The sequence below is a fragment of the Pongo pygmaeus genome, chromosome 2 (assembly GCF_028885625.2).
Source record: "Pongo pygmaeus isolate AG05252 chromosome 2, NHGRI_mPonPyg2-v2.0_pri, whole genome shotgun sequence".
Lineage (NCBI taxonomy): Eukaryota > Metazoa > Chordata > Mammalia > Primates > Hominidae > Pongo > Pongo pygmaeus.
The window spans coordinates 109,235,162-109,523,519 of record NC_085930.1 but is presented as its reverse complement, the minus strand read 5'-3'; the positions used below and the strand labels follow the sequence as shown (position 1 = coordinate 109,523,519).

The 288,358-nt window shown below is 39.7% G+C and overlaps 2 protein-coding genes across 11 annotated transcripts; both read left to right on the top strand.

Annotated features, from left to right (window-relative positions):
- The first annotated feature begins 100,901 nt into the window (after nt 1–100,901).
- Nucleotides 100,902–194,583, top strand: TOPAZ1 (testis and ovary specific TOPAZ 1). Its single transcript, XM_054479551.1, has 20 exons — nt 100,902–104,050; nt 104,504–106,922; nt 116,624–116,685; nt 117,759–117,886; nt 125,258–125,322; nt 129,806–129,945; nt 132,011–132,096; nt 133,469–133,594; nt 144,716–144,779; nt 150,471–150,622; nt 150,829–150,921; nt 153,852–153,967; nt 166,244–166,310; nt 167,382–167,556; nt 168,567–168,667; nt 172,052–172,217; nt 183,330–183,494; nt 185,394–185,597; nt 190,718–190,901; nt 194,275–194,583. The coding sequence occupies exons 1-20, from the start codon at nt 103,708–103,710 to the stop codon at nt 194,492–194,494; spliced, it is 5,076 nt and encodes a 1,691-aa protein (XP_054335526.1). The 5' UTR covers nt 100,902–103,707; the 3' UTR covers nt 194,495–194,583.
- A 12,093-nt stretch (nt 194,584–206,676) lies between these two features.
- TCAIM (T cell activation inhibitor, mitochondrial) lies at nt 206,677–277,886 on the top strand. Of its 10 annotated transcripts, none has more exons than XM_063661999.1 (12): nt 206,677–206,883; nt 223,345–223,417; nt 226,355–226,490; nt 230,040–230,193; nt 235,894–236,070; nt 259,582–259,705; nt 261,245–261,367; nt 264,945–265,042; nt 265,288–265,379; nt 268,865–269,097; nt 269,712–269,843; nt 275,874–277,886. In XM_063661999.1, the coding sequence occupies exons 2-12, from the start codon at nt 223,389–223,391 to the stop codon at nt 276,112–276,114; spliced, it is 1,539 nt and encodes a 512-aa protein (XP_063518069.1). In that variant the 5' UTR covers nt 206,677–206,883; nt 223,345–223,388; the 3' UTR covers nt 276,115–277,886. The 10 variants fall into 10 exon arrangements, with proteins under 10 accessions (XP_063518069.1, XP_063518072.1, XP_054335524.1 ...); XM_063661998.1 differs by lacking the exon at nt 206,677–206,883 and adding an exon at nt 207,263–207,397; XM_054479548.2 differs by lacking the exon at nt 259,582–259,705 and having other exon boundaries at nt 206,678–206,883; nt 235,818–236,070.
- Nucleotides 277,887–288,358: the final 10,472 nt, after the last annotated feature.

The following is a 288,358-nucleotide window of genomic DNA, read 5'->3' as shown; positions in this document are numbered from 1 at the left end:
CTAAGCAACACATTACATAACTCAGCCAGCAAATGGCTTAATATCTGTATCCTTCAGGCGTCAATATCTGTATTTTTTCAACTTTGCTGCCTGCCCAGTTTACAGTGGTATGAGGAATAAATGAGACTATGAATGCAAAAATATTTTTAAAAAATACAAATTATTATGTAAGCATACAAATTGTTATTCTGTTTTAGAGTCAGAATTATTTTTACCCCAATGGACCTAACTTTCTACCAAGACCTCCATAGTTCAATATCATGATAAAATGTCTCTGGTTTAATAATCCACTTTCAACAGCATTTACAGTTCTTGCTCATCACTTGTTCTGGACCCAGTTCATGCACCATTGCTAACCCAATAGGCTCTGCCTCCCTCTTCCACCAAGGGCGTTGGCCACTTTCCTTGCTTCTTGGCCCGAGCGGCCCTAGCCATGGTTCACACTTTCTACACTTGTAAAGGATGGTTCCCTGCCTTTGCTGCCATCATGACAGACTGGGGAGAAGCCCCCATGCTGGGGCTGACTGACAAGGAGAGACTGACTGCTGTGCCTGTGCACTGGCTGCTCTGAGTATGCAAAGCTCCAACTTCCCCATCAGCTTCCCTCGAGCGTGAGAGAGTGAATGTCCCATTGGGAAGTCTTTGGATGGAGCCACCAGATCAATGAAAGCCACCCTTTCTCCCCCACAACAGGCTGTTCCAAGATGGAATAATTGCCGATGACCAATCTGATGCACTTAAAATTTAAATATTCTAGTATATTCACCAGCCTTTTGTCATAGAGCTACATTTATATATCCTTTATATTAATTTGTTACTCTTTCAGAATCATTATGAACTCATGGCAAAACAGATTCAAGTTGTTATAGTTAACTTTTTACTATTATTCTCATTTTGATTCTCAAATTGCCACAACATGGCCAGTGGGAGGCCCTTTAAACTGACCTCCTTGTCCTTTCAGTGCTACCACAGACATTTTTTAAAGTATTCTTGCTTTAAAAAAAGATGTTTCAGGCTGATATGAACTTTTCCTTAACAAAAAAACAAAAATGATATGAGCTGCTCTCCAAGGGGCCAGGTTCCTTTTAGTGGAGACTAGTGCTGGAAACCACACCAGAGGTGCATATCAGATTATTCCACATAAATACTGGCAGAAGATGGAGTGACACTGCTGCTGGGTCACTTTAAGGTTGGAAACACATTTACATTCAGCATCATGAGTTTTGTGTTACTATTTCTAACTTAACTCTAACATGACTAAATTATTTTAGCCTTTACCATCTAACTTCATTTTCCTACAATATCCCTACCTACATTAATACCTCATCCACTCAACACTTTGTTTTGTCCCTTTTTTTTTTAAGATGGAGTCTGACTCTGTTGCCCAGGCTGGAGTTCAATGGCATGATCTCGGCTCACTGCAACCTCTACCTCCCTGGTTCAAGCAATTCTCCTGCCTCAGCCTCCCAAGTAGCTGGGATTACAGGTGTGTGCCACCATCTCCAGCTAATTTTTGTATTTTTTAGTAGAGACATGGTTTCTCTATGTTGGCCAGGTTTGTCTCAAACTCCTGGGCTCAAGTGATCCACCTGCCTGGCTCAAGTGATCCACCACAGCACTGGCTGTTTTGTCCCATTTATAGTTCTTCTATAGTCCTATAGTCATTTTGACTGAAAAAGATAAACTAACAGAAAATAGGCAGAAGACATAAACAGGCAATTCAAAAAGAGGAAATAGAGAGGGTCAATAAAAATTTTAAAGTTCAGGCCGGATGCAGTGGCTCATACCTGTAATCCCAGCACTTTGGGAGGCCGAGGCGGGTGGATCATGAGGTCAGGAGATCGAGACCATCTGGCTAACACAGTGAAACCCTGTCTCTACTAAAAATACAAAAAAATAGCTGGGTGTGGTGGGGAGCACCTGTAGTCCCAGCTACTCAGGAGGCTGAGGCAGGAGAATGGCGTGAACCCGGAAGGTGGAGCTTGCAATGAGTTGAGATTGCGCCACTGCACTCCAGCCTGGGCAACAGAGGGAAACTCTGTCTCAAAAAAATTTAAAGTTCAAATTTATTATTAATGAAATATATACAAACTAAAACAATATTTTGAAGGGTAATAATGTTATCAGACACACAAATAAAGAATAATATCCAAAGTAGGATATTATTTGGCACCTCTGATTTCTTCTGTGTTTCTGCTTCATTCTCTTCTATGGATTGATATCCTCTATTTTCTCATAGTTTCTGCTCCCATATATGTTAGGGTTTCAAACAGCCCATTCTGAACTATTTGGCCCATTTAGACATTTGTGCTTCAGTTTCCACTACCATCTGTCTCATTTTTATCTGATTTTCTTAATTCGGAGTTCCCAGGCAGATCTAATTAGTAACATTCATATGTACGTGCCAGGATCAGGCTAGCTTATGGGTTGGCTGGATCTACCTATCTCAAATCCAATCAGGTTTAGCTGTGCTATCATGTGGTACAAAACATGGCTTCCTACAATCAGGCCTCATAATACCTGGCCTGTCCATATACTGTGAGAGATAAATTATATTTTTGCTTATGTTGTTTCCCAGTTTTTTACTCTTACAATGACCATACTATGTGCATGATTCTAACAATAACATTAGGAGAAAAAGAAATTCAATCAAGAAATGGGATCATTGAGAGATGTCTCATTTACAGTTTAATATATATTCAGCAATAGAACAGTCACTTGTTTAGCTAAGCCACCTCAAAAGTATGCCCCCTCCTCCTCCTAAGTCTTAACAAGATAATTGTTACTGAGAGCCATTCACATTATACAAGTATCACACAGTGGCTAAGGACAAGTTTACTCTGCAGCTAGATGGCCTGGGTTTGAACTGGCTTCTCCATTTATAAATCTTGTGGCCTGCAGTAAGTTATTTTATCTTCTTTGCATCTGTTTGTTCAAATGGAAAATGTTGTTTCAGTGAGTTTAGGCAGCTATACAGTTTAAAGAACAGTCCTCTACACAAGACTACTTACTTAGAGATGGAGTCTCATTCTGTCACGCAGGCTGGAGTGCAGTGGCACAATCATAGCTCACTGCAGCCTTGAACTGCTGCCTCAGCCTCCCCAGTACATAGGACTACAGGTGTGTACCACCATGCCCTGCTAATTTTTTTTCCCAGAGACACAACCTTGCTATGTTGTCCAGTCTGGTCTCAAACTCCAGGGCTCAAGCGAGATTCCTGCTTCAGCCTCTTAAAGCACTGGGATTACCGGAATGGGCCACCTTGCCTGGCCTACTCTCACTTCTGACACCACTTGCAATTCAGGGAATTCCCAAAACCACTCTCAGTTTTGATAATTGGCTGGAAAGACTCAAGAACTTACTGAAAGCTATTATATTCATGGTTAATTACAGGAAAATGATACAAGTTAAAATTAGCCACAGGAAGAGATGCACAGGGCAGAGTCTAGGAGGGGTCCAAATGCAGAGCTTCAAGTTGTCCTCCTCTCCTGGAGTCGTGGATGGCATTACCACCTCTCAGCCATGATGTATGACGATATGCATAGAGTGCTGTCAAGCAGAGATGGTAATGTGAGCCTTTGATGTCCAGGGTTGTTACATATTGCCCAGGTGGCTGACCTTTAGTCCCCAGACCCATTCAGAGGTTGGGCTAAAACCTTTAGTCATCCATTCCTCCAGAAATCAGAAGTATACTGCATGGCCCAAAGCCCCCATTATAAATCACATTGTTAGACTGTCCAGTAGTTAAACCCCCAGGCAAATAAGGACATTTCTATCAGGCAGGACACTCTAGGGCCCTCCTAGTAGCTTAGGGCAAAAGCCAGACCTCTCTTAGGGTAAGGTTAATTCTTCACTACACAGGGAATAATAGTTCCTATTTCGGTCATTGTAAGGATTAAATGAGAAAATACGTCTATCATCCCTCATCTGCAATTCCAAAATCCCAAATGCTCTGAAAACCAGAAGTTTTCTCATAAATCATTTAGTGGAAAAAGCTTACATGAGATTGTTTATATCTTTTTATCTCAGTTACACATTTTCCAAAAGAAATTACTGTGTGTGATTTTGGGGATGGTACCACAAATCCCACCCCCCCTCCCCACAGGATCAGAACATGCAGTCACCATCTATCACATCTTGCCTATCTAAAACCTGAAAATTCATCTAGCCCTGAGGAATTTAGATAAGGGATCCTTGAGCCTGTAAACGTAGGTGTTAATAACAGTCCCTAGAAAAGTCACTGCTTCATAAATGCAAACTGGTATTATTTTCTACTAAGATAAACACAAATTTAGGGAAAGAAGAAAATGCCCCCCAAAGTGATCAAGGCCAATAATTTACTATCCCTTTGTCAAAATTTTACCTCAACTTAAATTTTGACAAAATTTCAGGAGAATATATACTATAAATGGAAGCCAAAAAATCCTGTAGAAAATGTATTGTGTTAGATATCATAAATATTACATATTATATATTTTGACAAAAGTAAAAATTAAATATCATCACAGGCTCAAGCCCAGTTCAGAGGCTCCTCAGAGATTGCTGAGGGTGTGGGGAACAGGGAGCATACCATGAGACTTTGGGGGTTTAGCCACAGGCTTCCAGCCTATTGTGTATAATGATAAACTCTTTCTGTGTATTTAGTTCTGAACTTCTGAAACTTGTCACCTGAAGAATTTTTTCAAACTTCCTACCAATTTTTAGACAAATTGATCTATTGCTTAATGAACCCACCAATTATTCACATATTACTTTTTTTCTCTCTAAAAAATTTTCAGTGTGTCCTTTTATTTATGTCAAAATAGTAGAGTTATACTTGAAATTAGACCGTCAGAGAAGTCAATCAGGTTTTAAAATGTCAAAGAAGAAAGGAAAATGCCCAAGAGCACCCCCACATCACAAGCAGGGAGGAAAACAGAACTATTCCAGGAGTGAACTTTTTCACACCCATCATTGCAACACCTTCAGTCTTTCCTAGAACCAGTTGGGACATGGATGGATATACACAGAAACCATCTCATCACAGGACCTCAGTCTCTGCTTCCCAATCCCCAAACCCAAAGAGCTCTGAAAATTGAAAAATTGAAAGATTTATTTGTAACTGAGTTACAAACCTTGCCCTCGACTGATGGGAGTCTATTTTTAGTCATTATGAGACTCAGTGTGAATATTCATAAGTTTGACAGCAGAAATATTAATGTACTTGATGATAGGGTGCTCCCCCAGACTCCAGTGGGGGTGTTAATAATATATATATGTTGAATTCTGAATTCTGCAATACATCAAGGTTTTGGATGAAAGATTACAGACTTACATGGTACAAGATCCCAAGGGTAGGTGTTGCCTTCGTTTTAAAGACAATAAGATAGATTTAGATATGTTAAGTAACTTGCTCGAAGCCATACAATAAGCAGCAAAATATTCTACACTTTGAAAGGATAAATACATCAATTGCGACTTCCAATGGCCCAGCCTTCATGCGGCTTAGTCAGGGAGCTGATTTTACCTTAAGGTGGGGCTGGTACTTCTTAATAGACTGAAAATTACAAAAAGAGGTTTTGCCACTGGCAAAGTTACGCTGTTAAGATTTCAGACCAGCTCCCAGAGAGGCCTTCCCATCTCCACTTTTAAGGAAACTGTGCCCTCTGACTTTAAGGAGATACATTTCTTTTCATCCCTTAAAAGCAGAGGAATTTGATAAAGAAGTTGCCTGGCAAAGGAAAAAAAAAAACCCACTAGACTGAAATCAAAACAAATCATTTTTTGCATATTAATCAGGTGCCTGATTGAAACTGTGCTAGCTGCTTCAAGAGAGGAATATTAAAAGTAAGGCGCTGCTAATTTAAGCACAACTAATTTTAAAAGATGTACCTAGAAACAGCCACATGGGAAAATCACTTAAGCTACATCAACCATCCGCTTCGTTTGATGGGATATGCCTTGGTTGGGAGCCCCAGTGTCATGATATTTACTTCGTCCCTGTGGGTAGACAGGGAAATCTGTCACTCCTATAATCTGCAGGGCTCTTGTTTTAATGGATGCATCCCAATTTATTCCTGCCTCCCAAGTGAGCAAGAGGAACCCAGAGGGAAGACCCTGACCTGGGGTCAAAATGACTGTCGAAGGAGCTGCCACAAAGCTTGAGCCCCACCATCCCCATGGAGCTGGCAAGCCACCCCTTCTTCCAAGAAGACAGTCCCAAAGAAACTGCTGCTGGGCTCATTGGTAAACCTCACCTGTAGCAGACACTATTGAGACTGTTCCCAGATCTCCTCAGATCTCTTTTATGGGTTCTGTGCACCCCTCCCCAAATTTGTGCCCACAACTCTCTTGGGAGGATTGTGCAGGGGCTGCTGGCACAGGCTTGCCTGCAGGCACTGGGAGTGTGTCCCCAGAGGCTAACTTTAGCCAGTGCCCAATTGGTAAAAGAATATGGAAGCTCAGCTCCTTTCCTTCTAGTCTAAGGATCATTTGTGCTCCAGAGCTCCTCTGTGGAATGACAGCAAGGCTGTGACTGCCTGAAATCACCCCTTTCTGAGCATCTTCCCCTTCTTTGAACTGCTTCTCCTACTCCTTTACTGATGTCTTATCCTTTAAATAAAATTACTGCTTCTGGTTACCCCACCTGAGAGCATTGTACCCAAGGCTCTGAGATCTCAGTATAGAAGGTAGGTGCTATACTTTGAGGTGAACAATAAATTTCAGTTAACTTCTCTACACTTCTGGAAGGGATCTATTTACTTAAAGATCAGCTATTCCACTGGCACATACATCATTTACCACCTGAGCCTGCAACGGGACAAGGCCAAAGAGAATAAGCCAGAACCAGAGTGGAGAACAGGACCCAGTCAGGGGCTCCTCTTTCCTCTCTCCAGAGCTGTGGATAACAGACAAGCATACCTGTGGCAGAAGCTATGGGCTACCCCAAAGTCTGTTCTCCCTTCCAGGAAGCCCCCAGTTATAAACTGGATACATGTCTACCCAGCCAGCCTCCATTCCAGCTACATGTGGCCACACAGCTAAGTTCTCGCCACTGGGGTGTGAACAGAAGTGCTGTGTACAGCTTCCAAAGCATGCCTCCCTTTCCCCATTGCCCTGTGCAGATACAGTGGAAAGCCATCATAGCCCATGTGGATGAAGGCCACATCTGAAGAATGGAGGAAAAACAATAAAGAAGGATCTCGGTCCTCAACATCATGAAGTTGCCTAAACTGTTTTATAAAGAGAAAGAATTGTCTGTCAATGTCAGCTAAGTTAGTCTGAGTCCTTGTTAGGGCAGCCAAACCAATATTCTAATTAATACAATTATTTAGAGCAGGGGTCCCCAACTCCCAGGCCAAGGACCACCAGTCTGCGGCCTGTTGGGAACCAAGCTGCACAGCAGGAGGTGAAAGGCAGGCAAGTGACCAAAGCCTCATCTGTATTGAAAACCGCTCCTCATTGCTCCCATTACTGCCTGAACTCCACCTGCTGTCAGATCAGAGGCCGCACTAGATCCTCATAGAAGTGCAAAACCTATTATGAACTGCACATGCAAGGGATCTAGGTTGTATGCTCCTTATGATAATCTAATGCCTGATGATCTGTCATTGTCTCCCATCACCTGGTCTAGTTGGGACCATCTAGTTGCAGTAAAACAAGCTCAGGGCTCCCACTGATTCTACGTTATGGTGAGTTGTATATTATTTATATATTACAATGTAATAATAATAGAAATAAAGTGCACAATAAATGTAATGCACTTGAATCATCCTGAAACCAGCCCCCACCCTGCTCCTGCCAGGTCTGTGAAAAAATCGTCTTCCACAAAAGGTTGGGGACCACTGCCTTAGAATGCAGTGGATTATGAATTTTCTTTTTTTTAAGATGGAGTCTCGCTCTGTCGCCTAGGCTGGAGTGCAGTGGTGTGATCTCGGCTCACTGCAAGCTCCACCTCCCGGGTTCATGCCATTCTCCTGCCTCAGCCTCCCGAGTAGCTGGGACTATAGGTGCCTGCCACCATGCCCAGCTAATTTTTTTTTTTTTGTATTTTTAGTAGAGACGGGGTTTCACCATGTTAGCCAGGATGGTCTCGATCTCCTGACCTCATGATCCACCTGCCTCAGCCTCCCACAGTGCTGGGATTACAGGCGTGACCCACCGCGCAGAGCTGGGATTATGAACTTTCTAATTGAGTCATCAATAAAGAGAAAGGAGGCTGTCTCAGGTTGTATTTCCCATAAAAGCTCCTGAGGTGATCATCCATGTCAAAGTGATTTATGATTAGAAAATGTTCCCAGGAAAACCTAGGGATAGATAAGGGAAGTAAGAAGAGGAGGCAGCCAAGTAAGAATTCAGTACCAGAGAAGGTCCATGGAGGGTGACTGTGGCTCAATCTCTCAGGGAGTTCTGGGGATGGCATCAGCAGGACCTAAGTGTGTTGCAATCACAGGCAAGGGAGCTGGAGAATTTATAGCCCTGACACCTGCCAGTTCTCAGTCAAGCAATACTCCTATAAAAACATAAATGTCTGAGTACCTCTGCATATCCATGCATACAAGCAGAGCAGGGTCCAGCAGTCTGAGCGGCCCTCCAGCAAAGAGGCACAGGTGCTGGCTGTTGGGAGTGAAAGCCCACTGGGAACCTACATGTACAAAAACGGCAAATGGATGGAGTGCTGACAGCATCTGCTAACAGAGGCCCTTTAAATTTTTGCCTGGAGGTCTCAAGTGATTACTCGTGGCATGCATTCCTGCAGCCCTTTCCACAGGAAACAACCTTGCCTGTCACCTTCACCTGGTCATTTCTATTGGCTATATCTAATGTTTTCAAGTGTCTAAAATTGCGTTCTTTGGGCAACCATAATAAAATACAAGGTTATGTTTCAGAGGTCTCTGCAAGTCCTGAAAGAAAGAATAACAAATCTTATAGGAGTTCATGATAAGGTCCTTTACTCCCCACTCACGACTCAAAAATTCCAGCGGGAGAAATCATCTACCTTATTCCTGAATATGGAATGACACTGTTACCAAATTTATTCCATACCTACTTAGAAACAAGCACAGGCACTTTGTCATTGTTTCTAAGTAGAAAAAGGCTCTTGACAATATGACCTAAGGTGAATACATGCAATTCAAAACAAACTGGGCTGAAAATCGATTGCTACATACACATACTCTTCTTAAAAAGCATACATAACATTTGCACATATAAAATTGGCAAGAAAAAAAAAAGCGATCACCCACAAATCCCAGTGACAGTGAGTTAGGATATTGGAGCCTAGATACTCTTAGGTGCTGCTGATGGGAATGTAAATTACTACAATCCTTCTGAAAGTCAATATGGGAATATGTTTCAAAAGACATACATATACATATACATATATGCATATACTTTGTATATGCATATATACATATACATATACATATATGCATATACTTTGACCTGCCCCAACAAAGTCCATGCTCAGGAAATTTGGGGGATGTATAGTTCAGTGAATTTTAATACATATATTCATGTAACCACCAATACAATAAGGATACACCAAAAAAGTCTTATACTATTTTATACTCATCCTCTACCCACCCCCATAATGCCTGGCAACCACTGATTTGTTTTTCAATCTCTATAGTTTTGTCTTCTTGAGAATATCATATCAGTGAAATCACGGAGTTTGCAAACTGCTTTCACTCAGCATAATGTGTATGAAGTTCATCTAAGTTATTGCATTTATCAATAATTTGTTTCTTTTTATTGCTGAATGGTATAATATAGACACACTACAGTTGTTTTATCCATTCACTAATTGAATGCCCTTTGGGAGTGTTTCCAGTTTGGGGCAATTATGAACAGATCTACTATAAGCATTCACATACAGGTTACGTGTGAACATAAGTATTCATTTCTCTGGGATAGATACCCAGAAGTGGGATTGCTGACTCATATAGTAAGTATATGTTCAACTTTATAAGAAACTATTTTTTTTAATTTTTAAAAAAGTTTATTTCTAGTGAAACATACAATAATTTTTAAAGGTTCAAACAATACAGATAAGGCTAAAGACCAATTCCAGTTCCCATAGATAACTTATCAGTCTGGGATGCATATTTTCAAAACTATAGAAATATGGTTTGTGAACTTGTTTTGTTTCTATGTTTTAAGTTTTTTTTAAGTATATGATATATACTTTTCTGCATCTTTTTTTATTCAACAATGTCTGGATTTTTTTTATACTTTAAGTTCTGGGGTACATGTGCAGAACATGCAGGTTTGTTACATAGGCATACACAAGCCATGGTGGTTTGCTGTATCCATCAACCCGTAATCTACATTAGGTATTTCTCCTAATGCTATCCCTCCCCTACCCCCCACCACCCTGACAGAACCCAGTGTGTGATGTTCCCCTCCCTGTGTCCATGTGTTCTCACTATTCCACTCCAACTTATGAGTGAGAACATAGAGTGTTTGGTTTTCTGTTCTTGTGTTAGTTTGCTGAGAATGATGGTTTCTAGCATCATCCATGTCCCTGCAAAGGACATGAACTCATCCTTTTTTATGGCTGCGTAGTATTCCATGGTGCATATGTGCCACATTTTCTTTATCCAGTCTATAATTGATGGGCATTTTGGTTGGTTCCAAGTCTTTGCTGTTGTGAACAGTGCCACAATAAACAGACATGTGCATGTGTCTTTATAGTAGAAAGATTTATAATCCTTTGGGTATATACCCAGTAATGGGATTGCTGGGTCAAATGGTATTTCTAGTTCTAGATCCTTGAGGAATCTCCACACTGTCTTCCAAAATGGTTGAACTAATTTACACTCCCACCAACAGTGTAAAAGCATTCCTATTTCTCCACATCCTCTCCAGCATCTGTTGTTTCCTGACTTTTTAATGATTGCCTAACTGGTGTGAGATAATATCTCATTATGGTTTTGATTTGCATTTCTCTAATGGTCAGTGATGACGAGCTTTTTTTCATGTTTCTTGGCTGTATAAATGTCTTCTTTTGAGAAGTGTCTGTTCATATCCTTAGCCCACTTTTTGATGGTTTTTTCTTCTTGTAAATTTGTTTAAGTTCTTTGTAGATTCTAGATATTAGCCCTTTGCCAGATGAATTGCAAAAATTTTCTCCCATTCTGTAGGTTGCCTGTTCACTCTGATAATTTCTTTTGCTGTGCAGAAGCCTTTAGTTTAGTCAGATCCCATTTGTCAATTTGGGCTTTTGTTGCCATTGCTTTTGGTGTTTTAGTCATAAATTCTTTGCCCATGTCTATGTCCTGAATGGCATTGCCTAGGTTTTCTTCTAGGGTTTTTATGGTTTTAGGTCTCATGTTTCAGTCTTTAATTCATCTTGAGTTAATTTTTGTATAAGGTGTAAGGAAAGGATCCAGTTTCAGCTTTCCGTGTATGGCTAGCCAGTTTTCCCAGCACCATTTATTAAATAGGGAATCCTTTCCCCATTGCTTATTTTTGTCAAGTTTGTCCAAGATCAGGTGGTTGTAGATGTGTGGCGTTATTTCTGAGGCCTCTGTTCTGTTCCATTGGTCTATATATCTCTTTTGGTACCAGTACCATGCTATTTTGGTTACTGTAGCCTTGTAGTATAGTTTGAAGTCAGGTAGCATACCTCCAGCTTTGTTCTTTTTGCTTAGGATTGTCTTGGCTATATAGGCTCTTTCTTGGTTCCATGTGAAATTTATAGTTTTTTCTAATTCTGTGATGAAAGTCAATGGTAGTTTGATGGGGATAGCATTGAATCTATAAATTACTTTGAGTAGTATGGCCATTTTCACAATATTGATTCTTCCTATCCATGAGCATGGAATGTTTTTCCATTTGTTTGCGTCCTCTCTTATTTCCTTGAGCAGTGGTTTGTAGTTCTCCTTGAAGAGGTCCTTCACATCCCTTGTAAGTTGGATTCCTAGGTATTTTATTTTCTTTGTAGCAATTGTGAATGAGAGTTCACTCATGATTTGGCTATTATTGGCGTATAGGAATGCTTGTGATTTTTGCACATTCATTTTGTATCCTGAGACTTTGCTGAAGTTGCTTATCAGCTTAAGGATATCTGGGGCTGAGAAAATGGGATTTTCTAAATATACAATCATGTCATCTGCAAACAGGGACAATTTGACTTCCTCTTTTCCTAATTGAATACCCTTTCTTTCTTTCTCTTGCCTGATTGCCCTGGCCAGAACTTCCAATACTATGTTGAACAGGAGTGGTGAGAGAGGACATCCTTGTCTTGTGCTGGTTTTCAAAGGGAATGCTTCCAGTTTTTGCCCATTCAGTATGATATTGGCTGTGGGTTTGTCATAAATAGCTCTTATTATTTTGAGATATATTCCATCAATGCCTAGTTTATTGAGAGCTTTTAGCATGAAGCGCTGTTGAATTTTGTCGAATGCCTTTTCTGCATCTATTGAGATAATCATGTGGTTTTTGTCACTGGTTCTGTTTATGTGATGGATTACATTTATTGATTTGCATATGTTGAACCAGCCTTGCATCTCAAGGATGAAGCTGACTTGATCATGGCGGATAAGCTTTTTGATGTGCTGCTGGATTTGGTTTGCCAGTATTTTATTGAGGATTTTCACATCGATGTTCATCAGGGATATTGGCCTGAATTTTCTTTTGTTGTGTCTCTGCCAGGTTTTGGTATCAGGATGATGCTAGCCTCATAAAATGAGTTAGGGAGGTGTCCTCCTTTTTCTATTTTTGGCATAGTCTCAGAAGGATGGTACCAGCTCCACTTTGTGCCTCTGGTAGAATTCAGCTGCGAATCCGTCTGGTCCTGGACGTTTTTTGGTTGGTAGGCTATTAATTGCTGCCTCAATTTCAGAACTTGTTATTGGTCTATTCAGGGATTCGACTTATTGGTTTACTCTTGGGAGGGTGTATGTGTCCAGGAATTTATCCATTTCTTCTAGATTTTCTAGTTTATTTGCATAGAGGTGTTTATAGTATTCTCCGATGGTAGTTTGTATTTCTGTGGGATCTGTGGTGCTATCCCCTTTATCATTTTTTTATTGCATCTGATTCTTCTCTCTTTTCTTCTTTATTAGTCTGGCTAGTGATCTATTTTATTGGTCTTTTCAAAAAACCATCTCCTGGATTGATTTTTTGAAGAGTTCTTCATGTCTCTATCTCTTCCAGTTCTGCTCTTAGTTATTTCTTGTCTTCTACTAGCTTTTGAATTTGTTTGCTCTTGCTTCTTAGTTCTTTTAATTGTGATGTTAGGCTGTCGATTTTAGATCTCTCCTGCTTTCTCTTGTGGGCATTTAGTGCTATAAATTTCCCTCTACACACGGCTTTAAGCTGTGTCCCAGAGATTCTGGTACGTTGTGTCTTTGTTCTCATTGGTTTCAAAGAACATCTTTATTTCTACTTTTATTTCGTTATTTACCCAGTAGTCATTCAGGAGCAGGTTGTTCAGTTTCCATGTAGTTGTGTGGTTTTGAGTGAGTTTCTTAATCCTGAGTTCTAATTTGATTGCACTGTGGTCTGAGAGACTGTTATGATTTCCATTCTTTTGCATTTTGAGGAGTGTTTTGCTTCCCACTATGTGGTCAATTTTAGAATAAGTGTAATGTGGTGCTGAGAACAATGTATATTCTGTTGATTTGGGGTGGAGGATTCTGTAGATGTCTATTAGGTCTGCTTGGTCCAGAGCTGAGTTCAAGTCCTGGATATTCCTTGTTAATTTTCTATCTTGTTGATCTAATATTGACAGTGGGGTGTTAAAGTCTCCCATTATTATTGTGTGGGAGTCTAAGTCTCTTTGTAGGTCTCTAAGAACTTGCTTTATGAATCTGGGTGCTCCTGTATTGGGTGCATATATATTTAGGATAGTTAGCTCTTCTTGTTGCATTGATCCCTTTGCCATTATGTAATGCTCTTCTTAGTCTCTTTTAATCTTTGTTGGTTGAAAGTCTGTTTTATCGGAGACTAGGATTACAACCCCTGCCTGTTTTTTTGTTGTTTTTTTTGTTTGTTTGTTTGTTTTTGCTTTCCATTTGCTTGGTAAACAGCCAAACTATTTTCAAGATTTACATTCCAAACAGCAATGTACAAAAGATTCAGTTGCTCCACATCCTCTCCAGCACTTGATATCATATTGTTCATTATTGCCATTCTAAAAGGTATGCAATGATATCTCATCATGTTTTTAATTTGCATTTCTCTAATCGTTAATGATGTTGGACTTTTCTCATGTGCTTATTTGCCATATATATCGTCATTGATAAAATGTTCATGTATTTTGCCCACTTTTTTAACTAGGTTGTTTGTTTTCTTATTGTTAGAGCTTAAGGGTTCTTTATATATTTTGGATACAAGTCCTTTGTCAGATAAGTGATTTGTAAATATTTTCTGTCAGTCTATAGCTTGTTTTTTTTATTCTCTTAACAGTGTTATTTGCAGGTCTTGAACTCCTGGGCTCAAGCAGTCCTCCTGCCTTGGCCTCCTCCAGTGATGGGAGATTATAGGCATGAGCCACCACACCACCCAGCCCTGGATCAAGAGTTTTAAATTTTAGTAAAGTCCAACTTATCAGTATTTTCTTTTGTGGATTGTGCTTCTGGTGTTAAGTCTAAGAACTCTTCACCTAACTTCAAGTCATGAAGTTTTTTCCTGTTTTCTCCTACATGTTTTATAGTTTAATGTTTTATATTTAGGTCTATAATTATTTTCATTAACTTTTGTATAACATGTGAGGTTTAAGTGTAGATTTATTTTTTGGCCTATGGTTGTTCAATTGTGCCAACACCATTTGCTGAAAAGACCATTCTTTCCCATCGAATTGCTTTGAGACTTTATGAAAAATCGATTGAGCATATTTGTGTGGATTCATTTCTGTACTCCCTAAGCTATGTTCAATTGATGTGTCTATCTCTTTACCAATACCATACTCTTTTGGTTACTGTTGAGTCTTGAGATAAATTAGTATAATTCCTCCAACTATATTCTTCTTTTACCAAATTGTTTTAGCTATTCCAGTTCATTTACTTTCCATAAAATCAGTTTTGTCTATATCTACCAAAAACTCAGCTGAGATTTCAATTGGTATTGCATTAAACCTACAGATAAATTTGAGCAAAATCGACATCTTCACTACGTTGAGCCTTCCAATCCATGAACACAGTATATTTCTCCATTTATTAGGTCATCTTTGATTTCTTTCATCAATGTTTTATAGTTTTCAGCACACAGACCCTGTATATATTTTCTCAGATTTATGTGTATTTTGGGAGAAGCTATTGAAAATTTTTTTAAATGTTGCTTTCCAATTGTACATTGCTAGTGTATAGAAATATGAAATATTTTTTGGTATGTTGCCCTTGTATCCTGCAAACTTGCCTAACTTATGTATTAGTTCTAGGAATTTTGGAGATTTCCTGGGACCTTCCATACAGAAAATCATGTTGTCAATGAAAGGAAATTATTATTATTATTATTATAATATCTGTGTAGTTTTTGTTTTGTTGGAGGGGGTGTTTATTTTTTTCCTGATTGTACTAAGACTTCCAATATAGTGTTGAATAGCAGTGGATAAATTGACATCTTGCTTTGTTTCCAATATTAGGGGGAAATCATTAAATCTTTTGCCAATATGATGTTAGCTGTATTTTTTTGTAGGTGCTCTGTATCAGATTGAGGAGATTCTCTTCAATTTAATTTGTTGAGAGTGTTTATCAGTAATGGATGCTGGAATTTGACAAAAGCTTTTTCTACATCTATTGATATGATCATATGGGGTTTTTTTAGATTGTTAATATGGTGAGCTACATGGATCAATTTCCAAATATTGAATCAACTTGCATTCCTAGGCTAAATACCATTTGGTCACAGGGTGCTAACCTTTACACATATTGCTTTTCTATCATTGCTAATATTTTATTGGGTATTTTTTCATCTGTACTCATGAACAATGTTGGTATGTATGACTGACCATTGACCAATGGCGGGGAAGGTGGTGGGGATTAGGTGCACTGACCCCTGTGCAGTCAAGATTCACATTTAACTTTTTACTCCCCACAATCTTAAAATACTAACTACCAATAGCCTACAATTGACTAAAAATCTTAACAACGTAGTCAATTAATGCATACTTTATATGTTATACATATTATATACTATATTATTAAAGATAGAGAAAAAATGTTATTAAGAAAATCATAAGGAAAGCATACTTACTATTAAGTGGTAGTAGATAATAGTCTTCATCCTCATCATCTTCACACTGAGGAAGAAGAGGAGAGGTTGGTCCTACTGTCTCAGAGGTGTCAGAGGCAGAAGAAAATCTGTGTATAATGGACCTGCACAGTTCAAACCCATGTCAGGGTAGTGCTGGACTCATAAAATGGGCTGGGAAATATTCCTTTCCTTATTTTCTGCAAGACAGTGTTCAGGACTGATATTTGGTGGAATTTATCCATGAAACCATCTGGGCCTGGAGATTTCTTTTTTGGAAGGATTTTAACAACAAATTCAATTTATTTTAAAAATATAGGATTATTCAGCTTTCCCATTTTAACTAAGAGGTTTGATAATTTGTGGATTTTGAGGAATTGGTCCATTTCATCTAAATTCTCCAATTTATGTGTAGTTTGTAGTATCCCCTTATTTGCCTTTTAATGTTTGTGGAATCTGTAGTGATATCTCCTCTTTTGTTCATTTCTAATGCTGGTGATTTATGGCTTCTCTCTTTGCCTTGTCAGTCCTTATAGCATTTTATTAATTTTATTGATCTTTTCAAAATACAATCCATTGGTTTCATTGATTTGTTTTTGTGTTCAATTTTATTAATTTCTGATCTGTCAGCCCTTTTGTTATTATCTCACAGGTTCCCAAGGCTCTGATCACTTTTTTCTTTTTTAGCTTACATACATTCTGTTTATCTATCTTAAAGTTCACTGACTTTCCTTCATCTATCATTGAGTCCATCCACTGAGTTTATTTTGGTTGTGGTAATTTTTAGTTCTAAAATTTATATTAAGTCTTCTTTATGTTCTCTATTTCTTAGCTGAGACTTTTAGTATTTGTTTCAAAGTGTTCACAATTGCTTATTTGATCAATTATAGCTGCTTTGAAGTCTGACAGATAATTCTGTCATCTGCGTTCTTGCTGTGATTGTACTTTCCCATGCACATTAAAATATTCGCGATTCTTCATATGCTGAATAATTTTGGATTGTATCCTGGACATTTTAAGTATTATGTTATAAGGCTTTGGGTCTTGTTTAAATACTATGGGTATGTTGATATTTTTTGTTTTCACAGGCAATGGGCCTGGTTGGGTTCAGGCTGAAACTTCCAATATGAGGACTATGTTTCCGATATCAGTTCAGTTGGCAAACTTTGGCAATGCTCTTCAGATCTGTCATATTTGTGTACCACTCAGTGTGGAACCCAGGGGATAAGCTATCCATACTTCAGTTCTTCAGATCTTGAGTATGCTAACTATGACCAGATGCACACATCGTGTCTCAGGAGTAAGACTTGAAGTTCATAAACAACTATTTATCACAGCCCTGTTCATAAACAGAATCACTTTTTGAGCTTCTCCTTCTCTGCAGTTGACACTTTATTTTCTTGGGTCTCCCCCTTTTAGGTCAGAAACACGAGGCTATACTTATCCTACTCTGCCTCACACTTCCATGATTAGGTTTACAGTTGGGCTAAGTAGTGGGAAGACAGATTTTAAAAAGCAACAAAGGTTAGTTCTACCCTGTTGGTATAAAAGATCTACCACTGCCTCTATACTATAGGATTTTCTAGGAGTTGGGCTTGGAGAGAATACAGAGAAGAGAAGATTAAATTCAGGAGGATTTCTGCTCTGTGTGTGTTAGAAGTTCCCTTTCCAATTCTTCAAGCCAGAAGGATTCTCCTGGAGCCCTTCTGTGCCTTGGTGCTCACTTTTGAGTTTCTGGCTGAATTGCATTTAACTGGGAGATACTGGAGGGGGAAAAATGGTAAATTCACTGGTATCTCACTTTTGAGTTTCTGGCTGAATTGCGTTTAACTGGGAGATACTGGAGGGGGAAAAAATGGTAAATTCACTGGTAGTTTGATGGTACTTTGATTTCTGGTGTTTTTCCCCAATCTGCCTGCTGCTGTATATCTTTCAAAGTCTTCAAATAGCTATGCCACACACTCTGCTCAGGTTTTAAAGTCATATTCAGTGGGATCAATGGAAAAAGTGCTTTCTTCATTTTACTCAGAAACTAAAAGCCAGATTTAAGAATTTATCCTAGGGCAATAATCAAAGATGTTGTCTGGGAATGCACATTCAAGGGTTTTTATCACAGCATTAAGGTAGCTATAGAACCTGTGTTACTATTTGCAAGCAACAAAATCTGGTTGTTATAACTTAAGTCTGGCTGATATAAGTTTTTAAAGGGATATTGAGTACCTTGAAGAATGCCAAGGAGAGTGAGAATCTAGCCTAAAAGATTATTTGGCCTGGAACAATGCCCAAATTCATGCAACAGATACGACTTAGTGACTACCTTATAGCACCACTGTCCAGCTTTGGACATTATAAATTGTGCTCTGATCACAACTAATCATACTGTTGCCATTTCTGCCTCCAGAAAATTGATCTTTCTGCCTGTGGCATTCAAGAATCACCACCAAGGACCAACTGTCTACCAAGGACAATTCTGTTCTATTTCCACTTGTTTGCATCTCTGACACATTTATAGTATCTCTGCTCTATAACACTTCCACAAGTCCACTGAAGACTTTGTGTTTTTGAATTTCTTCTTACTAACACAGATATTAACTCTAAACACTAAATTATGTAGCAAAGGGTACAAAGGCAGTAGAATTTTAGAGGAGCAGAATACTATGGAGAACATGAGCTGTAGAAGAGAAGGCTTTTGAAGAGTCAGGGCAGAGCTGGTCTGTGAATTGTCATCTCAGGAGAAGGGTTGTATTAGTCAGCTATTGCTGCACAACTGAGGTGTAACAAACCACCCATAAACAATAGTTCTCATTCATGGATTTGGAGCCAACTGAGGCAGACCTGCTTCCAATTTTAATTGTGCCCTCTCCACAGTGTCTATGAGTTCCTGTGGCTTATATTCTCTTATCTCTCGCAGCTTTCAACTAGCAGCGTTAAGTTGTCCCAAATTTGCATTGCATCAACCTGGCTTTACCAATTCCCACAAGAATCTACTCATGTCAAGTATTCTGTGACTTAGCTACATCTCACCAAGGATTTTTGTGAGACCGTGTCAAAGGGTCACATCTTGGAACAGGTGGCCTTTAGGCCATCTTGCTGGCTATTTTCTCATTCTCTCTCCCTCTTCCATTGACCTCTACTTTCCTCTTCTCCTAAACTCAAATCAACCTGAGATTTGTTCTGTTTTCTTTCACAGACCATCCTGTTCTCACCAAGGCCACTTGGGGTTTCATCTGCGTCCTAATGGCTTAACAAAGTACTTCTTTCAAATACACCCAGTGCTCTCCCCAAGAAAATATTTGGTAAATAATATACTCTCTCAAAGAAAGTTATGTTTCTTTATTCTTATCCCTCCAGTCAGTTATCTATATCCAAGTCATTCAAGAATAACTAGACGTGTGACAAGCAAATGGTCTGTGGAAGACTTAACCTACTTAAAAGGGGGAGAAATGAGATGTGGCTACCTGTGTATTATCCCTTGAAGAATCTTATAAAAGTACAGCCCCAGTAGCCAGGATGCTCTGAGGAGAACCCCATTGGGGAGAACAATGGCTAAAAATAGTACTTGACCTTGGGTATCTAAAGGAAAAATGATGAAAAATGTTGACCAAAGAGTTTAAAGTGTCTTTGAAGAAAAAAGAAAAATAAAAGCACACCCACTTTTTAAAACTGCACGGAAGTCACCTTCTGCACTTTCTGGAAGGGAAAAGGCATTCAGCCAAGGTGTGGGCTTTCAGGTATGACCTTCAAAACAGGAAAGGGGCAGACACTCTATATACCAAGCACATGGTGGAGGCGAAAGGGTGGCAAAGGAGAATGTTAGATGCCCAAAAACACTGGAGAGATCACAAAAGTAAATGGCCAGATCAGGAAGCAGAGCTATCATCATGGGCTCAAAACCAGCCAGGGCTGCTTTCACTGTCAGCAAAAGGACAGGTGTCAGATAGGCTGTAGGTTCTGGGATGGCTGGCATTCATGAGAACTGAATGTTTCCAAGAAGGAATGTGGGGTGAAGAATTCAATTCTAACATCTTACCACAGACAGGTTCATAATGCCAGCAATCTAGCTACCTTACAATAGAGGTTCTCCTCCCGTGAGAAGAAATGGAAGGCCCTGAGGGGGGCTCCTTATTTTCATAGCCCCCACATGCTGGCTGGTTCTCATCTTTCCCTTGCGTTCCTCCCCTTTCTCTTAAATAGTTAAGGACTAACCACATGCTAGGAACCATAAAGGCTCAGAAATGAATGAGACTGTTGCTATCCAGGCAGTTCATGACCCAGTAAAGGAAGCAGGCTAATAAAACATGTGTCAGTGGAAACCCATAATTGTCCCCTTAGAAATGAGGAGAATGACTGGTTCACACTTAGTGGAGGCTTCATGTAAGAAGGGGCTTTGAACAAAGCCTTGAAAAATATGCTGCATTTATATAGTAGAGCCAGCCTGGGAAGAAGGGCCTTCAGTGGGTAAAGGCAAGAGTATCTCTCCTGTGCTGTGCTGGACATCAATGCTTTCCATGGGGTATTTAAGTTTGTTTCAACAATTTATTGAATGATACTAGATGCTAGACTCTAGGGACCCAACTCTGAACAGAAGGGTCACTTTCCTCATGGAAGTTGGAGTCTAATGGTGTGGTAGAAAGAATGATGGCTTGTCAATATGTCCATGTGTGATAGAAAGAATGATGGCTTCTCAATATGTCCACGTCCTAATCCACAGAACCTATGACTGTGTTCTCTTACATGGCAAAGGGGAATTAGGCTTGTTTTTCAGCTGACCTTAAAATAGGGAGGTTATTCTAGACCAATATAATCACAGGAGTCCCTAAATGTGAAAAAGGAAGGTAGAGTCCTCTTGACGCAATATGAGAAGACTTGATAGGCCATTGCTGACTTTGTAAATGGAAGGTGGCCATGAGCCAAGGATGGGTACAGCCTCTAGAAGATGGAAAAGGCAAAAAAAGATTTCTCCACTAGAATCTTGAGAAAGGAACACAACCCTGCTGACATCTTAATTTTAGCTTAGTGACACCCATTTCAGATTTCCGACCTCTACAACTATAAGAGATAATAAATCTATGTTGTTTTAAGTCACTAAGTTTGTGGGAACTGAATGTTGCTGCTAATGTTGTGACCTGTTGAGGAGAGGCAGAGGGAACTATAGAAGAGGTGTTGCAGTAGAAGATAGGAGACCAGAGTGCTCATCCACCTCTACACATAATTCATGGATTTACTCATTCATTCAGCTGAAACCATAGGCTGGGCAGAATGTCAGATGCTGGAGTAAAACAGAACAAGACATGGACATTTCTGGCTCTTGAGCCACTTACAGTCTAGTTGGAAAGCAGAGAAGAAGTCAATAAAAAGAACTCAAAAAGTTATAAGCACAACAATTAAATTATTGTGGTTCCATGAGGAATAGAATGGTCAGGGAAGGGCTCTCTGAGATGACATTTAAAGTGAAATCTTTAAAAGGGGGCTAGAGAAAGAAGGGCACTGGAAATAGCTTATTGGCATGGTCCAGGATTTAACAAATGAATTGTGTCACAGGAGAATGGTAATGGGAAGGCATAAGGGAGGGGACAGATCACAAAGGTCTTGTAAGCCACAGTGAGAAATTACTTGAGAGCAATGGAAAAACAATGAAGCGTTATAAACAGAAGAGTGGCATGATCCTATCTATAGTTCATATTATTTTTTAACTTTTTATTTTGAAATACAGTCCCAGAAAGTTAAAAAATGGGGAGTCCTGTGTACCCTTTACCCAGTTTCCCCTAATGGAAACATCTGGCATATCTATAGTACAATATCACAACCAGGAAATTGACATTGGTACAGTCTGCAGGACTTATTCAGATTTCACTAGGTACACATGTACTTATTTGCTTGTATGTATATGATGTGTATATAGTTCTATTCCATTTTATCACATTAAATTCATGTAACCACTGCCACAATCAAGATACAGAACTGTTGCATCACCAAAGCGCTCTTCTGTACTACCCCTTTATAGCCACGTGCATCCCTTTCCCACCTGACTCTTGGCAACCTATAACCTATTTTCCATTATTATGATGTTATTATTTTAAGACTGTTATATAAATGGAACCATATAGAATATAACTTTTTGAGACTGGTTTCTCCCACTCAGCAGAATGCCCCTGAGATCCATCCAAGTTGTTGAAGGCATCAAAAGTATATTTCTTTTTATTGCTGAATAGTATTCCATGATAAAAATGTACTTCAATTTTATTAATCATTCACCTATTGGAGGACACTTGGGTCATTCCTAGTTTTTAGCTATCACAAATAAAGTTGCTATGAACATTCATGTACAAGTTTTTGTGTGAACTTAAGTTTTCTTCTGGGATAAATGCCTAAGAGTGTAACTGCTGGGCCATAAGATGATTGCAGTTTCTGAGTTCTCTATTCTTTCCATTGATCTGTGTGTCCATCCCTCTGCAATACAGACCACACTGTCTTGTTGACTGTAGCTATGAAAGAAGTCTTGAAGTCAGGTAAACTAATCCCTCCCACTTTATTCTTCTTTGTCATAATTGTTTTAGCTATTCTAGCTTTTGTTTTTCCTTATTAAGTTTTTAGAATAAACTTGCATATGACTACAAAAAAGAAAGAACATCTCTCCTGATTAAGGACACATCTATTGAGTACCTCTCTTGCCAAGCTCTTTGACCATTACGATAAATCCCCTCAAATCAATGCAGTCTTCATCAGTCCTAAAGTAAGGCACTTTGCTGATCAGAAAGAACCAATCCGGTTCTCTCAGTACTCTGCAGATCCAGCTATGCCTGACTCCAAATCACTGCTCAGAGGCTGGCAGAAGATTTCCAACTACAGAAGCCTGTGTAGTTCCCCATCAGCTGCTGCAGTCTGCCCTGGATCACCTCTTTAGAAGCAAGTGAGGCTCCTGGAAACTGCAGCATAATCCTTGTGAGCCAGAGAACTACAGTGCTGGGATTTGCAATGGTCCCCACTGGAAGTGACCCAAGTCCTCAGATGACCGGGACCTTGCTGTCAAACCCTTCCCAGGGCTGTTAGGCCCATAACTCTGAGGATGGTCTTACCAAGTTGCCCTTGCCCCTCCCCATGTTTCACACACTTGTACCTCTAAGCGCAACACCCATATTGAGTGTTATCAGTCAAGATGGGCTAGGTTTTTCTATGATATCAAACAGTCTTTTCAACATCTCAGTAGCTTAAAAATAAAAGCTTGCTTCTTGCTCATGCTGCATATACACTGTGGGTCAGCAGAGGGTTCTAACTTAGCACAGTCACTCAGGGGCCTGGGGTGATTCAAGCTCCATCTCAAGAGAGATGTTTCCATATCAAAGCAGGAAAGAGAACTGGAGGCAAATCATACCCCAGCTCTAAGGCATCCACCTAGAAGAAGTTCCTTCTGCCCACACTTTCTTGGTCAAATGGCTGTTATATAACAATACGAATTAACCATTAACCTTTTCTGAAGGTTGATCTTTCTGATTAAACATCTTATCCTGAGCTCTCCCAAAGCAGAGCTTGAGACAGTCTCACATTCAGTGAGCCTGTGATCCTAGGAAGCAAGAGTGAGGGAGAGGGAAATGAAACTGGGAACAAGGAAAAGCCAATATTATCAAGTGGAACACTACTATTTGCAACTGAAGTTCAATTCCACAGCACTTCTGAGGAATTGTAAAATGCATCTCAGTTCACCCCCAAGGAGACAAAATGGCAGGAATTCATCTATAACTCCCACCCCCATTGACTAACATGACCATGTGGGCGTTAACGCCTTCACTTCCTGGTTGTGCATGCAGGAATTCCAAGTATATTCCCACAGTTGCCCCATATCTCGGCATCAGAGAAGCCCTAAGCAAGGAAACAAGAGATACACTGCACGGGACCATGACAAGGCAGTGTTAGGTTGCCCTGCTGCAAAGCTATTGAAGCCTGCCCATGACTGGTTACTGCAACAGTGGTAGAATAAGAGGCGGGACCTAGTAGATTTGAAGTGTTCACAAGAACAGCCCCTGCAGTCAGATCATGTCATTCTTCTGCTTAAAACCTTTCAATAGTTTCTCGTTTACTCAGCACAAAGGATAATGGCTTTACAACGGCCCTTATAAGGCCTACATGATCTGACCTCTTTACTGCTTTGGTCTCATATCTTACTACTCTCCTCATTTTCTTTGCTCTAGCCTCGCTGACATCCTCATATTCACCAAGCACTCTCAGGCCCCAGCTCCTTTGCACTGGCTGTTACCTCTACCTAGAAGGCTTTCCCCCAGATAGTTACATGGCTCACTCCCTCTCCTTCTCACTCTAATTTAAATTAGATCCCATCCATCTCTCCTGGAACTCTCAATCTCCTCATCCTGCCCTAATTTTGTTTTTTTTTTCCCCATACTTCCTATCATCTTTTAATGTAAAAAAAATGTGATAAATAGGTAAATCTATTAACATTTATTATCTCTAGATAGAATGGTCAACTCTTCCTTGGAGATTCCCAAAAGCTTAGACATGTGGCAGCACATGGTGCTCCCATGTTTCTTGAATAAATGAATTTATTGGAAATTTTTAAAATAATGCAAATTACCTCCAAATTTTAAGAATCTGGTAGGCTGTCAATGACATTTGTCATTAACACAGAAAAACTTCAGTATTGGTTTATGAAAAAGAAAATTGTCCTGAATTATGCAAAGCTTAAATTATGCAAGATTGTCATGAATTATAGCCTTCATGTAAAATATAAAATTTTAGTCCTGTAATAAATAAACGTGCAATCATTAAGACAAAGTTTTAAAAACATTTAATGGTATATGGAAAATGAAGTTATGTTACAGTCTTGAGTTCAAATCATAGGATATAAAACTATATAGTATGATGAGTACATTTTTGAAAGGGGAAAAATTAGTTAGAAACACACAAACCTAACGTATAACCAAAGTAGTTTTTGTTTGTTTTTGTTTTTTGAGACGGAGTCTTGCTCTGTCGCCCAGGCTGGAATGCAGTGGCACGATCTTGGCTCACTGCAAGCTCCGCCTTCCAGGTTCACGCCATTCTCCTGCCTCAGCCTGCTGAGTAGCTGGGACTACAGGCACCTGCCACCACGCCCGGCTAATTTTTTGTATCTTTAGTAGAGACGGGGTTTCACCGTGTTAGCCATGATGGTCTCGATCTCCTAACTTTGTGATCTGCCCGCCTCAGCCTCCCAAAGTGCTGGGATTACAGGCATGAGCCACCGCGCCCGGCCAATAGTTGTCTTAATGCTAGGGTTACAAGTAATTGTTTTTACATCCTTTGTTTCTTTCCCATCAGTGTGTAAAGTTTGTGCAATCAGAAAACATAAGCCACCAATACATGGAGAGTAATTGGAACACTGTTTTCTAACTGAAGGCACTTTTAGGAGTGTCAGAGACAGCACCACAAAACTACCTGAAAGGTTCCAAAGCCCTCCTGGCAATTAGCTGTGCAATAAGAGAGGAACAGGCTGCCATAGGAATGCACGGATTTGGTCTGGGAGAATTCCTCCGCTGAATTGAACCCTGCGCATTTTAAAGTTTTAAGGTTGTCCCCAAAGCCCTTGTGAAATGCCAGGGATTCACCCTCATTCCCTTCCCCAGCTCCTGGGAAGAAAACCTAAAGAAAACTACAAGTAACATAAAACCAACCCAACTGGCCTCAACTACAAGAAATTTATCTCACATAAAAGAAATCCAAAACAATTAGGGCAGCTCCAGGATAGGCTCAGAGATGACAGGTCATGGTCTGCTTTTTCAATCACCTCCAACTCATTCAATCCAACTCTAATACTCTCACTGCAGTTGCTATGTTCATTCAGGCATCACATGCAAATGGCCAGAGGCAGAAGGGGATCTGCCTCTTTTTTGCAATTTAAAAAATGAAGATGCTTGTCAAGAAAGACCCCAGCTGCCTATTCCTCACACTCACTATACTGTATCATCTACCCTTGTCTAAGCCAATTACAGGACTACCAAGGGAATAGGAGTTTCCTCATTACAGCAATCAAACCCACCCCTTGGGACAAGGTGGGTCAGCCTCCACTGAAACTCAGGATGTACGAGCACTATAAGGTTTTGGGTACACAGGAAGAATGGGAGGTGACAGGAATGGATGTTAGTCTAGCCACACCAGCATATGGCGTAGGTACTGGGTTTTCCCCACTGGCCAACATGCTTCCTGAATCCCAACTAAGGAAGCAACACGCAGATTCTTCTTGGATCAGCCTTGCCTCAAACACACGAGGCCTTCCCAGAAATCCATATCAATTCCTTCAAAACATACTTTGAAACAAGATTTACAATATGGAAGACTTGTATCTCTGTTCCATAATGTCTCATTAACCCTCCTTTCCTACTTTGGAAAGTTCTTTTTAGTTAACTGAGCTAAGCTGTGGATTGTCAAGTTTGTTATTTGCTCAAAGTTAAACCACAGCAACATCTCCCAGGAAATCAAAAGCTACATCTTTGCCTTAATGAGCGGAAGTGCTCATAGTCAGGAATCGACTATGGTGAGGCAGCACAGGTATGGAATGAAAAAAATCATGCGAGGGATGTGTGTGTGTGTGTGTGTGTGTGTGTGTGTATAAGACCTGGGTTCAAATCCTGTCTTTGTTAATTATTGAGTGATTTTAGGCAAGATATTTAACTGCTCAGAAACTATTTTCTGATCATAAAATGGAAATAGTACCACTGACCCCAGGGGTTACTGTTCTGATTAAATGACTACCAAATTTTTCTCTCTCCATTTCCTTAGAGAAGGCTCCATTGTGGATAATCAGACCATGTAAGTTTCAGCCAATACACGGACTGATCTTTTTCTTTGTAGTTTTCAATATTGGGCTTAAATTCTCTTTGGAATGAACCAGAATAACACAAATCAAGTTGATTGGTTTTTAGTAATTACACTGTAGAGAGTGTGGCTTCACTGTACATGTGGCTGGGGTCAGAAGACAATCTGTAATTCAGACAAGCAATGAAGTACTTGCTTGGCATTTTGGTTTTCCTCTGTATGAGAAGTGATGACTTTTTTCAGTATATCTGGAAGCATTTATGAAATGCAAAATGGCATGAGCAGTGACATTGAGAACTGTCAAGACTGAACATTGTTGGCCAGGAGCGGTGGCTCACGCCTGTAATCCCAGCACTTTGGGAGGCTGAGGCCAGGAGATCGAGGTCAGGAGATCGAGACCATCCTGGCTAACACAGTGAAACCCCATCTCTACTAAAAATACAAAAACCAAATTAGCCGGGCATGGTGGCAAGCACCTGTAGTCCCAGCTACCCAGGAGGCTGAGGCGGAAGAACAGCGTGAACCCAGGAGGTGGAGCTTGCAGTGAGCCGAGATCGCACCACTGCACTCCAGCCTGGGCGACTGATCGAGACTCCATCTCAAAAAAAAAAAAAAAAAAAAAAAAAGAGTCGGGCCATGACTTCTATCAGTTTCATATAGGGCAGTGGAAGAATGCCTTGTTAGAAGCTCTCCACTCAATAAACAGGCTATGGCAGGTCTGTCAGGGCCCCACCCAGACTCCAGAGGCAGCTTTCCTAGCACATGGGCCAGACTTCTAACCACCAGCACCTGAAAATATTTGCCTGAGGGCTTTCTGTGACTGCCAGAGCCCCCTCTGTCCACATGTCCCGCAGGCTGGAAGTGCTGGGAAACCAATGCCCACCAGGAGCAGGTCTTCAAATAAGGCGGCCTGCTGGCACAATTCCCTCTTGCTTGGGAAGTCTTCTCTATTAATGCCTTCAATGGATTGGAGGAGGCCTACTCACATGTTGGAGGATAATCTGCTTTACTCAAAGTCCACCAATTTAAATGTTAGTCTCATCCAAAAAAACACCTTCCCAGAAACATCTAGAATGTTTGACCAAACATCTGAGTACCATGACCCAGCCTAATGGACACAGCATTCTGCACTGTCCCCAGGCTCCCCAGCAGGAGATTAAGCTCCAGGTACCCACAGCTGTCACTGGCTCGATCACACCTCCTGCGTTGACTTTCTCCCCTCCTCTGTTTGGTTTTCCCAGCTCCCTGCCTGCTGCCCCCTGGGCTCACCTCCCAGATAAACTACTTGAACTTGAAGCCTTGTCTCAGGGTCTGACTTGGGGAGGAGCCTGAACTGAAACAATACTCTTTATGTTTGACCCATGGGGTTGCCAGATGAGGATGAGGATGGGCCACATGTGAATCCTGCCTCAAGGATATGACCAAACCATCACAACCTGGGTGGCAATGTGTTAGGGTTAAGAACCAGCCTTGATAAGTGAACAGCTTTGTCACAAGATCAGCAAAGGCTTCCCCAAGGAGGTGGGATGGAGGTGGATTTTGAAGGATAAAAGATGTTCCCTGATGTAGGGGGTAGAAGAGAGGCATGGAGAGTGAAGGAGAGCATTCAACCAAAGCAAACAGTGCACACAGCGACCCAGAAACACAAAAGAACTTGGTGTGGGAATGCCTAAGGGTAAGAATTCTCCCAGCTCTATGGAGGGGACCAGGTTAGACGTGGAGGCCAGCTAGGTTGCTCTCATCTCAGTCAGAGAGAAACAAGGTCCTGACCTAAAGAGGGAAAGGCAAGAGAGGAAAGCCACACAATGTTGCAGTGAATAAATGCTTTTGGAAAAACCTATAGCTGCAGTAGAAATAAAACTGTGTAGTTTTTTCAATGCTTTAGACCCAGGCTGGGAAGCCTTGATGTGTATACTCCATGGGTACACCCATGAAGAACTGTCATGTGTGAGAGAGAAGGCGCCTGACTCGGAGGGACCACACCCTTGGTATATCCCAGCTCCACCCTTGGGAAGGGCGGAGCTGGAGGTTTGCCTCCCTTGGTCCAGGTCAGGTGGGGAAATGTCTCCCCTGGGAAATAACCCAGATAGAGCCTGGATGATAGAGAAACCCAAATCCAAAGTTAGGGGCATCACCAGCCCTGTTCTCTCCAGGAGCCATCTCTAGCTGGAGACATGGCCTACTACTGGACTGACCCCTCATAGAAAGCATGCAGTGAGTGCTGGTCCCTCAGAGTGGAGAGCTGGAGATACTAACATGTTTTGTTCTCAGCAAGTGAGGCAAACTTCACCACACTCAGCATTTTGTTATGTTTGCCAGGTGCCCCCTAGGAAAGGTCCAAGACAGCAGGCACCTGTCCATCTCATTCACTGATGTACAGAGCCCTGCAATGATACCTGGCACCATGGAAGCACTTGCCTTTGATGAACAAATGAATCCCTAGAGCAGCAACCTTTAGCCCCGTGATGACAGTCCATACATCATGGAGGTACTTGTCTCCCACCCTTTACTTGAAGTTGTTTTCTAAACACTTTACTTCCTCTTCTGCAATGAGGTGGCCAAGGAGAGAGGACAGAGCAGTCCAATGCCCGCTCTAAAGTACTGTAGTTGGGTACCTGGTTTGTAATAGCCAACTCCACTATGGAGACTTCCAGCCTAGCACAGGCAAAAGAAATATGTTGAGTGGATATTTTATCACTTTGGATACTGAGGAAACAACATCCATTACACAATAGAGGAAGAGTAGGCACTTCTGCACTCCTTGTTTTAGAGATGGGAAGACACACACCACCAGGAATAAACCAACTAATTGACTGCCTTCCCTCTAGCTGTGAATACTTTAAATAGACTTCTGTGGCACAGTGTCTGGTCTAGAATGCATTCTCAATGAGCCTGGGTTGAATGCAGCACAATAGATGGCCACTGAACACAAAGGACTTATGTGCATGAAAGTGCATGATCTGAGATAACAGGTGGACACAAGGTGAGCATGCTCACAAAAGAAAATGGAATCCCAAAGGGCCATGTGCCTGCACTACACAGCACTGCTACACAGGCTGGGGTGATAGTGCTTCGAGGGACTAACTTGGCAATGTCTCAGCATTATGATTGGGATGTGTGTGGAACTAAGTGTATCTTATCTATACCAATATTTTAGGATGGGTTTATTAGCAACTGAAGTGGTTTTGATTGGGGGTATTAGTGTTTAAAATGGGATAGGTCAGGAGGACTGTAAGAGGACCTTCCACTCTTGCATGAAGACGGCATTAAAAATCAGAAAGCACAACAGTCCGTGTCACCAGCACCGTGCTCAGTAGATAGACATCTCTCCTCTGGGGGTTCTCTGTTTTAAAATGGATAGTGCCACCTCCCAACCTTAATATGTCCCATTTGCTTGGGAGGGTTCCTTTCATACAAGTACTGATAGACTTGCCAGGGGAAAGCAAGAAAGACTTCTTCCTACTCCAGACAGGCTGGGAGACATCTGTTAGCACAGTCAGGACACTTGGTCAAATTTGGTCTGAGACTTAGGAAGCAGTGAGGCTGCCAACAGTGACACTGTCATACACATACACCTAAGCATGACGGACACTTGGCTCACTGCCCTTAAACACCTCCTTTTCTCCCCCCTCATAACTGCATTGCTTTGCTAGTCATGGTGCCATTAGTTTGCCAGCATGTTCTCTCCTCTTTCCTCCTCCTACTGTCTGCCTCCATCTCTATGAGCTAACACCACACCCTCCAAAAAGGAATCTGATTGGCTCTGCTGATCTTTCAACCCAGGTCACTCAGGTCTTTGACTAGTATATAGTTGGATTACACTTGGGTCAGTTTACTCAAGGTCCAGACAGCTATGGCCAGAGAGGTAAGGCCAAATGGAACAGAACACGGCACATGCCCAATTGCCCCTTGGCACGTTACTGGCAAGAGCCTTCCCCTTACAGGAAGGAGAGGCAAACACACCCCAAAACCCAACAGGGATGCAAATCTCTATAAATAGCAGACTCCCTAGAGAAAGAATAGATCAGCTAGAGTTCATTTTCATGATCAGGTTATAAACTATGGGCTAGGAATAATGAAAATTAATCTATTAACTTGTTGCCATCAAAAAAAGTGTTTTCATGTTTTCTATTTTTGAAGGGATGCCAATTTGATGTGAAAAATCCTTGGAGCTGATACAGCCTTCAGCACCCAAGAGTGACTAAGTCACTTTTGCAAAAAATCACAGAAATAAAATCAGAGGTAGAGCCAGGATGGAGCCTTTGGACACCTGAATCTGCATTTTCAAGTATAAATCAAAATAGGCTAAATCTTGGTCAAGTAATCAAATCAGAGAAATCTTTGTCAGCTTTGTTTCTCCACCAAAGCCCTTGTTTTTAAACATTTTGCAAGTAACTGAGAATGCCTACGTCTCAAGGAATGTGAAACAAAAGATAAGTATGCAGCAACATTTTGAAAGATAAAGAGAATTCATGCCGCATCACCAGCATTAAACGTATAAAATGGAAGCCTGGCGTTCTCTCTGCTCAGGTCATCCGCACACACCCTGTGCATTGGTGATCCATTCTAATTAAACATCTCCCTGGGTTTCTCAGTCAGTGAACACTTCAAGTGACTACAGCCATCTAGTGCTCTTGCGAGGTCAGAGATGGGTCCATCACACTCACTGTTGCATCATTAGTGCACAGCACTTCCTCGTGCCCCATCAATGTTTAATGAATGAATTAGCAAAATGCCCTATGTCAGGCTCTGTGAAAGATGCATGGGAACAAACCTCACCCAACAGTAAGAGCAACTCAGAGATATTAATCATTCCGTCACTATTGTGGTCCTGTCCATTTCTGTCTGCAGTTCTACCATTTAACTATCACCTCCATGGCTCTCATCCTACCCTCCCCAAGCAACTACCAATCTACTTTTTGTCTCTATAGATTTGCCTATTCCAAATATTTTGCATAAATGGAATCACAGAATATGTGGTCTTTTTGTGACTAGGTACTTTCACTTGGCATAATGTTTAAGGTTCATCCATGCTGTAGCATGCAGCAATACTTAATTTCTTTGAAGTACTTTATTATATGACTAAATATTCTAGTATATATCTATTTTATCCACTCATCTATCAATGGACATTTCAATTGTTTCCATCTTTTGGCTATTATGAACAATGCTGCTATGAATGTCCATGTACAACTTTTTGTGTGGGCATGTGTTTTCATTTCTCTTGGGTAGATACCTAGGAGTGGAATTGCTGGATCAAATGGTAACTATGTTTAACATTCTTTCTAATTTTGTTGTTTTTCTTTTCTAAGCTTTTTGTTTCTTACACCAGTTCTACCACCTACACACACCTCTTTCCTGCCTGTTGAATTAGGTCTTTCCTTTCCTGTTGAATTAGATCTCTTTAGTTCCAGTTTCTTCTACAAATTAGAAAGTTCTACGTTGATTCTTTCAGTGATTTACCCTTAAGCTTTTAACCTTTAAATATTTAACCCACATATACTTTTCTAACGAGGCCTGTTTCTATATCTTCTCCCCAAAACAAGAATCATACCTGCTTTTATACCTTGCTAGTCCTACCACCTGCTGCTCTACCTCCATATTGAAATCAGCTAGAATTCAAATTCCAGATCATTCTTTTAAAACATTTCTCCAATTAATACTTACTTAGTCCACTCTAGAGTTTACCCATCATTGCAGTTCTCCACTACCTCCTGAATTTTTTCTTTCCTAAATTACAGTCTCTAGTAGTCTTTTTTTAGTAAGAGCCTGTAGGCGGTATGCTTTCAATCCACCCATTTGGAAAAAGATCTGCACTTAAACCACTTATTTGAAAGTCCCTCCTTTGACTAAAACCATGCAATATCTCCTGATTTTACTCAGAAGAAAAGTCAAACTTCGATGATGCCCCCATTTCCTCACCGGCTCCCATTCTTCTCCAGCCACATCTGCTGCTGCTCACAGTTCATTGGCTTTGCTCCACCCTCCCACCTACAACACTCTTCCTCCAACATGGGCGGGTGGCACCTTTTCACCTCACCTTACACCTTTGTTCTACCTCTTCTCTCTCCAGGATACTGTGTTCTTCCCCTAGACAATCACTTGGCTACTTCCTCACCTAATTCTTTGTTCAATGTCACTTTGAGGTCTTCCCTGACCTCACTGCTCCCCTCCATTCTAACACTCCCAGCTCCCTTACATTACTCATGTTCTTTTTTCCGTAGTACTTATCACTCTTCAGTGTACTATGTCGTTCAATGATGGTTTGTTCTCTAATGAGTCCCCATCCTTCCCCTGACCTGTGTCACAGGGAACATCTTTCAGTCTGCCTTGCCCCCTGGCTTCTGGTAGCTTCAGCAAATGGGAGACACCTGCAGAAGATTGAAGGGTGGGAGACAGGGAAAGTCTGAAGGCTGGGGTGCTTGCTCTCCTCTACTTCTTGTGGCACTTCCAATAGCATCTATGTCCCCTCCCTGGCTCCATCTCCCTTCACATATCCCCTTCCTCTGTGGTCCAGTGCCTTCCAGACTGAGCCTCGTGCCCCCTCCAATGGCCTTAACTTCTTGGCTCTGGTAAACCTTCCTCTTCCTTTTGTGCTTCTGGCCCCTAGAGATAGCAGCAGTTTCCAGTTGTTGCTCACTTGGCTCTCCAGCTCCTTCAACATTTGTATTAATCCCATGTTTATAACACCTTCTTTCTGAAGATTCCAGGATGGTTTTTATTTTCTTGGCCAGACCCTGATTGATATGCAACTGCATCTGGAATTGGTAGGTTCTTGGTCTTGCTGACTTCAAGAATGAAGCTGCATACCCTCGCAGTGAGTGTTACAGTTCTTAAAGATGGTGTGTCCAGAGTTTCTTCCTTCAGATGTTCAGATGTGTCCAGAATTTCTTCCTTCTGGTGGGTTCGTGGGCTCCCTGGCCTCAGGAATGAAGCTGCAGACCTTCGCGGTGAGTGTTACAATTCATAAAGGTGGCGCATCCAGAGATGTTCATCCCTCCCAGTGGGTTAGTGGTCTTGCTGACTTCAGTAGTGAAGCTGCAGACCTTCGCAGTCAGTGTTACAGTTCATAAAGGTGGCACATCCAGAGTTGTTCGTCCCTCCCAGTGGGTTAGTGGTCTCCCTGGCTTCAGGAGTGAAGCTGCAGACCTTTGTGGTGAGCGTTACAGCTCATAAGGGTGGGGCGGACCCAAAGAGTGAGCAGCAGCAAGATTTATTGCAAAGAGCCGAAGAACAAAGCTTCCACAGCGTTGAAGGCTCACCCCGGAAGGGGCACCCAAGCATATTGCCGATTCTGGCTTGGGTGGCCTGCTTTTATTCCTTTACCTGGCCCCACCCACACCCAGCTGATTGGTCCGTTTTGACAGAGAGCTGATTGGTCCATTTACAAACCTTTAGCTAGACACAGAGTGCTGATTAGTGTGTTTACAATCCTTTAGCTAGACAGAAAAGTTCTCCAAGTCCCTACCCCATTAGCTAGACACAAAGCACTGATTGGTGCATTTATAAACCTTTAGCTAGACACAGAGTGCTGATTGGTGCATTTACAATCCTTTAGCTAGACAGAAATGTTCTCCAAGTCCCCACACATCCCAAAAGCCCATCTGGCTTCACCTTACACTGGCACTCGCCTCCTGACTTTGCGGCACCTAGCCCAGGCACTCCGGCAGCCCAGAGGGAGCTCGTCCCAGACAACCAAGAGGAAAAGACGGAAAGCGAGAAAGAGATGGAGACCTGCCATCGTGGCCAATGACCCCGCGAAGAAGGAACGGCGGTCCACGCATGGGACCCAGCCTCCAATCAAGCCCAGCAGGCCCCGGCTCCCGCCAGCGCCTCTGCCTCTACACCTTCCCACTAACAGAGGGAGCAGAGGCAGCCAGCCCCAGAGACGGGCCCCCACAGCACAGCGGCAGGCTGAAGGGCTCCTCGAGTGCGGCCAAGGTGGACGCAGAGGCCGAGGAGGTGCCGAGAGTGAGCGAGGGCTGCTAGCACGTTGTCACCTCTCACAACTACATAATTTATTACATTTATGATTTATCTGCCCAGGTAGAGAATAAGTGGATGAAGGCAGGAATATTTGTTCCTTTTGTTTACTGATACATGGCAAGTACCTAGAATGGTTACACAGCACATAGTAGGTACTGAATAAATATTTGTTGGATAAATAAGTTTCTGTGCTAGATGCTGAGTTGTGGCCCCCAGATTGCCCTCAAGACTGAAGGACTTATTCCCCTAGCATCTAGGAGTGCTGCTGGCAAATGTGTCTTCCCCAGAAATTGCCCTCAGCTAGAAAATTGCCTGTAGCACCCAATGACTGGCCCATATGGGAGTATAAAGACCCAGTCCTTCACTGCAGTGTGGGACAACTCCAAAGGGCCATCCCACCTCAGAGTTCCCCTTGAGGTCCACTGAAGCCTTTTTCTAAGGTTGCATTGCAGTGCAACTTGTATCTTTGCCTAATTCTTCTTCCTTCCCTTCCCCAACATGTACTGATCCCTAATAAAACTATCATCTGTAATCTTCATCTCAGTGTCTGCTTTCTAGTGACATCAACCTGCAACAGTTTTGTTGGGGATAAATTTCTGGGTCTTCACCACTTTGAAGCAATAGCTCTATTGCCTTGTTTCTAATGATACTCATCAGAATATTTAGATCTGATTCTAGCCCTTTTATAGGTATGGCGAACATTTGATTGCCTCCTCCTTTTCCTTGCTAATAAGACCAGAGTATTGTCCCAGCTGTGGTGGCCAGTATTCCATCGATTTCTCTCACCCTGGGGTGAACTGTGGCTACCTCTCAGCCATTGCTTCCCACCCTTTTTCATAACAAGGCCCCACACATAATATACTTTCTATATGGCACCTTTTAAATGCTTCCATTTATCCTAGCAGGCAACTAGACTAGGAGACTCCATGCACCCCAAGTCCCACCCAGGCTAGGACCAAGAGGATCAAACTCTCAGAACTGCATACACTTTCAGCACTGGCCCACCCACGGAGACTCTCTGGTCTATGCAGTCACTCAGTCATGATAATTCCATTACCCTTGTCGCAATTGCTTCCGGTGTGGAAGACAGAGTTGCCTTTTCTAGCCCTTGCTATTGCTGTTTAGATAAATGATGCTTGCAGCTATACCATCTTGTGTCCATGAGGGAACACCTAGGAACAAAAAGCAAGTACTCAATGGAAGGCAAAGCCAAAAATAGAAATAGTTGGGATAAATCTTGGCAGGGAGCCACTAAATTAACACTGGGACCTTTCTAACCTCAGGACTTTTGTGTAAAGAATTTTCCTCATTCTTTACCTTCTTTTAATTGGGTTTTCTATTGTTTGGATGAAAAGTATTCTCTGCTTAGTTCTAGATTTTTGGATAGGATGTAAACAGAAGTCATTGACTAGGGTTTCAGGCAATTCAATAATTTGACATGTGAGGTGTGTGTGTGTGTATGTATATGTATGTATGTGTGTGTGTGTGTGTGTGTATATATATATTCTGTTATATATATATTCTGTTTATATATAATATATATTCTGTTTATATATATAATATATATATTCTGTTTATATATAATATATATATATTCTGTTTATATATAATATATATATATTCTGTTTATATATATATATATATATAATATATATATATAACAGAATCTCTGAGTTCTCTTTATTTGTCAATCCCTAAGCCAATAGAAATTATTGGTTACCTGAAGCAATGCCAGCAACCTCCTCCCTCTGGACCTATTACAAAAGCAAACACACCCTCAAGTCTTTAAGCCACTACAGGCACGACCCTGTCACCAGCAGTCAAGCACAATCCCTAACTGATTTGATATCCTTTGCATATTTGTCTAGCAGGTTGTCTATTTCTTGTCAAATTTTACGAGCTCTTTATATATTGTAGAGATTTACCCTTATCTGCACTGCAAATATTTTCTCAAGCTGTCTCTTGTCTATGAACTTCTATAGTATTTTGCCATACAAATGTTTTATTTTTCATATAATCAGTTTTTTTTCTTTTATTGCTTTTGAGATTCTCTTCTTAGTGGTGCTATTGAAGAGGCACCTATGAATTCTTTGATACTCCTTCCATCAGGTGGGGCATAATTCCCCTCCCCTGGCATGTGGGCTGGACATAGTGATTTGTTTCTAATGAATATAACATGGCAAAAGTGGTGAGATGTCACTTCTAAGGTTAGGTGACAAAAACACTAAAGCTTTCATCTTAGGTGCGTGCTCGCTTGTGTTCTATCTCTCACTGTGGGGGAAGCAAGCTCCCATAATGGGAGCAGCCTTATGGAGAGGTCCACATGGTGAGAAGTTGAGGCCCCCAGCCAACAGCCAGTGAGGAACTGAAAGCTGCCAGGAACCCCAAGGGTGAGCTTGAAAGTGGATCCTCCAGCCCCAGTTGAGTGTTCCGATGACTACAGGCCTGACCCACAGCTTGGCTGCAACCTCATGAGAGACTCTGAACCAGAGACCCCAAGCTAAGCCACTCCCAGATTTCTGATCCTTAAAAACTTTGAGGTAATAAATACTTGGTGTTTTAAGCTGCTAAAATTCTGGACTAATTTGTTACACAGCAATAGATAAGTAACAACACAGTTACAAACCATTCCAGTATCCCAGATTGCACCTGTACTCTCCTACATTTGCTTGTAAGATTTTTTACTTTGAAAAAACCACATTTTAAGACTTGAATCTATTTGATTTTTTATACAGAGTAAGATAAGTCTACATACGTTTTCCAGCATGAGTAACATTTATTATATAATCTCTTACAAACCTATTAATTATTTTGACATATTAAATTTTTACATAAAGAAGGATTTCCTTCTGAATTCCCTTCTGTTGCACTATATGTTTGTCAATCCCTAAGCCGATAAAAATTTGATTACAGTGACCATTGGATGGGGCTAAAGGCTCACTCAATGGGGAGAGCTTAGTTGAGTGCGGGACCACAGAGGGAGATGGAGCCCTGGAGGAGATACAGATGTTGCTAGAGGTGCTACAGGAAACAGGGCAGAGGAGGAACATTTGGCCTTCCTTTCCCTTCCTCTTATCCTCCGATTTTTGGCCAATGTCTCCCATTGCTGAATTTCTCAGAGAGAATAAAGAAACTGAGTAGGAAGAGTAGAAGACTGCAGTGCCATTCCAAGAAACTTTCAACTCAGTCAATGGGGAGTCCTCAAGCAAAAGCTCCCAGTTAGAAAAGCCCAGTAGGTTGGGAGGCCAAGGCAGGAGGATCCCGAGGTCAGGAGTTCAAGACTAGCCTGGCCAACATGGTGAAACCCCTTCTCTACTAAAAATACAAGAAATTAGCTGGACATGGTGGCGGGCGCCGGTAATCCCAGCTACTCACGAGGCTGAGGCAGGAGAATCCCTTGAACCCGGGAGGTGGAGGTTGCAATGAGCCGAGATTGCACCACTGCACTCCAGCCTGGGTGACAGTGCATCTAAAAAAAAAAAACCAAAAAACAAAAAAAGAAAAAAAAAAAGCCCACTAGGATCCTGTGATGTTTGGTCTTTGGCTGGGAGCATGCTTTCTTTCCAAACACAGAGGCACGTCCAGAGAAGTAGTAGCTAGAGCTGTCAGTCAGCTACACTCCCCTCAGCAGGAGATCTGAGCAATGTGTTTCCACAGTCTTTGGTTTTAAAGTCCAGTATATGTTTAAATCAATGAAACAGAACCATAAGTAGCCTAACTGCAAAGCATAGTATGTATGATCTGACTATATAAATACTTGGTGTCACGTCATCATTTTTAAAGATACCATGTTACAGGAAAAATGCATATTATACTCCATTTTTGTTAATTGTTACAAAATACCTTTATGGGGGGATTAAGATATATTTGATATGTTCAAATTGTCATTGAATGGCTATCACGTTCCAGGCAATATTCTTAGGCACTGTGGGGACACAGTGGTGAAACAAGAGAGATTGCCTCTGCCCACATGAAGCTCACATTCTAGGGGGGGAACGTGATAAGTCACAAAACAGAAGGAGGTAATGAGAAAAAGAATCCCAATTTCTAGAGTGGAAGATAACCAAGGGGAAGGAGCCCGGGGAAGACAGAGTCATTCAGGCTGGCCCTAGAAAGGTAACAACTGAGCTGGGACTTGAATGAAATCATTTTTCCTCTCTCAAAATGTTTCATGATATTTCGTGACTCATGTTCAGTGCTTCAAGTACTTTTGGATGATCTTTGTTAGTAAAGAATAGAAGTCAATATTAGGTGTTTAGAATTATTGTGTGTTGAGATAAAATCAACTGACTTCTTTTTATAAGATTCTGGGGTATTTTTACCCACAAGCACTTCTGACACCAAATGTGTGGGCTTTTTCCTTACCCTAAATTACCCAACTATCCAGACACTAACTGGGTGTCCTACCATTCAATTTAATTCTAACACTGCCTGTAGTTAACAGACTCCACAGGTTTAAGGGCCCAGTCCCATAAAACTGCCCTCACTTCAGGTGCCAGTTGCAAGTATTGAGTCCCCAGGTGACCCACCCTTCTGTTCAACTTAGCTACAAATCAAAGTTTTCCATAAACCCTCCCCACTCTTTGTTCTATAAATTTGCTAGAATAGCTCATAGAACCCAGGAAAGCGCTTTATTTACTATCACTGGTTTACCCTAAAGGACATTACAAAGGATACAGATGAACAGCCAGATGAAGAGGTATACAGAACAAGGTCAGATGGGTCCCGATACAGGAGCTCTGTCTCCATGGAGCTGGGGTGCACCATTCTCCCAGCACATAGATACATTCACCAACCTGGAAACTCTCTCAAACCTATCATTAAGGAGTTTTTAATGGAGTGCCATAGGAATAATTGATTAAATCATTGGCCCTGGAGGGCTGGGGGTGGTGCTGAAAGTTCCAGCCCTCTGATCACACAGTTGTTCTTTCCGCAACCAGCTCCATCTTAAAGCTATCTGTGAACCCTTTTGCCATGTGTCATCTCATTAGCATAGTAAAGGTACTCCTATCACTCTGGGAATTCCAAGGGTTTTTAGGAACTGTGTGCCAGGAACCAGGGAGAAAGATCGAATATATTACTTGTTTTTAAACTTTTAAGTTCAGGGTACATGTGCAGGTTTGTTACATAGGTAAACATGTGTCATGGGGGTTTGTTGTACAGATTATTTCATTACCCAGGTATTAAGCCTAGTACCCATTAGTTATTTCTTCTGATCTTCTCCCTCCTTCCACCCTCCACCTTCCCATGGGCCCAGCTGTGTATTGTTTTCCTCTATGTAAGACCAAATATATATTTATCACAACCTTCATGATTTTTTTTAAATGACAGACAAGATTTGAGTGAAAGTTTTAGGCTGCTTTTTGCAAGTATTTCTCTATGAATACCATATTACAGATGTGCATAGTATTTATTCCCAATAAATAGAAAGCCAAATTGGAGTAATTTTCACCATATTTCCTTTTTAGCACTGGTTGCTTAAGCAGAGAGACATGTTGATCTGCTATATAAAGATCTTGATCAGATAAGTGCAACTTACAGTTCTAGGCAGAGCATCTTGAAGCAAATTTGAGGAATTATCATTTTTCTTTTTAAACATATATTTCAAAATCAATTTCCTCATACTCTCTACTTTCCATTAACTGTTCCTTGTGGCTATGAATACTACGACTAAGAATAAAACAATACAAAATACATAATAAATCACGGCAATATCTATTCCACTAGCCCCAGTAGACTTGGGTTCAGATAGACAACCTCATAAGACACAATGGGCCTCAACTAGCACTAAGTGTATTTAGCTTTAATAAAGGATAGAGAGCATGAAATATCCTGGCATGCACAGCAATGGCATAGCATAGGTCCTGTGACCCCTGGGCACAGTTGCTGGTGTCCCAGCCATTCTGAACTCGGAACATGTGTGGTCATAAGAGACAAGACTGAGTGACTGCAGCTGACCCCAGCTCAGGGAAGCCATGGGCTCTGAGCTCTTTCAGCTTTGTGCCAGCTGGCCTTACAGCCCCTCAGGCATATGACTAGTCTTGATTCTTTAGGGCAGCTGCATCTCAATATCAATTATTCATTATTCAATAACAAATTCTCACAACATGCACGTCTAGAATAGACACCTGTACATAATCCTCAGATGGATTTTATGTTATCAGTAGCATATCATCCCAACAATTCTTTGAGTTAATGCTGCAAGAAGATCCTCAGCTATCCCTGAGGCTCAAGGAAATACTGCAGAAGCAGCTGCTAACCTCCTTCCAGCTCACTTCCTGATCCCCATTAAGACATACTGATACATGTTTGAGGTATTTTCTTATTCTTAATATAGTAATTTCCACCATATTTGTTGTACAACAAAATAAATATGCTAAAATACAGACAACCACTAAGATCTATATCCTCCAATGAAGAGTTGGGATTATTTCTGCAAAGCATGTTAACAACACTCTGCCCCATTCACAAATGTTCTGATATATAATACAGTACCAATTGTTCCACTCTTCCCTTCTGTATTCTCCCCCCTCCCCACTCATTGTTTGCACATTTTTAATAGATGTCGATGGAAGCATTCAACTCCATGGTGTCTTTTGGCAAGTTTTGATGGGAATTACATCAATTGGAGGTTTTAAGACTACTTCCTGAAACATCTTTTCATCCTGTTCATCCTGGAGATCATCTGCTACATTGGCTTGATTTTCATTTAGCTCTATACATGAAGCTAGAAATTTTTTATTATACTCTATAATGATTACAGAGATTAAAGTAATGCTTACTACATCATACATCAGTTAATATAATGGTGTCATTTCCCCAACTTTCCAAGCAAAAACATCCTTTGTCTCAAATACCACTTATTTTTCTTAATTGAGGTGGTCATTAAAGGCCACTGCTCAGTAAACTTTGAGTTCCACTGGTCCCAGGCCATGATCATACCCTTGCAACCAAGAAACAAGTTCTCACAAACCCAAGCTTCCAGGTTTCACTATACAGCACCACCCATCTGCCATTCCAAAGTTCCAGGGGAGCCAGTGGGATGGGGCGACCATATCACATAGATATTCACCCTCGTGGATACCCTTCTGATTCCTGAATGCTTGATTGCATGGTTTTCATCCACATCCACATCTGGTATAGTCAAAAAGCAAAGTGAATTCTGAGACACTGTGTAAGCAGTAAGATGCCACTCTTTTTATATCTTTACCTAGATGCCACCCTGAATTACAACAATACAATGTATCAGCTGCCAGGCACATGCAAGGGCTAAGGGCTACAAAAGAACCAATATCACAAACATAACCAAAACAAACAAAAGCTACCCAAATAATGATCCAGCCTGCTATCATTCAGGTTGACCAAAGGGGTATTTATTGGTATATTTTCTCTAATCAACCTAGTAGAATTCTAAACTATTCCTTGGGCCAGTCATGATCCTGTAGTTCTACCTACTTGGGAGGCTGGGGTGGGAGGACTGCTTGAGCCCAGGAATTTGAGTCTGCAGTGAACTAACTGTGCCACTGCACTCCAGCCCGAGTAACAGAGTGAAACCCTGACAATCGATTAAGGAAGTAATAAGCATATCTTGCATTCTAGCTTCAGTCCAAATTTTCTCAAGGGAAAGCAAATCCAGGGGCTTCTCCCAGAATCTGCCATGGTTTGACACCACAAACACCTAACTGTATTATTCTCTTGTTCCAGGATGCATTTTTTTTTTTTTTTTTTTTTTTTTTTTTTTTTTTTTGAGACAGAGTCTAACTCTGTCACCCGGGCTACAGTGCAGTGGCACGATCCCGGCTCACTGCAACCTCTACCTCCTGAGTTCAAGCGATTCTCCTGCCTGCCTCAACCTCCCAACTAGCTAGAATTACAGGCACCTGCCACCATGCCGGGCTAATTTTTGTATTTTTAGTAGAGATGGGGTTTCACCATGTAGGCCAGGCTGGTCTCAAACTCCTGACCTCAAGTGATCCACCCACCCCAAAGTGCTAGGATTACAGGCATGAGCCACCGCACCCAGCTCAAGATGCAGTCTTGAGAAGATAGTGACATCCTTTCCTGGCATCACCATCTATTTGTGTGTTCTATCGCCATCTGTCACGATTTCCCCTTTTGCCCATTCATTGTCTATCTCAAACCAGATAATGAATTTAGATCCATGGATTCAGCCACACTGCCCACCCCAGAGCAGACAGCAGGGTTAGGCTGGCCATATTGTCTTTTTTTGTCTATTCACAGGAAAGAGGAGGTAGGGGGTCAGACAAGCCAAGGATTATGGAACTATACATGTAGGCAGCTGGGCAGCATTTAGAGGCAGTCTTAGTTTAGACACACGAGCTAAAGTCACCAGTTCGCACTTGTTGTCTTTGTTAAAAAGCACGATAAAATTCTAAGAAACAAATAGTACCCTGAGCAGTAATGTTTCCTGTCTGCTTAGTCTTTGCCCAAATTGTTTCCCCAAATTGAACTGATAGGAACAAGTGAAGTAACCGTCTTCAGCTGGTCATATGTGCTACTGGAGTTCACCAGTCTTCCCTGTCTGCTTCTTCTGAAAAGGAGGTCATCATAACATCAATGTAAAAAACAACTTTTGATAGTAACCAAATCCAAATTTCTTCTCACCAGGTTGTGAGCATACATTGGAGAATTCAGAAATGCATACTGCATTTCTTCCTGTAAGAAAATGAATTGTGCCTGGCTTCCTTTTGAAATTCATACAGAAAAGCAAGCATTCGTCAAATCTGTCACATTTTCAATCTGTTGCACTTCCTAAATAGTTTTCACTGTGTCTAGTTTGGTGAAAAGCCATGATTGCCAACATTTGTCCCCAGGAGCCACCCACTTTACTCATAGGCCAAATAGGACTGCTATGAGCGTTGAGAGATTATCACTCCTGCTTCTTCCATTGATTAGAGCTGAAATTTTTAGTGCAGTATGGTTTAATAGTCAGTTGAAAGTGGGTATAGTGGGGAAGGGGATGGGGGAAGCTATAGTACTTGAGAAGTGAGTTGCCAGGTCTGTTCAAAAGCAATGTGTTCAGTAAGCAGCCAGGCACATTTGACCTCCTCTGAGTTAGGGTTTCCTCCCAAGAACACTGGCATAGTGAATGTCGATAATTGTGAAGGGTCTGAGATTTTACCCTACTTGCAAGTTAACAAAGTAGCCTGCCACCATTTCATGGTCAAAGTACTCCTAGATCAAAGGATTTAATTACTTGTGGAACAACAAGAAATATAAGCTTCATGTTTGCACGAGTTCCCCTTGCATTAGGTGGATGCTGCACTGCAAGTATCAAAGTCCCAAGGGAGGAAAGAAGTTAGCATGCTTAAGAACAGAAAGAACACAAGTATGACTACAGTCTAGTCATCAAGGGGAGAAGTAGAATGATGAGATTAGCAAGATAAGCGGGAGCTAGATCTGCAGGGCCTGTGGATCATTATACGAAGTCGTGAATTTTATTCTAGAAGATGGAGAGCCATGAAACTCTGCAAAGTGGGAAATGCCATCATCTGATTTAGGCCCAAGGGAGATCATTGTGGCAGCAATATGAAGAAAAGATATAAGAAGGTCAAGAGTGAAAACTTTAGTCCAAATGAGAGTTGAGGGTGGCTTAGAGTAGGAGATGACAGAAGATACAAAGATGTAGATAGATTCAGGACAATGTGGAGCTTGAACCAACAAGTCCTGTGCAGGGATTGTTGGGGAAAGATTCTGCTGTGGGAGTAAAGGAAGAATTGAGGGTGATATCTAGATTTCTGGTATGCAAAAAAACAAACTACAAGAAGTAGATAGGAAATGAGGTATAGGCAGCCAGAGGAGCATCATAACAACTCCTTTTGAAGAAAATATTTTTGAATTGTCTATACATTTTGGCATATTAGAATTTGGAGTATATTTAAAGCTATGGGACTAGGCAAGATGACCCAGTCAATGAGCAGAGAGGAAAGATCAGAAAAATATCATGGATATGTGGGCAAAAATTTGGCTACAAGAGTAGACATCATGGTGTCTATTGTAAGAGAACAGTAGCCTAAAATCTATTAATAGGAGGCCGATTAAACAATGCTATGCCACCAATTTAGATTGTGTTCCATGTTGTATTTACTCACATAGAAAGTGACTCATAATATTAAAAGGGTTACTAGGGTACATGGTTTGATCCCATTTTTCATTCAAGCAGCTCTGTACATGTGCATAAATATTAGCTTAAAAGAGACATACATTAAAATATATACCAAAATATTAACTTTAGTTCTGAATGGTTATAGATTTTTCTGTTTCTGCATTTTCTAAATCTTCAATGAACATGTATCATTCATATAACAAGAGAAAAGCCAAGAAAAAATAATCCAGCTCCTCGCAGCTCATCTTTGGGACTAAATCCTGCTTCTAGAGACTTGCAGGCGGGTATTAAGCTAAACCTCAATTCATCAGGACTGTCCAACTCTGTCTTACTTCTTAAGCATCATTTGTGTAGCCTGTAGTTCTGAACCTTGGCTACATATTAGAATCAGCTAAGGAACTTATATTTCTATGCCAGGGACCTACCCCTAAAGATTCTGACTTAAGTGAGCTGGAAAGTGGCCCAGGCATAACATTTGTGTGCCCACGATAATTCTGATGGGCAGGAAGTGTTGGGAACTACTAGTAAGCCCTAGCTTGGTCTCCAAAGCACTGTTCTGAAATTTTAGAAAGGAAAAGCAGCTAGAGAAGGAAGAATTGTGGAAGAAAGGAGACCTGGAAATAATGGATGAGAGAGAAATTAATCAAGACATAAAATTCCAAGAGGAAAGGTTGAGAACTCCTCCCACCTCAAAATAGCTTTTATTTCACACCAGGCACTAGTTAGCTGCAAAAATCTGATCCCTGCACAGAAGTTGATAATAAGAGGCCGTTCCCAAAGCTGCTGGAGCAGGTGTTTCCTCCCAAAAGGGGGCGGGCCAGAACTGTAAATCTCATTTTGGAAGTTTCGAGCCCTGGGGATACTATTCTGTGGCGCTGCCACTCTTGCTGCCATCTGGACTGAATCTCAGCTCCCGTTTCTGGGGCAGCCCTCGATCCAACTGGCAGCCCCACCGTTTGCATTCTTGCACAGTGTGTGAATGGAGGGGGAGAGCCTTTGGCTAGGCAGCCCTGGGGTCTCCTTCCCTCAAAAGATTCGCCAGTGATCCTTGCCTTGCTGGCTTCCTCTTTAATTGGCACACGCTGTTGGGGAGCAATTGAGATTAATGGCCGCTTGCTGGGTGGCTCTGAGAAACGGGCTGCACTTCTAGGCATGTGTGGCCCTGTTTGGAGCATTTGTTGTATCCTAGGATTGAATGAAGCAACTGCTGCTGCTGAAGCTCGCTCGCAGGGTGTTCCTGCAAGCCACGTGAAAGCAGGCTCTTCATTTTGGTTTGCAAAACAGCCTCCAAAGCCAAATCTGCTCATACTGGAGCCATTCTAGACAGAGGGATGTCACGAGGAGAAACTAGGAGGTACAGAAAGAACTGGGCAGAAGGAAATTTAGGGCTATGAGTCAAGAAAATGGGTTATACAATTGCCAGGTTGCCCTGAACAGCCACAGAGAGATAGAGAAAGACCCCACTCCACGGAGAGAACTCCCAGAGGTCTTGCAATTCTCTAATGATCCTGGGCAGCTTCTGGGGCAAAGGTCATCCCTGGGGAGTCCAGAAATTCTGTATTCTGGATGCAAAGGCCTAAACCTGGACATGCTGACTATGACTTCAGGCATGCTGCTCAGCTTCCTGAGTCTTCAGATCACAGGTTCTGCAAAAAGGTGACTGGGAAGCATGGGAAATCGAAGGTGGGCTTACATCTTCTCCTGCGAGTGTTCTCAAAAGTGAGCTTCAGGAGTCCCGTTCAGCCCCATAGTGCAGAATGGATTGGGAGACCTCATTTTGATGGAGCCCATGGAAATGCCAATCTCTTGGCAAACCAGAACCTGACCATTTCCTTTCACCTGTGCAGTCACACCCCAGCCTCCTGTGAACTCCCTGGTCTCATCTCCTACTACTTTCTCTCTTGTTTACTTTTCCCCCTCCTACACCCTTGCGCCAGGGCTTTTGTACTTGCGTCCCTAAATCAGATAAATATTGGAGAGTAAATTGAACTTCTAGCAGAAAATTTCTAGATGAAATTAGCTGACAGGGCCAATTGCTTTTTAATGCTCTTTTTAGTTTTTAGTATGTAGATGACATGGTTTTCACTTCCTTCTCTTTGTATCCAGTTCAGCCCAATGTAAGGCAATCATTAGATTGAAAGGGGCAGCATCCAGGACAATCAGCCTGTAAGAGGCACGGTGACTACACAAGAAACTAGAGCAAGGGGCTCAGACTCAGGCCTAGCAGGTAGAAGAGCAAAGCAGGCAGGTGCAGACAGTGCCAAGCTGGGGACAGCCGGACCCAACTAAGGAAGGTAGCTGCTGCGCAGCACCAGCCAACTATTGTTCCATGGGAATGTGGGTCTGTTGTTCCTAGATATGACTTTTCAGTGCAAACCAGAAGCCCAAGTTTACATGAAATGCCCGTTTTTAAATGCTGACAATGAATTCAAATTAAAAACAAGAAGTTTCATGGGTCAAACTATATCTTCAGGACAGATTCAGCAAATAGGCTGTCAATTTGTGATCTCTGAATTGACACTGAGCAGGTTAAAGAGAATAAGCAATGAGGGAAAGGGAGTTCTATAAAATGCTGGATGAGGAATGATGATCTCTGGAGCTTGAAGTCAGGGAATAAAGGTGTCAGAAAGGAGACAAGTCTCAAGATCAAGAGAGGGACTGAAGCACATGACTCAGAGGTGCAGGCAGGTGTGTATATGCCTGCCAAACCTGGGGCTAGCACAGCAAAGGCGTGATGGTGAGACTCCAGGCAATGTGCAGTCCAGCCACCTGAAGGACAGAAAGCATGCTGGCATGGCGGGGTATTTCATCTTCTTTTCTTCCTGCGTTTTGGCCTTTCAAGAATGTAGGCAGTCCTGTGTTCATTGCCTCAAGACAGAAGTCACAGCAACCTAGGACTCTACAGGGCTTGTTTCTAAAGTTTAAATCCCCTGGGGTCAGGGTACAATTCTCAAGAAAGACATTTTGGTCAGAAAATGAAGGAAATAGCCTAAAAAGAGTTTTTCTGGGATGTGGAAGTAAAAACAAGCAAAGACAGCTGGGGGTCCCATGGGGGAGGCAACCTGTTTCCCATTTCCCAGGAAAAACCACCTGAGAAGCAGCCAGACCTCAGAAAGGAAAGGGCTGTGGAACATCCAGGCAGATGAGGTACTACATGGCTGTGCTGATAAATTCCCAGCTACAGCCTGAAAGCAGAAGAAAGCCCCCAGGACACTAGATTTCACAGTAGGAAAATGGGTTAACAAATGCTCATAGCCAGGGAGAGCCCTCTCAATACCTTGGCTCCCCCAAGAAAAAGGGAAGTTACAGTTTCCTAAAGCCCAGTGGCAGGAAGGCTCAAAATGAAAGCTGTTTCATTTTTATACACCTGGGTTTGTAGACTGAGATTCACACTGGCTACTTTAGAGAGGCACCAAAGATGAAGACAGGTCAACAGCAGTGTCTGAATTTGATTCTAAGCTCTTCTTCCAATGGCCACTGTGGATGGCAGTCTCTACAATGGTCCCCAACAATCCCCACCTCCTGGTATTCACACCCTTGCAAAATCCCCTCCCACACTGTACCAGGATTGGTCTGTGTCTGACAGCACATGGCAGAAGGGACAGGTTATAAAAAGACTGGCTTCTGTCCCTCACTCTTTTTCTTGAATCAATTCCTCTGGGAGAAGCAAGCTTCCATGTAGTCAACAGCTCTGGATAGGCTCCAGTGGTAAAGAACTGAAGCCTCCAGACAACAAGTGAGGAGTTGAGGCCTGCAGTCCAACAGCCTGCAAGTAACTGAGGACTAGCTAACGCTGAGGTGAGTGAACTTGGAAGCAGACTCCATTCTCACTTCAGGCTTTAGATGAGTACAGCGCCAGGTGACAGTGTGGCTGCAGGCTCATGAAAAGCTCTGAGCCAGAGCCCAATGGCTAAGCCACTTCCAGATTCCTGACCCACAAAAGTTCTGTGAGATAATAAATGTTTGATGTTTTAAGTTGCTATGGGGTAATTTATAACACAGCAATAGAAAATGAATTCACCCCCACATCAACATATGAAGGCGATACTGAACCTAGTAAATTAAGAATTAGATGACTGGTCAGGAGCAAAGTACAGAAGCTTTGCCCTTTTTCTGTCAAATGATGCCACCAACCCTCTGCCGGAGGAACTGATTCAGGAGACAGGAGTCAAGTGAATAGTCAGAGGTGCTGAGCCACACTCCGTACTAGGCACTCCTGGGAATTGCAGAACAAACTTTGCACAGAAATCATATGTCAGAAGAGGGAGTTCTGCCATCACAGCTTACAGCAGCTGAGAAGCTAAGGGTTCCCAGGTAATCTGGCAGCTTCAAGCCAAAGCCCTACCCACAGGCTGGGCAGGACAGGAATTTGAGTTTAGTGATGTAACGTAAAAACTAATCTTCAAAACCAGCAAAACTTTGCAAGCCACTTCTTTCCTCACTCTTTTTCCCCCCACAGAAGGGGAACATTTGCTGTTTTTTTAGAGCCTAGAGCCTTAGCATCTGCCCCCTTGTCATTTGAGAATTGAGTATCATGGTGCTGATTTTCAAAGTAGCTGTTAATCACTTAGCTCCACATTCATTATGAGGACAAGCCAGAAACCATTATAAACTGGAGTGTTGGGTTAACCCAAAGTGCTTCATCTCTACCTAACTACCATTGTTATCTGTGGTCTACAAAGCTATGGGTGTAACTCAGAGACCCTAGAGACCAGGAGAAAAGCTAGGGTGGGAAAGCCTGGAATCCAGCCCTCTTTAGAGAGATCTCCATGGTCTTCCTTTCAGTACCTAAAGTCTTTGCCCATGCAGACACATATGTCTTAGGAGCCATCCCATGGGAGGAGGCTTCCAGAATGACCCCAGTGGCTTCCCTAAAGCATAGGTGGTAGGTAGCCCCACCACTACTATATATTTCCATTAGAAAAGTTTATAATCCTAAACAAATTCACTTTGGATCCTGAGACCTAAAAAGACTTCTCTACAATAGCACAGGGCTTTCTCTTAAGAATTCACAGCATCTTCACTCAGATGATTCATTTTAACCTGTGGCAAGGCATCCATTTACCAAAGACTGAGTTTGCTTTTTGTTGTTGTTTTGTTTTTTTGAGATGGAGTCTCGCTCTATTGCCAGGTGGGAGTGCAGTGGCGTGATCTCGGCTCACTGCAACCTCCTTCTCCTGGGTTCAAGTGATTCTCCTGCCTCAGCCTCCTGAGTAGGTGGGACTACAGATGCGTGCCAGCATGCCCAGCTAATTTTTGTATTTTTAGTAGAGACGGGGTTTCACCATAATGATCAGGATGGTCTCAGTCTCTTGACCTCGTGATCTGCCCACCTCAGCCTCCCAAAGTGCTGGGATTACAGATGTGAGCCACCATGCAAGGCCCTGGGTTTGCTTTTAAATTATCTTATCTGGAAGTTGGAAATGTAGGAAGTACTGAACGTGAGCTTGTGGTATCAGGGAAAGGGGAGCTTGTGATGAGTTCCCTCTGTCAAGGGTTACCTAAAGGTCCGTGTGAATGACAAGTAGCCCTTATCTCTGGGTGTTTGGATGGGCTGAGCTGGGCTGATGGACAAGGTCCTTCCATAACTTCAGTCTCGTTGCACCTGCTGACTTACAGGGGCTTTTGCCTCCTAACTGTAAGAAAGGGAAGATGTTTGGACAGGCAAGAAGGAGTGAAGAGAAAGTAGACCAAAATGGAGCTTGGGTCAGTATGGAGAAAGCTTTTCTCCTGGCCCCTTGTATCAGGTTTGAGCACCTGTGGATAGGGGCATAAAAACCAACAAGAGTGGCTCATGAGAAGCTTGAGGACACTCTGGACACAAAGAGCTGCTTCAGGGCCCAGGAAACGGAGTGGGACACAGCTGTTGGAGAAGGCCATTCTCAGCAGAACAAAGTACAGCTCGGGCCCCTCAAGGAAGGGAAATTCCCAAAACCATTTGCATCCTTAACTCTATCTGCTTCCCATGGAATCCAATCTGAGACTTGTACACATTGGTCTTTTCAGATTCTTGATCCACTCAGAATTAGAATCATTGCAAAAGATCTGAAAAAAGTTTCTATCTCATCCTTGAACACAAATAGAAAGGTTTCATATCACTGGAGTAAGCCTAGGATCATAAGGTTTGGGAAGTTTGACTCTCCATTTCCTTCAATCATTTTGTGTGGTATTTGTATTCTGTTTTGTTAAGGTTACCATGGGGATGAGGGAGGTGGCACTAGGTTAGCATGAGGCTTGGCCATGCTGTCAGAGGTCATGGACCATCCTAAGTCTTACTTGGTGATAATACCTCAGGGGGCCTCTTCCCTCCACAGCTAACCACACATCTGAAAAGATGCTTTCAAGGGCCTCTGATATTCTTTCCAGGGCCTCTCAACACTTGAAGATGCTCATTTCCTCAGAGTGGTGGTTTCTACATTTATTCTAAAGACAAAGTTATGAGAACCCTATATGTATAAAAGAGGTAAAAGTTGCACATGTGATTACATAAGGGGACACGGCGCTCAGAGTCCCATTGAACCAAGTTAGAAACCATGTGGTAACACTAAATGGTATTTTTGAAAGTGGCCCAATAAGTCCCCTTGGGATTGCTGTCCACGCTGATGTCCATTTTGGTGGAATGATAGGTAATTGCAGGGGGCTCTTCAGCTCTGCTCGGGGAAGTGGTGCCTCTGGGCCCAGCTGAAGCACCATAGGAAACTGCCAGCAGGGACCCGCAGATCTAGTCTGGTGCTCATGATGGCAGGAATGGTTGGTTTGGTGGCTACAAAACTCAGGGTCTGCCACAGAGGTTGTACACGTTGCCCCTTTTATGCCTTTCAGGAGACTAGTTCTGTGCCTCTCAGGAAACTAGTTCTGTGCCTCTCAGGAGACTAGGGCTGGGGAGTGTGCATCACAGATTTAGCTAGTGTGACATGCTGTTCTCCTGCGTTCTATTGTTCCTTGTGTGGGGAGATCCCTCAAGGACATTCTAGGAAAGATGTGGCTGAACCAAGGCACAACACAGTGTCCCTCCCTGTGTTTGCTACCTTGATAGCAGCAAAGTACCCAACTTCACCTATGACATTTACATGGGCAAAGGCATGAATGATACATTTATTCTGATAACCTGAAGCGCTTCTTTATATGTTTCAGCTCTGTATAGTTATCAGAACTATTTGCTTTATTTCCAAATAGGTTTGAAGACATCTCCCCATCCTCTCCTGGGCAATGCCCTTTATCAAAATTGCCAGCAAAAAGAAGCCCAGGGGAAATGCTGATTACACTTACATAACAATACCTGAAAGTATTATCATTGACAAAGTGTGAAAATAGATTATGAAAAAAAAAGTTTGAGGTTTGTTTCTTTTCTTATAAACTTAAATTTACATTAATTTTGTTATTCACTCTTACTGATCCTGTAGTGCTGACTCTAACAGTCACTAAATACTTTATTAGCATCTAAAAATTTTTCTGTAAGTCTAAAAGAAACCTTACCCAGTTAACCATTTTTTTTCTGAAGTCCATTAAGTGAAAGTGAGCTATTGTAATAATTTTTTCTATAAGAACAAGGGTAGTAATTCAAATAGCATTAATGGGTCTGAAGACATTTAAGATGGTAGCTATTAAAGTGTAATATCCATGTCACATATGCATTGAATATGCAAAAGTTATAAGGTAGGCTAGGTGCGGTGGCTCAGATCTGTAACCCCAACACTTTGGGAGGCTGGGCAGATCACTTGAGCCCAGGAGCTTGAGACCAGCCTAGTAAGCATGGCAAAACCCCATCTGCACATAGAATACAAAACCTAGCCAGGTGTGGTGGTGCATGCCTGTAGTCCCCACTACTTGGAAGACTCAGTACGAGGGTCACTTGAGCGTGGGAGGTGGAGGCTGCAATGAGCCGAAATCATGCCACCACACTCCAGTCTAGGTAACAGAGCAAGACCCTGTTAAAAAAAAAAGAAAGAAAGAAAGAAAAAGTATTCAGTAGTCTCCATACTGCTGAACTGTCATTGACAACCCATGGGAATAACTCAGAATGGGCAGCCTAATCCAGTGCTAAAGTCAGAAACTGCCCATCATGATCACCCTTTACTTCAACCAAGCACACTTTTTCCTTCCCATCATTCTTTTGCCTGAAAAGAGGTCTTCAAGTAGCCATATACAGTCTTGCATCTGACTTTAGCTTTGATATGAGTGTTAGGAAACACCAATGTTTATATCTGTTCCAGAATTTGTTGGTATTCTCCATGTTTATAAGCTTGTTGTCACAGAGATTAAAATTTAGTTGGGGGAAATAAACACTCTCCTGTCAGACTTTAAAGGACACAGACATACTCTATATAAAAGCCCAAACATGATGTAAAAGAATACTACAGGAAGCATGGACAGGCCAGTCAATGTGGCAGTTGTCAGGGAGGAAACAGTGGGTATTAGTATTTGGCCACAAGTAATCACCCCTCTCCTCTCCTTGAGAATTACTCCGTCACACTCTCCAGCCATGTAGCTCTGAGCTGCCTGCCAATTATAGCAATCATTCACATAAAAAATAATACACATAGCTACTGAAGATTTGAGTACCGAGATAAAGCACTCGGTGTGTATTTAATAGGCAGGAAGGAACCCGTTTTTTTTTTAAAAAAAATATATATATATATATAATTATATGCATCCTGTAGATTTTTATCTATATATATATCTATATATATATTCTTATATATATATATAATATATATATCATTATATGCATCCTGTAGATTCTTAAAATACTGACATATTAAGGATAGTGTTTTAAAAAGATTTGGGTATCAGAATAATTCATGCTTTTCACTGGGTGGGCTTAAAAGCAGATTTGACCCCCCCACCAATAAATGACCTGTGGGAAAATATCAAAAGATCTAACACAGGTATAATTGGAGTCCCAAAAAAAGGTAAGATGGAGACAGAGCACAAAATATTCAAATAATAGTCTAAATTTTCCAAATTTGATGAGAAATGTGGATTTCCACATTAAAGAAGTTTAGTCAGTCCTAAGCAGGATAAATACAAATAAACCACACCTTAGCACACCACACTCAGCTGCTAAAAATCCAAGTTAAAGAGAAATCTTGAAAGCAGCTAGACAAAGAAATCTTACATGTAGGAGAACAAAATTAGGAATTGTTGTTGGCTTGTCATCAGAAACAGCGTAAGCAAAAAGTCAAGTGTAATGATATCTTTAAAGTGTTGGGGTTGAAGGTAGCAGGGAAACCCAGTCAACCCAGAATTCTATATACAACCAAAATATCTTCCAAGAATGAAGGCAAAATAAAGACATTTTCAGATAAACAAAACCTAAGAAAATTGCCAGTAGACCTATTCTACAAGAAATGCTAAAAATTCTTCACACTGATATGCAAACTTGGATTTTCAAGAATGAAGAGAACCGAAAATAGAAAATATATGGGCAAACAAAGTATATTTTTCTTAATTTAAAAATATGACTTTTAAAGCAACAATTATTACACTGAATTGTGGGGCTTATATGTGGATAATATCATATATACACACAGCTATTGTATAAAGTATGAGGTAGGTATGGAAGTAGATGACTACAAAGTACAGTTTAGGTGAAACAGTATAATATAAACTCAAAGTAAACTGAAAAGGATATTGTAATCCCTAGAACAACCACTAAAAGAAAAAGCCAGCTAAATTAAAATGGACTTTTTTTTTTTTTTTTTTTTTGGAGGTGGAGTCTCGCTCTGTCGCCCAGACTGGAGTACAGTGGCACCATCTCGGCTCACTGCAACCTCCTCCTCCTGGGTTCAAGTGATTCTCCTGCCTCAGGCTCCCAAGTTGCCCAGCTAATTTTTGTGTGTATATGTGTGTGTGTGTTTTTTTAATGATCTTGGCTCACTGCAACCTCTGCCTCCTGGGTTCAAGCAATTCTCCTGCCTCAGCCTCCTGAGTAGCTAAAACTGCACATCCTGCCACCACGCCCAGCTAATTTTTTGTATTTCTAGTAGAGATGGAGTTTCACTATGTTGGCGAGGCTGGTCTTGAACTCCTGACCTCAGATGATCCGCCCACTTTGGCCTCCCAAAGCGCTGGAATTACAGGTGTGAGACACCGTGCCCAGCCTAAAATGGAGTTTTAAAGAATAAACACAAAAGATAGGAAGGAAAATCAGAGGAACAAAACATAAATAAGAAAAACAGAATACAAATGGCAAAATGGTAGGCCTAAACCTAACCATATGAATAATTAAATTAAATGTAAATGGACTAAACGCTCCAGTTAAAGGCAGAGATTGTCAGACTGGTTAAGAAAAGCAAAACATATCTACATGCCATCTACAAGAGACAATGTTTTAAGTATAAAGATATAGATAGGTTTAAAGTAAATCTATAGAAGAACATATACCATGCAAATAGGAAGCCTAAGAAAACTAGAGTGACTACATTAAGACTGGATAAAGGTACTCCAAAAAGATCTGCCATCAATAAAGAAGAACATTTTAGAATTATAGAAGGGTCAGTTCCTCAGGAAGACAAAGCAATGATAGATACGTATAAGCCAAATAACAGAACTTACAAGTACAAGAAGCAAACATGGATAGAAGTATAAGAAAGAAAAACAAATACATAATCATAGTTGGATTTTTTTTAATGCTCCTCGCTCAGTTATTGATAGAAAACCAGATTTAAAACTTAAACAGGATTGAGATTTGAAAAATACTTTTGGCCAAGTTGACTTAAATGCCATTTATAGAACACTTCATCAACAAACTTCAGAACATATATGATACATTCATCAAGACAGATCATGTTCTGGGCTATAAATTGAGTCTCAATAAACCCGTAAGTTTGAAATCATACAGTGTATGGTCTCTGTCCACAATGGAATCAAAGATCAATAAGAGCTCTAGAAAAAAAAAATCTGGAAATTAAACCATACACCTCTAACAAGACAAAGGGGAAATCAAAGGAAATTAGAAAATATTTAGAACTGATCTATAACTAAAATAAAACACTAAAATGCATGGAATGCAGCTAAACCAGGGCTTAAATGCTCAGAGGAAAATTATAGCCATAAGTGTTTATTTTAGAAAAGAATGTATTAAATCAGGGATCTGAGGTTCCATGTATTAGCTCCAACAAGAAGTAAAGTAAACCCAAAGCAAGTAGAATATACGTAAGAATTGATAAGATAGAGAAAAAAGAAAATTAAGGTCAAAAATTTGTTCTAACAAAAGATCAACAAAACTGATCAACTCCTGGCTATACTAATCAAGAAAATAAATACAAATTACCAATATCAGGAGTAAAAAATGTTAAGATAATAAGTGAATATTATGAATAACTGAACAACAGTAAATGAAACAATTTAGATAAGATGGACAAGTTCCATGAATTATACAACTTATTAAACAAATAAGAAGTCTAGAAATAAGAATGCTTACACCTATTAAAGAAATTGACTGTTCTTAAAATCCTTCCCACAAACAAGACTCCAAACCCAGATGGTTTTACTAATATATTCAAGAAAAAATTTACAGTAGTCTTATATAAACTTTCAGAAAATAGTTCAAGGCCAGCACTTCCCTAATACCAACACCAGACAGAGATGATACAAGAATGCTACAGAACAATATTGTTCATGAACATACATACAAAAATTCTTAGAAAAATATTAATAACACAATACATTGTGAACAAGTGGGGCTTGTGCCTAGAATGTAAAGTTGGTTTAAGGTCTGAAAAAAATAAATATAATTTCCTTATTAACAATATGGCAGGGGGAGGGAAATCACAGGATTCTTTCAATAGATGCAGAAAAAAACCTTTGACAAAATTCAACACCTATTCATGATAAAACTCTCAGCATGCTAGGAATAGAGAAATTCCTCCATCTGATGAAAGGTATCAACAGAACACCTATAGGTAATATCATATTTAATGATGAAATGCCGAAGGCTTTTCCCTTACAGTCAGTAGCAAAGCAAGGATATCTACTGTCACAACTTCTATTAACAGGGTATACTAGAAATTGCCACCGCAACATGATTGTTTATAGAGAAAATTTTAAATAATCTATAAGTCAATTACCACAACTAATAAACGTAGTAAGGTCACAGGATACATGGTAAACATTTAAAAACCAATTATAGGCTGGGCGCAGTGGCTCACGACTGTAATCCCAGCACTTTGGGAGGCCGAGGCGGGCGGATCACGAGGTCAGGAGATCGAGACCACAGTGAAACCCCATCTCTACTAAAAATATAAAAAATTAGCCGGGCGTCGTGGCGGGCGCCTGTAGTCCCAGCTACTCGGGAGGCTGAAGCAGGAGAATGGCGTGAACGCGGGAGGCGGAGCTTGCAGTGAGCCGAGATCACGCCACTGCACTCCAGCCTGGGTGACAGAGCGAGACGCCGTCTCAAAAATAAAGATGAAAATAATAAAATAAGAAAATAATAAAATAAAAAATAAAAGAACATCAATTATAGTTCTATATGCTAGTTGAAAAATAGAAATTTTAAAAGCCATACAACTAACGATAGCTTTCCAGCCTCCCCAGCAATGGACATGGACTATAGCTCTGGTCAATGGAATGTGAATAGAAGTGATTTGTACCCCTCTCAGCATGCCTCAGAAAATCCTCTCAGATGCAATCCTCAATTTCTGCTTCCTGATCATTATAGGAAACCTTGGTTCGAAGATGGCACAGCCACGAGATAGAAGTGCTCTGGGGACCCAGGTGCGCCTATCAGGAGTGACTGGGTTTTTTGTTTTAAAAGAAACAGCGTTGGCCGGGCGCGCTGGCTCACGCCTGTAATCCCAGCACTTTGGGAGGCCAAGGCAGGAGATCACCTGAGGTCGGGAGTTAGAGACCAGCCTGACCAACACAGAGAAACCCCGTCTCTCCTAAAAGTGCAGGATTGGCCAGGCATGGTGGCGCATGCTTGAGGTCCCAGCTACTCGGGAGGCTGAGGCAGGAGAATCACTTGAACCCAGGAGACAGAGGTTGCAGTGAGCCGAGATCACGCCATTGCACTCCAGCCTGGGCAACAAGACCAAAACTCTGTCTCAAAAGGAAAGAAAAAAGAAAGAAAAGAAAGAAAAAGAAAAGAAAAAAAAAAACAGGGTCTCGCTCTGTTGCCCAGGCTGAAGCGGCACAATCACTGCTCACTGCAGCCTCAACCTCCTGGGCTCTAGTGATACTCCTGCCTCAGCCTCCCAAGTAGCTGGGACTACCAGTGTGCACCACCATGCCCAGCTTTTTTTTCCCAATTTTTTTTGTAGAGATAGGATTTCATTATGTTGCCCAGACTGGTCTCCAACTCTGGGGTCAAGCAATCCCCTCTGCCTCAGCCTCCCAGAGCACTGGGATTACATGTATGAACTATTGCATCCAGCCAGAAATGACTGTTTGATACTCCTATTAGTAAACGCATCGTGTTTGATCCATTAGCTAACATTACCTTAATTGATACAATGACCATCACTAGTGGATCAGATAAGGGAAATTCGGATGAATACTAGAACACCATCATGCAGTTAAATGCCATGAATAGGATGCATTCTAGTTGTACACACATCTTAAGCACTGAGTGGAAAGAAAGAATGAGATCAATAAGGTGAAACTTGGAATTGATTGAAGGGCCATAACAGAAAATAACATAGAACTATTTATGTAAATTGGAATACATTCCACTGTACATTGAAGAAATCATACATATCCAAAGACATATTATTAAATGCATTAGAATAGCTGGGGTGGAATGGGAAGGAATTTTAGGGACAAGGGGGGAACATGTAGCCCAAATGATACTTAATCCAGCAACTGAAAAGAGACAACAGGTTGAAAGATGAGGAGTCTGAAAGTAGGTGCTGTAAGTGTGACTAGCATAGAGAGACAATGGCAAAGATTCTAGACATTGTTTAATGGGAAGTCCAGTGGCAGTTTGTTTCACAGAAATAGCAAATAAAAGTGTATTTAAGGAAAGCACTTTGATACTTATTTTAGCACTAGCAAAATTGGATGGCATATATTTTCTGATAGATGCAAAAATATCATAAGTCTTAATAGTGTTTATGTATTTCAAAGGAAAGATTGTTAGAAACAGCAATCTGATAATGCAGGTGTTCTTAATGGGAGCCTCAAAACAGAACATACAAATTAGTAAGAATCGAGACTATTTTCCATTTAACTAAAAAATCTTTGCTATGGATCTGTTAAAGAAATTGCAAAGATCCCTGAACATACATCATATGCAAGGATTCATACATGGCCCTTAATTCTCTTCTGAAACAGCTTAGGACTGTAGGACATTTTCATCAAGCACATTTGAGAAGGAAGAGGATCCTACTGCTTAATAATTTTAAGTTTTAGATTCCTATGTAAGAGAAGAGGCACAGTTCCAGGTTAGCCATTTAGTAAGTGAATTATATATGATTTTAGATGAAGCTCTTTAGACAAGAGACTCGTCTGAGTGTCTAACTGCTGGAAAGGGTGCAATAAAAATACATTTACAGCCCTACAGAATAGCAGCAGCCATTAAAGTTGTACTACTGATTAAAGAAAAACTCCTAATTGAATAAGATTACTTACTTTGGTCTCATTGTAGTACTAAAATACGGCTTCAAAAAGGCCAGCTCCTAATGATACAAAATATATCTTTTGACTGCCTACATTTGGCAAAGAGGTATACATTTGACAAGGTGTCTGAAAGTATTGATAACATCAAAGAATACCCAAGCAGGATTTCATTTACCAGGACAAAGTAGATGATGGGGGAAATGTAAAGGATCATAATGTTCTTGAGTCATTAATGACCTCAGCAGCAAAATGTTTCAACACATGTTTGTGGACTTTGCACTACTGTATGTTTCAAGATTTCAAGGCATTAGAATCAGGACCATAAGGAGAACTCCGTAAAGACTTTAAGATGAAAGCCCTTATCACTGCAGAACTGTTACGACATGCTGAGAATACAGTCATCATGCCAGTTGCAGACACTCTGCAGATGGAAATGCAGAATTACTCCAGGGGACAGGCAGGTAGGATGCATTATTTAAGAGATGCACTATTTAGCCAAATATGAAACATTCGGTTTAAAGTGTTCTGGGGAAAGGTGGGGATGTGTGGGAGGGAAAGGTGGGGATGTGTGGGAGGGATAGGTTAGGGGAGGTTCCTACCTCATTCCTAGAACTCTTCTTTCAAACTCAGGCAAAAAAATTTTTTAACACCCCAGAACAAAACAGGTGCATTCCTTGGAGGTTAGCATCCTAGTAGGAAATAGCCTTTGACACACCGCCATCTAGTGGCAGCAGAGGAGAACTCAAAGCTCTTTCCCCGCCCCAGCTTCAAACTCATTGGAGAGGAAGGAGTAGTTTATGCAGTCTGGAACTGCTTTTGCAGTCTACACCCTCTCTGAAGAGCAGAACGCCCACTGGACTTTAATAATGGCAGTGCCTTCTGCTTTCATTTGATTGAATTCTGATACCTTTCATCATCGTGGGTGAGGATAATACCATCTATCCCTAAGGTTATTGTGAAGATAAAAGTGACTCACACTGGCAGCACTAACCACCATGCCTGGTGTAGAGCGAGCACTCAGATCTACACCAACCAGTGTTAGAACCAATGACATTCCTACATTTAAAAACTCACTCGCCACTCCTTAGAGTTAAGCCAGTCCATCTAGGCCTGTCAGGCTGCCCGACCTCAGTGACCCACAAAGGTAGGTGGCCAAAGGCAGTGGCAGGGGCAGGGGCAGTGGCATTTCCACTGAGCAAGAGCAAAAAGTCTATTAAGTAGAAGACTCCCATTCTTTCCCTTATTTTCAGGACCATTATTCTTTCCATGACCTCCCATCAGAATTGGTTTTTTAACTTTTTTTTTTTTTTGGTTTCACATAACACCTTTGGGAATCTGGTAAAACATATGAGCTCCATAGAAAAGTGCACATGAGCTGGGTGCAGTGGCTCACGCCAGTAATCCCAGCACTTTGGGAGGCCAAGGTGGGCAGATCGCTTGAGCCCAGTAGTTCAAGACCAGCCTAGGCAATGTGGCGAAACCCTGTCTCTACAAAAAAATTACAAAAATTAGACAGGCCTGGTGATGCATGCCTGTAGTCTTGGGAAGGTGGGTGGATCACATGAGCCCAAGAGGTTGAGGCTGCAGTGAGCCATAATCACACCACTGCACTCTAGCCTGGGCAATAGAGTGAGACCCCGTCTCAAACAAGTGTGCTCATGAAATCTTATATTTGATCTTGGGTGCTCATTAACCCCTAAAGATTATTCCTATGAACAGAAGATTAATACTGCCTCATATTGACACTGCAGGTCATCTGGAAACAGGGGCATAGGGATTTTCCCTCCAGCTCCTTTTTCAGCCCCTTCCTTCCAGCACTGGGGGAAGTGACGTGTGAACACATGTCCTATACATGTCAACATGCCTCCTCATATACATGTTCTCATCTTTGCCCTAGGGGAGATGGGCTTGCCACTACTTTCATTCAAAGTAATTCAGCATGTCAAGAACAGACACAAAGAAAAGCATTTCATGCCACAAAGAGCAATTTCCAAAGATCAGAGAAGGGAAATCCAAATACAGGCCTCCCACTTCCCCCACCGCCAGCCCGCCTGCTGCCCACACCCCCATGCCTGCCGCACCCCTCCCCCCTTACCCCTCCCCCCCACCCCGCACCCACCGCCATATGAAAGTCCCGGATTCCTAGTAAGGAAAACCAGTGTCCTTGAATTTTAATAAAGTGAGTTCACATCTCACTTCCAAACTGGCCAGCTTGGTCAAAACCATTTGTTCATCTTGCTGCATGCACAGCTGATCACAATTTGCAGAGAAGAGGGCATTGCTCACTGAGGAAAGGCTGATAGAAGCCTTTCAGGTAGTTCAAGCTTGACTGTCTCCCTTCTCCAAATGGGAGAAGGTACATCAGGGCTGCCCCTGGGCAGTATATAGCTACAAGCAGAAGATGACAGGCATGTAAAATACATTGACAACAAAAGACTACAGACATCTGACAGGCAACTCAGGATTTTAAACAACCACTACCACCACCACAACACAGTTGTCCAGGGTGGCCAGCAGATTTGGTTACCCTTATCTTCATAAAAAGTCACACTTTCTACTAAAGAAGTGCCTAAGTTAGGGGGTGACCTAAGCTATTGCTCACTGGAAACCACAAGGCTTTCGTTACTCCATCACCAGTCACTCTCGAACCATGGAAGCTGTTTGTTGGATTGCAGTATTCCTTCGGCAGTCTTGGACGTTGTACATGGTTCACTGTGATTTTAAGGATGTCAGTTAACATAGCTTTTTTATATAGTTCAATAACTTCAAAGAGACATTATCTGTTCTGGATGAGGGATATGCATAGTCAAGCATGCATACTTCCAAGGTCAAGTATATCACATACCCAGGTGGACAGTGGATGAAGCAGGAAGAAGAAAGCTGGCTTTAATAGAAGTATGTTGATTTTCCTTTTTCCTCCAAGAGGAGCTTAAATTTTATAATTTTGGTCTCAATTTCTCTAAATTCAGTTCAAGCCAAACAGTGCCTCTGTGGATGACCATGTGACCCTAAGCCTGGTCACCTCTAATTAGCTATAGTCTCCACTTTTCCCTTTGGTCTCCTACACAGAGCCGTCTTTCATATCTTTTTTCCTGCTTGCTTTATACTTTTCTGTTTCCTTCATTTGATCTTCCACCTCACCAATTTATTCTGCTTTGTCTGCTACTGTTTATCCTATATATACATATATATTCTTCATTTATATTCTTCTCATACTTGGTCTTTTGATTTCTTGTTTCATGCTGCCAACACCATTTCTCATTTCAAGTTTCTTGATCATCCCTGTAAGTCCTTGTTGTATCTGGTCCAATCCTTGTTTCAGAGGGTCTACTGTTCAGTTTGAGGCACTCTTCAAGTGTCTAGTTACTGAGCCTGTGAGCTATTCCTTGGGGCTCTGAGCTCCTCTGCCTGGTAATAGGACCTGAGAATGGCTGAAATCAGGCTCTCCTCTGTCTCAGTCCTGGTGAGCCTAAGGGGTGGGCAGGAGGTGAACTACAGGCTCCAGAGAACTGCCTTCCATCTCTCCACCAGGAAATTCCTACCTTTCAACTCTAGGATGCAGCCTTGGGATGAGCTATCGTAATGCCCTTATCCCTGGGGCTTGGGGGTGGAAGGGTAGACCCAGAACTGCCTGTGGGTAACTGGGCAGCCCCCTCCTTATTTCCTCAACTCCTCACAGCAGTAGGGCTTTTTTTTCCTATTTTGCTGCTACCTTGATGTTACCTGGCCCTCACTGGGAGCTGGGTTTTTGTTCTCCATTCCAGCAGGGAAGGAGCAGGCAGTGACTGTCTTAGCACAATATGGTGGAGAGGCATGAACAGAACCGAAGAGCTTCTCATAACCTCCCTCAGCCACCCTATACTTGCAGCTGGGGTTGCCTCTCACCAGAGGCTTCAATTGTTTAAGTTCCCAGATAACACTCCTCCTTCTTTCTTGTCTATGGTTGATTTTTCATGAGAGGCCAATAGCTCACATTGCTCATCTGGACTTGATAGGAATCACCTAGCTGATTCATAAGCCAAGCAGTCTTCCCACATTTGCTACTACTTAACTCCTATAGACTTTGCTCCAGGTAGATAAACATATCTGTTGAATGAAAGGCCTCCTCAAGAATTTAGAAGAAAGAGTTCTATTGTTTCCTAGATTAAAAGTCATTTTCACTGTCTTTAGAATAATGAGACCCTTGCTATCTCACTGTGGCCCTGGGGTTGTTTTCCTAGGATTGCAGAATTGAGGAACCAAGAAAGACGGGACCAGATACAAGTATGCTTATTGTAATCCATATCTTAGTCTCGTCATATAGTGGAAGGCGAGGGCCATGGTGGTCAACAGTATACAGAAAATATCCACACGTGTTTTATTTGCTGAAGAGGTGATTCATATTTGTAAGAGCATTGAAAAGATCCAAAATCCCCAAAGATGAAACAATCTGATGGTATGAAATAAAATAAAATTTCAGTCATTGACAGATGCCTAAATACATTTTTTTTTTTTTTTTTTTTTTTTTGGAGACGGAGTTTCGCTCTTGTCACCCAGGCTGGAGTGCAGTGGCATGAACTCGGCTCACTGCAACCTCCGCCTCCCAGGTTCAAGCAATTCTCTTGCCTCAACCTCCTGAGTAGCTGGGATTACAGGTGCCCACCACCATGCAAGGCTAATTTTTGTATTTTTAGTAGAGACGGAGTTTCACCATGTTGGCCAGGCTGGTCTCAAACTCCTGACCTCAGGTGATCCACCCACCTCGGCCTCCCAAAATGCTGGGATTACAAGCGTGAGCCACCATGCCCGGCCTACCTTTTAAATTCTCAAAATGTAGTCTCATGTTCTATAAATACTGATAATATCTAAGGGAATCATAGGCAAACTGCTGATAAAGTGACTACATTGCTGGCTAGCCATGAAATATAGCAGCCTGCCCACTGGACGGGAGAAAGGAACGTGACTTTGTATTCTCTGGCATTGGCTGCCAGATCTCACTGAGGGCATCCTCCAGGACACAGTAACTGCTGGTACGTGAGCACTTCCACTCAGCAAGTGTCTTTATCCTGGAGTTTTCCTGTGGAACCAAAGAAGTGGTGTGGGTGCCACTGGCAGAAGAGAGGAATGAGGGGGAAAGAGAACAAAGGAAGAGGTGAATATGCAACCTATTTCTGGGGTATGCTTGGTTACAAATCCATCTTTCATCAGGCTTTCAGCATCTTAGGGGTGAGATGGTCTTGATTTCATAGCTCCAGGCTTTCCCACAAAATATGTGTTCAGTAAATGAGCTAACCAGTGCATAACAAATTGAGCTAACCAGTGTATCAGTAACTTACCAGTTCACTACAAACCCTAGTAGCCTCTACTCCACAGATGGGCAATTCTAGTTTTGCCAAGCCTCAAAGTTCAGTCAACTTAGTCTTGACCTAAATGGAATATACAGGCCCTGCAACTCTATTTCAAGATTGACATAACCACAGCTAAGAATTTTAAGTCCACTCTTTGGTGGACAGATCTCCAATAAACTCAACCTTAAAACCAGAGACCCTAACATTGTACCTTTTAAGTAAAAGGAGATGAAGGTAAAAATTGGCTTCTATTTTATGTGCTGTAGTAGTAATCCAACGTCTTCCCGTAATTAGTTTTAGAAATATAGTGACTATGTATATACATATATACATATATATAGAAAATATATATATATTTATGTATATATACATAAATATATATATACACATATATAAAATATATATATAACATTACTTAGGAAAACATTGTTCTAGAGGAATGCAATGAAAAGAATTTGAGTCTGAATGATTCAAATCTCTATGACCCTTAATTGAGAACACATTTCAGACAGGGTTATAACAATTAAATAAACTGTATCTAACATATTACTGGCACAGAATAGGTAGTAAGCAAAGAGTTCCCCTCCATAACCTGCCTCTGATAGTCTTACTCTAACTACTCAGAATGGCCTTTTGAATAGCTACAGCCATCTAGAAAAAGATACCAAGGAATCTATCCAATAAAAAAGGAAGTGTGGGAACCCCTGTCATTACTAGTTCCATATTACAGAAAATTGGATGGAGAAAAACTGTACAGCTCACACATAATGCTTCATTGTCTTCAGAATGCATAATTCATAAGGTTATAATTAAGAGATGGAGGGAGAGTGAATTTCCCCATGGAGGTGCCACTCAATGCTCTAACTTTAAGTGTGCCAACTGGCTCTTGGGGACCAATGCCAATAACATGGTCAAATGCTTTCTGCCAAAAGCAACAATTTAATCAACATGGAAGGACAGACCAACCTGGGCACTTCCGCCAACACAGTCTCTGGGATTGCACAGGAGTCTTGTAGGGTTTTCTGAACCTGTTCCAGGTGGAGACAAGAGAGATAGATGGAGCCACAGCTGGAGAATGGCCAGAAGGAAATGACTACTTCTGAAAATGGAAGGACTGGAAAAATAAACTGGCAACTTGGGCCCCTGCTAGCTCTATCTGTGCATGAAGCAACTGATTGTTCAAGAACACAAGAGAACCTACACTAAGTATTGGAAATACCAAAAAGGATCACTGTTCCCAGGGTCCAGGCTAGCAACCACCTGAAGGAAGATGTGAAGTAGACACACTGACCCATTTGGTGAACTCACCACAGCTGTCTCTGCCATAGGAAAGTGGATTAGATGGGACAAGCAATATGATTAATATCAGTCCAGTCTCCCATACTGCCCTACCATTAACTGGTTATGGAAAATTTCAATATCTCAGTTTTAACCATATAGTCTATAAGGGGAAAGTGTTACTCTTACCATTTTGTGGGGGTAAGAGTGTGGGGGGTAAGTACTCTTACCATTTGAAGAGTGGAAGGGTAGACCAAATTACTAAGCTCCTTTCAGTTCAATTTCTCTCTAGCATCTCAGCCACCTGGCTGGTAAAGACCTTCAAATGCCAGAGAATCCACATCTTATTTCTAACCAACAGTTTTCAAGTACCTACTTCCCACTAGGCATTGAGTTAATTCAGTGCAAGTCACAAGAACACGTGACCTGTTCTTTACCATCAATGTTTGGCCATCTGATAGAAGAGTCACAGTGAGGAAATGAACTATAGCTCAGAAACTGAAAAATAATTCTCCTTATCAAAAGCCAAACTCAGCATTAAAGACTTTTGATCTACATCCCAAGCAGACATGGGAAAATCAAGTTCTCTGGCTGTTCATGCTCACCCGCTCTTCCCTAGGTTGGGTGCACCCTCATAAGCAAACCCATTACTGAGGAGGAAGCACTAGGACATTTGCAGGTCAAAATCAATGAGGTTCCCTCCCTGGACATTTTCCTCAGGGCAGCATTGAGTTCTCATGGAAGGGAATAAGAAACAACCCGTGAGGTCTTGATGTGTAGACAGAACTGCTAGGTAGACTTGCACTATGCACAGTGACGTTTTGTTCTTGGTGCTTTGGCAGGCTGCATTGATGACTTAAGCTGGGTAGTCAATGAGGGAAGTATTCCAGGCTAATAAGAAGTAGCTTGTAAAAAGGGCTAACAAACCAGAACAGGCACCTGAGGCAGCATTATCCTTTGTTCAGCACTGCTCGCACTTGACGAACTCAGACCTGGCTTGTGCCAGGTAAATTATAGCCACAAAAAAGAACTGAGACAACACCTGAACTGAGTTAAAAACAGAAACCCAGGAACTTGTTATCAACTAAAATAAGATCTATCTGGCCTCTTCATAGCTACAGCCAACATTTAAATAACTGGGTAGTGTTGCCATAATGATTCAATTATTACCATTTTAGACTGGCCTGTCCTTTGAAGGGGCAACAAGGCAGTTCCTGGGAGCCCCACGTGGTCCTGCACTTTATTCCTTTTTTTCTGATCATCACAGTTCAAATTTCCATATCTAACCAAAGCCTGAAAGTTCCATGAAATATGCCAATAGCCCAGCCTCCTTTCTATTGCCCTTATCTTGGGCAGGCTACATGGGTTAAATTGCCCGAGGCCTTACACCCTTCTAGGAATAGCCCTATTGTTAGATGCAGGAGTTTCTCTACTTAGGAATTTAAAACAAAACTAAAGTTCAACCTATCAGTAACTTTAGAAAAGCTTGAAGCTAAAATTGAAAAGAATTGCTTGAAACCAAAATGGAATTCACTGAGATTCTAAAGAATCTCCACTTTAGAATTACAGGCCCCTAAAGTGTGTTCCTCAGACACCCCACCAAAACAACAGCTGACTCAGTCCTGTTATCACTGCTCCTAGCTGCATAGAAAGCCATGGCTCTTCAGAGCAAAGGTTGGATAGATGAAGTGGTAGCCTGGAGACCTTACCTTCCAGAGAGCGGACTAAATGTACAGAGGACTTTACCTCTGTCAATACAGGGAGACACAAAGCTGACCTTGGTTCTCCTCCTCTCCTGGAGACTTGGCTCTTCCTATAGACCCGTTTGCTCACCAGGGGCTCAAATTCCAGAGGTCAGAAAGCTCTCATCACAGTTACCCAAGAAGCAGGTTTCACAAAGGACTCTAGACACTAACTGACTCCCACTCTGTCTGCGAGGGCAGAGGTTACTGGCCTAGAGATTTTATGGCCTGTGCCTGGGCCTCCTGCTCAGGTGAAAACTGTGATTCCACTCAGCTGCCTTATATGAGCAAGGCTTCAATCAACACTTCCTATGCCTACAAAGAGTGTGCTAGGTAGGTTCTTCAAAAAACTTGGGGTGGCTATGTTTTTCTGGAAGTACAGGGTCATTCCCCAGAGTCTGATGTGTCATTGGGAGAAGTTACTGCCCAAACAGCATTTGGAAGCATGGGTGTCAGACCAGGGCCACAACTACGCCCAATGTCATGCTCAGGGTTAGGTTCCAGCCCATGCTGAGGTCCAAGGGGAGTGGGTGGATGGGCAGATAACTGAAAGAACACTCAGGGGGCCATAGGCAGGTGAATATGGTTTTATTCAGCAGCTCTCTCATCAGCAGCTCTCTCACACTAGCTCTTTACACTGTTTGCCTTTATCTCGACTGTCTGCTCCGGCTCCGTGGCTCCTCTCAGCAGCTGGCTCCCACACACAGCTGCACAGCCAGCCTGCAAGGCCAGCTCTACGGTTAGCAACTTAACTCCTTCCATTTGGGCACAAGCCAAGCCGTATCCTGGCTCCCCTGTGTCCATCTCCCAGACGTTCATTCTCCCTTACAGTGGTCAGTAGCTTTACTCTCTGGGCACCAGCACCTGCACAAGAGCCATGTTGAGCCATGCCCAGGAACCACGTTGATCCCAGCCCAAAAGCCATGTTGAGCTCTTGGGCTGATGCTGATGTACAGCATCAGCAGGGCAGTTATACCTTTTCCAAACAATAGTGGCTCCGAGTCAACTATGAACTTACACAACAGGTTATATAACAAGTGGAGTATGCACTTGCACCCTAAACTTGCTGAGTCACTCTGGCCTGGATGTCTGCCTTGGCCTATTCCTTGACCAAAGTACATCCATGTACCTTACAATGGGTTAAGTAGGTGGCTGTCATTATACATGGGTCACCCCTGGGAGCTTAGTAAGGTGCAAGTTCCTGGGCCCCATCCCAAGAGATTCTGGGTCAGTGGTCTGTGAATCTACATTTGTATCAAGCACACAGCTGATAACAACATAAATGCTCCATGACCTACACACCAGATGGAGCATCATGCAAATCCTTAGTCAGTAGCCCAAGTCCTGTGTATCCTAGGTGGGTCTTGCATTTCCAAGGGTATTTCTTCCATGACTCAATAAAACAGGCTGTCTGCTATATGATTTATGTGGGATACCACTCTACATTCAAATGAACTTCAAGCCTGTGTCTGTGCTATAAACAGTGGTCATTCCAGAACCTCTCCCTAGGACAGGGATTAGGGGTGCTGGAAGCAGAGACAGCTTAGGAGGAGGGGTGATGCTCTTTGTTGGGCAAAGGACCCTGACTTTATCATTGAAATGCAAGTAGCCACAAAGATGGATGAATTATACACTAGTTATGTGTCAATGCATTCACCTTGCCCACTTTCTTCTAGGCCCACTGAAGACAAGAACTGTGTGTTATTCACCTGAGTGTCCCCAGCAAGGACTCCACACAAAAGGTGCTCAATAACTAGTTACTAAAATCAATTGCTGCAACTGCATGTCCCCTAAACATTGCCCTAACACTCATAGACACATGCAGTGTCTTGCTTATTAAAGGCAAATCACAAGTATTTATAGAATTCATTTGATACTAGGTTCTCCTAAGTCAGGGCTACCATACAAGGTTGCACAGAATGTGCACTGCAAAGAGATACCACATTGAAAAGGCTGTCTTCCACATTGCAGCCATCAAAGGCTTAAGTATAAAAGTGAAAACCACAAAGCTCTTAGACGAAAACAGAGATGTAAATCTTTATGACCTAGGATTAAGCAATGATTTCTTCGATATGCCACTGAAAGCACAAGAAACAAAAGAAAAAATAAAATCGGGCTTACTCAATATTTAAAAACTTTTTTGCTTCCAAGGACACCATCAGAAAATGAAAAGACAACCCACAGAATGAAAGAAAATTTGTGAAAATCATATATCTGATAAGAGACATATCTAGAATACGTTTTTAAAAAATCTTCTAGACCTCAATAGTAAGAAGACAAATAACCCAATTTTTTAAATGGGCAAACTGTCTGACTAGATATTTCTCCAAAGAAGATATGCAAATGTTCAATACACACAGGAAGATGACTAACACAGTTAGCCACTGGAGAAATGAAATTAAAACCACATGAGATTCCACTTCACACCCACTAGTATGGCTAGAATCAAAAAGACAGGTAAGCATTGGTGAGGATGTGGAAAAATTGGGACCCTCATACACTGCAGTACCGCTGCTCTGTAAAACAATCTGGTAACTCTCCAACAGGTTAAATATAGAGTTACATATAACCCATCAATCTCACTCCTAGGTATATATTCAAGAGAAATGAAAACATATGTCCACACAAAAACTTGTACACAAATGTTCATAGCAGCATTATTCATCACAGTCATAAAGTGGACACAACTCAAATGTCCATCAACTGATGAATGAACAAACAAAATGTAGGATATTCCAGAAACAGAATATTATTTGTCAATAAAAAAGAATACATGATTATTACATGTTACAACATGGATGAATCTTGAAAACATGGTAAGTGAAAGAAGCCAGACACCAAGACCACATACTGTGTGATTCCATTAATACGAAATCTCAGAATAGGCAAATCCATTGAGACAGAAGTAGGCTGGTAGTTGCCTAGAGCTGGGTGGTTGGAGGAAATGGGAAGTGATTGCTAATGAGTATGGGGTTTCTTTGGGGCATGATGAAATGTTCTGAAATTGATTATTGTGATGGTTGCACAACTTTGAATACATTAACAACCATTGAATTATACATTTCAAATGGGTTAATTGTATGGTATATAAATCATATCTCAATGAAGCTATTATTTGAAAAAAAACCATCGCAATAAAACTGACAAGAGAAGATCCAAGGGAACAAAGTTTTTCTATATTTTGAAATCTTTTTTGGCAGATTAGATTATAATTAAATCTATTCAATAAGGAATTCTTCCAAGTGCATTTCATACAAGCAAGGCCACTGTATTGTTGGGCAGGTACACTCAACAATCTACTCAGCAGTACGTAGCAGCCCTGCCCAAGGAGAACTCCAACTCAGACCGTGTGCTTTCCAGCCTGGGAAAATCATGCTGAGCTGCACCCTTGACCCTTCTTTGGGTCAACAATCAAACAATACTGCAAGGGTGCAGCTCAGCTCTATTAATAGAATAGAATTTGTATTCTTTATTTCTACTAATCTTCCCCCACTTCAAATGGCTCAAGTCACCTAAATTCTCTAAACAATTTTTTGACATGCATGGCACACAAAAGAAGGCCAGAGCCAGGAGCAGAATGGGTGGCCGTGGATCTGAAACCCCAACTCATCTCCCTGTTGGGTTTGAAGCATTTCTATTTACTTCCTGAGTGTGTACTGACCATCTGGGGACTCCATCTGTTCCCTCCCAGGTCCTGCAACCCTGGATTGTGATTCTTGCTAATAATTGATTGCCATGATTCCATTTCAACGGTATGATATTAAGTTTTATCTCAAGTGCTGGAGTACTCTTAATTATCTCCTAATGACCTAAAATAAAAAATACCTTAAATGCTAAAAGAATTGAAACCTGACTTACTGAACAGTTTGGTACACTATTATCTTGAGAATAAAATGAGACTAATACATGTGAAAAAACCTTGAATATTTATAGAGAACAAATAGTTTGATGGTGTTCCATGAAAGGGCTATATATGCAAAGCAACCCCCAAATGCTGAAGGAGCAGAGAAACCAAAGACGGGGAAAGGCAAATCCAGTTTGTTGGTATAGGGTGTCTAACTGGGGAACTTACAGACAAAAGCATGGTCTTCAGTGGCCACAAGACAGGTAGATCTCCACACCATTATTCCCCAGAACCAGGGCTTATATACCAAAGAGAAAGGGGTATGTGCTCTATAGAGACAACAAAAGGCAACCCTCCAGAACAGGCCAGAATGCTATGTGTGTCATAGCTTATGGTTTGTGCAATAACATCAACATTTCTTTGATCTAAAAGCAGGAGTACATGTTCTTACACTAGGGACACTAAGTAGAAATTAGGACACATTCATGGGACTAGGGCTAATCAGAAGTTAATATGGAGGATTCACATCTAAGATGGAGTCGCTTTTGTCTCTACAGATGGCTAAAAGTAATTAGGAAATTGTTAGTAAGTACTTTAAGCTGTGTGTTGTTAGGCTAATTACTTCACCTCTCTGCACCTCAGTTCATCCATTTGTAAAGTAGGAATAATGGAAGTGCCTTTTTTATGAAGTTGGCACGAGGATTAAAAGAATTAGTATATGTTAAGAGCTTTAGAACACTAGCTCATATTTAGCTATTATAGTGTTTGCTACTATTACTATTATGATTTTATAGCACATCCTAGATTTTACTTTGAACAAATTTTAGAGAGATCCACTCCAGTGTGTTGGACATCAGCTTATGGGTCTCCTCTTACCCTGATGAAAGTCATACTCTAATTTTTCTAAATAAATAATAATTGAACAGCATAATATAGTAGTTAAGAACCTGATTCTGGAGCTAGTCATCTAGATTTTAAACGTGGTTCAGTTATTACCCTATAATGTCTCTGAGCCTCAGTTTCACCATCTGTTAAGTGGGGATAATAGTAGTAGTGACCTTAGAGAGTTGTTGTGAAGATTAAGTGAGTTATTACACACAAAGTCTTAGAGCTTGGTACATGGTACACACTGCATAAGCATTTGCTAATATTATTAAGTTAGATTCAAAATATGAAAGTTATTGCTGGTTTTATTATCAGAATTCCTTATTCCTCTGGATTGGTGCAGAAGGGGGAAAAAAAGAGTTCAAATGGAAGGTGATAATCAACTACAAGCTAGACCCACCCTCTTATGCCAAGGTAGACTTCACCACTGGAGAAGAATCCTTAGGATACTTCCTAAGTTCAAAGCCCAGTATCCATTTCAGGTTAAATATTTAAACAAGTTAAGTACAAAGGAAAACAACCAACAGGTATTATTCAAAGTGGTTATATCTTTATGCAAATTCAGATTTCAGAAACACATAAATGATCCATGCACTCAAAGGACAAGAACATAATTTGTGCCCTCCCCAGTATGGCAATAAGCTTGTTAGGAATGTGTCGGGAAGACTATAGTTGATGACAGAACAATCAATCACACTTTTAGAACAGCTCACTGATTACTGTTTTTCCCATTAGTGCTTCCCAATAACGTATTCATACTGTGGTTAAGATGAGCATCACTAAGATGCAGTCCATAAGGACCAGAGCTGTGAGCTCAAGTCCTGCTGGGCTATTCCTGACCTACAAGGCCACTGGGGAGACAGCAGAAAAGTAAGCTTGACAGCAAGATTATTTTTAAAAACATCATGGCATTATGCTGTCATGTCCTGGGAACAATGATTTCTACGTGTAAAAATTGAATGACAACAGTCCATATGAAAGCCCACCCTACTGTAGGACTCCCAGTCCTACTGCAGTATAATCACAAATCCCTATATATTTCTCTGTAAATATTGATTAGTTTGGGTATATTGAAAGTTGAAGGATCAGAGAGAATTTGATAGACAATACGCCCTCAAGGGGTTACTTCTGAAGTTCTTACTGATTCAGATAGAAATTATTAAACCATCTAAAAAATTCAGTGCACTGAAAAACCACATGGTGAATGCTAATATCAGGCAATGATTTTTAAAATCATGTATAGAAACATAAAAAAATTAATCTTGATATGCTATTGTATGTTTGTAGCATGCACATGAGAATTTGGACCTCTGAATTAAAATATAGAAGAAGATGTCGCCAATCTACTTAAGGGTCTCTTTGTTAGCTACAAAATGGTTATCTCTTAGAAGGGGAATCTCTTTCCTCAAGACCTGGCTTCTTGTAGAACTAGGGCTCTTATTAAAACCAAATGTGGAAAGGAAAACACTGACAGATTGAACATGTAAGAATCCAAATCTTTTGTTTAATGAAAGATACGACGGAATTAAAAGACAATGGGAGAAAATATTAGTCATGTATATAACCAGGAAGATAATATTCATAATATAGAGTGCCTACAATCCATAGAAAAAGGATAACCCTGCCTCAAAATTGGCAAAGGATGTAAACACAAATGCACAGAAAAAAACACAAATAATAAATACAAAGAAGTATACTGGACTTCAAAAATATTCAATGAAGTACAAGTTAGATCTAGAATATGCTATTTTTGCCTATCAGAAGATAAAAAAATTAACAATAACACTAAGAACATAGAATTTTAATTTCCATCCCCATTAAAACAAAGGAAATTTGAAAATCTTTTCATGAGCTTATTTATTCATTTATTCAACCAGTATTTATCAAGTGCTACTAGAGACAAATCAAAGTGCCAGACAGTATAGTGGATACCAAAATGAATAAAAAGTCACCTAAAATATAGTCTAGAGTGAGACAGAGATCAATATACCAGCAACCAACTGAATACAAAGCAAAGTGAAGTAGGTTTATGAAAGAGATTTGGGAAATCAGAGAAGGATCCCAGCAGGAAACAGTCTCAAGAAGGGGTAGCATTTGAGCAGAACATGTAAGACTGAGCTGAAATAATATAGGCAGAAAAGGGAAGAAGAACATTCAGTCAGAGACCCCCCAAAAAAATTACCAAAAAAAGTGAACTCACAGAAATAAAAAAATTTACATTTCATTACCTGAAATGATAAAACTACTAGAAGAAAAGATAGGGGAAACATTTCATGGCGTTGGTCTGGGTAAAAATTTCATGGATAAAACCCCAAAAGCATATGCAACAGAAGCAAAAACAGACAAATGGGATTATATCAAACTAAAAAGCTTCTGCACAGCAAAGGGAAAAATCAACAGAGTGAAAAGACAACCTACAGGATGGGAGAAAATAATTGCAAACTATGCATCTGACAAAAGGTTAACATCCAGAACACATAAAGCACTCAAACAACTCAATAGCAATAATAATAATAATAATTTTTAAATGGGCAAAAGACCTGAGTAAATATTTCTCAAAAGAAGACATACAAATAGCCAATAGGTATATGAAAAATTGTTCAACATCACTAATCATCAGGGAAATGCAAATCAAAATCACAATATCACCTCACCCCAATTAAAATGGCTATTATCAACAAGACAAAAACTAACAAATGCTGTCACAGATTTCAAGAAAGGGGAACTCATACGTGGTCGGTGGGGATGTAAATTAGTACAGCTATTATGAAAAACAGTATGGTGGTCCTCAAAACATTAAAAATAAAACCACCATATGATCCAGCAATCCAACTCTTGGATACATATCCAAATGAAATGAAATTAGTATGTCAAAGAGATGTCTGGGCCAGGCATGGAAGCTCACACCTGTAATTCCAATGCTTCAGGAGGCTAAGGCAGTGGGACCGCTTGAGCCCATGAGTTTGAGACCAGCCTGGGCAACAGAGTGAGACCCTGTCTCTACAAAAAAAGTAGCCAGGTATGGTGGCTAATCCTAGCTCCTCCAGAGGCTGAGGCGGAAGAATCATTTGATCCCAGGAGGTCAAGACTGCAGTGAGCTATAATCATGCCGTTGCACTCCAGCCTGGGTGCCAGAGCAAGACTTTGTCTCTGTTTAAGAGAGAGAGAGAGAGATCTGTACTCTCATGTTTATTGTAGCACTATTCACAATAGCCAAGATACAGAATCAAGCTAAGCATCCATCAACAGATGACTAAATAAAGAAAATGTGGGGCCAGTTGCAGTGGATCACACCTATAATCCCAACACTTTAGGAGGCCAAGGCAGGAGGATGGCTTGAGGCAAGGCATTTGAGACCAGCCTGGGCAACATAGCAAGGCTCCATCTCTACAAAAAGTAAAACAAAACAAAACAAAACAAAAAAACACATAGCTTGCATGGTGGCACTCACCTGTAGTCCCACCTACTTGGGAGGCTGAGGCAGAAGGATCACTTAAGCCAAGGAAGTTGAGGATAAAGTGAGCCATGATCATGCCACTGCACTCCTCCTTGGGCAACAGAATGAGATGCTGTCTTAAAAAAGAAAGAAAATGCGGTATATATACACAATGGAATACTGTTCAGTCATAAAAAGAATAAAATCCTAGAATCTACAAGATCCCAAACAACTATCTTCATGTTTGTGCTTCCAAAATTTTTTTGTAAACACTGATATAAATAGTCTACACCCTAAGGGTAAGAATGAACCAGCCACCACATGGATATGCAGCCCAGCTTCAAATCATCTGAACTAAATGAACAAATTTCCAGAAATGTACCTACTGAAGAATAAATAGAAAACTTGAATAGTACTATGACCATTAAATAAATTGACTCAGTGGTTAAAAAAAAAAATCTTCCTTCCCCACACACAAAAATTCCAGGCTCAAATAGCTTCACCAAGTTTTACCAAAAATTTGTGGAAGAAAAAATCTAAAGATTCCACCAAAAAACTAATTGAACTGATAAATAAATTCAGTAAAGTTACAGGATACAAAACCAACAAACAAAAATCAGCAGCATTTTATATGTCAATAGCAAACCACCTGAAAAATAAATCAAGAAAGTAATCCCATTTGCAATTGCTACAAATAAGGTAAAATACCTAGGAATAACTTAACTAGGAATAAAATACCTAGGAATAAAGAAAGATCTCTACAATGAAAACTATAAAACATTGATGCAAGAAATTGAAGAGGACACCAAGAAATTGAAGAGGATATTCCATGTTCATGGATTGGAAGAATCAATAGTGTGAAAATGTCCATACTACCCAACGGAATCTACAGATTTAATTCAATCCCTGTCACAATACCAATAGCATTCTTCACAGAAATAGAAAAAAAATCCTAAAATTTACATGGAACCACAGAAGACACAGACTAGCTCAAAGCTATCTTGAGCAAAAAGAAAAAAACTGGTTAAAATATTGTTAGCAAAAATATTGTTACCTGAAGCCAGGCAACAATATTACCGGACTTCAAATTATACTACAGAGCTATAGTAACCAAAACAGCATGGTACTGGCATAAAAACAGACATATTGATTAATGGAGCAGAATGAAGAACCCAGAAACAAACCCATACATCTACAGTGAACTTATTTTCAACAAAGGGACCAAGAACATGTATTAGGGAAAGGATAGACTCTTCAATAAATGTTACTGGGAAGACTGGATATCCATAAAAGAATGAAACTACAACACTATCTCTCACCATATACAAAAATCATATCAAAATGGATTAACGACTGAAATCTAAGACCTCAAACTATGAAACTGCTACAAGAAAACATTGAAGAAACTCTCTAGGACATTGCTCTTGGCAAAGATTTCTTGAGTAATACCCCACAAACACAGGCAACCAAAGCAAAAATGGGTAAATGAGATCACATCAAGTTAAAAAGCTTCTGCACAGCAAAAGAAACAATCAACAAAGTGAAGAGACAACCCACAGAATGAGAGAAAATATTTGCAAACTATCCATCTGACAAGGGATTAATAACCAGAATATATAAAGAGCTCAAACTCTCCAGTAAGAAAAAACCTAATAATTTGATTTTAAAATGGGCAAAAGATCTAAATAGACATTTCTCAAAAGAAAGCATACAAATAGCAAACAGACTTATGAAAAGGTGCTCAATATCACTCATCATCAGAGAAATGCAAATAAAAACTACAATGAGATATCATCCCACCCCAGTTAAAATAGCTTTTATCCAAAAGACTGGCAATAGCAAATGCTGGTGAGGATGTGGAGAAAAGGGAACCCTCACACACTGTTGGTGAGAATGACCACTATGGAGAACAGTTTGGAGGTTCCTCAAAAAACTAAAAATGGAACTACTATATAATCTAGAAATCCCACTGCTAGGTTTATACCCAAAAGAAAGCAAATCAGTACACCAAAAAGATACCTGCACTCCCGTGTTTATTGCAGCATCACAATAGCCAAGGTTTAAAAGCAACCTAAGTGTTCATCAACAGATGAATGGATTTTCTAAAATGGGTACACACACACAATGTAGTACTATTCCACCAAAAAAGAATGAGATCCTATTTATTCGCAATAACGTGGATGGACCTGGATGTCATTATGTTAAGTGCAATAAGCCAGGCACAGAAAGACAAACTTCACATGTTCTCACTTGTTGGTAGGAGCTAAAATTTAAAGCAATTGAATTCATGGAGATAGACAGTAGAATGATGATTACCAGAGGCTGTGAAGAATAGTGAGGGGTGGAGGAAAAGTGGGAGTGGTTAATGGATACAAAAATAAGATTTAGTATTTGATAGCACAGCAGGGTGACTATATTCAAAATAATTTATCATAATTTCAAAAGAACTGAAACAATATAATTGGATTATTTGTAATAGGAAGGATAAATGATTGAGGTGATAGATACCCCATTTACCCTGATGTTATTATTATGCATTGTATACCTATATCAAAGTGACTCATGTAGCCCACAAATATATACACCTTCTATGTACCCATGAAATTTTTTTAATCTTATGGAAGAAATCATTATAATCTAGCCCTAATTATTCCAGTGCATAGAAAAAAGAAGAAAGTGACTAACTCACTTTGTAAGGCAAGCATAAACTTTACAGCAAAACTTGGCAGGGCCTGGGCCGGGCGTGGTGGCTCACGCCTGTAATCCCAGCACTTTGGGAGGCCGAGGCAGGTGGATCACGAGGTCAGGAGATCGAGACCATCCTGGCTAACACCGTGAAACCCCGTCTATATTAAAAATCCAAAAAAATTAGCCGGGCGTGGTGGCGGGTGCCTGTAGTCCCAGCTGCTCGGGAGGCTGAGGCAGAATGGAGTCAACCCAGGAGGCGGAGCTTGCAGTGAGCAGAGATCGCACCACTGCACTCCAGCCTGGGCGACAGAGTGAGACTCTATTTCAAAAAAAAAAAAAAAAAAAAAAAAAAACTTGGCAAGGCCTATATAAGAAAGGAAGAGAAAAATTGCGAGACATTTGTGAAACACAGATACAAAAATCTAAACTACAAGTAAAACAAATTAAAGAACATATGAAAATGACACTACCTCATGCCCAAGTTGGGTTTATCCCAGGAATGTAAGTGTATTTCAATATTTGAAAATCAATTAATTTAACTGATCACGTTAATAGATTAAAGAAGAAAAATGTAATCATTTCAATAGATGTAAAGAAGCATTTGATAAATGATCTTATAAAATGTATGAAAATGTAAATACTGTAAAGATATAAGACAGACTTAAAGCAGAAGCATGTGTTGGGAGGACTTGTTTTACCAGATATCAATTATTTATACAAAGTTGTCATACTTTTGGTATTGATACAAGGACTAGACAAATAAACTAATGGAAAGAATTAAGATCTCAGAAACAGGGTCTCAAAAATGAGGACACTTTATAATGAAAGTATCACAGAGTACTGGGGAAAGGATGAGTTTTGAAATAAATGCTGCTAAAAACAACTGAGTGCCCATATGGAAAAACTAATGCTGAAACCTCTATATTATAAACCCGAATGTGAAAGGCAAACCTAAGTTTTCAGAAGATAATGTAGAATATTGTCCTGACCTTGGGGAAGGAAAATATCTATCAAACAATACAAAGTACAGTGACTTTTAAGGAAAGGCTTAGTAAATTTACTACATTAAATTTGACAACTTTGTTTATCAAAAAACACCATAAAGAGAATGAAAAGGTAAGCCATCAAACTCAGCCTCAGAATATATCAAGTCCTACAAACCAATAAGGTAAAAATGGCTAAAAGACTTAAACAAGCACATGCAGAAGAAGATATTCAAATAGCGAATAAATAGAAAAAAGTGCTTGACTCATGAATAGAAAAGAGTGCCTAACTTCATTAATAATCAGGGAAATATAAACTAAAACCTTAATGAGATGCTATTGTAAACCCATCAGATTGGCAAAACATGGGAAGTCTTACAATCCTAAATGTTGCTGAACATGTGTTATCAAATTGGCATAACCACTTTGTTCTGTTTACAACCACTGGAAATTTGGCTTTATCTGATAATCCGGAAGATGTATAAACCTGATGACCCAGAAATTCCACTCCTAGATCCTAAAGAAATTTATAGATATGTGCACCATCATACACATAAAAGAATGTTCATAGAAACATTATTTATAATAACCTAAAACTATATGCAAATGCTAATCAACAATAAAAATTAATAACTTGGGATACATTATAATAAAATACTATGCAGCAGTGAAAATGACCAAGCTTGAGCAGGAAAATAGATAAATAATAGCAAAATAAAAAAGAGATAGATTTTTTAAATATGTGTCTGGATTTGAATTTTTTTAACTTTTATTTTAAGTTCAGGTGTACCTGTCCAAGTTTGTTCTATAGGAAAACTTGTGTCATGGAGGTTTGTTGTACAGATTATTTAATCACCCAGGTATTAAGCTTAGTACCGATTGGTTAGTTTTCCTGATCCTCTCCCTCCTCCCCACCTACACCCTCAAGTAGGCCCCAGTGTGTGTTGTTCCACTCTATGTGTCCATATGTTTTTGTCATTTAGCTCCCACTCATAAGTGAGAACATGCAGTATTTAATTGCCTGTTCCTGCATTAGTTTACCAAAGATAATGGCTTCCAGCTCCATCCATGTTCTTGCAAAGGAAATGATCTTGTTTTTTTATGGCTGCATAGCATTCCATGATGTATATGTACCATATTTTCTTTTTTTTTTTCTTTTTACCACATTTTCTTTATCCAGCCTACCACTAACAGATAATTTAAGTTGATTTCAAGTGTTTGCTATTGTGGTGAATAGTGCTACAATGAACATACATGTGCATGTGTGTCTTTATGATAGAATGATTTATATTTCTCTGAGTATGTACCCAGTAATGGGATTGCTGGTAAAATGGTAGTCCTGCTTTTAGCTCTTTGAGGAATCATCGCACTGTCTTCCACAATGGTTGAAGTAATTTACACTCCCACCAACAGTGTCTAGCATTCCTTTTATTCCGCAACCTTGCCAGCTTTTTTTATTTTTTGACTTTTATTAATAGCCATTCAGACTGGTGTGAGATGGTATCTCCTTGTGGTTTTGATCTGCATTTCTGTAATAATCAGCTATGTTGAGCTTTTTTTCATATGCTTGTTGGCCATATGTATATCTTCTTTTGAAAAGTGTCAGTTCATGTCCTTTGCCCGCTTTTTAATGGAGTCATTTTTTTCTTGTAAATTTGTTTAAGTTCCTTATAGATGCTAGATATTAGATCTTTGTCAGATGCAGTTTGCAGATATTTTCTCCCATTCTGTAGCTTGTCTTTTCACTCTGTTAATAGTTTCTTTTGCTGTGCAGAAGCTCAAAAACAGAAAGATTTTTTAAAAATTCATACAGTATGATCCATTTAAATAAAGCTCAAAAGAGCCAAAACTTTACTAGGTCATTTAGGGTTAGATGTATAAGTACTAAAACTACAAAGAAGAACAAGAAATGGTTATCACAAGAGGCAGGAAAGGATGGAAGTGGGGAAGAATCTCATAATCAGGCAATGTTCCATTTCTTGGCATGTGGTCGTGATCACACAGATGTTGGCTTTAAATATCAAGTATGAAAATATTTGCTTTATCTATGAATTCTATATTTTACAATTAAAAACTTTTTTTTTTGAGACAGAGTCTCACTCTGTTGCCGAGGCTGCAGTGCAAGGGTGCGATCTCAGCTCACTGCAACCTCCACCTCCCAGGCTCAAGCAATTCTCGTGTCTCAGCCTCCTGAATAGCTTGGATTACAGGTGTCTGCCACCACCTCAGCTAATTTTTGTACTTGTAGTAGAGACAGACTTTCGCCATGTTGGCCAGGTTGGTCTTGAACTCCTGTCCTCAAGTGATCCACTTGGTCTGGCCTCCTAAAAGTGCTGGGATCACAGGTGTGAGCCACCATACCCAGCCTACAGTTAAAAACTATTAAAATTTTTTTAATACAAATTTGGTTCTCCTTTGTATTCTAAACTAGTTGATGAGATTTACTTTTAGGTGTTTACATGAAATTGTTTATTACAAGTGGAAATCAGTCCTTCTACCTTTATGAGAACGTCAATATTAAGCAATGGAACACAATTCAATTTTGTGCGTAATTAACACTGAGGGCAGGGGGAGTGGGAAAAAAGACACAGGCTCAGAATTCAGCTGACACCAGATTACTAACAGGCACCATGCTGCTACCTACCCAAGTGATCTGATTCAGCTAACAAGCAGGAAGGTGATATAAGAGGAAGGCTGAGCCCAAGAGTCTGGAGGTGTAGGTAGGTGGGACTGTCAAGAAACTAAGTTCTTAGAACAGATTCATGTAGTGTGGTCAGGCCTGGGGAGAGGGGCCAGAAAGCTTGAGTTCAGAAATTAGGAGACTTCTCAGTGCCTGCACGGGAAAGGGGCTGCAGCCTTACAAAGGGTATGGTGCATTAGGTGAAACCTAGTGGCTCTAGAGAGAACCTAGCTATACTGCAAGGCTCTTTGTGTGCTAAGGGGTTGGGTACAGAGCCCCTACTCCCGTCATTCTTAGTCGCTTCAATCAGTGCTCACAATGCCCAGCTGTTTTCTTGGTTGGGCTATTATGATATAAATAATCTTTCTTTTAATGGACTTTGCTCTTTGTAGTCTGAGACTTCTCTTATTCCTCCAAGAGTGGTCAGTGACCCAGATGATGTCTATTAAAAACCCTAGAAAATGGTCAAAAGTTTATGAGCAAAAATAAATCAATCTCGATTTTGATCTGGGGATTGGCAATCTATTGGGCTTAAGCATTTGCCATCTCTTTACCAAGTTATCTTGAACAGAGAGCTAACACTAGTGTGAGGACTTACCTTTCAGACTTCTCTAGTGCTCTATGCACCACAGGGAATCATTTCTCTAGGCCACCTTCTGCCCTATCTCCCACTGACAGTGTGTTCTTGCTCTAAAAGTACTGATTGTTCCTTTTGACTTAAAGATCTTCATCTTCTCTCAAAAGGGTATCTGGACAGTGATGGGTGTAGACAAGGTCCCATTTTTACCCTTCTGTGCTTACTGCCTTTTTTTTTTTTTTTTTTGTGACGGAGTCTCACTCTGTCTCCCAGGCTGGAGTGCAGTGGCGCAATCTCGGCTCACTGCAAGCTCCACCTCCCGGGTTCACGTCATTCTCCTGCCTCAGCCCCCCGAGTAGCTGGGACTACAGGCGCACGCCACCACGCCCGGCTAATTTTTTGTATTTTTTAGTATAGACGGGGTTTCACCGTGTTAGCCAGGATGGTCTCGATCTCTTGACCTCCTAATCCGCCCGCCTCGGCCTCCCAAAGTGCTGGGATTACAGGCGTGAGCCACCGCGCCCGGCCGCTGACTGGCTTTATACGATGGTCTCACTTCATTAAAGGGGGACATTCTCAAAAGCGATGGAGTCGGAGGAAGTCATGGAGATTTTAGATCCTCATCAGATCGTTGGAAGTAAGATTTGCCAAGCTTATAAATGTAACAGTCAATATTTTTTAACTATATTTTTTCCTAAAATGTTTTCCTTCACAAAATCTTCCCTTCACAAAACAACCACAGGTCTGAACTCTTCTTTCATTTTTCTGGGCGGGAAAAAGGCAATTCTTGGTGAGAAGTCTGTCTTAATTCAGGGATTTCCAGGGAGAAAGAAGTAAAGGGCTACCTGAAATGTTGTACTCTTTAGCTATGCTGAATCAGAGGCCAAGAAATCTAGCTGTTCGGGACCTGTAGGGGTGGGGTGAGGAGATGAGGCAGAATGGCAGGTGGAGACAGTGAACCAAGGAGTGATTCCCCTCCTCAAGCAGCCAGTTGCTCCATGAGTGAACTCTAGTCTAGCCCAGCAGTCCAAAGGGCAAAACTGGCAAAAAGAGACCACTTCTAAGGTTTTCTAAGGAGAGGAAGGAAAAATGTAAGCAACTGAGCACCTCAAAGTTATTCCCATTTTGATCCTAACTCGTCGTTCTTTGGGGGGTGCTAATGAAGAGTGAGAGGATTACAAGGCAGATGACCGTGGAAAGGACAGACAGCAGGTATAGGCTGGAAAGCTGGGATGTAAAAGTTGATGTTGAGGTGTAGGAACATGTACTTAACGCTGATGTATTCAGGTCACAAAGCTTCCTAGCTGTCCATGCATCTCTGCCCTCCACCAAATTTTTACCATTCTCTTATTGGCAAGATAAAGAGGGCAATAAAAGTAATTTTAGGGTATCCTCTTGGGAATTACAGGAGATAGGAAGAAAAGTACACAGTTTATAACAACTTTGCAGTTGCTTCCCTGCTGAGTCTGCTTCCCACCTGAAGTGGCCCAGAAGCAAAACTGGTCAGGGAGAAGGCACAGCTGGTGAGCTCAGGGACAGCATCTGATGTAGCTCATGAACGGAGCATGAAGAGCAGTAAGACCAGGTGCTCTTCTGCTGGTTTCTCATTAAATTCATCTCTCTGGCAGTAATTAGTGTTCCCCCAAACTTAGAAAGCTCCTTGTCTCACTACTAGAAGCTAGAGGCGTGGACATGTTATGCTGATTTGGTCAGGGCTTTAGGGGCAGCTGTATCAGGTGGCAGACAGTCACTGAGGGATGCGACTGGTTGCAGTGGCTGTGGGGGAACCAGGTTACACAGTTTAGCAGGGGTCTCCTGTCTATGTGGGTAAGCTGTGAAAAGGGGGGCAGCTGCTAAATGATTTAGGGTTGATTTGTGTTTTCCTATAATCATGACTCAGCTGACTTCAAGGTGAATCATAGGGCAGTGGGTGGCAGTGACTGGGGTCCAAGCCGATCTCAGGAAAAAAACCACAGACCCACAAAGTGTGAATTATCTTATCCCAATGCAGTAGTTAAAAAACTCTCCCTGGATGCTGCTCAGAGAGGTAAACAAATGCTTATGGAACATATTTTATGCCAAGCATCACAAAGAATCGTGACTTATTTAATTTCACAAAGCACACAGAAAGTGATTTGTCACTCAGATCTTAGACCACAGTTCTCAAACATGAACTTGCATCAGAATTCTCTAGAGAGCTTGTTAAAACAGACTATAAGGCCCCACACCAATTTCTGATTCAGGAGGTCTAGGGTGGGGCCCAAGAATTTGCATTTCTAATAAGTCGTCTTGGGAAATTGATGTTGTAGGTCAGGGATGTTTCTAGATGTTTCTCCCTGGCAGAAATACCGTGCATAGGAAGGGGCAGTAGTTTAGGAAATGCTTTAGGTAGGGCTGCAAGCAAATAGAGGTTTCTTACCAATTTTTAGGGCCTTTGAAGACCATTACATTGCCTGAATCCACTCCTTCACAATAGGTAGATGACTTTACGTTAACAAAGATCTAGTTCTCTAGAGGTAAACCAATTGTGTTGTAACCTCATTGTGAATGCATCGGATGAAAGTTGAGATTGTGTCTGCTTTAAGTTAGAAGTTCTTTATTAACCTCCAACTAGAATTGCTGAGCTTTTAGATAAACAACTTTTTGGGAAAGCAGGTACTTAAGACATTGTAGCTAGTCTTTAAAAATAAGAGCCACTAAGCTGGTGTTTGCTTTGTCTAATTAGTGTGTTAATGATATAATTGAAGTACATAGGTCAGCACCATGGAGCTGAATATATCTTAGGTAAATAGAGAAGTCGTGCATGATTAATCTCATTTCCTTAACCTGATTACCTGCTTTCCTAGCACTTATACCTGCATAGCCAAGTATATTGTGGGGCAATTGCTGCTTTACAACTCTACAGGTTGAGTTTGCAGTTAATGACCACAATCGTGCAACTTACAATACACCAGTAATATCCTGACAGCTTCAACTTATGGGATGTACTACTATATTTATCAAAACATTTGAGTTGCATTTTCATGATTCTAAGTATAGCTTGTTTGTTTCTTCCGTTTATCTAAAGTGACTTTGAGAATGTTGGAAGTTCTGGCAGAAGTTATGATAAGTAACATAATCAGAACTAAAGTTTTAATTGACAATATGGAATTCCAACTTTGGAACTCCCTGTGGGTAATGTGAGTTTTAGTGATTTTTTTTTAAAGGTGGCTTTTAAAATATGTTTCTATATTGATGAAGTTTTTAACAAAGGCATGTATTTTTTTTCCAGAAAGATACAGATACTAACTTTGAAAAGAAAGTTTTGAAAATAAAACTTTGTGTACTTCCACCAAGAATTGCCCTTCTTTTGTAATCCTTCAAATGCCAGAAACTTTTTGTATATCTGTTTCTATGCCCGTAAATCTGGAAACAGCCATGACTGTTACCTTCTCTCTCATTCTTTATGCTAAAAGATCATCTAGTGAGATTACTAGAATTAATTGCATAACCCAAAACATCAGTTAAAAGGAGGGAAGAGTGTACATGTTCACATATGAAGATATATAATATGTGACCTTGGTCAAGTACACTTCTCTTTTGTTTAAAATCTGCTCTTTTAAATATGTAAAGCTGTGCTGCAAGTGTCAGTTTTGCCTAAGCATCCCTGTATAAACTCCTGCTTATGAGGAATTAAGAGTATAAGGGAGGAAATATAACACGTAATTGCTATTCACTCTGGCAATACAGATATAGCACACAATTTAAAAAGGCAAAGAGAATAGACAGAGTGTGAACAAGGTAGCTGTCTTCAGTAACTTCTGTGGTGGTCACTGGTTTTGCAGCTCTGGGAGTGTAGTGTGTGTAGGATGGAGGAGAGCAAATATGTAATTATGGGATAGTCTAATCTATTATCCCCTGTATCCTTGAGAACCAAGATCTTCTATGTGGAAGGATAGAAATAACAGAGATAAGGTGAAAGAAGTAAAAATCCTGTGGTCATGAATATGAAATAGAAGTGTCAGCATCAACTCATATTATTTTCATTTAGCTTCCTAGCACTGTCTGCTGAAGAGACGTAGAAACAATGAGCATCCTGTGAACAATGAGCACCCTGGCACCCAGACTATGGTCTTGAAACACTATTTCCTATTAAAAGAAACTAGGGCTCCTTGGAGAAATGAATTATTCCAGGGCCAGAATAGGAAATGACCAAGATGAGCCTGTAACATCTTTTCATATCAGAAAACAGGGATGCTATCAAAGACTAATAGGGTAGTGTTTCTTCATAAGGCTCCCACAACCAGAGATGAGAGAATTTGCACAGCCATAAAAAGATAAGGGTGGTAGACAGATACTCAAATACACAGGTCATAAGTAAATGCATCGCGAAATGTTACTAAAAGAAAAAAATCACTTCTGGATCAGGATAGAGAACAAACTCTTTCAAAAAAGTAAGTTGAACAAATATATGACAGAATAATAGATTTAGAATATCCCCACTTTGCACTCCCTAATGAATTCATGAATGTAAGTGTTGAACATCAGGGGCTAGTAATATCACAGAAGGAGAGAGGAACAGACATTAAGTGCCTCCCAGTGCAAAAACACATTGCCATCTACAAAGTTACCTTGGGGAAAAAAAACCTGAATAGCATCAAAGCTCAGAAAATTCAGAAGATATTAGAAAATGATAGCTTACATTATAGGGATTCAATCATCAAAATCCAGTCTATGGGAAACTTTACAGGGCAAATGACTTGATGTCTTCAAATTGCAAAAAAAAAGAGGGGAGAGAACCTGTAAATTAAGAGACTTCTAAGACATTTATCTTTAAAAAAGCTAAACTAGACTATTGCACATAAGGATGCACATTTGTAGCTAGAACTACAAAGAAAAGTGAGGAAATGATGACTGTCAACATCTGGAGAGTCTTTTTAGGGAGGAGAGAAAGGCTGTGATTGGCACAGAGGCACTACCTCCGAAGTGGTCAGCAAAGGTCTATTTTTCAGCCTGGGTAGTGATTGCAAGGGATTTGTTTTATACCAACCTATTAAGCTACATTTTATGTGGTTTTTTTGTGCCTGTTTTACAACAAGAAAGGAAAAAATGAAATGTCACAAGAGATATTTGCAATGTACCTAATCAACAAAAGGTCCATAACCTTTGTAAGAGAAAAGATCTCCTATAAAATAATAAGAAAGACAGCCAACATAATAGAAAAATGAGCAGAAGACTTGAAGAAGCACTTCACAGAAAGAGGAAATCCAAATAGCCAATAAACAAGACAAGTGCTGAAGGGAAATGCAAATGAAAACCACAATTAGATACTGCTACTTGCCCAGCAGAATCAAATGTAAGTGTTGGCAAGGATCTATAGGAACTCTGAAATTGCTGGTAGGGATGCAAATTGGTACAACTTGGGAAAACAGTTTGGAATTTTCTGATAAATTTGACGACACATATCCAGTGGTGGGCTGCCAAATGTTTTAACAACCAGCTCTCCAGAGGGAAAGCCTTGTAGTGTTTTCTTATTTCCATTGTGTAAATACTCCCACTATGACTGATTTCAAGCAACCAAAGTGACATTACCGAATGCAGAATTGAGAAAAGATGCACAATAGTACACCATTATATAGTGTTTCCACCATATAGATACAATAAACAGAAGGAATCTCAAAAATGTAGATAATAATATAAATGTTGTAAAATAACTAGAAAGTGATGAGTCTTCAATATGTGTCACCTTTATTTTTAACATAATTTTTAATTATAAGTTTATATAATTCAACTGTTAATAGCTGTGTTAACAATTTGCTCATAAAATTTCAGAAAATTTAACAAGTGGCTCTTGGGGGACAGCCTGAGGAAGCTCCAGCACACGTACTACCATGGCCACACCCAGTGATCCAGAATTCCATGCCACCCTACAGAAATGTCTTCATATTGCACATACAGAAACATTATATTGTCTACAATCAGCCAAAACATGAAACAATCCTATCATCCAATAGTAAATAAATACATTCCTTTGGTATGTTCATACAGTGAAATTTATTATACAGTAATAAAAGCAAGCTGGAGCTACGTATAGCAATATAGGTGAATCTTTAAAACAGTGTTGAGTAAAAAAAGTTCAACACAAAATAGTATACCAATACAACTCAGTTTATATAAAGTTTGAAAACAATACTGTACTATAGTGTTGAGAGACATACAAATACATGTAGCTGGTAAAACTATAAAGCAAGGCAAGAAAGGCCATGAAAGACACAGCACTACGTTTGAAGAGGCAGGATTGTGGTCAGGGCACATGGGGTTTCTGGGGTGCTGACATACTGCTTCTTGAGCTGCTCATGTCTACAAAGACCTTTGCTTAAGCCAAACGCATGCTCTGTATATTTTTCTGCGTGTGTGTATTTCACAACTTTTCAAAAGTTAATCAATAAAAAATTTCTCTAAGCATAACCCTCAGGTTCAGCAAAGTTAGTTTCTGAAAGGCACCCTAGAGAAATAGAGAAAGACCAACAGAGCAAGAATCAAAAAACAGGCCACAGAACCAGTAGCCATGAGCAAGGCTTGGAATCTCCACAATTTTCCTTTGTAAAACTGGGGCTATCACCACCCACTGGCCCACTTCATGGCATTACCAGAAGGATAAATAAAATATACTGATGCTTTAATCCCCAGGAAGCACTAGAGAAATACACTCATGGGAGGCACTGTAGTGCAGTGAGGAACTTCGCAGGCCAAGGAGTTGGGCAAATGGGTGTAAATGTCCACCCTGCTCCAATTTGCTGAAGGAGGACATTCCTCTGAGTCTCAGTGTCCCTGAGTGTCCTGGCAACAAGCCCATCCTCATAGAGCTGGTAGGAGGCCTAAATGCCATGCCTCTTATAGAACACACTCAAATATGAATAGTAGGGTTTTTTTGTTTTAACAAATGCATAACCTGACCAAAACTAAACTTTATTTTTGTCTTCCTCTAGCCCTGTAAATTTTCTGCAGTAAGGAATACTCTCCTGATCCTAGATGAAGACTTGGGCAAGCTAAAGAATCTTCTAGTCACTCACAGATAATTCCTCCATGGCTTTTAGCCATAGACAATCTCAATTACGTAATTTTTTGTTGTTGTTTTTGAGACAGGGTCTTCCTCTGTTGCCCAGGCTGGAGTGGCAGTGGTGTGATCTCGGCTCACTGCAGCCTCTACCTCCCAGGCTCAAGTGATCCTCCCGCCTCACCCTCCCTAGTAGCTGGGACTACAGGCGTGCACCACCATGCTCGGCTAATTTTTTTGTAGTTTTTGTAGAGATAGGGTCTCACCATGTTGCCCAGGCTGGTCTCGAACTCCTGGGCTCAGGCTCCCACCTCAGCCTCCCAAAGTGCTGGGATTACAGGCGTGAGCCACTGCTCCCAGCCAACAATGAATAATCTTAGTATAAGTATGTTCCAAATATTGTAGGAGATATATCTGTACTAAAAAATTATTTGTTGATAATCTAAAATTCAAATTTAGGTGTTCTGCATTTTTATTTGCTAAATGTAGAAAGCATAAGTGGAGGAACGGAGAGACTGAGTCATACCTCTGATAGCCTCTCAAGGCTATGGGGTTAAATGTGAAGTTGAGAGCTGATCAAGAGAGGGAAGCAGCAGCAAAAAATTCCTCACTTAGTATCGTAAGCCTGACAGGCTGAACCCTAGAAATGAAAGTGAACTATAAGTAAATCGCCCCTTGCATAAACTCCAAGACCCATTTGGGGGCCAGGAAAATCTTGTGTTAATGCTGGATACAGGTGGTCCCACATTGCTAGTGCCACTGGGTGCCTGAAGCAAACAACTGAAAAATCTTCTCTGGAGGAAGATAATATAATCCTACATATTTCTATAAATCTATAAAGAATTTTTTCAAGTATGTTCATAAACAATCAATATAGTCAAATATAACCAGTACACAAGAAGCTAAGAAATGTGACCAAGACCCAGCACAGATGAAAGAAACAAGTAGAGAGACAGACCCACAACTGCTACAGATAGTAGAATTACCAGATGAATGTACAAACACCTATGCTCATGCAGATTAAAGCCAAACAAATTTCATTCAGGTTCCTGACACAAAAAGTGACATTTTAAAGTCTGCAAAGAAGGTTGGGCACAGTGGCTCACACTTGTAATCCCAGCACTTTGTGGGGCTGAGGTGGAAAAACCGCTTGAGACTAGGAGTTTAAAACCAGCCTGGGCAACATAGTGAGACCTCGCCTCTATGAAAAATTTTTAAAAAATCAGCCAGGCATGGTAGTGCAGTTACTGTAGCCCCAGTTACACAGGAGGCTAAGGTGGGAAGATCACCTGAGCCTGGGAGTTGGAGGGTACAGTGAGCCATCATCACACCGCTGCACTCCAGCCTGGGCAAAAGAGTAAGAGACCCTGTCTCAAAAAATGATAATAAAATAAAATCTGCAAAGAAGCAAATAACCAGCTACATACCCTAGAACTGAAAAGGTTAGTGTGTGTATATGTGTGTACGTGCGTGTGTGCTATTGATTCAGGTGAAGGAGCATTGTTTTACTTTGATAGGTTTGAATCAATATAGCAAAAGAAGCTTAGTTGACTACCCATTAAATTATCTTGTGAATAGATGAATTAAATATCAGAGGCAGAGCGCTCAGCTTTCATCCTAGGGAGTTGCAAGAAATCATTGCTCTTATCATAATAATCAAAAAATTTTCAAATATTTTTTAAAGACAATGGAGAAGAAATCTAGAGGAAATACCAGAGAAGGGAACAAGCCCTTCCTAGATTCAAGTTGTTCAGTGAACCCCAAGCAGACAAACATAAAGAAAATTGCACCTAGTTAAAATACTGTACATCAAAAATAATGAGAAAATCTCAAACTGTCAGAAAAAAAGACACATTACATTCAGGGGAACAGCAATAAGAATAACTGACTTTTCAACAACGACAAAAAAATGGAAGCCAGAGACAATGGAACTATTTCTTTAAAATGCCTAAAGGGGAAAGAAATAAAATAAAAGCTAGTCTATAATTCTATCCCCAATGAAAGCATATTCTATAAAACAAAGTGGAATAAAGATGTTATTCAACAAATAAAACAACAAGAATTTCTCCCCCCATGTACTCTCACTGCAAGAAATGTTAAGAAATATAAATGGGCAAATATAAATGATTGTTTAAAATGTTATAAAAGATTGCTAACTATTTACAGCAACAATAACAACAATGCATTCTAAGGGGTTATAACATGTATAAGTAAAATATGACAATGTCATAAAAAGCAAGAGATGGTAAGCGGAATTACATTGTTAAAGGTTCTTATATGATTCAGGAAATGGTAAAGTACCAATTTAAGGCAGATGTAATGAGTTAAGGATACATATAATTTCTGGTTACTAAAAACAACAGGTTACTGTTTAACGCCTCCACCACTGCCAGCAAAAAGGATATAAAATAATAAAATATATCTAAATTCCTAAAAAAAAGCTTTTTAAGTCAGGAAAGGGAGACAAAAGAACAGATGGGAAAAACAGAAAGCAAACAGCAAGACAGTAGATTTAATCCAACCATATCAGTAAGTACTTTAAATATTAATGGCTAAGGCCAGGCACAGTGGCTCACACCTGTAATCCCAGCACTTTGGGAGGCTGAGGTGGGTGGATCATTTGAGGTCAGGAGTTCAAGACCAGCCTGGCCAACATGGTGAAACGCTGTCTCTACTAAAAATACAAAAATTAGCTGGACATGGTGGCACATGCCTGTAATCCCAGCTACTCCAGAGGCTCAGACAGGAGAATTGCTTCAACCCAGAAGGTAGAGGTTGCAGTGAGCTGAGACTGAGCAACTGCACTCCAGCCTGGATGACAGAGCAAGACTCCGTCTAAAAATAAATAAATAAATAAATAAAGCCTAAAGCCTAAATCCTCAAGATATTAAATTAAGAGACTGTCAAACTAGGTAAAAAAACAAACAAACAAAAAAAAAGCAACACCCAACTATATGTTATTACAGGAGGCCTACAGACAGGTTAAAGAGAAATGACAGAAACAAATATAACAAAAGATAACTATATACCAACACTAACCATAAGAATGCCAGGGAGCTATTTTTAAGAATCTAAGTAGATGGTTCATGCCTGTAATCCCAGTACTTTGGGAGGCCAAGGCGGGCAGATCACGAGGTCAGGAGTTCGAGACAAGCCTGGCCAACGTGGTGAAACCCCATCTTTACTAAAAAATACAAAAATTAGTTGGACATGGTGGCACACGCCTGTAATCCCAGCTACTAGGGAGGCTGAGGCAGGAGAATCGTTTGAACCTGGGACACAGAGGTTGCAGTGAGCCGAGATTGAGCCATTGCACTCCAGCCTGGGCAACAGGGCAAGACTGCATCGCAAAAAAAAAAAAAAAAAAAAAAGAATCTAAGTAGTATCAAGGCAGAGAGTATTGCCAGAAATAGAAGGATGTTTCATAAAGATAAAATGGCAAATTTCTTAGGAAGATATAGGAATCCTAAACAATTAATAATAAAAATGGATAAAACTGAAAATTGAACTATCAGGAACACAGGAACACAATCATTAAGTATGAATTCAAACTTAATCATATTTTAATTTTATTTCTAACTTTTTAATTAGTCATCCCTGCAATGAGAAAAATAGTAAAAATGTTGTATATCTTCCCTGCTCCTTCCATTCCCTTGGTTATCAAAAATTTTTATTTACATAGCACTATTCCACATAGTATTTGCTTGGGTCATGGAACAGAGGGCTACAATTTCTATGAAAATCTTGTAAATCAATATCTGAAAAAAAATCACAAAATATACTGGGGGAAAAAATAAATTGAGACAAGTTGAGCAACAATAGAAACTGCTTTGTTTTGAGGAAAGTTTATATCCAAACAAAATATTGTACATATTTCATATATATATGTTAATTGTACATCTATAGAAAATCTGGAGAAGTGGACACCCAACCTAAGAGTGGTTACCTCTGGGAAAAGCTGTTGGAGGAAAGACTTTCACTTTTTAATTTAATTTATGTGCCTCTGTACAGTTTGAGTTGCCTCATGAACATGTAACCCTTTTCAACCTAATGCTGGCTTAGCCACTTCCTGGATAAACCAAAGCCACATTATGTCAATAGGTGCCAGGCAGTATGTGAGAAAAAGTGCTGGATCAGCCTGCAAGCCCTCTTTTCAACTCTATGTGGAATGGAACCTCGTGAAGTTATTTGTTATCTGTTTTCTTTACTGAACTATGTTGCATTAAGGGTTAGGTTGGGCACAGGACGTAGAACATAATAGCTGCTTCATAAGTATTCATAAGTTGACTGAAAGGACAAATTTCTGACATCACTGGGTGTTCCAGGTTTTAAGCATTGAGAAGTAGGAAGCTCCCCCTCCCACCAAGTCAGCATCCATTGACTTACGCCTTGTGTTTCATGCAAAAAGTCCATACCAGAGACTGTGAATTAGATAAGAGAAAAGGACCAGGGAATGTTGTTGGGGGCTGGGGTCAGGGGTGCAGGTATGCATTCTACAGTATGTCAAGATATGAATGCTGGCATATCATGTAAACTCTTAGAAACTAATGCATACAAGACAGTGTTTTCTCTTAGCCCTTTGCTGAATCTCTTGGCATGGAAGTGGATCAGAGTGCTGAATATAAACAGAACTTCACTAGTAAACTGGAGATACACAGTACAATTATTAAAAGAGGATTTCCTAAAGCTAACACTTCATTTAGTGCTTTCTTCCTGCCAAACATCGTTACATTGACATTTAATCTTCGAGACAATTGGATGAGGTAAGTATTACTATTACTGAGGAGGAAACTAGGGCATAAAGATTATATACCTAGCCCAAGGTCACAGGGCTGGTAAATGCTGGAGCCAGAATTTGAACCCAGGCTGTTTGGCACCAGAGCCCATGGTCTACACTGCTTCCATGTGTGCCAAGTCTAAGACAACCATTACTGTTGAAGGCATATATCCTGAGGAGTGACAAATGAGGCCTAGGACTATAAGTTGCCTGATAGTGCCAGTGCTTTTGACCAGGCTGTGGGGGTTAAGGGGTGGCTACATGGGCGGTGGCTACTGAAAGATAGATCTTAGAGAAACAGAAGAAAGCAATCTAGCTCTTTGGTGCCACCAAATATGTGATGTTCTTCTGTCAATACAGTTCTCCTTCAAAGGAAAGTAAGTATCGAAGACAATGCCAAGGCTGGGAATTCTTTCCTTTTCATGCCCTTTTTAAGATGCACATTTGCTCTTGTTTTCAGTCTTGATGTTCTTCAATATAGATATATACAAACTCTTCCCAACACTCCTCTGAATATCCATGGAGACATCATGACATTTATTTTTAAGGACTGACCAGTGGCAAGGCATCATGCTAGGTGCTGAGAGAAGAGAGATCAATATGACACTCTTGAAAGACAAATACCACACAATCTCATTTATATGTGGAATCTTTTTTTTTTTTTAAGTCAAACTCACAGAAGCAAAGATTAGAATGGTGGGCTAGGGGGTTGGTGATGGAGAGATGCTGGTCAAAGAGTGCCAAGTTTTAGTTAAGAGGAGCAAGTTTTTTAGATCTTTTGCACTGCATGGTGACTATAGTTAGTAATAATGTATACTGCAAAATTGCTAAGAGTAGATTTCATACCACAAAAAGAAATATGTCAGGCGATGGATATGTTCATTAGCGTGATTTAACTTAATCATTCTGCAATGTATACATATGTCAAAACATCACATTGTACCCCATAAATACGTACAATTATTATTTATCAATTTTTAAGAGATTGAAATAAGACTGTCTTGGCTCTCAAAGAGAAATTTTTCTTCCTAAGGATCCCTTGAATCTGTAACCTCATTTGTCAGTGTTTCACTCTGTCACAGGCCTCATCCTTCCCACGTGGACTGTGGAGAGGGTTCCCCAAAGGAAGTTGGTTTCCTCCTACAATGCTGCACATTCCTTCCGGATCAGCTTCCTGAGCCATGACCCTGGCAGTCCTGCTATTCCACAACCCCTCCAAAGAAAATACAGGCCCCACGCAGCCAACAAATGTTTACTTGGCACCTGTGTGCCAGGCACTGTTTTCATTAATAGAGATATAGCAGGGCATGAAAAAAGACCCTGTTCTAGCTGAGGGTTGGGGAAGACTAAAAATGAGCAAGTACACAATATGGCACTGTTGTGAGGAAAATCAAACCGGAAAAGTGCATGGGAGGGAACTTCCACTTTAGAGTGGTAGCAATATTGAATTTTATTTGTGCCCTGTGACCCTGGAAAAGGGAAGGATAAGATATCTCCCTGCCCTCTGTGTTCCAAAAAACAGCTTACTGCAAAGAACCACCTTTCCCCATGTGACTGAGATAGGACTCACAGATACTCACCTTAATTAGCTATGACGAGGCCAGACACCGATCTTACTCTGCTTCGTAAATCATTAGCTGAACTACTTGTCCCCACTGACCAACTGGAACAAAATGCATGTTTCACACTTTGGTTCAGCTTCTCTCCTTCCTCCAGGTCCCTGAACTTTGGCTCAATATACAGCCCCTCCTGAGAAGAGGCTGGCCTCAGGGTCAAATATTCTGTGATCTCCTGTTGGAACACACCACTCTTTGGAACACGCCACTCTTTGGAACGCGCCACTCTTTGGAACACGCCACTCTTTGGAGCACGCCACTCTTTGGAACACCCCACTACCCCATAACTCATCTTTTCTAGCTTTATTTACTCCTCCACAAACAAAATAATACACTGAAATGATGGCCCTAATCCAACCTGAATTTTTTTTTTTTTTTTTTTTTTTTTTTGAGATGGAGTCTTGCCCTGTTTCCCAGGCTGGAGTGCGGTGGCAACATCTCGGCTCACTGCAACCTCCGTCTCCCAGATTCAAGCTATTCTCCTGCCTCAGCCTTCCTAGTAGCTGGGACTACAGGCGTGCACCACCATGCCCAGCTAATTTTTGTATTTTTAATAGAGGTGGGGTTTCACCATGTTGGCCAGGCTGGTCTCGAACTCCTGACCTCAGGTGATCCACCTGCCTCAGCCTCCCAAAGTGCTGGGATTATAGAAGTGAGCCACCACACTCGGCCTAATTTTCATATTTTTAGTAGAGATGGGGTTTCACCATGTTGGCCAAGCTGGTCTGGAACTTTTGACCTCAGGTGATTTACCCGTCTTAGCCTTCCAAAGTACTGGGATTACAAGCCTGAGCCACCATACCCAGCCCCAACTTGAAAATTTGGGAGGGATAAATATTTTAAGATCCTTTCCAGAGATGCCAGAGTATGGGCACATCCACCATAGGCATTCTTAGGTGTGGGGCGGGTGCAGAAGCAGTAGAATAAGCTTGCTTCCATCTCTCTTTCAGACCAGAGGTCTTGCCTCCTGGAGAATGGTCAGTTTGGAAGCACAGGCGGCTAGGCAGCAACCAAGAGGAAACGCTTAGGAAATGATTGATTCACCGCGTTTTTAAATTACTTAGCTGCTCTTGCCTCTCAGAAGCAAAACGGAGAGGTTAGACTACATTATTTCAAGGTCTTGTTCTGCTCACAGATTCCTATTGTGTTCCATTTTGGACTTATTACATTGAGTAATTGAGTTCTTCCGACTCAATGACACAATCAGAGAGGCTCTTAAGATTAAAGAGCCTGGAGTTCCTGCAGCCTGAGGAAAGAGGGTGAGTCATCGTTGGCGGCTCTGATCTGGGGCCCTCTAGTGGATAGAAAGTTAATTGAGATTCCGAAGTCTGGACTTCAAGACGTAAAATTACTTGAGACAAGTGGCAGGTTTTGAAACCTTTCATTTTTCTCCAAGGTAAAATAGGATCATTAATTTTTTTAACATTTGAGAGATACCGATATGTTATTGTCTGCTGAACATTGGATTGGATAATATTCCTAGGCAGATGATTTACAATCAGAAATTGAATAAGAAGCCAAAGTTGGAGAAAATGTGGGGAATATTTAGCAGAAAAGATAAGTGACCATGTTTTGGGAGAACACAAAATTTATTCTTGCATTATTTAAACGCTAATTTCAAGACACTGAAAGAACATCTTCTGCCACTGTGACTGAACAAGTCTTTGCTTTCATACTGTTTCTTCCAGCTTCCTTTAGTTACAGAGGGGGCTCTCTTACCAGGAAAAAAGAAATTAAGTATTTTAAACTGTAGGAATCTAAAATGCCCCTCAGTGGCATAAAGATTATTTTAAGCTAAAACCGTCTGAACAAATAGCAGCCATGAGGGCAGGAGGCAGGCAGACCTTATCTAAACTTCTTTTGCTGAGTTAAGCAGGACCTCCCAGAAAATACCAGCCACCATAATTCCCTCTCTGAATGATTTACAGCCGGAAAAAACGACTATTATCACTGGAATTAGTAATTGCTTAAACTTTATCTGAACCAAACTTTCCACTCGTTCTTCCATAGAAGCTCTTTCTCCCCCTCCTTTCTCCTTATTCAGTGGATATATAAACTATCTTTGGCTGATTGAGTAGCCATTTCATCTAAAGGATCCAGAGTGAATACACAAATTTTGTCTTTTCTCCTATTAATATATCTACCGTCAGTTAATTTGCAGACCCCCAAACACTGGACCCAAATCGAAGGAGGAAAAAATATTTCCTTCCATAGGGGAGAAGATAATTATTTTCATAATCATCACTAGGTTCATGACTGAGGCACCTATAATAAAAACATACTAACAAGAGAAAAGCTCACAAACTTAAGTTTTACATGACACAGGAGCCTTCAGAAAAGAAGACTCAAAGAAATGGGGAAACTTGTGTATTTTTATGCTTAAAGAGTGGACAGTTGTGCAGAAGTATAATTAGACAAAGGGGGTGTGATCTAATGGTAATAAACTGGGGAGAGCTTAGCAAGACTTGTTTATTCAGGTTCTTCTCTGTGTCCCTGTGTCTTCAGAGATAAGGATATTGCTTTCTTCCAGGAATAGGAAGGGCACCTCTGGAATGAGGGTCTATGGCCTACTTCAGGAAAAAGTCAGCTAGATTTTATGGCCTGTTTCAGGGCAAAAGGGCAGGGAAGGGTGAAAGTGACCTTGCTTCTGCTGTTTTCTCAAATGCCAAAGTGCCATATTTTGGGGTAGCATGTTCTGAACCTCATCACTCCCAACAAAACAGGCGTGTACTGCAGAGAACGGGATAGAAGAACTGAGAAATCAAATGAGGTTTGTGGTGCCCAGATATTAATAACAGCAGAAAGCAACTACCATTTCTAGGCTGGAGGGGCAAAGGGACCTCAAGGCACATAGCTGAAGCTGCCCTCACAGAGAGCCCCTCCAACAAGAAATGGAGCCCCAGGGGAGATGTACCAGTGGTCTGCTAGGCAGTTCAAGGCAGAAAGCAATGTGGGAAAACTCTCCCTTCTTTATTCTGCCAGGGTTCTCTACTGGCCGAGTCTCACCCAAAGCCAGCTGACCCAGGAATGTGGAAAATGCAGATTCAGGAGGTGGCCTCTGGGAGTCATAGCAGGGCAGAAAAAGGGCATGGAATTGCTCTAACTGCAAACTGGCCAAGGACTGGCATAATAAAGGATAGAAGTTATGATGTTAGAGTTGACAAATATTAGCAATAGAGAGGACTGTTAGTCTTATAGATGTTTATATAAATAGAACATGAATCTACAAGGTCAGCTTTATGGGGACATGGCCTGTGTAGCTGCACAGGGTTCCATACTTGGTTTAATGTTCTGCTGTCACTGTCTTGAAAGTTTTTAATTTTTTTTTTCTTTTTTGAGACAGGGTCTCACTGTGTTGCCCAGGCTTGTCTTGAACATCTAGGCTCAAGCGATCCTCCTGCTTCAGCCTCCCAAAGTGCTGGGATTGCAGGTGTGAGCCACTACGCCCAGCCAAAAGCTCACAAACTTCCTTAAGTTTTACATGACACAGAAGCCTTTAGAAATGAAGACCCAAAGAAATGGGGAAACTTTTTAATTTTTGAACAAAGGGCTGTGTGAGTTTTCTTTTTGCACTGGGGCCCATAAATTATGTAGCCAGTCCAGAGGACCAATAATCTACAACTTAGAGTTGTGGAATGCAGAGAATGTAGCTCTGCTGTCCTCTTTTCTGGATAGAACTAGGACATTGGAGAAGTGGTGACCCTGAAGTTGACTTCAAGGGCTGGGCAATATTGTCAGCCAGGATGCAGGGACAAGAGCACATGGGTAGAAAAGGAAAAGGGAAAGGACTAGAAGAGAAGGGACTCTTAGGCACCCATAGAAGGTCATCTCTGTGTGGACTGAGATGCAACCCAATAGCATGAGTAAATCTTCTGCTCCATGTTCTGGTTTTCCAAGTATGTGAGGTCTCCCACTAGGAAGACAGTCTTTTTTGATAAATGATAATGCCTTCCCTCTCCAGATATTGCCATGCATAATAAGTAAAATTATGATAATCATTTCACAGAAGAGAACAGAAGATCCATGGAAACTTTTTATAAAGACATCTAACCTCAAGTTTTCTGCTTGAAAGCAGTTTGGTATGAGGATTTTAAAAGCTGTAATAAAGACTAAACTTTTACTATGCAGAACCCTAAGCATACAGTCCTTCCTCAATGTCCACAGAGGGTTAGTTCCAGGACCTCTCTCAATACTAAAATCTGTGATTCAGTTCCTTACACAAAATGTCATAGTATTTACATATAACCTACACACATCCTTCTGTATACTTTAAATCATCTCTAGATTACTTACAATACCTCATACAATGTAAATAATTGTTATATTGTTTTTTAATTTTGTATTTTTTATTCATTTTTTTTCCAAATATTTTTGTTATACAGTTGGTTGAATCTGCGGATGCAGAACCCACAGATAGGGAGGGATGACTGCACTTGATTTTGGAATTTCCTATGCTACTAAGTTCTTCTCATTCCTGTTCTACAAATTGTTCAACAGTTATGGGTCACAACAGTTTCAAATTCCTGGGCCTATAACCAACTTTAACACCATCTGTCCTTAAAGTGGGCCGAAGGCAGTGGGTGCCTGCCAGTGGGCTCCAGATTCAGACCAGAGGCCAGACTCTTGAATTTTTATCTTTATTTTACTAACGTCCTACTAGCAATGTTTATTTTGAAGGTAGTAAATGTCAGAATTCTATAGAGTCTACCTTTTAATATATATTGAGGCCAGGTCTGGTGGCTCACACCTATAATCTCTGCACTTTGGGAGGCTGAGGTGGGAGAATCACTTTAGGCCAGGAGTTCAAGGCCTGCTTGGGCAACATAGGGAGACTCTATCTCTATTAAACAAAAAAAATGAGCTGGGCGTGGTAATGCACACCTGTAGTCCCAGCTACTCCTGAGGCTACAGTGGGAGCATCACTTGGGCCCAGGAGGTCAAGGCTGCAGTGAGCTGTGTTCACACCACTGCACTCCTGCCTGGGTGACAGAGTGAGACTCTGACTCAGAGAGAGTGTGTGTGTGTGTGTGTGTGTGTGTGTGTGTGTTGAAGTTTTTACTTAAATCTATTTAATGTTTATAATCAACTAGGCATTATTCTAACTGCTTTACAAATATTGGCACATTTAATTCTCATGAGAACTCTGAGGACATACTATTTCATTTTACAGATGAGGAAACTGATATATAAAGTGAATGTGGAATGAGCCTGAAGTGCTTATGATAACTTTTTATAAATTCTGCTAGTCTTAAACTGATTTTCCTTTTCCTAAGGGTATTTACAAGGAGAAAGAAACAAGGATAATTTCTGTATCTTTTACACCTCTTTTACTTAAATTCTATTTTATAAAAGCTCCTCAGAATACTTGACCTGAGCTGCTCATCCAAACTGCCATATTAGTCACACTCTATGCATCATACCTACCATTCTTTAATGCATTGTATTCAAATTCACCAGGTCCTCCTTTAAACACACAGAAAGCAAAGATTAATGGAAGATATCTGCACTTGGTTGGAAGGAAGCTACTAAGGGAGACACACAAGTAAATAGTTGAACTGTGTGTTCGCAGACAGGAAGGAACACTTTACCCCTCAAAGTGCAAGAACAGTGGCAGGAAATCTTCCTTGATGGGTCATCCTTGCACGAATCTTGAAGGGGAAATACGTAGTTCACCAGGCAGACAAGCAAAGGAAGACTTCCCAGGACTGTCAGGTACAGAAGCACAAGCATAACAAAAGTATATGAAATCTGGGGAACTTCAGGTAGTAGTCCAATGTGGCTTATGGGCAGGCTATGTGTGGTGATAAGAGATAATTTTCAAAAAAGAGAAAATAATGGCTGTCATAGATGAACATGTATTAAAGATTATATTCTCCCATCAGGCAGATTTTATAAACATTGGTTCAAAGGATAAGTCCAAACAACAAACATTCTAGACCAGGAATGAAATGAATGTGGAAATGGAGGCAAAACTGGCTTCTTCCACAGTGAAAATGAGAAGTCAATTAAACTTCTATTGGACAGAATTTGGATTTCTATAGACCGTTATTTTGTGTTGCTATCGCTTATCTATAATTTACAGAGTTGTAAAATAACTCCCATAGAATCAGAATCAGATAATTCATAACGGTGACTTCTATGTAGTTTTCCATCAAAGCACAACTTATACCCTACAGTGGCAGTAAGAGAAAACTAGTTAATTTTTCAGAGGCCACATCAGATAGGGTCGCAGATACCACACTAAAGTTAGGATTTCTGTTAGTTTTAGTCTTTGAGCAAAAGAAGTTCATGAAAGGTCAAACTGAGAAGTGCTAAGATCTCCTGTCATCGGAGAGGCATGGCCTGGCAAGGAGGTGGACGTTTGACTGGAATAGCTCAAGGATGGATTCAGAGGCTTGATGCAGTAGGTCAGTCAAGAAAGTCTGAGGGCCAGAGCCATGGTAATGGCAAACGGGAGAGTGGCTGACAAACAAAATACAGTCAAGTAGGTCTAGTGAAAGTGGATGTGAGGGATGAAGTAGAAAGAAGGTTGTCTCTGATGGTTTCTAGGTTTCTGGCTTAAACAATTAGGCGCATGGTGGCGCATCCACCTATGTGAAAGGAGCAAGCTTGTGAGGAGCGATGAGCTGGTTTGCCCATCTGAGTGTGAGGTGCCTGTGGAATATGGAATATCCGGGTGAATATATCAGGAAGGCAGTTAGCCAGGGGCTTCTAGGAGACTTGGTGTGGAGTTACAAGCCACTGGCTGACCGTGGCCTTTGCGAGCAGCCAAGGCGCGAGGAGCAGCAGCTGGGAGAATGAACCCTGAACGGTTCCAGGAAGCTCAGCCTAGTGGAAGGGCCAACGGAGGCCTGTGATGTGATAAGCCCCACTACAGTCCCTCGCAATGAAATCGGGCGCGGCCACTGCCTCCCTCGGGGCTTCGCGAGAGGTCCTCCAGAAAGACGCTGGCACGGAACTCGCGACTCTCCTGCCGGTTGGATCCCGAAGCACCAGCCGGGGCCCCACACACGAGGCCCCACTTCCGCTTACGCGCCCCACTTCCGCTTCCGGCCCCGGGCTGTGGTGACTGGCGGTGTGGGGTGGGTCAGAGGGCAGTAGGTGCCTCCCGGCGGGAGCAGCCTTTGCACCGCGGTGGGTTCCTGCGAGCTGGTGCAGAGGGGCCCCGGCGGGCCGGCCCCGGGGCACATGCGACGACCTCCACCCCTAGGCCCCACGACGGCCTCAGGGCCTGAAGGCAATGTGCGAAACCTGCGGAAGCGGCAGGCGCCAGGGCCAGGCGCGGGAGTCTGCGGCCCTGAGGCCGGGGGGCGCGGGGAGAATAAGCAAAAGAGGAGAATGGTGGTCCGGGCCACCCCTGGGAGAGGCGAGGTGGAAAGTGATAAGTCGGTTGCAGCATCAGGGGCTGGAAAGGCCGCAAGGCGTCGGGTGGAGGGGCGCAGGGGCCAGGTAAGCCCGTCAGACTCGTCAGACCCGCGAGGCCTAGAAGCAGCAAAGGAGGCTGAACTCCCCTTGCAAACGGAAAGACACAGTAAGAAAGCACCCACGATCACTTACCTTTAGCCCTTGCACCTCAGCGTGCTCCATCTTTGTTTTACCACTAGTCTTTAATTTGAACCTGCATGGTTATTTCTGATGCACATAGTTGACCAGGAGATGGGAAAAATGGATTTCCTTAAAAGGGGTGTTCCCCGTTAGGAGTCCTTGGTCAGAATTATGATAGGAGGAATTCCTACTTGTGGTCCATTTTGGCTAGTATGAGATGACGATGTTATAAGGGTTATTCAGTTGCTTTAGAATTTATACAGGTTTATATGTAATTCCTTAACAGAAATTGAGGCTTTCACTTAAAAACAAATGTGTATTTACATTCAGCTCTTCAGGGAAATAAAAATGATAGCCTCACAATTTTTAATTTCAATGATAATTGCATTTTCCTCCTCAATATAAAATTTTTTCTGATATATTTTGTTGTTTTGATCAGCCAAGGAAAAAAGAAAAGTTACTGAAGCCTCAAGTGATGATCCACAGCCAGGGCTTGACCTGGTAAGAAAGGAATCATTAACCAGTTCGGAATCTTTCCAAACAGTGGAATGCTTGCAGTCTTTGGGTAAGGAAAGTATAGTAGAAGGTATTAAAAGAAGAATTCGAAATAAAAAACTTAAAAGCTTAGAAAACCCACCTCTCAAAATAACCGAAAATGAGGCTACACAAAATATTAAGGTTGAATTCCAAGATGAACTGTACAAGAATACTCCAAAATATTCTTGTAACATCTTGTCACCTGAAGTAGAAAATAATTCCGTTTTAAAATTACGTAATTGCAATTGTTTCCCCCATTCCAAGGGTTGTAATGATGAAAACAACCGGCCATATAAGCCTGATGGTGGATGTATGCATGTAGCAGAAAATTTCTCAAAGAAAGAAAACCTTAGGAGTCTTGCAGAGAAGAGTGACACAAATAGTATTCCTCAGCTCTTACAAACCGAAGAAAATGTAATGGGAGTAAATAAGTTACTACCAGAAGAGAATGATTTATACCAAAGTAAAACCAATGGCTTGCTTTCCTGTCTTCAACGTGAAAAAAATAAATATTCAATAGAGGAGAGCAGTGTTGGGCGAAAACCCAGGAAAAGGATGAAGTTGTCTGAAAAAGCAGATGAAACAGTTACTGAAATGAACTTCTCTAATGAGTATAACAAGTCTGAGTTGATGTTGCAAGAAAATCAAATGATTGCTGATGGTAAAGAAGCAGAGACTAAAAGTCCTTTAAATGTTTTGAGAAAAGTAAGCCATAATACAGTCTTTTTGATGGATCATTTATTAAGTGTCCCAGAAACAGTAGAAAAAGAAACAAGTTCTGAACATCATGTAAATGCTGTGTTTCAGAAAACCATTGAACCACTTTTGAAAGAAGAAACAGAGAATGCTTCAGAGCCCTTGGGATATGAAAGCATGGCATCGAAAGAGGATTTTAGATCGATGAAAAGCTTCATGGGGAAATCACCTAATGAGTACCATATTGAAAGGAGATCTTCACGGGAAGACTTAAGAAGTGCATCTGAAGAATTGAAGTTAAGCTGTCAGAGAACAATACCTATGACTGGTAAAAGAACTTGGCCCTATTATTCATGTGCTAGAATATCTGCCTGGTGTTGGAAAAAGGCTTCCTTGCCAGAATCAAGTTACTTTCTTCCTGGGTCTCAGGAAAGTTGTAGGCAAGTTGATGTCGCTAAACACCAAACAAACCAGACCCACTTAACTGACTCCAAATTATTATTACAAAGTTCCTTAACAGAAACAAACACTGAATCTTCAAGTAAAGAAAAATTAGATTCTAATTCTAATTGTTTGTCTTCAGTTTCTGCAGTAGAACCTACTTTAATGGTTATAAAGGAAACTATAATCAAGGATGATAAAAAGATAAAATCAGAGGAACTGGGCAGAAGTGGATCAGAGGTAATTTCTAACACTACTGAAGATACTCAATTAACCAGTGAGACTCAAAGCTTAACAGGAAATAAAAAAAAAGATAGAGGAAATTTAACAAAACTTAATTTGACAGCAACTTCCAAAGATGGTCAGGAAGCAAATAACTCTACAGGCAAAACTATTCATCGAAAAGCATGCATTGCTCAACAAACATTTATAGTTCCAGACTTGGTTAAAATACTGAACACAGGACGGCTGACTAATTTTAAAATTCCTTTACTTAAGAATAAAACAGAAAAAAGAAAAGAAGTAAATGCCAAGTCATCAGAGAGAGAAGCTTACAGTCCTCTAGAACTTCTGGACAATTTATCTGGCACAGACGTAAGACAGAATAGGAGTAAAAAAAATGTCTCCATGACGATGTTAGGACCTCAAACTTTGAGCATACGAAATAGTGTAACTCCAGTGCAAGCTAGTTCTGACTCATTCTACAATAAGAATTCCTATAGTATTTCTCCAAGCTTTACAAAGCAAGGTAACAATAGCAAACCATCTAATCACGTCTCTGAACCAGGCAATATTGTTTCTAATAAAGAAGTTGCTTCTCTCACAGCTGAAAATAATGCTTTTTCTTGTGATCCTGGGTATGTAGAGAAAAGTCCTTCCTTCTGCTGTAATGAAGAAGAAACATTCCGACCAGTTTCCGGTGAAGTTAGGGGTAGAAAAATAACTAAGAATTTTTCAGAAGTAGGGTTTCCAGATATTCTTAAAGCATATGAAGATGACGTCCTCTTAATTGATGTAATTCAAGATGACCCAGACCTCTTTGGAGTCTCCAATGAAGGGGAGCTCTCATTTACTTCAGAGGTCCCCAAGATAAGCCAGGAGCCCAATGTTGCTGGAGAGCACCAATCAACAGACTCCAAGTACATGGAAACTCCAGTAAAAAAAGAACCAAGTGATGCCTTAAGGTATGCATGTTCAAGTATGCCTTTTAGTGCAGATTGTTGGGGGTTAGAAAAGCAGTCTCTTAAGTTTCACTAATGTATTCGGTGATATTGAAGCTCCATTATTTTTTAACCCAGTTATTTATTAAATGTTATATACCATTATTACTGCTGATGCCTGGAAATGTCATTATGCTAAAACTTAGAGTCAAAATAATGAATTATTTGTATCTTGGAAGATAGAAAAGATTAGCTGTTCAGAATTTATGGTTCATAGAGTGGATTTTTTTTTTTTTTTTTTTTTTAACGGAGTCTTGCTCTGTCCCCCGGGCTGGAGTGCACTGGCGCAATCTCGGCTTACTGCAAGCTCTGCCTCCCAGGTTCACGCCATTCTCCCGCCTCACCCTCCCAAGTAGCTAGGACTACAGGCACCCACTACCATGCCCGGCTAAATTTTTTTTTGTATTTTTAGTAGACACGGGGTTTCACTGTGTTAGCCAGGATGGTCTTGATCTCCTGACCTCATGATCCACCCGCCTCAGCCTCCCAAAGTGCTGGGATTACAGGCGTGAGCCACTGCACCCAGTCCATAGAGTGGCTTTTTAAGTGATGGAGATTGCTTCTTTCAAAAGTTAAGTTTATTTTCAAATGTTCTTTAATTATTATAAATATGCAGATAAACTTTTACTTCAGCCAGATTACTTATTAAGATCAGTGCTATCTATTTTAATCCATTTTCTATAGCCTCCTTGTTCGATAAAAAGTTCATTTTTCAGGGAACAGAGACGCCTTGGAAATTTTTATTTGAATTAATTAGGGCTTGAAAGTAGAGTCAAAAGTTAAACTAATTTTCAGAGATAAACAGCATAAAATTTATTCGGGGTTTTACTTTTAAGGCAATGGTTTTAAATGATGATTTTTTTCCCTCAAATAGGACTAGTTTGCCCAATGCAACTTTAAATGGGGCCAAGTAGTAACCTTCATGCTCAGGAACTTAATCTATTCTGCTTGGCCCCAAATTGATTTAATATTATGTCATATTTTACCTAATTTTATAATTCCCGAAGCCGTTATTTATATAATACCTGAATATCATAATATTTTGTGAACAGACTCAAAGAAAAATGAAAACACTTTTCACTAAGATTCAGTGGTACATGACTTAAGTTTCTCTGCCATTTATTTGCAGTTACCTTTGTGGTATCATACTCTTCTTGATGGTCTTATTGTTACAAGAACTTGAAACTTATCACCAAATATAATGCTGTCTATGTGCCAAATGGAGGACCAAGAGTTTTATTGATTTTTTTAACCATGTAATGAGGTAGCCTGGTAATCTGCCTGTTTTGAAGATGGAAAAAAATGAAGACAAATTTGTCACTTGCCCAAGATCACCCTCCTAGTAACAGCATCTGGATTTGAACCTAGCCCTGTCTTACTCTAAACCTAGTGATTGTCTTTGTAGTCTGACCTTGGTTTTTGAATCTTCTTGTTACCACCTAACAGCTATGTGACCTTTTAGGCAAGTTATTTCGTCTTTCTGTAAAAATGGAAAGTACTTGCCTCAGGGTTGTGAGGATTAAATTAAATAATGAATAGAAAAGGTTTGGGCATGTTTAACTGTTATACCATACTTCCTTGGAGGAATACAAAGGAAAATCAGAGTAAATTCTGCATTCAAGAGCAAACTTCTCTGTTGAGTGACAAGATATTGACTAGTGAGCTAAGCCAAATTTAGAAAGAGATGAATGTTGTGAATTAAAGTGCAGGACCTTTGTTCTTTATTCTTTTTTTAAAGAATAATGGCTTATTTTAAAACATGATACATGTTCATTAAAGTAAAAAGCGGTGTTGGGGGGGAGATTCCACCACCCAAATAACAAATTAATTGCTATTTGTATGCATCATTCCAGACATTTATCTATACATATAAGTGGATATAATATTAGAAAAATTGGATCATGCCATTTTTTAGTAAAAACGCTAAAGAAAATTTCATTTACACTTAACCAGAAGAGGCAGAGAAATGAAAGTGGAATGAAATGGATTGCTGAATTAGTATACTTCTTTACCACAAGAAATTAGTTTCTTGAAGTTCTCTCTCAGGTTAATAAGGAAACTTATTTAAAAGTTTGAGTTTTAGCTTCACTTATAAAAATTGTTTTCCAACTTTAGACAGCAGTGTTTGCTTTCTTAATATGAAAGATGAACATATTTATACACACTTTTTCTCCTAATATTGCCTACCCCACATTTTTGTTTTAAGTTTATTTTATATTACTAAGCCTTGTGCCATGTACATTTCTTCAATAACCTGAACTCCAAAGATTCTCATTATTAGTTCTCTATTTAAATTGGTTCAGTCCCTACCACCAGTCCTATTTACTTTCCTCTAATCTTGACTATTTTTGTTATGTTTTTGAGAGGGAGTCTTGCTCTGTCGCCCAGGCTGGAGTGCAGTGGCAGATCTCGGCTCACTGCAACCTATGCCTCCCAGGTTCAAGCAATTCTCCTGCCCTGGCCTCCTGAGTAGCAGGGATTACAGGTACATGCCACCATTCCTGGCTAATTTTTTTTGTACTTTTAGTAGACGGGGTTTCACCATGTTGGCCAGGCTGGTCTCCAACTCCTCCTAACCTCAAGTGATCTGCCTGCCTCAGCCTCCCAAAGTGCTAGGATTACAGGCGTAAGCCACCGTGCCTGGCCTAATCTTGACTATTTTGATTCATCACTTAGTTGGCTAGATTTCAGAGCAAAGAAATTTTTTAAGAGTTCATGATTACTGTGTTCCCTAAAATCTTGGGTGCATGAGAATTATTTGTCTAAGAGCAGGTTGTCTGTGTGTAAAATTCTTAGTTTACATATTTCCCCCTCACAACTATGTAGACGTTGCTCTCCTGCTTTCTGACATTATGTGTTGTAGTAAAAAACTTTGAGGCCAAACTAATACTCCCACTGCTCCACTTTAAACTGCCTTTATTTTTTCTTCTTGTTTTCCACCTTGGGAATGATAATTATATATCACTTTTTCCTGAGACAAGGTTTCCCATTTTGGTTTGCAGTATCAAGTGTTTATTTCAGATAGCTTTTTTGTTACTATCTTTGAACTTCATTTTTCTTCACTTCAAAAGCACCAGTTATACTTTTATTGGCTCTTCTTTGCCTTTTATCTACTTCTAAAGTTTCTGTTTTTAAACAAACTTGAACATTTTCTCAGTATTATTTTAATATTTTTATATTTGTTCTGCACTGGAAATACTAGTTTTGTAGTCATCCACAGTGCTAGAATAAACCTTAACAGGGAAAAATGAAGACCTGATAACCAGAGAATCTATCAGTAGTTGCACAGAAACTTGTTAATGGTTCTAGAACTAAATGAAGCTTAAAATATAATTTGAAATTTCAGCTATGTCCTTTTTACCAGTCAGTTACTAGTTCTTATGCTCCATTTTCTCCCTTCTAAGACACTGAGAGGCTGAAGCCTGCTGGAATGAGTTTTTATTTTACAGGAATAAAAGTAGAAGATGAAAGGGTGAGGCCCATATATTGTCAGAAACTCTGGACTGCCCCTTTTGGTAAAACAAGTAGACAAACCTGAGCTGGCTTAATCACTGGGGAAAGTATTCTCAGACCAGATTGGTGAGAATTTGGAAGGTGTCTAAGTCATGATAGAATGCTTATTTGTTTTTAGTCTCCACAGTAGGGAAAGTCCATATTAAAATCTAAAACATTAGAAGCATACTAGAACTCATTCACTAAAACTTGATCTGATGTGCTTGGAAATGTGTAATGGCTGAAACTGGTAAAACGTTTGAAATAGCCTGTATCATTGGAAATGATCTGAGGATGTCTGTAATAGTCAGTGCTGGACAGTTAATCTGTACTAGAACATAGGGTTATTATATGCTAAAATATCAGTTGAATGATACTATACAGTGGATTGTTGAGATTTTAAGAGTCTGCCAAAAATTCAGGGGAATTACTATATAGTTGGGGGGAAGGGGGAGGAGTGGGGGACTAAGGTGTTTTAAACAAAAGTATATAAACTGAAGTACTAAGAATAGTAGGAGTTTAGAAAAGAGAAGAATGAAAGAAATCTTGGAAAAGCAAAAATTTGTATTGATCCTTGAAGTTTGGATTTTAGATTAACAAAGGAGAAGAAGGAAAGAAGTTTGGTAGGGAAGGAGAAATAATGAGGAATATGTGGGCAGAAAGGTAAAAGTACATATAAACATGATTGTGTACAGAAGGTTAAAGGTTTTCCTGACTCCATCAGGCAGAGGTAGAATCCCTTATGCATTCCCATAGCACCTTATGCTACCTCAATTGTGGCATTGATTTCATGGTGGAATAATTTAATCTCTTACTTGCTAAACTGTTGGATTTCTTGAGGGTAGGAAATGTCCATGTCTTATTTACCTTCATTTGCAAGTCCAGTCCCTCATATATTGAGATGGGAAAGAGAATTAAGGTTTCAATTCCTGTTTGAGAATATTGCAGGCCATTTCTGAAGCACTTGAATTAGATTACATGTAAATGGAGACAGTGAATCCTTTCTTTCTTAAGCAAGTAGACATTGAACAATAGTGGGAAATAAGATTTTATAAGTAGGATGATGCTAGATTAAGGAGGTTGGAAAGTTAGGCACAAAAATTTGAATTCAGTATGGAATTGATGTTGGTGATCAGTGGGGATCAGTTATTTACCACCTTCACAACTTGGTCTCAAATCCATAGGCAGCCATTGTAGATTCTGGAGCCAGTAAATAATAAACTTCTGAGGGATAAATATCTGGTATCAATCCACAGAAAATAAAAGCCTACCACTTTTGCCCAGGCATTTGAGTCTCATTAGACCCATGCATAGCCTGGATCTATGCCAGGCAAATTATATCCTGTCTCAAGTAACTTACTTTCTCAGAGTCTGACTTAATCCCGGTTTGTTCCCCAAGAGAGGGCTTCTAGAGTAGAGTAGTCTTATTACCAATTTTACCATCAAATGACAAAAAAAAAAAAAAAAACAGCTTTCCACCAAAAATAAAGATCATTTTTTCTCTCCCTTATATATTGAGATTCATTGTCTTTTAAGAAACACTTTTCTTCATTGTCCCATTCCACTGAGAATCTAATGTGCTCTAACTTTACTGCAAAGTTTTATTATATTTTTATAAAAATTATTAAATTTTTATTAAATTTTAATCATAAGAACTGATATTTAATGTCTACCCTGTGCTAGATACATAACTTATTTTATTTAGTGAAACAATTCTGAGGTTGAAACTCCCCTATTTTTATACTTAAATCAAAATGATTAACTTTCTAAAGGACCCAGCTTGCAAGTATCAGAGCTGACATCTGAACTCAAGGGAACCTGCTCCAAAGTCTGTCCCTGCTCTGCAAAACAGCACACTGGAAGAGCAGCATTTTGGTTCTTCCTATATATTTAATTCAATTACTCTGCAAACTACCGCGGAACATTATTTCACTTTAGGTCCCTTTCTTCTCATCTCTGCTTCCTCTTTAAAGTAGCAGGTGGGGACTATGAAGAAACATTATTCTGATTTTTTTTCTTTTCTCTTTCAGGCCCCGTAAACTAGTCCTTGTCTTTGCTGGAATAAACAGTATTGTACGTGATTGAACATTTGTAATATCAGGAGACCTAACAGTATAGTGTGGCATCAGGCTAGGGAACCCCTGCCTTGATGAATTGGATACCATAATATTTCTCTGCTTAGGGCCACTACTACTTGTATAATAATTGTCCCAGTAAATTTGTAGCAGTCCTATCCAGAAACAGAATATGGCTATTTGTAAATAAATGAATACTGACCACAATTAGCATCTCAAAAGGAGGCAGTGACATTCTGAATTTTTTTCTCTCTTTTTTTTTTCTTTGAGAGAGAAAGGGTCTTGCTTTGTTGCCCAGGCTGGAGTGCAGTGATGCCATCATGGCTCACTGCAGCCTCTACCTACCAGGCTCAAACGATCCTCACACCTCAGCCTTCCAAGTAGCTGGGGCTACAGGTGCATGCCACCACACCTGGCTAATGTTTTTCTCTTTTTGTAGAGACTGAATCTCACTGTGTTGCCCAACCTGGTCTTGAATTCCTGGACTCAAGCAGTCCTCCCACATCAGCCTCCCAAATTGTGGGGATTATAGGTGTGAGCCACTATGCTAAGCCCTAAACTTTTTCCTTGGGCAATAGTTTTCAAACATTTTCTGATAGTAATTATTCTAAAGCAATCATCTTCCAGCTATTTTGCCAATTACCCACAATAAAGATCTGTTTTATATTACAATCTGGTACATATTTATGAAGATAGGAAATTATAGGTTTACGAAAACAATTATTTTCCTTACTACAACAGATATAGTCTCATATTTCATATTCAATTTCATTAAAAAATTTCTTGGTTGGGACCCACTAAATAGATTTCATTATCCACATGAAAAGTGCTCTGGTAGAGAATAAGCTTGATGTAATCTGTATGGCTCTTCAGATTTGGCTTAAACCTGTCTTACTCTCTCCTCTCCTTTTTATTCAGATCTTCTCTTTGCTTATCTGTATTTCTGTAGCCTCATCCAAATCTCTTTTATCTCCTTTCGTTGTTCTTCCCTTCATTTTTCCCTTTTCTGTTTCACCAGTTCAGAACTGTGACTATACTCCACCAATGCAAAACTGTAAAATATTTGTGTAAATTACAATTTTGCTCACTTTATGATTTTTTTTTCACCCAGGTGAATTTAACTTTTTGTCTCTCAAATTCCAAGCAAAAATAAACTGTTTCTTACAAGAGTTTGCATGTGTAATTTTACCTTCCTTGTAAGTTAGCTATTTTCATAGTAAAAAGTTTCCCATACCTATATAAATTATACTAGCAGTACTATAAATACTATCTTAATACTTGGAAATTAAGCTAATATACTTGTACCTATTTATGAATGGAACTTTCGGGATAATTAGAGGCCACAGAAGCATCCCTCAGTTCTCTATTGAGTCACTTAGTTCTGTTCATGTTATTACCTCAATATCTCTGATGGCTGTTCGTTCCTCTAAATTCTCTCTATGTTCTTATTTTTCTCCTAGATTATTGTAATGAGCTCCTGGTTAATCTTCCTAAACTCTCTTAATATATCTTTTGTCATAGTGATATTCGAAATAGAAATTGATCTGCCAGTAACTGTTGAGAGTGTTTCACTGGCTTTCAGCCACGTGGGGATAGTCTAAATTGCTTGACATGGCTTTTTAAGGCTCTTTAGTGGATCTGTATCCATTTCCTCTTTGGCAACTATGGTATTGGAGGGAGGAAAGTGGGGTGAAAGGCTAATGAAAGATAAACATAGCAAGCAACTCAGTGTTTCTACAATGCACCATGTACTTTAGGCCTTTTGCATATGTTTATCTGAAAGTCCCTTTCTTTGCATTCAGTTATCCATCAATCACATCTGAGATATTATTCCAGGGATTTGTTCCAGTAGTTCTCTTGGCACATATCTCAGTATATTATGTCTGCTTGTATGTGAGCCTCACCTTGTACTGGAATTGCTAGAAAGGAGGGAGGCATCTTCATTTGGGTCTCCTTAGCATGGAATATGTTAGGTGCTGCATGTGTGGAGAACAACTAGACATATATAAGCCTTGTCCTCACAGTGCTTTTAGGGAGGCAAATAAGCACGTACCATAAAATGATAGGAGAAGTGCAAGATGTTAAACGCCTCCTGGTGAAAGTGGCATTTAAAATGATCACTAAAGGATAAGTAGGAATTAGCTAATTGTTGAGGAAAACTGAGACACCAAAATAATGTCGCATGGCTTGGTGTTCAAATGGCAAGAAATGAAGCTACAGAATGTGCAAAAGCTGTCATGAAGGGCTGTGAGAGTAAAATGAACACAGAATTTACCTTCCAGATTGCAAAGCTTTTGAGAAGGACATGAGGAGCTGTTAATAATATGCCAGGACAACAGGCGTAAACAGACCTTCCTAGGCAAACTAGAATTTATGGTGAGTGTGAAGTTTATGCTAAGCATATAGGAATTCATGGGAAGACTTAAATAAGAGAGATAATTTGATCACATTTACTTTTAAAAATCATTATAGCTCTGGTGTGGAGGATAAACTGGTGGGGAGCTATTGTAATAAGCCGAAAGAACGTGGTGACTTTACACAGAAGTGGGAGTGAATTTGAGGAAGGTTTAAGAAGTGAATATTGGTTCATCAGATGGGGGTGAGGCAGAGGGAGGTGTTAAGGTTGATACCTGGTTTCTCTCTTAGAGAAGAACATTACCATCCATCTCCCACGCAAAAAAAAAGCTGTATGGGGAGGTCAAATTTAGACATTTTGAGTTGAAGAGGCCTTTGAGATACTGAGATGGAAATATTCTAGTAGATAGCTAGATATGAATCTAGAAAGGTCCAGGTTAGAGAAAGATTTGCATTTGTTTATGTTTTCTGTTTGTATTATTTCCCTATCCTTTAAACTATACTTCTCATTGTTTCTAGGGTTTATGTTGGGAAAAAATACTTTGTTTTCTAAACTTCAAAGAATGGTAAATACAAAATGTTTTGTTTAGTTTTCGTCTTTCTTGGCTAGGAAGTAATTCTGAACCAGGAGCAGTCGCAGTGCTGAAGGATGTGCTTATCCACTTGTTAAATGAACAAATGGTGGGATTATGAGTGTTTATTTTATTCTGTGTACTTTTATATGTTTTAAATTTTTGTCTAAGTGATTAAAAATGGAATAGTGTTTGGCCATTTGTATTTGAGTGGCTCCTATAAATGTAGTTTTCATCTGTTGGGCCTATGCTATTGGCTTTAAGGACATCTTATCTCGTTTAATCCTCACAATACCTTGTGGTTAGCTGGTATTCTCATTTTACAGATATGATTAAACTTAAAGAAGTTAAGTAGTTTTGCCACAGTTTACACAGCAAGTAGCAGAACAGTGTTTGAACCCAGACTGGTCTAACTCTGTTCTACATATTCTTAATCTTTAGACTCTAAGTTGTCTTTAGGGACTACCAAAAAAATTAAGCTGCTTTCAAGCTGTCTTCCTTTGACATTGACCGTATGACATACATATACATGCTTAAGAGTAGAAATTGGCCAGGCACAGTGACTCACGCCTGTAATCCCGGCACTTTGGGAGGCCAAGGCCAATGGATCACCTGAGGTCAGGAGTTTGAGACCAGCCTGACCAATATGGCAAAACCCCATCTCTACTAAAAATACAAAATTAGCTGGGCGTCATGGTGCATGCCTGTAATCCCAGCTACTCAGGAGGCTGAGGCAGTAGAACCACTTGAACTCATGAGGCAGAAGTTGCAGTGAGCCAAGATCGCGCCATTGCTCTCCAGCCTGGGCAACAAGAGCGAAACTCCATCTCAAAAAAAAAAAAAAAAAAAAAAAAGTAGAAGTTAAACACTATCTTGTATTGGTGTAATACTTTTTTGAATTTTACATGCTTTGTATATCTTGTCAAGCTCTCAGTAACAAAGTTTGAGTGGCAGCAACCCCTAACAGTTGAGGCGTATGTGATTAAAGAGCCAAACAAAAAATCCACACAGGTGCACTGGGTTCTGAGTCTCATTATAGTAAGTGCTCTGCCCTGGAGGACTTGAGCTGATGTTCACCAGAAGCTAAAGTGACTATTATTAATGTTTAGAGAAGCGGATAGTTCTGCTTAGAATCTATTATAATGTTTAAGCTCTGTTTGCTTTATAATAGAGAACTGCCTGTACTGGACTGTGGATCGATAAAGCCAGACATCTGTGCTTCCAACTCAGCAGGTAAAAGTTGACATTTTCAGAATACGCAATATTGAAGCATCTCTTTATATCTCCATTCAGGCCTAGTCAAGACGAATTCACTAGAACAAGAAGCTTTTCATTTTAGGGTCTGTTGACCATATGTTTTATAGTTTGTCAATTTTCCTATTTTAATTGACTGGTTGGAAGATCAGATTGAGATATTTTCTGTCAGATTATTTAATAAATAACTTTGTTAGGCTTTATCTACAAAAGATAGGTAATTGACCTCAGCAGTTTTTGTCATCTTATTTTGAAATTGAAATATGTATTTAAGCTTTATCACATTTTAAATCTCAGTTGCTTAAAAAAATTTTATAGTTGGCTAGGGGTGGTGGCTCATGCCTGTAATCCCAGCACTTTGGGAGGCCAAAGCGGGTGGATCACGAGGTCAGGAGATCGAGACCATCCTGGCCAACACAGTGAAACCCCATCTCTACTAAAAGTACAAAAAATTAGCCGGGCGTGGTGGCAGGCACCTGTAGTCCCAGCTAGTTGGGAGGCTGAAGCAGGAGAATGGTGTGAACCCGGGAGGCGGAGCTTGCAGTGAGCCGAGATCACGCCACTGCATTCCAGCCTGGGCAACAGTGCGAGACCCTGTCTCAAAAAAAAAAAATATATATATATATATATATAGTTAACAGCTAGTCGAAAGTTTAAATACCTGAATCTTTATTTCACAGGGCATAACTTAGTATGAAAGTTAATTTTACTTTGACTTTCAAGTTTTATAAGTATATTTAAAATACATTTTATTTTATAAGTATATTTAAAAGTATATTTTATAAGTATATTTAAAATAAGTATATTTAAAATTAAAAATTCTTGAGATGATCAAGAAAAATTCTTAAATATCTGTTTCTTTTTATATAATATAATGGAGTTATTTTGATAGAGAGGAATTATTGTATAATTCGCTGAAAACTCTGCTTCATATTTGTCACATTAGACCTTAAAAGAGCCTCTGAATTCTGAGTCATTTTTTAGAACAGCCTTTGAATAACTCAGTTATTTTGTCTTTAAACTTTCTATAGTTGAATATTATTTCTTTTCAGCAAGTGAAATAAAACATGATCCCAAAGATGCAAACACTTCCTTAGGAGAAGTTGCTAATGAGACCTCTGAAAATGAAACACTGGGAGACTTCAGTGAACAAATAAAAAGTTCAGACTTGGATGAAAAGGTACTAGGGGATCTTTTGTGTTTTTTTATTTCTTGGTCTTAAATAGTGGTAATGCATAAATCCATCTTAACAGTGCTATCGGGTGGCAAGTATAACTCCCTTTATTGAATAAAAGAATAAAGTCACTCTAGCCATGGGATGTATCCCTTGATACTTGGTGTAAGGACAGTATAAAAAAGATCTTCCTTGCCTGGGAAAATGGGATGTACTGTTTAATTACATACTGTAGTTAGCTTTTTAGTATCTGAAGTTTGTCACAAACCTATGAAAGTCTTTCTAAATAAAATATTACATATTTTTCTGCCTCAGAAAACACTAAGTGCTGAAAATCGTTTGATCTTCCTTAATTTTCAGGTAGCATAGTACCTGACGGCCATGCTTCCTAGTATGGGATGATTTCTTTGTTTTGTTTGAGGGAAGGGGGATTATATATTTATCCTTCTAATACCATGGTAGGCTTCAAAGTACTAACCCTTTACGAAATTAGTCAGTAATACAAATATTAGTCAGTAATATTTGCTCTTAAGAGAAATACAAACACTTTTACACTGTTGGTGGGACTGTAAACTAGTTCAACCCTTGTGGAAGTCAGTGTGGCGATTCCTCAGGGATCTAGAACTAGAAATACCATTTGACCCAGCCATCCCATTACTGGGTATATACCCAAAGGACTATAAATCATGCTGCTATAAAGACACATGCACACGTATGTTTATTGCGGCACTATTCACAATAGCAAAGACTTGGAACCAACCCAAATGTCCAACAATGATAGACTGGATTAAGAAAATGTGGCACATATACACTATGGAATACTATGCAGCCATAAAAAATGATGAGTTCATGTCCTTTGTAGGAACATGGATGAAATTGGAAATCATCATTCTCAGTAAACTATCGCAAGAACAAAAAACCAAACACCGCATATTCTCACTCATAGGTGGGAATTGAACAATGAGACACAGGAAGGGGAACATCACACTTCGGGGACTGTTGTGGGGTAGGGGGAGGGGGGAGGGATAGCATTGGGAGATATACCTAATGCTAGATGACGAGTTAGTGGGTGCAGCGCACCAGCATGGCACGTGTATACATATGTAACTTACCTGCACATTGCGCACGTGTACCATAAAACCTAAAGTATAATAATAATAATAATAAATAAATAAAATAAAATAAAATTTTAAAAATAAAAAATTAAAATATTTTTTGTGCTTATGGAAAAAAAAAAAAAGAAAATGTGGCACATATACACCATGGAATACTATGCAGCCATAAAAAATGATGAGTTCATGTCCTTTGTAGGGACATGGATGAAATTGGAAATCATCATTCTCAGTAAACTATCGCAAGAACAAAAATCCAAACACCGCATATTCTCATTCATAGGTGGGAATTGAACAATGAGAACACATGGACACAGGAAGGGGAACTCACACTCTGGGGACTGTTGTGGGGTGGGGGGAGGGGGGAGGGATAGCTTTAGGAGATATACCTAATGCTAAATGACGAGTTAGTGGGTGCAGCGTACCAGCATGGCACATGTATACATATGTAAGTAACCTGTACATTGTGCACATGTACCCTAAAACTTAAAGTATAATAATAATAAAATAAAATAAAATAAAAAGAATAATAGGTAAATACCTGGTAAAAAAAAAAAAAAAAAAAAAAGATATCTGGCCCCCAAATTTGGGAATTAACAAACTTGTTTTCATCTCTCTCTTACCTTACATTTTAGGAACATTAGAGGGTAAATAGATTGACTTACAGGACATATGCCTGGCCTACTTCTTTTCTGCTTTTATATATGGCTGGCTGTAAATTTTTACAAATGCTTCCTTATTGATCTTTTACTTCCACTATATGTGTATGTATGTACAAGTATGTATGTATGTACAAGTACATACATGTATAGTGGGAAATAAAAGATCAATATGCCAGGTGCAGTGACTCAGGCCTGTTATCTCAGGACTTTGGGAGGCTGAGGTGGGAGGACTACTTGAGGCCAGGAATTTGAGACCAGCTTGAGCAACATAGTGAGACCTTGTCTCTACAAAAATACTTTTTTTTAAATTAGCAAGGAGTGCTGGCATCCACCTGTAGTCCCAGCTACGTGGTGGGGTGGAGGTGGGAGGATAGCTTGAGCCTAGGAGGTCAAGTCTGCAGTGAGCCATGTTCGGGCCACTGCACTCCAGCCTGGGCAACAAAGCAAGACCTGTCTCAAAAAAGAAAAGGTAGGGGTGTGTGTGTGTGTGTGTGTATCTATTATATATATATACATATATATATAAAAAATGTGTGTATCTATTTTTTATATATATATATATATAGTGTGTGTGTGTGTGTGTGAATGATTCTTTTCCAGAGGCCTTTTCTTTTCTCCTGTGTATCAGTTGTCAATTTTTAGGTTTACCATAGTAGTAATTACTTGATGATTCTACTGTTGGGCTCCTGATAAAGTACTAGTGTTCTTTTTTTAACTTTTTATTTTGAAATAGAGATTCACAGGAAGTTACAAAGGTAGTACAGAGAAGACCCATGTTGCCTTCACCTAGTTTTCCCCTATAATTACATCTTAAAGTATAAGAAGCAGGAATTTGATATTGATAAAATAAGTTTGTGTAGTTCAGTGTATTTTATCAAATATGCAGATTTATGTGACCACCACTGCGGTCAAAGAGCTATTCCATCACCACAAAGACATCCCTTATGCTACCTCTTAACAGTCATACCTCTCTCCCTCCCCCAATAATTTCTATAGTTTTGGCATTTTTAAATGTAGATTCATAAGAGGTTGGCTAGAGGATTATTAATTGATAATTCTAAAAAAAAAACAGCTTTAATTTTACTGATTTTTTTCCTGTGTTGCTTTTTTGTTTTCAGTTTCACTGATTTCTGCTTTGGTTATTTCCTCCTTCTACTTAGTTTGGATTAATTTGTTGTTCTTTTTGTAGCTTCCTAAAGTTGCAGCCGAGGTCATCGATTTGAAACCATTATTATTTTCTAATAGAGGCATTTAGTGCTATAAATGTATCCAAAAATACTGTTTCAGCAGCATCCCACTTTTAGTTGAGATAAATTGTGGATTCACATGCAGTTATAAGAAATAATACATAGATATCTATGTACGCTTTACCTAGTTTCTCCCAATTGTAATATATTGCAAAACCATAGTACAGTATCACAACCAGAATATTGGCATTAATACGATCAAGATATTACAGAACGTTTCCATCACCACATGGATCCCTCATGTTGCCCTTTGATAGCGCATGCCTACTTTCTTCTCTCTTTCCTCCATCGCCCATTCCTTAACCGTGGACAACCACATATCTGTTCTGCATTTCTATAATTCTGTCATTTCAAGAATATTATATAAATGGAATCATACAGTATGTAACCTCTTCAGATTGGTTTCTTTTTTTTTCCACCTGGATAATCCTGTGGATATTCAACCAAGTCATTGCATATATCGATAGTTCATTCATTTTTACTGTTTGGTAATACTCCATGGTATGAGTGTACCATAGTTTATTTAGCCATTTGCTCATTGATGGATATCTAGATTGTTTCTAGTTTGGGACTGTTACAGGATAAAGCTGCTGTCTATAAACATTCATGTACAGGTTTTTGTGTATCTATGTGTTTTAATTTCTCTGGGATAAATGGGCTGTAACTGCTGAGCTATATAGTAGTCGCATGTTAGGTTTTGACTTGGGTGAACTCATCCTCCAGATTACTCCCCTGCGGTTGGAGTCAGTTGAAATGTTTGTTCAGTTCTTTGAGTCTTAGCTGGGCTCTTTGGAATCCATGTTACATACATATAGTTCAGAGATCAGCTAGAGATTTGGGCCAAGTTATAAGTAGATTTAGGGGCTTTGTCTGTTAGGCTTTCTCCAGATTCCTAGCCTCACTTTCCAGTTTCTGATTTTACCCCAAACTCTGTTCTTCTGGTTCTTTGTTAGTAGGGCAAATTATTGTCCTCCCCAAGTGGTTCCAACTAGGGCCTGCCCTTGGATATACAGCCATAAAAGCAAGACATTTACCCAGTGGCATTCCATCTTTTTGAGTGTAGACTTCCCTCTAGGTTCTGCCTGCTTTTCATATCTCTCCAGGTTTTTCAGGTAGTTTAAAAATATTTTATCCAGGGTTTATGGTTGTTATCTGCAGAAGAGTTACCCCAGTAGGAGATTCTCTGCCATTTCTCAAAGTACACCCATTGTGAATTCTTTTGAATTTCATCCAGATGATAGAGTGCTGTTCTTTACCTTGCTTGAGATGTTTTTCGTTTCAATGTATGTAATGGTGTCTTGTTTTTATAGTTGTATAATTACCTACTATATGAATATAATCTAACAAGTCCCACTATTGATGGACACTTGGTTTGTTTCCATTTTTTTGCTATTTAAATATTACTGCATTATGCATCCTTGAGCATAAGGCATTTTGCATATGTGCAAGCATTTTTGGATTAATTCCTAGAAGTGGAGTTGTCAAATTGTCCTTCATAGAGATTGCTTTGATTTATACTTTCAACAATATTGTGTGAGAGTGCCATTTTCTCCCCACGCACTAATTCATTATTAATTTTTTGTCCATCTGCTTATTTTTATAAATGACTTTATTTTAGTTTTAATATGCATTTCTCTTATGAGTCTAGTTAAACATCTTTAGAAGCCATTTATATTGTTTTCTATAAACTTGCTGTTTATGTCCTGATATGGTTTCGCTGTGGTCCCACCCAAAATCTCACCTTGAATCCACATAATCCCCACAATCCCTGCATGTCAAGGGAGAGACCAGGTAGAGGTAATTGAATCATGGGGGCAGTTTCCCCCATGCTGTTTTGTGATAGTGAGTTGTCATTAAATCTGATGGTTTTATTAGGGTTTGGTAGTTCCTCCTGCATTCATTCTCCTTCCTGCCACCTCGTGAAGAAGGTGCCTTGCTTCCCCTTCACCTTGTGTAAGTTTCCTGAGGCCTCCCCAGCCATGCTGAACTGCAAGTCAATTAAACCTCTTTCCTTTATAAATTACCCAGTCTTGGGCAGTTCTTTATAGTAGCATGAAAATGGACTAATATATGCCCATTTGCCCATTTTCTTCTGGATTTGATCTTTTTTACTTGTAGGAACTTTTCGTGAAATAAACATATCTGTTCTTGTCATATGTGGCTATACCTTTTCCTGGATTTCGTTTGTTTTGACTTAGTTTAGGAGCTTTTCATCTTGCAAAAGCCTTTTATTTTTATTTAATCAAATATGTCAGTTTTCTTTTATAATAAGAGTTACAAGTCACATTTAGAGAAACCCTTCCCCATCTCAACATTTAAAATTTTCTCCCATATTTTCTTTTAGGGTTTTTTGGTGTTATTTATTATGTTTAAATTTTTTATCAAACTAAAATTTATCTTAGGAGACGGAATATAGAAACAATGTAACTTTTCCTTATTTTAGCAGATGGCGTTTTGTACTCTTTATTCTCTTAGCATATGAAAATATTTAAAATATTTGTAGTCAAACCTACTGATATCTTACTTCATGGTTTCTGCCTTTGGTGTCATGCTTAGGCTTTCCCAACCCTCCAAATTATATACTCATTTGTATATTTGATTTGTTTTGCTATTTTATTTTCTTTTGCTACTTTTAGAATTTATTTGTAATTTAATGAAATCTTTAATGAACCTAAAAGGTATTTTGGCATATGGTGAGTTAGGAGCACACTTATTTTCCATCCAATTAACTAGCCAGTTGTTCTACCATTTATTGAATCATTTCCTCCTAAATTTCAAGTGCCATATTTAATATTTTCAAAGTTTTATGTATAGATCTGTTTCTTTTCTTTTGTTTCATTGATTGCTAGTCCTTACACCAATAGCATACTTTTAATTTTTTGAAAAATAGTAAGTAAAATATTAAATAGTAAAATATTTTTTGGTGGTTCTCATGTATTTTTTTAAAGAGTGCTTTAAACTCACATTGTAGTTTTTTAATGTGTGAATTAATTTGGGGAGAATTAGCATCTTTAACTCTAGTATTCTCATCCAGGAACGTGGTAGGTCCTCGGTTTGTTATGTTTTATGTTTCTCAGTTGATTTTTGTAGTTTTCTAAGAATTCTAGGTTGTCTTCCAAGGCTTTTATAGTTTTGGGTTTTACATTTAGGTTTTTAACCATCTCAAGTTGATTTTTGCATATGGGAAAAGAAGGGTCCAGTTTCAGTCTTCTGCATATGGCTAGCCAGTTACCCAGCACCATTTATTGAGTAGAGAGTCCTTTCCCCATTGCTTGTTTTTGTCAGCTTTGTTGAAGATCAGATGGTTGTAGGTGTACAGCCTTATTCCTGGGCTGTCTATTCTGTTCCATTGGTCCATGTATCTGCTTGTTTTTGTCAGCTTTGTTGAAGATCAGATGGTTGTAGGTGTGCAGCCTTATTCCTGGGCTGTCTATTCTGTTCCATTGGTCCGTGTATCTGTTTTTGTACCAGTACCATGCAGTTTTGGTTACTATAGCCCTGTAGCGTAGTTTGAAGTCAGTAACATGATGCCTCCAGCTTTGTTCTTTTTGCTTAGGATTGCCTTGTCTATTCGCGCTCTTTTTGAGTTTCATATGAATTTTAAAATAGTTTTTTCTAGTTCTGTGAAGAATGTCATTGGTAGTTTAATAGGAATAACATTGAATCCATAAATTACTCTGGGCAGTATGGCCATTTTAATGATATTGCTCCCTCCTATCCATGATCATGGAATGTTTTTCCATTAGTTGATGTCATCTCTGATTTCTTTGAGCAGTGTTTTGTAATTCTCATCATAGAGATCTTTCACTTCCCTGGTTAGCTGTATTCCTAGGTATTTTATTCTTTTAGTGGATGCCTGTTTTTTCAAAAGTTTAATATTTGAACATGTATAACCTTCTTATGACTGAAAAATCATGATTTCAAAACAGCTACTTGTGAAATGTAAGTATAGTTATATTTAAAACACATTTAAATATTTCTTATGAAATATAAATTTTATGTTCATAAATACCACTTTAAAATAACTCAAAGCTCAAGCTTTTTTCTGAATAAAAAGAAACTCAACTTTAGTTTTACCTAATAATTTGAAATAGTGACTTGGGTAATTAAAGGTGATATCAAAACCTGGACAAATATTTTGACTTATATTAATTTTTCTCTTAAGCAGCAGTGGAAATTTTAAAGTCAGTATTCAGTATTTTAAATTATGTAGAATAGAATTGTTTTTAGGGATTGGCCATAAACTAGTTGTTTAATTAACATCTAATACATTATAATAAATCCAGTAAGCCTCATAGCTTAGTATGTAATACAGAGACCTTCACTTGTACTTATTTAACTATCATCTCTTCACAGCATAGATTTACAGACAAAGTGATTACCAAAGAAGAAAAAGAAAATATTTATGAAGTTTGCAAAAGGTCTGTAACATAATTCTTAATTACATTACTTAAAATAGTCACTCATCTAATTTATATCTTGAGTATGTTTTTTATTCTCTGCTGTTTATATGCTTGGGCTATATGCCATAAGCCATATATAGGTATAATTTAATTAATGTGTCAGATGTACTCAGGTGTAAGGGGTATTGTAAATTACCTTAAAGCTGTCACTAAGTTTTTTGAGCCATTAAAATATTTTTTGAGGAAAGATAAGGAGTAGTGATAAAAAGAAAAGATGTATGTTTGACTTTCATGAAGATAAGAGTGGCTGAAATCAGATTCACATTGCAGTTTGCAAGGATCTTACATAGATGCAGTGATTCATACTAAGAGTTATAGCACACCCGCTGGAACATATAAAACCACCACATTTAGAGTTGGAGGACACCTTAAAGACCATCTGATCCATCCTCCACCACCCTCATTTTGCATTTGAGGCAAGGCTCACCCAGGACAGATGATGGATGTATTTGAGGCCTTTAATGTTAAGGCAGTAATTTTCAAAGTGTGATCCTTGGAGAAGCATCATCATGTAAGAACTTGTCAGAAATTGAAATTATTGAATCCCATCTCAGACCTACTGAATCAAACTTTGGGGATGGGCCTGTCAATCTGTTTTTAACAAGACCACCAGCTGATTTTGATGCATGCTCAAGTTTGAGAACTGTGTTAAGGGAAAGACTAGGCAAGAATTAAATTGGCATAGAAGGTTTAGTTTGGTTCATGACCATTTGGAGATACTAAAGAAAAAGGAAGATACTAAAGAAAAAGCAACAAGGTTAACTTTTTTTTTTCTGTTGAAATCATTTTGCTTACAAACTAAGATAGTGTAATTGCAGACTGCAAAGGTTTATCAACTTGACTCTAGCATAGCAATCACCAGTTGACATTGATCGGTTAAGTCATTACATCACCATGGGCTTCAGTCATCTGATCAAAAATAAAAGATAGATAATCTCTTCCATCTATAAAAATTCATAATTTCTATTTCTTTGTTTATGTTGCTGCTTTTGTTTTATTTGCGGAGGACATACTGATAATACATAGTAAGTGACATCCCAAGTTGGGGAGAGAAGTGAATATCTTTATTTTGTGTGAAAATCTTAAATTCTATCAATGATACTAAATTTCAACTCTTATAAATATGGGTCCCTCTTCTTATTATTTTTACTCTCCTCTGGCCCAGAAAACACAAGCTGAAAAAACTTATTAGAATTATTTTTAAGGTAAAGATTATAGTGTCTGAATGTTGGTGTAAACCTTTCTCCTAAAAAGTAAATGCATTTGTATTTACTAATCAGCTCTGAAGTACTTCTCTCTCTCCCCTTACTTGAATTATTTTTCTAGATAAGTAGTGTCCAAATCAAATTTTTGTAAAATTGGTTATGTAGGATCTCACATATTAGAATACAATTAAAGCTGTTTAAATAGCCACCCTGGAACAATAACATTTTTAATACCTTTTCCCCAGAGAAAGCACTCAAATACCTTTATAGGCTTATTGTGTATACTTTTCCTGAAGAATAATTTATAATTCATTTAATTGCATTATCAGTAGAATAATTTAATGACCTTTTCCGATTAGAACACTAACCTAACTCCTCCTCAGACCTTTTGTTTGGCATAGTCAAAAATATTTTGCTCTAATCTTAACCACACCACCCCATTCCTTCCTCTACTCCAACCACTTAAGAAGTGCTGGTTTTCTAGTTAAGAAGGCAGGAACAAACTATTGGAGATGCTGAAGAATTGTAATATATACAGGTATACCTTGGAGGTATTGCAGGTTTGAGTTCAGACTACTGCTGTAAAGCAAATAAGATGAGTCATACGAATTTTTTGTTTCCAAGTGAGTATAAAAGTTATGCTTACACTATACTTTAGTCTATTAAGTGTGCAATAGCATTATGTCTTTAAAAAATGTACACACCTTCATTTAAAAATACTTTATTGCCAAAAAGTTCTTACATCATCTGAGCCTTCAGTGAGTCATAATTGCCTGGATGTTGATGGCTGCTTACTGAATAGGGTGGTTGAAGATTGGGGTGAAGGTTGAAGGTTGAGGTGGCTGTGGCAATTTCTTAAAATAAGACAGCAATGAAGTTTGCTGCATCAGTTGACACTTCTTTTCACAAAAGATTTCTCTGTAGCATGTGATGCTGTTCGATAGCATTTTACCAACAGTAGAACTCTTTCAAAATCAGACTCAATCCTCTCAAACTCTACCTCTGCTTTATCAACTAGTTTGTGTGATATTCTGAGTACTTTGTCACTTAAACAATGTTCATGGCTTCTTCATCAGGAGTAGATTTCATCTCAAGAAACCACTTTCTTTGCTCATCCATAAGAAGCAGCTCTTCATCCATTCAAGTTTTATCATGAGATTGCAGCAATTCAGTTACAACTTTAGGCTCCACTCCTAGTTCTAGTTTTCTTGCTATGTCCTTCACATTTGCAGTGACTTCCACCACTAAAGTATTTAACCCCTGAAAGTCATCTATGAGGGTTGGAATCAACTTCCTCCAGACTGCTAATGTTGATATGTTGACCTTCTCTTATAAATCACAAATGTTTTTAATGGTACCTAGAATGGTGAATTCTTTCTAGGTTTTCAATTTACTTTGCCAAGATCCATCAGAGAAATCACTATCCATGGCAGATAGAGCCTAATTAAATGTATTTCTTAAATAATAAGGCTTGAAAGTCAAAATTACTTCTTGATTCATAGATTGCAGAATAAATGCTGTGTTAGCAGGCATAAAAACAACATTCAGACTGGGCATGATGGCTCACGCCGTAATCCCAGCACTTTGGGAGGCCAAGGTGGGTGGATCACGAGGTCAGGAGTTCACCAGCCTGGCCAAGATGGTGAAACCCCGCCTCTACTAAAAATGCCAAAATTAGCCAGGTGTGGTGGCGGGCACTTGTAATCCTAGCTACTCAGGAGGCTGAGGCAGAGAATTGCTTGAACCCAGGAGGGGGAGGTTGTAGTGAGATGAGATTGCACCACTGCACTCCAGCCTGGGCGACAGAGCAAGACTCCGTCTCAAAAACCAAACACAGAAAAAAACCAAAATATTTTTCTCCTTGAGCATGTCCAGCAGAGTTCTTGGGTGACAAGATACACTGTCGATGAGCAGTGATATTTTGAAAGGAATCTTTTTGAGCAATAGGTCTCAACAGTGGGCTTAGAATATTTGGTAAACCATGCTTTAAACAGATGTGCTGTCATGCAGGCTTTGATGTTTCATTTATAGAGCACAGAAAGAATAGATTTAACGTAATTCTTAAGGGCCCTAGGATTTTTGGAATGGTTGAAGTTGCCAGCTACATCATCCCTTAACAAGAGAGCCAGTCTATTTGTTGAATCTTTGTAGCTAGGCATTAACTTTTCTCTAGCTATGAAAGTCCTAGATGGTAGCTTCTTCCAGTATAAGGCAGTTTTGTCTACATTGAAAATCAGTTTGTTGTAGCTTCCTTCATCAGTTTTCTTAGCTAGATCTTCTGGATAACTTGCTGCAACTTTTCCATTATCACTTCCTGTTTGACCTTGCACTTCTATGTTACAGAGATGGTTTGTTTCGTTAAACCTCATGAACCAATTTTGCTAGCTTCATACTTCTGTGGCTTTCTTATCACTCTCAGCCCTCACAGAATTGAAGAGAGTTAGGGCCTTGCTCTGTATTAGGCTTTGGCTTAAGGGAATGTTGTGACTAGTTTGATCTTCCATCTAGATCACTCAAACTTTCTCCATTTCCGCAATAAGGCTGTTTCACTTTCTTTTCATTCGTATGTTCACTGGAGTAATACTTTTAATTTCCTTGAAGAACTTTTCCTTTGCATTGACAGCTTGGTTAACTATTTGGTACAAGAGGCCTACCTTTTGGCCTATCTTATCCGTCAACATGCCTTCCTCACTAAGCTTAATCATTTCTAGCTTTTGATTTAAAGTGATAGATGTGATACTCCTCCTTTCACTTGACTGCTTAGAGGACATAGTAGGGTCATAAACTGGTCTAATTTCAATATTGTTTTGTCTCAGGAAATAGGGAAGCCTAAGGAGAGGGAGAGAGATGGGGGAACAGCCAGTTGGTGGAGCAGTCAGAATACACACATCATTCATTGATTAAGTGCACCCTCTTATAGGAGCTTAGTTTTCATGGTGCCCTCAAACAATACCAGTAGTAACATTGATCACTGATCATAGATCACCATAACAGATAAAATAATAATGAAAAATTTTGAAATATTGTGAGAATTACCATAATGTGACACAGAGACATAAGTGAGCATGTGCTGCTAGAAAAATGGCACCAATTAGACTTGCTCGACTCAGGGTTGCCACAGTCCTTCAATTTGTAAAAAAATTAAAAATTTTTTTAAAGAAGAAATATCTGCAAAGCATTACTTTAATGTTTAAAAATACATTTAAATTCTGATGTTAATTTTTCCTTTCACACAGCAAAGATTCTAGAAATGCAGACATTATGGTTGGCGAATGTCAGTTTGCAGCACCAGTCCCGAAACCTCTGTGTTTATTAGTACCTCCTTTGAATCTAAGTGGTCGTCAAGAAGACACAATACTGAATACCTGGATGAATGGTACTATTTGTTTTCTTAATGAAATCCTGTTGGCTTTTGGTAATATAGAAACTAGGAGATTTTTCTACCAAAAACAAAAAACAATTAAAAAAGAAAAATGGAAACATGTAGAATATGTTAAAATTAGAAGGTTTGTGCACCTTTACTTAGTACTTTTTTTTTTTTTTTGAGACAGAGTCTCACACTATCGCCCAGGCTGGAGTGCAGTGGCACGATCTCAGCTCACTGCAACCTGCACCACCCCAGGTTCAAGCAATTCTCCTGTCTCAGTCTCCTGAGTAGCTGGGATTACAGGCACCTGCCACCATGCCCGGCTAATTTTTTGTATTTTTGGTAGAGACAGGGTTTAACCGTGTTGGCCAGGCTGGTCTTGAACTCCTGACCTCATAATCTGTCCACCTCAGCCTCCCAAAGTGCTGAAATTACAGGTGTAAGCTACTGCGCCCAGCCTACTTAGTACTTTTGATGGAACAACGTGTGAAATATCCGTATTTATGTGATAGTGGTAGTACAAGTAAATTACAGGTTATATCTAAAATATATTTTGATGGAGTGTGTTTGTATATGTATTTTAGAACTTGTGTCAGTTTTTTGATAATTAACAATATTTTGAACAAAATAGACTACATTAAAGGATGAATTTAGAATCTGTAAAATCACATTGTATAGCACACACCTAACTTTTCTATACCTACCCAGTACTGACTTCATGCTGCCTCGTGTTGTATACTATAACAGCAAGCCCATGATGGTCATGTGTTTTATCTTAAAAAGTCTTACAGTTTTCATAATGCAAATTACTGTGAAGTTATGCAGCAAAAACTTCAGCTTGTTTCAGATTATAGCTGGATGCTGCCAAAGTAAAAAATAAATGATTTAAAATTAAAAATACTTTTATTTTTATTTGTTATTTTTATCTTTAGAAAAGAACATTTTTAAATGCCCTAGTTCTCTTTTTAAAAGACCAGCATTAAGGGATATGATGCCTGGTGTATTAGCTTGCTTGGGCTGCCATAATAAAATGCCACAGATTGAAGGGCTCAAACAACAGAAATTTATTTTGCACAGTGCTAGAAGTTCAAGGCTAAGGTTCTAGAAGGGTTCATTTTCTGATAAGGGCTCTCTTTCTGGCTTGCAGATGGCTACCTTCTTGCTAAGTCCTCATATAACTTTTCCTTGGTGTGTGCTAGGAAAGAGTGTAAGCTCTGTGGTACCTATTCTTTTTTTTTTTTTTTTTCTAAGACAGAGTCTCACTCTGTAGCCCAGGCTGGAGTGCAGTGGTGTGATCTTGGCTCACTACAACCTCCCCATCCCGGGTTCAAGTGATTCTCCTGCCTCAGCCTCCCGAGTAGCTGGGATTACAGGCATGCACCACCATGCCTGGCTAATTTTTGTATTTTTAGTAGAGACGAGGTTTCACCATGTTGGCCAGGCTGGTCTCAATGGTCTCAAACTCCTGACCTCAGGCAATCTGCCCACGTGGGCCTCCCAAAGTGCTGAGATTACAGGTGTGAGCCACCGCACCAGGCTGGTGCCTATTCATATAAGGACATTAATTCCATTGATTCAGGACCCCACCTCTTTGACCTCATTTAACCTTATTAACTTCTATAAACACCCTATCTCCAAATATAGTCATATTGAGGGTTAGGGCTTCAACATGTTAATTTTGTGGGGACACAGTTCAGTCCATCGCACCTGGGTTTGTCGCTAGTTTTCTTCCCTTAGAAATATTTATTGTGTATAATATTTGTCTACTTAACTTAGAGACATATCATTTGAATACAGTGCCCAATGCTGCTATGTGAGGTTTTTAAGAAAGTTGTCTGCAGCTTATAGTGAGTTTAAAATTTTAAATTCAGGTCTAGAAATACTTGAGGGTACCTAAGATGTAAATCATACTATATTTCACAGGAACACACATGGCAGCACAGTCTGTGAATTGAACATGAATATTTCAAAGTGAGAAACTTTAAAGCAGATAGTAGTGATCATCTATTTCATTGTTATGAAGAAAATAAGTTGTAACATATTGGTGTGTAATGCCACTCTAAATCATTTCTAGATTTCAGATTTCTGGGAAAACATTCTGTCCTAAAGCTGCAGAATCCTGAAACTTGTGAAATATTTAAGAGGGAAAAAAATGTGGGGGTAAGTCTACTTTAAAAAGTAATAATAATCTGTCTCTTTCTCTTCCCCCTCCTCCTCCTTCTCCTCCCTCCTCTTCCTCACTTTCCTCCACTCCCTCTTTTACCCTCCCCTTAAAAAAATAATTTCATAAACCAATACTTTGGACCTTTTGGTTGTATTTCCCTATCATCTTTTTTTTTTTGAGACAGAGTCTTACTCTTGTCATCCAGGCTAGAGTACAATGGCATGATCTCAGCTCACTGCCCCTTAAAAAAAAATAATTTCGTAAAACCAATACTTTGGACCTTTTGGTTGTATTTCCCTATCTTTTTTTTTTTTTTTTTTTTTGAGACGGAGTCTTGCTCTTGTCATCTAGGCTGGAGTACAATGGCATGATCTTGGCTCACTGCAACCTCTGCCTCCTGGGTTTGAGCCTCAGCCTCAAGATTCTCCTGCCTCAGCCTCCTGAGTAGCTGGGATTACAGGTGCCCACCACCACACCCGGCTAAGTTTTGTATTTTTAGTAGAGACGGGGTTTCGCCATGTTGGCCAGGCTGGTCTTGAACTCCTGACCTCATGATCCTCCTTCCTTGGGCTCCCAAAGGATTACAGGCGTGAACCACTGTGCCCAGCCTATCATCATTTTTTAAGCAGTTCCAGATATTATATGGATTTTGAATGGAGGTTTGTGGTAAGAGGTAGAAAATAAGTAGTAAGTTAAAGGATATTCACAAATAGTGTAAGAGGTTGAAAACAGCAGAGGGAGAACATCCAAAACAGAAAAAACAGGCTGAATAGTTTTCTGTGATGAAAGAGAAAGCTGCTGATATAAAGCAGTTTATGGGGAAAGTTTGTTGTAAAAAGCTTTAACTGTCATTTGCCTTGTTCTATTAATCAGAAAAACTAAGGAGAATTTTGGTTCTAATAAATGCATCTGAAATATAGTGCATATTGTAATAGAGTTAACTTTTTGTAAAAGCAGAGACAGGTACATGAAAGGGAGGAGGAATGTGTACATTTTTTTAAATATGTAAAGTATGTGGGGGCAGGGAGTCCATGGGATATTTCTGTTCCTTAATTTTTCTGTGAACCTGTACCTGCTGCAAAAAAAAAGTCTTAAAAAATGAGATATTCTTAGAGAATAACCTTGATGAAATATTTTACACAAAGATAAATGTTTTAAAATCCAGACAAGTCACTCTGAAATGATTTTTTAATTATTTTTGAAAATATAAATTGTTTGAAGTTATATTTTTTCTTATCAAATTAGCAAACAAATTATCTTGATACTCTTTGGAATATATGTTATTTGTGTTGCTTCAAATGCTGTCTTGCTTAACTATAGTAAGTGCTTTACAGTTAATACAGAAAGTGAATCTTTCTAATTTTCTAGGTGTTCCAGAAGTCCCTAGGGTTGATGATACCCTATAAATATTGCAAATTTCATTTTAATACATTACGTGGCTGTGAGCGACCACTGTGCAAGTTTGCTCATGTGCCTGAACAAGGGGATGAAAAGGTAAAACATATAAAGTCTTTAAAGTAGAGATTGTTTTAATAACTATCTCAGTCATGCATTTTAATTTAGATTTTCATTGACTCCTAATAGCATAGATGTGAGTTTTGCCTGCTTTTGTTCTTTATATAAATGGAATCATATGTGTATTCTTTTGTCTGTCTTCTTTTGCTCAATATTTTTGAGCAAACACCTATTGTAGATGTTTCTCATTGTCCTATAATAGTTAATATTCCATTTTGTGAGTGTATCAAAATGGAATATTGGGTGGAGCAGATTTGGATATTACAATTTTGATGCTGTCAGTGTTCCCCATGTTTGGTGAACATATGTATACATTCTGATAGGTTATACTTAAAACTGGAACTGCTGTGTCATAGGGTCTGCATATATTCAGCCATAGTAGATAATAGCCAAATAGGTTTCCAGAGGGGTTTTACCAAATTACACTCTTACCAGCAATGTCTTGAGAATTCTGGTTATTTCACATCCTTACCAGCTCTTGATTTTATTAGCCTTTTGCATATAGCCATTCTGGTGGGTGGGTAGTAATACCTTCCCTGATGATTGATGAAGTTGAGCACTTTTCAATGTTTATTGGGCATTAATGGGATATGCTCTATTTGGAAATATACAGATATTTTCCCTATATTCTATGGGATTCTGTTTCTTCTCTGTCTACAATAATTAATCATATGATCTGTATACAAGTTCTTGGTTGTATGTGTGTATGTATATCTATATATATAAAATCATTTACTACTTTAGAAGTTGCCTTTTCACCTTTTGTATTTTGTTTTAATTTTTATTTTTAAATTACAAATTGAAAACTATAGTTTATTTATGGGGTACAGTGTGATGTTTTGATTTATGAATATGATATGGAATAATTAAATCAAGCTAATTAACATATCTGTCACCTAAGATACTATCTTTTTTTGTGGCAAGAATATTTGAAATTTACTCTTAGCAATTATGAAATGGGCATTATTATTTGCTATAGTCACCACTCCATACAATAGATATCAAAGAAAAAAAACATTTTCTTCCTGTTTAATTGAGGTTTTGTACTATTTGACCATCATCTCCCCATTCCCCTAACCACCCTCCACCCCTGTCTTCTGGCAACTACTGTTCTACTCTCTGCTTCTTTGAGTTTTAGATTCCATATGTAAATGAGAACATATATGGCATTTGTCTTTCTGTACTTGGCTTATTTCAGTTAGCATGTTCTCCAGTCTGTCTGTGTTATGGTGACAAAACTTCTTTCTTTGTATAAGGCTGAATAGTATTTCATTGTGTATATATACCACATTTGCTTAATCCATTCATCCATTGATGGACACTTAGGTTGATTCCATACCTTGGCTATTGTGAATAGTGCTGCAATGAACATAGAAGTGCAGACATCTCTTCAACATACTGATTTCAAATCTTTTGGGTAAATACACAGAAGTGAGATTGCTGGATCATATGGTAATTCTATTTTTAATTTTTTGAGGAATGACCATACAGTTTTCCATAATGGCTATACTAATTTACATTGCCACCAACGTATACAAAGATTCCCTTTTCTCCACATCTTCACCAGCACTTGTTATTGTTTGTCTTTTTGATAATAGCCATTCTGACAGATGTCAGGTAATATCTCACTGAGGTTTATAATTTGCATTTCTCTGATTCGTAATGTTGAGCATTTTTTTGTACATTTGCCATTTATATGTCTTCTTTTGAGGAATTTTTGTTCAGCTCTCTTGCCCTTTTTTTTGAGGCAGAGTCTTGCTCTGTTGCCCAGGCCGGAGTGCAGTGGCACGATCTTGGCTCACTGCAGCCTCCACCTCCTGGGTTCAAGCGATTCTTCTGCCTCTGCCTCCTTAGTAGCTGGGACTACAGGCCTGTGCCACCATGCCCGGCTGATTTTTGTATTTTCACTAGAGACGCAGTTTCACCATGTTGGCCAAGATGGTCTCCATCTCCTGACCTCGTGATCTGCCCGTCTCGGCCTCTCAAAGTGCTGGGATGACAGGCATGAGCCACTGCACGTGGCCTCCCTTGCCCGTTTTTAAATTAGATTACTTGTATTCTTTCTATAAAGTGATTTGAATTCTTTATATATTTTAGATATTAACCCCTTATCAAATGTATGGCTTGCAAATATTTTCTCCCAATCTATAGGTTGTCAAAACTTAATCTTAACCAAACCAACAACTATTCTCTAACGAGGGACTTAACCACCAGATTGTGCACAGATAAGGCAAACACCTAGCTATAGCCATTCAAGTAACTTCTCTACTTTGTTTCCACATTCAGTCTATAAGAAATCCCACTGTTCACACTGTTGAAACAGAGCTCTCTGAACCTCTCTAGTTTGGGGTGCTTCCTCATTCGTGAATCTTTTAATGCTCAAATAAACTCTATTAAATTTATTTTTTCTGAAGTTTTAACAGAAGTCAAAACAAAGTTAGCAGGGACACACTGAAGCCTTTCTGTGATAAGGCTTAAAAGGTTACATGATGGTAAAAGGCTATATTCTAGAAGACCTCTGCTAAAATAAGAACTCTCTAATATAGCAAGAGCCAGAGTTTCTTACATCTTCTTTTTGTTTTCAATCTCTTTTCCTCTTTACACTATATTCTCTACTCCGCATTCAGAATTATCTTCCTAAAATATGGAATTAATCTGGCCAATAATTTAAAAAGTCTCCGTTCTGTATACAAAATAAATTCAAATTATTTAGTTTGGCATTCAACAACTTACAATCACTTGTCAGTGTATTTGTCAAATTTCACTTCCCACTGATGTACCACCCCCCATGCTCCAATCACACCATCCTCTTCATCCTTTAAAACCCAGCTCAAAGCCACAATAATATGTGGCAAGAAAAGACTATGCACTGAGACCACTAAGATAAGTAAGATAGGTCCCAGCTATCAAGAATCCCATTTGGCAGAGAGACACACAAGCAAACAAATCAATGTTATTTAATATAAAGGATGTGTTATAAAATATGAGCAGAATATAGATAGGCAAATTATTAATTCAAACAGGTAAGATCAGAAGAAGCTTCATAGAAAAAATAAAAAGATACTCATGAGTGACTTACCATATATGTCAGATTCTGTTTCAAGTGTTTTACGTATATTAACTGATTTAATCCCCATTTTCTTTGATGATGAAAATGAGAGGCCCAGCGCAGTGGCTCATGCCTGTAATCCCTGCACTTTGGGAGGCCCAGGCGGGTAGATCACCTGAGGTCAGGAGTTCAATATCAGCCTGGCCAACATTGTGAAACCCTGTCTCTTTTTTTTTTGGCAAGGCACGGTGGCTCAGGCCTGTAATCCCAGCACTTTGGGAGGCTGAGGCGGGCAGATCATTTGAGGTCAGGAGTTCGAGACCAGCTTTACCTACAAAGTGAAACCCCATCTCTACTAAAATACAAAAATTAGCTGGGCATGGTGGCGGGCACCCAGCTACTTGGGAGGCTGAGGTAGGAGTATCGCTTGAACCCAGGAGGTGGAGGTTGCAGTGAGGCGAGACTGTGCCACTGCACTCCAGCCTGGGTGACAGAGCAAGACTCCCTCTCAAAAAAAAAAAAGAAAGAAAAGAAAATGAGAGTCAAAAAGAGTTTAAGTAAAAGAAACATAATAATAATAACTACCATTTCTTGAATATTTACAACATGCCAGGCACAATGCTAAGCACTGAAAAGGCATAAAATGGAAGTAAAGCCTTAAATTTTTTTCTTTTTTTTGAGACAGATTTCTTGTTGCCCAGGCTAGAGAGCAATGGCACAATCTCAGCTTACTGTAACCTCCGCCTCCCGGGTTCAAGCGATTCTCCTGCCTCAGCCTCCCGAGTAGCTGGGATTACAGGCACGCGCCAACACGCCCGGCTAATTTTGTATTTTTAGCAGAGACAGGGTTTCTTCATGTTGGTCAGGCTGGTCTTGAACTCCCAACCTCAGGTGATCTGCCTGCCTCGGCCTCCCAAAGTGCTGGGATTACAGAGCCACCGCACCTGGCCGCCTTTAAGTCTTTTAAGTGAGAGATGGCAGTTCTTATTTTGTACCTCCACTGGTAGGTTTTTTTTTTAATTGCTCTTGATTCATAATATTTTACATATTTATGGGGTATATGTGATATTTTGTTACATCTATGTGTGTGATATTTTGTACATCTATGCATGTGGCGAAATATCCCATACCCCATAAATACGTAAAATTTATTATTATACATCCACACAGTTTACATGCATAGATATAACAAAATATCACATATACCCCATAAATATGTAAAATATTGTGAATCAAGATCATAATGATCAATCAAGTCAGGGTATTTGGTGTATCCATCACCTTGAGTGTTTAACATTTCTATGAGTTGGGAACATTTCAAATTCTTCTAGCTACTTTGAAATACACAATACATTGTTGCTAACTATAGTCATCCTACACTGCTATCAAACATTAGAACTTATACCTTCTAACTGTATGTTTATACTATTTGACCAACCACTCTTTTTCCCCCTCCTACCTACACATTCTTCCCAGCCTCTGTATCTATCATTCTACTATCTACCTCAATGAAATCAACTTTTTTAGCTCCCACGTAAGAGTGAGAATATGGTATATGTGTCTTTGTGCCTGCCTGCTTGTTACCACTTAACATACTGACCTCCAGTTCATCCATATTGCTCCAGACTACATGATTTCATTCTTTTTTATGACCAAATAATATTCCATTGCGTATATATACCACATTTTCTTTATTCATTGATCTATTGATGGACTCTTGGGTTGATTTCATATCTTTGCTATTGTGAATAGTGCTGGAATAAACATGTGAGTACAGGTATCCCTTTAATTTACTAATTTTTTTTTTCTTTGGATAAATACCCAGTAGTGGGATTGCTAAATCGTATGGTAGTTTTACTTTTAGTTTTTTAAGAAATCTCCATACTGTTTTCCACAGAGGCTGCGCTAATTTACATTCCCACCAACAGTGTATAAAAGTTCTTTTTTCTCTGCATCCTCACCAACATTTGTTATTTTCTGTCTTCTTAGTAATAGGCACTCTAACTGGGGTAAGATGATATCTTACTGTGGTTTAGATTTGCATTTCCTCGATACGTAGTAATGTTGAGCATTCTTTCATATACCTGTTAGCCATTTGTATGTCTTCTCTTGAGAAATGTCTGTTCATGTCCTTTGCCCACTTTTTAATGAGATTATTTGCTTCTTTTGCTGTTGAATTGTTTGAGTTCCTTGTATATTCTGGATATTAGTCCTTTGTCACATGAATAGTTTGCAAATATTTTCTTTCATTCAACAGGTTCTCTTCATTATGTTTGCTGTGCAGAAGCTTTTTGGTTTAATATAGTCCCATTTGTCTTATTTTTTGTTTTGTTGCCTGTGCTTTTGCAGTTTTTGCCATAAAATCTTTGCCTAGACCAATGTCCTATAGTATCTCCCCTATGTTTTCTCCTATGGTTTTAGGTGTTAAGTTTTAATCCATCTTGAGTTGATTTTGTGTATGGTGAGAGATAGGGGTCCAGTTTCATTCTTCTGGATATGGATATCTTAATTTTCCCAGCACCACTTATTGAAGAGGGTCCTTTCCTTAATGTATGTTCTTCACGCCTTTGTCAAAAATCATTTGGCTGTAAACAGATAAATTTACTTCTGGATTCTCTGTTCTATTCCATTGGTCTATATGTCTGTTTTTATATCAATACCATGCTTTTTTGTTTACTGTATCCTTATAATGTATTTTGAAGTGAGGTAGTTTAATGCCTCCAGCTTTGTTCTTTTTTTTTTTTTTTCTCAGGATTGCTTTGCCTTTTCTGGCTCTTTTTTGGTTCCACGTGAATTTTAGGGTTGTTTTTCTATGTCTGTGAAAAATGACATTGGTATTTTAACAGAGATTACATTGAATCTATAGATTGCTTTGGGCAGTTTTTTTGTTTTTGTTTTTGTTTTTTTTTTTAGACGGAGTCTCAATCTGTCGCCAGGCTGGAGTACAATGGCGAGATCTCGGCTCACTGCACCCTCCGCCTCCTGGGTTCAAACGATTCTCCTGCCTCAGCCTCCTGAGTAGCTGGGACTACAGCCACATGCCACCACACCCAGCTAATTTTTTTGTATTTTTAGTAGAGACGGGATTTCACCATGTTGGCCAGGATGGTCTCGCTCTCCTGACTTCGTGATCTGCCTGCCTCAGCCTCCCAAAGTGCTGGGATTACAGGCATGAGCCACCACACCTGGCCCAAGTATGGTCATTTTAATGACATTAATCCTTCTAATTTATAATCTTGGGATGTCTTTCCATTTGTTTGTGTCCTCTTCAGTCTCTTTCATCAGTGCCTTGTGGTTTTCCTTGTAGAGATCTTTTACCTCCTTGGGTAAATTTATTCCTAAGTATTTTTTTTGTAACTTTTATAAATGGGAATACCTTCTTGATTTCTCTCTCAGCTAGTTCATTATTGGTGTATAGAAACACTATTAATTTTTGTATTTTGATTTTGTATCCTGCAACTTTACTGATTTATTCATCAGATCTAAGAGTTTTCTGGTGTATTCTTTGGTTATTTTTAAATATAAAATCATATAATTAGCAAAGAGTGACAATTTGACTTCTCCAACTTGGATGCCTTTTATTTCTTTCTCTTGCCTGCTTGCTCTGGCCAGGACTTCTGGTACTATGTTGAATAGGAGTAGTGAAAGTAGGCATCCTTGTTTTGGTCATTCAGTATGATGTTAGCTGCAGGTTTGCCTTATATGGCTGATAGAGTTTGGATATTTGTCCCTGCCCATATCTCACATTGAATTGTAATCTGCAATCCTAAAGGTGGGGCCTCGTGGGAGGTGTTTGGGTGATGGGAGTGGATCCTTCATGGCATGGTGCTTTTTTCACTATAGTGAGTAAGTTCTCATGAGATCTGGTCATGTAAAAGTGTGTGGCAGCTTCTGCTCCACTCTCTCTTGCTGTCTTGTTCCTGCTTTCACCACGTGATGTGCCTGCTCCACCTTCACCTTCTGCCATGATTGTAAACTTCCTCAGGCCTCCCTAGAAGCTGAGCAGATGCCAGCACCATGCTTCCTGTAAAGCCTGCAGAACCATGGGCCAATTAAACATCTTTTCTTTATAAATTACCCAGTCTCAGATATTTCTTTATAGCAATGCAAGAATGACCTAATAATACAATGGCCTTTACTATATTGAGGTATATTCCTCATGTGCCTAGTTTATTGAGATTTTTATCATGAAGGGATATTGAATTTTATTAAATGCTTTGTCCGCATTTATTGAGATGATCATATGGTTTTTGTCCTTCATTCTGTTAGTGTGATATATCATGTTTATTTATTTGTGTGTGTTGTGCCAAACTTACATTCCTAGAATAAATTCCACTTGATCATGATGTATTTTTTTTTATGTGCTGCTAGATTCGGTTTGCTAATATTTTGCTGAGAATTTTTGAGTCTGAGTTTATCAGGGGTATTGACCTGTAGTTTTTACTGTTGTTGTAGCCTTGTCTGGTTTTGTTATCAGGGTAATGCTGGCATCACAGAATGAGTTAGGGACAATTCCTTTCTCTCCCATTTTTTGGAATAGTTTGAGGAAAATAGGTATTAGTTCTTCTTCAAAAGTTTGGAATTCAGCAGTGAAGCCATCTGGTCCTTATGCAATCTCATTACTTGTTTTTGGTCTGTTCAAGTTTTCTGTTTCTTCCTAATTCAATCTCAGTAGGTTGTATGTGTCCAGGAATTTATCCATTTCCTCTAGATTTTCTACTTTTTCATGTATAGTTAGTTGTTCATAATCGTCTCTGATGATCTTTTTATATTTCCATAGTATCCATTGTAAAGTCTGCTTTTTCATTTCAGATTTTTTTTATTTGGGTCTTTTCTTTTTCTTGGTTAGTTTAGCTAGCAGTTTATCAATTTTGTTTATCATTTTGAGAAACCAACTTTTTATTGTGTTGATCCTCCTTTTTTTTTCTCTCTATTTTGTTCAGCCCCACTCTGATCTTATTTCTTTCCTTCTACTAGTTTTGGGTTTGGTTTGTTCTTGCTTTTCTAGTTTCTTGAGATGCATTGTTAGAGTGATTATTTGAAATCTTTCTACTTTTTTAACATAGGCATTTAATGCTATAAACTTCCCTTTTAGAATAGTTGTTGCTATATCTCATATATTTTGGTATTTTGTTTTCTCATTTGCTTCAAGAAATTTTTGCATTTTCTTCTTAATTTCTTTCTTGACCTGATGGTCATTCAGGAGCAGGTTGTTTAGTTTCCATGTATTTGCATAGTTTCCAGAGTTCCTCATGTTATTGATTTCTAGTTCTATTTTATTGTATCTGAGAAGATACTTGATATGATTTTGATTTTTTTAATTGCTGATTCGTTTTGTATTCTAACATATGGTCTAAAAAGTGTTCCATGTGCTGATGGGAAGAATGTGTGTTCTGTAGCTGTTGGATGAAATGTTCTGTAAATGTCTGTTAAGGCCTTTGATTTACTGTGCAGTTTAAATCTAATGTTTCTTTGTTAATTTTCTGTCTAGATGTTCTGTCTAATGCTGAGAGTAGGGTGTTTAAATCTCCAACTATTATTGTATTGGAATCTGTCCCTCTCTTTAGATCTGATAATATATGCTTTATGTGTCTGGGTGCTGCATTGATAGATGCATGTGTTTTAAGTTGTTATATCCTGTTGCTGAATTGATCCATTTGTCTTTAAATAATGACTTTATCTTTTTTTGTTATTTTTTTACTTAAAGTCTGTTTTGTCTGATAAGTATAGCTGCTCCTGCTTGCTTTTGGCTTTTGTTTGCATGGAATATCTTTTTCCATCCCTTTACTTTCAATCTATATGTGTCTTTACAGGTGAGATGAGTTTCTGGTAAGTAGCATATCATTGGATCATGTTTGTTTAATCCATTTAGCCAATCTATATCTTTTAAGTGGAAAGTTTAACTCTTTTACATTCAAGGTTATTATTGATGTGTGAGGGCTTATTCCTGTCATCTTATTAATTGATAACTGGTTGTTTTGTATACCCTTTGTTCCTTTCTTTCTCTCTTATTGCTTATCTGTAGTGCTAACATTTGATTCTTTTCTCTTTCTTGTTTGTATGCTCTGCTTTATCAGTAGTGTTTATATTTGCGTCATGGTAGATATCATTCTTTTCACTTCTAGGTGTAGGATTCCCTTAAGCATTTCTTGTAGGGCTGGTGTAGTGGTGATGAACTCCCTCAGCTTTTGCTTGTCTGGGAAAGACTTTATTTCTCTTTATTTATGAAGGCTAACTTTGCTGAGTATAATATCCATATTTTCTTTTAGCACACTTTAGATACATCATCCTATTCTCTCCTGGTCTGTAAGGTTTCTGCTGAGAAATCCACTGTTAGTCTGATGGAGATTTCTTTATAAGTGACTAGATGCTTTTTTTTTCCTTTCCTTTTCTTTCCTTTCCTTTCCTTTCCTTTCCTTTCTTTTCTTTTCTTTTTTCTTTTTTCTTTTTTTTTGAGACAGGATCTTTCTCTGTTGCCCAGGCTGGAGTGCAGTGGTGTGATCTCAGCTCGCTGCAACTTCTGCCTCCTGGGCTCAGGTGATCCTCCCACCTCAGCCTCCCAAGTAGCTGGGACTACAGGCATGTCACCATGCCCAGTTAATTTTTCTGTTTTTAGTAGAGTTGAGGTTTCACCATGTTGCCCAGGCTGGTCTCGAACTCCTAGACTCAAGCAATCCACCTGCCTTGGCGGGTGCTGAGATTACAGGCGTGAGCTACTGTACCCAGCCTGTTCTTCTTTTTCAAAAGTTATTTTAGCAGTCCACAGCAGTGATGGTTGCAAACAGTAGAATTTGTCCTTCTGGCATGTGAAAATATGTAGCCATCTTTCTGGTTCTGGTGGGGGGGCTGAGTCACTGTTATTGGCTCCCACCTTAGCCCTGGCAGCAGCAGCTGCAGGCCAGGAATGTCAGTGGGGCTCCAGGGATTTTCCATTGGGCCCCAGGGCAGGATTACAATCTGTGGGGGCTGGGCTCCCAAAATGGCACCAGGGTGTTGTTAATTAGCAGCTTTTTTAGCAGCTCCTTAGGACTGGGGAGTTTGTGGGACTGAGCATGAGCTCTTCCTCTCTGGAGCAGTGCTTTTCCAGGCAACCCCCTACATTAGTCTCAGGACCCACAAGGGCCAAGGGACTCTGTCATGGCTAGGATTATAGGAGTCTGCAGCCGGAGTGTGGACCACTGGGGGTCTCTCATTTATGCTTTTCCTGTATTAGGGAGCCTCTCTAACTCCACTAGTAGGTTTTAATCCTGATGAGATTCTTTCTCTGTATAAGACAAACAAACTAAGCAAATGCATTTTCTTCTACTTTCTAGCAAAATCCCACTGAACTGCATTCGTCCATTTGGCTCACCATGCCATCACTTCTCCACTGAAGTGGCTAGTCCAAGGCCAGGTCTTCAGGCATTTAATACCCACTGCAACGCTATGGTAGTCAGAAACCCCTTTTCATCCTCTTAAAAGTATCTTTTGAGAAATAGAATTTCTTCATTTTTATAGTCCAATTTTTCATTTTCTTTTGTAGTATTGACTTTTTGCATCCTGTTGAAGATCTTTGCCAAGATCATGATGATGTTCTATGTTTTTCCTTTAGAAGTTTGTTTTACCTTTTGCAGAATCAAATCAGCTAGAATTTTTTGTTTATGATGTAAGAAGAGAATCAAGATACAATTTTTTCCCATGTGGATCTTCAGGTGACACATTACCATTTATCAAAAAGACCATCTTTTCCCCACTACACTACAGTGATACCATGTTATAAATCAGCTGACTGTATATGAGTGGGTCTGTTTCTGGGCTCTGTGTTCTAATACATTGGTCAATGTGTTTATCCTTGCACCAGGAAATGGTTATTTAAAAAATAACATAAGATTTTTGTAATGAATTCAATATGTACTTCAAATCTGTGAGTTAACCAAACATCAGCTTCTTTATTCCAATCCTTTGAGATCATTTAAAAATTTCAATATAAGCAAAAAGATAGGATTGAAATGTGTATAGTTCTTACAGAATATTTAAAAAAGATAATTTTACATTTTTCATGACTTTTGCAGGTTTGCATGGATGTGTTTAAGAAATATATAAATATCAATGAACTGTGTTTGCTACAGCGTGCAGGTATGAAACAAATAATTAGTATGAAGCTATTAATGTGTTGTTTGAAAATAGTTTAAAAGTAAATTCAATAATTTGTTAAGTTTGAAAACTGAATGCCTTGCCCAAGAGTAGCTCTGTTGGCCTAAGAAAGGATTGAAAATAAATGAGATATTTTGGTTAATAAAAAAATGATAATCTACCTAACACTGTCATTCCCTTACACATTAATATTTTCATGACTTACAAATTTTATTTATAAGTGTAAGATGGAGAAAATTGTATTGTTAATTAGTCTTTAACTCTATCTAAAGGGATTTTTCAGAAGCTGACTCTTTCCTACTTCTTCATCCTTCTTCTCTTTTTACATTTACCTCTTGTAGCCAGTGTACCATCCAGTAAGTTCTGTGCAGTTCCCTGTACATGCCAGGCTGTGTTCAAACTTCAAGGCTATTATTACCACTTCTCTCTGTCAGGGATGCCTCTAGTTCCATCCCATTTCCTCATGGCAAAGGAAAGGCTATTCAGCCATCAAGACTAGGTCATAGGAAATAGGATTACCTCCTCTATTAGGCCCTTATCTGATTCCACAACCCCATCCCATTCTTTGCCACCTTCTCCCCATACTAATAATGAGCTGCAAGAGGACAGACACCATGCTTAATTTATTTATATTTGTCACCCTGACACAACCACCAAAGCAACATAGTAGATGTGGTAATAGAGCACTTTCACTTCATTTATTTCTGCCTGAGATCTCATTCTGCTAAAAAAAAGTCTCTGACAGGTTTATTGTTTTGTTTTGCTGGTGATATTATCTCCCCAAGGATTAGAGGAAACACCTAATGGAATTGCTAGTCTGAACTTAATATAACTATAGCAAAGAAGTAGTAGTTAAGGTGAAGTAATAGATACCTATATGGGAATATACTTGTGACCTAAGGGATTTTGATAGCCAAGGAGGAGAAACTATATAGGTTAGATGTGGATGAACTTTTAAATTCCAGAAATAATTCCATAACATGAGATGTGGAAGAAAAGAGGATGTCATGAAAAAGATGCAAAACTCCCAAAAATATAAGTCTGACTGTATAAAGATCCAATATGGCCACAGGAAAAATATTTCTGAATTTTGCTTTAAAACAATGAATACAGAACAAAAATAAGTGCCTGTAGCAAAGAATAAATGTAGAAAGTTGTCAAGAACCTGTGGAAATTTTTTGGTGTAAAAATAAAAACTTAGATCAGTGAGAAATAATAGATAGCTCAGAATAGACCTGATACATATGAGGGGTTTAGTGTTTAGAAAGACCATAGGATTTGAGACAAGAGGAATCACTTTAAGAATGATAAGATAACTAGATAGCAACTTAAAGAGGCTCTGAATACCACTGGTATAAATAAGTTATGGATTTAGCTACTCAGGCTCTACAGAGAGGCCTCAGGAACCATTTTGGTGCACAAGGGGAGGGAGCTGAGTCAGTGGACTCCCTCACCCCCTGTTTAACCATAGTTTCTTGTTTATCTATTTTGTATTTGAATTTCCGCAGATGGGAATTGAACAATGAGAACACATGGACACAGAAAGGGGAACATCACACTCCGGGGACCGTTGTGGGGTGGGGGGAGGGGGGAGGGATAGCATTAGGAGATATACCATATACCTAATGCTAAATGGCGAGTTAACGAGTGCAGCACACCAGCATGGCACATGTATACATATGTAACTAATCTGCACATTGTGCACATGTACCCTAAAACTTAAAGTATAATAATAATAAAAGATAACCACTCTAAAAAATAAAAATAAAAATAAAATGCAGATGTACTCTTGACCAAGCTATGCAAACTGTAAAGTATCTTTCAACTAAAAGATAAGAGGATTTTGACCTGCAAAAAAAAAAAAAAAAAAAAAGAGAAGTTTTTAAATTTTAAGTTTTTATTTAGAAACTTTAAATTTACAAAAATCTGTGAAAATAGAAATAATACAAACAATAGTCATATCCTTTATCATTTTCATTTGTTCTCTCTCTCCTTCCTTCCGTATATGTGTGTGTACACACACGTGCACATATGTGCATGGCCATACACACACACACGTTTTTTCGTGAACCACTTGAAGTTAAATTGCACGCATCATGGCCCTTTACCGCCAAATACTTTAATGCATATTTCCGAAAAACAGGCTATCCTTTTATATAACCATGGTACATTTATCCACATTAGTAAATTTAACATGAGTACAGTAGTTTTGTCTAATTTATTATTTATATTCAAATTTTGTCACTTGACCCAATTATGGCCTTTTATAGCATTTTTCCCTCTAGTTTAGGATCCAGTCCAGGGTCAGGTGTACATTTAGTTGTCATGACTCTTTAGCCTCCTTTAATCTAGAACATTTCCACCGTCTGTCTCAGACATTTTGGGAGTATGTATGTGATAAAATATACATAAAATTTACCATTTTAAACATTTTTAAGTGTACAATTCACTGGCATATTAAGTACATTCAATGTTGTGTAACCATCACCATTATCCATTCCCAGAACTTTCTCATTCCAAACAGAAATGCCGTACGCATTAAACAATAACTCCTCATTACCCTCATTCTCAGCCCTTGATAACCTCTAATCTACTTTCTGACTCTATGAATTTGTCTATTCTAGGTATTTCATATAAGTAAAATTATACAATATTTGTCCTTTTGTGTCTGGATTATTTCACTTAGCATAATGTCCTCAAGGTTTATCCATATTGTAACATGTATCAGAATTTCCTTCCTTTTAAAGGCTGAATAATATCCTGTTGTATGTACATACCACATTTTGTTTATATATTCATCTGTTGATGGACACTTGGGTTGTTTGCTCCTTTTGGGTATTAGAGTAATGTTGCCATGAACTTTGACATACAAGTATCTACTTGAGTCCTTGCTTTCAGTTCTTTCGGGTATATACCTAAGAGTAAAACTATAGGTCCTGTTTTATCTGTTTTATATTTGAATTTCCACATAAAATTTCCCTTTCCAGAAGTTTCATGGCCAAAAACATTTTAAAACAACTGCTATTTAGCATATACCAGAATGAATCAATGAAGTATAGCAATTAGTAATTCAGTAGAAAAAGTCTTTTCTTTTAAATCAGATTTTTAGAAAGATGACAATTTCTGTGGTTTAAAGTAATCAAAGGGAGTATAAAAGATATAAATTTGATCACATAAATTTGAACTAAAAAGCTATTATCTTCAATATTTTAGATTTACCACTGGTAATATACAAAAATATTCCAATATATAAGAATAATGAGTCCAGTCAGCTATTTAGAAAGACATGAATATTGTTTCTTCTTGTGAAAATTAGAAACATTTCAAGAGGAAAATCCAGTGGTTAATGATTCACTAGAATTATGCATTCCTAACCAAAGAAAGGAGTAAAAGTACCTGATTCTGGTGAGTAATTGGTAAAGTAGCATTATGAATTGACAAACCTTTTTAAAAAGCAATGCAGGCCGGGTGCAGTGGCTCACACCTGTAATCTCAGCACTCTGGGAGCCTGAGGTGGGTGGATTGCTTGAGCCCAGGAGTTTAGACCAGCCTGGGCAAAATGGCGAACCCCCATCTCTATAAAATAAATTTTAAAAATTAACCAGGCATGCTGGAGTACACCTATAGTCCCAACTACTTGGGAGGCTGAGGTGGGACGATCGCTCGAGCCCAGGAGGCAGAGGTTGCAGTGAGCCGAGATCACAACACTGCACTCCAGCCCTGGGTGACAGAGCAAGACCGTGTCTCAAAAATAAATAAATAAAATAAAAGACAATACAGCAGTTTGTGTCAAAATGTATTAAAATGTTCAGGCAGTTTCCACCTAACAGTTTAACAAGAAGGTATCATTATTTGTTTTTGATTTTTTGAGACAGAGTCTCCCCCTGTCGCCCAGGCTGGAGTGCAGTTGCACGATCTTGGCTCACTGCAACCTCCGCCTCCTGGGTTCAAGCAATTCTCCTGCCTCAGTCTCCCTGAGTAGCTACGACTACAGGCCTGTGCCACCATGCCTGGCTAATTTATGTATTTTTAGCAGAGACAAGGTCTTACCATGTTGGCCAGGCTGGTCTCGAACTCGTGACCTCAGGTGATCCGCCCACCTCAGCCTCCCAAAGTGCTGGAATTACAGGCGTGAGCCACCACGCCCGGCCGAGAGGATCATTATTTTCAATGCAGAAAATATATTAACAGTTTAAAAATAACTTAATGAGGCCAGGTGCGGTGGCTCATGCCTATAATTCCAGCACTTTGGGAGGCCAAGGCGGGCAGATCACCTGAGGTCAGAAGTTCAAGACCAGCCTGGCCCACATGGTGAAACGCCATCTCTACTAAAAATGCAAAAAAAAAAACTAACCAGGTTTAGTGGTGCATGCTTATAATCCCAGCTACTCGGGAGACTGAGGCAAGAGAGTCACTTGAACCTGGAAGGCAGAGGTTGCAGTGAGCCGAGATCATGCCACTGCACTCCAGTGCCTGGGTGACAGAGTGATACTCTGTCTCAAAAAAATAAATAACTTAATGACAAAAAGGAGGAAGGTTGCATGTCAATTAGTGGACTATTTACACACTGGCTAACATAGATTAACTGCACCTTTTTGAATGTCTGCAATTTCAGTTTTATTAATAAGCTATAATAACACTGAGTTTACCATTTTATCAGTTGATCAGCTTCTGTATAGGCGACTATATAAATACTGCCAAAAGTATAGCAGCAAGAATTTATCTGTATGTGTCCAGGGAAAATAATTGTAGTATATAAAAAAGCTTTACGAGAAATTTGAATATTGTTATACCATATTATTAAAGTTTTAAAAATTATTAAAACTTTAACATTAATTTTTCATTTGTGCCACTGAACTTTGTCAGTAGCTACTGGCTTTCCTAAACAATACCAGGTAATCCAGCTAGTAATAAATATTTCTAATAGAAATAATTAACACAAAATAAAACCAAAAGTATTTTTACTAAGGCAGTTAAGGTATACAGATTTTAACCTGGGAAATTTTGGAATGAAGAAAAAAAAGATCAATGAAAGAATCCCAATTTAAATAATTTTAGTAAAATTAATGGGGAAAAATTGGAAACATCGTGTTACATAGAAAATCAAGGATTTGGATGGGCAAGAAGGAAGTACTTTCTCAAAGAAAACTAATCAGCATTGTTGTAATTTTTAGTAGAATGTTCCAGAATCACAAACTGAAATAAAAAATATCCCCATCCATGACGAGGCAGGGAGAAGTTAAAAATAATGTCAACATGTTGGTGGGTTTAAAGCAACAAGAATGGGTATGTGTCAAAACAGTCTGCATCCATCACCAAACTATACAACCTCACATATGTACCAAGGCTATTGCCTCAAGACCCCTGGGAGCTTGACTCTCTAGGAGTTCATCTTGACACTATGATGTATGGGAATGGCAATTTGGACCTATTCTTTGCAGGTAGCACATGGGTTACTTCATGCCGAACATGCTTGGTTGACTTCAAATATTATTGCCATTTTGACTTTTGCTTTAATTTTCATCCACTGTTTCTAATAGTAGAATTGTACCTTTCAAGAATTTACATTGAATTCTTATTATTTTATCTTTATATATAGAAAAATTATCAAATTTAAGAAATACGGATATCTGAAGCAGCAAATGACTTTAGTATATATATTTTCATTTTCAGTAAACGTATTTATGGAGTACTACAGAAAGTTTCCCCCAGGTGTATACTTTGATTTACAAGTGCTAAATGACCTTCTAAATTCTTTACTCAAACATTGTTTGTTGAAAGAAGTATTTCAGATAGTGAACCTCAGCATAATGGTTAAAATGCTGGTAAGTAGCCTGAAAATATATGTTATTTTAATATTTTATATTACTTTATCTGTCATATTCATTGTTTGAATTTAGCAGTTGAATTTCTGTATTTGTTGAATACTTCTTAGAAACCACTTGTGTTTTTCAACATAAATGAATTTGAGAAATTTAAGGTATACTGAAAGAAGATCTGAAAATGAGTGTAATTTTCTTGTTTTATCCAGCCTTCTCTGAAAATATTACTAAACATATTTGAGTATGTGGCAACTATGAAATTAAGGAATGCTGTACCTGCTTTAATTGATATCTTTTGCAAGGTATGGTTTTATTTTCTCTTTTATTCTCTGATGGCGAGTAACCAAGAAAATAATTGTTTCCATGGGGGGTACCCTTGAGCTGCCTTTTATTCATGTTCTGGATGCCAAAGAATTCTCTTTCCAGAAGTATTCTTTTTCTCTTGAAATAGGGTTTATAAAAAAAGAATCCAGTGGCTGATAAGCCTTCCTCTTAAATAGTTTCAGACACTCAGGTTATTGCTTTTTGATATATGAATTGTCTTCGTCTCTACTCTGTAAGGATGATTAAATAAAATTTTCTTTCTCTAAAAGAATTGAGATCATTTACAACAGAAATAAACAAACCAAAAAAGACTTACAAAAATATAAAATTCAACTTTTGTTAGATACTTCCTAGTATTTGATACTACTCAATCATCTACTTCAGAATAGGCCTGATAGGAAAACTGCCAGTTTTCTTTCAGAAGCAACATTGGAAGAACTCAAGCAGAAGAACAGATATTTGAGTGAATACCTCAGATTTCACATTACAAAACTTGACAATTGCTTGCCTAGAAATGTTTGGAATCAAAAGTTACTGATTGCCAGGCACGGTGGCTCACGTCTGTAATCCCAGCACTTTGGGAGGCTGAGGCAGGCAGATCACAGGGTCAGGAGTTCAAGACCAGCCTGACCAACATGGTGAAACCCCATCTCTACTAAAAACACACAAAAAATTAGCCTGGCATGGTGGTGCACACCTGTAATCCCAGCTACTCGGGAGGCTGAGGCAGGAGAACTGCTTGAACCTGGGAGGCGGAGGTTGCAGTGAGCCAAGATTGTGCCATAGCCTAGGCAACAGGGCAAAACTCTATCTCAAAAAAAAAAAAAGTTACTGATAACCCATAGAGGTTGTAGAAAATCTCAGTAAGGACTCCATAAATTATCTGATACTGAATAACTTGGCTTTCTGCAAAATGTACCCCACAGTGACTGTCTAAATAAAATTACCCTTAGTGGAGAATATCTAACAAAGACAATGATTTTCATTTTTGCATGGCTAATATGGAGCCATCATTTCTGGAAGTTGTTTAAAACCAGTGCCAATTCCCTGTTAAGACTATTTCAGGGTTCAGTAATAACACCATAATATCATCATGGAGAAAGATGCTTTTCCTCCTCTTTATTCTAGCAGTGTACCATACTCCATGTATTTAACAAAAATATCACTGAGAAAAGATAATTAACATTTTTGTCCTGCCTTAGATTGTTACCTAGTCTGTTACAAAACAATTTATATTTACCCTGGTCTTTGAGCAGTGTTAAAGGGCAGAGTTTTTAAAGCATGTCAGTTACCAGATAACTGATTTGTTCTCTTGCAGGTTTGTTTATAGTTGGCCTTGTTCATTTAGTCAAAAGTCACTGCAAGGTCAGTGAATACAGTTAGACCACCAGCGACCTTTCAAATGTTGTAGAGCATAACAGTAAAAAAATCATGATGTCCAGTCCTTTACTTCATGATGTTTGGAAAACTATTTGTTAAGGTAGTGGATTGGTAGGTTTAGGAGAGGAGCTGTTTTCCTCTTTTAAAATAAAATTGAGCATGCTTTGAATCTAGAGGAGCTAATAGAGCTTAAGGATTAGAGCCTAATCTTTAGAACAGGCTTTAAACAGTCATTTTTATAGGATTTTTTTTACCAAAACTATTTTTAGTTAAAGTTGTTGAATAACATGTCTTAGGGTAGCATTTCTAGGACCCATTCAAAGGGGGCCGAGTACCACTAAATTTGAGACAATTTTCCTTGTAGTTCAAAGGTGAGGAAAATCTCTCAGCAGCTTGTTACTATTATCCTTCACTAAAAGAAATTCTATCTCAAAATATATAATTGTAAGTTCTAACAGCCAAATTACAGCATCTCACATTATACCTTGAAACAGGTAGCTTCTTCACTTACCCCTGGTATTGTTTTGTTATCCTACCCCAAATTCTTATTTCCTAGTACTCCCTTCAGATCTATACTGAAAACAAAGCATGCATTCTCCCAAACATTCAAAATATATTTTGATGTTTAAGTAATTTCTTAAAAGGGGAATTTTTCTGAAAACCAGAATAGAACCATATAAAATTATCAGCAAAAATATTGCTCAGAGAATTTCAAACACCACTCAGTTGAGTCATTCTTAACTCTCTAAATCCTTGTCCAGGGTAGCTAGTCATAATACCTTTGAGGTATTATGGAGGTATTGGAGGACCTAGTCATTATACCTTTGAACGAAGGTCAAGAGGATCCTTTGAGCTGGGGCAACTAATAAGACTGCCAGCTCACAACCTTGTATCTTCCCACTTTTCCAGGATAATGTCATGTAGAAGAGCTGTCAGAAAAGGCCTGCCTCTCAGTCATCTATTCTCACACTAGAAGTATCCAGATATTCCCTTGTTGGTTCTCTTCATTAGAGTTGAGGCTCATGAAGAAGACAGGAAATGAGTCATATGTGGATGATGGATAAAGCCTTTGAATTGATTTTTTTTTTAATTAAGTGCTATGTTACATGTGGGCAGTTGGTCCACCTGAGTGATTCATTTATCAAGGAATCACTGATTCTTCTCTGACCATGGCCCTATGTGAGGCACAGGAACAATACTTCTCAGGAAGTTTATAATCAGGGATGAGGTATGAATACCAGTCCTAGACTAGAAGACAGACTGAGTACTAAATAAGAGGTATATATGGTAAAGTGGTTGAGATAACTTAGAGAACAGGAAGAAAATTCAAAAACTTAATATTTTCATTTTTGCTTTAAATTCTTAGGATATCTTTTTGTGGTTCTGTGCCTCCATTTTTTTAAATGAGTTTTATTCCACTCGTCTCCATGTTTCACTTCTTCCATCAGTGTCTTAGTTGTTTCACACACATTGGCTTCTCAATTCTGTCACATTTTTGTAAGAATAACCACTCTTTTCTCTTCTACAGCTTGTTGAAGCCGGGATGGTGCTTGACCCAGAGCACTTTAACTATATTGTTAAGCTTTTATACCAAGTACAAGCTTCCAAACAAGAAATAACTGCAGTTCTGGAAATGAAATCCAGGTGAGAAAAATCATTATTATTTAAGCCAAAATATATGTGTCTTGGTGGGGACTTATAAAAGCTGAAGGCAAAGCTCTAATAACTGTTTGTATGCCCAAACATTTAGATAGTAGCCTGTCATAAACTGTTCTCCTGTCTCTTGGCTGTGCCCTACTTTAGTCAAGCTGCCTGTGGCCAGCCTCACCTTATTTTTCTTAGTACTTCATTTCCTCTCAACGTCCTGTTCATCAAGTGTGAAAAGAATGTCTTTTATCTTCTGCTTCACCACTTAATTACACCTAATGTACTCTCTTATATGTGTACAAATTACCTTAATTCTTTTTTCTATTTGACTCATTTTTTGTTGTTAGCTCAATAAAATACTTTAGTGCCCCTCCCTTATTTACTTTATCTATTCAGCTTGTGGGCCTCCAAAGACCTTTTAAAAAAAAAAAAAAGAAAGAAAAGCCGGGCGCTGTGGCTCACGCCTGTAATCCCAGCACTTTGCAAGGCCGAGGCGGGCGGATCACAAGGTCAGGAGTTCAAGACCATCCTGACCAACATGGTGAAACCCCATCTCTACTAAAAATACAAAAATTAGCTGAGCATGGTAGCGCGTGCCTGTAATCCCAGCTACTCAGGAGACTGAGGCAGGAAAATCACTTGAATCTGGGAGGCGGAGGTTGCAGTGAGCCGAGATCGCACCACTGCCTAGGCGACAGAGCGAGACTCTGTCTCAAAAATAAATAAATAAATAAAAACTGAAAAAAACCTCTCACAATTATACAAGTAGTACCATAATATACCAAGAAAAAGGAAAGCCGTGACTTAAAAAAAAAAATTAAAGTATAACATAAATAGAAAAAAAGATATAAATTATGTGTTTAAATGAATCATAACTTTTTAAATATAATTAGATTTGATAAAGAGCAAATGAACTACTGAAATCCTTCACAATGCCCAGAAATCTCCAATATGGAGCTTCCATCACTATTTTTATCTCATTTCTCATTATCCTCTAATGCAGAGGTTCCCAAACTTTCTTGGTTCTGTGTCCCTAGGCCAAAAGAAAGATGTTAACTGTCCCATTTATTAACTAGTTAGGTCCAAACAAGTTAATAGTAGTAATTTGTTCAGTGTCTGACAGATGTCAGCCTTAACATAGGCTTATTTAACAAACTTAAACTAACCTATGGAGTTTGCCATTGTGCCCTAGATGCCTCAGTGCAGTTAAAAGAATTGCAGCTCTAAGTAGTACTACTTCCCTTCAATCACTAGCATTGAAATTAATTTGAGTTTTCCAAGTTCTATGATTTTTTAATTTACTGATACTAATATTCATGTTTTCCATGAAAATTGTAACACTGTAAATAGATTTTGGGGACTACCTAGGAAACAAATTTTTGTAAGGAAAGTATAATTCATCCAGCATATAGTTCTGGAGTCTAATTTGTTTTTAAGTAGGGTGCATTGATGTTGTCTTCCAGAGATTGAGTTCATTCTTCACCAGAGCGATATGTGAAAAACTTTTCCCATTTTGGGCAGTGGCAGCTATGGCAGAGAGCTCACATGACTAACAGATGTTAATCTCCCACCAGATTCAGTAGCAGTTAGCACAGGGAAAGTGTATGCATCAAGGCTCAAGAGAATAGCAGTATCTGGTGCCCTGAATAGCTACTGAACTTCACCCTTCATGCAGTGATTGACAGCAGACCCTGTTAGTATATAGGAAGACCCCAGAACAATCCAGCTTTTCACTTTTTTTATTGATGCATAATAGTTGTATATGTTTACGGAGTACATGAGTTTTAACGATACATGTATACGATGTATAATGATCAAATCAGGGTAACTGGGATATTCATCACCTCAAACATTTATCATTTCTTTGTATTAGGGACATTCCAGAGCTTCTCTTCTGGTTATTTGAAATATGCTGTACATTTCTGTGAACCGTAGTTGCCCTATTGTGCTTTCAAACACAAGCAACACAATCATGAATATTCCTAGTCTATTTTACAGTATATAACTTTGAAAACTGTATCTTTATACCCTCTGCCCCTTTCTGTGCTCCCACTTCAAACCATTACAGTTATGTGCCCCATAATGATGTTTTGGTTAATGATGGACCACATATACCATGGTGATCCCATAAAATTATAATGGAGCTGAAAAATTCCTATCTCCTAGTGACATCTTAGCTGTTATAATGTCAGAGCACAATGCACTACTCATATGTTTGTGGTGATACTAGTGTAAACAAACTTACTGCACTGCCAGTCATATCGAAGTATAGCACATACAATTATGTACAGTACATAATATTTGATAATGATAATAAATTAGTGTTACTGGTCTATGTATTTACTGTACTTTATTATTATTTTAGAGTGTACTCCTACTCATATTTTTTTTAAAGTTAAGCGTAAAACAGATTCAGGCAGGTCCTCCAGAAGGTATTCCAGAAGTAGGCATTATTGTCATAGGAGATGACAGCTCCATACATGTGATTGACCCATAGACCTTCCAGGGAGACAAGATGTGGAGGTGGAAGACAGTGATACTGATCATCCGTGTTCTCTGTAGGCCTAGGCTAATGCATGTATTTGTGTCTTAGTTTTTAACAAAACAGTTTACAAAGTAAAAAGATAAAAATAAAAATTTTCAAAAATAGAAAAAAGTTTATAGAATAAGGATATAGAGAACATACTTTTGTACAGATATACGGTGTGTTTCTGTTTTAAGCTGGGTGTTACTACAAAAAGTTTGTAAAGTTACAGTAAGTTAAAGTTAATATTGAAGAAAGAGAAAGTTTTTTTCTAAATTAAGTGTAGCCTAAGTATATAGTATTTGTAAAGTCTACAGTTTGTGTTACAGTTGCCTACAGTATTCAGTACAATAACATGCTGTGCGGGTTTATAGCCTAGGAACAATAGGCTATATCATATAGTCTAGGTGAATAGTAGGCTGTACCATCTGGGTTTGTGTAAGTACACCCTTGTGATGATCACACAAAGATGAAATCACATAAAGGCACATTTCTGAGAACATATCCCCAGCCGGGTACAGTGGCTCATGCCTGTAATCCCAGCACTTTGAGAGGCTGAGGCAGGTGGATCACCTGAGGTTGGGAGTTTGAGACTAGCCTGGCCAACATGTGAAACCTCATCTCTGCAAAAAATAGAAAAATCAGCCAGGTGTAGTGGTGCACGCCTGTAATCCCAGCTACTCAGGAGGCTGAGGTGGGAGAATTGCTTGCATCTGGAAAGCGGAGGTGGCAGTGAGCCAAGATCGTGCCACTGCACTCCAGCCTGGACAACAGAGCAAGACTCTGTCTCAAAAAAAAAGACATATACCCATCAAACGATGCATGACTGTATGTAGTATTCTTTAAGAGGTACTAACATTGATGACCTATTTGATGATGGAGAGAGTTTTGAGAGAGTAGGATAATAACTGGATAGTTAAAGAGTTCAGATCATAACTGAGCATGTGAACCCAGCTCCAAGGCAAAAGAAAAAAAAATAGTGTGTTATTTTATACTTGAATTTTCTTGACTCTTTGAAATAATCACCCTATTCTGCACTAGGCAATTATTTTTTTTTCTTTGAAACAATATCTCCCTCTGTCTCCCAAGCTAGAGTGCAGTGGTGCAATCATGGCTAATGGCTCACTGCAGCCTCAACCTCTCAGGCTCAAGAAATTCTCCTATCTTAGCCTCCCAACTCTCTGGGACTACAGGCACGTGCCACCATGCCCTAGCTAATTTTTTTGTATTTTTTTCAGAGGTAGGATTTCAACATGTTGCCCAGTCTGGTCTCAAACTCCTGGGCTCAAGTGATGTGCCTGCTTCAGCATCCCAAAATAGTCAAATGAATTTTAATGCACATTTATATTTTGATTTTGATTATATTTTTAATTAGCTAGTTTACAGTTCATTTGAAAGACTTTCACAGAAGATAAGGCTGCTAGAAAGAATTTTAACATTTATATTCAGGACATTAGTGACAATTTATATGTGCCTATAACTTAGGAAATTTCTTAACATTCAGTGATTATTTTAAAACTTTCACATTTAAAGTGAGTATTGAAATGCTGGAGCTTAAGTCTGCAACTTTATTAGTTACTTTTTATTTATCTCCTGTTTCCCTTTTTCTAGTTTCCTGTGGGGATTACTTGAACATTTTTAGAACTCCATTCTGATTAACTGTAGTTTTTGAGTATCTCTCTTTGTATATATATATTTTTTAGTTGTTGCTCTAGTGCACTTACCTTTTGACTCAGCAATCCCAATTCTACAAATGTACCCTGAAAATACACCTCTATCAATACAAACATATGCACACCCAAGGTTATTCATTGCAGCATTGTTTATACTTGCAAAATATTAGGAACAATCTAAATACCAATACAGTAGATGAATAATATAGTATATTCACACAATGAAGTACTTTGCAGCCATTAAAAAATGAAGAATTTCTCTATGAATTTATTTAGAGTGATATCCAAGATATGCTGTTTGTGTAAATGTTATAAATACAATAATTAAAGGATTGCAGTTGGCAGAATATATATAAAAGTATAACTATATGCCCTTGACAAGAAATTAACTTCCATTATAAGGATATAGGTAGTTGAAACAATATACCATGCGAAGATTAGTTTTAAAAGGAGCATGAGTGATTATATGAATAACGAATTAAATAGACTTCAGAGCAAAGAAAACTACAGGTACAAAGAGGGACACTGCATAATAAGATGATCAATATGCCAAGAAGACATAGCAATTATAAAGTATATGCGCCAAAAAACAGCTTCAGAATACATGAAACAAAATTATAGAATTGAAAGGAGAAATGGACAATTCTATAATTATAGTTGGGGACTTCAATATCCCTCTCTCAATAATTGATAGAAATACTGGGAAATCAGCAAGGATATAGAACCAAACACCTCCATCAATCAACAGGGTTTAATAGACATTTATAGAACACTGTACCCCAAAACAGCAGAATACATATTCTTTTCAAGCATCTATGGAACATTCACCAAGGTAGACCATATCCTGGATCATAAACCTCAAAAAATTTAAAACAATTAAAACTATACAGAGTACATTATTTGACTGTAATGGAATCAAACTGGAAATCAACAATAGAGGTATAATAGGAAAATCTCCAAACACTTGGAAATTAAACAACACACTTCTCTATAATCCACGTGTGAAGAGAAAGTTTCAAAACTAAGTGAACTGTTAGAACTGAATAAAAATGAAAATGTATCACAAGTTGGGGATGTGGTTAAAACAATCCTGAGAGGAAAATCCATTACACAATATTCTAAGCTCCCACCTCACAAAACAAGGAAAAATAAGAGCAAAATAAACTCAAAGCAAGCATAAGAAAGGCAATAAAGCTAAGAATATGAATCAATGAAACTGAAAACAAAAAGTAAATCAATGAAACAAGAAGCTGTTTGTTTGAAAAGATCAATAAAATTAAGCCTCTAGCAAGACTTAAAAAAAAAAAAAAAGCAGACATGAAGACATGAATTATCGATACCAGGAATGAGACCAGGGTTATCAGTACAGTTACTGCACCCATTAAAGCGATCATAAGGGATTGCCTTGAACAACTTGACATAAACTCAGCAACATAGATGAAATGGAGCAAGTCCTTAAAAACCACAAAAAAAACAAAGTTGATGCAATATGAACTAGGTCATCTGAATAGTGTTATAACTATGGAAGAAATTTAATCCATCATGTAAAACCTTCCAAAAAAGACATTTCAAGGGCCAGATAGTTTCATTGGACGATTCTACCAGTCATTCAAAGAAGAATCAGCATGGATTTACACAATCTCTTGCAGAAAACATAAAGGAGGGAACATTTACCAGCATATTTTGATACCAGTGTTACCCAGACTCCAAAACCAGACACAGAGAATACCAAAAAAAAAAAAAGAAAAGAAAAGAAAAGTACGGCTGGGCGTGGTGGCTCACATCTGTAATCCCAGCACTTTGAGAGGCCGAGGCGGGTGGATCACCTGAGGTCAGGGGTTTGAGACCAGCCTGACTAACATGGTGAAACCCCGTCTCTACTAAAAATACAAAATTAGCTGGGCACTGTGGTGCATGCCTGTAATCCCAGCTACTTGATAGGGTAAGGCAGGAGAATCACTTGAACCCAGGAGGCAGAGGTTGCAGTGAGCCGAGATTGAACCATTGCACGCCAGCCTGGACAACAAGAGTGAAAGTCTGTCTCAAAAAAAAAAAGAAAGAAAAGAAAATTACAAATTAGTATTCTCTCTCCTGAGCTTTGATGCAGAAATTCTCAATAAAATACTACCATATTGAATCCAGGAATTTGTAAAAAGAATTATACACCATTATCAAATAGGGTTTATTTCAAGATTGCAAAGATAGTTCAATAATTGAAAATCAATGTAATTCATCATATCTACAGCATAAGAAGAAAAACCACATGATTATTCAATTAATACACAAAAGCATTTGACAAAATTCAATATCCATACGTTATTTTTAAAACTCAGCAAATTATGAATAAAGGAAGAAATTCTTTAACTTCACAAACAGTATCTGTAAGAAACCTACAGCAAATATTATATTTAGATGGAAGACTGGATGCTTCTTCCTAAGATTGGGAACATGGCAAGGATGTTCACTGATACCACTCTTATTCAACATACTATGATAAATCTTAGCCAGTGTAAGGCAAGAAATGGAAATAGCTAGCATACAGATTGGAAGTGAAGAAATAAAACTGTCCATATTTGCAGATGACATTTTCTGCATATATGCCAAGGAATGTACCAAAATTTTAAAAAAACACTCTCCTAGAACTAAGGAGTGCAGCAAGGTTGCAGCATAAAAATCAACACAAAAATCAACCATATTTCTATATACTGAAAACGAACTGGAGAAACCAACATTTAAAACAGTATCATTTACAATGGCTAAAAACAAAAATTAAGTAAAAATCTGACTGAACACATGCTAAACTTGTATGTTGGAAGTTACAAAATGCTGATAAAAGAAATTGAAAGATTAAATAAATAGAGATACTACATTCATGGATTGGGAGACTTAATAAAGGTGTCAATTCTTCAAAATTTCATCTGTTGGTTTAACTCAATTCCTATCAGAATCCCTCTGGCAAGATTTTTTGGTAGGTGTAAAAACGTATATTCTAAAATTTATGTGCAAAGGTAAAAGGACTAAAATAGCTAAGACAACTTTTAAAAAAAGAATAGGCTGGGTGTAGTGGCTCACACCTGTAATCACAACACTTTGGGAGGGCGAGGCAGGCAGATTACTTAAGCCCAGGAGTTCAAGGCCAGCCTGGGCAACGTGGTGAAACCCCATCTCTACAAGAAATTAGGTGGGCATGATGTCACGCACCTGTAGTCCCAGCTAATTGGGACTTGTAGCTGTGGGAGGATCACTTGAGCCCCAGAGGTAGAGGCTGCAGTGAGCCATGATTGCACCACTGCACTCCAGCCTGGGTGACAGATAGAGACCCTGTCTCAAAAAAGAAAAAAAGAATAGGGTAAAGTAAAAGGATTCATTCTACTTAATGTTAAGACTTACTAACAGTAATCGAGTAATTAAGAAAGTATGTTATTGGATGGAGGGAGAGAGACATAGGTCAAAGGAACAGAGGGAATCCAGAAATAAACCACTAGTAATATGTTCAATTGATTTTATAAGGTACAAAAGCAATTTTATGGAAGAAAGCTAGTTTTTAAACAAACGATGCTGGAGCAATTGAACAGCCATAGTAAAAAACAAAAAACTTTGACCCAAATCCGACACCTTATGCAAAAATTAATTCAAAATGAATCATGAATTTAAACAAAAAACTTTTAGGAAAAAATAGGGGAAAATTTGGAAACCTATATATATATGTTTATATATTATATATTTGTATATATTATATATATTTTATGTATATATTTTATATATATTATATATTTTATATATTTTATATATATTATATATTTTATATATATATATATATTTTTTTTTTTTCCGTGAGATGGAATCTTGCTCTGTCACCCAGGCTGGAGTGGCACAGTCTCAGCTCACTGAAACCTCCGCCTCCTGGGTTCAAGTGATTCTTCTGCCTCAGCCTCCCAAGTAGCTGGGATTACAGATGCGTGCCACCATGCCTGGCTGATTTTTCTATTTTTAGTAGAGACTGGGTTTCACCATGTTGGCCAGGCTGATCTCAAACTCCTGACCTCGTGATTCACCCACCTCGGCCTCCCCAAAGTGCTGGGATTACAGGCATGAGCCACTGTGCCCAGCTGAGAATATATTTTGAAAGTCTCAAAATTCAATAGTAAACAAACAAATGATACTGTTAGAAAATGGGAGCTGGGCACCATGGCTTACATCTGTAATCCCAGCACTTTGGGAGGCTGAGGTGGGTAGATCACTTGAGGTCAGGAGTTTGAGACCAGCCTGGCCAACATGGTAAAACCCCATCTCCACTAAAAATACAAAAATTACCCAGGCATGGTGGTACATGCCTGTACTCCCAGCTACTTAGGAGGCTGAGGCTCCAAGAGAATCACTTGAACCCAGGAGGCAGAGGTTGTAGTGAACTGAGATCGTGCCACTGCACTCCAGCTTGGGCGACAGAGTGAGACGTCTTAAAAACAAAAAAAAGAAAAGAAAAGAGAATGGGCTAAAGACATAAACATGTTTCACCAATGAGGATATGCAGATGGCAACTAAGCACATGAAAATAAGTTCAACATTGTTAGCCATAAGAGAAATGTAAAATAAAACTGTATGAGATATCACCACACACCTATCAGAATAACAGAATTTTTTTTTTAATGTTGTTAACACCAAATGCTGGGGAGAGTGTGAATAAACTGGATCATATGCTGTTGGTGAGAATATAAAATGGCACAGCCACTCTGAAAAGCAGTTCGACAGTTTCTCTACAAACTAAACATGCACATCCCAAAGGCAGCTGTTGAACTCCTGGGCATTTATACTAGAGAAATGAAAACTTTTGGTCACATAAAAACTTACACATAAATGTTCTTAGCAGCTTTAATTGTAATAACCAGAAACTGGAAAAAAAAAAAAAAAAAAACTCAGATACCCTTCAATAGGTGAATGAATAGTTATAGTTAAACTGTGGTACATACCATGGCATACTATTCAGGAAAAAGAGGGAGAAACTATGAAATGTGCAACAAATTGGATTGATCTCAAGGGAATTATGTTGAATTTTAAAAGCTAATCTCAAAAGGCTGCATGCTACACAGTGTATACATTTCATTTATGTAATATCCCCGAGATGACAAAACTAAGAAATGGAGAACTGATTAGTGGTTGCCAGGGGACAGGGACAGTGGAGAGGGGATGAGTATAAAAGGGTACCAAGAGAAAGTTCCTTTGTAAAATGGAACAGTTGCAGTTACATACACACACACACAAATACATGTAAAAATTGGTAAAAACTGAATAAGGCCTGTAGTTAACAATATTGTACCAGTGTCAGTTTCGTGGTGGTATATAAGATGTCACTATTGGAAAAAGCTGGGTGAAGAGTGCACAGTGTACTATTTTTGGAAATTCCTGTGAGCTTATTTAAAAGTCAAAAAATTGTGAAGATAAGTATATAACTTATAACTTTTAAAGATAAGTATATATAACTTTTGTTAGGTATTGCCAAATTTTCCTCCAGAATGCTTGTACCCATTTGTGTTCCCATCAGAAATATGAGACTGCCTATTTCAGCCTAGCTTTCTAACATAATGTGTTAGAATGTTTTTTAATGTTTGCTAATCTATTAGATGACAAATGGTGTTTTAGTTTGCATTTCTCTCATGAATGAATCTGAGCATTTTCTGTTCATATATTTGAGGGCTATTTTTACATGTTTTATGTGAACTCTTCACTCTTTTTCCCCTTTTTCTATTAGGTTTTGGTTCTTTGGTTCTTAAACTTTTAGAGTTCTTGATATATTACAGGTATTAGGCCTTTGTAGTATATATTAGTATATATTGCAATTTTTCTTCCAGTTTGTCAGTTGTCTTTTGACCTTCTGGTGTTTTTTACCATGCAAAAAGTTTTATTTTTATGCAACCTTGTATTTCAATCTTTTTTCTCAGTTTTGAGTCAAGGTTATGTTTTATTGCATGTGGATTTTGAGTCATCATTTCTCTACATGAAGGTTTTAGGCAAACTGGCACGTTTTCTTTTACTATTTGTATGACTTCATTTTTACAGTTAGGTTTTTAATCTACGTGGATTTTTTTCTCCTAGGTATGTTATGTGAAATGGATTCAGTTTTATCTTTTCCAAATGATTATCCAACTTTTCCAACAACATGTATTAAAATGTCCTTCTTGGCTGGGCGTGGTGGCTCACACCTGTAATCCCAGCACTTTGGGAGACCGAGGTGGGCAGATCACGAAGTTAGGAAATAGAGACCATTCTGGCTAACATGGTGAAGCCCCGTCTTTACTAAAAATACAAAAAACTAGCCAGGCGTGGTGGCGGGTGCCTGTAGTCCCAGCTTCTCGGGAGGCTGAGGTAGGAGAATGGCATGAACCCAGAAGGCGGAGCTTACAGTGAGCCGAGATAGCGCCACTGCACTCCAGCCTGGGCGACAGAGCAAGACTCCATCTCAGAAAATAATAATGAATAAAATAAAATAAAATGTCCATCTTTACCTCCAGTGATTTGAGATGCCACCTTCATCATATGCTAAATTTCATATACGATGGGGTTTGTTTCTTGACTTTGTATTTTATTCCACTGGACTGTTTGCCTATTCCTGCACTGGAACCACACTATAGTAACTATAGAAGCTTTAATAGTATGTTTTAATATTTGGTAGGGATAATTCTTTTTCATAGTTTTTCAGTGTTTTCCTGGATCTTCTTGCATGTACGCTTCTCCATATATTTAGTATCAACTTCCTAACTCCATGTAGTAGTAATGTGTCTTTCAGGAGTGTTTTATAATTTTCTTTGTATAAGTACTTAATATTTTGGGTGTTATTGTAAATGAGGTTTTCTGTATTATTATGTTTTTTTTTGTATTTATAAAAGTTATTGTTTTTTGTTTGTGTATTGATGGATTGAGACAGGATCTTGCTCTGTTTCCTGGGCTGTGGTGCAGCAGTGCAGTTACAGCTCACTGCAGCCTGGACCTCCTGGGCTCAGGTGATCCTCCCACCTCAGTCTCCCACGTAGCTGGTACTACAGGTGCATGCCACCACACCCAGCTAATTTTTGCAGAGGTAGGATTCACCATGTTAACCAGGCTGGTCTCAAACTCCTGGGCTCAAGGGATCTGCCCACCTCGGCCTTCCAGAGCGCTGAAATTTCTGGTGTGAGCCACCTCACAGAGGCTGTCTATCCAGTTTAAATATCAGTTATACTTGCTTCATAAAAGGAGTTAGAAAATTGTTTTTTTTTTCTTAATCCCAAATGTGATAGTATGTTCTTCCTTCTTAATGCTCTAGATAAATTACCAAAATTGGTGAACTCATAGTTAGGTATTACATAATACTCCTAGTTCAATGGCACCTTCTTATTGCCGCTGCCTTTTTTTAATTTTCTTCTAATTGCCAAAGGGTGTTTCTTTTATTTTTGTCTTTTTTTCTTTTCCAAAAACTATGCATTTCAAAAATTGCCTTCTTTAAATCACAGACTTTTAAGATCCTTCCTCATGGTTCTGATCTACCCAGACGCTTGCTTGCTTTTTTTTTTTTTTTTTTTTTTTTTTTTTTTAGCGTTTTCAAACTTAATGTGGACTTAGTTTTTGTAGCAGTATTTTTAAATCAATGTTAGCTCTTTCTGGTAGTTTCCCTCTTCAGTTCTCCCCATCAGGTTTTGTGTGTTTACTTGCTCTGTTTTTGTTTTGGTCTTTGATTGCCACAAATCCTGTGGAGCAGTAAGGGTAAGGTAGGAGCAGTAGAGATCATGTGCCAGGATTTGGTATTTTTTTTCTCCTTTTAGTCACAGTTATTTTGAAGTTTGACATCCTCTGTCTACAAGTTAGGCTGAAGGTATGATTTCATGTGGAATTTGCTTTTTCCTTCTTATTGTTTTGGGGAGGAAATAGTATAAAGTAAGTGTCTATATAGCTGCCTTTTTTTCAGCTCTGAAGAATGTTTATAGCATATTATATGTATTCATTTTTTCCTCTGGTTTCTTATAAACCATAGGACAGATTAATTAGAAGCAGCAGTGACTTTTAAGGGGTGAATATAGTATAATTAACTCTTTTCTGTTGTTAAAGGTTACAGATGAGGCAATTTAAAAAGAACTGGAAGTGTGATTTAGATTCAGCCTTGAATAAATTAGAGGTATGACATTTATTATTTTAAGTACATTGCTGGGATCTCTGAAAATCAATAGCAACAAAAAAGTTTTGAATAATAACCCCATTTTATGAAAAGTTTTAGAAATGTGGCTGTTATACAGAGAAAATGCTCAAGGAAAGGAAGTTTTGTTTTTCTTACAAGTTAATATTTTGAAAGGCAAACATTTTAATTTCTAGAGTTATGGACTGTACTAAAAATAATTCTAAAAATTGTTCAGTTTCAAAATTATATTAAAGTAAAATAATAATTCAAAGCTTAGTCTTTAATTTTTGAGGCTGGGCAGACTCACTCAGTGCATAAGAAAGCTGAGGTACTTGTCATGGATGGCTACAGTACATGAAATGGTGGGAGAAAGCCCAGGTCACACTGAACTCTCCAACCATTTAGAGTATAAGAAATGAGGACCTTCAGGATGATTTTTACTTTTAAATTTAATATCATTTTTGTGTTCATGTAGTAATTGTTGCTCTGGATTTAATTAGTACTTTTATATTCTTAAGACAACTTTTTTTCTTGACGTGAACAACTTCTCTAGTTTATAACAGAAATTGTAGAAAGATAATAAGTTGACTGAAATTTACGTTGTGGCCACTTTTGTAGAACGTAGTGTCCAAAACGATATGTGGGCCCAAATTATAAATGGCCAGATAACATTAAAATGCACTTTCTAAAAGTAGTAAAATAATGCATTGCCATGGAGACAGTTCAAATTATGCTGCTCATCATCTGTTTTCCGTAAAATCCATCTCCACTGTCAGGTTCAGTTTTAGGGGTGAATACAGTTAAATACTTTAAGACCTGTATACTTAAAACAAATGTGCATTGTTATTTGGAATTTATAGAGGCTTTACTATAGCCAGAAAAGCAAAGTTACAATAGTGTGTTATTGATGTGATGCTTGTCGGTAAGTTTATAAGATCCGCAGATTTTGTCTTATTAATTTATGTATATCTAATGCCTAAACGTGCTTGGCCCTAAAGACATGTTTGCATAAATGACATAGTTTTCATTCTTTTTCTTTCTTTTTTGTTTTGTTTTTAATAATTTTGATAGCTTTGTAAAGAAAAAGGTGACTGGACCAAATTGGGAAAATTATACATTAACGTAAAAATGGGCTGTGAAAAATTTGCAGATTTCCAGACATTTTGTGCTTGCATTGCTGAAACACTCACAAAAAACTATGAAGATGAAAGACCAGATATTCCCTTTTGTGAATTTGCTGAAACAGGTAAAATGTAACTGTTGGCCTGAATATTGTGTATGAGGATGGTACAGTTTTCTTTTTTGTTTTTTAGAGACAGGGTCTTCCTTTGTTACCCAGGCTGGAGTACAGGGGTGCGGTCATAGCTCACCACAGCCTCGAACTCCTGGGCTCAAGCACTTCTCCTGCCTCAGCCTCCCAAGTAGCTGGGACTACAGGCACATATCACTACACCCAGCTAATTTTTTTATTTTTTGTAGACAGAATCTTGCTTCATTGCCCAGGCTAGTCTCGAACTCCTGTGCTCAAGGGATCCTCCCACCTCAGCCTCTCAAAGCACTGGTATTACAGACATAAGTCACAGCTCGGCTAGTGGCAGTGTTCTTAACAAGAATGTAAAACTAAAAAAAAAATTAAAAAAAAAAAAGAATGTAAAACCCTTGAATATTTTCCATGTTGTGGATAAATTAATGCAGACTTTAGATACTCTTCCTTCTCTTTCTGAATTTTTCCATCTATTTATTGTTAAGTTAGATTATGGTAAAAGATCAAGAATTGGTGTTTTAGTATCAAATGTTTCATATTCTTATTTTTCTTTTCACTCAGATTGGTAAAACTATTGCTAACAAATTATAGTGGAGCACCTGAATTTTTGAATTATTTAAGTTGTTACTCTCTTTACTATTACAAGTCAACAGAATTTATATAGTTTTGAATTTGTTTTGTTTTTGACCTGAGCTCTTTACTACTGTAGACTTTATCAGGGGTTGGCAAACTTTTTCTGTAAAAAGCCAGATAGTAAATATTTTAGGCTTCGAACACACCACATGTGATCTCTATCACATAGTTTTATTTTCTTTTTAAACGATGCTTTGAAAACAGGAAAACCATTGTTGGCTCCTAGGCTATACAAAAACGGGGCACAGTTTGCCAACACCTGGTCTTTATGGTAGTATCAATAATTCTGTATTAGTTTGCCTCTTCCGTCATTTTAAGTGACTATTTTATTTTCTTTTGTATATCTATTTGTGTTTCAGTTAGCAAAGATCCACAAAACAGTAAAGTAGATAAAAGTGTACTGGGAAGAATTGGAATCAGTGCTATATACTTCTATCACAAGCTGTTGCAGTGGTCCAAGGTACTTCATTAAGTTTTTGTCTTGGCTTGGTGTAGAGACTACTAGTTTTAAAATTATGAACAGAATATAAGTTAACCCTGCAAATTAGGAGCTCGCTAATAATCATTACAATTGATAAAATGGGACCCAGACTAGTGAGTGATTTATTAGATGGTATATTAAGCAAATGGCTACTATTCAAAATCTCAAACTGGATGCAGTGGCATGTACCTATAGTCCCAGCTACTCAGGAAGCTGAGTTCAAGGCCAGCCTGGGCAACGTGGACAGATTCCCGTCTTTAAAAAATAATTTTTATTATAAAAATAAATAAAATCTCAGTATAGAGAACACTTAACCCATTTATGCGAGAGATTGCAAATGTTTTTTGTGAAAAATCAGACCTTGGTGACGACCTTGAGCAGTAGGATATAAATAACTCCCATAAGTTTAGTGTTCCAATAATGTAACACTAGGCATAAATGGGTTAAGAACCCATGCTAAATGTCATATTTATTTGAAGTAACTTTCAATTCATATTATTTTGCCAACACCTGAGTATCAGTTGTATTGTAATTTTAGAAGAGTTCAAGACACGTTTCTTTGTTTGTGGGTTTTTTTGTTTTTGTTTTTGTTTTTGTTTTGTGACGGAGTTTCGCTCTTGTTGCCCAGGCTGGAGTGCAGTAGTGCAATCTTGGCTCACCACAGCCTCCGCCTCCCAGGTTCAAGCAATTATCCCGCCTCAGCTGGGATTACTGGCATATGCCACCATGCCTGGCTAATTTTGTATTTTTAGTAGAGACAGGGTTTCTCCATGTTGGTCAGGCTGGTCTCGAACTCCCAGTCTCAGGTGATCCACCCGCCTCAGCCTCCCAAAGTGCTGGGATTACAGATGTGAGCCACCACATCCAGCCAAGACACATTTCTTAAGATGAACTCAGAATACTCACAATTAACAGAACTTCTTAAAAATCACCTCTTAGAATACCTTGGAACACTATATACCATATATCTTGATGTCTAACTTTGAGGCTTAGCTTACCATAGAGGTGGTTTAGTGACTCAAGACCATATTGTATTACCATTCTTCACATATTCCTGAGGTGGCAGGTGGAGTTATAGAGTCAATAAAGTTCAAGTAGAGGACAGGAAATTCAAAATAGGGAGGAAGTGCTGAGGGATGGGATTATATAGAGAGTGGAGTAGAGAGTGTGGTCACTATTGAATTAACTATTAAAGTATATCTTTTGCTACTTGCTACTTTTATAAAGAGGTTATTTCACAATTGAATATATATGTTCGATAACATTTAAGTACATGGTCACCTGTATACCTACAAAATTCATGAATTAAAAAGAAAAAAATTTTTAACCTAGAATGGTTGTATAGTAGGTCTCCAGGCTCAAAAGTCTTCAGGAGGCTTAGCTGTTATTGTGTGGTAGGCCTGGAGTAGGCAAGGTGTACCTTGTGTTTGCTCTCGCAATCGAGCTTAAGATTGGTCATAGCATTAATTTCTGGATTATTTAATGCTTGGGAATTTGAGGATTACCTAACAAGAAGATCCTTTATAAAAATTCAGACTGGGCAGGGAGCAGTGGCTCACACCTGTAATCCCAGCACACTGGGAGGCTGAGGCGGGGGCATCACTTGAGGTCCAGAGTTCAAGACCAGCCTAGCCAACATGGTGAAACCCCATCTCTACTAAAAAATACAAAAATTAGCAGGGGGTGATGGCGCTCATCGGGAGGCTGAGGCAGGAGAATTGCTTGAACCCAGGAGGCGGAGGTTGCAGTGAGCCAAGATCATGCCACTGTTCTCCAGCCTGGGTGACAGAACAAGACTCCATCTCTTAATGCCATCCCTCCCCGCTCCCCCAACCCCATGACAGGCCCCAGTGTGTGATGTTCCCTGCCCTGTGTCCAAGTGTTCTCATTGTTCAGTTCCCACCTATAAGTGGGAACATGTGGTGTTTGGTTTTCTATCCATGTGATAGTTTGCTCAGAATGATGCTTTCCAGCTTCATCTATGTCCCTACAAAGGATATGAACTCATCCTTTTTTATGGCTGCATAGTATTCCATGATGTATATGTGCCACATTTTTTTTAATCCAGTCTATCACTGATGGACATTTGGGTTGATTCCAAGTCTTTGCTGTTGTGAATAGTGCCGCAATAAACATACATGTGCATGTGTCTTTATAGACTGCATCTCAAATTAAAAAAAAGAGAAACTCAGACTGATTTTGCTGAAATTTTAGAGTATATTTTAATTTTATTTGGTTATTATTGAAGATATTGGTAGATTGGTGAATTTTATCTATTTTAATTAAAAATTTTAACTACTTTAGAAAATTATTAGTATGAATTTTTAATGAAACCTATTCCTTTTTGAATGTAAAAATAAAATCATTGACAGTAAACTAAACATATCCCTTTAAAAATGCACTCTTTTATACAGTCATCTTGAAAGTACCTTGTCATCATAATAAGCATCTAATTCAAATATTATAGAATATAAAACAAGGGTCTGTACACTAAGGCCCATGGGCCAGAACTCACCCAAAGCCTGTTTTTGTACAGCCCTCAAGGTAAGACTTTTTTACATTTTTAAAGAGTTATAAATTTAAAAAACAACAATCAAAAAGAATGTACAACAGACTAAATGTGTCCTGCAAAGCCTAAGCTATTTACTATCTGGCCATTTACAGGGAAAGCTTGCTTACTCATGGTATAAAATAATGATATATGTCCAATTTCTGATGTCCAAACCAAAGGTAATTTTCATGTAGAGTACATGAAATAATTAGTCTACTGAATTAAGAATTTTAGCTAACAAGTTTATCCTTTTTTTCACTATCATTCTTTGTCTAAATTTTTTGGAAGGTAGGGTAGAGGTTTCACCACACTCCCCAGGCTGGTCTCAAACTTCTGGGCGCTAGTGATCATCCCATCTCAGCCTCCTCCTGAGTATGTTTAAATTTGATAACAAATTATTTTCATTTTTACTGTGTCTCCCTCCTGGATCCCAGATTGACCAACAGAAGAGGAGCAAAAATATATAATCAGTAGTTTTCTATGCTAAATCATGGAAGTCTTTCATCAAATGAAGTCTTAAGGAGAAGTACAGTGTATAAAACAAATAAAAAGAAGGCTTCTGATAAAGGGAGTCTGATGGTATTGGTGGGAAGAGGTGGTTAATATGAGGCAGAGCCTTGCTTGTTCCTCTTTCCCTTTCATCTGTATGGCTGAACAGGGAGGGGCTTAAGGAAAGAGTCTTGGAGCAGCTTCACAGCCAGCAGTCTAGTATGATGATTCAAACTGGATAATTGGCTTGTGAATAATTATCAATGGCTTTGTGTGTTTGTAAATGATTGATACCCAATTAGTGTTCTTTATTTTTATTCTAGGGAAGGAAGGTCTTAGATAAACTATATGAATTAAAAATACACTTTACAAGTTTAAAAGGACTTATAGGGCCTGAGAAGTTAGCATCAAGATGTCAAATTGTGAATGTTGCAGCAGAAATTTTTCTAAAAAGTGGAAGCCTAGATGGTGCCATTTGGGTAATGAGGGGTAAGTCCTGATATATGCAAGCATAAAATAATTCATTATACTTGTCATGCATTTTTGTCTATGTAATTACCTTAAGTTGATATTGAACTGTGGTTAATAGTTTGGTCTAAACCCTAGTGAACGTGTGGGTAGGAAGGGTTGTTATGTAAACTGAAAGGGGAAAGTTAACTTAGCCTTAAAGAAGAAATTATATAAGCCTTTGTTCATTTAAAAACTAGTTCTTGCTGGGCCGGGTGTGGTGACTCATGCCTGTAATCCCAGCACTTTGGGAGGCTGGTCTCAAACACCTGAGGTCAGGAGTTTGAGACCAGCCTGACCAACATGACGAAACCCTGTCTCTACTAAAAGTACAAAAATTAGCCAGGCGTGGTGGTGGGCGCCTGTAATCCCAACTACTCAGAAGGCTGAGGCAGGAGAATCGTTTGAACCCGGGAGGCGGAGGTTGCAGTGAGCCGAGATCGCACCATTGCAGTCCAGCCTGGGCGACAGAACAAGACTCCATCTCAAAAAAAAAGCAAAACCTAGTTCTTGCTATGGCCTAGCCTCCGTATTAATGCTTTCCCTGAATTATCCCAAATAATCTTCATAGAATCCTGAATTTGGAACTATTAAAATCCCCATTTTGTTGATAAGAAAATGCTGTCAGAGATATTAACCAACTTGCCCAAAATGACATAACAAGTAAGGAATGGAGGCCAAATTCAAATCCAGACAATCCAGCTTCAGAGCCCAGGCTTCAGCCGCTGTGTAAAATGGAAGTCCTGATTGCAGTATGCATAAACTCTTATCTTCATATGTATGGGCAAACATGACTTCAAACCAAGATGAGTAGAGCTTACTTTCCTTGATAAGGCAATTCTTCTAAGCAGAAATTACAGTGAAATTAAGCCAGCAGGAACAAATAAGGTTAGTTTGGTATGAGAAAAATTGAAAAGAACACAATAGTGTTATGATACTAATGAAGCTGATGATAGCGCTGGCTATTTGGACCATCAGGCAGATTTTATTTGATAAAGTGGGATAAGAATGAAAAAACCTCAAGGATCTCAAGAGTTTAGGTAAGAAGATGGAATCAATAAATAAAGCAAATTGAGAACTGTAAAACACACTAACACACAAACACTAGCACATATATATATATTCATATACATGTGATTCATATATGGGAAATATATGTATATAAAATATCTTGTATATATTCAGTGCTGAGGATTTAATACAGAGGTTGTGAGTAGGCTTCATTCGAAAGCTCGTTTGTAAAGGTATTCTTCAACTTAAACATAGTCAGTGAGGTTTCCTAAGTGGGAAGAGTACCAAAATACAAAAATAGAAATTAGTGAAATATAAGCCAGAGCTCACAAGCTCTGTGAGGAAAGAAGCGATGTGGCAAGAAATGGGAAGGGGAAAATAGTTTATAAAATGAACTTGGGTCACCTTACGATAGGAACCTCCTGTCTAAAAGTTTGTGGCAAAACCAGTCTTTCTCAGACTAGAAACTGGGAGAGTTTGTGGGAGAGATGCGGAGTGATCTTTGGAGATTTTATTTTAAATTTCAATGTTTCTGTTTTACACTAACTTTAAACTTCTATCAATTATAAGCAGTATTCTTTTTTTGCAGTGACAGTTTCAACTTAAAGTAATTTTCATAAGTAAAATTTTATTTCTACAAAAGAAGAGCCCACAAAAGTATGCTCAGTTGTTCCTAGAATTTTTTAATCCTTAAAAGGGCTCTATAGTGAACAGGCCATTCCCAAGAAAGGAAATACAAATGGCTCAATCTCACTGATAATAAGTGAGATTAATACTCACTTGTAATAAGAGAAATATACATTACAATTACAAACACCATTTTGAACCCATTAGACTATCAACGATCAAAATTTGGTGATATGCTGTTTGTGAGAGTATAGAGAAATAGACATTCACAGAGGTTGTCTTTAGGAGGTTTTTGGCAAAATAAGTGTCAAAAGTTTAAAACACATTTTTTTTTCATTTACTAATTCCATTTCTAAGAATTTGTACTGCACACACATTTATACCTGTATACAAAGGTATGCATATTAAATTATCTGGAATCTTTTTTTACGCCAACAATGGTAACAAAGAATTCCAGGTAGCTCATTAAGGGAATACCAGTTGAACTGTGTTATAGCCATATGATAAAGCAGAATGAGGCAGATCTGTAAGTGTTCATTTGGAATGATCTTCAAGACCTATTGCAAAGCCAAAAAAAAAAAAAAAAGGAATGTACAGAGCAGTTGCTACCATTTGAATAAGAATAATAATACAATGGATAAATACATATTTGCTTATATACCCTTAAAATATGTGTAGAAGGATGCACAAGAAACTAGTAATAGTGGCTGACTCTGCCTCTGGAAGGAGAAATTGAGTGCTTGGAGGACAGAGTAGCAGATTAACTTTTTACATGTATTTTTCCTTTTTAAAAATATGCTTTTATTACCTACTGAATTTGCAAAAGATGGAGTTACATACATTACTCAAGTTTGAGAAATGCAGAATATCTCACACATTTTTTTGTTTGGTGGGTGGCAGACTTGATGGCGAGAAGAAATCTATTGTTTTGGCATTTCACTTTGACATTTCAAACTCTTTCTCATACTAGTGCTTTTTATCCTGCAAATGAGCAACAGATTGCTACCATGCCATCTCCCAAAACCAATATAAAAAACTCTTGAAATATAAAATGGTTTTAAGACTATCATTTTATAATCCTTGTTCAGAGGCTGAAAAATAAGTATCTTAGCTCTCTATAATAAAATTTTGTAAAAAAAATTATGCCATTTATTGAGAAACTGCCTTTGAATTTTGAAATAACTTATTGCCTTTGTATAAGTAATACATATTAATAAATATGAAAAGCTGAATAAGCAAAACTAATGATAAAAATCCCTTATCATTTGGTCACCCAGAAATTGCTTTTATCCACTTTAATGTTGTTATACAGACACTTTTATACTCTGCATTTTTTTTCAGGCAGTAGCCTTTCAGTGAAAAATTTTTCTACAGCATCACTTACTAGGCTGCATGGTTTTCTAACTTATAAATAGATCCGTCTTTTGATCCATGAATCCGCTTTTACTGAACTAGCTTGTTTTTCAGATTTCAGTTGTAAATGATAATTCCTGCTAAACATCACCGCTAAATCTTACTTTTCCTTAGGATAAATTCTGATGGAATTGCTGTGTTAAAGGGTAGTTCCATTTTAAAGCTTTTTGGTAAATATCAACAAATTTGCCCTATTCAGATTTGCAGATGTTATTTCAGGTTTATTAGAAAACCCCCCTGGGCCAGGTGCGGTGGCTCACGCCTGTAATCCCAGCACTTTGGGAGGCCGAGGCGGGCGGATCACGAGGTCAGGAGATCGAGACCATCCTGGCTAACACAGTGAAACCCCGTCTCTACTAAAAATACAAAAAAAAAAATTAGCCGGGCATGGTGGCGGACGCCTGTAGTCCCAGCTACTCTGGAGGCTGAGACAGGAGAATGGCGTGAACCCGGGAGGCGAAGCTTGCAGTGAGCCGAGATCACGCCACTGCACTCCAGCCTGGGGCGACAAAGCGAGACTCTGTCTCAAAAAAAAAAAAAAAGAAAGAAAGCCCCCCACTTTATTAGAAAATCCTAGAGAGTTATTTCCTTTAGATATAGCTTCTATACAAACATGTCCTTTTAGGGATCACAGGTGCAGATGTTAGTTAACAATTCCAGATGTTAGTGCCTGATACTATGTTTTTTGGTTATCAGACAGGCAGACTGGTACATTCCAGGTTATGCAAACCCTAATCTAGCTATTCAGTACATTCTATTCCAGGTCTTTTCTCTGTGAGGAGACTATAAAAGTCCTCTACACCTTCAGTTAGGTTATAGTAATTACAGTCTACTTAACAGTGTATGATGATGCAGCTTATGAAATACCCTTGCCAACAATTAGTATTATTATTTTTCTTATCTCTCTGCTAGTTTGATAGGGCAAAAGTTATTCACAGCTTTACTTTGCATTTTTATTTTATTTTATTTATTTTTTTGAGACGGAGTCTCACTCTGTTGCCCACGCCCGGCTAATATTTTGTATTTTTAGTAGAGATGGGGTTTCACCATGTTAGCCAGGATGGTCTCGATCTCCTGACCTCGTGATCTGCCCACCTCAGCCTCCCAAAGTGCTGGGATTACAGGCATGAGCCACTGCGCCCGGCCAACTTTGCATTTAATTATTAAAGAAAATTTTTCCCCATCTGGACCTTACTTTTTTGTGAATTGCCTGTTTATGTTCTTGGTCTGTTTTCTGAATTTAGCATTTCTCTTCATTATTGGTTTCATAATAATGTGAGTATTCACTATCTACCAAGCATTGTGCTAAGTGTATTATTTGTATCATCTCATCTAATCAATACTAACCCCATAACGTAGGTAATAGTATCCCAAGATGAGGATGCTGAGGTTCAGAGAAGATCACACAACAAATAAGTGTAAAGCAGGAATTCCAATCCAGGTCTGTCTGACTGCAAAGTCCGTATTTTTAGCTACTACACCAGTACTATTGTTTTCCTAGTTTTTCCTCTAAATAGACTTCATAAAATTGCAGCTAGATCAGAAGCACAAACTACACAAACAGATCCAAACCTAAGATAGTTAACCTACTGAGCAAAATGGTGGTATTGAGCTTGTTTTTGGTAAATCTAAGATGGGGTTTCTCAAGCTTGATCATCAGAATTCTCTAGAGGGCTTGTTAAAACACATATTGCTGGGCCCACCCCCAGATTTTCTGATTCATTAAGTCTGGAGTGGGTCCTAAAAATTTGCATGTCTGTCAGGTTTTTAGATGTTGTTGATTCTGCCGATCTGGGGACCTCACTTTGAAGACCACTGCTCTATACCACTCTCACATAGTGACGTTTTCTCATACCTTACCTGTGTTCCTAAACCATACCCCCTCAAGTCTCTCCCCCACTGCGTTCTTTAACCACTGCTATAAAATACTACCATTTTTATTTTTTTGAAAGTTAATTACATTTAGAGTATTTCACCTGTGGTGGTACCTGGCACAGAGTAAATATTTAGTAAATATTAGTTGAGGTGAATGGATGGATGGATGGATGGATGGATGGATGGATGGATGGATGGATGGATGGATGAATGGATGGATTTTCTTCATTTGTGTATCTTTATACCTTCCAAAGAGGAAATGGTTGGAGGTTTTGAAAGAACGTGTGTGTGTGTGTGTGTGTGTTTATACTATGAAATTTAGCATAAAGTTTAGCTCACACATGTGGACCAGTGCCTGTGACTACAGTACTAATATAAGCATATAAACAATGTTAATATTTAAGAAGAATCATTTCAGAAAAAAACGTGTTGTCTTCATTTTCTTTCTCTTTTTTTTTTTTTTTCTGAGATGGAATCTTGCTCTGTCGCCCAGGCTGGAGTGCAGTGGCATGATCTCAGCTCGCTTTAACCTTTGCCTCCCGGGTTCAAGCAATTCTCCTGCCTCAGCCTCCCAAGTAGCTAGGATTATAGGTGTGCGCCACCACGTCTGGCTATTTTTTAGTAGGACAGGGTTTCTCCATGTTGGTCAGGCTGGTCTCAAACTGCTGACCTCAGGTCATCCGCCTGCCTTGGCCTCCCAAAGTGCTGGGATTACAGGCGTGAGCCACCACGCCCGGCATCTTCATTTTCAATCAGTGGATGGATCTTCCCAGCACAAAGCTGTGTTAGACCAGGCCATCTTTAGTCTTTGATTGAATACTACAGTTCCATTTATATCTACTCATCAAGACCTACTACTTAGGTCATTAACATCTCTTTCTCAAATAATTTTCACCAAATGTGAACTCTGGTTATTTGCAGTCATGGGATTTTTAATTATTTCTAAAATACTTCTTTGTACTTTTCTGTTTGGCTTGAGTTTTTTATAGTAAATACTTATATTTTAAAAGTAAACATTTAAGGCCAGGCACAGTGACTCACGCCTGTAATCCCAGCACTTTGGGAGGCCGAGGCAGTTGGATCATTTGAGCTCAGGACTTTGAGACCAGCCTGGGCAACGTAGTGAGACCCTGTCTCTATGAAATTAAAAAAAAAAATTTTTAGTTAGCCAGGCATGGTAGCACATGCCTGTAGTCTCAGCTACTCAGGAGGCTGAGGTGGGAGGATTGCTTGAGCCCCAGAGGTCGAGTCTGCGTTGAGCAGTGATCATGCCACTTCACTCCAGCCTGGGCAACAGAGTGAGACCCTGTCTCAAAAAAAATAAATAAAGTAAACTTTTTTAAAACTAAATCAAGCAACTTAGCCTCATCCAAATATTTGTGAAATCAGATTTACTGTGATTTTTGTATTTAATGTGATCTTTATAATTTTATAAAATACAATTATTAAAATTCTAATGTAACACCTAAAATTTTCAGGTACCATCAGTGATGTGTATATCACACTTAGGAAATGTCACACTGTATAATAATGTTCCTTTTATGTTGCAGTAGTTTTACATATTAAAGATACTAGTCCTTGATCTGTTGGGTATTTACAAATATTTTTCCTAGCTTTTCATTTTTCTTTAACTTTATGATGTTTTTTACATTTTTTGTTTTCTTTTGCCTACTGACATTTTTTCTACTTAATATAAACTGCTGCTTTTTAAATATTTAATAATTTTTGTTTTGTATCACGCTTTTTGGCAGTCCTTAGTCATCTCAAAGTTACATATTCATCCATATGTTCTTCCAATTTTTTCATTTGTTGTTAGTTTTAAATTTTGGTATTAGATGGGAAGTTAATTTTATTTATTTCCCCAAAATGTTTTCCCATTTCATCCTTTACTCACTTACTTGAAATGCCATTTTTATCATATATTAGAATCTTGAATCTGTTGGGTCTGTTTCTGCACCTTTCTCCCAAGCATCTCTGTGTTTCTATGCTAGCACGATGCTCTTTTTATTTAATATAATCTTAGAATATGTGATATCTGTCTATCCTCTCTCCTTCTGTCTCCATTTGTCTATCCACTCTCACTCCTCTTCTAAATTATTCTTTGCTATTCTTGTTTATTCTTTGAATGAATTTCAGAATTACTAAATCAGGTTTTAGTACGGTTCTGTAGGAAATTTGATTGGGATTATATCAAATGTATACCTTGACCGGGCTTGGTGGCTCATGCCTGTAATCCCAGCACTTTGGGAGGCCGAGGCCGGTGGATCACTTGAGGTCAGGAGTTTGAGACCAGCCTGGCCAATGTGGTGAAACCCTGTCGCTAAGAAAAATACAAAAATTAGCCTAGCCTAACGCTAGGCTAATTTACCTACCAGGCAGGCTCTGGTAATCCTAGCTACTCGGGAGGCTGAGGCACGAGAATCACTTAAACCCGGGAGGCGGAGGTTGCAGTGAGCCAAGATCACGCCACTGCACTTCAGCCTGGGCAAGAGAGCAGGACTCAGTCTCAAAAAAATAAATAAAAATAAATGTATACCTTAAGGGAAAAATAGGTATCTTTAGATATTCCCGCATTTTAGTATTCACTGTTGGAAAGGATAATTATTTGTTGGATAGTCTCACTGACTAGCGTGGAAATTGATTTAATAGTTTTATGTTCCCAGTGTGTGTATTCAAAATCTTGTGTGAGTAATGACTGAATATGCATATGTCAGAAGGTAAGTGGATAAAGACAGGCTATTATGGAAAATATGCTCTCCCTTTGATTCTGAGATTGTAGACAAATAGAAAATATTTCCCAAATATGAAATAGAGAAAAACATGAAGATGAGTGCTATAACAACTTTTACTGCTATAAAACTAGTGTTAAGCCCACTAGTAAACTGTTTCTTATTCTTGGGAATTTAATTCTCATAAGAGTTCTCATAAAATATTCATAAAAGTATTTATGTTGGTAGAATTGTGAACTAGCTAGATTAAATTTAAAGCTATTAATTTCTAAGTGACTTCTCAGTTATCAGTTTCAGTCAACTTTGATACATAGAATAATCAGCTTACTCAGATTTTTTTTCTTGTTAAAAACAGAGGTTTGATTGTGTTTGGTCCATAGTCGGTATTTCACATTATTTCATGGTGCAGGGCCCCTGGGTGGGAATCCCTGTGCAGTACTTGACGGGGCCTGTGGCCAGGGGTGATGAAGCAGTATGGCTGGTCAGGCCAGGAAGGGGAGAAGGGCTGGGGGCTCCTTAAAACCTACTGAGGGGCGGGCATGGTGGCTCACACCTGTAATCCCAGAACTTTGGGAGGCCAAAGTGGGTGGATTGATCACCTGAGGTCAGGAGTTTGAGACCATCCTGGCCAACGTGGTGAAACCCTGTCTCTACTAAAAATACAAAAATTAGCCGGGCGTGGTGGCAGGCACGTGTAGTCCCAACTACTAAGGAGGCTGAGGCAGGAGAATCACTTGAACCCGGGAGGCAGAGGTTACAGTGAGCCAGGATTGTGCCACTGCACTCCAGCCTGGGTGACAGACTGAGACTCCATCTCAAAAAAACAAAACAAAACCCTACTGAGGGCCACGGGGTGGGGTGGGGGGGGGGGGAAGTGGGGCGGGGGAGGGTTTGCATAGAGAGGGGGTCAGGCTTAGTCCCAACAACTGAGAATTCCACTGCCTTGTACAGGCCTCAGTTTCACCACCAGGCCCCAGGGCAGGTCTGAGGGTCTGAGGTCTGTTATTCTGAGAGTCCTAGGGAAATCCAGCCATTCAGAAGCCTGAGATATTTTAGCATGGTGGCCAGGCCCCCTCTCCCAGGGGACTCATTTCCCAGCACCATCTCCATTATCCCTGCCCCATTCCTCAGAAAAAAAAAAAAACGTGTATTTTATATATAATATATATTTTTTTATTTATATATAATATATATTTATATATAATTATATTAAATGTATACCTTTATATATAAAAAAATATATATATATATATATATAGTTTTCTTTTGTTAATGCTTCCTGAAGCCTTTGCGGGCACAGAAACCACAAACTGATCGGCTGACAAAAGTAGGAAGAGGAGAGGCAACCGGAAACCTTTGGGGAGTGGTTCCCCTCCATGCCCAGGTCTGTTCTCCCCAGCACAGCTCGGCCCACAACCTGGATGTGCCAGCAGGGACCATTACCCTACACGTATTGGGACATAGCTTGACCCCTTCCCCCACGGTCAGGTGGCTCAATCCTGCAAAGAAACCAAGGCAAGGCGGGGAAGAACCCTGCTGCCTGATCCCATGCTGCCCCTCACAGACCGTTGGTTGATTGACAGCACTGAACAGGTTTTTAAAAAAAAAAAAAAAAAACGACAACACAGAAAAACCCAAAAACCCAGACAGGGAGATGATGTGGGGAGAGAGCATGCTAGGTCAGATTTTTTTATATACCTAAACAGTTTGATAAAAATTTTAAATGAATCTCCTAAAATACCATATATACTTTACAAAAAATGTGACCATTACCCTACCTTAAATATAAAGAATAAGTATTAAATAAAGAAAAATGATGCAGTTTTTATGAGAAAAGGTTTACATAGTCTACTTTTTGTACATGGGGTATATCTAACAGATAAAAAAATAATTGAACTTATTCAATCAAAGTAAAATTCATTTTATAAGGAATGGTGAACTAACAGTTTTACTTTTAATGGGAATTATGTTTAACAGATGATCATACAGTCTTTGAAGATATTAAGTTCATTTACCTTTCTCTCTATATTAAAATGTCAGCAAATGTAGAAGCAAATTAATGAAAGTGTCTGTCTAAATGAGTTAATATTCTTAAAACACTTAGAACATTCCTAACACATAGTATAACTCTGTTAGGTCAATCAGTCAATCACATGGGCCCTAGTAATTGAAAAGCTCCCTTTTAAAGTTTTATACTGGATACTAAAAGCTTTCTTTTGTCATGATATATTTGAATTATCAACTTTTTCTTCAATACTTTTTATATTCACTGTGCTAGGAAGGCCACAAAATAAAAGGATTACTTCTACATTTAGTTCAGTTGAAAAAGAGCACCAAAATATGATTTGAATGTTACAAATAGTAACGTTTCACTATGTGTATAATGATTAAATTAGGTAAATGATAAAATATTGACATTTCTAACATTTTGGTACCTCAGTGTTCTGTACTACAGTCTCCCATTGTTTTTCTCAATGTGAAAATCAGGGCAGAAATTAAGGAACTTCAGCATTATAGGTAATATTCTCTTTTTTTAAAGAGGGTCTGAGGTCTGTTGGTTTGAGGGTCCTAGGTGGGTGTGATGGGTACATAGGAGTTAATTTTATTGTTATGCTTTTATAACATATATTAGATATTCTTCTGTATACAACAACGATTTCATAATAGAAATTGTTTTTAAAATAGGCAGAAATTGTTAAGAAAAGCTATTCGCTGGCCGGGCGCGGTGGCTCATGCCTGTAATCCCAGCACTTTGGGAGGCCAAGGTGGGCCAATCACGAGGTCAAGAGATCAAGACCATCCTGGCTGACACAGCGAAACTCCATCTCTACCTAACATACAAAAAATTTAGCTGGGTGTGGTGGCACGCGCCTGTAGTCCCAGCTACTCAGGAGGCTGAGGCAGGAGAATCACTTGAACCCGGGAGGCGGAGGTTGCAGTGAGCCAAGATTGCACCACTGCACTGCACTCCAGCCTGCTGGGTGACAGAGTGAGACTCCATCTCAAAAAAAAAAAAGAAAAAGAAAAGAAAAGAAAAGCTATTTCCCAGTAATACCAAAAACTAATTAAATTATTTATTGTGAAATTGTTAAACTTGTCCACATAAATAATATTTTATGTTAAAGCAAATATTCATGATAATCTGAACTTTTTTGTATAAAAATAAACATTTAAAATTAGTAATTGACTAGTACACTTAGATGAAGAATTAATTAAAAATAAGTATAACAAAGTGGCCATTTGTTTGCATCTTCTTCAGTTGATGATCATCACTATATAAGTTATTTCTAATAAATTTGAGCCATGGTTATCTTCTCTGAGTACATATATTTAAGTTTTGCCTATTTCTCCAAAAGATATTTTGAAACATTAGTTGTGATTATACTGTTAAGTGTCATTTTCATGGTATAAACTATTCATATTTTTTTCTTTTTGGAAGAGTCAGAATGGATAATCAATACGCCTCTGTGGCCTTGTGATAGACTGGATGTGCTTAATCGACATAATTTACTCTGTACAATTGCACATGAAATCTTAGCCAAGAGCCTTTATAGACAGACATTTGAAGTTTTGCAGAATCTACCAGGTTTTCAAAATTCCCAAGGTATGTTTTTAAAAGTCTATCTTAATTATCTCTTGCCCATCTGGTGTTTAACTGTTAATAAGAAACAGCTATCCACCTGTTTTGATTGAGTTTTATATACCAGCATATTTTTTAATGAAGTAGTTTTCTGTAAAATGTGTTCTCTGCAAATTGAATATGCTTTCCTGATGGTTTAAAAAAATCTGAGATGCTTGTCTTTGGGTTGTTTGTCAGCAGTTCCTAAGACAAGCATTTTTATCATTCCCTTTTCCCTACTTCTGTCAAGTCATCAGCAAACAATATGTTTAAATGCCCCGAGCAAGCTTTTTCTCTTATCACTGAATAAATACAGAACTTAGTTTACATTACCTAGGAACACAGGTAAACTTGAAAGAAATGGAGGAAGTGAAACAGATACCAAGTTCAAACACCAATGTGGGAAATGGTAGTTAGTACTCTTGAATGTTGGGTGTCCATGAGCAAAAGCTTTGGGTCAAGAATGAGCTATGTGATAGGTTCAGAGGATGATGAAAACATTAACCTGAGGGCCTCCTCTCAGTACTTTCATCGTATTATCTATAAATTTTCACTTTTCCACTTAATTCCACTCTGCTCCTGTATTGTAATGAGCATTCTTATCTGTTTCTCCTTATACAAAGTGAGCTCAATCAAGATGGTACTATTTTCTTTACCTTGGTATTCCTGGCCCAATGGCTGCTATCTAGCAATCTCTTAATATACAATTAGTTGGTAATGAAACAAAGTAGTAATAGGGAGATTGGACAGATAGTTGTGCCAGATTTTGGAAGACCCTAAATGTCAGGCTAAAGGAGTTTTCTTCTCTGTGTATAAAAAGGGATCACTAGAGTTTTGGGTCTAGGGAGTGACATAATGAAGTTGGTGTTTCAGGAAAGTTCCTCTGGCAGTAGTGTTTACGAAAAGACTAAAAGTAGAGAGATTAATTTCCTGATAAGGCCTGGATAACTAAAAGATTCTAAAGCAGTAAAGAACTACAGTCTAGCTCACAGACCCAGCTGACTGAATATAGGGAATAAAAGAGAAGTCTCTAAGATGACTTCTCTTTCTTCTAAGAATGACTGAAGGAATAGAAAACCCATTAAAGGATTGTTTTAAATTTGGCAGTAAATATTAATTAAGGGATGATTTGTTTTTAGTCAAGGGATATACAAGGCTAAGGTCTGAACTGTAGATATAATACAAACAGAATTGAGAAATTATTCAGGACACTACAGATACACAGTTACATGTGGGAATCAAATACAGAGGTCTTAATGCATCCTCTGAAATTTTTGTCAAGCTTCTTTTTATCTTCTCTATTGCAAAGGAAGTTAATGATTTTTCTTTTGTCAAATGCTTTTTCGTTTCTGACTTAGAGAATATGTAAGATAGGCTGGGCGCAGTGGCTCATGCATGTAATCCCAGCACTTTGGGAGGCTGAGGCAGGCAGTTCACTTGAGCCCAGGAATTTGAGATCAGACGATATGGGCGTGTTCAGGGTGGTATGGCCGTAGATGAGCCCAGGAATTTGAAACTAGTCTGGGCAACATGGTGAAACTCTGCCTCTGCAAAAAAATATAAAAATTAGCTAGGCCTGGTGGACCTGTAGTCCAAGCTGCTTAGGAGGTTGAGGCGAGAGGATGACTTGAGCCCAGGAGGTGAAGGTTGCAGTGAGCCAAGATCATGCCACTGCACTCCAGCCTGGCCGATAGAGTGAGACCCTGTCTCAAAAAAGGAGAAGAAAAATAAAGAGAATATATAAAATGATTGCATTTTAGTGACTGTGACTCCTATAATGGGTAAGAAAGGGTCAAGGGGAGGAGAAAGAAAAAGGAGTATGAGATGGAGGTTTGAGACACTTTAAGATAAATGAATTTTATTATATCATTTTTTTTATTCCAGAAACTGTGGAAGTCTCACAATATAGCCTTCTTTTTAATAAGCTTCTAGGTTCCTGTATAGAAAGCAGTAGTCTTGGTATGTCATCCTCTGTGGCAGAATTCATGATTTCAAAGAGCATCCCTATTGATTTTTGCTTTCTCAGAAGATTAATTACTTCTTTAGGAAGGAGTCGTTTATGGCTCAAAGCCAGAGCCCACTACAAAAGTAAGTTACATTTAAAATGTTTTAATATATTGGTTTATAATTGTATTCTCTAACCCAGAATTTATAATATTTAAGATTAGATATTTATATGTATTAAAAGAGCAGTAATACATATTCAAATGTAGTGGTCTCAACAGATCTGTGCTCTCTTTTGAAACCTATTGTTTCTCTTCTGTTTCCAGTTGCTTTCCTTATTTCCAATATTTCCAATTTCCAATCTTTATTTCTTGCACAGTAGCCTGTCCGCTAGAGGGCGAGCAAAGGGAACAAATGACAGGATAGAACCAGGTTGGCATATCTTATAATAAATAATACAAGCGTAAAACAAGTGGGTAGAATGAAGTTTAAAGAATATCTGTTTTTATTTATCTCTGCTATATCCCTAATTGTTATAACTAAAAATATTCAATAGCAGGTCACATCAGAAGCATAAAGGCTGTCATAACAATGCAACATAGTATATGTTTTTCACGTGGCTTTTAGTAATAGAACTTTGTTAATCTACTTACAGCTGTTGTTCTCTAACAAATAAGCCTGGAAAATTAGTGCTTTCTCTAGTCCAAGCCACCTCGCAGGTATTTTAATTAGAAAAATTAGAAAGTAATTCCATGTATGTTCTAGATCTAGAAAAGAATTGTTTTTTCTGCCTTCATGCAGTAATTTGTCTTCAACTACCATTTCTACCACTATCATGTATATAACAAATATTTGAGTGCCTACTCTGTGTCACCCTGTACCAAATGTGTCAAATATCCTAGCCACTACTACCTGAGCTGGAAGTGTTTTTCAGGTGGCCAGCTGTGATCAGTGTAGCAGGTGGTAACTTTTTTTCCCCAACAAAATGGGAAAGAAAATGTTAGGGTACATTACAGGTAGTAAGTTTAATTATTTGATAAAATTTTCATTTCAGTTGCATGTATGCACGTATGTATACTGGGTCATTATGCAAAATGTGTTTCTTGTAGGTTATAATCAAAAGAAGTTTTGAAAGCTGAGTTTTCTTAAAAAGGGTGATCAGAAATTTAGAGGAACAATAGAATTGTTTGTTCATAACACCTAATTTCAATTGTGTGGTTATGTTTCAACTCTTTATACTATTTACCTTCAGACTTCTAGAAACCATACACACACACACGTGTGTGTGTGATTTTAGTTTCTAGAATTGAAGTTAATGGGAATAATTTAATTTCATATAACTGTGCAACTGGGGGGAGATGCCATCAGAAGGTGTTTATATGCCACAGGAACAAATATAAGCTCAGACATTTAAATGAGATTTTTATAAATATTTCTATTTTTTTAGTTGGAAATAAAATTTTATATTAAAGCATCTAGACTTAATCATTTACTTTAAAATTTTTTAACAACTTTATAGAAGTATAATTCAAAAGCCATACAACTCACCCATTTAAAGTATACAAGTCAATGGTTTTACTGTATCTACAGAGTTGTGTAACCATCACCATAATCAACTTTAGAATAGTTTATTCATACCAGAAAGAAACCTCATATCCATTAGCAGTCACTCCTCATTCCTCCAAATCTATTCAGCCCTAGTAAGAATTACTTTTAAAGATTTTTTTAGCAGTGTGTTAAAGCAATCAATGCCTGTGTACAATACAGTACCTTTGTTATTGGAACTTTTCCTTTTATCTAATCACATGTGTTCCTTATTTCATATGCAGTGTAACTTCTGAGACTTATGCAAGTGAGGTTACAGGGTAAAGAGTATTTTTGTTTTCTAAGGAATGTACCTGAATTATAAAACCATGAATAAAAATGAGTAATTTACAGCCAAATGAGTAATTTATAGCCACTGATCAGTCTTCAAAACATCTCATTTTCTAACAACATTGACATTAAAATTATATTGGAACTCCTTTTGGGTTTATCTTCAGACATAGCTTAACACTTGCAAGAAGAGCCTTTCAATGGTGTATAATCGTGTCTAGTAGTACTTTATTTGGGACTTAAGGCTGACTTTCTTCAAGGCACTGTTAAGACTTGGTGCCAGTGCCTTTGTTTTGACTTTTTTAAAACTTTTTTTGTTTTAATATTTTTATGACTTTATTGAGATAATTTCACATATCATGAAATTAATTCACTTAAAGTATATAATGCATTCATTTTTGGTATAGTCACAGAGTCATGCAGCCATCACCACCATTTAAGTTTAGAACATCTTTAACACCTCCAGAAAAAGAAACCTTGTACACATTAGCATTTATTCTCCATTCCCTGGTTGTCTCCTCTTCCACCCTAGTCCTAGGCAACAACTAATTTATTCTCTGTCTCCATGAATTTAACCATTCTAGACAGATCACATAAATGGAATCATTCAATACATGTGTTTTAGTGACTGGCTTTTTTTTTTTTTTTTCTTGGAGACGGAGTCTCCCTCTGTCACCTAGGCTGGAGTGCAATGGTGCAATCTCGGCTCACTGCAACCTCCGCCTCCCAGGTTCAAGTGATTCTCCTGCCTCAGCCTCCTGAGTAGCTGGGATTACAGGCGCGTATCACCATGCCCAGCTAATTTTGTATTTTTAGTAGAGATGGTGTTTCACCATGTTAGCCAGGCTGGTCTCGAACTCCCAGCCTCAGGTCATCCACCCGTCTCGACCTCCCAAAGTGCTGCGGTTACATGCATGAGCCACTGCGCCCAGCCATGGCTGGCTTCTTATACTTAGCCTAGTGTTTTCAAATTTCAGTGTTGTAGCATGTATCAATACTTTGTTCCTTTTTATTGCTAAACAATATTCTATAGAATGGAATTTGTTTATTCATTGGTTGATGGACATTTGAGTTGTTTCCACTTTTTGGCTATTGTGAATAGTGCTACTTTGAATATTCACATAAGTTTTTATGTGTATATATATGCATTCATTTCTCTTGGGAGAATTGCTGACTCATACAGTAAATCTATATTTAGCTTTTTGCCAAACTGCCAAACTGTTTCCTGAAGAAGCTGCATCATTTTATATTTATATTCCCACCAGCCATGTACGGGATTTCCTGTTTCTTTATATCTTCACCAACACTTGTTACTGTGTTTTTTATTTTAGCTTTCCTCCTAGTGGGTGTTAAGTAATGTATCATTACAGTTTTGGTTTTCATATCCCTAGTAACTAATGATGTTGAGGACCTTTTCATATAGTTATTGGTCATTCATATATTTTCTTTTGAGAATGTCTATTAAATCCTTTGCCCTTTTTTTTAATTGGGTTTTTTTGGTTGTAAGAGTATTCATACATACATACACATGTACATATGCATGTGTATGTATTTATATACATATGTATGTATATATGTATACATATATGTATGTATATATGTATACATGTACATATGTATATATGTATACATGTATACATATATATGTATGTATATATGTATGTATATACATTTGTATGTATATGCATTTATATACACTCTGGATACAAATCCCTTGTCAGATATATGAATTACAAATATTTTGTCCATCCTGTGGGTTGTCTGTTACTTTCTTGATGGCTTTCCCTTGCTTTCATGTCAGACTAATCAGGAGGAGGTTGTCCAGGGACAGCAGAGTTTCCTTTCTCATGCTCCTGATTTGTTCTCCCTTGTCCTAAAAATACTGCTTTTCTCTCAGAACTGAGAAGTCAAGAGAGAGATGTTATTAGGGTGTCTTTCCATTACTTTCCCCCCAGAATCAAATGTGAGTATTTTTCTTCTCACGTTTCATTTTGAGTGAAAAAAAAAATCGTATTAGTAGATTTCTAGTTAATTTGTTATTTTCTGCTTTTTAATTCTGGTAAGAAAAGTTAAATAAGAATTCATGTAAATTATACCTACCAAAAACTAGTAAAGTTAATGAGTTAACAGTTTGTTGCTCCTGGCAGTGACCTAGAGAGGTGGGAATACCTAGTGGTTAGGAATCCAAAATCTGGAGCCAGAAAGTGGGCACCCCATGCAAGCTTAGAGAGCCTGAGTGCTTACCAAAAGCCCCTCGTCCATAACATGGCAGTAATGGTACCTAATTTCAAAGGTAGCATATTGTCAAGTTAAAATGAGGTAAAACCCATGTGTTTATTAGCACATGTACCTGGCACGTAGCAGGTCTTCAAAGATTAGCCATTACTCATCTTAGAAAGATTTCTTGAAGAAACTCATCCTAACAAAACAAAACATTTTAAGCAAAATTTACATACATATTTAAATTGGTTTCAGTAAAATATAATAATATAAAATTGCCTATATATAGTTTGGATGTTCTGGAAGTTTTAAAGGTATTTCCCTACATATCACTCCTAATAAGCACCTAAACAATTTAAAAGTTAAATCTCTTCTCTTGAAAAGTGAAGTTTTAAAAACATGAATTGGTGAATGTAGCTACAACACACAGATCACCTACAGGATGGAAATGTATTTTATGCCTAGTACTTAGCACAATGCCAGACATTTAGTAGCAACAGTAAATACTGCATCAACTATAATGGTACTATAAATAACTGTGCTCAAAAATAGTTATTCTGAAATTGTCTTGTGTTTACTGTGGCTTGAAATAAATGTCATTTGCCGTAATAAGGCTCAAAAGTCATTCTTCAGAGTGTTTTTTTAATGTTTCTCACTTTTTTTGTTTGTTTTTGTTTTTGTTGAGATGGAGTCTCACACTGTCGCCTAGGCTGGAGTGCAGTGGCACAATCTCGGCTCACTGCAGCCTCTGCCTCCCAGCTTCAAGTGATTCTCCTGACTCAGCCTCCCGAGTTGCTGGGACGACAGGTGCCCGCCACCACACCCAACTAATTTTTGTATTTTAGTAGGGATGGGGTTTCACCATGTTGGCCAGGCTGGTCTCGAACTACTGACTTCAAGAGATCCACCCGCCTCAGCCTCCCAAAGTGCTGGGATTACAGGCGTGAGTCACCACACCCAGCCCTTCTCACCTTTTATTTAATGTTTCAAAAGCACTTTACAAAGAATAATGCCAAATATACTAGGATAAGCTATCATGTAATTTGTTAATCTGCTTCTAATGTGAAGACTTATTCTGTGTAAGTAATTATCACCTGTAGGTATTTCAGAAATCTAGGTTTTTACCTATTGGGTTTTAGTAAAGTTTGACCTATTATTTAATTTTTCAGGTGCTCTTTCCTTGGGTTGCTACCCACCATTGGAAGGAAATTTATACCGAAAACTTCTTCTAATTCCATCTTATTTATCTGAGATTGAAATGCTCTTAGCTATTGAAATCTTCATGGTATCTAATGCTAGTAGTATTCAGAGTCCTGGAACTTCTACACAGATACTGCAGATAGTTTTGAAAAGGTTGGTTGACATAACTTTAACTGCATTCTGAATGTAGATCATGACTCCCCACACCCACCCTAGGATGTAAATGTTTTATGTGTTTTTATATATACATATATATTTATGTATATATTTATATATGTACTTTGTGTGTGTGTATTGCAAACTCTCAATCATTTAAATTGAGAAAGGATTAGACCTGTTTGAGGCTTAAAACCAAACAAGTTAGTAGCATTCGGTAAACACTTTAGCAACTTCAAAGATATAGTTAGATGTTCAAAGAGATGGATCCTCTTTAGATACCAACCTTTCATACGTTTAGAGATCAGTACCTATAAAAATCTTTATCTCTAGTCAACTCAAAAGATCAAAGGACTAGTGTCTAAAAGGGAAATACGTGATCATTTATTAGGTTCAGCCAAGAATACCATTGAAAATAAAGCCATCAGCCTAGTTTCTATATTTTATAATGCTATATATGCATAAATATTATAAAGTAGGTACTGTACCAGAGTGACACCCTTTCACGTAATTTTGTTTGGAATCCTAGAATTTAGGCATACGGTAGATGGTGTGCCTAAATGGTGGTATGCCATACGATTTCTTGTCAGCTTTATCCAGGAAACTTGCAATATAAGGATCTCCTGGGAATCCTGTTTTAGAGCTTCTTGACAAGAATTTTGCTTCAGTTTACTGGTGTGACAAACCAGATCCTCTGGTTGAATATTACATTAGTTATCTATTGCTGTAGAATAAATTATCCCTGGACCTAATGGCTTAAAACAGCAAATAGTATCTTAGTATCTGTGGGTCAGAAATTTTAGAGAGGTTTAGCCAGATGGTCCTAGCTCGGGAATTTTCATGTGACTCAGAGTTTTTCCACACAGTTGGAGTCAAGATGTTGTCAGAAACTTTAGTCACCTACGTGATAGCTTGCTGGAGCTAGAGGATCCTTTTCCTAGATGGCTCACTCAAATACCTGTTGGGTGGAAGCCTCAGTTCACCACATGGGCCTCTCCATAGGTTGGTTAAGTGTCTTCATGACATGACTGACAGTTAATTTCTCCCAGAATGAGTGATCCAAGAAAGAAAAAGCAAGGAGGAAGCTGCAGGGTCTTTTGTGACCTACATAAAGCAAGAACTGTGAAGAGTCTGAGATTTTACCCTATTGCAAGCTACAAGCTAACCTGCCACAGTTTCATAGATGGTAGCATAAGACACAAGACTCCTGTGTCGGAGACAGAGGACTTTATTATTTGTGGTACACCAAACAGCATGATTATCTACATATTTGCATCATTTCCTCTTGCTCCTAAGTCCCATAGATGGGCCCACATGGATACCTACATATGCCATGAGTTCTGTAACAGGAGAGGAGTACCCAGCTTAGGAAACTCAAATATTTTATGAGTAACAAGCATGCCTGCCCTTTGCTTTGCGGGGAGTTACTATCTCCATCATCTAAGACTGTGAGCAAACCTGCCCTTTGCTCCAGAAGAAGAAACTATCTTTATCTTTCAAGGTTGTTCACTATATAATCCTTGTAATTTAGAACAAAGGGTAGGCAGTGACTCTTGCAAAACTTCACAAACTCAAGAGACCCATGGAGAGTTGTCATCCAACACCCTAGTATCCAAAGTTACATACTGTCACTTCTGTTCTCCTTTTTTGTAGGTGAGTCTTTTGATCCAGTCCACACTTAAGGGGAGGAGAATTAGGAAGTAAATTATTTTAGTTCCACCTTCAAAAAAACCCACTAAAATTCACCTTTTTTCTTATAGTTCTTTTTTTTTTCAGAGGGCTTCCTTATTTACCACTGTGCACTATGGTGGATAAGGGATCTAGGCTCCCCATCATCCTAATGAGGTCATGGTTTTCTCATAGCTTTCTATTCCCCACACACATGCAACTTGTTTATTTACTTATTGAATTTGGAAGGCATTTGTAACCATAGTGCATAACTAGTGACATACCTAAATCTTTGATTTTGTCCAAACCAATATATTTTGTCTATTGTCATTATCATGCTAAGCCCTGCCTTGTTACATTTACCTCTCTCTATGAGACAGAATTTTATTCATCTTTAGACTTTTTAGGACTGCACATAGTTGGCATCTGTACCACCTACCAGATTCCTGGGCACCTCTTTCAAAGCTAGAATGTACTAGAAGGTACCTGACCAGTCTTTCCTCTCTGTGACCACTGGTTCCTGTTTCAAGTGCAAGTCCTCACTCCTGTCACTCTAGACCATACTGTGATGTTAATGCAGATAGGTTCCTACTCAGAACTTGCTGCTGGGCCCCGTAGATACCAAGAGTAGGAAGCAGTGAACACAAAGAAAAAAGTGATACTTAATGTAACAGCCACACCTCTATTTTAAATAGTTCCCGTTCCCTACCCCAGAGGAAAAAACTGACATAAGGTGTGAATTTTAGGCAATTCAATGCAGTCACAATTGATTGCAGATGGCGCTGATAGAAAAATTATTAGAAAAATTAATTCTGGCACTTAAGGAAGCACCTTAAATCAGTATTGAAGAAAATAACCAGAAATATAATAAAGCCCCTATAGCTATACAATTTGTTACCAAATGTTAGCTACATATTAAGTATTTGCTTATAAGTAAAAATAGTCAATATCAAAGTAAAACTTAACATGTGAATGTTAATTCTAAACTGGATTACATTTAGTATTTTGTGCATTCTCGTGAATAATTGTAGATATTCACTTTCAAAATACAAAGATATAGGTAATTAGCTGTGTTCTAAATCAGTATTTTTCGAACTGGGTTGCAGACTATTTGTGTGGTGAAATCAATTTAGGGTGTTACAACCAGCATTATTTTTAAAATCAGGGTTTTTGTCATCAGGGTAAGTCTTGTTTTGTCAAATTTACTTTTTATGTATGAAGATATATACTGGGCCATAATATGTCTTTTTTTTTTGGACAGAGTCTTGCTCTATCACTCAGGCTAGAGTGCAGTGGTGCAATCATAGCTCACTGCAGCCTCAACTTCCTGGGCTCAAGGCATCCTCCCACCTCAGCCTCCTGAGCAGCTGGGACTACAGGCGCATGTCATCATACCCAGCTAGTTTTTAAATTTTTTGTAGAGATGAAGGTCTCACTGTGTTGCTCAGGCTGATCTTGAACTCCTGGCCTCAAGCGATCCCCCCAACCTGAGCCTCCAAAGCGCTGGGATTATACCACTACACCTGGCCAAAATGCCTTTCTTACTGTGGGTCATGATCAAAAGAGTTTGAAAGCCACTTTTAGAAGAATATGGTGAGAAGACTATCATAGCTTAGTACCAGTAAATGTAAATGACTATCTTTTGAAGAAACTATATAGCTTTTTTAAGAGTTTCTGACTTTATGAGGTGTTCATTTTATAGGTGTGAAGACAACCAGTCTCGGAGCAATGATGATTATCAAGCTGCAGTAGAAAGGTTAATTATGGCTGCTCGTATATCAGATCCAAAGCTTTTCGTTAAACACATGACTGTCAATGTTAATAAGGAACAGGTTTATAGTTTGGAACACTGTTCTGCCCTGAAATGGTTAAAAGAGAATATGAAGTGGGCTGGAAAGGTTTGGCTTTTCAGTAACCATTAGCTAATAAAGTCTGCTCTTCTTTTTTTTTTTTAGTTCAAGTAATCATTGTTGAAAATAAAAGGCAATAAAAATAGACAGTTTTCACTATATTCAGCTCTTTGACTTTATTGACTTACAGTAAGTTAATAGTTTTAAAGCACTAAAAATGTTTATTGATATGTAATTTTCAGTTATTTTATTCACACAGAAAAGTGACTTTTCAGATTACTTTTTGACTTTAAAAGAAACTAAGCATGGTAAATCCCACTTTATTCTGAAATCCAAAACTGAATACTGTGCAGCATTTAATAAGAGGGAGACATAATAGGGAAAATATGCAAGCAGGTAACTGGAGTTTTCAGGAAAACATTTAGGGGTATGAAATAGGTTTAGTGTGTACTCAGTCCAGTCTCTAAAGCTGTACTACATCTGTAATCGAGAATAATAAAACAATATTGAAAATGAACACAAAAATTCAGAATACTTTCTGAATTATACCAGAAAGTTTAAATTACCCTCTGAATGGTTTTCCTTTAGTGTATCTTAGAATACTAGATGAGTTTTGAAAATTTATGTGCATTACACTAGATAAGACACAAATATACCCAAAACTTAATTAAACAAGGATTCTTCCTTCCAAACCAATTTAGGAAGTTAAAACTCTTCTGAAGTCATATTCAGAATCTGTATCACATTCTCCAAGGTGGTAATCCTCATCTTTGATACTTTAAACCGTAATTTAAAATTATTTAGATTTTAAAAAGTGTGAATAAGGTGAGTAATAAGTTGCAATTAAGGGGACTGAAAGTATTTTTTTTTCCTGAGAAAGGGTCTTACTCTGTGCCCAGGCTCGAGTGCAGTGGCATGATCAGGGCTCACTGCAGCCTCAACCTCCCAGGCTCAAGCAATCCTCCCATCTCAGCCTCCCATGTAGCTAAGACTACAGGTATGCGCCACCATGCCCAGATAATTTTTGTTTTTTGGTGTTTTTTTTTTGTTGTTTTTTTTTTTCTTGAGATGGGGTTTTGCTATGTTTCCCAGGCTGGTCTCAAACTTCTGGACTCAAGCTGTCTGCCCACCTTGGCCTCCCAAAGTGCTGGGATTACAGGCATGGGCCACCGTGCCCAGCTGGACCAAAAGTATTTCTTAAGGGAGTTCACAAAATATGGTAAATAGCAGCATCATTGGAATAAGTCTGTAACATCACAAGACTAGGAAGGTTAAATCCTAGCTCTTGCCAAAATGCCTGATTACTGTCGATGAAATGTAGAATGAATGCCATCACAAATGGGATATGAGGAAGTGAGGCAGGTGACGTCAAGAAGGATACCCAGTTCTTTAGTATGAAGGAACTGGGTGACTATAACCTGCCGTTACTTCAGTGGAGCACCTAGGAAATGAATTAGGTTTGGAGATCATTTTGAGGCACCTTTGAAAACAAGGGGAGAATAGAAAGTGGGCATTTGTAAATTAGTCATTTACAAATGACTAAGAAAGGAATTAGAGAAATTCTTCTAACCCTCTCTAACCCTAAGAAAGGAATTAGAGAAATATGTGACCACTGAGATGCTGGTGGCAAAGATGTATTAGGATGAAGATGCAGGAGGGAAAGGATGATAAATTAAGGTTTTAGGAAAAATGGGATTGGATGGAATGGTTTACAAGTGTCTGGACTGGTTTCTAATGACAAGAGCCTTATTGCTGGAACAAACAGAGGCATTTTTGCCTGTCAGCAGTGCCAAAAGATGGGAAAGGATTGTTAATCATTGCTGGGTGAGGTGTCAAAGCCCCGAAAACAAAAAGTGTTGGCTCTCGGGTAGTAAGAAGAATTTACTGACAACAGTGTAGGTTTGAAAAGGAAGTTTCATTAGATAGATAGAAGGATGCAGAAGGATGCAGCAGGGTGCTTCAGCAAGAGAGGACAGAGCTCACCACAGTGGATTTTTCCTTAGGAGTATTTATAGAGCTTAAAGCAGGAGCTTAAGGGTAATTTGGACCATATTAGCCATGTAGCCTCTCTTCAACAAGAGAGGACAGAGCTCACCACAGTGGATTTTTCCTTAGGAGTATTTATAGAGCTTAAAGCAGGAGCTTAAGGGTAATTTGGACCACATTAGCCATTAGCCATATTAGCCAATTGGACCATATTAATCATGATAAATGATTATATTTGTAGACATTTTGGTGCCTTGATGTTAGCAAGGGTTGCACAATGAGTTTTGACATGCATGCATTTGGAGATGTATAGAAATTCTAGTTACTAGAGGAGCCAAGATGGCCGAATAGGAACAGCTCCGGTCTACAGCTCCCAGCGCGAGCGACGCAGAAGATGGGTGATTTCTGCATTTCCATCTGAGGTACCGTGTTCATCTCACTAGGGAGTGCCAGACAGTGGGCGCAGGTCAGTGGGTGAGTGCACCGTGCGCCAGCCGAAGCAGGGGCGAGGCATTGCCTCACTTGGGAAGCCCAAGGGGTCAGGGAGTTCCCTTTCCAGGGGTGACAGACGGCACCTGGAAAATCGGGCCACTCCCACCCGAATACTGTGCTTTTCCGACGGGCTTAGGAAACGGTGCCCCAGGAGAGTATAGCCCGCACCTGGCTCAGAGGGTCCTACGCCCACGGAGTCTCGCTGATTGCTAGCACAGCAGTCTGAGATCAAACAGCAAGTCGGCAGCGAGGCTGGGGGAGGGGCGCCCGCCATTGCCCAGGCTCGCTTAGGTAAACAAAGCAGCCGGGAAGCTTGAACTGGGTGGAGCCCACCACAGCTCAAGGAGGCCTGCCTGCCTCTGTAGGCTCCACCTCTGGGGGCAGGGCACAGACAAACAAAAAGACAGCAGTAACCTCTGCAGACTTAAATGTCCCTGTCTGACAGCTTTGAGGAGAGCAGTGGTTCTCCCAGCAAGCAACTGGAGATCTGAGAACGGGCTGACTGCCTCCTCAAGTGGGTCCCTGACCCCTGACCCCCGAGCAGCCTAACTGGGAGGCACCCGCCAGCAGGGGCAGACTGATAAGTCACACGGCCGGCCAGGTACTCCAACAGACCTGCAGCTGAGGGTCCTGTCTGTTAGAAGGAAAACTAACAGAAAGGACATCCACACCAAAAGCCCATCTGTACATCACCATCATCAAAGACCAAAAGTAGATAAAACCACAAAGATGGGGAAAAAACAAAGCAGAAAAACTGGAAACTCTAAAAAGCAGAGTACCTCTCCTCCTCCAAAGGAACGCAGTTCCTCACCAGCAACGGAACAAAGCTGGACGGAGAATGACTTTGACGAGCTGAGAGAAGAAGACTTCAGACGATCAAATTACTCCGAGCTACGGGAGGATATTCAAACCAAAGGCAAAGAAGTTGAAAACTTTGAAAAAAATTTAGAAGAATGTATAACTAGAATAACCAATACAGAGAAGTGCTTAAAGGAGCTGATGGAGCTGAAAACCAAGGCTCGAGAACTACGTGAAGAATGCAGAAGCCTCAGGAGCTGATGCGATCAAATGGAAGAAAGGGTATCAGCCCTGGAAGATGAAATGAATGAAATGAAGCGAGAAGGGAAGTTTAGAGAAAAAAGAATAAAAAGAAACGAGCAAAGCCTCCAAGAAATGTGGGACTATGTGAAAAGACCAAATCTACGTCTGATTGGTGTACCTGAAAGTGACGGGGAGAATGGAAACAGGTTGGAAAACACTCTGCAGGATATTATCCAGGAGAACTTCCCCAATCTAGCAAGGCAGGCCAACATTCAGATTCAGGAAATACAGAGAACGCCACAAAGATACTCCTCGAGAAGAGCAACTCCAAGACACATAATTGTCAGATTCACCAAAGTTGAAATGAAGGAAAAAATGTTAAGGGCAGCCAGAGAGAAAGGTCGGGTTACCATCAAAGGGAAGCCCATCAGACTAACAGCAGATCTCTCGGCAGAAACCCTACAAGCCAGAAGAGAGTGGGGGCCAATATTCAACATTCTTAAAGAAAAGAATTTTCAACCCAGAATTTCATATCCTGCCAAACTAAGCTTCATAAGTGAAGGAGAAATAAAATACTTTACAGACAAGCAAATGCTGAGAGATTTTGTCACCACCAGGCCTGCCCTAAAAGAGCTCCTGAAGGAAGCGCTAAACATGGAAAGGCACAACCGGTACCAGCCACTGCAAAATCATACCGAAATGTAAAGACCATCGAGACTAGGAAGAGACTGCATCAACTAATGAGCAAAATAACCAGCTAACATCATAATGACAGGATCAGATTCACACATAACGATATTAACTTTTAATGTAAATGGACTAAATGCTCCAATTAAAAGACACAGACTGGCAAATTGGATAAAGACTCAAGACCCATCAGTGTGCTGTATTCAGGAAACCCATCTCACGGGCAGAGACACACATAGGCTCAAAATAAAAGGATGGAGGAAGATCTACCAAGCAAATGGAAAACAAAAAAAGGCAGGGGTTGCAATCCTAGTCTCTGATAAAACAGACTTTAAACCAACAAAGATCAAAAGAGACAAAGAAGGCCATTACATAATGGTAAAGGGATTAATTCAACAAGAAGAGCTAACTATCCTAAATATATATGCACCCAATACAGGAGCACCCAGATTCATAAAGCAACTCCTGAGTGACCTACAAAGAGACTTAGACTCCCACACATTAATAATGGGAGACTTTAACACCCCACTGTCAACATTAGACAGATCAACGAAACAGAAAATCAACAAGGATACCCAGGAATTGAACTCAGCTCTGCACCAAGCGGACCTAATAGACATCTACAGAACTCTCCACCCCAAATCAACAGAATATACATTTTTTTCAGCACCACACCACACCTATTCCAAAATTGACCATATACTTGGAAGTAAAGCTCTCCTTAATAAATGTAAAAGAACAGAAATTATAACAAACTATCTCTCAGATCACAGTGCAATCAAGGTAGAACTCAGGATTAAGAATCTCACTCAAAACCGCTCAACTACGTGGAAACTGAACAACCTGCTCCTGAATGACTACTGGGTACATAACGAAATGAAGGCAGAAATAAAGATGTTCTTTGAAACCAACGAGAACCAAGACACAACATACCAGAATCTCTGGGATGCATTCAAAGCAGTGTGTAGAGGGAAATTTATAGCACTAAATGCCCACAAGAGAAAGCAGGAAAGATCCAAAATTGACACCCTAACATCACAATTAAAAGAACTAGAAAAGCAAGAGCAAACACATTCAAAAGCTAGCAGAAGGCAAGAAATAACTAAAATCAGAGCAGAACTGAAGGAAATAGAGACACAAAAAACCCTTCAAAAAATAAATGAATCCAGGAGCTGGTTTTTTGAAAGGATCAACAAAATTGATAGACCGCTAGCAAGATTAATAAAGAAAAAAAGAGAGAAGAATCAAATAGATGCAATAAAAAATGATAAAGGGGATATCACCACCGATCCCACAGAAATACAAACTACCATCAGAGAATATTACAAACACCTCTACGCAAATAAACTAGAAAATCTAGAAGAAATGGATAAATTCCTCGACACATACACCCTCCCAAGACTAAACCAGGAAGAAGTTGAACCTCTGAATAGACCAATAACAGGAGCTGAAATTGTGGCAATAATCAATAGCTTACCAACCAAAAAAAGTCCAGGACCAGATGGGTTCACAGCCGAATTCTACCAGAGGTACAAGGAGGAGCTGGTACCATTCCTTCTGAAACTATTCCAATCAATAGAAAAAGAGGGAATCCTCCCTAACTCATTTTATGAGGCCAGCATCATCCTGATACCAAAGCCTGGCAGAGACACAACAAAAAAAGAGAATTTTAGACCAATATCCTTGATGAACATTGATGCAAAAATCCTCAATAAAATACTGGCAAACAGAATCCAGCAGCACATCAAAAAGCTTATCCACCATGATCAAGTGGGCTTCATCCCTGGGATGCAAGGCTGGTTCAATATACGCAAATCAATAAATGTAATCCAGCATATAAACAGAACCAAAGTAAAAACCACATGATTATCTCAATAGATGCAGAAAAGGCCTTTGACAAAATTCAACAACCCTTCATGCTAAAAACTCTCAATAAATTAGGTATTGATGGGTCGTATCTCAAAATAATAAGAGCTATTTATGACAAACCCACAGCCAATATCATACTGAATGGGCAAAAACTGGAAGCATTCCCTTTGAAAACTGGCACAAGACAGGGATGCCCTCTCTCACCACTTCTATTCAACATAGTGTTGGAAGTTCTGGCCAGGGCAATTAGGCAAGAGAAGGAAATAAAGGGTATTCAATTAGGAAAAGAGGAAGTCAAATTGTCCCTGTTTGCAGATGACATGATAGTATATCTAGAAAACCCCATTGTCTCAGCCCAAAATCTCCTTAAGCTGATAAGCAACTTCAGCAAAGTCTCAGGATACAAAATCAATGTACAAAAATCACAAGCATTCTTATACATCAATAACACACAAACAGAGAGCCAAATCATGAGTGAACTCCCATTCACAATTGCTTCAAAGAGAATAAAATACCTAGGAATCCAACTTACAAGGGATGTGAAGGACCTCTTCAAGGAGAACTACAAACCACTGCTCAAGGAAATAAAAGAGGATACAAACAAATGGAAGAACATTCCATGCTCATGGGTAGGAAGAATCAATATCATGAAAATGGCCATCCTTCCCAAGGTAATTTACAGATTCAATGCCATCCCCATCAAGTTACCAATGACTTTCTTCACAGAATTGGAAAAAACTACTTTAAAGTTCATATGGAACCAAAAAAGAGCCCGCATCACCAAGTCAATCCTAAGCCAAAAGAACAAAGCTGGAGGCATCACGCTACCTGACTTCAAACTATACTACAAGGCTACAGTAACCAAAACAGCATGGTACTGGTACCAAAACAGAGATATAGATCAATGGAACAGAACAGAGCCGTCAGAAATAATGCCACATATCTACAACTATCTGATCTTTGACAAACCTGACAAAAACAAGAAATGGGGAAAGGATTCCCTATTTAATAAATGGTGCTGGGAAAACTGGCTAGCCATATGTAGAAAGCTGAAACTGGATCCCTTCCTTACACCTTATACAAAAATCAATTCAAGATGGATTAACGACTTAAATGTTAGACCTAAAACCATAAAAACCCTAGAAGAAAACCGAGGCAATACCATTCAGGACATAGGCATGGGCAAGGACTTCATGTCTAAAACACCAAAAGCAATGGCAACAAAAGCCAAAATTGACAAATGGGATCTAATTAAACTCAAGAGCTTCTGCACAGCAAAGGAAACTACCATCAGAGTGAACAGGCAGCCTACAAAATGGGAGAAAATTTTCGCAACCTACTCATCTGACAAAGGGCTAATATCCAGAATCTACAATGAACTCCAACAAATTTACAAGAAAAAAACAAACAACCCCATCAAAAAGTGGGCGAAGGACATGAACAGACACTTCTCAAAAGAAGACATTTATGCAGCCAAAAAACACATGAAAAAATGCTCACCATCACTGGCCATCAGAGAAATGCAAATCAAAACCACAATGAGATACCATCTCACACCAGTTAGAATGGCAATCATTAAAAAGTCAGGAAACAACAGGTGCTGGAGAGGATGTGGAGAAATAGGAACACTTTTACACTGTTGGTGGGACTGTAAACTAGTTCAACCCTTGTGGAAGTCAGTGTGGCGATTCCTCAGGGATCTAGAACTAGAAATTCCATTTGACCCAGCCATCCCATTACTGGGTATATACCCAAAGGACTATAAATCATGCTGCTATAAAGACACATGCACACGTATGTTTATTGCGGCATTATTCACAATAGCAAAGACTTGGAACCAACCCAAATGTCCAACAATGATAGACTGGATTAAGAAAATGTGGCACATATACACCATGGAATACTATGCAGCCATAAAAAATGATGAGTTCACGTCCTTTGTAGGGACATGGATGAAACTGGAAATCATCATTCTCAGTAAACTATCGCAAGAACAAAAAACCAAACACCGCATATTCTCACTCATAAGTGGGAATTGAACAATGAGAACACATGGACACAGGAAGGGGAACATCACACTTCGGGGACTGTTGTGGGGTGGCGGGAGGGGGGAGAAAAAAATAAACAAATAAATAAATAAATAAATAAATAAATAAATAAATAAATTCTAGTTACTTAAAAATTGGGGGGAAAGAAGCCTGGTACCAGATGCCAGGTTTTGATAACGGGGAAGTCTAATCACTTCTAAATTCCTCAGGGAAGGAGTTTTGCCTGCAGATGGTCTGCTTGATGGCCACCAGGTGATCTTTGCTTTCCTCATTTTCCCCCTGACAGATATCTTGGTCAAATATTTGACCCTTTCTAATCCCCCATGGTCCTCTGTACCTTCTGCCTATTATGGTTTCAAGAGAGGGGAAACAGCACAGTGAAGAGGGGTGTCAGGTCTGTCTGGCTACTTCTTGCTGAAAGGGATCATTGAGGGGATAAGTCACATTTTTCCCTTTCTTGCTCTCTGTCATGAAGGGTTATGAAAAACTTATTGGGGACAGGAGACACCGGATTCCATCAAGAGGCTCCATATAAGTGGAAGTTGCTGTTGCAGGCTGGTATTGGGATTACATAATCTGTAGGTGGAATCATTGTAATCTGGAAGACAGAAACTTAATGAGAGCATTAAAGAGGCAGGGACCAAATATTAGAAGAAGAATAATAAGGAATAAAGGTCCAAGGAATGGGAGAAGCCAGGTGATTTTTGGAAACCAATTAGTAAGGATTTTGGCCCAGTTTGGGTTACTTTGAGAAGGTGTGTGTAGCCATTTGGTTTGTTTGAAAATTTCTTGGACATCAGTTTCCACTTCACCAGACACATTAATGTAGGTACAACACATTTTGTTAATGACAGCACAGACTCCTTATTCAGCTAGGAGGTAATCTAGAGCTCTTCTGTTATCAACAACCATTCCTGCTAGTGAGGCTAAAGACTTTTCTAGTGCTGATAGACTTGTGCTAGTTTTTGCTATTTCGAGGGAGGCAGCAAGTTCCCATAGTGTGATTTCATGATAAGTACAACCTCCCCAAGGGGTGAGAGTTGTGATGATTCCCACAACTCCAACAATAAGTCCTAGGGCCCTTTTTCATCTAGAATGGGATTCTAGATTGGAAGTTATGTTTAAGACAGTGATTTGGGCAGGAGCTATTGTACCCAGGGTACAATCATCATAATGAAGAGCATTATCAAGGTGGGATAGAGCCAAAGCTTGAAAAGGATTTAAATAATAGCAGTGCCACAAAACCATAAGAGTCCAGGAGGGGCAGGTAATACATTTTTGAGGCTTCTTGGACTAAGGGCCACTGCTGCTAAGGCTCTTAAGCCATCCCTGAGATACTAGGTCTAAGGTTTTTTTTTTTTTTTAAATATGCTATAGGTGCCAGGCACAGTGGCTCACACCTGTAATCCCAGCACTTTGGGAGGCCGAGGCAGGCAGATCACGAGGTCAGGAGTTCGAGACCAGCCTGGCCAACATGGTGAAACCCTGACTCTACGAAAAATACAAAAATTAGCTGGGCGTGGTGGTGCACACCTATAATCCCAGCTACTTGGGAGGCTGAGGCAGGAGAATCACTTGAGCTTGGGAAGCAGAGGTTGCAGTGATCCAAGATCACGCCATTGCACTCCAGCCTGAACAATAGAGTGAGACTCCATCTCAAAGAAAAAAAAAATGCTGTAGGGCACTTAGAGGGCCCCCCAATCTTGGGCTAAGACTCCCAAAGCTATTCCCTTTTGTTCATGTACGTACAAAAAGGCTTAGTCAGATCTGGTAGGGCTGAGGTCAGGGCTGAGATTAAAGCCTGTTTTAAAGTGTTTAGAGCATGCTTCATATCATTAGTCCAGGATAGAGAGTGTTCATGAGTTCCCTTGAGGGCTTCATATAAAGGTTTTGCTATTAACTCGAAGGAATCTATATTCTGCAAAACCCAGCCTTACCCAAAAATGACTGAAGCTGTTGTTTAGTTACCACAATTGTCACGTTTAAGATCTGTACAAGCACTACAAAGGCTTTTTCACTGGGAATTAAAATAAGACCCCAAAATTGAACCCTTTGTGTGGATATTTGTGCTTTAGAAGGAGATACTTTGTACCCACAATTAGCAAGTTTGTTGAATACTAATACTATATTTTGGTCTGGAACAGCCTTGTTAGGACTAGATTAGTAAGTCATCCGCATACTGAAGCAGATTGCTATCTGGGAGAAGCTGCAGGGGCTCTTCTGGTGAAGTGTTAATACAGCTAGAAGGTGGGGCCTTAGCTGTAAATTAGCTTGTAATTTTGTAAATCACAACCTAATGGAACAGGGCTAAAAAGGAGTAAAGGAATAGCCTTTCATTTTACAAGGGAGTGGCTGTGTGAAACAGCCTCATTGGGGTTTTCCATCAATATCCATGAGGAAAATGGAGGACTGGCACATCGGGCCATAGTAAATGTTTATAAAGCTGAATAACTGTCCCTTGTATCTATGAATAACATTATCTGTTGTTCAGCCACAATCAGATTTGCCCTGGGCTCATCCACAGAGATGGAAAAGACAGGGCCGTGGATGGCTTCAAGGCCCCATCTAGAGGATGGATGACTGACATTTCAGAGGCTTGATCATAATCCAGGAATAGAATTAGAGGTGTTTGCCCTTGCTCTCGCCCTCACCCTCACCCTCGTTCTGCAGGATCCCCTTGTCAGGTAGGTTGGTGAGACTGTGGCTGTCATAGCCTAGAAGGAAGAGGTGGCCCCCCTTCACGAGGGAGGGACACTCATTCTTCCAATTTGCAGTGAGGACAGGGTCCCAGGGATGGCATGCAACCTGGAGGTTTGGGACATTCTCAACTTCAGTGTCCTTAAAGGCTGCTTTTAATAAAGTACAAAAGGGAGTTTGTGGGCCTTTGGAGTTTTTGTCTGATGTCTGGGGAAGCCTGACTTATAAAATGTACAGCCAGAAGGGATTGGCCCTCAGGGCTTTCAGGATCTAAATCTGTGTATTTATGCATGGCCTCCATTAGTCTAGCTTGGAAAAGGGAAGGGTCCTTGGTCCTGAGTGATCTCTCATAATTTAGAAAAAGTAACAGGTTTTATTTCATTCCTTCCAACAAACATGTTATCATACAATCTTCTCTTCCCCTGTCTCTGTTTGGACTGGCATTGGCAGTGTGGTATTACCAATTGGGTTCTGTGTTGGGTACAGCTTCTGCCCCGCCTCTGTTATTAGGATTGCCAACATGAGCTTCGTCTGCCCAAACTCGAGCTAAAGACCGTGATTTTTTCTTCGTGGGAACAGCAAACAGTTAATACCACAAATGTGTCTTGCCAGGTTAAATCAAAGGCAATAAAGCCCAAAATTCTTGAATGAACTTAGAGGGATCCTGGCTAAATGAACCCAACTTGGATTGAATTTGCCAAAGATGAGACAATGGAAAAGGGACATGAACTCAAATTGTTCCCAAATCTCCGTTTGCCACCTTGTGGAGAGGCATAACACTTGGGGGATTTTCTGAGGACTTTGTACTAGTGGCATATGTAACTCCTGTGCAAGTATGTGAGGGTGATAAAGTATCTGGATGGTAGGGGGCAGGGGTTGATTGGGGCATGGAGCAGATGGCAAGGGGTGCACAATGAGTTTTGACATGCGTGCATTACGGAGATACACAGAAATTCTAGTTACTTTTAAATTTGGAGGGAAGAAGTCTGGTACCAGATGCTGGCTTTAGATAACAGGGAAGTCCAGTTACTTCTAAATTCCTCAGGTAAGGAGTTTCTGCCTAAGGATGGTCCGCTTCATGGCCACCAGGTGATCTTTGCTTTCAATTCTATTTGCTTGATTTCATCTGTGGCAGTTTCTGGGGGAATCAGAGTTACAGGAACAAAATAAAACTAACAGTAAAACTTTCATGCTGACGGGAGAATGCTTAACGTTTAAAAATAGGTGCTGAAGGGGCCAAAGCCAAACAACGCAAGCCGGAAAAGAAATGTTTAAAAGTTAGCTATATTTATACAAGGAAAACCAAAAGACTTAAACGAGACTTGTAAAATTCGAGGCTCTCCACTGAGACTTGTTCCCTGGCGCCAGCTCCGGGAGTTCCGCAGAGCCTCGCCCCCTGCCAGGGCGCCCGGGGCGAAGGACCGCACGGCGCATGCGCGCGTCTTCCGGCAGCCCCTTTCCTCTTCTTCCCCAAGATTCAGCGCGTGCTCGGTTGCCCTTCTCCGTTCCCTGCAGGCCCTTGGGTCAGGACCCACCACCTGCCGGCCCATCACTTTCCGAGTCCCTCCGGCCTAGTCGGAGTGCTCGCTCGCGCCTCCTAAAGCTTTCAGCCGAGCGCGCCGAGACCCCTCAGGGCGGCCGGTAAGAAGGCGGGGGGCGGGGGCTCAAAGCGCGCGGGAAAGGTGCAGCAGTCACCACGGTGCTGACGTCAGCTAGAGGCAGGGCACCGCGGAAGGTTGAATCCACGCCCTGGCTGTGCGCAGGCGCCGTAGGGGGAAGGCCTGGCACGCTCCAGCCAACAAGGGCGTCACCTGCAGCTCGTCCCCCTGCCCGGGCTTGCCTCGAGCGCTCTGCCGCCGCCGGAGCGGGGAGGGTGTTGGGGGCAGGTGGAGCCGGGAGGGCCCAGCTGAGAATTCAGGGTTGGGGGCTTAGAGGGCACTGCGGCTAGGAGCCCGTCAAAGCCTGTCGCCCAGTGGGGCGAGGGCAGGTGGGAGCGCCTGGCCGTGCGTCGAGCGCTGGTTGGCCGGATGACGCCCCAGTGCGCATGCGCTCCCGAACAGCCCTGCGGGCGGAGCGACTGTCCTCCCTCCCGGTGTACTGGGTGGGAGGTGGAACTGGTCGGACAAAGCCCTCGCGTCGGATCCTTGCCAGAACTGTAAGGAGCAAGAGGGGAGGGGCTCCGGTGGTGCATTCATGCTTCTCTCAGGGGGGAAGCGGGGTCGGAGGGGAATGCTCAGAGCCACCTTAGCGCAAGGTGATAACTTTTGAATTGAGGCAGTACCAGGGGCCGCAGTATCCGCATCGGATCTACATTTTAACTCGCTGTGAAATGAGAACGCAAAGACGATTTAGGTTTTATTGTTTCCGACTTATATTTTACTGAGGTCTTTGATTTACGGGAAATTGTTACGTACTAAATCGCGTATAGCAAGAGATTTAGAAAAGGAAGCTACAGAATCTAGGCTAATTTATCTAATAGCATTTCCTGCTTTTGCTCTTTTTCTTTGCCTTTTTCCCCTACTCTAAGAAGTTCATTTACAACTGAAAAGCCATGAAAATTACCGCTTTTATCCCTCCTTGATATAACAAACTGCTTTCAGAAACCTTACAAGATAGTCACTAAGGGACTATCAAATGAGAGTGGCATGATATTAATTTTGTTAAAATAAATTACTTTCAAATAAAAGTTGTGCCAAATGGTCAAAGCTCAATCCTGAGAGCTCTGTTTGGCACACACTGTTATTCTTTCGGTGTTAGTTGAAAGTAAGCAAAACAAAACCGTTTTTCGTGTACTCTTCCATAATTTGGATTTTTCACTGATTTACTTATCTTTCCACCAAATTTGGTTTGAAACTGCACAGATTTAATGCCTCACTTAGAACAGATTTTAGGTAAAATTAGAAATTTTCATTTTATGAAACAGAAGCTAATATCACTTAAGTAGATTAAAGTAGTCATTTACAATGGTTTGTAAATAAATTTTATCCTTCCCGGTCCTCTGCCCCCTTCCAGGAAAGGCACCATTTCCTTAGAGAAGACCTTCCTGAGCTCTCCCCGCCCCATTCTAAGTGTAGCATCTGGGAGTTTCTCATATTCTGTGCATGTTTGTATTATTGCATTTACTGCGTTGTTTTATAGTTATCTGCTTGTGTCTGTTTTTACACTCCCCCCTCCCTCTAAAAGTCTTTTGAGTGTTAGAATTGTCTTAATATTTTTCTATTCCCAATGCTTTACGCAGGACCTGGCCCATAAGTGGTGATGAATGGGTGAGTTAAAGACTCAGTGTGCCTCCCATGTGTGATAAGACAGTGCAAACTCTTCAGTTATTTTATAGCATTTTCCAAATGGAAGTATAGTGGGCTAAGTGCAGTATGGACAGGAACCACCTATGTAAGAATTTATCTGAAGACGAGAAGCCTGCAGTTGATGTGGATGTCCCAGACTTTTGGAGCTAGTGTCTGAATGAGAGCACCCAACTCTACTCTGAAGCAATGTGTCTTCAGTCAGCTGATAGTAATTTGATTTTCTGTGTAGCTAGTCCTGAAAGGAAGAACATTAGATCTGAATCTTCTAGTTGTCTTAGCAGTTATAATATCAAAGTAAATTTACAGATTGACATTCTAGTTATCAGGCCTTCTAATTTAGCTTCCCCGAGGCCCGCGTATTTCTGTCTTGAAGTGATAAAATTGGGTACTGTTCTTACAAGGTTGAAGACTAACCCAAGATCTGGGTGTTGTGAAGAGGCAGGCAGCCATGCCTGCCAACCTGCTGGACGTTGTCTCTACTTAGAATTTTGTTTTTTATAATCTGAAAAGTACATAAACCAGGAAACAAAGAACTAATTCAAGCAAAAACTTGAAATCCTCCTTTGATTTTTAGCATAAATTGGGTAGCTAAAGATCCAAGTTTGTATTGAATAATTATTTTTAAAGAATTAAAGCTTAAACATTAACAGATGCCACAGAATCCTCTTTGGTGATAGAATCAGGATTCCCTAATACAGTGGTTCTCAAACCTGAGTGTGCATCAGAATCCCTGACAGTGTGTTAAAACAGATTCCTCGATCCCACCCAGATTCTGATTCTGCAGGACTAGGATGGGACCTGATAATTTGCATTTCTCACAGATGCTGTTGCTGCTTTGAAAACCACTGCCCTAAGAGTTATTTCTTTCTCTCCTTCCTACCCTGTCCCTTTCCTCTTTTCCAAAGCTGGATCGTCATCTGTCACTTAGTCGTCAGAGCCCATTCTTGAAGAGCTTATAGGAAATACTCAAAAGACTCATAGGACTCGGTTTTTCATTCTTATTCTTAAACAGAACGAGAAAATATATTTTTAATTTTTTCCAATGATTTGTATAGGAAGTGATCATCTTAGAGCAATAATTTTGTTGAATGGATAGCAGAATTATTAACTGAATATATTTTTATGTATATAGGCATTTTCCTCTAGAAATATGAATTAGCTGCCATTGTGGGAGAGAGGAGAATTGTTGGAAAAAGGAAAAGTCACATTCCCTCCCATTTCTCCCCTATTGCTCTCATTGTTTCTCCATGACCCAGAACACTGTCTTTAAAAAGTCAGTATTAATTCATAAAAAGACAATTCCCACAGCACAATATAACTTTATCATATTCACTTTAGGTTTTTATTTTGAAGAGAGAAATGCTACTTCCATCAAAACTTGTGTTTTTATTGGTTAGCAAGTGCTGCCTTTGTCTTCAAATGGTAAAAATAAACAAGTAGCTATTTTTTAATTCTGATGAATTATAAGTATTTTTCTAGAGAAAAATTTGTGAAATTAGGTTATTCATTTGTACTTTTTGAACTGTATGTAGCCTTGGCAAAATTGTCTACTACCTTGTGTTTTTTAAGACCTTCAGACATTGACTCCTTATTGTGATAATTCTGAGTTTTTCAACAAAGTTTTTCAAAATTTGTTTTCAAATAAAATGTTGTATTGAACTGCATGTTTGAGCAATATGTTATCCGACATTAGGTGGAAAAAAGAATTGTGCCATTTTTTAATACACTCTGACATAATAATAGTTGCAACTTTAATGAATTTTTTATTTACTAAATGTGGCTAAATCCCTTATGCATATTATTTTGCTTAAGCTTCACAAAAGTTCTATGAAAAAGATAGCCCCTACTTTCATAAGTGATGTACCCCTGAAAACACGTACACAAAGTCAGATGTGGGATTCCACATCCAGAGTGCTTAAACATCATTATTAGGTTCTAAATTAGATTTCACCTTTTAGAAAAGTCTTATTGAATATTTCTAGCATTTTGTCTGTGTCTTTCCACCATTTTATCTTAAATGTGCTGTCCAGATAACTTCAGTTCAGTGAGCATCAGATACAGACCAAATATCAATAGAGATAACGTTTTCTTATTTGTATTTCATTTCGTATTCTTTATTACTAGTATTAGAATTGTAATTTTTCTTTTTTATAAAATAAAGACAAAATTCAATAAAATATTCACTAATTTCATTGACTGAATTGTACTCCTGTCTAGCAGATTAACGTTGTGTTAGCTCAAAGTATTCTCTCGGTTAATGAAAACTTAAGATTCAGAATTAAAAGGCAGTTTGGAGTGGGGACAGAATGTTTATATATATCCACATGTTTCTGCTGTAATGCCATACTTGTATTCCTGGAAATCCTGACATGCTGCCAAACAATAAGCAAAAGTAACAGTTTGTGGAGGAAAAGCACACACCACTCAAAACTGAACAAAATTTTATAAGAGCCCTAACAAAAACCCAACCCTAATAAACATGGTAGTATAATTAAATCTAGTTTAGATCAGTTTCATCAAGATTAACATTCTAATCTAGGAGTAGCTTTATTTATCAATCAAATTTTTTTTTAAAGACTTGGAAATCTCTAGCTTTTTCGTTTATCCTAGCACATTGCCAGATGGTTTGATGAAGTGGAAAATGTAGCCAGACTTGAACCCCCTGAACATCTGCTTCTTAAACCAAAAGAAAGAAATACCAGGAGATTTTTTTTCCTTAAGGTCTTTACATATCACTAAAGCCTTTTTTTTTTTTTTTAATTGTAGAAAGCCTACCTCTGATCACTTCAAATCGGTAATATGTTGGGGGTAAAATGCGTATATAATGTCTTTCCCCTATTGACCAATTGCATATAAGCTGATTCACATTAAATAAACGTTTTGAGGCTGGACACAGTGGCTCAGGCTTGTAATCTCAGCACTTTGGGAGGCCGAGGAAGGAGGATCAGCTGAGGTCAGGAGTTCGAGACCAGCCTGGCCAACATAGAGAAACCCCATCTCTACTAAAAATACAAAAATTAGCTGGGTGTGGTGGCAGGCGACTGTAATCCCAGCTACTCGGGAAGCTGAGGCACGAAAATCGCTTGAACCTGGAAGGCAGAGGTCGCAGTGAGCCGAGATCATGCCACTGCACTATAGTGTGGGCGACAGAGCAAGACTCTGTCTCAAAAAAAAAAGAAGAAATGTTTTGGTGTTACAACAGACTTTTCTTAACCATCTGTGTTATTTAAGAGATGAGGAAACAGACTCCAGAAGGTAACGTAACTTGCCCTTGCTCACACAGTCACTGAAGATGTCAAGATTTGAATACAGATCTCAAGCGCCCTAGCCTCCATTTCCTAACCATTGTGCAAACTACCTACTTTGACAGTCACATTCACTTAAAGTGTTTAGATCAGCACGGTCCAATAAAAATAGAATGTAAGCCTTGGATATAATTTAAAATTTTCTAAAAACTAGATGTTTTACTTTTTAAAAGGAAAAAGTGGAATTAATTTTAATAAATTATAATTTCAACACATAACCAATATGAAAAATTATTACTGAGATACTTTCCATTCTTTGTACTGAATCTTTTAAATCCAGTGGGTACGTTAAGCTTAACACATCTCTATTTAGACTAACCACATTTCAAGTGCTCAGTAGCTACATGTGGCTAGTGGCTGCCTACTGTTTTAGACAGCAGAGGCCTAGATTGTAATTCTATTACTCTACTGAAACGTAAACCTTTTTAGGAAATAGCCTGCTTACAAAATAAGCAGATAGAAAACACCTAATTCTCAACCTGTCATTTTTTTTAGTGCTCTCTTTCTAAATCTGGAAACTGTGATTTAATGTTTAGATTTGTATTTGATAACATTTTATTTTTGTTGGGAAAATCTATTGTCACATTTTCAAGTGCTAATGTCCTTTATTAGTCATTTCTCAGTAGTAGTTCAGTTATACTCTATGATTACAAAGGGACTAGTGGATGAATGTATTTTTCTAGATAACTAAAGACCCTGTACTTTACACAAATTTTATTTTGCTTTGATTATTTTTGATGGAAATGCTTTTTTTTTTTTTTTTTGAGAGAGAGTCTCACTCCATCACCCCGGCTGGAGTGCAGTGGTGCAATCTCAGCTCACTGCAAACCCCACCTCCCAGGCTCAAGCAATTCTCAGGCCTCAGCCTCCCAAGTAGCTGGAATTACAGGCGTGTGTCACCACACTCAGCTAATTTTTTTATTTTTAGCAGAGATGGGGTTTTGCCATGTTGGCCAGGCTGGTCTTGAATTCCTGCCCATTTTCACCTCCCAAAGTGCTATGATTACAGGGATGAGCCACCATACCGAGCCTCAGAAATGCTTCTGAAATGCTTCTAAAATGTGCTACATAATTCCATCTTACACACAACATACTTTATCCTCCATGATTAAAAGTCATTAAGGATACTATCTTAGTCTGTTCGGCTGCTGTGTCAAACTATCATAAACCAGATAGCTTAAAAACAACAGAAATTTATTTCTTGCAGTTCTGGAGTCTGGGAAATCCAACATCAAGATGTCTGCAGATTTGTTGTCTTGCTGTAACTTCACATGGTAGGGAGCAAGACAGCCCTCTGGGGCTTTTTTCTTTTTCCTTTTTTGTAATTTTCCTTTTTTCTGACAGTTTTGATCAGAGGACAGGACTTTTTATAAGCACACTAATGACCTTATTACTGTCACACACGTCCATGTGAAGAGACCACCAAACAGGCTTGGTGTGAGCAATAAAGCTTTTTATTCACCTGGGTGCAGGCGGGCTGAGTCCGAAAAGAGTCAGCAGAGGGAGTTAGGGGTGTGGTAGTTTTATAGGATTTGGGTAGGTAGTGCGGAAAATTACAGTCAAAGGGGGTTGTTCTCTTGGGGGCAGGGGCGGGGGGGTCACAAGGTGCTCAGTGGGGGAGCTTCTGAGCCAGGAGAAGGAATTTCACAAGGTATTGTCATCAGTTAAAGCAGGAACCGGCCATTTTCACTTCTTTTGTGATTCTTCAGTTACTTCAGGCCATCTGGATGTATACATTCAGGCTTGGGTTCAGAGGCCTGACATTCCTGTCTTCTTACATTAATAAGAAAAATAAAATAGTGGTAAAGTGTTGGGGTGGTGAAAATTTTGGGGAGTGGTATGGAAAGATAACGGGCGATGTTTCTCAGGGTTGCTTCGAGCAGGATTGGGGCGGTGTGGGAACCTAGAGTAGGAGAGATTAAGCTAAAGGAAGATTTTGTGGTAAGAGGTGATATTGTGGGGTTGTTAGAAGGAGCATTTGTTGTATAGAATGATTGCTGATGGCCTGGATACGGTTTTATATGAATTGAGAAACTAAACAGAAGACACAAGGTCCAAATAAGAGAAGGAGAAAAACAGGTATTAAAGGACTAAGAATTGGGAGGACCCAGGACATCCAATTAGAGAGTGCCCAAGGGGGTTCAGCATAATTACTTGCTTGGTTGGCGAGTTTTTGGGCTCTATCCTTGAGTTTTTTTATGTTGTCATATACCAGGCCAGATTGATTTAGGTAAAAACAACACTCTTTGTTTAATATACAGAGTCCCCTTTTTTTTTTTAGCAGTGACTAAGTACGAGTCCTCCGTGATTTTGGAGGAAAGAGAAATACAAAGCCAGCAATTGTTTGTTAAAGAAGGATTAGAAACGGCTAGGAGAGAGTGAGTGAGATTGATAGTGTGGTGGAGATAGCTGGGGAGAGGCAGAGGGTGGCATAAGAACGGGAACAAGAATAAGAGTGAGTTTAAAGTAAAGAATAGGACTTCATCAAGGTGAAAGTATTGGAGTGTACCTGCCAGCAAAGATCATCTATCCACTTTAAGAGAGACTTAAGGGTGGTGGTTTGAGGTAAAACCAGAAGGTATCAATTATGATGGTTTGAAGGAAAAGTGTAAACCGGCAGTGTAAACAAGGGCAGGGCATTTATGAGTAGTTGAGAATGGTGAATAGGAGTATGACTAGACAGAAGATAGTAGGGATGACAAGTTTTTGGGGTACAGTCCAAGTTGGGCTGGTGTCTGGAATGAGACTGGGGCCTAATAAAAAGGAGCATCCATATAGGAGCTCAAATGGGCTGTATCCTGTAGCATCCCGAGGACAGGCCCAAATTCTGAGAAGGGCAAGTGGTAAGAGTATTGTCCAGTCCTTTTTAAGTTGGAGGCTGAGCTTGGTGAGGTGTGTTTTTAAAAGACCATTAGTCCGTTTTACCTTTTCCAAAGATTGAGGACGGTAAGGGGTATGAAGGTTCTACTGAATACCAAGAGCCTGAGAAACTGCTTGGGTGATTTGACTAGTAAAGGCTGGTCCGTTATCAGACTGTATAGAGGTGAGAAGGCCAAACCAAGGAATTGTGTCTGACAGAAGGGAAGAAATGACCGCAGTGGCCTTCTCAGACCCTGTGGGAAAGGCCTCTACCCATCCAGTGAAAGTGTCTACCCAGACCAAGAGGTATTTTAGTTTCCTGACTCGGGGCATGTGAGTAAAGTCAGTTTGCCAGTCCTGGGCAGGGGCAAATCCCCGAGCTTGATGTGTAGGGAAGGGAGGGGGCCTGAACAATCCCTGAAGAGTAGTAGAATAGCAGATGGAACACTGAGAAGTGATTTCCTTGAGGATAGATGTCCACGGTGGAAAGGAAATGAGAGGTTCTAAGAGGCACGCTAGTGGCTTGTAACCTACATGGAAGTTATGAGAATTGTAGGGAGTGAGTTGAGCATAGTTTGTGATTTTGAGGGCCTCTAAAAGTATTAGAGCAGCAGCAGCTGCCGCGTGCAGACATGAGGGCTAGGCTAAAACCGTAAGGTCAAGTTGTTTGGACAGAAAGGCTACAGGGCGCAGTCCTGGCTCTTGTGTAAGAATTCTGGCCACACAGCCCTGTACTTCGGCTGTGTGTAATGAAAAGGGTTGGGATGAGTTAGGGAGAGCTAGTATGGGAGCAGCTTTTAGGGCTGTTTTTTAAAGAATGGAAAGGGGAGCAGGGAAAGGATTTAGGATTTATGGTGTCAGCTAGGTTTCCTTTTGTGAGTTTATATAATGGTTTAGTCAGGATGGTAAAACTAGGTATCCAAAGGCGGAAGTACCTAACTATGCCTAGGAAGGAAAGGAGTTGTTGTTTTGTAGAAGGGGTTGGGGTTTTGGAGATTAGCCAGACACGATCAGCAGGGAGAGCATGTATGTTTTTATGAAGAATTTATGCCGAGATAAGTAACGGATGAGGAAGAAATTTGGGCTTTGGAGGACGACACAAGATATCCTTTTGATAACAGATGTTGGAGGAGTAGGAGGATGTCCTCTTGGGAAGATTTATAGGAGGGGCTATATAGTAGAAGGTCATCAAAATACTTAATAAGGTGCGAAGTAGGTGGACAGAAAGAGAGTAAATTATGAGAAAGGGCTTGACTGAAGTAATGGGGGCTGTCCCTGAAGGCTTGCAGCAGTACAGCCCAGGTAAGTTGCTGAGACTGATGGATGTCAGGGTCAGTCCAGGTAACAGCAAAGGGGGGCTGGGACGAGGAGTGCAGGGGAATAGTGGAAAAAGCATGTTTTGAGATCCAGAACAGAATAATGGGTGGTAGAGGGAGGTATTGAGGATAGGAGAGTATATGGGTTTGGCACCATGGGGTGGATAGGCAAAACGATTTGGCTGATAAGGCACAGATCCTGAACTAACCTGTAAGACTTGTCCGGTTTTTGGACAGGTAAAATGGAATTGTAAGGAGAGTTTATAGGCTTTAAAAGGCCATGCTGTAACAGGCAAGTGATAACAGGCTTTAATCCTTTTAAAGTATGCTGTGGGATGGGATATTGGCCTTAAGCAGGGTAAGAGTGATTAGTTTTTAATGGGATGGTAAGGGGGTGCGTGATTGGTCGCCAAGGAGGGAGTAGAGGTGTCCTGTGCTTGTGGATTAAGGTGGGGAGACACAAGGGGAGGATGTGAAGGAGGCTTTGAACTGGGGAAAAGGGCGGCAGTGAGGTGTGGCTGTAGCCTAGGAATACTCAGGAAAGCAGATAATTTAGTTAAAATGCCTCCACCTAATAAGGGAACTGGGCAGGTGGGGATAACTAAAAAGGAGTGCATAAAAGAATATTGTCCAAGTTGGCACCAGAGTTGGGGAGTTTTAAGAGGTTTAGAAGCCTGGCTGTCAATACCCACAACAGTTATGGAAGTAAGGGAAACAGGCCCTTGAAAAGAAGGTAATGTGGAGTGGGTAGCCTCCATATTAAGAAGGGGACGGACTTACCCTCCACTGTAAGAGTTACCCAAAGTGTCTGTGATGGTCCAGGAGGCTTCCGAGGCCATCAGGCAGCATCAGTCTTCAGCCGCTAAGCTGAGAAGATCTGGGAAGGAGTCAGAGAGCCTTGGGCCAGAGTTCCAGGGGCTCTGGGAGTGGCTTCTGGGCAAGTTGGACAGTGCGATTTCCAGTGGGGTCCCACACAGATGGGACACGGCTTAGGAGGAATCCTGGGCTGCGGGCATTCCTTGGCCCAGTGGCCAGATTTCCAGCACTTGAAGCAAGATCCTGGGGAAGGAGGTCCTGAAGGAATGCCTGATCACTGTGGCTTAGGTGTTTTGAAGTTCTTGTGTGCTGGAGATGTGGCTGGGGTTTCTCTCACAGCAGAGGCAAGTAATTGCAACTCTTGTCTCTTATTGTACACCTTGAAGGCAAGGTTAATTAAGTCCTATTGTGGGGTTTGAGGGCCAGAATTTAATTTTTGGAGCTTTTTCTAATGTCGGGAGCAGATTGGGTAATAAAATGCATATTGAGAATAAGACGGCCTTCTGGCCCCTCTGGGTCTAGGGCAGTAAAGCGTCTAAAGGTTGCTGCTAAACGAGCCATGAACTGGGCTGGGTTTTTATATTTGATTGAAAAGCCTAAATGCTAACTGATTTGGGAAAGGTCTGATAGAGAAAAAGGAGCATTAACCTTGACTATGCCTTTAGCTCCAGCCACCTTAAGAGGAAATTGTTGGGCAGGTGGGGGAGGGCTAGTCGCGGAACGAAACTGTAAACTGGACCAGGGGTGAGGAGGGGAGGTGATAGAAGGATTATAGGGTTGGGGAGCGGAGGCTAAGGAAGAATTGGGACCTGGCTTGGCCTGGCGAGGAGCAGCCTGGGGAGGAGGGGAGAGATCAGATGGGTCCATAGAAAAGGAGGATTTAAAGGACTCAGAGTTTGGGGTGGAGACTGAAGGAACAGACAGGAGAGAAAGAAGAAAGATTTGGGATGAGTCACATTGGAAGCAGAGATTAGGAAGGGACTGATGTGTAAAAGAATGCCTCGACATCAGGCATCTCAAACCATTTGCCCATTTTATGACAAGAATTATCTAGATCTTGTAGGATGGATAAATTGAAAGTGCCATTTTCTGGCTACTTGGAACTATTGTCAAGCGGTATTGCAGAAGAAAATAAGGCATTTAGGTTTTAGATTAGGTGTGAGTTGAAGAGGTTTTAAGTTCTTGAGAACACAGGCTAAGGGAGAAGAAGGAGGAATAGAGGGTGGAAGGTTGCCCATAGTGAAGGAGGCAAGCCTAGAGAAAAGAGAGGGTAGAGACATGGAGAGAGGGGGTACTTACCCCCCAAGGGAGGTGGTGCTTGCCACCAAGGTGAAGGATCAAGGCAGGTGTCCCTGTGGTGATCACACACCTCTGAAATGTGGGTGAATAACAGGCAGGCCTCCCCACAGTGATTAAACACCAAGGGAAGACTGTCTTCCCAAATCTGTTACTGGTGCCGGAGTTTTGGGTTCACGGATAAAATGTGTCTCCTCTGTCTCTACCAGAAACGGAAAGGAAATGAAATTAAGGGAAGGGAGAGATTGAAGGGTGGCACCAAAATTGAAAGGAGAAAGAAGTTGAGGGATAGTGAGAGAGGCTGGAGAAGAGAGTAAAAAGAGGCCACTTACCCGATTTAAAATTGGTGAGATGTTCCTTGGGCTGGTTGGTCTGAGGACCCAAGGTCGTAGGTGGATCTTTCTTACAGAGCAAAGAGCAGGGGGACAGGGGATTGATCTCCCAAGGGAGATCCCCCGATCCGAGTCACAGCACCAAATGTCATGTGCGTCCGTGTGAAGAGACCACCAAACAGGCTTTGTGTGAGCAATAAAGCTTTTTAATCACCTGGGTGCAGGCAGGCTGAGTCCGAAAAGAGAGTCAGCAAAGGGAGTTAGGGGTGGGGCAGTTTTATAGGATTTGGGTAGGTAGTGAAAAATTATAGTCAAAGGGGGTTGTTCTCTTGCAGGCAGGGGCGAGGGTCACAAGGTGCTCAGTGGGGGAGCTTCTGAGTGAGGAGAAGAAGTTTCACGAGGTAATGTCATCAGTTAAGGCAAGAACCAGTCATTTTCACTTCTTTTGTGATTCTTCAGTTACTTCAGGCCATCTGGATGTGTATGTGCAAGCTTGGGCTCAGAGGCCTGACAATTACCTCCCAAAGGCCCCACTTCCTTCTTTTTCATTTTCTTTCTTTTTTTTTTTTTTTTCTTTTTTTTGAGACAGGGGTCTTGCTCTGTCTCCCAGGCTGGAGTACAGCAGCATGATTGCAGCTCACTGTAGTCTGCACTTCCCAGAGTCAAGCCATCCTTACCTTAGCTTTCTGAGTAGCTGAGGCTACAGACAAGCAACACTACCCAGCTATTTTTTTGTTTTTTAGAGACAGTCTCACTATGTTGCCCAGAGGCTGGTCTTGAACTTCTGGCCTGAAGCAATACTCCTGCTGCAGCCTCCTGAATTACTGGGGTTACAAGTGGGGACCATTATATGCAGATGATTTTTTTAAGAACATATTTCACATGTTTGTTGTAAATAATATAGAAAATAAGAAGCAAAATGAAAACATTTAATATCCTACCACATAGAGATAGCCATTGTTACAGATTGCATATTTTTCTAGTCTTTTTTTCTTTGCAAGCTTGGGGTCTGGCACTTGTGCTGTCTTAACTAAATCTAGGTTATTTTGTTCATCTTATGATGAAGTTTGGGTGAGAATTTAGTCCCTCACAGGTAACACTGAACCTTCAAATAGTCCAAAATTTTTTTGTGTTTTTTATTGTTGTTGTTGTTTTTGAGATGGAGTCTCACTCTCTTGCCCAGGCAGTGCAGTGGTGCGATCTTGGCTCACTGCAACATCTGCCTCCCGGGTTCAAGCGATTCTGCCTGTAGCTGGGACTATAGGCACACACCACCATGGCTGGATAATTTTTGTGCTTTGGGTAGAGACAGGGTTTCTCCATGTTGGCCAGGCTGGTCTTGAACTCCTGACCTCAGTTGATCCACCTGCCTCGGCCTCCCAAAGTGCTGGGGACCCAAGGTCGTAGGTGGATCTTTCTTACGGAGCAAAGAGCAGGAGGACATGCCTGAGGCAGGAGCCTCTGCATCTAGCCCCAAATGTTTTGTTTTTTTTTTTTTCCTCATTGTATCTCCATTTGATCTCAGAAATCTTTGAAGTGATAGAAGTATTTTCTGTATCTTTGTATTTGTCTCAAAATATCAATGTGCATGGTTAAAAAAAATCACCTTTTTAAATATTTTTTTATTTTATTTTATTTTATTTATTTATTTATTTATTTTTGAGACAGAGTCTCACTCTGTTGCCCAGGCTGGAGTGCAGTGGCATGATCTCGGCTCACTCCAACCTCCGCCTCCCGGGTTCAAGTGATTCTGCTGCCTTAGCCTCCCAAGTAGCTGGGATTACAGGGTCCCGCTACCACACCTGGCTAATTTTTCTATTTTTTGTAGAGATGGGGTTTTGTCATGTTGGCCAGGCTGGTCTCGAACTCCTGACCTCAGGTGATCCTCCCACCTCAGTCTCCCAAAGTGCTGGGATTACAGGCGTGAGCCACTGCGCCCAACCCACCTTTTTAATATTTAAATGGATACCTATAAATGCATTCTGTCTCCAAGAAACTCTTGCCACATCAGTCAACCTGGAAATAAATTGAAGTATCCATTTTTGTTTAAGAATTTAAAAAAGATAATTCCTGATTTTTCATTTAAAATTTTCTATCATTCTATTAATAACAGTTATGCTTCATTAGATTTCTTCACATATATTGACCACTTCACTAATATATATATGTTATATATATATTATATGTTAGTTATATATGTATTATATATAAAGTCATATATATGTGTGTGTATATATATTATATATATAAAACATTTTGGTACTTAAGATGTGACAGAATAGGACTTTAGCCATGTGGTGATTGTTTTGAGAGAACGTGCTACTCAGCAGCTCTCCACAAGAATGGAATAATGGAAAACAGAAAAAGCTCAGAGCTCAATTACATAGGAGAGAAAAAAATTTTTTACCTGATGGTTATTATGTGAATAATAGGGCCTTGCAAGACTTTAATAAGGTACTGCTCATAGGATTTTAAAAATCATTTGGTCAGTTGATATGGAGACCATAGTATATTCGAATATCTTGCTAAAGATCTAAATTATTGGAAAAGTTCATGTGATTCAAATCCTTTCCCCCACTTTTATCTCCATAGCTTGTTTTAAAAATAGACTAATTTTCAGAGCAATTTTAGGTTCACAGCAAAATTTAGCAGAAAGTAAAGAGAGTTTCATATACTCCCATCCCTACTCACGCATAACCTCCCTCACTATCAGCATCCATACCAAAATGGTATATTTATTACAGTCAGTCTACATTGACACATCCTTATCACCCAAAGTCCATGCTTTACCTTAGGGTTCACTTGGTATTGTCCATTCTAGGGATTTTGACAAATGTTGACAAATGATGCTTCCACCGTTGTAGTATCATTCATACAGAATAGTTTCACTGCCCTAAAAATCCTCTGAGCTCTGCCTGTTCATCCCTCCCTATCGATTAACCACAGATCTTTTTATACTGTCTTCAGACTTTTTGCCTTTCCCAGACTGCCTGGAATTCATATGCTTGAAATCACACAGTATACAGCCTTTTCAGATTGACTTCTTTTTTTTTTTTTTTTTTTTTTTTTGAGACAGAGTTTTTGCTCGTGTTGCCCATACTGGAGTGCAAAGGCGCGATCTCGGCTCACTGCAACCCTCTGACTCCTGGGTTGAAGCAATTCTCCTGCCTCAGCCTCGCAAGTAGCTGGGACTACAGGCGCCCACCACCACACCTGGCTAATTTTTGTATTTTTAGTACAGACAGGGTTTTACCGTGTTGGTCAGGCTGGTCTCAAAACTCCTGACCTCAGGTGATCCGCCTGCCTCAGCCTCCCAAAGTGCTGGGATTACAGGCATGAGCCACCGCGCCTGGCTGACTTCTTTAACTTAGTAGTATCCAGTTAAGTTTCCTCCCTGACTTATTTTTAGCCTGAATAATATTCAATTGTTTGGATGTACTACAGTTTATCCATTTACTTACTGAAGGACATCGTGGTTGCTTCCAAGTTTTAGCAGTTATAAATAAAGCCTCTATAAACACCTGTGCACTAGTTTTTGTGTGGACATAGTTTTCAGTTTGTTTTGTAAATTACCAAGGACTACTGTTGCTGTATAATATGGTAAGAGTATGTTTAGTTTTGTAAGAAATTGCCATACTGTCTTCCAAAGTGGCTGCACCTGTTTGCATTCTCACTTCCCACTAGCAGTGAATGAGAGTTGCTGTTGCCGCACATCCTTACCAGCAGGTGTTGTCAATGTTTTGGATTTTGGCCGTTCTAATAGATTTGCAGTGGCATCTCACTTGTTTTAATTTGCAATTGTCTGACAACACATGATGTTGAACTGCATTTCATATGCTTATTTGCCATCTGTATGTCTTCTTGGTGAGGTGTCTGTTAAGGTTTTTTGCCCATTTTTAATTGGGTTGCTTGTTTTCTCATTGTTAAGCTTTAGGAGTTCTTTGTATATTTTGGATAATAGTTTGTTATCAGGTGTGTCTTTTGCAAATATTTTCTCCAAGTGTGTGGCTTTTCTTCTCATTCTCTTGACATTGTCTTTCGCAGAGCAGAATTTTTCAGTTTTACTAAAGTCCAGCTTACCAGTTAAGCTGGATAGTGCCTTTGGTGTTATAACTAAATAGTCATTTCTATCCCCAAGGTCATCTAGATTTTCTCTTTTGTTATCGTCTAGGAGTTTTATAGCATTTTATATTTAGGTCTATGACCCATTTTGAGTTAATTTTTGTGAAAAATGTAAGATCTGTGTCCAGGTTAATTTTTTCGCATGTGGTTGTACGATTGTTTTAGTGTCATTTGTTGAACAAGCTGTCTTTGCTCCACTGGATTGCCTTTGTTCCTTTGCCAAAGATTAGTTGACTTTATTTGTATGAATCTATTTCTGGGCTGTCTATTCTGTTCCATGGATCCATTCATTCTTTCACCAACACCATGCTGTCTTGATTACTGTAGCTTTAGAGTAAGTCTTGAAATAAAGTAGTATCATTTTTCTACCTTTGTTCTCCTTCCTTATTGAGTTGGCTACTCTCTGGGTCTTTTGTCTCTCTTTATAAACTTTAGAATCCATTTTTCAGTATCCACAAACTAACTTGCTGGGATTTTGATTGGAATTTCATTGAATCTATAGATCAAGTTGGGAAGAATGACATCTTGACAATATTGAGTCTTCCTATCCATGAACATGGAGAATCTCTCCATTTATTTAGTCTTCCTGTTTCCTTCATCTGAGTTTGTAGTTTTCCTTATCTAGATCTTATACGTATTTTATAAGATTAATAACTAAGTATTTCATATTTTGGGGTGATAATATAAATCGTAATGTGTTTTACATTTAAAATTCTACTTGTTCATTTGTGATATCTGCTTAACTTTTAAGCAATTAATGGATGCCTGGAAGTTGACGTACATATATATTCAGAAATGTTTTGCCACCTGAGACCTATGAGGAGGTAAGCATCGTGGTCCAATCTGTAATAAGTGTTGTGGCAGGGGGAGGTCTGTTATGCATTTGGTTTATTTCAGTTTGTTATTATTTTTCCAATTCTGAAGTTATATTATGGTGGAAAGCTGGAACAAAAAAGGAAAGAAAATTTATATGAGAAGACAGGTCCTCCAAGAGTACATTCAGAGTAGAAGGTGAAAAGAATACTGTCCTTCAGAATAGTTAGGTGTGAAAAGCTTAAAAGGAAAAACAGATCAAGTTTCCTCTTAACAAAATTCACTTTATGGTATTATGTTTCAAGCATCTAGGGCACACAGTTTCTTTTCTTTAGAGTTTAAAAGAGGGAGAGACTAATGAGAATACAAAAGGGAAGGTTCTGGGGGAATAGATACAATGCCTCCTGGCACATGGCAGGTGTGCAGTAATTGTTCAATTTGGATAGGTAAAAATGCAGGTCAGGGAGGATGCATTAGGGCTTAGAAATTATGTAGGACAGAAAGAGGAGAATGAGGAAGATTCTTGGGAGCTGGAACTGAGGGTTTCTATAAGGAGCGATTGGAGATCAAGTTGGAAAGATAGATGGGGAAACCATGAAAGAGGGTTTCAAATACCAGACTAAGGAGTGGATTTATTCTGCAGGAATTCGGGCACCACCAAAGCTGTTTGAGTAAGGAATACAGTGATGGTGGAATTTTAAGAAAGTTAATCTGTTGGTGATACCCAATATGGTTGGAGAAAGAGACAGCAGAGTAGACTAATTATGTACAGTCCAGTTTTGTAGTGATGATAATTGATAGCAGAGAAAGTAGAAAGAAGGAATGATTTCATTGAACATTGTAAAGTGAGAAGACTTTACTAACTGATAGTGAATGGGGGTAGTGAACTAATTTGGGTTTTGTGCTTTGCAACATTGAGAAAGGTGGTACCACAATAACAAAAATAAGGAAGATAATCCTGGATTGAGTTGCTAACTGCTCCCTGGCCTTCTGTAACCAGGCTGAATTTAGAAAGACAATAATGACTCGTACTCCTTTTTTAGATATGTAAAATTTGAGCAGCTGGCAAGAGAGCTAAGTGTATGTCAGACGTTGGGAAATGAGAACGGAAGCTCAGAGGGATAAGTGGAGTTGCCACTGTGGTTTACTTAGACTAGCTCATATTTAATCCTGGCTGATTGTTTTCTTTACTTTAAACTCCTGTTCTAATCTTTGATGTACAAATCCATATATTGACTTTATAAAAGGTTCAAATATATGGGAGAAACAAAAGATAATCTGCAGATAGGTTGGTGGTCTCCAGATTGTTTAAAAATCACCAGAAATGATTCCACAATCTCTACCATTTTAAAAACTTTTCTAAAGACTTGGCACACCTAATGTATGAGAACAAAAGCATGTGCAATGTTTAGAGACTTCATTATAAAAAGCTTAGGTTGGGCCAGGCACAGTGGCTCACGCCTGTAATCCCAGCACTTTGGGAGGCCGAGGCGGGCAGATCCTTTGAGGTCAGGAGTTCAAGACCAGCCGGGCCAACATGGCGAAACCCCATCTCTACTAAAAATGCAAAAATTAACTGGGCACGGTGGCATGCACCTGTAATCCCTGCTACTTGCAAGGCTGAGGCAGGAGAATTGCTTGAACCCAGGGTACAGAGGTTGAGCCGAGATCATGCCACTGCACTCCAGCCTGGGCAACAGAGTGAGACTCTGTCTCAAAAAAAAAAAGCTTAGGATGGAAAAGGTAAATTATAACATTTAAAAATAGGTGTCGTGGGAGTGCTTTCAAAAAACCGCAAATAATTTCATTTGGATTTAAACACTGTACTTTTAAAAACACTCCCAGGTGGGTTACAAAACTTAAGAATGAGAATATCACGGCCGGGTGTGGTGGCTCATACCTGCCATCCCAGTACTTTGGGAGGCTGAGGCAGGTGGATTACCTGAGGTCAGAAGTTTGAGACCAGCCTGACCAACATGGTGAGACCCTGTCTCTACTAAAAATACAAAAAAAAAAAAAAAAAAAAAACAATTAATCGGCAGTAGTGGCATACACCTGTAGTCCCAGCTACTCGGGAGGCTGAGGCAGGAGAGTCACTTGAACCCGAGAGGCAGAAGATTGCATGCAGTGAGCCAAGATCATGCCACTGCACTCCAGCCTGGGCAACAGAGCAAGACTCCATCTCAAAAAAAAAGAATGAGAATATCAAGTTATCCAACTAGTATAATTTTAGCATGCTAATAATGACGGAATGAACTAAAAGACATCTGTATCTCTTTTTAAGTATAATAATTATCAAAATGTTTGCTACTATAAAGAAAAAATTGAGCCAGGCATGGTGGCTCATGACTGTAATCCCATTGCTTTGGGAGGGTAAGGTGGGAGTATTACTTGAGGCCAGCAGTTTGAGATCAGCAAAAGAATTAGTTGGGTGTGGTGACACGTGCCTGTAGTCCCAGCTACTTGGGAGGGTAAGGTGGGAGGATCACTTGACCCCCGGAGATCGCACCGCTGCACTCCAGCCTGGGCAACAAAGCAAGACTCTGTCTGAAAGAAAAAAAGAGAGAAAGCGATAGATATATAGAGAGATATATATATAGAGAGAGAATTACACTATTGGATATTAAGATTTTTTGATCTGAATAAGAAACTTATAAAGCAAATGTTATCATTTGCAGTGAAGTCAGCTGAATTTCAAAGTGGAGTATTGAGGGGAAATTATAATATTATTTAATATTTCTCATTTTGCACCAGAAAAATTTATAACCACTGTTTTAGAAACCATGTGGTACTCACCGCTTGTAAAACTAATAGATTTCAGAAAACCACAAAGTATCTATCTTGTTTCTGCTGTGCATAGTACGTTTAGTTTTATTGTCACTTTATACATTGAGGATTTGTGTGTGTGTGAGTGCCTCAATGAATAACAGTCCACATCTTTTTAAAAGGTTATGTCTAGAGAAGATATTTCCACACTGGTTTCCCTATTCAAGAGCTTTATCAGGAGCTGAAGCAGTCAATGCCTTGAGGCCTTTCTATTTTGCAGTACATCCAGATTTCTTTGGACAGCACCCCGTAGAAAGGGTAAACATTTATTTATTTTTAAACTATTAGTGTACATTTCTGCGTATTTACCTTTGATACAATATAATACATAGAGTTCTATAAATGTGGATTATTCTGTTGTGATATAATCAATGCTTTGAACTAATTTGAAATGTACATACTGAAAATTGAAAATAGAGCTTTTTTAATGAAAGCTGTCATTGTTTTGTGCAGGCCATAAAGCTGTCATTTAAACTCTTTAGAGTACTAGTAATCATGTTTTTGGTACCAATTTTTGAAGTACAGTTGAGGGTTTGAAACAAAACTTGAGACCTCTATTATCATGATCAATCTCTCTCTCTTTTTTTTTTTAAAGGATGATACATGGAAGAGTTTTCAATGCCTTAGTGATTTTTCCTTATGATGCATGCTGCTGGACCACTCCCCTACAACATCAGTTAATGTGTGCTCCAGGAATACAAACTGATATGAAAAATGACTTATGGTAGATGTAGTTAAGACAGTCAATATATTTTAACATTAGAAAATACAGTCAGTCCTTCATATCCCTGGGTTTTACATCCAAGGATTCAACCAACCTCAGACTGAAAATATTAGGGGAAAAAAATACATCTGTACTACACATGAACAAACTTCTCTTTCTTGTCATTATTCCCTGAACAACACAGGATAACAACTACTTACATAGCACTTACATTATATTAGGTATTATAAGTAATCTAGAAATGACTTAAAGTATATGGGAGGATATACATAGGTTATTTGCAAATACTACACTATTTTATATGAGAGACTTGAGCATTCGCAGATTTCGGTATCCACAGGAGGTCCTGGAACCAATCCCCCGTGGATACCAAGGGATTACTATATATTACAAAGCCACGTGCTTTCGAATTACTTCATTGGTTCCTTCTATTTTCATTAACACTGATATCTAGTTTAATATGAAAAGGAACTTGAAATCTTGAAAATTAGAACACTGTTATTTTTTTCTACTTGCAATGGAAAATCTATTTTGCTTTTTGCTCCTAGGAAAATATTCTGATTATGATATTTGATACATATGTTGGCTACTCAAAGTCAGAACTTTTCAAAGTAATCAGTAAATTGAATCAACAGAAAAATATTCATTACCTCGGGGATGCATTAATAAAGTTTTTAAATTCAAAATGTATAGAAAATTCAAGCTTAGTAATACTTTAATATTATTCTACCAATGTATTTTTTTAAATTAAGACTTCTGTATGCAGCAGGGCATGGTGGCACACCTGTAGTCCCAGCTACTAGGGAGGCTGAGGCAGGAGGATTACTTGAGCCCAGGAATTCAAGCCTGGGCAACATAGTGAGACCTCCTAAATTTAAAAAACAAACAACAAAAACTTCTATGTGTGGTAAAGGGTTAACTCAGCAAGCTTGGGTTGCTTAAACCTTGCTCATTCCAAAGAAAGGTCTGACCCCAGTGCTGACCTTTGACTGGGTACTGGGAAATGAGCTCTGAGCCCCTGGAATATCCCACCTGATAGGAATGTTTCTGTTTGCCTGAGGCCTTAGACCATGCCAGATAGTTTATGCTAACAATATGATTTATAGTGAATACCTGTTTTCCTGTGTCTAAGACCCTGGGCTGCACTATATTCATTTGACCTCGGGGATCTGGGGAGCTGAGACTGAGTAGCTAAAGTGAGTCACATAAGCACTAAATGCTTACCTGACTGACCCCCAGTAAAACTCTGGACATCCAGACTCGGATCAGCTTCCTTGGTTGGCAACACTTTTATGTATTGTCACACACCATTGCTGGGGGGATCAAGCACTGTCTATAAAACTCCACTGTGAAATGACAACTGGAAACTTGCATGTGGTCTCTCCTGATTCTGCTCTATGCACCTTTTCCCTTTGCTGATTTTAATCTCCATTCTTTTGTTGTAATAAACCGTAATGGTGAATAAAACAGCTTGTCTGAGTTCTGTGAATCCTTCTAGTAAATCATTGAACCTGAGAGTGGTCTTGGGGACCCCTGACACAACGTGCCTAGAGTTTAATGGTTCTGATAAGTTTACATTTTCATGTTATCTTTAAACTTGTATTTATTGACTCCTCCTTTGTGTCAAGCCCTTGCCCTAGCTGCTGCCTCTGTTTAGAGCATCCTTTTCCCAGATATCCCAGATATGGCTTGTCCTTTACTTTCTCACTGAAGTGTCACCTTTCAGTGAGGCTTTCCCAGACTACACTATTACTTGTGTTTGTTTTGTTTTGTATTTTTTTGTTTTTAATTTACAATTTACAATTTTTTGTAAATTGTTTTAAAAACAATTTATTGTAAATTGCCATCTCTGCTTTCCTTCCTAGCATTCCCTCCCCTCTTTACCCTGCAGTACTTCTTGTTTTTTTTTCCTTCCCATGTACCCTATTTCCTTATTTATTAGGTTTGTTGTTTATTTTTCTCCCCTCACTAAAATGCAAGCTCCATGAAGACTGTTCACTCTTCTTGTCACTCTTCTTGCCACCACATGTTCAGTTCAGTCTTCTTCCTGCTATTAGAGAACACCCTTGCCCCTTTTCTAAGGAAGACTGGCTTAAAGTCCCATCTATTCATAGCATCGAACTGAAAGTCCAGGGTTTCACAGTGATGCACAGGATTTTTGGGGTTTTTTTTTTAAATCCTCTTTAATTTAATTTAAAAATCTGCAAAACATTGTGGGTTTAAAAAAAAAATCAAAACTAAATACAAAGTTTAATGAGAAGTCTCATTCCTGTATTCCTGTTTCCTTTACCCAATTCCTATTCACTTCCTATATATAATCTTTTTTTTTTTTAAATTTTTTTGGAGACAGAGTCTTGCTCTGTCACCCAGGCGGGGAGTGTGGTGGCACCATCAAGGGGCTCACTGCAGCCTCGAACTCCTGGGCTCAAGTGATCCTCCTACCTCAGCCTCTTGAGTAGCTGGGACCACAAGCATGTACCACCGTGCCCAACTAATTTTTGTATTTTTTGTAGAGTCGAGGTTTCACCATGTTGCCCGGGCTGTTCTCAAACTCCTGAGTTCAGGCAATCTGCCCACCTCAGCCTCCCAAAAAGTGCTGGGATTATAGACATGAGCCACCACGTCCAGCTTTCTTGTGTTGCTTTTTAGCAAAAATAGAAATATTTATCAAAAAATAATGATGAAGATTTAGTCTTACACTGGCAATAATTATCCCACACTTGCCTACAGGACTCATATGGCTAAGAACATCATATTAGAATAAATTAAACAATCATTTATTACTTTGGGATATTTAGTCATTGGCATTTTCCACATTTAGGTTATAAAGGAATTCAACCATGTTTTCTTCTATTACTTATATGGTTACATCTTTTTACATCTTACCCATATGGAGTTCATTCTGTTACATGTTGTGAGATGTAGATCCAATTTTATCTTTTACCAAAGAGCTATGAAATCCCAACATTTTTAAATACTAAATTATTTAATACTCTCAATGTGTTTAAAAGGTTAGATAGATATCATTTCTGATATTTCCTTGTTCTATTTTGTATGTAAATGCCCTTAATGTTTTTTTCCAGGAAATCAATGAAAATTCTCTTAAAAGGTTAAGTGTCTACTTAGAAAACCTCCAGAAACCAGGCTTCAAGTCTTTGAAACCAACTCAGCTTACATTTTATGTAAGAGAAACAGACCAGAGTTCCTCTGATGGCCAGGAACCTTTTAGTACTTCCGGTACGTTTTTTATTTCTGGTGTGTCCCTTGCAAGCTTCATGTTAAATGTGTTCATTAATTTTGACATTGCCAGAATACCTTTGGATCAAAACTTTGGTGATAGAAAAATAATAGCATTTAATTGATTGTTTTCCTAGAATTAGATTCTATTCCTAGCTGCATATGTTTGAACAAGTGATTTTTTGCGTGTTTAAACTTTTTTGTTTCTAAAACTAAAATGTTCCTATTTGTTCCCTTACTAGTTCAGTGTTATTTTAAGTGTTAAACATGTCCAAAAAATATGTATTTCTAAAAACTACAGCTTGCATTCTCTTATTTAGTCCTCTGAATACTCTGAGGCTGGTAGTATTTACCCAGTTGTAACTTAGTGATGTTCAGTGCCTTTCCCAAGACCAGAGAGAAAGAATATAAGTCTTGAACCCAGGTCTTTTAACTCCAACCTTATGCTGCCTCTAAAATGCAGTTGATCTTAGCAGATAGCCACCTTTTCACTACCTTTTGTCACTGCTTATCCATATTTAAAATTAAGGACAAATATTTAGGGTAAAGATTACACTAAAGGCCTATCATTTCTCTAATTATACATGCTTTTGATGATTCTTGAAGAAATAACTATATTTTTAGAATGAACTTAAGACAATTTAAGGATTCACTGAGTGCTTTCTGTGAGTTAAGGCTAAAACAGATACACTGTAATTTTTTTTTTTGAAACAAACTGTTATAAAACTCAGAATTTGATAGGTCTTTGAGATCTAAAATTTGTTTCTAGCTCTGCCAGTGACCTAGCTGTGTGACCTTTAACTTTTGGGTGTTCATTTATTAAAATGAAAGAGTTGGAGAACTGTGTAGAGGCCACTCACATGGAAGATCCCTAATTTACACCTCACCCTCCCACGGCTCTCAGGACTTCAAATGGAAGGAGGAAGAGCTTGATCTGAAGAATGCTGAAGTATGTTGAAGACAACTCCTCACCCAGTCTCTCCAGGGACTAGTATTTGATAGTATATGATCTCTTACCTTTTGTTTTCTCATAATTCAATATGGTAGATCAGGAGTCACAAATTCTTTTTCTTGGCAGTTTCTCCATCTACCTCTGACTTAGAGTTTTATTAAAAATAGCCCTATTCTTCAATATTTAAAGATAGAAAGTCAATTCATAGCCTTTTTGTGAAGGAACAGCTGTACTGAAGAATGCTGTAAATAATGAATAATAAGCATGTTGATCACTCTAAGTGACACAATTCTGTTTGAAAGTTTAAATACATTATGAATGTGCTGTTCCTAGCCATGAGTCTCATAAGCAACTGAGATAGATTGTTACTAGTGTAAAACCAAATATTCATAAATATTTTTAATAGATATATGCTCCTGTTAGTCAGGGTCAAGATTAGGCTAGGAATTAAATAACATCTTACTTATATGTAGTGGTCTACTTAGGTTTCATGATTTCTCCAGGAAGACAGATGGAATTTTTAGAGGCAGATTATATCCTTTATAGTTGTTAAAATAAAAATATTATCATCAATCTGTTTTTATTTGTATGTGGTTGAAAGAGTCGAGCTCGTTCCTACAGCTACCACTAGTGCTTATGCTACCACTGTCAGCTGGATTTGTCTTAAATATTGAATATGCATGGAGTTAAAGAGTAAACTGAATTTAAAAGCTTAGTGGAAAACTTAGGAAGTTTCACACAGCAAATTAGGGACAGAGCTGGTACTAGAACTAATGTCTCCTTATTCCTAGTCCAGTGTTTTGATTTGTATACCACATTATCTATTAATTCTTCTTTTAAAATATTGTAATTAATCATTTTTCCTTTTGCCTTTATAACAAAGATTGGCCCTCTGACAAAGATTTAAAACATTTTTACTTCTGTAACATTTTTACCTGATTATAAAATTAAAATCAAGTAGATTTTTAAAAAATTTTCATTTCTAGAACACTAGAAATCATTAATCAGCTTTGGATAATTAAGATGGTAATAAGGTAAAATGTTTACTAGTGATTTTCATTACTGAAATTTTATGAGCCTTTAGCATTATTAATACATTGAAATCCTTAAAGGCTGAAATTATTTATTCAGCTCTGTATCTTTTTGGTGGTTCATGAGGAAGTAAATGTTGTTATTAGAATAAATTTTAAAATAAGTTAAAGATTTGCTAAGAGCTTTCTGTGAATTGATGCCAAGACAAATAGCTGTAGCCAGCTCTGGCTGAGTAAAAACAGAATCCTTTACTTTCAGTTAATGGTTAACTTTGAATGATTTCTTAAACAAAAATAGCTTATAGCTGGGCATGGTGACACAAGCCTGTACTTCCAGCTACTCAGAAGACTGAGGTGGGAGAATCACTTGAGCCCAGGAGTTTGAGGCTAGCCTGGACAACTGGACAACACAGCGAGACTGTCTTTTTTTTTTTTTTTTTTTTTTTTTTGAGACGGAGTCTCACTCTGTCGCCAGGCTGGAGTGCAGTGGTGCAATCTTGGCTCACTGCAACCTCTGCCTCCCAGGTTCAAGCGATTCTTCTGCCTCAGCCTCCTGAGTAGCTGGGACTACAGGCAAGGGCCACAATGCCCAGCTAATTTTTGTATTTTTAGTAGAGACGGGGTTTCACCATGTTGGCCATGATGGTCTCGATCTCTTAACCCCGTGATCTGCCCACCTCGGCTTCCCAAAGTGCTGGTGTTACAGGCATAAGCCACCGCACCTGGCCGAGACTGTCATTTAAAAAAAAAAAAAAAAAAAAATGTAAAATGTTACAGAAAAAATTAAACTAGAAATGGGAGAAAAGATAATAATAGCATATATGACAAAAAGATAATGCTAATACATAAAGAGTTTTTACAAATTAAAAATAAACCAGAGTAGTTCCATTCCAAAAATGGAGAAAGACAATAAATAGTTCAAGAAATAACACATATAAATGTCAGTTAAGTATATAAAAATTTTTAGGCCATGCGTGGTGGCTCACGCCTGTAATCCCAGCACTCTGAGAGGCCGAGGCAGACAAATTGCTTGAGTCCAGGAGTTCTAGACCAGCCTGGGCAGCATAGCAAAACCCCGTCTCTACTAAAAATACAAAAAATTAACCAGGCGTGGTGGCACGTGCCTGTAGTCCCAGCTACTCGAGAGCCTAAGGTAGGAGAATCACCTGAGCCCAGGGGGCAGAGGTTGCAGTGAGGCAAGATGGCAAGCACCACTGCACTCCAGCATGGGTGACAGAGTGAGACCCTGTCTCAAAAAAAAAAAAAAAAATCTTTAGCCTCTGTATTCGAATGCAAACTGAAATAATTAGGTAGTATTTTCTGCCCATTAATTTTTTTCTTCTTTTGCTGGTAATACCCATAAATGGTAAAAATACATTTTCCCACATTATTGATGGGTATATAAATTAGTGCAAACTCTACAAACTCTGCAGCTTGGAATTCTGTCCCCAAAGCCACAAAATTCTTCTTGGAATGTATCCTGAGGAACCAGTAAAGGATATTTGCAGTGTGGTACAGGCAGTCCTCACTATATAGCAGCTCTTATGTTGGATTAAATAATGAGCTGATAAATTGAGACAGAAACAGATTTACTCCTTGACTTTGCACTTCTCAGGATGAGCTATTTTTTCTTAACTTCCAGTGCAGCAATTTGGGTTTTCCTTTCCTCCTTTACTGACTAGAATAATTCCCTTGCCAGTAGTTCTAAGTTTACCCAAATTATTGAACTAAAAAAAAGTATTTCTTTGTTGGCATGTTCTGGATCTCATAAGTTGGTGTGGCAAGTAGAATGTGTATCTCTGACAATGATTTAAATTGTGGTGTCTGTCATCAGTTGCAAATACTTTTTTTTTTTTTTTTTTTTTGTGGCAGAGTCTTGCTCTGCTGCCAGGCTTAAGTGCAGTGGCACAATCTCGGCTCACTGCAATCTCTGCCTCCTGGATTCAAGTGATTCTCCTGCCTCAGCCTCCCGAGTAGCTGGGATTACAGGAGCGCACCACCACACCCACTAATTTTTGTATTTTTAGTAGAGACGGAGTTTTACCTTGTTGGCCAGGCTGGTCTCGAACTCCTGGCCTCAAGTGATCCACCTGCCTCAGCCTCCCAAAGTGGTGGATTACAGGCATGAACCACTGCCCCGGCCTCATACGTGATACACACATTCAAGCACATAGACGGAAAAGGTCAAAGAACAGTGCTGCCCAAGAGAACTTTCTGTGATGAGGGAAATGTTCCATATCTGCATCATCTAATATGGTAGGCCCTAGCCCCGCGTGCTTATTGAGCACTTGAAATGTGGCCAGTGTGGCCGAAGAACTTAATTTTAAATTTTTATTTCATTTCAATCAATTTAATTTTAAATTGCCACATGTGCTAGTAGCTACCATCTTGGATAGAGCAGGTCTGGAAGAATATGTACCTGTTAATAGTGATTTCCTCAAGTAAAGATGGTAAAGTTGTATGCCTGCTAACAGGAGACTTTTGCTTTTAATTTTCAAAACTAATTAAAAATAGTTTTTTAAAAAAGCAAAGAGTCAGCATGTTGTAGTGGAGAAAATATGTGGCTTGGTGTCAACTCAGATTTAAGCCCTGGCTTCATTCTTAATCTGTGTTCTTCACATTTGACAAGAGAAATGATAATGGCATAGTTGGTGGTAGTGTTGATTGAAAAGATATGTAAATTAAGCTGGAACCATGCCTAACACCCAGAAAAGAAAAAAAACAAAACCAGTGGATTTTTTATTGATGACTTAACTATTTAGATTACTTACCTTAGCCCAATGATTACCCAACATCAAAATCAGTAACTTTTTTTTTTTTTTTTTTTGAGACAGAGTCTTGCTCTGTCACCCAGGCTAGAGTGCAGTGGTACAATCTCGGCTCACTGCAACCTCCGCCTCCCAGGTTCAAGTGATTCTCCTGCCTCAGCCTCCCAAGTACGTGGGATTACAGGCGCCCCACCACTGCGCCTGGCTAATTTTTGTATTTTTAGTAGAGACGGGGTTTCACCATCTTGGTCAGGCTGGTCTCAAACTCCTGAGCTCATAATCCACCCACCTTGGCCTCCCAAAGTGCTGGGATTACAGGAGTAACTTTTAAACAACTAGAGAATTTTAAATCACTCCTGAAAATATTGGGTTACTGCCTAGTGGAGTGAGCAAGTGTGAGGACTGTCTCCTTCAATCATAGAGAAAATTCAAGATGGGTTTCTGTGACCACTGAGACTAGATTATATGGCCCCTCTTACCTGAACTGCTGTCACAGTGTACACTTATATTCTCCTGTCTCCACTAGAAACTATCTTTGGTGGACACCTGCTTATAGGAGAGCTTTTCTCTCTCTTAAGAGACCAGATTTATCGACAGAGTTGAGAATATTCTGAATCCCCTTGTTGGGCTGGGGTGGGTTTGGTCACTGGAGCCAAACTAGAAAGTGGAGCTGATGATTGAAATAATTCATGAAGGTAAAAATAGTGTGGTATAGTTTTAGAGAAGGGAAGTCATTTTCCATTTACAGGTGATTTGCTAATAGGACGAATTTAAATCGGTAATAGAATGTTTTAAAAGATTTTGATTTTATATATGTTGAAATAAAGCAAATAATCATCTGTATTAATTGTTTGGGGGAATTATATTCTCTAGGATTTCGAGCAGTCAAATTTACTTTGCACACCAGAGATCTGCTAAGCACAGTGTTATATATTCTCAACTCCTGCAGTTTATCTGTTGAACATATCCAAAGCTTCAATACTAATGTGCATACCCAGCCTCTCAAAGAAGCTAAAAGGATGCCTGACAGGCCCATCAAATGGGACAAGTCTTATTACTCCTTTACTGGATTCAAGGACCCTGATGAAGACCTTGAACAAGTCTCGAGAGTGGAAACAACTCTCACGTATGTAAAAGTTTTTATCTAACTAAACTGTATTTGTAGTTTGTGTTTATGACACTGATTTATTGGGATGGCAAAAACATTTTTTTATAAATAAAAAGTGTAGTTCACATTTAAAATTAAAACCTAATTTTCCAGGAAAAGTAATACTATCAGTCTAGTTAATCCAGTAATCATTATGAAAAATATATTTCACGTTTCTTACTTAAAGCTGCCAAAATACTTCCAACTGTATTTAAAGTTGTGGTCTTTTGATACCAGACACATGCAGGAGATTGTTTTGTTTAACTTTTAAAAATTCTATTCAAGTTACCCCCAGTACATGGAGAAAGGCTATACCTAAGACTATACAAATATTTTTTACTCTTCTTCATGTCTTAGGCATTTCTAATGGATATTTCAGTAGTGACGTACTTTAGTGTAATAATCCATACATAAGAAAAATACATGGTGACAAAATTATTAAATATCATCTAGAATAGCTGCTTTAAAGAGTTACTTTTTAAATTATAAAAACCATATATAAAATGTTTTCTATTATTTGGCATGCCTTATTTGTAAAGTCACCTTAATGTCTTTTAAGTCATTTTTGGATTTCATAAAGACCCATCACATTCTCTTCCTATGATTGTATCTAAAAAGTCCAGTGGCTTATCAGAGGATTCTCTCATTATGGCATAGTAAATGATCCTTCATTATCCACTGGCATAATATCTGCTTTGTGGATTATCTATACTAAGGGATTCCTCCTTGTTACCTAGCTAGATTCTAAATAAGGCTGAAAAGGTAGGAAGGTAGCAGAGTCTAATACAGAAAAGTACAGAAGTATGTGTCTGGAAGACGTGTATGTGTGTACCTACATGTGATAGTCTATGATATTTGTCTATATGCATAACTGATGGATAAATCACTTCCCTAAATATGATGACTTTAATTGTTCAGATTCTCTTCTGAGATGGAAATGTGGGTTTGGGAATAACAATTTAATGATGGACCAGAAGTAATGACACAGTAAGAAGTCAGGTAAAAAATGAAGAGCCTGGCACTGTGGCTTATGCCGATAATCCCAGCATTTGGGGAGGCCGAGGTGGGAGGATTTCCTGAGGTCAGGAGTTCGAAACCAGCCTGAGCAACATTGCGAGACCGCATCTCTACAAAAAATACAAAAATTTAGCCGGTCGTGGTGGTACACATTTGTAATTCTAGCTACTTGAAAGGCTGAGGCAGGAAGATCCCTTGAGCACAGGAGTTTGAGGCTGCGGTGAACTATGATCATGCCACTGCACTCCAGCCTGGGTGACAAAGTGAGACCTTGTCTCCAAAAAAATAATAAATAAATAAAAAGTAGAGTCATGGTGGCATAGAGGTTGCTGAATTGAAAATTTTGGTATAGAAAAACAGAAGAGATAATTTAAGGTTAATTGCACACAGAGGCTACAGTGGGAATTGAAGTAGATTTCTCTGAGCACAAACTGGAAGAGAGGTTCTCAGCCTTGCCTTCAAGTTTTATGTGGGACACAGCACATACAACTTCTGCTTACACCCGCAGGAGAATATTGTTGTACTTATCTTGCGCTGTGTCTAGATGAACAAAAAGTTGGGGATTACTGGCCTAAAGAGTATAGAAAACAGTGAGATTGAATACATCAAGCCAAAACAGCAAAAATAACAGTTTTTGGACTTCACTCAAGTTAAAAGGGCTTAAGAATAATGTATTAAAGGATTTCAGAGAAGCAGTTGGTCTGTGGTTCAGTTGAGTATTTCGTAGAACACAGTTTTTATTTGGAGCTGGATGTGCAGCCATCATGAAAAGAGTGCCCCAAGGACCTAGAACTGGACTTAGACACCCGGCAAAAAATACATTGAAACTATAGAAAGCCAACTCAACAAGATAAGTGGTATTCAACTGGGTTCCTTATCTAAGCTCAGTATTTATAATTTTTTTATTCGTATGTCATTTATCCAATAAAATTCCTTAGTCTTTAGTAAAAGGAGACTTTCTTATATTACATTAGACTATATGAGTTCTTAAGAGTAGGGAATATGTTTTGATAATCTCTGTGTCTACTAATCTACTTCATAAATTCATAGAATCCATCCAGTATTTTCATTGAACTGAACTAAAGAATTGTTGAATAACTAAATGTGATGTGCTAGAGGCTCAGTATGAAGAACTCAGGCTTTAATATGGGAATGCAAAGTAACATACATAGTGTAGCAATAGAAGTCACTTAGCAATGAATGTAGAGGGCCATTTTTTCTTGAAGTGCCTCTGTTAATTTCATTAATGTTAACTTAAAAAATCTGCTATTTTTAGTGAAAGATACATTGTCTTAAGGAAAATTTCTATGCATAGATAAGTTATGTTGCTGTGAATTCTTGATTTCCTCAAAAGTCAGCTTTGTTTTAAATTCAAGCTTTCATTTTGACAGTTATGAGGACAAGCTCAAAAAACAAGTCCCTCTGACTTGTTGTCTACCCTTTAAGAGGATAGCAACATAAAAAATGCCTTGGGAGGCCGAGGCAGGCGGATCACGAGGTCAGGAGATCGAGACCATCCTGGCTAACACGGTGAAACCCCATCTCTACTAAAAATACAAAAAATTAGCGTGATGGCAGGCACCTGTAGTCCCAGCTACTCAAGAAGCTGAGGCAGGAGAATCGCTTGAACCAGGGAGGTGGAGGTTGCAGTGAGCCGACATCATGCCACTGCACTCCAACCTGGGCAACAGAGTGAGACTCTGTCTCAAAAAAAAAAAACAAAAAAAACACTGTTTTAGAAAGTGAAGTCAGTGGAAATTTAGCTTTCTAAATCACTGATTATTATTATCCATCTTGTCAACAGCTATTTTATCTTTACAGAAATTAAAGCAAACCCATTATTAAGCAGTTAGAGCCTTTCTTTTTTTAGCTTCATAAAGTGAAATTAATAGTGGCATAGCATTACAGTAGATAGGTTTTTTGTTTTTTTTTCAGTTTTTTATGCTTATATTGAAGGGCCTTAGATTGTATTTCTTTTTTAATTTCTTTCTTTTCTTTTTTTTTTTTTTTTTGAGACAGGGTCTTACTCTGTCAGGCTGGAGTGCAGTGGCATGATCATAGCTCACTGCAGCCTCAAACTCCTGGGCTCAAGTGATCCTCCCGCCTCAGCCTTTGGAGTAGCTGGGACTACAGGCATGTGCCACCATACTTGGCTAATATATGTATATTTTTTTAAAGATGGAATCTCACTCTGTTGCCCAGGCTGGGAGTGCAATGGCACTGTCTCGGCTCACTGCAACCTCCGCGTCCCGGATTAAGCATTCTCCCGCCTCAGCCTCCCGAGTAGCTGGAATTACAGGCACACACCATCACACCCCTGACTAATTTTTGTATTTTTAGTAGAGACTGGGTTTCACCATGTTGGCTAGACTGGTCTTGAACTCTTGACCTCAGGTGATCCGCCCACCTCAACCTCCCAAAATGCTGGGATTACAGGCGTGAGCCACCGTGCCTGGCCCATACCTGGTTAATTTTTAAATTTTTAGTAGAGACAAGATCTCACTATGTTGCACAGGCTGGTCTCAAACTCCTGAGCTCAAGTGATCCTCCTGCCTCAGCTTCCCAGAGTGCTGGGATTACAGACATGAGCCACCATGCCCGGCTAGATTATATTTCTTAAGCATTGACATCTTATTGATTTACCTGAACCAGATCATCACAACTCATGGAGTTTGAGTTTAGCTTAAGAATGTGTAATTTTAGAGCAAAAAGTCCAGGTTGGGTAGGAGAGAGAGGACAGCACTACACTGAACCAAGACAAGACAAGGAATACTGCTCATTGGGCCGTTAGAGTGAAATGCAGTGTAGGCTAAATCCCTTTACCAGCATGTCTTACAGTGCTGATGTAGCATTATAATACCTGTACTCATCTGAAAGGTTTCATATCTCTTATCTCCCCAACATAACCTGGTTTCCCAATTCTAGCATGTTCACATAGGCCCAGAGCCCCTTGACCTTTCCCCAAGCATGAGCATTGCCCAGTTTGAAGGAACCTCTGCTGAGGGTTTGTTCAATGTTTTAATATATGGTAGTTTTTCCTAGTAAGGGTTCCAGGAGCTTATATCATAAAAGCCGGAATGGTATCTCTATCAATTTCTCATTTGAATTACAGTTGACCCTTGAAGAATGTGTGTTTGAACTGTGCAGATCCACTCTTACACGGATTTTTTTTTCAACCAAAAGCAGATTGAAAATACCATATTCGCTCCCGAAAAACTATTGAAATAATAATAGAGAGAGAGAGAGAAAGAGAGAAGGAAGGAAGGAAGGGAGGGAGGGAGGGAGGAAGGGAAGGAAGGGAAGGAAGGAAAGAACATACAGTATTAGCAAGATGTGAAACCTATGTATAGGGAAGGCCGACTGTTGGTATATGCAAGTTTGGCGGGGCCAACTACAGGACCTGAGTATGCACAGATTTTGGTACCCGTGGGTGGGCTTGGAACTAATGCCTCATGTATAGCGAGAGAAAACTGTACTGATTTTTTTTTATATCTGTAATTATTTTACAAATAATTGTAAAACTGTTGAACCATTTCAGAGCTTTCAAATCATGTGAATCAAGTGACTGCCTAGTAGGGAGATTCATGGTGCCTATAAGTCTACTAAAACCTGTTAGCCACCATGGTCATTTTGGCCATATGCAGTTTAAATTTTTATTCATGTATTGTTTAATTCATCTTCATTACATATATAGATTATAGAGAGGAATCATAAGGAACACATGCTGAATTATATAGTTCAGAAGTAGCATAAAAATGGTAATTCTGCACATTTATATCAATCTGATCTCCTGATTTACAAATTACATTCATTGGATCAAAATTTTCTTTTTTTTTTTTTCTTTTTTTAAGACAGAGTCTTGCTCAGTCACCCAGGCTGGAGTGCAGTGGTGATCTTAGCTCACTGCAAGCTCTGCCTCCCGGGTTCACACCATTCTCCTGCCTCAGCCTCCCGAGTAGCTGGAACTACAGGTGCCTGCCACCACACCCGGCTAATTTTTTTGTATTTTTAGTAGAGATGGGGTTTCGCCGTGTTAGCCAGGATGGTCTTGATCTCCTGACCTCATGATCCACCCGTCTTGGCCTTCCAAAGCACTGGGATTACAGGCGTGAGCCACTGCACCCGGCCCAAAATTTTCTTTTTAATTAAATCTTGAAAGCAAGTTAAGATGGTTTTAATGTTTCTGAGCACTATGTTAAATGAGAAAATATAATTACAGTATTATTTAGTATAGTTTAACTTTCAAAATAATTTTATCTGTTTTTGGTTTTGCTGAGAAGTGCAGGGTAAAATTGTGTCCTAGCATTTTTAAATTAAAATAAGAAATCATAAAAATAAATCAGTTGAGTTTTTTGTTTTTATTTTTTAATATTTTTTGAGACAGGTCTTGTTTGGTTGCCCAGGCTGGAGGAGTTTTTTAAAAACACAAAGTGGGAGATTTATCAGGTCATAAAAACTCTATTTAACCCACTTTTATATTATATCCGTTAATTACATTTTAATGTATATTTTAGGGCATGGTTTGTAATTTTGAATTTCTCAGCAGATTGTGTTTATCTTACTTCAACATTCTTTTGTTATATACCATATAAAAATGATAAAATGAAAGTTTTAGGCCAGGTGTGGTGGCTCACACCTATAATCTCAGCACTTTGGGAAGCTGAGGTGGGCAGGTCACTTGACGTCAAGATGGTGGCCAACATGGTGAAACCCCATCTCTATTAAAAAACAAAAAATACAAAAATTAGCCAGGCGTGATGGCGCATGCCTGTAGTCCCAGCTACTCGGGTGACTGAGGCAGGAGAACTGCTTGAACCCAGGAGGCAGAGATTGCAGTGAACCATAATCGTGCCACTGCACTCTAGCCTGGGTGACAGAGTGAGACTCTGTCTGAAAAAAAAAGAAAAGAAAAGAAAAGAAAATTTTAATACCTAAGTAGTTTTTGAAAATTATATAAAATTATAAAAGGAATGTTCCAGTCTAAAAAAAATTAGGAAATGCTGTTCTGTGTTGTCAATTTTTGTATTTCTATATTTTGGGTATATTCTTTGATTATCAAATTATGTTAAAACAAAAATGTACTTTAATTATATAGCTTGTATTTGAGAGGAGCTAACCAGATCCATTTTATATAAACAAAACAATTCCATATGAAATGTCTATCCCACTGAACAAACATGTCATTGAACTAGAAAAAGACCATTGAAATACTATTCTTACAGCTACTAAGATACCAGTGAATGTCAGAGTTCCTTTTTTTTCTATTTGACCTTAGCTCAAATATATTTACATTTCACTTTCAGTGTCTAAACTTTGAATCAATTTTTGTGTTCATGAAATACCATATTGGACACCTACAACACTGGAACTATTCTATAGAATGTTTGGGATTTGATAGTCATGATTTAACTCATATCGTGCATTTATTTACTCTTCCCCTTGTTTATGGGCTAAGTCACTGTTTTTAAAATTACAAGTGATAATGCACAATTTAGTGACTCAGGACCAGCAAAGTTGTTTTGCTTTGCTTTGCTTTTTTTAAATTTTAACTATATATTGTGAATGCATTTCTAATAGTAAGTTTAAGTATTATTTCTCAAAATACTTCGTTTAGTTACATAAACATAAATACAGGTGTGTGTGTGTATGCTCGTTCACTATGTGAAATATTTCTCACCGTGTGTTGCCATCAGAGAAGTATAAAAAGCTTTTGGTGCCAGGTGCAGTGGCTCCTAACTATAATCCCAGCACTTTGAGAGGCTAAGGCGGGAGGATTGCTTGAGGCCAGGAGTTTAAGACCAACTTGGGCAATCTAGTAAGACCTTGTCTCTAGAAAAATAAAAATTAAAAAATTAGCCAGGTGTGATGTCATGTGCCTGTACTCCCAGCTACTCAGGAGGCTGAGGCAGGAGGATCACCTGAGCCCAGGAGGTCGAGGCTGCAGTGATCCATGATCATACCACTGCACCCCAGCCTGGGTGACAGAGTGAGACCCTGTCTCTCCAAAAATATATATAAAAATAAAAAAAACTATTGCTCTATGAACTTCAGGCAGTGAAAATAAAATAAAGGCTGTTATTGGTCTAAACTCGTTTGTTTTATACAGTTTGAAGCCTAGGAGTGTAAAATTTATGCAATTTTAACTTTATTGTAATTTGGATCATGGCTCTCCTTTTTCATCTCTTAAATCCATGGAAAACTGAGCTTCGCTTGAGTTACTAAAGTATTTTTATTTCAAAAGCATCATGACCCTAGGAACTAAACCAAATGATTTCACAGTCCAGCATTAGTCCTTGTACATGGTATTCTGGCATTCATTTTTATGTACCTTTTAATGTTCTTTTGGCTTCATTTTATTATCAGTTTTTTTCTTTTTATTTGGATCTTATAACAATACATGTAATATATATATTATATATATTGCTGCAATTATAATGAAATCATTTTTAATCAAGCTGTCTTAGTCCATTTTGCATTGCTATAATATCAAGGGATACTAGAGGCTGGGTAATTTATAAAGAAAAGAGATTTGTTTGGCTCATGGTTCTGCAGGCTGTACAAGAAGTATGGCATCAGCATCTGCTTCTGGTAAGGACTTCAGAAAGCTTCCCCTCATGGTAGAAGGGAAAGAAGAACAAGCATCATGTGGCAAGAAAGGAGGAAAAAAAGAGAGGAGGAGGCGCCAGGCTATTTTTAGCAATCAGATCTTATGGAAACTAATAGTGAGAAGTCACTCATTACCATGAGGATGACATGAAGCCATTAATGAGAGTTCTGCCTCCATGACCCAAAACCTCCCACCAGGCCCTGCCTCCAACATTGGGGATTAAATTTCAACATGAGATTTGGAGGGGACAGATATTTAAACTGTAGCACAGGCCAAGGTCAATTAGAAAACCACAACCAGTTACCACTTCATACCCTATGATGGCTATATTCTAAAAGAGAATAACAAGTGTTGGTGAGCAGGTAGAGAAATTGGAACTCTCCTCCATATAAAATGGTGCAGCTGCTATGAACACAGTTTGGCAATACTACAAAATATTAAACAGAGTTATGTGACCGAAGAATTCCACTCCTAGGTATATACTCAAGAGAAATGAAAACAGACATTCACACAAAAATATGCTTATAGCAACATTATTCATAATAGCCAAAAGTGGAAATAACCCAATGTCTACCAACTGATAAATGGATTGTTAAAAAGTGGCATATCCATATAATGGAATATTATTTAACCAGAAAAAGGAATGAAGTACTGATACTTACTACAACATGGATGAACCTTGAAAACATGCTAAGTCAAAGAAGCTGATTGCAGTCAACCACATACTGTATGATTCCATTTTATGTAAAATACCTAGAATAGGCAAATCTAGAGAAACAGAAAGTAGATTAGTGGTTGGTAGGGCTGGAGAGCAGGACTATTAATGGGTATGTGATTTCTTATTCAGGTGATGAAAGCATACTAAAATTGACTGTGGTGGTGGTTGTACACTTCTGTGAACATACTAAAAATGGATGAATGGTTGAGTTATATGGTATATGAATTGTATTCCAACAAAGCCATTTTTAAAAAGAACTATCACTACTCTTTCTAAAAAATATATTTATTAAAAGTATTATTAGTTTATGTTTTTGGACAGTGTATAAAGATAATTTTGTGGTAACAACTGAAAGAGTTGGGGAGAGCTAGTAAAGGAGCAGAGTTTTTGTTATTGAAGTTAAGCTAGTATAAATTCAAATTAGGGTGTTATAACTTTAGGATGTTAAATGTAATCCCCCCAGTAACCATAAGAAAATACCTAAAGGATATACACAAAAGGAAACAAGAAAGGAATTTAAATGTTTTGCCACAAAAAAAACAAAATCAATTAAACACAAAAGAAGATAGTAATGCAAGAAATAAGGGACAAAAAAGCGGTAAGACACATGGAAAATAAATAGCAACATGACAGAATTAAGTCCTATCTTATAAGTAATTACTTTAAATGTAAATGGATTCAACTTTCCAAAAGACAAATACTGGCAGAGTGGATTTAAAAAACATGATTTGGCTGGGTGAGGTGGCTCACGCCTGTAATCCCAGCACTTTGGGAGACTAAGGCGGGTGGATCACGAGGTCAGGAGATCAAGACCATCCTGGCTAACACGGTGAAACCCCATCTCTACTAAAAAATACAAAAAAAATTAGCTGGGCATGGTGGCGGGCACCTGTAGTCCCAGCAACTCTGGAAGCTGAGGCAGGAGAATGGCGTGAACCCGGGAGGCGGAGCTTGCAGTGAGCCGAGATCACGCCACTGCACTCCAGCCTGGGCAACAGAGCGAGACTCCATCTCAAAAATAAATAAATAATAAAAAACATGATTCAACTATATGCTATCTGCAGGAGACTCACTTTAGATCCAGAGTTGAAAGTGAAAGGATGGAAAAGGATAGTATTCCATGCAGTAGTAACCAAAAGAGAGTTATACTAATATGAGACAAAATAGACATTAAATTTGAAAAGATTACAAGAGACAAAGAAGGATATTACATATTAATAAAAGGCTCCACAGCAACAAGAGATAGCAGCTATAAATATTTATCTACCTAATACCTGATCATCAAAATATATGAAGCAAAAGTGGACTGAATTGAAGAGAGAAATAGAAAGTTCTACAATAATGGCTGGACACTTTAATACTCCACTCTCAATAGTGCATAGAAGAACCAAACAAGAAGTAAGGAAACAGAGGACTTGCATAGCACAATTAACGAGCTGGATCTAACAGACACATACAAGACACTCTACCTAACAACAACAGCATACACATTCTTCTCAAGTCCACATGGAACGTTTTCTAGGATGGACCATATTTTCGGCCACAAATTAAGTCTCAATAGATTTCAGAAGATAAATATACAAAGTATCTTCTCTGACCACAATGGGATGAAGTTAGAAATCAACAACAGAAGTAAAACTGGAAATTTCACAAAATTGTGGAAATTAAAGCACTCTTAACCAGCAGATCAAAGAAGATATCATGTACCACATAAATATACTTACTATGTACCCATGAAAATTAAAAAGAAATCCCAAGGGAAAATAGAAAATACCATTCTAGACATAGGGGCTGGCAAAGATTTCATGATGAAGATGCCAAAAGCAACTGCAACAAAAGCAAAAATTGACAAATGTTATATAATTAAACTAAAGCTTTTGCACAGCAAAAGAAACGATACATCAACAGAATAAACAGACAACCTACAGAATGGGAGAAAGTACTTTCAAACTATACATCTGACAAAGGTCTGATATCCAGAATCTATCAGGAACTTAAGACTTACAAACTGCTGGGCACGGTGGCTCACACCTGTAATCCCAGCACTTTGGGAGGCTGAGGTGGGTGGATCACCTGAGGTCCAGGGTTTGAGACCAGCCTGGCCAACATGGTGAAGCCCCATCTCTACTAAAAATACAAAAATTAGTTGGGCATGGTGGCACATGCCTGTAATCCCAGCTCTCGGGAGGCTGAGGCACAAGAATCACTTGAACCCAGGAGGTGGAGTTTGCAATGAGCTGAGATCGTGCCACTGCACTCCAGCCTGGGCGACAGAGTAAGACTCTGTCCCCAACCCTACCCCCCGAAAAAAAAATTTTACAAGCAAAAAACAGCCCCATTAAAAAGCAGGCAAAGACATGAACACACACTTTTCAAAAAAAGATGTACATGCAGCCAACAGACATATGAAAAAATGCTCAATATCACTAATCATAAGAAAAATGCAGCTGGGCACGGTGGCTCACACCTGTAATCCCAGTGCTTTGGGAGGCTAAGGCAGGCGAATCCAAAGACTGTTCAAGAACAGCCTGGCCAACATGGTGAAACCCCATGTCTCCTAAAAATACAAAAAATTAGCCAGGCATGGTGGCGGGTGCCTGTAATCTCAGCTACTCGGGAGGCTGAGGCAGGAGAATTGCTTGAACCTGGGATGCGGAGGTTGCAGTGAGCCAAGATCACTCCACTGCAACAGAGCGAGACTCCATCTCAAAAAAAAAAAAAAAAAATGCAAATTAAAACCACAGTGAGATACCATCTCACACCAGTTAGAATGGCTAGCGTTAAAAAGCCAGGCCAGGCACAGTTGCTCACACCTGTAATCCCAGCACTTTGGGAGGCCAAAGTGGGGAGATTGCTTGAACTCAGGAGTTTAAGACCGCCCTGGGCAACATGACGAGACCCCTTCTCTACCAAAAATACAAAAAAATAGCCAGGCTTCATGCCATGCACCTATAGTCCCAGCTATTGGGGAGGCTGAGGCAGGAGGATCGCTTGAGCCTGGGCCTCGGTGGGGAGGGTGGGGCGGGGTGCATGCAGAGATTGCAGTGAGCCAAGATTGTGCCATTGCACTCCAACCTGGGTGACAGAGCAAGGCCCTGTCTCAAAAAAAAAAAATTAATTAATTAATAAGTAACAGATGCTGTGGTCAGGTTGTGGAGAAAAGGGAATGCTTATTTAGTGTTGGTAAGAGTGTATATTAGTTAAACCATTGTGGAAAGTAGTGTGGCAATTCCTCAAAGAACTTAAAACAACTAACATTCAACCCAGCAATCTCACTACAGGGTATATACCCAACGGAATATAAATCATTCTACTGTAAACACACATGCTGACATATCTTCATTGTAGCACTGTTTGCAATAGCAAAAACATGGAATCAACCTCAATGCCCATCAATGGACTGGGACTGGTTAAGGGAAATGTGGTACATATACCTAATGGAATACTATGTGGCCATAAAAAAGAAAGATCATGTCCTTTGCAGGAACATGGCTGGAGCTGGAGGCCATTATCCTTAGCAAACTAATGCGGGAACAGAAAACCAAATACCACATGTTCTCACTTATAAGTGGGAACAAAATAATGAGAACCAATGGGCACAACATAGAGAACAACAGACACTGGGGATAACTAGAGCGGGGAGGGAGAGAGAGGGGAAGGGGGTTTCTAACTATCAGGTGCTACATTCAATACCTGGGTGACAGGATCAGTCATGCCCCAAACCCCAGCACGTTACAATACACCCATGTAACAAACCTGCACATGTACTCCCAAATCTAAAATAAAAGTTAAAATTATATCTAGGGAGGAGAGTGGGAGGAGGGAGAGGATCAGAAACAATAACTATCAGGTACTGTGCTTAGTACCTGGGTGAATAAATGGTCTGTACACGAGACCTCCATGACATGAGTTTGCCTTTGTTAACCTGCACATGTGCCCCAAACCTAAAATAAAATAAAAAAAAAATTAAGAATTTCAACTCAAAATAGATCATAGACTTAAATGTAAAATGTAAAGTACTAAGACTTTTAGGAGAAAAAGGAGGGGAAATTTTTCAGGGGGATATGAAGAGAGGTTGATTAATGGGTCCAGATATACAGTTTGATAGAAAAAAATAAGATCTGTCTGATAGATCAGTAAGGTGACTATAGTTTACAGTCATCAGTCGTGTATTTCAGAATAGCTAGAAGAGAATAATTGGAATGTTTCTACAATAAAAGAAATATTTAAGGTGATGGATATACCAATTACACTGGTTTGATTTTTACAAATTATATGAATATTACATTACTGAATGTACCGTGAAAATTAAAAAAATAATAAAATGTATGATTAACAATTTTGAGCAAAAAAGAAAATATAGATGAATGAAAACAAAAACACAATGTACCAAAATTTACGGGACACAGCAAATTCAGTGAAGCAATGCTAAGGGGAAATTTATAGCTATAAAACACATTTAAAAAACAAGAAAGATCTCAAATCAACAATCTAACTGTACACCTTACGGGATTAGAGAAAGAAGAATAAACTAAACCCAAAACTAGTAGAAGGAGGGAAATAATAAAGATTAGAGCAGATAATCAAAATAGATATTAGATAAACAAAATGGAGAATAGAAAAATGATAGAGAAAATCAACAAAACCAAAAGTTGGTTCTTTGAAAAGATCAACAAAATTGACCTTTAGCTAGATGGACTAAGAAAGAAAGGAGACTCAAATTACTAAAATCAGAAATGAAAGCAGGAACATTATTACCAATTCCACAGAAATAAAGATTATAAGAGAGTACCATGGGCAATTGTACACCAACAAGTTGGATAACCTAAATAAAATGGACATATTTCTAGAAACACAAAATCTACCAAGACTAAAGCACAAAGAAATAGAAAATGAGACTGAGTCAGTAATTTTAAATTTCCCAACAAAGAAAAGCCCTGAACTGGATGGCTTCACTGGCAAATTCTACCAAACATTTAACAGCAATACTTCTCAAACTTTTCAAAAAGAAACTGAAGAAGGAACACTCCCTAACTCATTCTGTGAGAGCATTACCCTGATACCAAAGGCAGACAAAGACACTACAAGAAAAGAAAACCACAAATCAGTATCCTTTATGAACATTAATACAAAAAGCTTCAAAAAATCCTAGAAAAATTAATTTAACAGCATGTTAAAAGGATTCAATACCATGACCAAGTGGGATATATTCCTAGAGTACAAGGATGGTTCCACATACAAAATCAGTCAGTGTGATACACACTAACAGAATGAAGGAGAAACCCCACATGATCATTTAAATCATCTAGAATTATCATGATGCATGATCTAGAATGATCAAATGCAAAAAGTATTTGACAAAATTCAACATACTTTCATACTAAAAGCACTCTAGAAATAAAGGAAACTACATAAACATAATAAAAGCTATATATGAAAACCCACAGCAAACATCATTCTCAATAGTAAAAGACTGAAGTTTTTCATGTAACATAAGGAAGTAGGCAAGGATGCCTACTTTCACCACTTCTATTCATCATACTACTGGAAGTCTTAGCCAGAGCAATTAGACAAGAAAAAGAAATTAAAGTCATCTACTTGGAAAGGAAGAGGTAAAATTATCTGTTCACAGATGATAATGGTCTTATACATAGAAAACTCTGAAGATTCCACTGAAGCATCTATTAGAACTAATAAGCAAATTCAGCAAGTTAGCAGGATACAAACTCAATACACAAAAATTAATTGCATTTCTGTATACTAGCAATGAATCCAAAAAGGGAATTACAAAAACAATTCCACTTACAATAGCATCAGAAAAGATAAAATGCCTAGGAATTGACTGAAGAGATGAAAGACTTGTAGTACAATGAAAACTATAAAACATTTCTGAACGAAATTAGAGAAGATATAAATAAATGGAAAGGCATTCTATGATCATGGATCAGAAGATAATATTACTAAGATGTTAATACCCAAAGCAAGTACAGATTTAATGCAATCCCTATCAAAATCCTGATGACATTTTTTGCACAAATAGAAAAACCCATCCTAAAATTAGAATTTCAGGGGACCTCAAATAGCCAAAACAATCCTGAAAAAGAAGAGCAAAGCTGGAGAACTCACATTTCCTTATTTCAAAACTTACTACAAAGCTATAGTAAACAAAGCATTGTGATACTGGCATAAAAACAAATAGGCCAGGCGTAGTGGCTCACATCTGTAATCCCAGCACTTTGGGAGGCTGAAGCAGAAGGATTACTTGAGTCCAACCAGCCCAGGCACCATAGTGAGACACCAATCTCTATAAAAAGAAAAATACACAAACATAGACTAATGGAATAGAATAGAGAATACAACGGTAAATACTTTCATATATGGTCAACTGATTTTCAACAAGAATGCCAAGACCACTGAATGGGGAAAAGATAATCTTTTCAACAAATGGTACTAGGAAAACTGGCCACATGCAAAGGAATGAAGTTAGACACTGACTTATACTAAAATTAACTCAAAATGGATCTTTGACTGAAATGTAAGACCTAAACTATAAAACTCTTAGAAGAAAACATATGGCAGAAGATTCATGACATTGGATTTGCCAGTGATTTCTTGGATATAACACCTAAAACACAGGCAACAAAAGAAAAATAGACAAATTGGATTTCATGAACATTTTTAAAGTTTGTGCACTAAAAGACACTATCAACAGAGTAAAATGGCAACCCACAAAATGAGAGAAAATGTTTGCAACTCATATATGATAAAGGAATTGATATCCAGAATAAATAGAGAACTCCTAAAACTCAACAACCAGCAAACAACCCATTTCAAAAATGGGCAAAGGACTTGAATAGACATTTCTCCAAAGAAGGTATATAAATGGCCAATAAGCACATGAAAAGATACTTAACATCATTAATCACTAGGGAAATGCAAATTAAAACTAATGGGTGTGAGGTACCTACTCACACCCATTAGAATGGCTACTATCCAAAAAACAAAATAACAAGAGTTGATGAGGGTTTGGAGAAACTGGAACCCTTATGCACTGTTGGTGGAAATGTGAAATGGTGCGGCAGCTATGGAAAATGATATGGTGATTCCTCAAAAACTTAAATATAGATTTACCATAAAATTGAGAGCAGTGTCTCAAATAGATATTTGTATACCCATGTTCATAGCAGCATTATTCACAATAGCCAAAAGGTGGAAGCAACCCAAGTGTCCATCAGTGGATGAATGGATAAGCAAAATTTGATATACTCGTACAGTGGAATGTTCGCCTTAAAAAGGAAGGAATTCTGACACAGGCCATAACACGTGAACCTTGAGGACATCATGCTACATGAAATAAACCAGTCACAAAAAGACAGATGGTGGATGATTCTACTTTTGTGAAGTACAAGGAGTAGTCAAATTCATAGAGACAGAAAATAGAACAGTGGTTGCCAGGGGCTGGAGGGAGGGGAAAGGGGCGTTAGTGTTTAATGTGTACAAAGTTTGAGTTGTGCAAGATGAAAAGAGTTCTGAAAATTGATGGTGGTGATAGTTGCACAACAATGTTAATGTACTTAATACCACTGAACTGTACACTTAAAAATGGTTAAGGGGCTGGGTGCAGTGGCTTATGCCTGTAATCCCAGCACTTTGGGAGGCTGAGGTGGGAGGATCACTTGAGCTTAAGAGTTCAAGATCAGCATGGGCAACACGGCAAGACCCTGTCTCTACAAAAAAAAAAAAAATTTAAATTAGCCAAGCTAATTAGCCAGGCATGATCACACCACTGCACTCTAACCTGGACAACAGAGTAAGACCCTGTCTTTAAAAAAAGAAAAAAATAATAAGGTTAGGAAAAATATGTTAGTGATTACTAATTAGTATTTACTTGTTTATAGGTAATTTCATTTCTTATAAAATTAGCATTTTTTAAAAAGTTCTTGCTTAGTAGAGGTTAAACAGTCTGGCTTACTTGGTATTTTACTATAGAATAAATATGAGATTTCTCTATTTCTTTTATCTCAATAGTAATTAATTGGACTTCTCACCCTTAAAAACAAAGGCTCTGAATTTTTAAATCTCTGTGATTATAAAATTAAGCTAAGAATTAAAATGATTTATGTGGCAAATTCAGGCAGTAATGATCCTTTTAAAATCCAATAAAGTATTCTCATTTAGAGAGTAATTTAGAACTTTATTTCTGACCTAGAGTCTGGTTAGACAAGGTAACCGTGTGTTTCCACATTGATCAGAAAGGTATTCTTTTCTCTTTGCCTTATGGTTTATGCTGTCTAGTGATCTCACTGTGATGACATTCAGATTAAGTACACATTAGATAATAAAACACTCATCTTTCCCTCATGGGGGTAATAGGATAATGGGGGACATAAGACATGTAGAGATAAATTATTATACAAACAGGCTGTGATTGGTCCAAAAAAGAATACTGAACAAGTATTACAGCCAATCACAGGACATACATTAGGGAGCTCAGAAAGATTTTCAAGTAAATCTAGCTCTTGGCTTACTTCCAGTTTTCATAGTTTTTGCTTGATGTGGGAACAGATCATTCAAAGTTGTTTAATGGGAATCTTCATTGCCACATTGATTTTTCTCTAGACTATTGGAATAACTTCCTAAGGATCTTTCTACCACCAGTTTCTCTTCCCTGCAACTTGGGTTCTACATTTCTTCTATATTCCCAACTTTACCAAAGGCTTTGGTCACATCATTCCCCTTAATAGCTCATGCATTGTTTAGAGGAGATCCCAGTTGGTAGCCTGCAAATACAGGCACTTATTAAATTTCATGGAGCTTGATAAATGAGAAAATACTAATAGAGATGTTTTTAGGAATTTTTGAAAGATAGCAGATGAGCTCAGAACTGTGGAGAAACAAGCCAGCCAGAATGCCTGCTATCACCTCTACAATGTATTTGTCCTGGAGAGCCCAGCCAATGTATAATAAGAAACAGAAATGGGATATGCAAATATTGGAAAGGCAGAGATACACTTGGATTACTTACGATTGTCACTAAGAAAATCAAAGGGAATTTTATTAGTCAAGAGTTTTTGATTGCCAACAAAAGAAACCAGCCCTATCTAATGTAAGTAGAAAATAAATTACAAGGATATGAAGTCTCTTGTCATGTTTACAGAAGATTAGAGGACACAGTTGAGAAAATGTCCTGATGGGTATGAGTTGAGAAGAGAGACTCTCACTTTACTGTAGATGCTTTTGTGCAGAGTGTTTTACCCTAAAAAATAGATCCATATACTTACTTAAATTGTTTTAAAGAAAAATACAGGGACTGCTGATCCTGAAAAAGTTAATGAGCATAAAAAATAATTCTGAAAGGCCAGGCGTAGTGGCTCACGCCTGTAATCCCAGCACTTTGGGAGGCCGAGGTGGGCAGATCACGAGATCAGGAGATCGAGACCGTCCTGGCTAACGTGGTGAAACACCGTCTCTACTAAAAATACAAAAAAAATTAGCCGGGCGTGGTGGCGCACGCCTGTAGTCCCAGCTACTTGGGAGGCTGAGGCAGGAGAATTGTTTGAACCCAGGAGGCAGAGGTTGCAGTGAGCCGAGATTGCGCCACTGCACTCCAGCCTGGGCAACAGAGTGAGACTCCTTCTCAAAAACAAAAAAAATCTGAAAATTTGTCTCTGATTACCTTCACCTGACCTGTTAGTTGCATTGATTTGATCAAAATTCAGAAACACACGATGGTGTCTCTTGTACATAAGCACCAAAACTAAAAAGAAAATGCTTTTGTTGACTTTATTTTCAGTTTTGTTTTTCACATATTCAAGAATAAAGACATTCTCTACAATTTTTTTTTCTCTAGAGAAATGCTTACAAACAGTAGCCAGCAACTTATACTTTCTTTTTTTTTAAGCTGTTTTTTAATTTTAATTTTGACATAATTTCAGACCCACAGAAAATTTGCAGGAATAGGGCCAGGCAGAGTGGCTCGCACCTATAATCCCAGCTACTCAAGAGGCTGAGACAGGAGAATCACTTGAGCCCAGGAGGCGAAGGTTGCAGTGAGCTGAGATTGCACCACTGCACCTCAGCCTGGGCAACAGAGCCAGAAGCTCCAAAAAAAAAAACCACTTTAAAATTAGCCATACCTGTAGTTCTTTCTACTCCTGAGGCCGAGTGGGAGGATTGCTTGAGCCCAGGAGTTCAAAGTTACAGTGAGCTATTGATGGCAGCAGCAGCCCATCTGGAGCAGCCACTGCTAAGACACCAGCTGCAGCAGGAGAGACATGGCTGGGGCTGCATGCTCTACAGAGCTGGTGTGGGCTGGGAACAGGCAGGAGCCCCACCTCCTACTGAATTGGTAGGGTGGGAGCCCCATGCTCCCTGGTGCAGCTGCAGCTGCCCAGCCACCCATTCTGGACTGGGACATCTCTGGGCTCTCAGGGGCCTGGGAACCCCCACCCCTGTCAGCTCAGAAGTACCTGCTCCCACTCCCTGGCCTCTCTCCACTCCCAGTGCCCGCTCAAGTGCAGAGCAAATTTGTGGCAGAGCCTGGGCACTGTCACGACCTGGCCAGTGTGGCACTGACACACCAGCCCCCTGCTGTCTCTGTCCCTCTGGACTTTGGGTGCTGACGAGCACGGGAGGGAGGCATGGTGAGGGTGGCTGAGGGCAACTTGGCCCAGGCCTGCAGGAGCCCCTCAGCACAAACAGCCTGGGCACCATGGAGGGCATGTTGATGGCAGGAGGCAGATAGGTTCCTGGGCAGAAAGGGCCAGGTCCCTGATGAAACCCCACCTTCAAGCCAGGAACAGCCTGAAGCGTGGGGACTGGGCTGCCAGTTCCAGGTGAAGTCCGTGGCCCAGAGTGAAGACTTCGCTGATGACCGTTCAGCCAATTGGATGGTGCTTTTTCCAGGCCCACCAGGAAAAACCTCCTTTCTGAGCACATAAAAACCCCAAACTCAGCCAGACTCATGCTGACATTGGGACTACCAGCTGTGGGAAGGAGTTACCCACTTCAGGTCTCCTCGATGTTGAGACAGCCTGCCTGTGAAAAGGAGCTACCCCACTGTGTGTCTCCTCTCTGCTGAGAGCTGGACACTGGTGGGGACGACCTGCTGGCAGAAAAGAGCTATTCCAGGTCTCCTGAGAGCTGTTCTGTCACTCAGTGAAGCTCCTCTCTGACTTGCTCACCCTCCAGTTGTCCACATACTTCGTTCTTCCTGGACATGGGACAAGAACTTGTGAACACCTAATGGTGGGACTTAAAGAGCTGTAACACAAACAGGGCTGAAACACGCCCCCTGCTCACCACATTACGAGTGACAAGGAGAGAAAAGCTGCAGCCCTTCAGGGAGTCCAGACCTAGGGGCTCCCCAAACCAGGGCTGTGACACCCTCTTTGGGGCCCCGCAGTTCCTGGTGTTTCCAAGCTTCCAGGAACCACCACGTTCCTCAGTTCCCACAGTGGTACACCTGGTCATCTGCAGCCTTGCATGGAGCCAGTGCCTGTGCTGGTGCATGGGTTTGCCCGCTTTCCACTGCAGTCAGCACGCCTGGCTGTGCATAGTGGCTGGACCCTGCACTCACACACCCCTTGCCACTCTGTGCCTGGCTGGCCCTTGGCAGACGTGGGATCTGGGCTGGTAGTGTAAGCTGAGTGCAGCCTGCCAGGCCAAGTGGGCAGAATGAGCCCAGTGGGCCCGAGCCAAACTCGGGCAAAGACACTACCAACCACAGAGGTTTCCAGCTGAAAAAGCGACACCCCAAGGATCCTGTGACACTATCATTGTGCCGTTGCACTCCAGCCTGGGCAACAGAGCAAGTCCCTGTCTCTAAAATAAAAAAAGGTAGAGACTAAAATAAAAAAAGAAAGAAAATTTGCAGAAATAATATAAAGAAGTCCCATGTAACATCCACCCAGATTCCTCAAATGTTAACTTTGTACCACATTTGCTTTATCATTCTCTCTATATATATATTTAAATATTGAAATTATGTATGTATATTTATACACATTTTTTCCCTGAACCATTTGAGTAAGTTGCAGCCACAATGTCCCTTTACCCATAAATACCTAGGTTGTACTTTTTTAAAATATAAAAACATTATCTTATATAAGGAAATAATAAAAATTAAAAAGTTAACACTTATGACAATAGTATTAGCTAACCCAGAGACATTATTCAAATGTCGCTCATTTTCTGATCGCTGCCCTTTATTAGGAAAAGAAAATCCCAAATCATGAGCCACATTTGGTTGTCAAATCTCTTTAGTCTTCTTTAATCTGGAACAGTTCCTCAATGTTTTCTTGTCTTTCATTACCTTGATGAATACAAGCCAATTATTTTGTAGAATGTCTTTCCATTTGTTTATCTGATGTTTCCTCATAATTATAGTCAGAGTTTTTTGCAGGCCTACCCCAGAAGTGACGTTGTGTTGTTTTCAGTGGATTATATAGGAGGCATGTGATGTTTATGTAACCCATTACTAATGATACTAATGTCTTCCAGGAAGTTATAATTTTTTTCCTTTAATTAGCTTCTGTTATGGAGATATTTAGGGCTATATAAATATCCTTTTACTCATTATATTTTTACTCCCTCACTTGCTCTAATATTCATTGATGATTCTTGCTTGAATCACATTTTACTCTGCTGGTTGCCACATATTGATTTCCTCATTTCATCATCTCTTCATATGGGGACTATGTGAAGTGCCTATGTCCCCATCTTTCCTTGAGTACTCCCTTACTTTCTGGTTCACCAAGTTGTTCCAGGTTCATCTGGACTGTTCCTGCTCCAAAGTTTGATTCAGCAGTTTTGCCAGGGAGCTCTGGCTCTTTCTAGTAGGGATTGGTTTGTAGACACCAACATCTCAGTGCTACATGTGCTCAGTTACTACTAATCCTCTCAGTGGCCAGAGCCAGGAAACGTATCTTTATATCTGTATATATTAAAAGCCCAGCTGGTGGCTTACGCCTGTAATCCCGGCACTTTGGGAGGCCGAGGTGGGTGGATCACAAGTTCAGGAGTTCGAGACCAGCCTGGCCAATATGGTGAAGCCCCGTCTCTACTAATAATACAAAAATTAGCCAGGCATGATGGTGCCCACCTGTAGTCCCAGCTACTCAGGAGGCTGAGGCAGAAGAATCACTGAAACCTGGGAGGCAGAGGTGGCAGCGAGCCAAGATCGTGCCACCCAGCCTGGGTAACACAGTGAGACTCCATCTCAAAAAATAAGAATAATAAAATAAAACAGAAACCATGTTGAGAGTCTTTGTTTTTACTTCAGTTTTTAGAAACAAAACACAAATATTGTTAAGCTAGACCAGTTGATTTTTATACATTAAATGTAAGAATTCCAAAAATCAATTCATGAATCTATAAGATCATATTTGAATCTATGTTGCAAAACATTTGGGCCCCAAACCAAACATGGTGTGTCATTTGATAATTCATATGTCAATAAATCATGCTTTCTCTTACATAATTTAAAGTAAGTTGAACAACATGTATTACTTAATAAGTGTGGAAAACTTGGAAAATTGTAATGCCATATCCAATAGTAGTGATGTAAATTAAGATGTTTTTACCTGCTTAATCACACACCATGCAGAAGTGACAAAATGTTTACCAATATTCATAAAGAGGGTATAGGAAGGATTATTAATTGCTATGCAAAGCCCTTGAATTAAAAAAAAAAATTGAACACTTTCACCTAGAGGATAAGCTTCCAGTTCCCTTTCTCAGCGTGTAAGACCCTTCATAGTCTGACCCCACTTCACCCCTAGTCCCTCTCCAGTCTCTTATGCCCTTCTCTCCCTCTAAGCATCCTGTCATCTGGGCATATTGGTTCATCTCATAGGTCTTTATGCACTAATATGATTGACATGCCATTCTCTCTCACCTACCTGGAAAGATCTGATGCATCTTTCAGGTTCCAGATCACATACTACCTGTTCTACAGAATCTTCCAGGAAGAATTACTTCTTCTTTTCTCATAATAGTTCTTATATTATATTCTAATTGCTTATCTCTATATTCCTTATTAAATGTGTCTTCCTTTAAAACAAGGACTTTATCTTCCTTGTAATCCCAACACAACACAATGTCAGGCATTCTGTATAAGTGTTTAATAGATGCATAATGATTTGTCAGTTTCAATATTCTAAACTTGATAATTTTTAAATGCTTTAGATCACAACATCTAAAACATTTAAAGTGACTATTAAGGAACCTAGCGCTCGCTTCACCAGTACATATACTAAAAATGGAATGAGGCCAGGTACAGTGGCTCACGCCTTTAATGCCAGCACTTTGGGATGCCAACGCGGGAGGATCATTTGAGCCCAGGAGTTCAAGACCAGTTTGGGCAACATAGCAAGACCTCATCTCTACAAATAATAACTTTAAATAATTAGGTGGGCATGGTAGCACATGCTTGTAGTCCCAGCTACTAGAGAGGCTAAGGCTGGAGGATCACTTGAGCCCAGGAGGTCGAGGCTGCAGTGAGCCATGATCATACCAATCTATTCCAGCCTGGGCAACATAGTTAGACCCCATCTCAAAAAAAATTGGAACAATACAGAGAAGATTAACATAGCCAATTAAAAAAAAAATTTAAGAAAAAATGGCCAGGCATGGTGGCTCATGCCTATAATCCTAGCATTTTGGCAGGCCAAGGCAGGAGGATCACTTGAGCCCAGAAGTTTGGAGCCAGCCTGGGCACCAAAGTGAGACCTAGTCTCTACAAAAAAATAAGAAGAAAGGGAACCTCTGGTTTTCCTGGACTTTTCTCTTGCATAGTAATGCCTGGGGCCCACCCCCAACCACTTTGTTTTGGAATCTGAAATGTTCCCCTCAGCCCAGAGTCACTTTACCATTCTGTCCCCTCCCCATCACCACCCACTCCTGCAGCAGCTCTTCAGCCTCCCAGGACTCCATCCAGGTCACTCATTTCTCTGGACTTCCCTTGGGTAGCCAGTGACCCTGAGCACTAACAAGCACCCTTATGTCATGATTATAGCACCAAGTGAGAGTCTCTGCAGAGGCAGTGCTGCTCTCTAGAAGGCCACACAGGCTTTCAGCTCTTTTCTGAAAGCTATCCCTTCTAATCCTTACAGATTTTTTTTTTTTTTTTTTTTTTTGTAATTTTTAGATGGAGTCTCGCTCTGTCACCCAAGCTCTGGAGTGCAACGGCGTGATCTCAGCTCACTGCAACCTCCGCCTCCCGGGTTCAAGCGATTCTTCTGCCTCAGTCTCCTAAGTAGCTGGGATTACAGGTGCGCACCAACACGCCTGGCTAATTTTTTTGTATTTTTTAGTAGAGATGGGTTTTACCACGTTGGCCAGGCTGGTCTCGAACTCCTGACCTCATGATCCACCCACCTCAGCCTCCCAAAGGGCTGGGATCACAGGTTTGAGCCACCACACCCAGCCAAAGCATTTTTGATATTTAGTTCTTCTTGTAAGACTATTGAGGTAAACATTCTAAGAAATACAGGTTTAGAGAACACCTTTCTGCTGAGCTTATTATAGAGTTGATATAGTTGAGATGAAACTGAAACTGGACAGTTGGTTGGGTGGAAAGGAATGGAGGTGTCACTGAGCACCAGGGTAGTGAAGAGGCCCTCCTGGAAGGAGGGTGTGGCAAAATGACTAGATTGGTAAGGTCTGACCAGTCGGAGGGACTAGGTTACAGGGATGAGGGAATAAGCATTGGGAGCTCAGGGTAGTAATATCCAAGACTAAAATAAAGGGAGAAACTGGAGTCCACCCAGCCAGAATCCACAAAGTAATCTTTTCTATTCCTTCATCAGGACCCATTGCCTCTTAATTGTCACTAGTCCCATCGGATATGTCTGTTGAGTTTGACTTTTACACCTTTTTAGCTCTATTATAATATTTGCTCACTTGCTCCATAATTAGTATTAGTTCTACCCTCCCATATGTGTATGACTGACATCAGTGAAGATCCAGTATAGCTTACTGAAGGTTGTAATAAACACACTTTGAAGTATTTTTAATTTAAAAAATTATTCTATCTCTAGGAATCTAGTGACAGGTTTGATATAATTAAAATTTAATTTTTTAATATGCAAAGGAAGTTGTCATAACTAGAATATGATTTGACAGGTGTTGGCAGTTCACCAAGCAACTTATTTTAAAAGTAGGTATTTCTAAAAAAAAGAATAGGTAGAAGTAAAGGTTTGATTGAAAACTCGGTTTAACACCGGGGCTGCTTTAAGGTAATGTATGTGTCCTTTTTTTCTGAGTACAATTTTTTTTTAACTTTTAGGTTCGGGGTACATGTGTAGGTTTGTTATATAAATAAACTCTCATCATAGGGGTTTGTCGTACAGTTTATTTTGTTACCTAGGTACTAAGCCTAGTACCCAGTAGTTGTTTTTACTGATCCTCTCTCTCCTTCTATCCTCTGCCTTCGAGTGCGTCCCAGTGTCTGTTGCTCCCCTCTTTGTGTCCATGTGTTCTCATCATTTAGCTCCTGTTTATAAGTGAGAACATGCAGTATTTGGTTTTCTGTTCCTGTGTTAGTTTGCTAAGGATAATAGCCTCCAGCTTCATCCATGTTCCCATGAAATACATGAACTCATTCTTTTTTATGGCTGCGTAGTATTCCATGGTATATATGTACCACATTTTCTTTACCCAATCTGTCATTGATTGGCATTTAGGTTGATTCCAAGTCTTTGCTATTGTGAATATGCAAGTGCATGCATGTGTCTTTTAATAGTAAAAATATGTATGTTTTAGTTAGTATTGTAAAGTATGTATCTCTCTCTCTCTCTCTCTCTTTCTAGATCCTGGTTAGATAACAATGGGAAAAGTGCTGTTAAAAAGCTAAAGAACAGTTTGCCACTTAGAAAAGAACTAGATCGTTTAAAAGATGAACTGTCTCATCAATTGCAACTCTCAGATATCAGGTAATAAAGAAGAGAGAACCTAATTTAGAAATTGAAGTGAATATGAATTACCAACTGATAAGGTTTTCAGCACCTAAATATTTGCATCTTTAACTTTAATTGCTCTGATAACTGAGTACTCTTCAATTATCTTTATGAACATCATGAAATGTTCATCTGTGTAAGAAAACTCTTATTAATTTCTTATTTTAAATATTGAAGTAAGGCTGTGCACAGTGGCTCTTGCCTGTAATCCCAGCACTTTGGGAGGCCAAGGTGGGAGGATTGCTTGAGCCCAGGAGTTCAAGACTAGCCTGGGCAACATATGGAGACCCCATCTCTACAAGAACTTAAAAAAAATTAGCTAGGCACTGTGGCCTGCACCTGTAGTCTCAGCTACTTGGAAGGGTGAGGCAAGAGGATCACTTAAGCCCGGGAACTTGAGGCTGCAGTGAGCTATAATTGCATCACTGCACTGCAGCCTGGGTGATAGAGCAAGACTTCATCTCAATTTATATATATGTTACTTCTTTCTTCTATATATAGGTAAAGAAGTAAGGTTTGTTTAAGTACTGACATTTTTGGCGTAATAAACTTTTTTACATAATAAGTTTGTAAGAAAAATACCCTCTTCCATATACACATAATATATAAAAAATAATTATGCCCCCATCTTGTAAGATATTTAAGGCCAGACACAGTGACTCATACCTGTAATTCTAGCACTTTGGGAGGCCAAGGCAGGAGGATCACTTGAGGCCAGGAGTTTGAGACCAGCCTGGGCAACATAGCGAGACCCCATCTCTAAATAATAATAATAATAAGTGTTTTAAAAGATTAGTATTTGAGTTTAAAAAGAGGAGGGGAGAGATAAAATGGATGTTATATTCTTGGTTCTATATTATATAGCAGGACTTTTTAAGTAAGTTTTCATAAACTTGGAAATTGCAGTTATATAAAGATCCATGCTGAAATTTATTGCGGAATAGATTTAACAGTTCTTAAAATTGTAAGGAAGGGAAAAGGAGGAGTCAGGTCATTCAGTCACTGGACTTCCCATCACTAGAACTCAGAAAAATCGTCATCCAGACTTCATGTTTAAACATCTTTGTTACTTTTTGCTATAGCCTGTTTTGTTGTTTTCAATTCTCATTATTAGGACTTTTTTTCTTATATTAAAACAAATGACTATTTGGGTACCATAAAAACACCTTTTTTTCCTGTGTTTACAGAGTACAGATAGTATTTACATGTTCTGTTCTTGTATAATCAAATCATCATAAGATAATTCAGAATTTCAAAACATTCTTTTAGACTTCCATGTGTGGAATGTTTGAATGTATGCATATATCCATTATTTTATCATCACACTAATCATTTTCAGATTAAACTTTATTATAGGGGTTTCTTCCCATTCCTTAGTCTATTAGCATAAACTTTTCTAACTAAAAAGAGTAAGATCATTTTTAAAAGTTTATAAGATAAATAAATTAAGGTGCATGCAAATAACTTTTTCTAATAGAAATTTTAAAAGATCTGTCAAAGCAGACTGGAGTTAGGAAAATGAAAGGATTTCTTAAACAAAAAAAGAAATAAACATTATTTTACAGTATCATGGAGAAATTTCTCAACTTTAATTTATATTATGGTAAATGTCAATAGATATAACCCGGCCGGGTATGGTGGCTCACACCTGTAATCCCAGCACTTTGGGAGGCCGAGGTGGGCAGATCACGAGGTCAGGAGTTCGAGACCAGCCTGACCAACATGGTGAAACCCCGTCTCTACTAAAAATACAAAAATTAGCCAGGCCTGGTGGCATGTGCCTGTAATCCCAGCTACTCAGGAGGCTGAGGCAGGAGAATTGCTTGAACTCAGGAGACAGAGGTTGCAGTGAGCCGAGATCACACCACTGCACTCCGGCCTGGGCAACAGAGCGAGACTGTCTCAAAAAAAAAAAAAAAAAAAAAAAAAAAAAATATATATATATATATATATATATATATATATGTATATCCCACATAGACAAAATCTCTTTGGAGTTTTCAATTTTTAAGAGCGTAAAAGGGTCCCTGAGACCATAACATTTGAGGACCATGGGCATGGGGGCTTCTTTACTTGCTAAAAAATTAGCCAAAACTCCAGCAAACAGAAACATTAACTAATGACATTGTTTTTCATTCTAAACAGCCTATATAAAACACCATTTTTAACGAAAACAGCATTTACTACCTTTGTCACTTAAATTTTTTAATTTCAAATAAAAATTAACATTGTTTGAAATTACATTTTACTTTTTAAATTGTAGTTTAAAGAAAAAAACAATTTTTTAAACAAGTGTTTTAAACAAGTTTTAAACAAGAAAACGGCATTTACTACCTTTGTCACTTAAATTTTTTAATTTCAAATAATCAAAAATTAATATTCTTTGAAATTATATTTTACTTTTTAAATTGTAGTTTAAAGAAAAAAACAATTTTTAAGCAAGTTTTCATTTTATCAGAAATGACATTCATCAGAATTAGTATTAGGATAAAAGAACCTACGTTTCTTGAGTGCCTGTTTTGAATGCCTGACTCCTTCACACACATTACCTCATTTGATACTATCTGTGCGGCAGGAAACATCCTCACTTTGCAGGCATGAAAGTGAAAACCTCAGGAAGGCTAAAAGCAGCTTGTTCAAGGTCACAGAGCTAGTAACCACAGGATTAGAATTCCAAGGTGGGTTTTCTGACAGCACTCGAGACCAGTGCTCTTCACAGTCACACAGCAGGGCCTCTGACATCGTGTCAATGTCAGGTTCCATGTGTCACTGAGGTTTAATATTAATTTATAAAATGAGCAGATTACATGATTTCATCAAAATCACTTTCTCTAGAATGAGATAAAAAGAACCTGAGGTCAGGTACGGTGGCTCACGCCTGTAATCCCAAAACTCTGGGAGGCCGAGGCGGGTGGATCACTTGAGCCCAGGTGTTCAAGACCAGCCTGAGCAACATGGTGAAACCCTGTCTCTACAAAAAAATGTTTTTAAGTAGCCGGCCATGGTGGCGCATGCCTTTAGTCCCAGCTACTCGTGAGGCTGAGGTAGGAGGATCTCTTGAGCAGAGGAGGTCAAGGTTGCAATGAGCCGTGATTACACCACTGCACTCCCGCCTGGGCGACAGAGTGAGACCCTGTCTCAGAAACAAAAAAGAGAACCTGATAAACCTAACTGGAATTCCTAGTTGGAACTTGAATCTAAAACAAAACCATCATCATTGTAACAATGTGAAAAAGAAAAACACTTTTTTCAAAGTTTTCCCATTTCATCATCTTATTTTTAAATAGAAACATCTTATATTTGCTTATTTTACATCTTTGGATACCTGAACATAGTAGTAATATTTCTGCCCTCTGGTAAACAATTCATTTTCCATTTGGTTGCTTTTTTAAAAATTAGCTAGCTTAGAAACATATGATCAATCAAAACATGTTATGTGTCTGCTTCAAAAAGAGACTCATTGGCTTCCCAAGGACTCCAGTAGTTGTGGTGAGTGCTTGCTCCTTCTTCGGGGTGCCACTTGTTAACATGCGTGTGTGCTCTGTTGGCCTAGGTGGCAGAGGAGCTGGGGCATCGCCCACCGCTGTAGCCAGCTGCATAGTTTAAGCCGCTTAGCACAGCAGAATTTGGAAACACTTAAAAAAGCAAAAGGTAAACATTTTCCATTTTCTTTTAAAAAATCACTTAGCTGCTATGTACATCTATAAATTTTAATGGAAAAACCAAATAACTTTATCACAGCTGAACTTTTAAATCTGTTCTTTGAATAAAGCAGTGGCATAAAATTAGCCTTTAAGCTTCTACTGAATTTAATCCTGGGTTTATACACTATTTGCACAGTGCTGAAAGAATGAAGCACCTCGACCATGACCAGAGGTTTTGTGTTTTATCATCAGGGTGTACAATCATATTTACAGACCGTTCTGGCATGAGTGCAGTGGGCCATGTGATGCTAGGAACAATGGATGTCCATCACCACTGGACAAAAGTAAGAAAGAGCCTTAAAAGTAAAAACTCCTTGTCATTCATATACTTTCATTTCCAACAATGCTGTAATGTTAATGAACTAAAAAAAAGTTTTGTTGTGTTTTTGTTTTTTAATGTTTTTAATCATAGTATCAGCTGTTTTCAGGTCAGATGCTTAAATACCATGTACTTAAAATACTTAAGAGGAAAGACTGATTTTTAAGGCAGTTTTTATCTGGTAATATTGCATTCTTTTCTGAAGCACAGCCTGAAAGCCTATATTTTGTTGTTTTGTTTTACTTGTTCTTAATAGATTTATTGAGGTATAACTGACATTTAATAAACTGCACGTTTCTTGTGTGTTATTTGGTAAGTTTTGACATATATGTATGCCCATGAAGCCATTATCACAGTCAAGATAGCAAACGTATCCAACAACCGGGCATATATGTGAGCATATGGCCCTTTGTAAACACTCCCTCCCATCCCACCACCCCCTCTCCAAGCAACCACTGGTCTGCTTTCTGTTACTATAGATTAGTTTTGGAGTTTTTCATAAGTGGAATCATAGGGCTTGCAAACTTTTTGTCTGGTTTCTTTCACTGTCTCATTTTGAGATTCATCCATGCTGTTGCATGTATTGGGAGTTTATTCCTTTTTATTACTATGTACTATTTCATTGTATAAATATACCACAGTTCGTTTATTCATTCACCTGTTGATGAACATAGGGTCGTATCACTTTGTGACTATTACAGATAAAGCTGCTATGAACATTTGTGCACAAATATATGGACATATATTTCCTTTCTCTTGGGTAAATACCTAGAATAGAATGGCTGGATCATATGGTAGAGTATTTTAACTTTTTAAAAAACTGCCAACACTTAACTATGGTCATCTTTTTAATTTTAGTCAGTCTAATAGCTCTGTGGTACAATCTCATTCAATGTTTAATTTGCATTTCTCTAATAATAAATAATGGTGAGCATCTTTTCATGTGCTTATTTGTCATCCACATATCTTCTTTAGTGAAGCGTCTGTTCAAATCAAATATTTATTTGGTAGAAATACTTGCAAACCATATATCTGACAAAGACATTATATCTAGAATATATTTTAAGACTCTCAAATTTCAGCAGGAAAAGAAAAAACCAATCCAACTAAAAAAGGGCAATCTAAAACTTTCAAAATTCAGCAGAAAAAAAAAAAAATGACTAAAAAGGGCTACTAAAAAAACTAATCCAACCAAAAACGGTGACATGAAATGACATGTTGCCAAAGAGAATGTACAGATGACATGTAAGCACATAAAAACATGTTTATTGGCCGGGCACTGTGGCTCATGCCTGTAATCCCAGTACTTTCGGAGGCCAAGGCAGGTGGATCACAAGGTCAGGAGTACGAGACCAGCCTGGCAAACACAGTGAAACGCCGTCTCTACTAAAAATTAAAAAAAAAAAAAAAATTAGCTGGGCATGGTGGCAGGCGCCTATAGTCCCAGCTATTTGGGAGACTGAGGCAGGAGAATCATTTGAACCCAGGAGGCAGAAGTTGCAGTGAGCCAAGATTGCGCCACTGCACTCCAGCCTGGGTAACACAGCGAGACTGTCTCAAATAGATAGAAAGAGATAGATAGATAGATAGATAGATTAGATAGATTAGATAGATAGATAAAACCATAGTGCATTATCACTACACACCAGGATGGCTAAAATGAAAAATAGTTACATGCTGATAAGAATGCAGAAAAAATAGGTCATTCATGCATTGCTGATGGGAATGTAAAGTGGTACAGGCATTCTGGGAAAAGACTATAATGGTTTCTTACAAAACTAAACATGACCCAGCAGTCACCCTCAGGTATTTACAGCAGAGAAATGAAAAATTATGTTCACACAAACACCTGTGTACATGAATGTTTATAATAGCCAAAAACTAGGAAAAAATGAATGTTCTTCAGTGTGTGAATAGCTAAACAAACTGGTACATCCATACCATAGGATTCTACTCAGCAATGAAAAGGAATGAGCTATTGATACATGCAGCAACTGGATGGATCTTAAGGGCATTGTGCTGAGTGAAAAAGTCAGCCTCAAAAGGTTACAAACTGTATGATTCTATTTACATAACACCCTTGGAATAATAAAATGATAGAAAAGAAGAAAAGATTAGTGGTTGCCAGGAAGTAGACAGAGGGGAGCAGAGGTGTCAGTGCTATAAACGGGATCCCTGTGATGGAACTCTTGTGTGTTTTGACTGTGGCAGTGTCACACGGCTCTATACACATATAATAAAATGCATACACGTGTGAAAAATACACAAATGCATGCAAGTAAAACTGATGAACTCTGAGTAAGATTAATGAATTGTGTCAATGTCAATTTCCTGGTTGTGATATTATGCCAATAATTGTATAAGATGTAGTGTGAAGTGAAAGGTATGTGAATCTACAATTATCTCAAAATAAAAAGCTTTTAAAATGTAGTTACCATATATACATGAGTAACCCATAGAAAAATTGAAAAATAGGGAGTAAAATTATTTTCCACAAGATGTTAAAAGTAGATTATAAATAATTTGTAGAACTTTTACATAGCTATTGCTTTTATTATAGCAGAGTTTTTAATGCCTTCCAACTCTTCTAAAAGGCCCTGGCTTTTAATAGAAAATCTTAAGTCCTTAGTGGTCCTTCCCTGACCCAGCCCCTATGTCCCCCTTCAGCCCTTCTCTTTCCACTCAATTGCAGCAGGTCACGTGCCAGCCATACCAAACTCCTTATTGTTTCCAAACATGCTGTTCCTTTTCATGGTTCCATATTTGCACATGCTCTTTTTCCTTCCCCCAAAACATCCCTTACATTCATGTGCCATTTCTAAATCTTACTTAATGTTTAAGATTGATCAAATTAGACTCCCTTAGAAACCTTTGCCTGAACCTCCTCTGTATCCACTCACCCTGATTTGGCATTTAGTATGCTAAACTGTGAGTCCCAGCCAAACAGGGACAAATTCTTATAATCTGTACACTTGAAGTGTCCAGCTCAGTGCTTACGTATATGGTAGGTGCGCAATCATATTTATTGCACTTAATTGTATTTAGTTGCTTTAAAGTAAATTTTGACGGAATAGACTGAGTTGAAATACATACACTTTATTTCTAAAAGTTTTCTTTATGCCATTTAATAATTCTAAACTAATCTAAGATTCTTACCTAAATATTTAAATATTAGTGCTTAGGATTGGGACTTACTTTTATTTGGAGCATATTTTTTTTTTGGAACCTCACAAATTCCCATCTAAAAATCCCAAAGATTTACAGTGGCTTGTTTTGAATATTAATATTTCCAGCATTACATTAAGTTTTTTTAATCTCTTGCTTGAACTTTCCTTCAATGAAAATCATTTTCTTGTTAAAAATGTCTTAATGCCATTTATTGGAATTCTAAAATTAAATTACTATAGTAACATAAAACTAATTATTTCTTTCCCTTTGTTAACACTGTAGCTTTTTGAAAGATTGCCAAGTTATTCTGACCTTCAGAGGAGGCTGATGATTTTAGAAGACCAAATAAGCTATCTTTTAGGTGGCATACAAGTTGTTTATATTGAAGAATTACAGCCAGTATTGACACTTGAAGAATATTACTCTCTTCTTGATGTGTTTTATAATAGACTGTTGAAAAGTAGAATACTATTTCACCCTCGAAGTTTGCGTGGTTTACAAATGATCCTTAACAGGTAAATATCTAAGGTAGAAGGATTACTTTTATTCCTTCGTCTAGGTGGGTTGTGTGTGTAAATGCATTAAATTTTTTTGTATTTCAATGGGTAGTTCTTAGGAATTAAAGAAAAAAATGCCACTACTTGCGTTAGCAACCCTCTTCTACACACTAGAAAAGCCAGCATGGGAGGACTGAAGGATTTAATGTCTAGAACATTCTTTGAATATATTGCTGAGCAGATTTACTGGGCAAAGTCAATCCAATGGAAAACATTATAAGATTAAACTAATAGTAAATCAGTAGCCAACATTTGTGGTGTATACACTGTTTGCCGAGCACTGTGCTGGGTACTTATATGCATTCTGTCTTTAGCTCTCACAACCTCACTGTGCAGCAGGTCATCCCTGGCATGTGACAGATAAGGAAGGTCAGAGGGCTTGCAAGTAGGTCGTGATCTTGAAGAAGTGTGTCTTTGGGGGCAGCAAAGCTTTAAGTCAATGTTGCTGTACTTTTGAGGTGGCTTTTCTTGATGATTTTTTTTTTATTTTCCTGAAGACTAATAAAACATTTTCTCTGGTGGGGGAGAGGAGAGGGTCAGTGGTTTTTCCTTTAATGTATATTTTATTGCAGTGACAGATATGTTCCAAGCTTGCATGAACTCGGGCATTTTAATATTCCAACAATCTGTGATCCAGCAAATCTCCAGTGGTTTATTCTCACCAAAGCTCAGCAGGCGAGAGAGAACATGAAAAGAAAGGAAGAGTAAGTACTGCCAGTCCTCTGTAAAGTCAGATCATTCAGTCTAACTGAAAACTTCAGATATTTGGAACCCATAAATATGGGACCTGGAAACAGTATGAAGCTTAGGAAATTGACTAATTATTAGATATTCCATATTTGTTTCTTCCCTACCTAAATTATGTTACCACCATGGACCTCAGTTTGAGAAGTACAGCTTCTTAATATAAAAGTCAATTCAGGAACAGAATGGTTATTTCTTGATTAACAGGAATCTTTATTGTTTTAAAATTTTCAAACTGTTGATATAAAAAGAACTTTATCTGTATCTTAATTGAGAAGAAAACTTAAAGTAAAAAAATCATCTTAGGCCCGGCGCGGTGGCTCATGCCTGTAATCCCAGCACTTGGGGAGGCCGAGGCAGGCAGATCACTTGTGAGGTCAGGAGTTTGAGACCAGCCTGGCCAACATAGTGAAACCCCATCTTTACTAAAAATACAAAAGTTATCCAGGTGTTATGGCGGTCACCTCTAGTCCCAGCTACTCAGGAGACTGAGGCAGGAGAACGGGTTGAACCCAGGAGGCGGAGGTTGCAGTGAGCCGAGATCATGCCACTGCACTCCAGCCTGGACGAAAGAGCGAAAAAAAGAAAAATAATAAACCTTTTAACTATTGATGTAAAGAAAACTTTATCGGCATTTTAATTAACTTGAGAAGAAACCTTAAAGCAAAAAATCATTTTAGGCCGGGCACAGTGGCTGAAGCCTGTAATCCCAGCACTTTAGGAAGCCAAGGCAAGGAGATCACTTGAGCCCAGGAGTTCAAGACCAATCTAGGCAACATGGTGAAACCCTGGGCAATATGGTGGGGAAAAAAAAAAAAAATTAGCCAGGCATGGTGGCATACGCCTGTATCCCAGCTACACAGGAGGCTGAGGTGGGAGGATTGATTGAGCCTGGGTAGTCAAGGCTGCAGTGAGCTGTGATCACACCTCTACTCCAGCCTGGGTGACATAATGAAATCCTTTCTCAAAAAAATATATGTATCATTTTAGTTCCTAAGCAGTATTGTTTTTATGTTGTTTGTATCTTTGAAGGAGTCCTATTATAGCCAACAGTTTCCTGTTTTGTAGGTGGTAAGATATTGCTTGATAATGTTTTATGTATCACCTGTGAAGAAATGAAGTCATTTACTTAGCCAGCATTTACTGTGATTGTTATGTGCCCAAAGCTGAGATCAATGCCATTGATAGAAAGACTCAGACATGATCTCTGCCTCCTGGAATTGTTTCTAGTAGGAGACTTGAGTGCTGTAAATTTGCCAGTGGTAGCTGGAGCACAGTCAAGTGGGAAGAGCCAAAGCTGACACCCTGGTAGCATAGGGGACAAGGGAAGGCAACAGCAGGGAACAGGATGGAAGCTGGAGAGAATGCCATTCCACATGTCCATGGAGGGAAGTTTCAAGGAGAAGAGAAGAGGACAGGGTGATGGGACCTGGTTGTTTAGCAGGGTGCCAGTGGAAGCAGTTCTCCTGCCTTACTGTTCATTTGAGGCTCAGTTTCCACAAAGTGCTCATTTAAAAAGCCAGGAATCTTAAATATAGAGAGAGGCTAGGTATGGTGGCTCACACCTGTAATCTCAGCACTTTGGGAGGCCGAGGTGGGCGGATCACTTGAGGTCAGGAGTTTGAGACCAGCCTGGCCAACATGGCGAAACCCCGTCTCTACTAAAAATACAAAAATTAGCTGGGTGTGGTGGCGCCCACCTGTAATCCCAGCTACTCAGGAGGCTGAAGCAGGAGAATCACTTCAACCTGGGAGGCAGAGGTTGCAGTGAGCTGAGATCATGCCATTGCACTCCAGCCTGGGCGACAGAGCAAGACTCCGTCTCAGAAAAATAAATAAATAGAGAGAAGGGATGGCAACTAACCATGGAAGCCATTCTTTTAGCAAGAGACAGTGAGATCATTTTATGTATAAAGTAAATGAAGGAGCAGCATCTCTTTTGTTTTCCTGTTTTCCTTATGGAATTGATGACAACTCGGTAGGCCAGATCCTATCACACCCTACCTCTTGATTGGTTGTTAAGTATTTGTTCATGCTATTTCTTTTCTAAATTTTACGTCTGCTTTAACCCTCAAGAGCAATTCTAGCCAACTGTTCGTCATTAGGACTGATGATTTTGTTTGCTACAACCTAATCGGCTGCTTTTTCTCTTTTTCTCTATGGCCATTTTATAGCTTTGGAGTAATGCTTATTAGATTGTGAGAAAGGAAAGTAAAAAGTAAAAAAATTCAAATGGGTCAATTTGTGAATGTTCCATCCTACCAGTTGCTCAGGCGAATAAAAACCCATGAGTCATCTTGATTCCTCTCCCCTGTCTCACTCCCTACCCCAGTCCACCTTCAGAGCAGACATGGAAAGAAACTCACCTCTTCTCCTTTCCTTCCTGCTGCACCTGGTCTGAGCCTCCATCATTTTGTGATGGCCTCTTGTCTGGTCTTCAGGCTTCCACACTCAGCATCTCCCCGACCCGCAGTGGACTCTCGCCAGAGCAGTAGTGGGAACCTAGTCAGAGCTGTCACTCCTCTGCCCAGTGCCCACAGACCCTCTGCCCACTCCCTTGCTTCTCTCAGCTCAGCTCCTGGGACTCTTCTCTCACTCGTTCTGCTCCAGCCTTTTTATATTCCTCGGGCACTCTTGACATGTATCCACTCATGGGCCTGTGTGCTTCCCCCCAGCCTGAGGCACTCCTTCCTCAGAAATCTCAGCTTCCTCAGGCCCTGCTCACATTCCACCTTCTCTGGCCACACAACTCGCAGCATGGAGCCCCCACCCTCTGCCGCACTCCCCTCTCCACCTCAGCTGGCCTGCCTTTCTCCATCCACCTCAGCAAATTTGCTGTTTCCTTATTAATGTATTCTCTCTCTCTCCTTCCCAACAGAAGGTAAGCCCACCGAGGGCTGACTTCAGTCTATTTTGTTCCCTCCGGTGCCAACTGGGATGGGTGCCTGGCACACAGGGGGCCTTCAGGAAATACCGATTGACCTTTCACCTGCTTCCTTAGCCTTTTTCTGGCTGTGGGCCCCAGAGTCCTCATCCCTATACTTAGCCCCCAAGAAGAGGAAGCACTTGCTGTTGGTCCCAACCTTCCTTCCTGCTCAGTCATCATCCTCTTGCCCCTGACTCTGGGCCCAGGAGCCTCTCCTCGCCTTTGCTGTCTTTCCTTCCTTTGCTCTGCTGTCCCTGCCCTAGTAAGACACCTTCATTATATTCGCAGAGCAGTGATGAAGACTAACTTCTTTCCTTCGATGAAGCATGTTCCTAGAGAGTGGTTTTCAGATACTTTTTCACTTATAAGGTGGATTCTTAAGTGGAAACATAGTTTATTTTTATTAGGTTGGTGCAAAAGTAATTGCAGTTTTTGCCATTTTTTTTTTTTTATGGCAACAAACTGCAATTACTTTTGCACCAACCTAATAAAAAAGATTAAAGCTCTCAGCTGTTCTAGTTCAAAAGAAAAGGAGCCAGAGGCCACTCATGCTCACAGGGTCCTCACAGTAGCAGCTCTGCTGGACTCTCAGCTTCCTGAACAGTGAAAAAAAGGGAAAAAACCCACACTATTCTAAGCTAGTATGTACAACCCACATGACCATCCCAAAACTGTGTGACTTGTAGCTCCTGTCTCTTGGCATTGCCTGGCTGGCATGTAGACAGTATTTGCTGCCTGTGGAACCCCCAGTCCTTTGGAGGCTGGTGATAACCTAGTTCACAGTTCTTCTGTAGGGTGGTAATAACCCAGAGTAACCTGCGCCTGAGAATCAACCAGCATTCCCTAGCAGGGGCATTCCTCACTTTATGTTTTTTTAGTAACCCACTCAGATGTTTCCTTTTACTCTATATATTTCAAATTTTAAAATCACTTAGATACGTTGGAAACAATCAAAATGTACAGTAATAGAAGAATGTTTAAGTAGTTCTGATACTTGCATGTAGTAGAAACAATGACTGAAAGGCTGGGCATGGTGGCTCACACTTATAATCCCAGCACTTTGGGAGGCTAAGGCAGGAGGATCACTTGAGCCCTGGAGTTCAAGACCAGTCTGGGCTACATGGTGAGACCTCGTCTCTACAAAAAAATTTAAAAATTAGCTGGGTATGGTGGTTTGCACCTGTAGTCTCAGCTACTTGGGAAGCTGAGGCAGGAGGTTTGCCTAAGCCTGGGTGGTCAAGGCTGCGGTGAACCATGGTCACGACACTGATACTCCAGCCTGGGCAACAGCAAGACCCTATCTCAAGGCCAGGCACAGTGGTTCACACCTGTAATCCCAGCACTTTGGGAGGCTGAGGCAGGTGGATCACCTAAGGTCAGGAGTTGAAGACCAGCCTGGCCAACATGGCAAAACCCTGCCTCTACTAAAAATAGAAAAAATAGCCGGGCATGGTGCTACATGCATGCAATCCCAGCTACTTGGGAGGCTGAGGCAGGAGAATCGCTTGAACCTGGGAGGCAGAGGTTACAGTGAGCCAAGATCGCGCCACTGCACTCCAGCCTGGGAGACAGAGCAAGACTCCATCTCAAAAAAAAAAAAAAAAAAATTAATCTCATGCTGACTGCAGAGGCACCCAAGGATGAGGAAAGGCTGGTACACATTATTTTCCTGTTGAGGGGACAACCCTGGGCAACCTTAACAAGGGCTGCCTTCTCAATGCTTCTCTAAGATTGTACCTCAGAAGAACTGATGGGTTCTCCTGATATAAAGCTTGTGACCCATGGGTCTGGGAAACCTGGGGATGAGACTGTAGGCTTCTCCTAAAAGGAATGAAAATGAGAGTCTTGCCCAGATTTTAAAGATATATTGTTGGAGAACTATGCAGCAACATGGTCACACTACGAGGCTTTTCACTTCCAAGCATAGTTGTTAATATCTTTTCTTGACAAATGAAAAATCCCTTTACAGAAAAAGTTACTCATCCCCTGCTATTGATAGAAGTTTAAGGGTTCTTTCTGTCTAATCCTGGAGAGATTAGAAGCAGGCCCAGCTGTGAAACATTTTCAGAACCATCAGCCCTGACTGCTGTCTGTCTGCTTGAATCTCTAAGCAGCACTGTGTAGGGGAGTAATCTCACAGAAAAAGCAAACAGCACTTGAGAAAGTGATCAGTATTATAGGCCAGGATAACTAACTGCTATGACCATTTCTGTTTTTTACTGTCTAGTTTATGGAAATTTTATAGTACCTACTTTTCTATGCAGAGTTTAAGGGTGATTAAATGTAAGATATTTGGACATTTTAAACCAATGAAGTATTTTAAATAGACTGGCTCAGGGACATGACCATGGCAGTTTTGCTTTATTCACGTTGTTAAATGGGCTTGCTGAGTAACTCATGTGTTGGTCTAGATGTAGCACATTGAATCCACTTATCAAAACACTGTATCCTTAAGCACTTGCCACCTGTGGGAGAAAGTATTTGAGACACTGAGTTCTGCCTAGAGTTGTATACTTTGTAGACCTGAACTGAAGCCCCTGATGGAATAAGAGAGTTGTAACCTCAGGCAGAGGGGAGGGAACAGACAGGGGGCTGGTGAGGTAGGAGAGTAAGAATGAAGAGAACCTGTCCTCCTCAGGATCCTGGTTTTCTGTGAGCCTGCTTTTATCTGGGAAATCTTTAGACAGCATTACTGCCCAAGGGTTAAACTTTAGGTGGGTCCTAAAACTAGGGGTTTTCTATTCTTCATTTTCTGCTTCCTTCAGTCACTAACAGCTGCTAGGTAAGGCAATATAAGAGCTTTTTAAATTTTATGTTATTTTTAGCCGTTTACTGCTAAAAACATTAACAAATACTTCTAGAGATCCATGTGGCAGTAACTCAAAAGATTTAACACATGATGGCTATTGGCATGTCTTCCAAACGTATAATTTGGCCTTTGTGGGTGGCATTTTCAGTGTTGTGAGTGCACAGTTGGGGCCCCAATATGTAAGAATATATTTACATTGTGTGTCCTTTTATTTGGTTATAGCTTATGACAATATTTTTATTTTCTATATAATAGGTTAAAGGTTATTGAAAATGAATTGATACAGGCATCAACAAAGAAATTTTCTTTGGAGAAGTTATATAAAGAGCCCAGCATTTCTAGTATACAAATGGTGGATTGTTGTAAGAGACTTCTAGAACAATCACTGCCTTACCTACATGGGATGCACCTCTGCATTTCACATTTTTACTCTGTTATGCAAGATGGAGACCTTTGTATTCCTTGGAATTGGAAGAATGGAGAAGCCATTAAGTAACACAGAAATCTTTTTATTTTTTTAAGAGATAAGAAAGGAACTTAAATTAAAAATATTTAAATCCACAATTTGATATAACAGTATTATTTACATATCATAAGAACAAAGTTTCTAACTGCTGCTTTAAAAGTAGACCTTTTTAAAAAAATTAATTCTGCTAGGAGAGGTTTTATAGGCCAGGCGTGGTGGCTCATGCCTGCTGTCCCAACTACTTAGGGAGGCTAAGATAGGAGGATCATTTGAGCCCAGGAGGCCAAGGTTGCAGTGGGCCTAGATTACACCATTACCCTCCAGCCTGAGCAACAGAACAAGACCTTGTCTCAAAAAATAATAATAATAATTTAAAATAAATAAGTAACTAACAAAAAGATTTTATATCCCAGTCTTATGATGTTGGTTGGCAAGGCTAGATAAAAAGATGTTAGAATGAAAGAACATATTTTTAGTGATATGTAAATGAAGGATTCTACAATAGTCATATATTTTTATATGAATGAATGTTGGGTTGGGCTGGAGAGGTATGTGTGTGTAAATATAAAGGTCTCACATTCAGAGTATAGCTCTGAAATAATGGAACTCATGTCTACAATTCAACATGCATCTGTATACTTATATCTCATGTACATATACACACACATATTTTGCAGCCAGTAATTGACAGTTAATGTCCAAAACAGGTGATTGATAGGTAGCAAAAATTAGATAACCACCAATTTTGCCCAAGAGAAAGACTAGAAGGGCTAAAAGCAGTTGAATGTATGGTACTGACATTGTCATAAGCAGTCTGATAACCAGTTTATTAAAACATGTGCATTAACAGAGAATTTAATTTTAAACCCATAATTTCTCCTATCCATTAAAATATTATAATTGTTGGTAGTATGAAACCAACAGGAAACGTTTTTGAATCATTTAGTGAGGTGACTCATTTGTTTCATGGGCAAACACTATCCAGGAAAAGCCTTGCCTGTTTCCCAAAGAGCTCTAAGAAATAGAATCAAGTGTAAAATGGTTCAGACCATTCAGGATTTCTTGTCACTCTTCTCAACCCCGATCTTCCTGTTATTACTGATGTTTGAAACCCTCTCATTAGCCCCGGCCTGGTTAAAGCCCCTCAGAGTCACCTTTCATTCATAGCAATACAGTTCAACCCCAAGTGGTTGATGGTGTCCCCAGCATGGCCGAGAGACCTGATCTCTAGATTCAGTGCTTTTAGCTCTTCGAGTTTACCCTAAGATACCTTCGGGCAATATTTTTAACCAATCCAAAAGCTCTTCAGGTCACTTCTGAAGAGGACAAGGTGAATCCTGGCTTGGAACACCATTTCTGGGCTCTTGCTGCTGAATGAATCAGAAAGGAATTTTTTCTGAAGAGCATTAGAAAGTAAAGGAGATGTTAAAATAAGTTCTTGAAGTATGTTTTATATTTATCTAAAACACTGATTATTTTAAAAGTTTACATTCAAATGTGTATTCAAAAGAAGTACTGATTTGTAATTATTATAGTTTGTGTGTATTGTCCCTTTTAACCGTGCCTAACAACTATACTTAAATTTTGTTTTCTAGTGTAACAAATGTTTCCCATAAGATTTTACAGAGCCAAATAATGGGAGTGAAAAATTCCGTAAGTGTTATATAAGAAAATATATTAGAAAATCAGGTTTGGATTATACCATTTCTAAAATATACTAATATAGAATCCTCAGTAGTATGTTTTGAATTGGATTTTTTCTCAGAACTAATTGTTACATAATAAATAATACATCAACCAGATAACTGTTTTTTTCTTGTTACCCAACTGTTAGTAGTTTTGGAACTATTGTAGTATAATAGGAAATGAGAAGAAATTGGTACTTGTATATGCCTGTTTGACTTCCTCTCCCAGTCTAACATGAAAGAGAAAATTCTGTCCCACCACTGAAAACTGGCACAGGAGCAGGCCCCCCTCACTGTTTCTACAAAGTCTCAGGTGATAAGTGGTCTCCAAAGGGACCTGAGCTCCAGCTCAGGGCTAGGCCTGTCCCAAGGGAGAAACAGGCCTGCACTCCCCTGCCCAGGCTGTCCCGGCAGGAAGGCATGTGTGTTTCCCTAGGACAGGTTCTTACCAGGCCCTACTTCCTCCTTTCTCTTAAAGGACTGCACCTCCAGGTGGCCTTCCTGAGCTAATGAGAGGGTGGTGGGCTTTCAGAAGTGGCCAGGTGGGACAAAAGGGACGAGGGCTGTCTCAAGGGCCAGCTCACCTTTGGCATCTCTAGGGAGTAAGTGTATATCCCAGATAGAGGTCCCTGGAGTTAACCCCCTCCAGCTCAGGTCACTGTCCTAGCAACCTGATGCCCCTGTGTCCCCCATACTAACGTGACCTCTTTCATGGAGTCTGCCGCCCCACCCCCAGCTGCCCTGGAGAATTCTGCCCAGGCTTCCCTGGAGCAAACCAAGCAGATCAAATCAGTCCCGTGGAGACTGATGGGCCCCAAGGCTGCAGGCTCCTCTGTAGGGGACCATGGTCCTGGCAACCTCCCACCCACAGGCCAAGGTATAGGAGCCACAGAGGCATGCAGTGAGGCCTGGCAACTGGCTAACCATGAAGTGCCCACCCTGTTCCAAGACTACACTCCTATCTGTGCCACCTGGCCAAAGACCCCAACCACGGGCCCTCTGACATGGCAGGGTCACAACAGGTCCCATCCCATGGGTGAAAATTGACCCCAATATGGAGTCCCAGTGGCCGCAGATGTTAAGTGGCCCTGGGTGCAAGACCCACCCCTCACTTGTCCTCAGTCTCCCCACCTATAAAAGGAAGCACCAAGGCATGTTCTTAGAGGTTCTTGCCACCCTGAGAAAATCTGTCCCAGGAAGCCAGACTGCTCCCATGGGTGGTCCTTGGCCAGCCTAAGTACCCCTTGTTCCATAGCAGTTGGGCAAGAACAAGAAGAAATGGAGCAGCCAGTGCCCCAGACAGATGAGACCTGCATTGGTGCTGTGGGACCCTTCTTCCCCCAAGTCTCGGCTACTACAACCTGGTTCTCTTGACTGCTCAAAACCCTTCCCTCAGGCCAGATGCAGTGGCTCACACCTGTAATCCCAACTACTTGGGAGGCTGAGACAGGAGAATCACTTGAACCCAGGAGGCAGAGGTTGCAGTGAGCCAATATCGCACCATTGCACTCCAGCCTGGGTGACACAGCAAGACTCAGTCTCAAAAACAAAACAAAAAAAGCCCCTTTCCCTCATGGGGAACTGTTATGGAGTTCTTTTAGGGATTTTTTTCCCTAAGCTGACAAATACTACATATCGGGGGACTGAGGCCCAGACTAGGGAAGAGACTTGTCCAAGGCCCTTCTGCCTGCTGCAGGCAGGAGAGGTGAGATTAGAATCCAGGTGTCCCAGGGGCTGGACGGATCTGAGCAGGCAGAAGCACCCCCAGCTCTGGGCAAGCCAGGTCAGCACCAGGTCTAGGGTCACCACCATGTGGGACCTCAGAGCAGCACTGCTCCATCTGGGAGGAGGGTAGGATCACAGCAGAGAAAGACACACAGGGACCCTACATGTTCCTGGGTGGCCAGGCATGTCAGTCCTGGCACGGATGGTAGGAATGAATGAGCCAGCAGCTGAGAGGGCCTAACTTGCTACTACAGAACTGCTGTGCAGATTGGGTCAGGGTGACACCCTGCCGCTCTGCTCCCCACTGCTCCCACGGGAATCCCGGCAGGCCTCGCCCCTCACACCTCCCACCAGCTAAGCTACTCAGGGAGCCCCATTCTCCCTCTGCTCCAGCCAGGGCACGGGGCACCCTGGGACCACAAAGGTGCCTAGGAGTGTCATGCTCAGAGTGACGTTTGCACACCTCTGCCCCAAAGTGCCCACCACCAGCCTGAGCAACATAGACCCCTTCTCTATTAAAAATAAGAAAAATTAGCTAGGCATGGTGGCATGTGCCTGTAGTCCCAGCTACTAGGGAGGCTGAGGCAGGAGGATCACTTGAGCCCAGGAGGTCTTGGCTGCAGTGAGCTATGATTGCACCACTGCACTCCAGCCTGGGCGACAGAGTGAGACCCTGTCTCAAAAAGTCCCCACCATGCCACTCATTCGGGGGAAAGTGGCTCAGCAGAGTGTGCTGCCCAAACTGAAAGGGCCATCAGATTTTCACCCTCACAATCTTCAGGAGTGGGAGGCGGTCGGTTTTTCTTTTTCATTTTCTCATTTGTCACTACCACAGGCACTGGCCTAGACCTGTTGGCCGCCTGCATGAGCCAGAGACTTCTAGGTCAGCAAGACAGCAGAGATGCCTCAGGAGGGGCTGTGTGATTGGGAGGCAGGGATAATCTGTGTAGGTGCCAGCCCTGGTGCCTCACTTGTATCCCCACCCAGAAGTGCAGGATTTTTTTTTTATTTTGGTTTTTTTTTTTTTTTTTGAGACAAGGTCTCCCTCTGTCACCCAGAATGGGGTGCAATGGCACGATCTCACTTCACTGCAACCTCTGCCTCCTGGGCTCAAGCAATCCTCCCACCTCGGCCTCCTGAGTAGCTCATACTACAGGTATATGCCACCACAGCCAGCTAATTTTTGTATTTTTAGTAGGGTCGGTGTCACTATGTTGGCCAGACTGGCCTCAAACTCCTGGGCTCAAGCAGTCCACCTGCCTTGGCCTCCCAAAATGCTGGGATTAGAGGTGAGAGCCCCTGTGCCTGGCCCCTGAAGTGCAGGATTTTTAAGCCTTGGGGTAAAATTCTCAGTCTTTTCCTTTCTTGCCAGTCATCCAATAAACACTGAGGGAGCACCTCCTGTGTGCAGGCCCTGTCCGGGGCACTGAGGACACAGCAAGGACAAACATGCTGCCCTTGAGGAGCTGACGCCGCAGACGCTGACTGTCATGCAGGCTTCCTTCAGTGCACTGGTTTCCTGTGACTGAACTAAGTTATCAACTCGGTGATTTAACGCAATAGAAATTGATTCCTTCACAGCTCTGGGGGCCACACATCTGACATCAAGGTGTCAGCAGGGCTGCTGGCCCTCCTCGGGCTCTGGGTGAAATCCCTTCCTTTGCTTCTTGCCCCCAGTTCCTGGTGGCTGTTGGCACTCCCTCACTTGCAGCTGCATTTCCCCCAGCTCTGTCTCTGATGACCTGGCCACCTCCTCTTCCCAGTGTCCTCCCCGTGTCTCTGCCGGTCTCTTATGAGAATATGTGTGGCTGCATGTGACCCACCAGATCACCCATGACAAGCTTCACTGGAGCTTAACTCCCAAGAGCCTTAACTGGATCATATACTTTGCCACATGAGGTGATATCAAGGTTCTGAGGTTTAGCAAATGAATGGATGATTTTCAGGGCCACCACTCTCAACCCTCCACACTTGGTGGCTTGGCCTCAACACCAGCCCTGGAGAGGGGACTCCCTTCTAACCTTCCTTTTTTTTTGAGACAAAGTCTCACTCTGTTGCCCAGGCTAGAGTGCAGTGGCGCCATCTCGTCTCACTGCAAGCTCGGCCTCCCAGGTTCAAGCGATTCTCCTGCCTCAGCCTCCCGAGTAGCTGGAACTACAGGCACATGCCACCATGCCTGGCTAATTTTTGTATGTTTAGTAGAGACGGGGTTTTGCCATGTTGGCCAGGCTGGTTTTGAACTCCTGACCTCAGGTGATCTGCCCACCTCGGCCTCCCAAAGTGCTGGGATTACAGGCGTGAGCCACACGCCTGGCCTAACCTTCCTTTCCTGGGAGTCTCCCGCAGCCCTGTGTGCAATATTGAGATTGTTTACATCCTTTAACAATTCTTTAGCATAATTTAACAATATTTATATTAAACTTCTCATGTTTATATTTTTTTAATTTTTTTGAGACAGGGTCTGGCTCTATCACCCAAGCAGGAGTGCAGTGGCACGCACCATCAGACTCACTGCAGCCTTGACCTCCTGGCCTCAAGCCATCCTTTCTCCTCAGCCTCCCAAGTAGCTGGGACTACAGGTGCATGCCGCTACGCCCGGCTAATTTTTGTATTTTTTGTAGAGATGGAGTTTCACCATGTTGCCCAGGCTGGTCTGAAACTCCTGGAATCAAGTGAGCCACACACCTCAGCCTCCCAAAGTGTTGGGACTGCAGGCGTAAGCCACCATGCCCAGCCTTAAAATTCTGTTTAAATCACTGTGTGTTGGCCAGGCGCGGTGGCTCACGCCTGTAATCCCAGCACGTTGGGCGGCCGAGGCGGGCGGATCACCTGAGGTCAGGAGTTTGAGACCAGCCTGACCAACATGGAGAAACCCTGTCTCTACTAAAAATACAAAAATTAGTCAGGCATGGTGGCACATGCCTGTAATCCCAGCTACTCAGGAGGCTGAGGCAGGAGAATCGCTTGAACCTGGGAGACGGAGGCTGTGGTGAGCTGAGATCGCACCAGTGCACTCCAGCCTGGGCAACGAGAGCGAAACTCAGTTCCCCTAAAAAATAAATAAATAAATAAAAATAAATCACTGTGTGTTTCTGTTTTCTGATTGGACCCAGACTGATACAATGATTCAGCAATGCCCCCTGCCATGAGTGGGAGGCCAGGCTTGGCTCCTTCCTGGGCACTCCCCAGCTAGAGGCCTATGCCTTTGAATTCCTGCTCGCATGTTGCTCGTTCATTTAAAATGCAAAATGTAGTGACTGCTGTCATCCTCTGTGCTGAGAGATAGCAGCCTTGCTCCTCATGACCTTGGCCTTAGCAACCCACCTCTTCCTCAAAGTAAGGTGCATGGGCTCTGCAGCTGACATTTCTCCCCAGTCGGGGTAACCCCGATGTGTTCCAGAGGGAAGAGTTGCTACAGTCATGTGGTCTGGATGGCTGGGGCCTCACTGTGCGTCCAACCCAGCTATAAACTGGCAGGTGGGGAACACTTGTGGCCTGGCTGCTGAAAGGAGGGTGTCTGTGGTGTGTGAGCTCTGCCGTGAAGTCGAGGGAGGTGACGAGCATACATGTGGAATGGAGCCAGTGGCCGTTAGGAACTGGGCCCTGCCATTCTCACCCCAGTGGCCCACTGTCCCTGGAGTGACCCTCGAGTGCTCTGCTCTGGGTGTGTCTCCCAGTCCCTTCTGTCAGAAGCAATGCACAGTCACATTCTCCAGCCCACGGGGTGATGTCTGGTTCCACATGATTCGAGGCACAGCTTATCTGGCTACCCCCTCATCTCCCATTGTGCAACCTCAGGGCAGGGCCCTTGTCCCATCCCAAAACTGCCTCACCAGGCCCCCTTGTCTCTCACCAGCCAAAGTCCAAAGTGAGTCCAGGGAGGTGTCCTAGCCCATCCCCCATGTGGGCCTGGAACAGGAGATGGCAAAGGAGCTGCCCCCACCTAGTAGTCTCCTTAGGTCAGAGCAGCAGGTAGCCCCGCATTTATGAGGGTCAGGGAAATACCCACTCACTCTCTCCAGATGGCTCTTAGCCAGAGGGCCAGGCAGGGGGCTTTGAGGGCTGGGCTCCAGACACCTTGCCTCCCCATGCTGAGCCCACAGTGACTCTCAGCAGCAGAGGGAGGGAGAAGCAATGGCTCTCTTGGGCAAGTGGTCTCAGCACCACAGGGCTGCATACAGCAAGCCCCCAGCCTTAGGAATCTGTTTCCCTCCTCAGCCAGGGCTGGGCTCCCCTTATGTACACCTCATTCCATGGAGTCTTTGCTGCAGCCTCCAGGGTGGGCACAGAGCAGGGACCACCCACCTATCCCCATCTTCAGCTTAGCTTGCCAGGAAGTGAAGAAGCCAGGCCCCAAATCAAGGCCTACTGGCTCCAGAACTCAATGCTCTGCTCACTAATGTCTGTACACCCAGCACGGCCCCAGGCAGGGAGGTCGCCACATGTTCAAGGAAACCATACAGAGGGCCCTGTGTACCAGACTGGCAAGGCGACGTCGCACGTATGACAGGGACCGGCCCGAGCCAGGGTTGTGTGCACTTCCCACATCCCTCAAACCCAGGGCCAGGGATCACTGCAAGAGGAGCCAGCCAGGGCCATCTGGTGTGTCCCAACCCAGGGCCCTCCCCACTGCCTGATCTGTAGGGCCAGCCCACCCAGGCCTGGGGCTCACTAGGGACCTCTGTCCCAGGCCATCACCTGGGATGGCTGGAACTCTCTGTTCTGACCAGAACCACTTCCTTGGGGAAAGGTGAGCTCAGCAGTGGGACAGCAGAGAACTTGGAGGTCCATGAAGCCATCTTCCCCCAACAGCCTGAGGTTAGAATGTCCTTCATCCTGAATGGTTGACCAGCTGCCCTAATATTGGCTTAAGCCAAAGCAAGTGAGGCAGTGGTAAGACAGAAAGAACTTTCTGGCTACCACAGGCCTCACCAGAGTCAGAATATGGTAATCCCATCACTCAGGAGGCAAATAAGTCACCATAGAGCATCTCAGGGCCTCGATGGCCACCCAGCTGGGCACATGAGGATGTCTCTGGCCTTATTTTTCCAGCATGTAGCAGGTTCTCAGCAAACATGTGAGATAGGTTCATATGATCAGTGTGCCTGAGGGCTGTGACAGGCTCCCGAGGGCAACTTGCCCTTGTCCACGAGGTTGGTATCCAAGTGACCCAAGTTCATGGGTTCCCCTCCCCCCACTCCTGGACCTCCATCCATGTAGGTCACCAATGGGGACATGCAGGTCCAGGGAGCATGGCTCAGCATCAGGCCATCACTAAAGCAAACTCCAGCCCACCGAAACCTGGCACAGGGTAGGAATAGGGGCCCTGCGGGTCAAAGGGGAGTCATGCCCTCTGGAGGGCCTTAACATCCTTTGTCAAGGACCCTCTGAACGTCTTCTCTTGGCTTGGTCCAGCAGGCATTGGAAGCCTCACTGGGGAAGGGTCATGGGAGGGTCACGGGCATCTTCAATTTCTAGCAGAGAACCCGGAAGTAAGTTTCCCTGCCCTGCTGAGTTCATTTTCAGGGGGCAAGACCCAGTCCCAAGCTGAGGGTGCTGATAGTCCTTAGGATTAGCCCCTTAGGGGCTCCTGGCCCACTGTCCTGGTGCCCCTCCCTAGCCACCACCAGGCACCTGAACACCAGCTTCCCAGCAAAGCCCCCACCCACAGCGAAGACCACTCCAAGGCCTGCCCACCATAGGCCACAGGTGTTTGGAGGACAGGGACCAGATCAGGTTCCAGCCACACCAATATTTTCCTCCACCAGAGCCCCCAGTGTCAAAGGAGCTGCTGGAGGGCCTGTTCAAGAAGAGTGTAGTGACCGAAGCCAAGGAGACTGTCCCCACCCCTCTCCATCCTGCTCCCTGTCCATCACTCCAGGCTTCCATGTCAACTCTGCCCCAGCTTCCCACCCTCTCCCCCACTCTACCTGCGCAGATGGCCTGGCCCTGCAGATATCTACACCGTCTCAGCCCTTGAGCGCTCCCCTGCCTACCCTTCACACTTTCAGAACCGCACTCCCTGCTCAAACACCTTCTGTGGCTCCCTAGGATGGAAGAAACAGTCGCAGCTCCTCAATGGGTCTCTTAAAAGCCTCCCACTCCCACCTCACCTCTTCCTGCCCATATCTGCAGCTGGACCTGCTGGGCCAGCCAGCGCCCTGACCTGCTCCGTTTCAGCTTCTGGCCTCCATAGCTTTGCTCAAGCTGTTCCTGCCCTCCAGGATGCCCTCCCGGATGCCCTCCCCATGCCTCAGGACCCAGTGGCTCCTCCTGTGCCTTGGCCCTCAGAGCCAGGCACACAAACTCTGCAACTGCATTGCACGGAGCTCTCACCCAGGGGGACTTGTCCTTGACCCCAGGCCTGCAAAGGAAAGCAAGAGGGAGCATTTCACATGGGAGAAGCCACTTGAGTGGCTGGGGGAGAGGCACAGAGCCGGGAAAGAGCAGACGTGAGAGCAATCCTTGAGTCAGAAGGCACTGGAGATGGTGAGGGAGCAGATAAGGTGGCTGGGGGCAGAGGACTGGGTCTCTCCCTGAACGCCCTCGTCCTTTAGCCACACCTGAAGACGCATACCCAGCAGCTGGGGGAGGAAGGGGAGGACAGAGCCTGGATGCCCCTGGACAGGAGGGTGCTTGGCTCAGGCCACTCCCAGTCCTGGTAGGAGTGTGTGGTCAGTAGGACCCTGTAGCCATCTGCAGCCTGGGAGGCCCTAGCAGGGCTTGCCCAGACTCTGCTTGCATGCCTGCAGTGATGGAGCGCTCACTCACTTACCAGGCAGCTCACAAGGTGGGGTGCAGCTCTGAACAAGCAAAACCTCTTCCGAATGGAACGGAAATCTGCCCCTGGGGCTCCCCAGTGAGCTCCCCACTGACCCCACGGTCCCTGCGGGATAGCCCTTGCTAGACCCTGTGTCTCCTCCTCCAGACCTGGCAGTCTCAGGACACTCAGCTCTTCCCCAGGAATCACCTCCTTGGTGCACAACCCTCAGATGACCTTGATATGGTTTGGCTGTGTCCCCAGCCAAATCTCATCTTGAATTGTCGCTCCCATAATCCCCATGTGTTGTGGGAGGGACCTGGTGGGAGATAATTGCCTCACGGGAGTGGTTTCCCCATATTGTTCTGTGGTAGTGAATAAGTCTCACAGGATCTGATGGTTTTATAAGGGGTTTCCCTTTTCACTTGGCTCTCATTCTCTCTTTGCCTGCCGCCATGTAAGGTGTGCATTTCCCCTTCCCCCATGATTGTGAGGCCTCCCCAGCCATGTGGAACTGTGAGTCCATTAAACATCTTTTAAATTACCCAGTCTTGGGTATGTCTTTATCAGCAGTGTGAAAATGGACTAATACAGACCTGGAACCCCCTCACCCTTCCCTCATCTCTGCCCTAAACAGGCCACCACCCCCTGTCACAAATTCTACCTGGGAGACATGAAAACCTGAGATTTGGGCTTTACTCAAAACATCACCCTATCAGAGCCACAGTGCAGCAAGTTCAGCTCACCTGAGTGGAATCTCAGAACAAACCCCCAGGAGCAAGTCAGCTGAATGCATGGCCTGGGCATCCCTGCCCAGGCCTGACAGCTTTTGTCTCTATGGTCTGTGATCCCCAAGGACACTCGACTCCCAAGATCCCCCCAATTCCCACTCCTGCCACTGGGGGCAGAATGTGAATTCCATGACCAAATAGCCCCTCTCCTCACAGTTGTGTGGCTAGAGTCTCTCCACCTCTGACCTTCCATCTCCTCATCTTTCAGGTAGTGGAAGAATGAGATCACCCATAGATCCCTACTCATCCCACTTCCATCCCCCCCCACCCTTTCCCTACCACACACACAAACATATCCTGGCCTGGGGTGAAGTTACTGATTTTATTAACTGCAAGGCCCCCGTCATCCAACACAGGGCAACATGCCCACGTGAGTGGGGGCCACACCCACTGTCGGTTGCCTTTCCGGATTAGAGACTCTGAGAACTCAAACTGATAACTGTCTTGGAAATGGGCAACAAGGCCAACTTTGACAGGAAACTGCTGCCCAGGTTTTTTCATACATCCACTGTCAGCAGAAGTGGCCCTGCCAGGCCACAGGGCAGAGCACGGTGGCTCGTCCAGGGGATTTGTTGCCCTGGAGACTCTGCTGGTGTACACTGAGCCCTCATCCCCACCCCAGGGTGAACTCAGATTCCTGCTGCAGGCTGGGCTTGTATCTCTCTGGGCATCTCTACGACACTTTTTGGGGCTCCTGTGGGTTGGAGGAGCATGAGGCTTAAGTGCCCATGCCAGGTTAGGATTGGAGGCCCTGGTCCCAGTCACCTGCCTGAGAGACCCACAGCCCCTGCCCTGGCAACCTTTCCCTCCAAGGCCCAGGGCCCAGATGACCTTGCAGGCTCCGGCCCTCCCTCTGCCCTCCAGCCTGGCCTGCTCTCCCTTGTTTGCTGGCCATGTTACCATGCACAAGTGGATGTCCTGGAGCACCTCATGAGTGCCCACCAGCAGTGACACCAAGGACTTCATCAAGGCCACCCTGCAAGGGGCACAGGGAGTGCACACCAGTCCTCCTGCCCACCCTGTGGAGCTGATGGGCCCTGCCCCCTGCCACCCTCAGAAGCAGCCAGGCCCTCGGGATCAGCTGACCCAGCCTAGGGCTGACCTCCATGCTACCTCTTGTTCCCAGCATTTGTCACAGCCTGTAGGTTGAGCAGGCTTGACAGACTGGCTTGCTCACTCCCATATTGTGCAGGGAGGGAAACTGAGGCCAAGATAGGCAGAATCCTGCCGACATCACAGGACATAGTGGCCGCAGATTTGAGGTTGGATCCCAGGCCCATGCCCCCAGCTCAGAGAACTCTCAGAAGGGTCAG

What these genes read in the sequence shown, in the direction of transcription:
- TOPAZ1 (XM_054479551.1), top strand. Translation starts at nt 103,708, where the DNA reads ATGCGACGACCTCCACCCCTAGGCCCCACGACGGCCTCAGGGCCTGAA. An exon ending in CTGTGCTTCCAACTCAGCAG is followed by an intron (nt 116,686 to 117,758) that starts GTAAAAGTTGAC and finishes ATTTCTTTTCAG; the next exon opens with CAAGTGAAATAAAACATGAT. An exon ending in GCATAATGGTTAAAATGCTG is followed by an intron (nt 150,623 to 150,828) that starts GTAAGTAGCCTG and finishes TGTTTTATCCAG; the next exon opens with CCTTCTCTGAAAATATTACT.
- TCAIM (XM_054479546.2), top strand. Translation starts at nt 207,270, where the DNA reads ATGACGCCCCAGTGCGCATGCGCTCCCGAACAGCCCTGCGGGCGGAGC. An exon ending in GTCGGATCCTTGCCAGAACT is followed by an intron (nt 207,398 to 226,354) that starts GTAAGGAGCAAG and finishes TCTTTTTAAAAG; the next exon opens with GTTATGTCTAGAGAAGATAT. An exon ending in TTACAAATGATCCTTAACAG is followed by an intron (nt 269,098 to 269,711) that starts GTAAATATCTAA and finishes ATTTTATTGCAG; the next exon opens with TGACAGATATGTTCCAAGCT.